The sequence below is a fragment of the Micrasema longulum genome, unplaced genomic scaffold (genome assembly GCF_059751315.1).
Source record: "Micrasema longulum isolate JH-2025_06_02 unplaced genomic scaffold, ASM5975131v1 h1tg000849l, whole genome shotgun sequence".
Lineage (NCBI taxonomy): Eukaryota > Metazoa > Arthropoda > Insecta > Trichoptera > Brachycentridae > Micrasema > Micrasema longulum.
Window position 1 is genome coordinate 1,010,836 of NW_028278041.1, and position 277,285 is coordinate 1,288,120.

At 32.8% G+C, this 277,285-nt stretch overlaps 4 protein-coding genes across 11 annotated transcripts; 2 read left to right on the forward strand and 2 right to left on the reverse strand.

Annotated features, from left to right (window-relative positions):
• Positions 1–2,642: 2,642 nt before the first annotated feature.
• Positions 2,643–14,404, reverse strand: LOC148278658 (uncharacterized). 7 transcript variants are annotated; one of them, XR_015823129.1, is made up of 7 exons: positions 7,097–7,180; positions 6,816–6,930; positions 6,440–6,725; positions 5,435–5,687; positions 4,078–4,327; positions 3,314–3,467; positions 2,643–2,957 (listed from the first exon to the last, which is right to left on the reverse strand). XR_015823129.1 is itself a non-coding variant. In XM_088231085.1 (7 exons), exons 3-7 carry the CDS (start codon positions 6,708–6,710, stop codon positions 2,656–2,658), a joined length of 1,185 nt encoding a protein of 394 aa, XP_088087211.1. In that variant the 5' UTR covers positions 6,711–6,725; positions 6,816–6,930; positions 7,097–7,180; the 3' UTR covers positions 2,643–2,655. The 7 variants fall into 7 exon arrangements, 2 of the variants coding, with proteins under 2 accessions (XP_088087211.1, XP_088087210.1); XM_088231085.1 differs by having other exon boundaries at positions 6,485–6,725; XR_015823130.1 differs by lacking the exon at positions 6,440–6,725 and having other exon boundaries at positions 6,756–6,930; positions 7,097–7,177.
• On the forward strand, positions 9,873–11,232 carry Polr1E (RNA polymerase I subunit E). Its single transcript, XM_088231080.1, has one exon. The coding sequence runs from the start codon at positions 10,012–10,014 to the stop codon at positions 11,167–11,169; it is 1,158 nt and encodes a 385-aa protein (XP_088087206.1). The 5' UTR covers positions 9,873–10,011; the 3' UTR covers positions 11,170–11,232.
• A 3,587-nt stretch (positions 14,405–17,991) lies between the features above and the next one.
• LOC148278660 (ribosome biogenesis protein BMS1 homolog) lies at positions 17,992–22,969 on the forward strand. Of its 2 annotated transcripts, none has more exons than XM_088231087.1 (2): positions 17,992–19,242; positions 20,172–22,969. In XM_088231087.1, the coding sequence occupies exon 2, from the start codon at positions 20,608–20,610 to the stop codon at positions 22,855–22,857; it is 2,250 nt and encodes a 749-aa protein (XP_088087213.1). In that variant the 5' UTR covers positions 17,992–19,242; positions 20,172–20,607; the 3' UTR covers positions 22,858–22,969. The 2 variants fall into 2 exon arrangements, with proteins under 2 accessions (XP_088087213.1, XP_088087212.1); XM_088231086.1 differs by having other exon boundaries at positions 17,992–19,025; positions 20,339–22,969.
• Positions 22,970–26,960: 3,991 nt separating this feature from the next.
• Liprin-alpha (PTPRF interacting protein alpha) lies at positions 26,961–186,519 on the reverse strand. Its single transcript, XM_088231090.1, has 23 exons — positions 186,459–186,519; positions 81,615–81,739; positions 75,498–75,662; positions 62,985–63,059; positions 61,251–61,406; positions 58,774–58,866; positions 56,216–56,503; positions 54,616–54,741; positions 52,943–53,112; positions 51,484–51,790; positions 49,249–49,368; positions 46,472–46,666; positions 46,132–46,314; positions 42,536–42,637; positions 38,573–38,697; positions 37,710–37,754; positions 36,470–36,611; positions 35,361–35,542; positions 32,063–32,421; positions 30,918–31,032; positions 30,679–30,835; positions 27,316–27,432; positions 26,961–27,228 (listed from the first exon to the last, which is right to left on the reverse strand). The coding sequence occupies exons 1-23, from the start codon at positions 186,517–186,519 to the stop codon at positions 27,100–27,102; spliced, it is 3,537 nt and encodes a 1,178-aa protein (XP_088087216.1). The 3' UTR covers positions 26,961–27,099.
• Between the last annotated feature and the right edge of the window lie 90,766 nt (positions 186,520–277,285).

Below are 277,285 nucleotides of genomic sequence, written 5' to 3' on the forward strand. Positions count from 1 at the left end.
TGTATAAATTAATTAATAGTATAATTAATTAACGCAAGTTCAAATTAATAAATATCCGATTCCCGAGGGGCCGTTGGTTGGTGTTTTTTCTTCGGAATCCAGTGTGTCCACGAGGATCTGGCAGAAACTTCATTTCCAACATCAGAAGATTCGGTTGGCGCATCATAACTTGTCTAAAAACAAAATTTGTTATTGGATAATTTAATAGATATACTTTTTCTTTAAGAAAAAAAACTATAATCTGGACTTGAACAAATCACCAAACTACTGAGCTGAGGTATGTTTAAATAATATATTTAATTATGTATTAAAAATACATATATATATTACCCATAATCCCAAAAACCCAAAAACCCAATCCCAAAAACTATGAAAGAGATTATTTTTTTATCATTACAATAATAAAATTTAACAAAAAAAATATTTACCCTTGTATGAAGTGTTTGCGATACCCATTGGTCTTCTCTTGATACTTTTTTTTGTTGTGATTTTCTTCTAAACCACTCCATCAACACAATAGTAAGGCATAAAATTATAAATATTGCACTAATTAATCCATATAGCAGATACTTTTTGGATTCATTGCCTATTAGAAATGGTAAGCTGACACACAATGTAATAATAATAATTACTATAGTTATAAAAATACCCCATTTATAGAGACCTTTTGATTTCACTGAAAAAAGTTAATGTTTACTAGGATTATTGTGTACTTCATATAAAATTGGTAACCTAACATTTTACAGCTTATTATAATATCTGGGATTTCCAAATTGCAATTCGTAAAACAAAATTCGTTTTTAATTTGACATACCTTGTACATCACCAGAGTACATATTGAAAAACAGACTTTATTATTTAATTTGATCAAAAATAAAAAATAAAATCAATAGATTCACTTTACTGGGAATCATTATGTGCATACTTTTGTCACCACAGTAATTTCTGTTTCTACCTTCCTGATAACAGTTAGATAGGGGACACTGATACTGTGAAATTAGGAAAACACATTAATCACATAATCACCAATGTACACATTGATAGGTGTCTACTCGCTCCTAATGTAAAAAATGGGTAAGAACTTAAAAAAATACAATTAAAAGTTTTATTGATTGAAATTTCTTGATAAACTCGAGTTCATTTATCAATTATTTTAATTTGATATTAACTTCTAAAGTGAAAGAACGTTATAAACCAGTATACACGGCGCATTTATTTCACATGGGGGTGTTCTAGAAAAAATAATATAAAATGCTCGAAGGGGACCTCTCTATATCCAGGCCGGTGAAAAATAGTTCTATGTGGAATAGAACCAGAACCTTGGACGAGCGTTTTCGACTCGGTAGCTGCTCTTAGGTAAAATTTCTGAATAAGAAAATCAAGTGGAGATAAGTCCGCCTCGTAGTGTAGTGGTTGGCACGTTCGTTTACCATTCTTGAGGTTCTGTGTAAGATTCCTAGCAGGGTGGATGTGAAATATTGATGTTGTTGTTATTGGTTGTTCAAACTGCAATATTTCATTGTTCATAGACTGGCACCTGAAGTGTAAGACTGATCACTTTACCTTCTTGTAACAGATGATCGAAATAACAAAAAAAATAACAACGACAAATCATCACGCCGTTTCTCTGTAAGGGTAGGCAGAGATCTCGCTTCATACATCTTCTCATGCACGCACGCCGATTATTTCGACTTTTGACATGTCCATCTTCAATTATTTGTTGGATTTGGTCATGCCATGTCTTTCTCGGTCTTCCTTTATTTCTGCATCCATCAACATTCGTATTGTAAATATTTTTTGCCGTTATTTAGCTGTCCATTCGCTCTACATGTCAACTAACGAAGAGCTCCTTTCTTGATTTTGTCGATAATCTCAAAATTCGTGCATGTATCGAACAGTCATACCACACATTCGCCTGAGAGATCTCACGTTGACAGCATTAAGTCAACTTTCATCCTTGTTTTTCCAAGTCCATACTTCGCTTGCATACATCAGGGTCGGGAGCAGGACCAGGAGTCCACCAGGACAGGTACCTATGGGGTTTTCAAAATTAATTACCTTGTGTAAACTAATTTTCGATGGAGGGGTTTGAACCCCCTAAACCCCTCCCTTTTATATACGTCCTTGCCAGTATGAAATAATAGTAATTTCACCAACAATATTTTGAGTATATCCAACTTTTTAAACAAATGGTAGATTTGACCCCCTATATTAGAATTGACATCTTACAACAATGTTCTGCATCTCTGTTGTAATATAATATGTATATCTTTTTAAACAAATTGGATTAGATTAGTTTAAGATTACATGTTCAGAATAAATATTTATGATACAGATAAAATGTTATTCTGGAATAATGAATAAGTTTGCATTACAATAGGCTAGGGTGCCAAATTACATGGGTGAATTATAGAATACTCAAGCTAGAGATAAATCACATTGATAGTTGTTTAATTGTAAATCAATCCTAGGAACCTTATGCGTTAAGCAAGCATCTTAGTCATTATATAAAAAAAAAATGTTTACATAAAATCTGTTATCTGAGATTTGTCTTCTGAATAATTACAAAATTAGAGCAAAAGCTGCCTGTGCTCAAAACATAACAAAAAAAATATTGTAGGGCAGTAATAAAACTTTTAACGAAAGATTTTTCCATCACTTTATTGCCAATATAGTATTCCTTTTATACAAATCAATTTTATTAACTTTACCATGCACAACTGAGAGGTGATTTTGAAGACCTCGTGTACTTTTAAATCGCATTTCACAGTTTCTACACCGCCAAGGTAATTTCTCATTATGATATTTCATATGGAGATATAGATCAGTCTTAATGTAAAACATTTTAGGGCATTGGGGACACTTTATTATTTTATCTCCATGCCTCCGTAGATGATTTGTGAGACGAACCTTTGTGCGAAATGCTTGTCCACACTGCTCGCATACAAACTTCAGTCCTAAAACAAAAAAAATAAATGGTATTAACCCTTTCCCCGAGTTCAAATGTGATAATTTTATTTATTAGTTTAAACACTTATTTTCTTAGTGACCACTAATATATATATACTCTATACATGATAAACATTTAAGCTACGAACATTTTGATAACAAATTACTCACATATGCTGTGAGCACCGCACAGTAGTGTTGTCATAGGCGCTCACAGACGTATGTGAGCACGGCGGTGAATGAATTAAAGATTTATTGACTCTGAATTGAAGGTATCGTTGTAATGACTTGAATTAACTAGTAGGCGGGAATAAAGATAAACAACAAATTAATTATTAGAGTTAAATACTTGTTAGTTAGTTACCTATATGACTGTTAGCAATGTGCATTTTTAAACTGCTATCAGAATAAAACATCTTGCAGCATTTGCTGAATGAGCAAGCTATGGTTGGAGGCCCAACGTGACTTAGTTCATGAGCAGTTAAAAGATATCGCTTTTGAAATCGCCTACCACATTTCTAGAAAAAGGGAAAACATATTATGATAAAAATATAAACTGTATACTGCATCCATCGAAGACCATTCAAATTACCTTGGAAATAATAAAAAAATCATTGAATTGTTCAATTATTGCGCATGTTTACATTTCTAATATAAAAATTTTAATTCCATCTCATAAAAGTACTAATAATGAGTAGCAGTATATTGTTTTTAATGTTAGCTGCCTCCAAGGAGCCATGGCCAAAGATAATCGTGACCCAGTTTTGTACCATATTTTACTTTTGTTGACAACAATTTATTTATTTATTAGGTATTTCATTGATGAAAAGTTTACACGATTTAGTAAGTAAAATATACCATAAGTCCATAAATGCACAAATAATATTTGGCACAGTACATTACACTGTTAAAAGACAAATTTATTATTGTTAAAACTTAAAATAAATTTCTTGCATATTGAAAATACTTTTAATTTTTTTCCAAACTTGTCATACTTGTTGAGAATCAGAAACAAAACATTTCTTTGTAGTAACTTTGTTATTGTAGCATAAAAAATAAATACATATTGACCAATTGTTGTTGTTTTAGAAGTTATTAAGTTGTCAACGGGTCAATGGAAAATCGTACCTCACAAATGAATCTTTCTGGTTCGTGAACACAAGTGATATGTCTATTGAGGTTATGAGCAGCCATGAACCCTTTGGAACATATTTTGCAAATGAAAGGTCTCTCTTTGGTATGTTGTTTTCTCACATGATGCTCCGCTTTGTAACGGTGGGAGAAAGTTTCATTGCAAATAGTACATTTGAAGAAACCGTTGAAAGGTATAATATAATTTGGTGAAGTGCTTTTGTAGGTTCGTCCACAGTTGTTTGTTCTAGAAAAAAAAAACAACTGTCAAAAGTATGAGTACAAAATTAAATTAGGCTTATTATAATTTTTGGAGACCAAATAAGGAAGGGGAGGGGAGCATTACACAAAGCCATTTTTTTAAGTGCAAAACCCTCGGCCTGGGCCCTTAATTTACTCCAAGCACAAGTGATCGCAATATGAGGGCAAAAGCGCAACTGTGCAGACCGTCAAGTCATAATAGCCCTTAAAGGATTAATTCCGAAAGGTCAAAGGCGAAAGCAGTCAGCGAGCAAAGGCAGGAGCAAATCGGGGAAGCGAAGATCTGAGAGAGCAAAGAGAGAAACACTTGAGTCACTTGTCGTGACGGAACTAACCATATTTTTCAATGCACAAATTATAAAAGTGCTGGGGAGATGGAAAAGAGAGATCGCATGCTCGTTCCCCTTACTAAAATGTCCTGGATCAGAAAATGAACACCGTTCTTGAGTCCAGCACCTAGCTTACATAAAGTGGATAAATACATGAAAATAATATGCATTTGGCTTTCAAGTCAAATGCATATTATTTTCTGCTGTATGTAAATGCATGTATTTATCCACTTTATGTAAGCTAGGTGCTGGACTCAAGAACGGTGTTCATTTTCTGATCCAGGACATTTTAGTAAGGGGAAAACGAGCACGCGATCTCTCTTTTCCATCTCCCTAGCACTTGGAAATAATATATTAAATTGCAGTATGTCTGAAACATAATTATTTAAAAATATATTTTTGCATTTGTAAGGTACCTACCTAATTTAAAAAAAAAAAAAAAACAACAGCAAATTAAGCTAAATTATTTAGATAATTAGGTATATTAGATGAATTTCAAAGGAAGCAAAACTGATATTTCCAGTGTAATTGCTGTATAGCGAGATATTCTTCGGAAAAATAAGTTTTTTATCAAAGTAATAAGAAATAAGTGAATCAAACTTTACTTGGGTGAAATGATAAACTACTTTTACTTTTCAGTGAAAAATAAGAATATTTTATTACTAAACAAAAATACTAAGCAGAAAAACTATTTTAACAAATTGCACCGCTGGGCAAACCATAATATTCAACAAAAAATATTATTTTGGATAATGTTTTCATACCTTGTAACTGTTTCTTTGCATTCGGTTTCTTTATATAACTCAGTTTCTTTAGATAACCTATTTTGGTAAGCTTCATCCAATAAATCTTTTCGGTTTAATACTTTTAATAATTCCTTTTCGGTAGCTAAATTTGGATCATTAGATGTTTGGCTATCTGAAGATTCAGTATCTATCAACCATTCAATATCTGTACATCCTTCAGTATTAACACTACTTTCAATCTCTTTCTTAATAACAGGATTAGCTATGAGATCTGAAAATCATCAAAAACAAGATAAATTATAAAAAATGAATCTAGATATAAATTTCTTTAAAAAATATTTTAGGATTGAATAGAAAGATGAGTGACAAGGTTAAAAATGAGTGAACATTTTTAAACTGATGATATATTAAAGAAACAAACTTTTCAAATGACTCGTATATTTGTGCAGTAAACTGATTTCAATAAAATTAAACACAAATTGTATGTATCTTTTTTTTTTGGAAAACAAATATTACTACCAAGAAACCACAACTCGAAAGTAACATTGGCATTATCAGATAATCAAGTTTTACTTCTAATCAACAATAGCGATATTTTATACGAAAAATAATAATTTCATAATAACCAGAAAACTAATAAGAATTTAATTGTTTTTTCTAACGGCAGAATTTTAACATTGCTGTGTGCTGTTTCTAAGTTTCTATTAATGTTTTTTGTATGTATATTTTTGCACCACAACAGGCCAGGAGGTCCAATTACAGAGGTGAAAATAACAGTACACAGATTACCCAGGCTTGAAAAAAAAAACACTTAATAATCCTAGCACCTAGAACCTTCCATGCACGAGTCAAGCGTCTTAACCACTATTCCACGCAGGTCATAATTTAATACTTTATTTCGTTTTTAGTAGGTACTATTTCATTATAATTTTTTTAGATAGATTTTCAAAATAAAATTAAATATTATTTGTCTCCGTGCAGTAAGTGATATGTGACAACAAAATATACAATATATGTATTTACATAAAATGCATCATGAAATTGATTTTAACTGCATAAAACAACTACCAAATTGGATTGATTCATCTCTTAGAATGACTGATTTTGTATTGTCTGATATTAGGTTGTTAGCATTTGATTCCCAAAACTCATTCCAATCTTTTTTACAAGAAGAATCACTGTAGGTTTGTAACATTTCTTGGGTAGCAAGGTAAGTTTTCCACATGTCCGATACATTATATACCAACAACCTAATTTGCTCAGTGCATTTCTTGCAAGTATTTTGTATCTTCATACTGTCAGTACTATTCTAAAAAGCATAAAAGAATAATGTTATTACAAAGAGAAACGAGGTTAAATTGAACTCGATTTAATGCTTTTGTTCAAAATTAATATGGACCTCTTTTCTTGATATCCACTGAAATTCTTCAAATATTGTATTTTTACTTAAATCATCAAGATTCTCGCTTAGTACACCGCATAAGCCACATATTTTAGAAATTGTAGTCTGCAAACTGAAATTAGTTTCCATCATCGATCAATTAACACAAAGTTTAGATAGTATAAATTGAGTAGGTATGTCAATACGATATAACGTTTTTCAATATGACGTTTTAAGACGAATTATGATTTTTGAATTCACGATCGATATTTTAAATTTACAATAATATTTATATTTACATCGCGATTACTGCGAATCACAAGAATTCAACTTGATAATAATGATAATGATAATTGATGATAATCTTGACATTTCCTAGTGTTGCAAGTTGCATATATACTTAAATAGCAAGATGTGTATAATATATATACAGTGATTTTCAATCTGTGGGTGCGGGTACGAGCAAGGCAAAATAAAAAAAATGAGGAATGAAACCCGGCGGCGCATCCTAAGGCCCCTAAGGGGAGGGAGGGGAACGCTAGATCTTATTATCGTCTACACTGGACAATACAATAGAAATAACAATATTGTCTTGTATCAGCTCCGTGAACGGCTTCGACCGCGTAAAACGAAATGCTGGGACAATAATAAAATTTTGCCGTAGTTCACGGGTTCACGAGCGCTGTAAAAATGAATACGCGACAACGTTTTTTACATGCGAGTTCGCGAAAAATATGATTTATTTTATATTAGTTGTCTCATGCCCAGCCTTCGTACAGGTTGGGCGTGGAATATAGTTCCTCTCTCCATATCTGACTTAAAATTCAAAGATATATGTTCTAAATTGTTTAAAAAACATTAAGTTATTATTTGTAAGTTGTCTCAATGTGGGGATGTGTTTTGAACAAAGGGTGAAAAAAAATAACTATTTATTTTACATCATTGTGTTACGCTTAACGCTTTATTCTAAACTAAAATATGTGAAAAATGGTAATAACTATTCAAATTTAATTTTATGATTCTATTATTATAGATCATAAAAATGTATTAATGTAAACAAGTTTAAGAATCTATTTATTTGTAATTTGGAAGTGCCTAAATTGAACTATCTGAAACACTACCGACCTGTCATAATAAATCATTATAACAATGATAATACATCGAAAACAGTGTTTCTTAACAGTAGATCACTAACCATTTGTCTAATAGACTACTGGCACCCCGTTCTTTTGCTGTTTCTATACGTTCCCTCCGTCCACCTCCCTGCTCATCGCTAGAACCTTCGTAAATAGTGAAATTTTTACCCACGTGCATTGATTGCGGACGCAAGATCAGTATATATCGCGTAATCGTGGTCTGACAAGAAAGGTTGGTAGTTTGTAATTTTTTTATCCTTATATTTTTACGTATTTCATTAAACGTGTGATGTCCTAAACTTTCAAATTATTTCAAACTGTAATTTCATAAACAGGGTTTAGATTTCTAACCGATTTTGAAAAAACAGTTAGAAAAAACTTAATGATAATGTCAAAATTACAATATAAAATTAATAATGTAAATGGGGGCTAGGTTTCATACTTTCTATTCGCTCTGTAGCTGCAAGACGTGCTGTAATCTAGCTCTTATCTCTTATTAAATTATATTTGAATTGAAAACGAGGAACTAGAATCCCAATCGTCCATGCGCTATGTAACTGCAAGACGTGTTGAGATATTTATTATACAGCACCCTTGAGGTGATTATAAATTATTAAGATGAACAATAAGATGTATTTGAATTGCAAAAGATTAAACTGAACAATTCTGCCAACATTTTCGGCAGAAAAATGCGTGGGAGTGACACGTACACGTCGAGCGAATGGCTATTGTCATAAATTGATTATGGATGAAAAACTCTTATTTGATTCCCATATTCAGACGTCTATAAATAGGGCTTACAGAAATCTGGGCTTTATTATACGCACCACTAGACCATTCAAAACAACCACATCCCTCAAAATCTTATATAATGCATACGTTCGCAGCCATCTTGAGTTTGCATCTGTTGTTTGGAATCCTCGATATACAATTTATATATCACAACTAGATAGAATACAGAATAGATTCCTTAAACTTCTGGATCGTAAATCTCTTACATATTTTGACTCATATGAAGACTCTTCTTTCTTTCATAGTTTAACTTCTCTAACTAAACGTAGAAGCATTTCTGATCTGTCTTTCCTCTTCAAAATTTTAAACAATTTTATCGATAGTCCATATCTCTTGGAGCGTATTTCAATCAATTGTCCCGTAAAGTCAACACGACAAGTTATTTTTTTTATAATTTATTGCCCAAAAAAAATATGTTCAAAACTCGTTTATTTATCGTAGCTGCTCCAAATTTAATTTACTTTGTCCCCGTTTAAGTATTTTTAATACAAAATTTTGTGACTTCAAAAAAAAACTTTTTGAAACACTGTAAAATAAAACATGTGTCAGTGTGTAATAAGTTTCTTCTTCTTCTTCTAGTGCCTTGCCGGGTTTCCCCAACGTTGGCGATCACTATAGCGAAAGCATATGTATCTGTCGTGAGCTTATTAAGTTTAATAAGTTTATGTTCCTTTAATTATGTTTGTTTTGTTATAATATCAAAATTTTGAATTGGTCAACTATATTATGAAAATCCCTCTCTTCCACTCCTCCATTCTATTTCCTCATCTTTTTCAGAGCTCTTTTTTTTCTCATGTCTTATATAATCTATTATATTTCTCTTTACTGTGTAACATGTTCTCTCATTGTATTTGTGAAAAACTTTAACTGGATGTATGTATTATTTTTTATATTTTGTATTCTTATATAACAACTGTTGTTTTTCCTTAATAAGTAAAAAAATAAAAATAAGCTCCTGTCGTCCTGTCCGTACGCGTTCACACGAGGACAATGCGGCCACATACAGTGGTAAGGGTAATCATTGTATAGCAAAGATAGCAGTGGTTATCAGCTTTTTTCTACTCGTCGGGGGTCGCGTATTCAAAAAGGTTGAAAAACACTGATATAATAGAACATCATACTAAAAAATACACAAACGTTTGACAGTAATTTTATTTTTTTACTCTAGCAAGCGCGTGTCCATGTGGTTTTGACTTTTGACGTTTTAACCGTGTATGGATTTGACTTTTGACGTTTTGTTTCATAAATCTTTTTTTTATTATTAATTCGTTCAGTACTGTACCAAAATGTCTGTACCGGTGCAAGGTACTAATTATAAAGTTACCGAGGTATTTAGCAAACAAGAAGCATATCCACTTATTATTTCATTTCAAAACGGAAATCTGCAGCAAACCGGGAAAGTCGAATGTGAAGCTGGAATATATTCTGATCCCTCTTCGAAGAAACCTAAAAATAATGCTATAATCGCCCTAAATAATATGCTCTACGTGGGTCAAGAAAACGATGATAATGTGTGCCGCAACCTCATTGTCGCCAGGAATAGAAACACTGGCGCTGTTAGACTAATAGAAGTCGGTAATGTGCTAGTCAATGCCCTACCAGAATCAGAACAAAAAGAAAATCGTGCTGAGCCACTCGATTTTACGGATGCTCGGCGGCAGTTGGGGGAAGCCTTTGGATCTAAGCGTCAAAAAAGAATGTTGGAACAATCCAAAAAAATGAAGATCGACATTGACACCATGAAAGATCAATTAGAGAAAACTGTAAATGAGAATCAAATAGATGTACTGGATATATCTCAACACGAAGTGAACACGGTATCTATGTTAGGCAAGTACGCTCCTCCGATTAATAGGGATGCATCGAACATTAAAGATATTTATGATATTAATGATATTTTAAATAAAGAACAAATGGAGTCTCTGAAGGATACTGCCACAGCTGTTTTAGAGGATGAAAATTATGAAATAGAATTGTCAGAGTTTATTGCAAATGAAATTTCCTTGTTAAGGGCATCACCAAACGTTGATAATGTGAAAGTGTGCTGTATGTTGCTTTATGCAAATTGCATAATGAAATACCTCAAAGATCCGTACAACAATATTCGAAATACAAAATATGTTGTTTGTAGTTATTCCGAAATGATTGACAAATTTATATTTGATTCTTTTTCCATGGCCAGCGATAAAGGAAGAACACGCCCAAATTCATTAAAAGATAAAGCTATGTGTTATCTCATCGTTGTTCTTCTATTAGCCAAAAATTATTGCATAAATGATGCCATGACTTTAGGCAAGCTGAGTGCTACAACATTGCCCAAGCTGTCTCAAATGGCTAAAGTTGTCGGGGCTCATGTGATCAAAGATCAAAATAATGCTACAATAGTATTAAAATTACCACTGGCCCCTCCACCATCTCTCATGATGAATAAGAGAAAGAGATAAAGAGTATTTGCTAGCACAAACCATAATTTTAAAATTCAAAATACACTCTTACCAAATAACAAACCATCTGTTTTATTCTTTTTTTTTATCATCTGAATTGGATAAACATATCATAAACTCCCATTGCAATAAGAATAGACTAAGTTGGCTACTATCATCATGTATCCATAAATTAATTCAATAAACTGCAATATTAATTTATTTATTGGTCTCTGGATAAGTCCAACCTCCAGCCTATCTTTCTTAAATAATTAAATATATAAAGTTGCGAGCATTTGAAATGATTTAGTTTAAAGACATAGTAACCTATTGTCCAATTAGTAATAAAATGCATTGAAAACAATTTTTTATTTAAAAAATACTTATAATATTATAAGTATTAATATTAGAAATCGAACACTGATTTGATTCTACTGAACACTTTATTTTATTTTTACAAATATAAAAACAAAAATACTTGTTAAAAGTCGGAATAATTGTTGTGTGTGCATTAGTGTAGAAGTAGAAGCACGCACAAATGTAGGAGGAGCGAGATCTTTATGAAAACATAAAAGTTAAATAGCATTCTACCCTTTCTGCCTACCATGGTCTGTTTGTTTGAAAATATCTTTTTATGTTTTTTGCTTTTTAGTGTTTCTATATTCATTTGAAAATAGTCTGTTAAAATAGCTGCCAGCACTTTTTATAGTACCAGTCCTATTGTAGTGGACAGACAGAAATTTTAACTCTACCTCGATGCTTCCCCTAAAACTTTTTGATTTGTGAGACTTTTTAGGTAATTTTTTCAAATAGTACAAACATTTTAAATGTACCTAAATATCATATCGAATTGTGGTTCTGTGGCCGATGTTGCGGGTTCCGAGGTTCGCACCGACTCTACCCCAACTCCATTTTCTAATAGAGAGTTATTTATAACTCTTTGGAAATGTCCCCAAATTTGAAATATTTGGGTATCATTGAAAGCGCAAATAATTGGACTGTGACAAATAAAATCAGAACTTCTAAAATATTTGGTTTCGACCTACATTGTATTATATTATAATAATATGCACCTTATATTTTGCTGCAGCATTATGATTTGAGGGTATTATTTGCAAAGACGGCTACAAGTATATTGGAACGAGCTGTGTATTCTCAATAATTATGATATACCTTATCTTACTACTTATTCCAACTGCGGTTTCAATAATAAATGATAGTTGATCATTAGATATGTAATTTATAATTGAAGACGTGAGTGAATGAAGGTGTTATGTGACAAAAACAATATCTGTGGTTAAATTTCTTTTTTAAAGTTAATCAGCCTCGTGGTTTAATGATCAGCGCGTTTGCCTACCATGCAAGAGGTCTCGGGTTCGATTCCCGACATGGTTGATATGAAATATTTATTTAAAATGCTGTTTTTACACTAGAATGTTTTATAGTACCTGGACTGGTACATGAATTGTAGGACTGATCATCTTACCTTCATATAACAAAAATGATTTTTGAATTTATTTACTCATACACTGCAAAATAAAATATCTTAATTCATACATATAGAAATAATAAAAATAAAAAGGTAAAATTTGGTATATATAAAAATAGCACATAGGTACACATAATAACCAGAGAATAATATGTTAAAAAAGTAAGAGAATTCATTTATCTATTAAGGAAATCATACAGTCTTTATAGAAAACAAGGTACAAAAGAACAATTAAAAAAAGTAAGACCAATTACAGATTTCACACTAATTTATTATGAATGCAGGAGGAGAGGGGAAAAATAACTGAATTCTAAAAAAGTAAAAATATGAATATTAAATAAAAAGTACATAATTTTGTGACAAAAAACTCCCTCAGAGAATGTTATATGTCCAAAGTAATATTGTTTAACATAGAGATAGCCCTTCCAACAGGCATAACCATTGGCAGGTTGGTCCTGTTTATTGGAAGGTGAAACAGTCTATGCTGACGCTGTCTAAGGTAATTATCCGGAACATAAAAGCTAATGCTCCGCATAATTTCAGGGTCATCAATAATACTGCGCAACAGTCTAAAGAAATGCGTAGTTAAATACACATTCCTCCTCTTCAAACTGCAGTAAACAAGCTTTCCCTGAAGAAACTCAGAGGGATAAAGCCATGGATAATAGCCGCACTCCCTCATGTAGAGAAACTGAAGAAATTTCTTCTGAACTCTCTCCTTTTCTGAATTTTCAAAGAAGTGATTTTAACCAATTATAAACGTTATCAGATAAAGAAAGATATTAAAAGGAAGGTGAACGTTGCACTAAAATCAGCAATTCAGTTCATAATTAGCAATTCAGTTCATAATTAGTAATTCAGCCTGGTGCCGACATTTATGCATGAGAGTGAGGTATGGAATGAGAAAAACAAAGATAAAAGTAAGCTGATAAATACAATCTCTCAGGCAAATGTATGCTAAAACAATATATTAAAGGTGAACATGTGAATTTATTTATTACGGATATGGCCTTAGTCAATTACAACGGTTACACGAAGAAACATAAGAGTATATGCAAGAAACTGAACAAAAAGAACATAAAACTATGTAGCAAAGACAAACAAGGGCAATACAATAACGCTATACAATATATTCATAAACATGTAAGATTTTGAGCTTAACCATGCCAATCCATCTTCATCCACTGTTTTAGTGGCGATGAGATCTATGAAAAGTCGGAAGATATATTCCAAAAAATTCCAAGTTGTGTGACAAATTGACTAATCTACACGTTCTGGACATTGGGGCATAAAAACAAAAGTTCCTATTAGTAGATTGAATAAATAGCAGATTTTGATTATGTCGAGATTCTTGCATTATATAAGGCTGAGACAAACATTATCGACTAAATCAAGATTCTTGCAATATGATGGAGTGCTGTGTTGGTTTGGACATGTAGAGCGAATGGATGGCAAAAAAACAGCTCAAAGGATTTACCATGCGAATGCATGTTAATGAATTAAGAAAATTAGGATGACCGAGAAAAACATGACTTAACTTTCAGAAGACTGTCATTGATAATGACGACTGCCACATAATTTGTCATTCAAGTCAAAATTTAGGCAAAAATTGATTTTTGTTTTTCACTCACACTTTTGAATAGTATTATGTGCATGTGACAAGCATGGAGAAAAAACGTACCTAATAAAAAATCGACGTTGATTTCAAAATTTCTACATTATCTCTGTATCTACTCATTGGTTTAGTATTAAAAAAATCACTTGTCTGTCAATCAACCAATAAAAGGCCGGCATTTGGGTCACGTGGCTAATAATCTGTCATTGCTGATTGTGACCAAATCAGCTTAGTTTTATTACGTAAAAAATTGTTTAGCGCAAAAGCAAAAAATTAGCCGCAGACTACCTACCTTAGTAAAAAAAAAAATTCAAATCACCAGATGACCGTCTTTGTTATTACGCTACCCATTTATAGTTGGAAGTTTTATTATTCAATGGAAGAAGTTGAAGAATAGATTTAGTTTGTAAATTTACGTAATATAATGGCTAATATTACCAAACGTCTTGCAGCTACAAAGCGCATGGAGTGATGAAATTCTACCAACAAAAAACATTTTTTTTTTAATTCAGCAAAAATAAAATGATTTAATAATGTCACTTTATGACATGTGCAGTGAGATGTATCATGTAACTTTATTATTGTTTTTTAATATATTTCTAAAAAAGAAACATGTCTTGAATGCTTTTTTTTTACGTTTAAGCATATAATTAAGAATAGTCCAGAAACCACGGACTCCGTGGTGTAGTGGTTAAGACATTTGGCTCACACATGGAAGGTTCTGGGTTCGATTCCTGGCGAGAACACAAAAATTAAATGTGATTTTCTTAACGCTGGTCGTACCGTGCTGTAATTCACCACTGTAATTGGGCCTCACGGCCTGTTGTGGTGCCAAAAAAAAAATCGGCCTTGTAGAAAAGTCCTGGGATTAAATATAACAGTTTAAATAAAAAAAATAAAAAGAAAGGAATTCTCTCCATATTTTTATGTATATGGCAATGTGTTGATCATCACTATATGACTTTCGGATTCTGAAATACCATTCTTGACATAACAAGATTCCAGCAAGTTTTGTTAAAGCTTGTCTCTTCAAATTTGTCATAACAATATTCCAGCAACTCTTGATAAAAACTTGTCGCGTCAAATTTTCATTTTCAACCTTCCATCAATCTTAAATCAAGTTTGTACCAAGTTTCACTGCTATCTGGGGTATATATTATATTAAATACTAACATACTAACTTGTACATATTATATTACTAACACATGTGTATATATGTAAAAAAAAAACAAAAATACTCGACACTGGCCAGAACACCCTAGTTGAGATGTGAAAAGGCCATGAAAATACGAAGAAGAAGAATGAATTCACTCGACTACAAATAGACCAATAGGCGTGCGTTAAATTCATTCGACTACAAATAGACCAATGGGCGAGTCTCACGCCGACTATCGAATGAATTAGTAATTTCCAAACTAATGAATTCACTAGACTACAAATAGACCAATAGCCGTGCGTTAAATACATTCGACTACAAATGGACCAATGGGGCAACGGGCGAGCTTTACACCGACTACTTTCATCTCCAGCTAATTCGTTATGACGCAATGGGCGCTGGGGTCTGGCGGGCGTGATAGTTGAAATAAAATGCTTTTGTTTTTTGCAGTTATGTCAGCACAGATAAAATAAAAATGTATATTAATATAATTAATATATAAAGTGCATCATTTTACAATAAAAATAAAATAAAGTGACGTTTGTTTATAGATCTGCTGCTAGCCTATTTGTGTACTTAATAATAATAAAATTTATATCAAATCCATCCGATCTGAAATATCAACACAATAACAGCTGATTGTAGTTTTACATGCGTGACCTAAAGTATATACTCTAAGGACCTAAACAATAAATATGAAACAAAAATATTTTAATTTTCATCCTTTCTTTGGCAGATAAATATTAGGTTATGTAAAGTAACGATAACCACAGACTATAATTATACCCATGTAAATATTCTAAATACCATAAAGTAAGGATCATGGTTTACATTATTATTATTTCCAAAGTTAAAAAAAACAAACTGACGTACCTAATGTTTGGATAATTTATATAGCGCCATCACCTCCTATGTAGGTTTATAATTTGTTGCTCTACGGGTGGTATTTTTTAATTTTCAACCCATGTCTCCATTTTCCCATTTGTTTGTTTGAAAATCAGTATTAAATTGTTTTTAAAAAAAAAGTTTTTTAAATTACTTTTTTATTAGGGTTACATACAATAAACACATGACTTTTTTATATTCACGTCCCGGCTTTCTAGAAATGAAATCTGTATTAGAACGTGACTTATGTTTTTCATATGATATTATTAGTTTGAGTAAAATAAAAATTCAAAACATGTGAAAATATTCTAAAATGGAACCAACTCTAAGTTTTCATACAATGTAGGTATCGTATTTTGCTTATTTTCATATTGTTATTCCTTGATATTTGTGTTGTTTTTAATTTTAATTTTGTAAATCTATGTCACTTGTTTTTGGCCGATGTTATCACATTTTGGTAGAAGGCTCTTTTTCTTATGAAGGAAAAAAAAGTACTTAGCATTCCAAAAGCATGGATATTTCTCCTGAAAAACGGAGTTTGTCTTTGAATAAATTTCTGTGTCTATTGTCAATGGTATACCGGAAATAAATGATTCATTCGAATGATTAATTCGATTATTTCCTTCATTCGATTACTAATCATTCGATTAGTAAATTTAGTCGATTATTTCCATCTCTAGTTGCCAGGGTAGTAAATTTTTTTACCTTACTTTGCTCATCTAATGAAAATTGGACCTTGGATTAAACAACTCTGTGCAGTACATTTGACTGACATTATCTTCAAAACATCAAATATTATTTAGCATGATATAAAAATAACCGTTTTATGTAAAATAAAATTTATTTTATATTTTAAGTTTAAAGTTCATAAATTCAATTACTCTTATTAAATGACCTTTACTTATCTACTCTGTTGTGTAAATCAATATTTCCGCGTGCACAATAAAATTTTAGAGAAATTAACCGATTGCATTTTTTAAATCTTACATTTGTGTTATTATTATATTTTTTCCCACCTTGCAACATGACGCGGTGACATTACGAATGTGCGCGGTGAAAGTGGAGCATAGAGAGGGCATTTTTGGGCACAGTCCGATGTATTCAAATATGATTCTACGCTCCTTCTGGACTATTTATTTGTTTATTTATTTATTTATTTATTTATTAACGGACATTGTCCATGTATACAATTTATAAGGTTTAAATATTACAATAAAAGAATAGTTTAAAACATTTAAAGAAAAAAGAAAGAAGCATTGACAAACATAAGGGACATCGAGACAAGATCTATATCTATCTATTCTTAATTCTATGCGTTTAAGCTAGGAAAACATTTGACGAACTTTCAGAAAAGCTGGCAATAATCTTGTGTTCAGTTTATTCGAGAAAAAAAAAGTTTTTTTTAAATAATAAAAAAAAAGGTTTTTTTTACAATGACCTTGACGGTGACTACGGTGACTTTCAAAGACATCTTTGAAAACACAGCCAAATTAGAATGACCATAAAATGTTTTCATTTTTGGGTTAATTTTGAAAACTTATATTTTTTTCCGCTAGATCGCCAAATCGAAAAATATTAAGTACCTAGTCGTAGTAGTCTCCCCATTCCCCATAAATTCGAAATGCGTGTCCAGTTCTCTCTATGCTATCAATCATCTAAGAAGTTATAAAATATATCTATGGTATTTATGATATCGTCAGTTGTCAAAGGCGCGTGTTATTTCTTGGTTATATTTATTGCCATTGTAGAGGAGGCTCGACTAAAGAAATATCTTCAATTTAGATTTCAAATGGAAGTTTCTTTATTTGTGTAAGCCACCACATTAAAGATGGAAGGCGATAGCGCATTCGATAGCAAAAAAGCTCACAGGGATAGACATTCTGGTAGGAAAGCAGACAAAAAGAAGGCAAAAAATAAACCGCAAGATGCAAATTTGTCAGACCGACAAAGGAATCCGAAAGCATTTGCAATCAAATCAGCAGTCCGCGCTGAAAGAAGTTTTCGTCGAAAGGAGGACATAATAGCTAAAAAACAGCATTTACCAACTATCGACAAAACACCTCTCGAACCACCCCCGATTGTCGTAGCCGTAGTAGGTCCGCCCAAAGTTGGGAAGACTACCCTCATCAACAATCTCGTCAAAAGTTTCGTCAAGACAAACGTAACGAGCGTTAAAGGTCCAATAACTATAGTGACTTCCAAAAAGAGACGAATTACTCTAATTGAATGCAACAATGATATTAATTCTATGATAGACATAGCTAAATGCGCCGACTTGGTTCTTCTATTGTGCGACGCCAGTTTTGGTTTCGAAATGGAGATTTTCGAGTTCCTAAACATTTGTCAAGTTCACGGAATGCCGAAAATAATGGGCGTTCTTACTCACCTGGATGCTATCAATAATACCAAAACTTTAAAAAGGCAAAAGAAATTATTGAAGCATAGATTCTGGACGGAAGTCTACGCTGGAGCCAAGCTGTTCTATCTGTCCGGAATTTTGCACGGTGAATATTTAAGAAATGAAATAAAGAACTTGTCTAGGTTTATATCTGTAATGAAGTTCAGGCAGTTGAGTTGGAGGACTAGTCACGCATATGTGTTGGCAGATCGGATGGAGGATATCACAAACCAAGATCTCATCCGGAGAGATGCCAAGGTCAACAGAGATGTCGTGCTCTATGGATACGTGCGAGGTGTTCCACTCATGCAGGATTCCATGTTGCATGTTGCGGGTAAGTTAATTATGTTTTTGTATCCTCTTTTAAATATTAAACTTTATGCAATTGGTGGGCTTATTACTAAAGAGTGAAATCATCCAACCAATCGTTATCTGTGTTTTCTCTATTGACGTTAATTAAACTCTGGTACTTAAAATACAGTCTTGTTTAGTTGCAATAACATTTTTCTAATTCTAAAGAATGAAAAAATTATATTCATAATACTAAGAGGGTATTTCACCATCTCCTTGTAAATCCTGATTAGCTTATATGTCCTGCTAAATAGCATTTAAGTTTAAAAACCGATTTCACAATCTCTGATCACAAAAAAATTGTAAATCTCATTTAAATCGTCGCTAATGTTAACTAGAGACATTTCCTCTGTTTAAATCACGTTTAAAAATGACGTCGCTTGCGTTATCGTTATAACAGCACTGCTCAAATTTTTATATCGTCTATAATTGAAATAATTATTTGAGAATCCGAGATTTTATGCTAAATTAGGTTGGTATTCTATCAACAAAATACAATTAAACTCGAATAGAGCTTGCATAAGGAAACGTTATCTGCGCACAATTTCGTAACCTACCCGAGTTGTATTTCGAGTTTTGACAGTTAACAACGGTCAGTAATCAACTTATAACACTCATTCCTGGTAAAATTTGGTCCTTTCTTATGCGTATTATATTGCGTAACATATTTAACTAAAATAAACAAAACTTAAGAAAAACTATGATTATTATCATATTTGATATTAGGAAATTGGAAAAGCTCAAGAGATAATACTAAAGCAGAAAAATAATAACTATTAAAACTTAAGCAAGCTATGAAAGAAATACTATAGATACATTAACCTAAATGCCATAAAAAGTAACCTAAACACATAAAATACTGCAATATATTTAAAACTTATGAAAATCAACAAGATTTAACGTAATCACTGAGGAATGACGGAGTTGTTAGGTGTGCGTGGGAATGTGGATTTTGATGATGTGCAATTTTTGAAAACAAATGCATAGATTTTTAGTCTTACTGTCTTGATTAACTAGTCGAAAGATTGATTTAGCATTATTTCAATGGTGGAATCGGTTGGTTGCAAATATAATTTAAATCAGGTAGCTACTTTTTAACTGACATTTTGTTATCAGGATTTACAAGGAGATGGTGAAATACTCCCTCAGTCAACTTTGTAGTTTTTTTTACTTAGGAAGAGCTTCTTTTAGATATTTTGGTCATAAAGCCAGTAATTATAATGATTATTTGTTCATTATTTATATTGTGTCGATTATTGTCCTTATTTTTTGTATAAAAACTATTTGTATTTACAGGTGTAGGAGACTTAAAGGTAAACGAAATAGGTTTTCTCCCAGATCCCTGTCCACTGCCAGAAGTACAAAAGAAGCGAACGCTTTTAGAAAAAGAGCGTTTGATTTACGCCCCTTTCTCTGGTGTCGGTGGTATTGTTTATGATAAAGATGCAGTTTATATCGAACTTAAGGGCTCACATTCCCACAAAGAAAATGAGGATGAATCTACTTCTGAAAAGAAGGCCATTTTAAAAAGTGTCATTGAACAAAAAGAAACAGTAGATGACCAGATGAAAAATACTGGCTTCAAACTTTTTTCAGATGGTAATGTCATTTATTCAGATATGGTGAATGACACAAATGATCAGGCTGATGATGATGATGATGATGGTCAATCTTTGGATTCTGTTGATGAAATGGATAATGAAGACGTGTCTTCTGGTATTGAAGATGATATGTCAACAAATTCTGACGAAGAAAGTACTAAAGTTGTAAGAAAAATCAAACAATCCAAAAAATATGAGAAGTCTGATTCGGAAGATGAAGATATGGATAATCCTGATTCAGAAAAGTTACCTTGGACTAATGATTTTGATGGAAATGATAACTCTGATGATGATTTTCAAAATAAATGGCGAGAAAATTTGACTGAAAAAGCTAGCAATGCCTTTTTAGAGCGCCAAAATACCACACAAAATATTATGAAATTGGTTTATGGAGTTTTTCATCCCTCAAAAAATAGCTTGAAAGAAACTGATGTTAAAATCAACATGGATTTATCTGATGAAAGTGAATCTGAAGAAATTGGAGGACTATTCAAAAAAGTAACTGAAAAACAGCAGAAGCTGCAAAAGGACAAACAAAATATGAATACAGAAGAATGTTCTTTATTTTATTCATCAGCTCAAACTGTGTCTAAGGATTGGTTAGATACAGAAATTAAACAGTCACTTTTAAACTGCTTTGTCACAGGAAAACGCTCATCAGGAGAAGACGCTTCTGAATTGCTTAAGTTAGATGATGCCAGTGTTGGAGATTCTGATGAAGAATTGTTTGGTGACTTTGAAGATTTTGAAACAGGAGAAAAACATAAAAATGAAAAGGAAGAAAATAGTTTTAAAAAAGCTGGGACTAAAAGATCTTTAGAAAACATGTCCAAGGCTGAAATATTAGCCAAAAAACTAAAGCTCAAAGCTAAATTTGATTCAGAATATGATAATCCCGATGAGCATAGAATTACCGGAGATCACGCATATTATGAAAATTTAAAAGCTGAGGCTCTCAAGCAATCTGAACTCAACAAATCTGTATTTGACGAGTTAGATGACGGACTGAGAGTTGAGGTTGAAGGATTTAGACCAGGAATGTATGTGAGAATGAATTTCAAGAGTATGCCTTATGAATTTGTTAATAACTTTGATGCTACTTATCCTATTTTAGTTGGAGCTTTGAATATGTCTGAAGAAAATATTGGATATGTGAGTTGTAAGGTAAAAAAACACAGATGGTATAAAAAAATACTTAAAACAAATGATCCCCTCATTATATCCATGGGCTGGAGAAGGTTTCAGACCGTTCCGATATTTTCTAAAATAGAGGACGACATGAAATGTAGATATTTAAAATATACTCCGGAACATGTTACATGTAACATGCACTTTTATGGACCAATCACACCCCAGAATACTGGGTTACTGGCACTGCAGACGTTGACTAGTGATACCAATCAGTTGAAGCAGTTAGGATTTAGAATAGCGGCAACAGGAAGTGTTAATGAAATAAACAAATCCACACAAATAGTCAAAAAGCTGAAGTTGGTAGGAACACCTTTAAAAATATTGAAAAATACTGCATTCATTAAAGACATGTTTAACAGTTCGTTGGAGGTAGCCAAATTCGAAGGGGCCAAAATAAAAACAGTTTCTGGAATCCGAGGTCAGATTAAGAAAGCCATAAACAAGCCCGAAGGATGTTTCCGAGCAACATTTGAAGATAAAATTTTACTGAGTGACATTGTATTCTGTAGAACATGGTTTAAAGTCAATGTAACGCAATTTTACACTACAGTAACCAATTTACTTCTGGAAATGGACAATAAAAATATTTGGTCAGGTATGAAAACTTTAGGCCAGTTAAAAAGAGAAAGGAATATCAAAATTGAACCCAATAAAGATTCACTATATGAAGACATTAAACGGGAACCTAAAGTATTCAAACCATTGGTCATACCGAAAAACCTTCAGAAGATTTTACCTTATAAGGATAAGCCTAAAAACAAAGTAATTTCTAGTAAAGCTGGAGATATAACTAAGAATCGCATAGCTCTAGTGAAGAGTCCTCACGAACAGAAGGTATCCAATATTTTGAAAATGGTCAAAACTAACTATGCCAAAAAGCAAGATCAAGCTAAAACTGCAGTATCAGAGAGAATTGAAAAACATAAAAAGGAAATGCAAGTTTTCGCATGGAAAAAGCTGAAACGACAAAAAGAATTAAAAAAGAAAGTTTGCAGGGCACTCAGTAAAATGGGGAAGAAGTGAAATGAAATAGAAAATTATGGATAAAATGTCTAGATTCACATTTAATGTAAAATTCCACTGTTTGTAAAGGGAGAGAAATAAAACAAAGTTCAACAATAGTCAGTCAAATGTATTTATGGCAATTTATTTACACTTCTCTTATTGCAGTGGTTAGGATATTCTGCAACCACTTTCCTCTGAGGTGATTCCCTACACCATATTCCATATTAACATTGACAATCTGTTTTATTATTATATAAATCATTATTGGCGAGACATGTCCGTGTAGTTACATATTATTAAAAATAAATAACAATAAAACATAATGATAGGTACGTTAGATATATGTATAAGCATAACTTACTCGTAAAAGCTACAGTATGGACACTCATTACACATTCATTTACAATTTTACCTTTTGAGATATATGGTTCCGAAACATAACTGCTTCTACATCACCATCTGTCAGAAGTTCTCGACCTTAAAAATGAATTTATCCGTACTAAATTTCTATAATGCACAAATATTATTCAATAAACGGGACTAAGAAGTCGGTTGGTTACATGGGATTTATCAGTTGAATGTAAACACAAGTTTGGCGACTTCCCGCCAGCAAATTCTAATACAAGTTTAGCAATAAACACAGATGACAAACAGCACATACATTCAAGTATAATGAATCACAATTTTGTGCCATAGTTCACATTATTGTTTTATTTGTACTAATTGATAATATAGCATTACAAAGTTAGGGTCTCACTGTCATTAATACTGAGGTTACTTCCGCTTTAAAGAATGTAGTCGGTAATATAACCACCATCACCAACCGGCTGACGTATTCTAAGTGATGCGATAACAATATATTAAAGCTCTTTGCACGCACAAACACCATGCTCACTCTAGCTTTACCATTAAGTTTACGCTGATTGTTTTTAGTCTGTTGGGGACATATTTACAAACAGGTTCAAAATTCCGACAATAATATGTGAAACTAGATGTGATGTGATTATGTAGGTTGGCTTTCCGTTGTAACGGTCCCTAGTATATAGGAAAATGTTAAAGTAACGCCTCAACAACGATAAATCGATGTTTGGCACTGAAAATCACAAGTCTAGTAGTCCGGTAGTATATCCCTTGAGCAATAAAATAAAATCATATTTTCACTATAAACTTACTAATATGTTACATGATATTGTCTATTAATTATAACAACTATTTCCATATAATACACAGGCAATAAAAAATGTACACATTCCTTTGGTCTACATTCTCCATTATTTCAAAAATTAAAAATGGGATTTGGATTTCTCGTCGTAACCCAAATTTGCAATTATCTTTAGTAAAATAAAATACACCAAAATGTTTAGTTGCCCTTAAAGCGAGACTATACAATTACTTTGTTACAATAGCGCGACACGGAAGCTGCTGTCGCCACATAAATATATATCTACAACTCTTCATTCATGGTAACTGATAAATATGACTCGTTCTACAAAATAACACCCAATAAATATTTAAATGGTAATTACTTAACTTTAATGTAATAAAATAATTCCTGTTAGCTTCCATACGTCCTTTCCAATGGTCACTGCTTACAAAACATTTTTACGGTAATTTCTTTAAAATGTTTAATCTGAAAATTACTACTTTTAATGGAAAAAATCAATCACATTTGTAGTTAGTATGTTGCAGTCAAGTCTATACATATTCCAGTGGTTACGCACAATGGTAAAGAAATATTTATTGGTAACCACAGACCATTTCAAGAGGGTTTTCTTATGCCAATAAAATATTTTTTTGTGGATGATTTTAATGAATTTCATTATGTAGAATAAATACCGAAAGCGGAATAATTGAGTGCCACATGAGATTATTTAGTCAGTAAATATTTGATGACCAGCTTTATTTTGACCCTTTAGACTCCATATACAATATTTAAGTGCTGCATCACACTTCTACCATTACACAATAAGACTTCACTTCATATGTACATTTTCATAAAGTAAATTTTGTCTAATGACTAAATCTATGATATATAATAATATGTATGTAAATTCAACAGTAAAATTCTTCCTAATGATGTGGTTACAACCCTACCAACATTCCATGTTGGTCGGCAAATGGCTCTGAACTTTCTTATTTCACATCGCTCTTTTTGTACAGAAATGTGATAAATTTCTTCTATATAAAATTATGTAAATTATATTTTTTGGTTAAATAAAATTATGTGATCAATATTTGGAAGGAATGTAAGTTTATGAAAATTTTTATCTGTACTCGAGAGAATTCACAGATTTGGAAAGAAACGAGAGTTTTGGAATTTTAAACAGTACCTACGTAGGTATATAATAAAATTTATATATACTAAAGGATAAAAAGAAAATAATAAGCAGTATAGTTTAATTGTAATGTAAGTGCATAATATGAATGTGTCGCCGCCGAATAGTTAATTCGGCCACTCAATAGAGCGGCTAGGCTGTTGATTAAATGCTGGCATTAAACTAAACGGCTAGGCCATTTGTTAAATGAATTGAGATAACTCATTGTTCAACATGTTGGCTGGTTGAAAGTTAGCCCTTTGTAAATGGCCGAACCAAAAGCCACTGGGGTTAGGTTAGGAAAGGTTGGGTTAAGTTTAATAATAAAAAAAAGTTTTTTTTACTTAAATTAATAAGTTAAGGATCATAACAAAATAAATTTAAAAATAAAACAATTTTGATTGTATTGAAATTAATAAGGGTAAATAACATTTAACCCTTTCGTTTAACGTTCACGGCCTAGCCATTCTGTTGAATGCCGGCATTTAATGAACAGCCTAGCCGCTCAGTTCAGTGGCTGATTTAGACTATTTTGCCGCGACATATATATTACATTATTTGAGTTGTTATGAAATTTTCAATAGACATTCATAATATTATGAACAGGAAGATGTTGGATAGTAAAACAAAAGAGAATTATGAAATGTTTATACACGAGGTTCTTTTAAGGAGGTTAAATAAAGGTGATGAAATTACAGACGCGCAATACAAAAAAAAAAGAAAATGGTTTATTTGATGTTAAAATGTGCATTAAATATATATGCATCAGTATTTGTTTGTATCACATTATATTATAATATATTTACATTCATTCTGTATTGATGTGTGCGTGTTTCATTGTAAATGTACATATATTTTATTTTTAAGTACGTATGTGTAGAGTTTCACACTCAAGTTTTGATAACTCTTCCACTTTTGGTCAAAATATGTAAATAAAAGATTTTATATTAATTTTATGAATTTTCAATAACACATTTCTCCAGAAATTATATGCACTTTAATATGATTAGAACCTCATTATATAAAGTAATACTTGAAATTTGTCAGAGCACGATAATATGTGTACATTATGCATACATATGTCATTGAAATATGCAAATAATCTGAGAATCTTACATATTTGTATGTCTTTAAATTTGTGAGAGTACTGAGATTAAAAAAGTAGCCAAGGCAAAGTAAATTACAATATAAAGTCTGATAAAATAACTTTCCTTTAATATTCAAAATAGGAAACAATTGTTCATTATCTACAAAAGAAAACACCTAAGATTTTATATTACAGAATATATATTATTTTCTATTTAAATATAACATAAAGTTTTGCTGCACCTCTTGTTAAATTTACAGGAAATTACATTCATAAAATACGGATAAATAATATTCTAGGGCAATATTTCATAAACGACAGTACAAATTACGCAAAAGTAACGCAATAGTATTCCAACCCCGCCCTCCACCGGTTTTCATAAATAAACATTTACAAAGAGAAATAATATATTATTTTATAAAAGACTAGACAAAACTGGGAGTTGCATTGTCAACTGTTTGGTTACACTTCGTACTATTACTAAAATATCAACAAGCGGTCATAAAATGTTCAATTCACCCAACTGTCGGTTCCTATAGTAAAGAGTCAAAAATATTGGTTATATAAAAATGGAATTTTATCAGTTATAAAGCGATGTTTATTTGAATATTGTACACTAGTCTTTATTCCAAGACACACGGGAAATAACTAGTCGTCGTCTCCAATAATCCGTTACTCAATAAACTCTCCTTCCGTTGCAAGTTGCTGATAGCTGAAACTATCGCAACAGGACTCGATTACCAGGAATGTAGGTTTTGGTCGACGTTAACGCACTTCTTGCAGGGAATGCGGCAGTTCCACACCACTTCGAGACGTAGCTTCAGCTGAACCGGTTGCCTAGTTCAAGGTGGCCGTATATCAGGAGGCTTTAGCCGCCATGCTGTTGTCGTTAGTCATGTTGTGTCCCTGATCTCCGGTGCGCATGTGCGGGCGGTCCGTAGCCAATTTCAGCAGGTTCCCAAATTCTACTTCCAACAGCTGCCGGGCCTGAGGAATGTAAAATATCATCATATAGTAAATAATGTACATCGATTGCCGTCGCACATTCATTTTATAAACAAAGGTATAACATACCTGAGTGTTCTGAGTGGGGATCTGTAAAGCGAGTGCCATACTGTTGACATCGAATCCGTCATCGAGAGCTATTAAAGCTCCGTGTACTCCTGATTCTAATAGATTATTGGAATATTCCTGGAATAAAATATTTCATTTTCAATACTAACAGACTTTAGAATCTAACATTTCATTGGATAGAAGTTGGAGATATGTAAGAGGGAAACGGCGTTGAGGATCGGATGTGTATAAATTACATTGTTAATACAAGATACAATACAGATTGCAGACATGCAGCGTGAGAGTCGTAAGATTGAACTGATGGTTCCCCCTTCTTCAAGTATAGTTATATAAAGCTCTTTTCTGTCACAAAAACAAAATGTTTCTAATAAAAATAAAGTAATTGCGACATCCTTTCATCGATGTTGCAACGGATACCATATTTAATATTTTATTTTAGTAAGTCCGGTGTGCTCCACTCCTAAATATGTATTTTTATTGAGATAATTTATATTAATGAGGAACTTCAGCCCTACGGGAAATTGGATACAAAAAATGTTTTCTTACGCGGGGTAAAAATTAGAGCATTAAATTGTACAGCAAAGTTTCTCGAAAATGTACAGAAAAAATAATAAAAAATATTTTGATAAAAACTACTTTCAATGACGTCACTGGTTCATGTGAATCAACCTATGATCTGAGAGCTATGGAAGATTTCCGGTCTGCTTGTCGCTTTTGGACCAATGGGAAGAACTGAATGAGAATAAGCGGAAATGAACCTCTGACGTCACACGCGGAGTTATTTCAGAAATACAAAACTTTAAAAAATCGTAGCACCGATAATACGATATGTAAAAACTAAAAAAAAAAAAATTTGACTTAGTTTAACAGTCTATTAACAAATAAAAAATTTGAAAAAAACCACTGAACTTCCTCATTGTTTCCTATTAATTTGAGTTAATTTACATTGAATTTTTCTATTAGTTTTATATTTGGGCAAAGAAGCTATTTTTTTAAAATACCCTCATGCAAGTCAAAATGTGACAGGAAAGATCTTATTTTATATTTATTTGGTGATGAAAATCAGCCACCGCATATCCTCTTTAGGCCTTACTATAAATTACTACAGATATACAAATTTAAAAAATAAAATATGGTTAATAAACAAAATCTTCGAATTTTTAAAAGTTTGAATTTGAATATTAGGTGTACAAATAAGTTTCCGCCGTTTTTTATAAAAAATTGGGCATTTATTATGAAAGGATGGGACCTTATGTTTTATTCGAAGCATTGTTCATCACTTGCCACTACTTTTCCCCATCTTTCTGGCAGCATACGGATACCGCATCGGGAGAATGCTTCATCTTTTGAGGCTATCCACAAATCAACCCAATTTTTGGTATCCTCATATGATGTGAAGTGCTGCTCAGCCAGGCCATGTGCCATCGATCTGAACAAGTAGTAGTCCAAAGAGGCAATGTCTGGTGAATACGGCGGGCGCAGAAAAACTTACCAATTGAGTGTTTCCAAATAGGTTTTGACTGGCGCCGCAACATGTGGACGAGCATTATCATGCAGTAGAATAACTTTGTCGTGTCTGGAGTAGTAGTGGGCGCGCTTTCCATTGAGTACTCGACTCAAACTCACCAACTGTGTTCGGTAGACAGCTCCAGTATTGGTTTTGTTCAATTTGAGCACCAATATAACCATAATACACGACACCAAGCTGATATCACCGAATACACAACAGGGGTTTTTTCCATGAATGTTTGGCTTAGCTGTAGATGTTGAAGCATGGCCGAGTGGTCCCCATGATTTCTTCGTTTTTGGATTTTAATAGTTATTTAAACTTTTGAAACAACGCTCGACAAATTCTTTCATTTAAGTTGGTTTCACCATATGCTTTTACAAGTAATCGATGCGCCTCAGTTGCTGATTTCTTTAAATTGAAAAGTAAATCAAAAGTTCCTACAAATTACTTAAAATTATTTGGCTTAAAACTCGACATTTTCGCACACAAAAGAAAATATATTATTATACTGATAAAAATTCACTAATATTTCCAGATTATGTTGTTGACAGATGTCCACCTTACGATAATAGTGTTTTACATCTGCCAACTTTAACCATAACCTACTGGTGGCGCCAACTTTTGTCAAACAGAGGAAACTTATTTGTACACCTAATACTTTTTCATACAAGTTTTTATCACATTCTTTTAAACTGATTGTATCAAAGGTGCTATAAGAAGGTATTGTGGTATTTAGGAAAATTATTAAAATCAATATTTTAGACCTACCAGATTATATAAGATTTTATTTTGTTAATATAGAAATATTCATTCTGTGAAAATGGATGTAAACCAGTGCCGCAGGCCAACACCTTAATAGAGAAAAATAGTTTTGGGAGTTGGCTGGGGTCTGGCATTTATTGATTCTTTTCAATTTTGCAAAATTCACTTATACTTAAATAAAATAATAAAAATAAAAAAAACCACTTATGTCAAAAAACAAAATAAATTTTGTAAAGTACATTTTTTGTAATTGCGCTGTGACTGACTGCAGCATGGTGCAAATTTATTAATAAAACCCAGCAACATTTGTTAAATAAATCAGTTCAACACTCAAAAATCTTTCCTTCACTTCTACTTCTACAATTCAACTTCTCTCCAAGCTCCACGAATCGTCGACCGCTTTGTTCTGCAGCCCTGATCTTAACTTCGTCCCAGACCTGGCCATCAGTGCCTCCTGCTTCCAGACCGCTGGGTATGCCAGGCTCTAGATGTCTAGACACTAAGTGTTTGAAGGGCTAAATGAGGAGGTTCTGTGCCGCAGACCTTTCAGCTGAAGCAGGATACCGGGCGATCAGCACCAGGCTGCAACATTTCCCTGAAATTGGGAATCCCCCTCTTGCAGGGCTACATCAAAAGGAAAGGTCGAAGCCAGGTGTACGGTCCTTGTATTCATCTAACCACAGATCACAGGGTCCCGCTGTTTCTAGCTACGTGCTGTTTCAGTCTCGGCCTTGCAACTCAAGTCCAGGAACTGGAAAAGTAGGGCCGGGGGATTTTTGTTTTGCCTTGTGACTGCTCGGCACCCTTCCGGTCCAGGCACAGACACGCGTCGGCAACAGATGCAATATATTTTTTTCAATATTTTGTGTTAAATATAGTACATGTATACATACATTACTATGCAGGACAGTTGAGCACTGAAAACTTATACTGATCTCTAAACCAGAATTAGATATTTCCTCTAAATTAAGTAGTATTTATATTTATATATATATATATATATATATATATATATATATGATAATATACACACATGTAAACAACATTAGATACAAACAAAATAATATTAAAAGATGAATTCCGAGTCTTACTTTAAGCCCAATTTGAGCTATCCATCTAATGAGACGTTCATTTGTCCAGACCAGGACATCTTGCACCACATTTTCAGTAGCTCTTCGTCTATCTTCTAATGCTGATCTGGAGTAGTTTAATCTCTTTAGACACAATATACCAAACTGTAGACTCGTTCTGCAATAAATAGATTTCAATATTAGGATACCGCATAAAACTATGTACCTTAGAAAGCATACATCTTGTGTAAAAATCTCACCTATGAAAACTATCCACCATTTTTAGTTGCGTTCTTAAATCTCTCTTGGTGAGATGATCTAACATTCTTGCATCGACTAGACATTCCATGAAGGTAGTTCGGTATTGAGGCATTCCTAGAAAAGAAACACAGAATAAAATTGCACTGGTCTTATTACTGATTACTGTAATTACTATTTAAAATGTGCTCAAATGGGGCATACCCACAAGGCTGATTTTAGTGATTTTCACTAACCAGAACCACAACCCAGTTCACCTAAGTACTAATTATCATTATTATTCTATTGTTTTGCACCACAACAGGCCAGAAGGCCCACTTACAGTGATTAATTACAACACAGAACACCCAGGCTTGAGAAAAAATACATGCAATTTTTGTGTTCTCACTGGGAATCGAACACTACACCACGTTTCAGTCACTACATCATGGATATTTTTTTCATCAGTATGCCTAAATTGTTGAAGACAAGTAGTGGAATTTCTGTATTTAATTTTTAATGTTTAGATCTTGATCTTGTCTTGATATCCCTTATGTTTGTCAATGCTTCTTTTCTTATTTTTAAATGTTTTTGACTATTCTTATATTGTAATATCAATGAATTGTATAAATGGACAATGTCTGTAAATAAATAAATGTTGTGCACACGGGGCCATGGTAAACATCACCGTTGTTTCCCTCTCTGCGCCCAGTGGTGTCCAATGAGGAAGTTCAGTGGTATTTTTATTTGTTAATAGACTATCAAACGTAGCCAAAAAAAAATTTTATTTTAAAAAATAAATATAAGCGTTCATATAATTTACCCAAATATTAAAATTTCAGTGGCCATTTTCAATAAGTTACAAACAACTCAATATAAGAAAATAGAAATAAGCTGGGGTAGAGTGGGGTTCGAACCCCGGACCTCTGATCCGTGAGTCTGCAACACTAGCCACGGGACCACAACCCAATTTAGTTTTTTTATTTTTATGTATCGTATTATCAGCGCTATGATTATTTATAGTCTTCTAATTTTGAAATTACTCCGCTTGTGGCGTGAAAATACCCTATCATGTGCAGATCACATATTTGTCTGATAGCAGAATGGAAAAAATAACCATGCATTTTGTCATCAAAGTGTCGCAATGCGGTGTGTGGTGTATAGTTACCGAGGGAGCGAAGCCAGGTGTTGCCCACCCACTCATGGTTCATGTCCCCGAAGGCGAGCGTCGTGCGTGCAGTGGGCGGCGCCGAGGGCGACGTGAGCGACACCATCTCCTGGATGGCCAGGCGCAGCTTCAGGCGGTGCAGCGGGTTGCTGATGCCGATCTCGCGCTGGATCTCCTGGTCGCTGAGCGCGCTCATGATGGCGCCCGACTTGACGTTGGCCCGGCAGGCCGCCACGTACCAGGCGGGCATGCCCACCCACAGCTCCAGCCAGGCCACGATGGTGGGCCCGTTCCACAGCGCGAAGGGCGTCCCCGCCTTCATCGCCTCGCCCAGCAGCTCGTGCCGGTAATCCCGCTCCCTACTGCAACCATTGCCGTTACTAACCATCGTACAATCCAATATACAACAATGCATACTACTGAGTGATGAGTAAGTGAGTTATAGTGAGAAAAATAAGGAAAATAAATGTTTAATGATACACACATTTTAACAGGGATTAAAAAACACAATTATAAATATAATAGTAATATCAGGAAGAGGATTTATGAAAGAAAGGGGAAATCATGGGCTTAATACTATAAACATCTCAAAATAATTTGTTTTTAGATAAAGGCGACCAAAATTTTTGCCTACATAAATTATCATGTTACTTCTACAAGGATAGTAATTAATGCGTAATATATTGTCATCACAGGCAGCTCCGGATTGTAACACGATATCTGACATGGTAAACGAGCAATAATATGTCTAATGACAGCCCATGCATTGGAACGCTAAATCCACCATTGTTTTTGTTTGTATACTGTTTTATATGTAACTAAATCACATAAATCCTGACTAATATTCTGCCAGTACACATGTTCAAAGTCACATTACAAACGAACATCATATTTCATTTTATGTTATATTTGTTTAGTTTCTCGTATATATGTTTCTTCCTGTAACTGTTGTAATTGGCTTAGGCCGAATATGCATATATAATAAATAAATATCTGCGCATATATATATATTTTTTGTCTCCGTCCATTGTCCTATCCTACGAATTTCTGTTCACACGAGGACAATAGGTCCAATGCTGGGACAAGACAATATTGTGATGTTCTCGTGTGAACGCTACTTAAGTAATGAGTAAGTTAATTAAAATGGAAAAGAAATATAAAAAAAAACATACATACTAATAATTTTACACTATGCACATTTCTTTAAAAACATTTTCTTCCACCAAACCGATAAAATAAAAGTAGTTGATGAAAATTCTTGGTGGAAGTTCATTGTAATTTATTATAGAATTTAAATTTGTGGATTTACATATCACTTGTCATTTATTTCTACAATAAAATTACAAAAACAGGTTATTTATATAATTTAAGTTTTAAAACATGTGAGAAAAAAAAATAAAACAAAATGGATACAAAAATAGAACTAGCAATATGTGTATATGTACATTAATATCGATACTCTTTCCTACAGTCTTCAATCGGAAAAAGGAACAAAGAGAAATTAAAAATCATTTTAACAGGGATTAAACAATTTGATTGTAAATATAATATCGTCGCTTCGAAGGTAAAACTCATTAAGTACAGATTTATGGTCACTGAGTTCTATATTTTTTAACAATCTCTAACAAAACTGTAATGAGTGAATTTATACAATCATAAACAGCCGTTTCGGATCGCTTGATGATTTTTCATGCAAGAGATAGCTGAAAAATATAAAACTTTTCTACCATAAATCTGTACTTAATGAGTTTTATCTGTCAACTACATTGTGTATTACAATATTTGAGTTTGTCCAAATGTTTGTAGACAAAAGACTGGATTTCACCCCCTCAGGAGTCATTAAGATTAACAAATTACAACAGGGATGGAGAATACCTTAAACAAGGGAATATGGAAGTCTAGGCATTTACAGGGCTTATGACTTGTCGTTGGCTGGTTTAAGTGGCCACTTTACACACTGTTTAACATTCACCATTTTGCCTATGTCTGAACATCTATATTTCTTCAATTCTTCCATTTGTTGATTTTAGTGAAATTAAAGAACTGAAACCTTTATTGTTGTGAAGAAATTCATCTGACTGAATTATTTTACATACTAGGCAACGTCTGAAAACAATTTTCCAATTTTTAAACTTCTTGGACCAGTTGGTTTCATTACAATATTTATATAAACATAGGCAAAATGGTGAATGTTAAACAGTGTGTAAAGTGGCCACTTAAACCAGCCAACGACAGGTCATAAGCCCTGTAAATGCCTAGACTTCCATATACCCTTGTTTAAGGTATTCTCCATCCCTGTTGTAATTTGTTACATTGTATATGTTCATGCAACAACAAAAACAAGAAGATAAGTTAAATATTAGATTAATAATTAAAAATACTATCAAGTAATGAAATAATTTATTCATAAGTTATATAAATAATATATCAACAATATTTTGAGTTTGTCCAAATTTTTGTAGACAAGAAGTGGATTCAACTCCCTGGGGAGCTGTTTATATTAACATATTACAACAGAGATGAAGAACATTTAAGAGAAGGTTATTTAGAAGGTTTCAGCTCTTTAACTTCACAAACATCAACAGATGAAAGAATTGAAGGAATATAGATGTTCAAATATAGGCAGAATGGTGAATGTTACACAGTGTGTAAAGTGGCCACTTAAACCAGCCATTGACAGGTCATAAGCCTTGTAGATGCCTAGACTTCTAAATAACCTTCTCTTAAATGTTCTTCATCTCTGTTGTAATATGTTAAATAATATATGGCTAAAACAGGTTCATTTTTTCCCCCTGAATGAGTTTAATAGAATGGAATAATAAAAACTATGAAAATGTAAATGCCTGTCTTTTAAATTGTAGTAAATAAATATGGGGTCACGGCTGGAAAAAAAAAACAGTCAAAATGTGATGATTGCTGCAAAGAACTTGTTTCTGTCAGTTCAAGAAATGAGTTTTCAAAATTATTTAAAGCAGACATATTTGTTTGTTTTTCTGCGATTGTATGTAAAAATATATTTATATTAATTGAAAAACTATTTAATTAATTATATGAACCCATTGCCCGACAAATAAGGTTTTATTAGTCCTTTTACTCTTCCGTAATACATAGTAGTAAAAAAAAAACTTCTTCAATTTTTGCAGTCTCTCAGATACTGATAGTGCTATTCTGGAATGCGATTGGAAACGTCAGTAAGAAGTGCGAGCAATACACGGCATTACAACCCAAAAGAACACTATCAGCATTGTGGTAATATTTTACGAGTTGTGAAACTGTGCCGTTCGGAAAAATGACGTACCCCTTTTTCTGGCGTCCATAGTCCGCTGACTTAGCCTGGGAATTAGTCTGTCTAGAGAGGGTGGAGGGGGGTGGGCCGGTCATCTCATCATCCACAAGGCCATACCCACCCAACTGGGACAGTCCACTCATGGCCGATACTGAACCCAGCTCTCCTCCTAGAGAGTCCTTTCCGCCTTTCGCCTAAATAAAACACAAAAACACTTCTACAGAAATTGAAACATTACTCTCATGATCTGATAGCAGACTGAATTTGGAGGTGGGCAGAACAGGGGAACTAAAAGTATAAATTAAACAGGTACTGAGTCCAAATTAAAAAAATATAATAATAACCCTAGATAATTAACTATTAATTGACTTAATTAATTCATTCATTCATTAATTACTCATAATTAACTACTTAATCAGGGTATGTAGATATCTTAGCAGAGAAACATTACTGAGAAAGGAATAAAAATGTAAAGATATATATATATATAAACCAGGTTGTGGTCCTGTGGTAGTATTGTGGACTCACGGGCCAAAGGTCAGAGGTTCAAATCCCACTCTATCACAACTCGATTTCCATTTTTATAGCACAAGTTATTTACGACTTTTAGGAAATGGTCTGAAAATTTAAATATTTGAGCAAATAATTAGAACTCAAGTATTTCTCTTTATAAAAAAATTAAACAATATACCTTTTGACGATGGATTTTCTATTTTACATATTTTTTTACTAACATCAAAAAGGAAAAATAAGTTACTTTTTTGAAAATATATTAAGGATCTTGAAACAAAATTGTGTAATCTTATTGAGAAATTAAAAATACTTTTAGAAACGAAAAATCAATCTTGCCAGCGCAACAATGAAATTCTGTTTGTCAAATTCTCTTCCATCTGTTAATTCGTTTTTAATGAAGGAAGGATTAGTTCATTTATGACAGACTTCATTGTGCAGATGTTACTTTTCAAACTTTTTTCTCACATGTGCTCACCTGTAAAGTTCTGCAGGAATTTGTATACTTCATATAATTTTTGGTAATTAAGTGGGTAGCACATAAATTTATAATCATTTTTCATTAAAATAGCTAGATAATAGAATGGTTTATATAAAAAAAGTAATGGTACCTTTTCTTTTTTGCTGAAAAATCTCCCCAGCGAGCTCTTGATGCCCCTTTTCTTGTGGTGGTGCGCTGCGGCAGCAGCCTGCGCAGCGCCCATTGCCCCCATACCGGGGGCCCCCATCAGCCCGAGGGACTCCTGGCTCGAGCTACCGCACAAACAGACAACAAGGGTCACTCTAGCCTCCTAAGGGGTGCCACACACTCAGCGGGAAATTAACAGATTAGATGCTATATTCATGATACGCTCCACACTATCAAATATGAGGCTTTCAACCTCTAAAGCAGTATGGCTGCATAAAAGCAGTACTAGCTTTCTAAGTTGATCATTAATGCGTGGGCTATTTGTAGCTGGCAGAGCTGGCACATGCGCTGGCACATATGCTGGTCATTGCATCCACACGTTGGTCCAGTATTTAGTATGCTAAAAACTACAGGACACACAATTTTTTGTGTGCTTTTGACGTCCGCACATTGGCTAGCACCAACATAGGAGCCGTCTTTAGATAACAAACAACTGAGTTGAGAGATTTTTCTTTTTTTTCTTTAAACAATTAAACATGTTTTCAATGGATTCAGAGGGAAGCAACGGTTCCAAAACTATATAAAAAATACTGCGACATGGTTTAAAAGTCAGATAACTTCCAGTGCGGAGTACATCAAAAATAAATATTAGAAACTAGCAAATACATTTTTTTAAAACTCTTGATAGAGGCTAACTAAATAACCAAGTTAAATTTATGAAAATATGCGGTCTAAAGCGAACTAAAATATATGTATACGGAATAGACATAAACAGTGCATGAATAAAAAGGGTTATCTGATTATTCTCAAATTATATAACCTAAGAAGTATTCATTACTGTACGAATTGTCTTTTTGAATTTTCAACTAAAAGTACACAACAACACCAAACATTTCTAGCTTATTCTCAACAGTAATATAATGAATCGAAATTTGCTCCAATGAATTAATATCACCCATTTCGTAATATTGTTTATTCAAAAGTAATATTGAACAAGATCACATTACATATAGTCAATGTAACATATTGATGCACAGGGCATCGGATGATGAAATAAGTTACTGCTATAATAGTTGAGACTGTCGTTGATTGTACATCCGGATCGAGTTTTAATGCTAAAGTCAGTAGATCGACTAGTCAGTGAACTAAAGCTGCTGTAGTAGGGAGTGTAGTGGTGTTGTTGCTCTAGTCTCGTTATGGAAGGGTATGGAGACGAAATGCACCTGTGAATCGGGAAGCCTGATATCGTTCCTGAACCTCCAGTCCTTCTGATAGCGTGCAATATTACAAAACAATTACATTTGGAAATACATATTATAACAATCTGTAAATAAATTTATTTCCCAAAAATATATAGAATTTACAATAAAAAATATTTTATAATATGATGTTTACTACATTCATAGGATAAATTATTTGCAATTTTTAGGAATGTACCGCTGAGGTAATCCTTGGAGGAATAATTACATTTTCACTTTGTAAATAAAATATATTTTTCTCTTTCAAAAGAATTTTAAATGTCACCACTTTTTTGTGTTCTAAAAAGGAATGTTTTGATTATTCAGGAAAACAATGCACACAAAGTATATTTTAGAATGAGGAAGTTCAGTGTTACTGGGAATTGGATCTAAACAACGTTTTCTTAAATGCGGTAAAAATTTGTGAAGTTTCTCTAAAATGTATGAAAAAATTTATAAAAATGAACTGCTTTAAATGATGTCACAAGTTCTTCTAAATCAACCAATGATAAGAGTGTTGCGATATATTTCTGGTTTCCAGCAAGTTAACCCACCAATCAGGACAACTCACCGAAGAAAACTAGTGACGTCACACGCGGAATAATTAAAAAATTACAAAAGTTTGAAAAATCAAAGTGACGATAACACGATGCATAAAAATGAAAAAAAATAATTTTTGTCTTAGTTTGATAGTCATTGACAAATGAAAAATACATTAAAAAAACATTTTTCCTCATTATTCCGGCTTACACCATATCATTATACTGCTTTTCTTGGATTCATCTGATAAGTTGTATTAAAACAAAAAAACTCGCATCTTCAAGATTTACTTATGAAATTTTTTATACCTTCGTAACTGTTCTTGTTCATATTGTAAAGCTTGAGCTACTCTTTCCAGGCGAAGTGATCTTTGCGTAAGGGGAGAAGCTGCTCCTCCAGCACCAACGGTTTCTTCTGAACCACTGAGCTGTAGCTGAAATTATCATAATAATGATTATTATAATTATCCATTTCCTTATAACACAGTACTCCACTAAATTTACACTGATAATTATTGAAGTTCATTTAAAGAAAGGTATTTCAAAGATTTAATCTGACATTTCTAGTTGGAATTGCATTTTAATGATGTATTTAAAAAATGTGGGATTATTACTTGTCGATTTTTTTTTATATATTGACTGACAATTGGGTTCAGTCATAACCGAGAACACCAGTCTTAGGATGTCATTAAGAATGAAATGGTGATGTTGGTCTGGCATATGAATGTTGCGAGTGATTGAAATATTTGAAAAAACCTTACAACTTGTACTTAAAAATCAGGTTAAGAATATGGCGTCCAAATCTAAGTGTATTTAATAAGTATTTTAAACACTGAATTTTCTTCAGGTTATTTTAGCAAATTAATGAATCAATTAAGATTTTTTCATTAAATTTACTAAAATAATTCAAAATCCCCAAATAAAAAATTCTAGCTTCAATTGTTATCAGTAGACCAAAAAAATATAGTGAACAAGGTAATAATAATTAGCTATGTAAATTTTGCATTAGTAGATTAGTTATCTATTATTGAATGCTATTGAATAATATTAAATAAAAATTCACATAAATTTTATTACATGGCTAATAATAATGGATGTGAAGTATTTAAGGGAAATCTTAAATATTTTTTAATATCTACAGTTTTGATTTACCAGGGATGAAAAATAATAAGTAATGCATTTTTATTTAATTGTAAACATAACATTCTTAAATTATTCAAGTCAATTTGGTTATAAAATTATGAGTAATAATTCTAATGGGTTATTTATTAAGTACCCATTTCTCATGCAGAAACAAAAAAAGCTGATGCATCTAAAGTTTTGGGACGGTATCAATTACTATTGCTAAATATTATTATAACTTAGAAGCGCGTAAGAACGTATTTTATGTAATGAGATTGTTTACTAAATATATTAAAAATAAAAACTAGGTTCACAATCCACTATGAAGGAACAGGCACCAGCAATATAATTTGAGGTGTTACAATCTGTTCGAGACAAAATATATTACACAATTTCATAGTTCTTCACAGCCAAATAAAACAAAACAGCTCAGCCAGTAAAGCAGCTCGCAAAGACACTTTTAAAGCCATGTCACAAGCAAATGCGAGATTCCTCTAATTACTTGAGAATTATGCAAGATAAGTTTAGAATTTAGTATTAACATATTAAATTGGTCAGAAATACATTTAGGTATAAAAACCCCACCGATGACTATATTAATTGAATAAAATATTACAAATGGTCTTCATGGGAGAACTGAGTTTAAAATACTGACATGGCAACATTTTAATAGAGATTTCATTTTCGCCAGATAGAAAATCAAATTGTTAAAGTATAATCCCAGTGGGTAACATTTTCAATAATATAACTTCTGGAAAGTTGATTGCACATTAACGTTTCGAATAAAAAGAAAAACCTCCACTGTTATTATTTATACATTCTTATAGTACATAATATAATAATATATATGGCTTATTAATGTTAAGTGTTTTAGATGGTTAAAGTAAATTTATTGAGATGATAATAGTTAGATATATCCAAAACAAATAATACAATAGTTCACACACAAAACAATTTTGACATGTGAAATTCAATAGTATTAGACGCAACAATCTGACATGTCACATTTTTAACTAAGTATAGTCTGATCAAAGTCTGAGGTGTTGCGATGGCAGCGATCTTTTTAATTTAATTAGTCTATAACTGATGCGTAAATTTATGTCTATTTGTACCGTATTTTGTCATGCCAGGTCAGTACTGTAACAGTAGAATTGTTATTTCAAAGCAGAAAATCATTCATGTATCTAGACAAATCTAGTTGGGGCACTAAAATTATGTTACAGACGAAAAAAAAAACGCTATGTTGGTACAAGTACTAATAATCTAGATACCGTGACATGGAAGATATTTCACAATATCTTGTAATTGTGAATAAATTCATTAAAGGACACTATAATTGTTTTACTAAAGCGCATTACACACTGACATAATACTAGTTAGAATAAACCGATTTCACATTGTAATGTTCTTACATAAATTTACATTGAAAAGCCTAGGAAAACATAAATTTACAACTAAACATTGAACAAGATATAAATGTAAACGCTCAATAAAACCTGTAAATTACAGTTTTTATAGTGTGCAGATTATACATACACATATGTGTAATATATGTAATATTTGTTATGTTCATGCTTTTCGTATCTGACATTAAGAATTATCTATTACCGATTAAAAATTATGTTATTCTGGTTGTTATTAAAGAGTTAAAAATTAATAATTGAAGCACATGCTAAGTACTGACTAATAATAGTACAAACAAATTGTAATAGTTTTTTAAAAAATAAACATGATTTACTTTTGAAAAAATATTTTCATGTTCAAAATATCAATGGAAAATAAATACAGATAAAAAAATAGTATCTGCATTTCCTTTTGTATTTCAGCACGATGAATATTTTGTGAATTTCTAAAATTTCTTGGACTAAGCATGCTGTTTTTGATAGGCGGGTAATTTGAAATTAGGTATCTAATTAACTTTTTTTTGCTGATGAAATCACAAACAAAACTAAAGAAAATATTTTAATTACAATTGCGGTTTTTACAATGCAAAACATACAGGAATAATATTTATAACCATGTATTTATTAACAGTTAGTAATTTTGTGTTGCTATTTAAGTGTATCAACGTCAATACTTTAAATAAATAAATATTTAAAATTAATATAAAGATGGAAGAAATAATTGTTCCTGTGCGAATTCATTAATTAAAATTGTTATATTTAAATTTTTTTGATTTTTACAATAGTATCGAATAATGTATAAATTGTGAGAAAAAAAACCAACTCGGAATCAATAAATAATTATTACTTCTCAGGAATGAAGTTATTAAGAAAATGAATTTTTACAATCCATTTATTGACTTGGCGTTTATTTTGTAGAACTCCATATTATAATTTTGATATTAAAATCAAACACTGATTTAATAGTAGTAGACTCACTGACTGGTTAAGTAGACTCAAATCAGTGTTTGATATTAATATTAAAATGATCAAAGATAGTAGTGAAAATTCAAGTGTTGGATTGGATTATGAAGTCACTTAACTTCCATAACCAAATAAATACCTAAATATCTTTTTGTATTACAGTGGAACTTCTATATTCATCGACCCTCATATTCATAATATTCGATAATCGTCACATTTTGATGACATTTTGTCCTTCCGCATTAGTTAGTATTTTACGTATTTGTCATCACTCCCACCGCCGGTACTGGCGCTGCGACCGTCTTAACTTTTGGCTATTTTGTTTTAATATAACCTTCTCCCTTTTCCACTTCTACTACTACGGTAGATACTATTTATGTATTACAATAAAGCCAAAGTTAACACATTTCTTTTTCCATTTATGTACCATTTTTAGGAGTTGGAAACATTAACTGAATTTCAGTTATTTACAATGGAAAAAAACTGTTTTTATAATTACCATATTCTATATTGGTTAGATCCCCAGGAACAGATTAATGGGGAATATAAAGGTTCCACTGCATATAATACATTTTAAGATAATCAGATATTGCAGCAGCTAGTTGATTTAAATAAAATATTTTAAAAGGTGTAATTTTATTTTGATGTGAATATTCATTCATATTGATCCAAAAAGTGAGCGCTTCAAATATAGATTATATGATTTGATGCACGATTAGCAATATTATCTCGGCTGTTGAGACGCTTAAATAGCAAGTGCGGAGGTCCTCTAGGGGGGCGGTACCTGGCTGCCGGGGAGAGACTCGGAGAGCGTGGAGTGGGAGGGGTGTGCGGGTAGTCCTCCCACCGAGCTGTGCAAGTGCGCGGGAGACATGGATGCCGGAGCCTGATTACACACACACCTTTATGCTAACCGTTCCTATTATGGCCGCTTGTTAACGCCCATTTTTTAAATACAAAAGAGATGCATCCGTTGGCAGTAAGAATTGTTGCAGTTTTTAAAAACACACATTGTGATTTAAAATAAGATTTCCATGTTATCGAAATTGTCAAACTTACCATCTCCCTTCTAAACTTCATAAGGAAAAGATGTATTTTTTTACATTATCAATGACGCATAATTAAAAAGACACGTTACTAATGCAAAGAAAATGAAATTTCAATTTGTGGGTCTTCCGAGCCTTCATTCTCTAATGGACTTCGTCATGATGATACGCAGAAATATTTATTTTTTATTCTTGAAATAGTGCACATATTTTTATATGACTTATACATATACCATTTATAAATTATTCAATACATACTTATGCGTTAACGTTAAGTTTAAATTTTGATATGGAAAGTGAAGTGATTATGTATTCCTTTCATTATAAATACTTTTTCTCATTTCATAATACTTTTTTACCGCCTTATATAAAATTGAGTTATGTGATATCCTCTAATTTTTAAATGGGAGTCTGATTGTATTTTGTTTTTTTTTTGTGGATTATTGTTTATTTATGTTTTTTTTCTCCGGCATTGTGTTTATGTTCCAGTTGACATTGATTTTATTTGTAATTAGAATTTTATACACAAATATCATGGTATGAAATATGCAGTCGTGTGTGATGAAAAAATGCATCAATTGCATTCTAACTGTGGAAAACAAAACAGATTTTTAATTTAATTTGTAAATACAATCCAATTTACCAAATAAGTAGATAATTGGCTATATTTTTAAGCATACTTTAAAAAATTTTGACAGCTGCCAGCTAGTGTCGTTTTTATGATAACAAGTTACACAGAAATAAATATGTATATCTTTTTTTACATTAATGATGAATTGCATATAAATATTTACTGTATCTACTAGTAAAGGAGTAACGTGTTTATTTATTATATGTCATTGTAGATTAAACATGACTTGATTTTATCAGACTTTATAAAACATGTGTTTTTCCAAACATATGTTATTAAAGCATAATTAAATATGTTTTTCCATTTTTAGAGAAAGAAATAAAACGTAATAAATTTTAATACGTTTTATTTCCATTATAAAAAAGTTGTTTATGAGTTTTAAAACCGGCTAGACCAATGAAAAAATTTATAAACCAAATGATTGAAAACCGAGTGCATACACAGAGTGGGTTCCATCCTCTCTGCCTATCTATAATAGGAATAGCATGGTTCACTGGAATATCCCACAGATGGTCATCCATTGACGTTAACAAGCGACCTTATTTTTTACTCATTACTATAATTTAAACATTATTAAAAATAAATTTGTTCAAATGATAATTCGATAGTCAACAAACTTCAGTTATATAAATTAGAAATATGTGAAAAAGGGACAACAAGACATTCTCAAGTGTTGGTTTGAATAGATCTGATCCACATATACATCTGTGGCATCCAGTAAAAAATATTTGAACTTTTGGATTCCAAAATCGAAAATCAAAATCTATGTTTGTATTATTATGTAAATGTCTTAGATTATTAGTCTGTAATGAATTCATATGCTTGTGTATATCAAAGTGTCGGATGCTTTGCATATACACAAATTTGGATAATTTTAACACATGGAAATAACATAAACATTTAATGTACTAATGGTCCACAAACAAAAATGCCAGGGCCAATGAGTCTACATGTATATTAGGAACTTTAACCACATAAATATTTTAACTTGCATTAATCCATAGATCCCAAGGGGTCGATTGTCGACCCCAACTAAATGAATGTGAAAAATCTCATAAGGCCTATTATCACCCGTAAAGTTGTCTTAAAGTTATTAAATTGAATATTGAGAATTTCAAAGTGATATTTTGAAAACTAATCAAACTCGTTTCACAAAAACTATGGTTAGTCATTGTCTTAGAATAAAAAAAATGGATAAAATTTCTCTACTGACATTTCTTGTTAGAACTGCATTTTAGCTATAATAATAAAAATACTTTACTATGTTATTTCCACTGTTATTTATAAAATTTTCATCAGTGACCAGGTTCCTCCGAGATCGACACCAGTCTGATAATGTTGATAAAGACAAAACCCGATGTGAAAAAATTTAATTAAGTATTTTTCGCATTAAAATTTAAATAAATTATGATTATTTTTGCCTGACAGAGTTGAAAATTGAGGGATCAAAAATTGTAAAACCCACGGTGAACCGACACTGAACCGACAATATCTCTAGTACATTATATAATATTATGATAGTAAATATGTAATTAAAACCAATAAACAATACATACAAGACCTACATAAATATGTTTACAAAAGTAGAATTTAAACTTGGTGGTGTGTAGTTGATTATTTTAATCAGCAACGAGTTATTACAATATGTTCAAAACCATGTAGTGCAATATTGACACAAGGCAGCATTGTATCAATGCAGTTAATGAGTGAACTATAAACAATAGTATTTTTATTATTTTATAATAATCTAAGCCACCATTTAAAAAAATGAAAATGAGTAATTTAATTTACAGACAGGAGCTCGATTAAAACATGTCTTACAAAGTGCAGAAATTCAGAATGTTAAATACCTACTTAATACTACCTACCTAGATTAACTGTAATATTATATTTAAATTTTGAAATAGTACACACATAAACATATTCAAATGTGTTGTCTAATAATAACGTTATAATTTATTATATAATTTATAAATACTTCAGTACATAATGTCTTAACTTTAAGTTTAAATTTAGGCATATTTTTTTCTTCATAATATATATGTTTTCTTCCTACTTTATAATAACTATACACCCGGAACCTCTTTTTACACGGGGGACACGTTCCACGTAGCACTGTGTAAAAGAAGTCAACGGTGGATAGGTTTCCTTGTATAAAAAATCAATTTGGGATTTCAAAAAATTAAATTGTTAAACGATTATTCACTATGACGATCATCATATTATACACACCTAGTAAGTAAAAGAGCAATGTAGGGGGGATTCCAAAAATTAATAGTAATACTATTACACTTTAAAGTTGTTTTAATGAATTTTTGTAACATGTTATTTTGAAATTGTAAAAAAAGAAGTTCCGGTGTTGTGTAAAAGGCATTTGTGCGATATAATAAATAAATCAAAATTTTATTTAGGCAATGAAACCAAGTACAAAAATATCAATTATGTATCTTAAAATATTGATTAAATTTGCGTCACTTTCTATAATATCATCGGTTGACAGGTAAAACTCATTAAGAACAGATTTATAGTAAAATGACTTTATCTCACTAAGTTCTAGCAAAACTGTAGCGTGGAAAGTCACAAAATCATACACTGCTTTTTCAAACCGCTTAATGGACTTTTTTTTTTACCTGTTAACTGACGATACGTAATTAGCTACATTGGATAAAAACAAGATAGTAAAATGATGGAGCGGAGACTTACAGTGTGATACTTGTGCAGCATGTAGGGGTCTTGCCTGTTGGGGGAGTGTCTCTGCTGGGGGGTGGAGGCCCCAGAGTGGGGAGTGTGGGGTGCCCCGGGGGGCAGAGGGGCGGGGGGCGAGCCGCTGCCCCCGCGGCCCCCTCCTCCCCGCGCCACCAGGTTCATGTGCTCGTAACTGCCCACCTAAGATATAAAAAAAACATTTTTCATAAATTACACTTATAATTTTCTCAGGAATACTGTTCCAATGAAACACAAATATTTACTGTTTTGCTTTGTGGCAAACAAACAATGCGTAAAAACAGAATTGGGAGTATTTGTATAAGTGACTAAAGCGTACCCTAGATTCCAGTTCTTCCGCTCGAGCCTCGGTGGTTTGCTTTTCCTCCTGAATAAGCCGGATCTCGTTGTTGATGGCATCCAACTGCTCCTGCAGCATGAGGGCCAGGGCCGCGGCATCCGTGTGGCCCCCGCCGCCACCTCCCGGGGACAGTGCCTCCGCCACAGCACTGAATATACTATCACCGTCATCATTCTATAACACACACAAAAACAGCGCGTTATCGTTTGAAATAATAAATATAAAATCGTAACATATTATGGGCCCCTCTAATGTCTAAAAATACAAAGTATCCGAAAAGAATGTGTGCAGTTTAAAAGTTAAATAAATATAAACAATTTGTCGTAGATCAATTTTTTATTTTCTTCGCAATTTGAAGTACATTAAAAAATCATATTACATTATTAAAATAGTATTATTTATTTGTATTTGGCTCTTTAGGCTTAAACTGTACTGAAATAAAATCCAGTAAAATAACTTATTATATTACACGCTTAAATAAAAAATTTCATTCAATCAAAATACAAATCATGTGATATGAAATTATAGAAAAAATTAACACTATCAAAGGTCTTTTTATTCGAGCGAAAATTCTTTGATTTTTAATAGCAACAAAAAGTTGTGTCATTTATAGTGAAAACATTTTATCCGGAGAGTCAGATAAGATGTTTTCATTTAAAATCATTGAAAAATCTTTTTTTTCTAAATAAACTTTTAGGTTATTATGATTTACCCATATATTTTAATTTTGATGGCTATTTTCAACAAGTCATAAATAACTCACTATTAGAAAATATGGAAATGAAGTTATGGTAGAAGACAGGGCGAACCTTTGATCTGTGAATCCACGATACTAGCCACGGGACCACAGAAACCTGATTCAATTTATAAATCTAAAAGACTTGAGTCTGGACTTAGGATTCTGGACTCTATGTAATTATAGTCAAGGAACATAACTTCTTGGTGTAATAAATTGTATTGTGAAATAACTTTCTTACTACTTTCATGTAATAAGGAAATATCACATACTGCGAATACGGATAAAAATATATGAAATGATTTTAGAAAAATTAATTGTATTTTCAAAATCAATCAAGCTTTAAAAAATATGTCCCTCCAAAACGCAAAATGTTTGACCTTGATAATTATGACATCAAGATTCATGACAATGATATATTTAAATTTAAACTGTCATAAACAAAGTTCAAAATTTACCCGAATCGTGACGTATCAGGGGCGTGGCCAATGCAATGGTCCGTTTTCACGGGAATTCAAAATTATAAATTAAAAAAAAAAAATTATGCAAATAATAAGCAGTAAAAAAAAATATTTTTACTTTTTACTAAATATTTTTTACTACTTAGAATTTCCCTATTCTACAAGTTCTTCATCCCCCTTGTTAAACTTTTAAACTGGAAAATCCTCTCTCAACACCTTCTATTACAAAAAAACGGCATCAGATTTGAAATTGATTGACAAGTAAAGTAAAACGTAAGTAAAAGTAAAAGTAAAACCTAGAAATCAAGGACACCTACTAAAAATAAGATATAAAATATGAGTTTATCGTTGTCAAATTTCTTAAGCACGTTTGGTCAGATGAGTGAATGAAATAAAAATAGATTAGTTAAGCGAGGAAACTTATTTTACAAGTAAACATTTCTTCCACCATGTGTAATATGTATAATGTATAACCCAGAAATAGCCATGCCAAAGTGAAAGCAAGGATTGAGTATTTTTTAAAGGGCCGATAATCAAATTAAAAAAGTAATTAAAAATCAGTCTTAAAATACACAAGACATAAAGGTACCCAACACTTGGCCGCATGAGATCAATAATTTAATGTATCAACAGAGATGGTCAACATTTTTGAAAAGGAAATATGAAGGCATTTACAGGGTTTATGAACTGTGGCTGATTTTAATTTTTAAAGTATTTTTTCTGAGGTAAGTATTTTACAGATATGATATGGTTTGTTCATAAAATACGTACTTATTTCTTACTGGGAATCCCATGCCAGAGAATGTATTTAACAGGTTTAAAAAAAGTAAGACACTTAACACCTCAGAGTAGTAATTCTCTAGAGAAGCCCTTCCAGCTCTATTGCATAGAACAAAAGCGTTCCATATTTATGGTTTGGTTTTAGTTTGGTTTTTAGTTTAACAAACGTTTTCACTTTGCGCTAGAAATTTTCAGCCCAAGTACCTACGGCCCGTTGTATTTCTGTAATCTGCAGCTAACTTTGTGGTCAATAATCATAGGATGGTTTTTATCCATATGGGCGACTCTATTAGATATTACTCTAAGCTTAACACACTGTGTAACATTCATAATTTAAGCACTGTAAATGCCAAATCTTCCTTATTCCCATCTCATAGAGGTTTTCTTGTTGAAAAATCTATTCATTTTGATAAACTCCATAGTAGGTTATCCAGTACTTGTAAATAAAGATAAAAACTTTAAAAAATATATACTTATATATATTTGCGTTCTCAAGATTTACCCAAATATTTAAATTTTGGGCCATTTCTGAGTTGTAAATAACTCGCTAAAAGAAAATGCGAATCAAGTTGTAGTACAGAGGGGTTCGGACCTCGGACCTCGAACCTCTGATCTGTGAGTCCGCAACCACTAACCACAGGACCACAACAGGATTAATTTTTAAAATATATTTTATTTACTCCAGGATGGCTGGGTGGTGCAAGGCCAATTTTATAGTTGGATTGCATTCGTTAGAGTTGCGGGCGCCTTTACGTATTGCGTAGTTCCACTGAACAAACCTCGGCGTCGGTACTAACATCAAAAGCCTGTTGTACGTTGGCCAGCACGTGCGCCTGTTGGAGCTTCTCCCACTCCGCCGCTCCCTCGGGTATCCCCCCTCGCCCCAGGCACCCATCCAGCTGGGGGACATGTGTTAGTAGGTTAGAGTGAGAAAGTTTGGTTGTTATTAAATTTAAATTCTGTATTTTTTTTTTTTTTTTTTAATAAAAGAAATATTTGCGTTCTTATGATTTACCCAAATATTTAATTTTGAGGGCCATTTTCAACGAGTTGTAAATAACTCACTATTAGAAAATGGGAATCAAGTTGGGGTAAAGTGGGATTCGAACCACAGACCTTTGGTCCGTGAGTCCGAGACACTAGCCACAGGACCACAACCCGATTCATTGACAATATGTATCGTCTTTCTTGGGGTGATCCAGTGTATGTTAGATTCGTTCCGCCGTTTTGGCTACCATTGCATTATAAGGATAAACTATGTGCTGTGTAGAAAAAAATGTGTGTATGTATTAGTAGTTAGTACCGTGTCGCAGTCATTTAGTGTAATTTTTGTCTTGTGTAGTGCCGGGAATCATGTAGAGTTTAATTTAAGCCCGTCGTCTTTGTTTATGTTATTTTAATGTCTGTGTAATTCAATTGCCAACTGATAGTCACACTAAAATATGATTTCAAAGTGTTTTTTTTTCTATAATAAAAATATATCGGATTAAATGTTTATCATGTCAATGAAAACATTTTTGAAATTCAAATTTGGGTTAGAACTAAACTTCCTCGTTGCATGTTATATGAATCATATCCCCAGGAATTTAAACATACCCTTCACCATAACAGCAGGAAAATCACAATATACCATACAAAAGGTGTGAATGTGAAAATTAAAGAAAAATATTAATTAAATTAAAGATTATTTTAGCAAAAACAGTTTTATATGAATAATGATAATGATAGTGGAAATTTAATGAAAGATAACTAGAAATTCATGCAGATACAAAAGTATATATATCTTATAATATAAGTTAAATTACTATGAAAGGCCTATTTTTTAGGCTTTCCACCGTCAATATTACAATTAAAACATTTTTTACAAATAGAAATACATTGAGTTTTTCCACTGATTGGTGGAACTGCATTTTAATTATAATAATTAAAATACTGTATTTATGTGAACAAAACTAAATACATTATTTTTAGTAGAACAGATAGAAATACCTTAATTATGGAATAATGTCCAAATATTGCCCGATAAACAAAATCACTAGCAATATCTTGCAAACTTATACGTAAAACGGAATAAACTTATATATATGAAAAATAAACAAAAAATTAACAAAATACATGAATATCATTATCACATGTCTGTGCAATGGTTCATATTCAATGTACTGATTCAGTACATCAAATATAAATATATTGTATAAATAAATACCGTTTTGCATTGCAGCACTAAAATCCACATAGTATCACTTTGAATTGAGATGTGTTATTTTTCATGAGTATTTCTAAAAATGGGGTAGTTTTCAGATACAGGCATCACTGTGACTGCTGTATATGCTATTACCATGTTGTTTATGCTGCCTTTATAATGTAATATTTTGTATTCCGGGTTATGTCACTTCCTATATCTAAAAATGCAGTTTACAACAAATACAACTTTTACACCTTGAGTTTATTCATTGACTTTCAAATCTGTCTACTTTTAGAAAACATATCAGCATATTTTGATCATTTTTAGGTCACAAAAATCAGTGTCAGTTGCAAAATCAGATACATCCACCAGTCGCCATTTTTCTTTTTTTGTCGACCAATGGGGGAGTAGCTTCAAAGTAGGTTTTATTCAAAAGTAATTCTATAATTTTTCACTAAATATCGATATTTTAAGAATTATGATTGTTTTATTAACCCTTGCGAAAAAAAAAAAATTAAAAAAGAACTCCGAAACTCCGAAATTGGTGGATGTAATTGAGTTTGCTACCCTTATATGTAACTTCATTTAAGAAATCAAGGAAATAAAGTCAATATGAAAGTCACCCACGGAGTGTTTATTATTTTGCTAATCATATTAGTTTAATAAATGACTGTGGCGCCCTCCTCAATTCTGAAAACCTGCCAATTCTATTACACAGAAACTAACATTTTTAAATTTGTAATATTTTTATTTGCCTTTTGCCAGAAATATGACGATATATCGCTTTAAGATGAATTTAAGATTCAGTCAAGCACATTTCAGTGTTTACCTTGTTCTGGTGGCGGGTGTCGAAACTTGTATGACTCGTGCTCCGCGAGAAGGGCTGGTCTCGGTTCCCGCCAGGCGACAGGGACCTGGTGAGGGCGTCGGTCTGCTGGATGTTGAAGGCGATCTCCTGCTGCAGCAGTGCACGCCGGGCAGCCTCCGAGTCCAGCCGGCATTTGGCCAGCTCCTTGGTGATATCGGTCTTCTCGGCCTGGAGCTCTTCAGCGGCCTTACGACACCGCTCCAGCTCTTGGGTGAGGGCGTTCTTCTCTTCCAGAGCGTGCATACGTTCCTTTAGGTGCACTTGTAACCTAGAATTATAATTTATAGCATTAACTCTATGATTTCTAGCAGAATTATATGGATCTATAATTCTTTTAAACTTTTGATTTCATGTGTATATTAATATATCATCATCATCATTCCCTTTCCGCACCGAATGGTGTATAGGGCACTGCATTGGTACACCAATCGCAGCATATCTTGATCATTTTTGTTACATGAAGGTAAGATGATTGGTCTTAAGGTTCAGATACTAGTCCAGTGATAATGAAATATTCTAGTGTAAAAACACCCTTTTAAATAAATATTTTGTGTCAAAAATGTCGGGAATCGAACCTGAGACCTCCTGCATGATAGGCATACACGCTAACCACTACACCACGAGACTTTTACCAAATTTTATTTATACATGATATATTTATCGGCACGGGACACCCCAGTGAGGGAACATTATTCTGGATAAAAAAAAAAATACAAACATTGTAAAAGTATTAATAAATAAATAAATATATATTTTGATTATTTTACATCTTGCACTTTCCACATACGGATCAATTTACTATAGCGTTTTAAGTAGAATATGGAAGCACTCGATGACAAATCGCTAGAAAAACGGTTAATCAGGACATACACATATTTTTATGTTTTCTGCAAAAAAAACTCTGCAAATATGTTTTCTTCTGAATAAAGATTTGAATGAAAGTTTTTTCTATGCACTATTGGACACCCTAACTCATATCTGTTTCAGTAAAAAAATATAGTCAATATCACTTTCCAAAACAGTAAAAAACATTATTTAAAAAAAAAACACATTTGAGGATCTCTTATGTATTACAACAAATTTTGTGTGGACCACATCAGGAGAAAATCTAGAATGGACTTCATGGTTGGCAAAAAAATGGGATCCCACAATTCCAGTAAAAAAAGTGGTCTAAATTAGCAGTACTCGCCCACCATTATTTTAAACTAGCATGTGCCAATACAAAATAAGAGTTAAAAAAGAACCAAAGTCAATTTAAATTGCAAAGTGGAATATGCATAAACATAACTTTGGCAGTCTGAGACTTTTATACGGGGCTGGTTTGCACTCATACTAGTGCATATTTTATAAAAATAACAAATGTGGAAAAAGCACCGGTACTCCACATAACCTTCTTAATTTCATAATTTACAAAACATACCTGTCATTTGACTCTGAGAGAAGTTTGTCGACAGTGGCTGATAGTCTGGTGTTGTGTTCCTCATTCATTCTGAGTCTTTGGTTTAATCGCATCACCTCTGCATTCTTTTCATCCAAATTGGCCTCTAATCTTTGGATACGATCTTCTGCAGATCCATGGCGTTCTTGTGCCTGAAAGAATATTAATCAATATTAGATCATGTTCTAACAAGATTTCAATATAATATTATCAAGCTACATTAAAAAATATTAATAAACATAGGTAGTTCAAATATTTAGCAAAACTTGTTAAAAAAAATTAGCAATGCCTTTGAATTATTGTTGAATATAATCAAACAACTGGACATTGTAAAGACTGATTTATTAGATGATTGTTGGAAGTAATGGGTGTTTTTTAATAACCTGTAACATATTAAATTATAATTTTCTGCAAAAAAAAATATTGACACCCCATGTAAAATTGTGAAAAGGAACACATCATGTCAATAAAAATCTATGTTTGGTAAGGTTTGCAAAAATAAAATACTTTTATTGGATTTAATTCAACTTTGATTTTTTAAATATACAAGAGTGTCTAATGTGACACGTTTCGTCTTGTTAGGACATTATCAAAAAAACTAATGTCCTAACAAGACGAAACGTGTCACACTTGTTAGGACATTATCAAAAAAACTAATGTCCTAACAAGGCGAAACGTGTCACATTAGACACTCTTGTATATTTAAAAAATCAAAGTAGAATTAAATCCAATAAAAGTATTTTATTTTGAATACCTTACCAAATTTTAATGTGGAATTTTATCAATTATCTGCAAACACAATATATGTATAAATAAAAAATAATGTAATGACGAATGAAAGAAGTGTGTTGTTAATAATTCGATGAACAAAACACACATTCAGAATAATATTAGTTCAGATACTAAACAAACTCCAAAAGCATTGGGTCAACTCATAAATGTAAAAAAATATAGGCACACAATAGGTACATATATATTTTGCTGATTTATGGTACATACATGTTCCCATAACTGTGTTTTGAGAGAGGTTATCATCTAAAGTTAGTCAAGGGTTTTAATAACAGACTTAGTCAAAATCCTTCGCTTTCTGATGACAACCTGAAGCCTAGCTATATTTTTTTTCAGAGAACAATAAAGTTGAATTATGTTAAAGTTGATAAAGGGTCTCGTAATAAGAGCTGGCATCAATAGAGTAAAAACACATTTGCATAAATTAGAGTCATCAAATGATAAATGTGGGGTAAAAAATCCCCAAAGATTGAATTTAAAATATCATCAAAAAGGACAAGCAATAGAGTAAATGTTGAACAACTTCAATTACCCGTTATCATTTGTTAATCTATATTAATTTAACAGTATAAATAAAGGTCTGTTGATGTCTATCAATAGTACAGCATTTTCCGAATGAAAAATGCGGAAGTCCACAATTGAAATTTTATCCTTATCCCAACACGACTTGGATATAGATAGCCAGAAAATAAAATCCAATAGAGAAATATGAATTTTGTATATTTTAAGTGAAGTCAATGGTACGATAATTCTCATAAAAAAGTAAATGTGTAATACGCCAGCTTTTATCGCGGTGGATGAAATAAGTAATTAAAACTAAGTAGTAAGAAACCATTTGCTGTGCAACCTACAGGCTTTCCACCGACCTGACTGAGAGCCTCCATCCTGGCCTTGAGCTGCTCTTCCATCTCAGGCAGGGCGGATAGTTGGGCCAGTTTCTGGGAGGAAAGCTCCAGTTTCTCTTCAATGGCAGCAATCTTTTCTTCTTGGAGCTAAAATAGACCAACAATAACTATTGAACCCCAATTTAACATATGTTCGAATAATATTATTTAAGATAAAGATTTATATATGTACAATATGCAGGTACATGATTTAATTTGCTAATGCGATTTTCCTTATCTTAGATTAAATTCAAATGAAACAGCCTAATAAGGCAATTTTTAATGCAAAGTAAAGGTAAAGGATTATGATGTAATGATAATATTTCACAATTTTGACTATGATTTTCAGTTCCTTGTTTTAAATAAAAACTATATTAAACATTTCATAAAATACTAATTTCATAAAAATCACTAATTTAAATCATATTTTGTAGCAATAAGTTTCATTGTCAACATGCGAAAATAAACTAACAAAACTTTTTAAAACAATGGAAAAATGCAAATATTATGAACTCTATTAACAAGGCACCTTAAAAAAAAATATATATATAAAACACAGCTTTGTGCCTTTTATAAATTACAAATAAAATAATTATTTTACATACATCAATTCAGAAATCAAAAGATTAAAGTAAAATAAAGTAAACTGTGTGCATGTCAAAATAAATAAATGGAACCCAATTTTATAGAGATTCAGAATGCTCGCCAATTTATGTCTTATTTAATCAATATATGTGGCGAAACATGTTACAAGATAATCCCATGGATTCTTAATAATGATTTTAATCTGATGCCTTGGCCACTTTTAATGAACGCCTGAAACATTATTACATATCCTTAGAACCCTAACATCCCATTCATCTTTGTTGAATTCCTTTTCTTCCCTGGATCTTCTTTCTTACCGATCCCACATTTCTCAGCAAATAATGTGCATAACAAAGGCATTTTTATTAATAAATTTACATGTACAAGTTCTATCTGTCCCCTACAAAACTGCTGAATTTTGAAAATAAACATGTATATGTATATGTATATATTTTTCAAGCATAAAATTTTGGCAATTTCTTCGACCAGCCTGTTTTTCCGTTGGCTGGAAGACACTGCTTTTAGCAATACCGCCAAAGTGCATATATATTTTCTTGCTTGAAGTTTTAATAAATAAAGGCCTATGTAATGTACATGCACAAATATATTAATGACTTGGAATAAACATTTCCATAATATTAACACTAGAAATAAAGAAAAGCTAGCTGTGCCCACTAGACAGACTGCCAAGAATTGGTAATTCTTTTCAAAGAAACTGTACAACAAAATGCTGCTTGTACAATAAAGTACCGATTAACATTCAAGCTTTGTCAACAACCAAATATAAAAGTTTTGTTAAACACAAGCTATTTAGACTATTATAAAATATTTAGAAAACAAAACAGCTTGGAATCAACTTATGTTTTTAGGCATTAAATTGTAAATATGAATTTTATAATTATAATTCATCGACATTTGCAGGAGAAACTAAGAATCCTATGTGAAAAATAAATTAATATTGACTGTCAAGGAGTATTGGTTGTGATTTTAAAAATACCTTCAATTGCGCTTCTTTATGCTGGAGTTCTTGCTCGAGTTTCTCGTTGAGATCGTGCAGTGAAGTAGACTCCCGCTGGGCATTGAGATACCTCTTCTCCAGGGTTGCAATCCTCTCCTCCTGGTCCCCCTTCTGGGCCACGTTCTCCCGCAAGTCTCGCTGCAGCTTGCTGCACTGCTCCTGGCTCCGCAGCAGCTCCCTTTGCGCCTTGTTCAGGTTGTCCTCCAGCTCTCCCATCTTGGTGGAGAGCTCGGCCACCCGGCGCTGCCAGGAACTCAGCTCGCCCGACTGCGGAGTGAGGAAAGTTAGTACAATCCCATACATGATTGAAACTGACAATATTTTGAGCATATCTGCGACTAACTGATTTGATCCTCCAACAATTGTCTGGATAAATATATCAAAACCGGAGAATATATATTTTTTAAAGGGATTATCAAAGTATAGACATTATACTTGGAACTGGGTTGTTTGAGGTCGTCATAGACTCACGGATATTCAAACCCAGCTCTATAACATAATAAAATAAAAATAATATAAAATATGTATTTAAAAATGCCCCTACAATAGAAATATTCGGGTTAACCATAAGAATGAAAAAAAAAAAATTATGTGCCGGGACAGTATTACTAAATAACAGGCATATCATTAACTGATTTAAGTGATACGTAACAATTAATAAAATACTAGATTAGAATAGATACGAGAATAGATACGATACAATCGTATAACTTTCATCATCAGTTTTTCCCTTTCCACACCAAGTGGTGCATAGGATACTGCAAAGGTAAACCAATATTGGATATCACATTTTAAAAAAATACTCCGTCACTGTTGAGATAAATATCTACCTATACAATCAAAACAATGTAAAATACAGATAGTGATTACAGTAAATAAAAATCATGCAAATAGACCACCCATCGGATAAAAACAAGAAACAAGGCCAAAATTAAAACAAGATGCATCCACTAATTAGAAATAAAATACAATTGTGCTAGTTTGTAGTAAAATATCAATTAATTAGTGTAAAAACTGGAAAAAAACATATTATCAATATAAAAAAAGCTTCAAACTACAATTTTGTCAAAATTTGTTTTAATGTGTTTTCAAACAAATATGTGGGTTTTATCACACTCTGGTAAAAGGATTGCGCCAATAGGTTTTTGCGGTTTAAATACTTTTGCTAGAATATGTATAATACCCACGTAATTGGTTAAAAACATTGAAATAATAAAACCGCTTTTTTAATAATCGTGGTTTGAAGCCTTTGTCCTGAACAGTCAATATATACACCATTTATAAGAATGATACAGCAGGTCAATACTCAATACTATACCCTACATAAAGATATTAATTATTGTTTTTTTTTTTTTATTGAAATATTTTGATTAAAAGAAGTTAATAGAAGTCTAACTAAACTGAATTGACCCGGCGGAAATGAAAAATTTCTATTTATAGGCGATGTGAAAATATTGTATGAAAAAGTCTGCACATGCAAAAGGTTACCAAAATTGAGCGAGAATGATCACATTTCTCCTAAATTCAAAATGTTATGTAAGGCTCAAATGCCATCTGAATTATGTGGGAGAGATTCTCCCATTAAAAATTTGTTGATTGAGATGATGCGATCAAAATAATAACATTATAGATTTCCTTTATCTATTGTACCCACTCATAACGTAAAATTATATTTTATATAAATATCTATTAACCCTTTACCCAAATTTACATAGGAATAAATTTGGGTAAACGGTTAGCGGGTTGTGGTCTCGTAGTTAGTGTCTCACGGATCAAAGGTCCGATGTTCGAATCCCGCTCCATCACAACTAAATCACCATTTTTTAATACTGAATTATTTAAAACTCATTAAAAATGGCCCCAAAATTGAAATTTTTGAGTAAATCATAAGAACGCAAATATTTCTTTTAAAAAAAAACTCTCAAATGGAAGTGGGCATACCAAACAAGCGTGAAAAGTAAATAAGGAACTATTTTTTATATTTTTTTATCCCGTAATTTGTAAAAAAAAATGTTAAAATTAAACAAACTCCTCTAAATAATATTCCCATGAAACCTGAATACTATAGACCATATTTTTAAATGGTTATTTAATGAAGCTCAGGAAATTATACTAGGATTACAACGTATATAAATTACGTACATATTAATAAATCGTCGGATTCCTGGCACAAGTTGGTAACTACATTTTTTTTTTAATTGATTCATAACTGGAATCAAATAATCGTTATTTAAAAAGTAAATAAAAATACCTCGTATTTTATAAATACAAAAAATAATGTTCTATAACATTATTCTTGTGATGTTATTTAAATTGTTGATTTGGGATGAGATTTTAACTTGGAAAGTGCAATATGTCACAATTAGTGAAATGTTATTTACCAACTTGTGCCAGAAACACGACGAAGCACAACTAAATGTTTCAATTAGAATGCAAGATCATGCAATTGTGTTAGTAGAAACAATAAATAAAGGCCCAAACCGAGATGATTATTTACACAACATAGTTGGTAAATACAAAGTAATCAATATACAGACCTGTTTATCTACGGTGGACTGAAGTTCAGATATCTTCTTTTCAGAAATATTGTTGTTAGTGCCATTAACCTGTGTAGGGAGTGCTTCGTCAGACTGTAGAGGAAGGTAAACGGAAAACAGAAACAACAATTACACATGCACCTCACGCCACTCACTACTTTAGCTTGCCGAATACATAAACAAAGACATTGAACGCATTGTAGGCCGACATTACACTCTATATATGGGTCAGGTAGTTTGGTAGTTTGGTAGTTTGGTTTCCAAATTCACCAGCTACAATGTGTTAAAATGCAGTTCAAGATCAACGCTTCATCATTTCATTTCAAATATATTACAGCCTTTTTTAACAAAAGATAATTTTAATAACTCAATCTTAATGATTATTAAAACATAATTGTGGCGTACGTAATGTTAATAAAATAAAATAATAAATCACCCCCTATTACCCTTTTTGATGTGGCTTCACTCGTAAAACAGTAGAAAATGTATGCCGACATATATTTATTTGATTAAAAATGTGTCTTGCATACATTGAAATACAAAGGGGTTATCCATAAACAATGTCACATGATTTTAGGCGTTTTTAATCGTTCATTTATTTCCGCACAAAATGTTTCTTTTTCTTTCTATCATATTACATCACACCTTAAACCCTTCTTTCCACAGAATATTTTTTCAAAACAATTCTTTTTTACTGTCATCCACAGCTCCAGAATAACGTCGACATAAATTTGACAAAATAAATACATTTAGTTACAAATCACGAAAAGGAATACTATTTAACTTTCCTTTATCTTATAATGTGACATCGCAAATGGATAAACTCTAAAAGAACTGAAGATATTATTTAAAGCAAAAATAAAACAAAATTATTAGCAAACTGCATGTGCAATTATTTTTTTGATTAGATTTAATCTGTAATATGGAAACATTGTAACAATTATTATTTACAGTAGAGAATTTTTACAACAAGAATTTATTCTGGCGATGTATTTTGAAATAATGGTATTTATGGCTGAAATGGAAATGAAAAAAGTAAAAATCTAATAATTCTAAAAACTATCAACACATTGAAATGCAAACTATTTTTTTTCTTCTAAACATACATTGCATGCAAATGACAACAAAAAAACAATCAATAAAGTAATAGAAATTCATGACAATTAATTAACATACTAAATAAATATTATTATTGTTCGTAGTGTGTGCAGATTATTTGGAATCATTGTCCCCAAGTGTGTATTGTACAGATGTATAATGAGAAATGATCGATTCATGTTAATTGAGTTTTAGTAATGATAATCCTCTACTGTAAATTTTCAACACAATCTGTTAGCAATAATTTGTTCATCAGAAAATGTTTAATATGATTCGAAGCAATTAATTTGGTTGGTGCGCTAAATGATTGAACGTGCTCCCTTTTTGTTATTGTAATGGTGAATCAAACCCACACTCGCACCAGCACCCCGTGTTCACCCTGTGGTTGTTTCCAAAATGTATAGTATGAAGTAAATAACGAATAGTATCTTGCCATAAGTCTGGTAATTATCTCAGTTATTGTACAAACTTGTAAGGGATAAAGTAATTCAAATAAGGGATGGTAGTAATACTAAAAAACTTGGGTTAAAAAAAATTGACAAAAAGATATTTACTGTAGCAAACCACAATGGTGATAAATTTATAAGTTTCCTTTGAATAAAAAGGACGAAGATATTGAAAGCTTTATTTAAGTCCTTTAAATGTTTTGATAAATATCGCAATGCCCCGATGGCATCTAATTTATTTGGCATTATTTTATTTGTGTTGATCTCGGTAGTAATAAAAATATTTTAATTAATTAATAAGTGAAAGTTCTTAAAGGAAGTTAGTAATTTATAATAAGAAACAAAGGACCTTAAACTACAATGCGGATTAAACCATCTTGAGATCTTAGCTAAAATGAAATACCTACATGAACAATAATTTTGTTTTATGTAATCAAGTAAATAATTCTCATTGACTGTTTTTTAACAAACCGACAGGTTATTTAGGAGAATAAAGCAGGATTTGATTGGTATGTCAGGTAAAAGGGGAGGAAATCTCTTGCGTATGATGAGGCAGTTTAAGGTATATTATTTGTTTGAGATTCTTCCCACCTAGACGGCACTCACACTTTGGCGAGTGGAAACATTAAAATACACAGGTTTGTCAATTTTATTTTTTATCACTTTGCGTGATGGCCATTTCATCTTACAAGGGCATTATCAAAACAATGTGTTGTTTTAAAAATAATTAACCACTTAATCAATAAATAAATACTTTAAATCCTGCTAGGTGGGCACTTATTCCACAGAGCTCTTATCCCATCTGGCAAATAGTAGATTTTCTGCTTTATCCTTAATGACTGATGATATTAATTATTATTCCCTCACGGGAAGACTTATGGCAGTTACTCTTGCGATTATTGAGTTTGGTTGTGGGTTTTGTAAGTAAAGTACCTTGGTGGGGGCGTAGTGTTCTCCGTTGGCGTCCAGGGTAGCAGGGGAAGTGGATCCTGGCTGGCCATTCTCCTTGGGTCGAGGGGACAGGCCTCCCAGGGCATCCGAACCATCCTGGCTATTGGGGACTAGTCCTCCAGTCTTATATTGTACAAGCTGCAAACACAATAACACGGTGATGCAACTAATAAGATGTATTTTAGTTACCTGTCGTGTCCCTGTCTTCAGATTCGAATAAGAATGAAATAATTATTATTTATAATAAATAAATGCCAGAGTTAGGGTTCTTTCATATAAAGATATGCAACTGTTCCGATGAGAGAGGATGCTTACGCCTTATACGGAGAACTTAGTATGTACATAAAAATAAAACATGAAACAGGTGAATGCGAATGTTGCAATTTTGCAACTTTACAGCAGAATAAAAAAAATAGGTCGCGAGGTAAGAGTAAAAAGGGAGGGTTTTAGGTCGTACACTAAAATAACAATAAAATAATTTCAGTGAAAAGGCTATGCCTGTTTATTTTTTAATAATTTGTCGAATGGTGGTTCTATTTTTAAGTTATTTTCTAATTTGAGTAATCTATTCCTCTTTTTAGTTTTTATGGCAACTATTAAAGAGGACCTTAGTTCGCACAGGTAGGATGTGGCAAATAAAATTATAAGGTAATTTAAAAGCTTCCCTCCCAAATTCCCAAAATTATGTTTATTTAATGGCATTGAAATAAGACGAGGAATAAAAAGCAAATTAAATACAATAAAAAACATTGCTTTCGATAATGGTTACAAGTTAGATTTAATTGATACATATTTTTAAAAAAAGAACTAAAAATAAAATTTAGAAAAAAGTTACATTTAACATTGTTCTCAAAACTCTTCTAATTATAATAATAATTGGCGTAGAATCTTATACATTAACTCATTTAGTAATAATATGGCTCATATTTTACCTAACAATATTCGACTAACATTTAATATTAATAATGATAACACAGGTGAAATTTTATCCAATTGTAAATTTAAGGATGTTAAATCTGATCATTGGGGAATTAATAAATTAACCACATATCTGTATTAGTAAAACTTCACGTAAATTTAAAATTAGAATTACATAACCACAATTTTAATTATAAAACGGGTGTAGAAATTTTACATATTAATAAAAGTGGTATTCGTTTAGACAATCTAGAAAGATTAGAAATAAGTAAAGCTATTAACCAAAAATTTACAATAATAAATATACATTAAATTTCACTTCAAACCCTCTTCAAAATATACTACTTATTCATATTATCTTCTTTCTCACTCTTTCTTTCATTCTTCTGTTCCTTTCGTATAATATTTTATAACATAAATAGAAACGCGAGTAATTCTAAGTTGGTTTAAGTCATGGTGATGAGGAAGTAAGATCAAAACAGATCAGTCGACATATAACTAAAAATAAAATAATTTATGCAAATTTATAAACAAATAGTGTAAAATATATAATCACCGAAATAGATAAAAATAAGGGTCCTGGGGGTCGACAGATTTTTTTTATCCTGTAAAGGGGTCGCATGCTCAAAAGGGTTGAAAAACACTGACATAGATGATAAGTATAATCTCTCATTCATGCTGGATTTTGCATCTCTTTAAATGATACAAATCTATTAGAAACAATTATTTTAATATGGAAGCTAATTAGCTAGGTAAAGTGCATTTTCACGTAAGCATAAAGAAAACAAGTATACTTACTTCTTCTTTGGTAAGTGCTAATTCGTCTTCTAAACTAGTATTTCTTTCTAATGCGACTCGAAGCCTCTCTCGAACCTGAAAATAAATTATATTACATATTAAAATAACAACAACATTTAGTTCTAAAATTAAAATATCTTTAGAAAGTAAATTTATCGAAAATGATACCTCAGTATAAACATTTTGGATAGAATATTATGGAAAATACTAAATTATTATGAGAAATCATTATGATGGAATCGAACAGTTTTAATTTTTTTTTTACTATTAATAAAACATATATATATTTACTCCCAGGAGTAATATTTGAGGCGGTACATAAAAGGAAAACATTTTTGTGACAATACATAATATCAGTTAATACAATCTAAAATAGTAAGGAAACATAATATTAGAAACATATGACACAGTATCAAACACTATTTATAGAAATTATGTTGATAACTATCACAATCAAAAAGATTCTAGCAATATTTTTTAATTGCTACACTTTTGGATTTACTGATCGACTTTTCGTTTTTTAGTTCATCGGGCAGTATACTAAATTGGAAGTTTCCGTTGTTAAATATGCAATTTTCGGTATTATATTCAGTAAAAAATTACTGATAAAGATTTGTCTAATATGTATAGCATTTTCAAAGTTAAAATAATGTGTGGGGAACAATATTTTCGCATGGAAAATTCGAGATTACAAAACTACTAATGCGAGTTTTGTTAAAAACAATTCAGAATTGCGGTCATAATGGTAAGAAATTAAAAAAAAGAGAAAATTATTAAAAAATCATAATATTTGTTTCTTTATATTCAGAAACTAGGAATCGTCATTAAGGAAGTTCAGTGTTTAAAAATAAATAAATTATGTATCGTATTATCAGAAATGCGATTTTTTAAAGTTTTGTATTTTTGAAATTACTTCGCATGTGACGCTCAAGTTCTCTTCCCTTCTTCTCGGTAAGTTTTGCTGATTGGCCAGTTGAATGACCGTAAACTGGAAACCTACCACAACTCTCTTATTATTGGTTGATTTGAAAGAACTAATAACGTCATTCAAAGTAGTTCGTTTTTATGATTTTTTATATATTTTCAAGAAACTTTGCGGTACAAGTAAATTCTCTAATTTTTACCGTGCGTAAGAATATATATTTTTTAACTAATTTCCCGTAGGGCTGAACTTCCTCATTTTATAAAAAAAAAAATAAGGTTTATAATTTGGTAAAAAGAGGATTGCATCCGCAGATTGATCTGAACTTAGTCAATCGAAATATTCTAATATTTTAACGATTTTAACATTATTTTTTGAAAAATAATTCATTACAAAAACTATGAAGACCGGTTTTGGAACACCGTTTCTTGGTCATGGCGTAAAATAAAGTCGTATTTCAGGATAATCGTAAATCAGAACAGTTGTGTATCGAGAAACCGGTCACGGCCGGCATGAATATTTTATTTAGTGAGTTTGAATTACACTGCATAATGTAAAAAACCACATCGAGTATTTAATGGTCCCCTGATCATACAAAAAAATACTTTACAAAAATTATGTAAATATAATTCAAAGCTTAGAGATAAAGCCAATAATTTCATATTGTTTATGATAACATTATTTCTAAAATCAATAACCACCGATCCTTAAAAAAATATCGAACGAGAATCGACGGCGCAAAAAATAAGCGATATTTTGTTGTTTTAAGTCATTCAATAGCAGACAAATGAATTCCGGAGCTACAAGACCGGAAAAGGGTCTCATATTTCAGCGTAATCGGTTTATTTGGCTTACATTAATTTCTGGGTGCTGTTGAATTAACCACACGTGGTCAATATTATACATATAAATGATAATTTACAAATCACACGGTGAAAAGTTAAGGGTAAGTAAGAACCGGTTTTGGTCTCGTGGGCTGTGCGAGCGATTTTATCATTTATTTTTAGAATTTAACGCATTATGAATTAACGTAAATTTTAAATTTTATAGTCCTTCTTTCTCATTTACTCTTCGATGCGCCTGAACTACTGAGCTCAATTAAATTAAATATCCCAACTAGAAACCTCAGACAAAACTTACTCTTTCATATACCATAGAACTAACCATGGTTTTCATTCCCCTATGCCCAGAATTCTTAGGTCTGCCAACAAACAAACCAGTTTTGATTTCTTTGATAACAAGTTGTCTTCTTTCAAACGACCAGTGAATCAAATTCAATTGTAAACACCCCTCTCCCGCTTGCATTCCCATCAAATCTACTATATACCATTGTGTCTTTCGACTTTCCTTTATAATAATTTTCTATGCATAAATATGTCCTTAAAAATGCCCATTGGGCGTATATATAAATAAATAAATACAGGAACGGCATTTCCGATTTCATATTTTTTTATTGCATTTGCATATAACGCTAAGCGACTTTTCTTTTTTCTGTTACGATAATGTAGACTTTTGTATGACTTTTGTATTTTTTTCGGAAATTCTGCGTGTTTTCAGAGTTAAATATTTCATCCCCAAATATCATGGTATTATAAAATATTACTTCCACAAAGAATTTATAATTAATTTAACAAAGACTCGAGTGTACCAATTTTTATTTATAATTTCATAGAAATGACAAAGAAATGATTTCTGAGATTCTATGAATTTAATAAGGCAGGTATTAAAATCGATTGCGCTTACTATTACGCATAAAATTTCCAGGCGTTTGTATTGAAAATTATAATTCTTTAAAAGCGAGACATTATTACAAACGAAAAAGAGATGAAATAAAGAGTGCGTCGTTCCAACATCCTTTCTGTACACAAACTCCCAACAAGGGATCAACAAACGGCTGACGGAAAAAAAATATTTGTGGAAAAAGCGCGCGAATTCCGAATACGTCCCCCTTCTTTCAACGAATATTGTGTAGGCGCTTTTAACTATTTATTTGATGAAACATAATGAAAACATCATGGCGCAGTTACACATAAAATTAAAACACGAAACACATGGGTCGTGGTAGTGATGCGGACTCAGGGATCATTGCCGCGATTACAATGGGAAGCTAAGGACGTCATCCTTCACCATGACGGTATAGTTGAAGATAAATTCTCCCGAGCGATTGCGAAGATACACTACAAACCCCGCACCTTCAAGTTTTAGGTAGGTACATCGAAATGTAACAAGGGGACGCGTACGCCACGGTACACATCTCTTTTCTCTCTTCAATCCGTGCCTCATGCCTGAGGATGGTGATTACGCCTGGCTCCAGGCATGCCTCGTCTGTGGACAGCCTCCCTCCATCTGGAACGGTCTTGTGCTCTTCTATAGGCATTCGTCAGTGATGGTTCTGATAATGCAGTGACTAGGCCGCTCCATCTTGTCGGTTGGCGTCCACGCGACCTTGTCCCTTTAACACTTCCCAGGAGGATAGTTTTCTCCAAACTATCGGAGTTCCCCCTGGAAATATGTCCAAAGAACTGCAGGATTCTATATGGATCTATTTTTCTGTACATATCGGTAGTTAAGCAGCTATATGCTTTCTATTCATTCACTTCTAACTTATATTTACAATCTGCATTACGTGATGGGTCAAATAGCCCGTAGAGTAATGCAAGTTACAATAGTCAAATAAATAAACATATTCTTATGTGTGCTCTAATAATAACGCAAATCTCCCAAAATATCAAACTAATAAACTTCAATCTGTTTTCAATGCAGCAGCAAGGCTTATTACGGGAGTAAAAAAATATTCTCACATCTCACAACATCTTCGAGATTTGCACTGGTTAAAAAGCCCAGAGAGAATAAAATACAAGCTGTGCTGGACAGTATTCAAATCCCTTCATGAAATGGCTCCAAAATACCTATCGGACCTTTGTATTAGGGAAAATACATGTCAAAGAAAATCTACTCTTAGGTCAGCATTTGATTCAGGAAGAGGAAAACTTGTTGAAATCCGGCGCTCCCCAAACACTAGATTTGGAGATCGTGCTTTTGCCGCCGCCGGCCCCTCTGCCTGGAACCAGTTGCCTTCAAAATTACGAATCATCGACAGTCCCAGTCAGTTCAGATCCCAACTAAAATCCCACTTCTTTAAACTATCATACCCTCAATTTTAAATCTGGAAATATAATGTATCACTTAAGTTTAGTTAGAACGTAAGTTTAGATATACAATTGTAAAGCGCCCTTGAGGTGATTTTTTACAAAAAATGGCGCTATATAAATCAGCCAAATATTATTATTATTATTAATGTAAACATATTTATTTAATTTTACAATACATCTATATTACTTCAATTCCTTCATCTGTTGATGTTTGAAGTTAAAGAGCTTAAAGAGTTCAAATATGGGCACAATGGTGAATGTTACACAGTGTGTAAAGTGGCCACTTAAACCAGCCAATGACAGGTCATAAGCCCTGTAGATGCCTAGACATCTATATTGCCTTCTTTAAAATGTTATGCATTTTTTTTGCACCACAACAGGCCAGGCGGCCCAATTACTGTGGTGAATTACATCACAGAACACCCAGGTTTGAGAAAAATCATATATAAATTTTTGTGTTCTCTCCGGGAATCGAACCCGGAACCTTCCGTGTGTGAGTCAAGCATTTTGACCACTACACCACGGAGGCCGCCATGTTCTTCATCTCTGTTGTAATATGTTAATGTTAACAGCTCCCCAGGGAGTTAAATCCAGTTCTTGTCTACAAAAATTTGGACAAACTCAAAATATTTGTATTTTATCTTCAATTTTATCTACAAAGCAAAATGAAGTTTTCTGTATGAAAGATATAATATGCTTACATTTTTTTTTCTTAACATGCTCAATTACCGGTTACCGACGAAGAGTTAGTTTATACCGTCTAAATATATACCGATGAAGATAGCCGTTCATAATCGCGGCCCTGGTTCTATTTCACAAAAATAAGTGTATTCTTCATCCGCCCTGGACACAGAAAAAAATAATAAACCGGCCTATAAACTATAAACAAAATAATAAACATAAAAAAAGGAAATATTGTATGTCAGCGGCTGATGACTGATATTGTATTATGGTACCCACACAATAGCTCAGTGAGTAAATAACAATATGCGTCAAACAACTCGTCACTTGTCAAGTTTGTTTTTCAGCGGATCAAAATTGGTTCGTTGTGAAGTGAAGGGCTGGGGAGTTATATGCTAAATTACTCCATCCCCGCTACTCCACAGTGGGTGCGGGGGTGAATCACGTGTGTTTGTACAGCCCTTTAGCAAATAATGCGGACACACGGATAAATAAATATATATAGTAAATAAAACAAGTGAAAGCGTCCCGACGTTAACCGATTTAATTGTTTTGTCAATAAACACGCAAAACAATATTCTTTGTATCAAACGATCATGTAATAATTTCATTCTGTTTAAATCAATACTTTTAACATTTTTAGGAAGTTCATGAATCACAGAATCACAAAAAAATAGTTTATCAACATATTAAATGTACAGTGAATTTTAACGATAACTTTTGATTATTTTTTTAAGTGTGAACATAAAAATATATCTTAAATGTCGTTATTTAAATAATAAATTAAATTAAAGCCATTTATCAATTTAGATAAAAATATACATTTTAATTGGTCGGGTGCATTTCTCTGTTCAAACGGATGAATATTACAGTTCTGCGTGTGAAATAGTACCCGAATCCTTAAAGAGTGTTTTTAACTCGATGGCTACATTTATGTAAAAATCCTGAAAAGGGAAATCGAGTGGAAAAAGTCAGCCTCTTGCAGTTGGTTGGTTGGCGTGTACGCCAATCATACTTGAGGTCCGACGTTCGTTTCCCAGTAAGCATAAAATATTGGTTTTTAAAAGTGGTTTTACACTGAAGTATATCATTGTCATTGACTGGCACTCGACGCGTAAGAATGATCACCTTGACTTGGATTAGGTATTCCGATGTACTGTCCTATGCTCTACCGGGTGCAGATAGGGTCACGATGAGTGCATTTCTTTTTAAACCCCGTGTTGAGCGGAAATATAATACGATAAGTAGAAACAATTAAAAATGATATTCGAAATAACAATACCCAAAAAATAATAAGGATAGTAAAAACATACATAAATCTTAAATAAAAAATATCCCCGAGTACAAATACAAAGAGAAAAGGATTTTAAGTGAATTATTAGTTTAAATTACAATTATTTTATTTTTTTTAAAGTGAAATAAATTCAATTTAATAATGCATATTATATTCCGTGCAGTTTTGAGGTGCGGAAAATGGTACAATGAAACGTCGATTTTGTCTATTTTAGTTACGCACATTTTAAAAAGCGAAATGCAGTTGTCTTTTTTGCACAGTATCGGGGAGGCATCTGCAAGACAGTAATAGAAAAACAATGTTCAAATACCTAATTCCCTGTAACCGCATATCCTCACAATTTACGTAATCCGAAACACAAAAATAATCATGCATATTTACATATCTAATTTTATCTAAATAGCATTTATTTAAATTATTAAATTGATATAAAACATTTGATTGTGTTCATTGAATATAATAATACAAGAGTTTTTATTTAAATCTAGCAATAGCAAAGCATTGCCGGGCTCAGCTCGTTTGATTATATTATGAATCTATTACAATTGTAACGAAGAAGTTCAGTGGATTCTTTATTTTTTAAACTTGTTAATAGACTATTAAACTAAGCCAACATATTTTTATATACTGTATTTTCCGCGCTATGATTTTTCAAAGTATTGCAATTTTGAAATTACTCCGCTTGTGACGTCACAAGTTCTCTACGGAGAGTTTAGCTGATTGGTGAATTGGCTTTCCGTAAACCGGAAATCTATTATTGGTTGACTCACAAAAACTCGTGACGTCATTCAAAGTAGTTATCTTGCTTGTTCAAAACATTTTTTTTCATATATTTTAGAGAATATTCGCAGTACTATTAAATGGTCTAATTTTAAAGAAAACTAATAAAAATCACGATTGATAATAACCTCCACCAGAAACTGGCAGCCTATACAATTTTTCTTGGCAAAGTAAAATTCGTTTAGTTTGCAAATATCTCAAACTCAACTCAACCGAACATCTGAGTTATATAAACTTTTTGAATGCACAAAGGTACACAATTAAGGCATTGAGGAATCTCAAATACGAAACGAACGTACAAATATGGATACCTCGCAAACACGAGAATAGCAAAGTTAAATTATCAATAGCGAAAGATTTGGTCACGTGTCAGATATTAGAAACATCTTGCACCTATATTAAAAAATATTTGATATATATAAATACTGTTGACTTGATGCATTATGTCAGTTTAGCCTCGATATATTGGTATGGTCAATGTATATTTAGCTGGCCTCGTGGTGTAATGGTCAGCGCGTTTGCCAACCATGCAAGAGGTCTCGGGTTCGATTCCCGATTCGGGGAATCATGATGATATGTATAGTGTATAGCTTGATCGCTGACATCTAAACATTGGATAGAGGCCGCCCTGATTTATTCTAATTTTTACTTGTTGTTTCAGGCAAAAAATACTTAAGGTCCTATTCGATGTTATAATCGATTTTCCTCTTTTTCTTTAAATATATTGAAACTAAAAAGACTTGCAATCCATTTACAAATAATAATCATAATACTAATTGTGACAAATTACGGTTTATAATGCAAAAATAATGAACTCGTAGACAATTAGTGCGTATCTCAAATATTTTTCGGAAATATCTGCACTGCTCCTGACAGCATATTTATTTCTATAATATTATAAAGCTCTTGCCAAGACATACATATAGTTGTGGTATGAATATTGTTCTTTAAACCCTGTCACATCCGAAACGTGATCAGTATGGGCAAGAAGACATATTAGCATATTAAAAAAAATATTTTGAACAAAGAAATTTTTTGAAAATAAAATATTAAAAAAAACAAATGGTTGCTTACTTCTGCAGGAGAGAAGTGAGGGGAGCGCGGCGCAGTATCAGACTCCCCCCTTCCCCCTTTTCGTTTCACCCCTGCAGAAGTAAGCAACCAATTGCTTTTTTTGATATTTATTTTTTTAAAATTTTATTCGTTCTAAAAAAATATTTTTATTTAATTTGCCAATATGTCTTCTTGCTCATACTGATCATCATGGTTTCGGATGTGATAGGGTTTAAAGAACATCCTGTATAAAGCTGTAAGATGAAAATTATGAACTGAGAAGATCTGATGAAAGATATGTGATAAAACCAGAAAGACTCGTTTACTTTTAAAAAAATATCTATAAAAGCTGGATGAACTTATAATATAATTTTTATAGGTTTTTTACTAGACATATTAAGGAATATTTCTGTAAAACTAGATGTCTAGGGCAGGGGGCGGAAGCATACTATAAATCATCGTGAATATTTTTTTTCGTAAAAAGATAGTACCAAAATTGGCCTATATTTAACTTGTATTTCTTTATAAAAATGTGTATTTTGTTTATTTAAAATACATCACTTACTTCACGATTCAATAAAAAATACTTAAAAAATATATACGAAAAAATAAAACACGGGGAACCGTAGCAACACGTCAAAAACAGTACACGTCAATACAGTATAAAATATGTAATTTAATACATGCATAAAATGTAACAGTATGGAAAAAATAAACAAAAAAAAAAAAAATATATATAATTATGATACATGCTTCCGCCCACGGTTGGGATACGACTGACGCAACGGGTCAACGCGTGATTTTAGTGTTTCCGCTGGCGCTCCACTCCATGACCGCCTTGATTGGTTTTAAAAACGCACTTTTCTGCAAAATTTATCGGTGTAAGTAAAAAATATTTTTAAAAACCTTTACATAGTGGAATTGGAAAAATGACGATGAAAGTAGGTTGAATGCTGTCGAAATGCGATCCCTCGGGCGAATGTGTGGTAAAACGATGTATGATAGGTGCACAAATGTCGTGATCCGTGAAGCGTGTAAGGCTGAGACATGCATTATCGACAGAATCAAGAAAGGGGTGCTGCGTTGGTTTGGACATGTAGAGCGAATGGACAGCGAAATAACGGCTAAAAGGATCTACGATGCGAATGTTGATGAATGCAGAAAACGAGGAAGACCGAGAAAGACATGGCACAATCAAGTCCATCAAATACTTGAAGATGGACATGTCGAAAGTAGGAATAATCGGCGTGCGATCATGAGAAGATGTATGAATGTAGAGGAAGCGAGGTCTGTATGCCAAGATAGAGTGATATGGCGTTCTATCCGCTCTGCCTACCCCTACGGGGAAACGGCGTGATGGTTTGTTTGTTTGTTTACATTTTTTACTTTTTATCGTAAATTCTGAATTTGGTTCCACAGTGCGTCGGTTTGAATTGTAAAAAATAAAGACGAGATGTGGGACTATGTAAATACACAAAATACCTAGCGGCCGGCTAGTTTGCGTCTAGGCCCTTAACATAAAAAAATCAAAGCAGAGGAAAAACTGAAAACCTAGATTTCCTTTACCACTGATATGAATTTATCATGTCAGTGTACCGGTACATACGAGAGTACGTTTACCCAGTATATGCTGTGAGCGGAATAAGCTTTGCCGAACCTTAATTTGGCCGCAGTCGAGGTGTGCTTTGATAAAAAGCTTTACCCATCCGAATAATCCGATTAATTTATCCGACAGGCGCCATCGACTGCGGTGAGAATTGTTTGTACTAAGTGGGAAAGGCATGAAGCGATTTTCTCCTTCACCTGAAATAAGCTTTCCTCAAGTCTGAATGTCTGCAGTGGAAAGGGGTAGATAGGATACCCAACCTGAACTATTGATATATGTGGATTTCACGGTGATTTATGTTACCGAACAAATATAATTCATTATCGCGTGTACACGAGGTAACTTGGTACACGACAAAATAAATTTGGAAAATATTAATGGTTACGGTTGGTTGTAGGAACATTAAAAATACATCATACTTGCCGCAGAATTAAAACAAAATGAGTGGTAAAAATATAAAGTAAAGATGATAATAATAAATATATACCGAGAATACATAGTATTAAAATATTAACATAATCTTATAGTAATACTGTACGATAATATGAGTTGCTAGTATGTACTTGAATTATTTAAGAAAACATTGAGAGCTTGGGTGATCTTTCAGAATATTCAATGTTATAACGCAAACAGGAGCTGATATTTAGGCGTTGGCGTTGGTAAGTAAATATTCTCGTAAAATTAGATTGTTTGCAGATGTAGTATAAGAAGCAGGTTCCCAGAGGGTATTGTAGCAAGTACTTACAACAATAATATCTCGTTTTAAAAGGCGAAGAGTAATTACAACATTTTACTGTAAGCAAAGTTCTAGGGGAATTAGCGAAATAAAGAAGCTGTCGAAATTTGCGATTAAAGACGTTTATTCCAAGGGAAAATAAGATGAATAGCTCTCGGCGAAATGAAGTTTTATCTTTTCGCAAATTAAAAGAGAATACATAATTTATTAGATTCTCAGCAGACGAGAACAGATGTGTTGCGGTTTAAGGTGGAGGCTCCGACTACCTACCGCCGACCGCCGACCGGTGACTGCCGAGAGGGGTCTTCAATAATATTCAGAAAGGGGAAGCGAAAATTACATCGACGTATGAAAATCTCCGTTATATTTTCATAAAATAGTAAAAAATTGTAAATTTAATAATATACGGGTAGGGATGCTCGACCAGAAAATAAAAATATAATAATTTTCGGAAATAAAAGCGAACGATTTTTGAGTACATCAAATACAGTCTATTTCGTGCATAGCAACAATTAATATTATGTTGTACATTTTTCCAAAGAACTCAATTTGTGATAACAATTGCTAGTGGTAAGTGGTAGTTAATGATTATGATAAAATTATAAATAAACTTATCAATGAAACTTCTTGGTTTAGTTTTTCTTTTCCCACCTCTTAAATAATAAAAGCTTAATCCCAAATTCGGGTCCAAAAACTTCTAAAAATGAACTGTTTAGCAAACCAGTTGTAAATATTTATGTTTCTGTCCCCTGTTAAAATACTTATTTGATCTTATCTCCAAAATATGTTAAGAATAGTATAAACACTGTAAATGTTGTAAACAATTCACCAGTCTTGAAGATGCCTACTTAGGGGAAAGCGCTCGTTGGTCAAAATAATAAAAAGTAAAACTAAACCGAGAAGTTTCATTGATAAGTTTATTTATAATTTTATCATAATCATTAATTATTATTTGATTTAATTTATTTATTGACAATTCTTGATGGAATTCCATTGTTATGGTGTATTTACATATAAGTTATTAATTTAAAAAATACTTGGTACACTTCCACTTATTTTCACCAGTCTGTGAAGTCAGTCTGAGTTCCTATATTTCCACCAGTCTGAAGATGCCCATTAGAGGGTGAAAGCGCTAATTGGTCGAAATAAATAAGTGGAAGTGTACCAAGTATTTTTTAAATTAATAACTTATATGTAAATATAAGTTATTACATCATAATTTTTATTAGTACATTAACACTTTTTTCCTATAAAACACATAGTTTAACCTGAAGATGGCTCCTGCAACGCCATCTAAAACGTCAGAACTAACCAAACTTACACGGGATAGTAAAAAAAAAGGACGAAACACAAAGATAATTCATTTCTGTGTTGTTATTCAGCACTACTTGTACCGCAGCATTTCGTTTCATGATCTTTGCTGATGTGATCATAAAACGGGTCAGGGAAACGCCATCATTGTTTGGGCGGTTAAGCTATGATTTCCTAAGAAAGTGGTGCCGTTATCTAACGCCCGTTATATGTCGTGATAAGACGTCCGTCTTTTTTATTATTTTTTTTATTTATGTATTAACGGATTTAGGGCACATTGAAATAAAATACAAATGAAGAAAATTGAAGCTAGGATTACAAAAAATAATAATAAGTACTACCTCAAGACAAGATCTGGTCTATCTTTGTGACTGTTTAAATCTAGAAAGACTTTCACCAAAAAAGTCTTAACGGTTACTAGAGATGTTGACTTAAAGAGGGCGGTGCCGTTATCTAGCGACCGTGATCACATAATTTTGTTGTGAGATCAAGTAATTTAATGAACTTATTTCTAAAAACAAACAATATAGATATACTTAGCACTATTAGGAGACATATTTAGAAGATGAGGAGTCATCAGAAGTCAGTAACTATTGTTTGTAGGAGAGTGATGTGTTTAAAAATCATGCTGGAGGATGTTGATTTTAAGGTTTAGTGATCTAAAATAAAAAAGATAGAATCAAAATTGATATGATTTTCTTATAAAAATAATCAAAAGTCCTCATTTTCGATAGTCCAAATCACGTTTGCACTCATTTTTCGAAAAAACTGTTCGTACCTCTATGACGGCCGTCTTGCAAATGATGGCACCACTATTTGACAAGGTCACAATCAACGCTATCTAGGAAACTCGTGATACCTCGTTTGTAGTCAACGTTTAAATTACGTTATTTACCGCTACATGATCGTCGCAAGATGACGCCACCGCTCTCTTAGAAAACCACAGCTTTAGTGACGTATCGCGGTCGTGTTACTCACCTTCTCGTCCAGGGCCTTGTGGTGCTCGAAGAGACTCTTGAGCGCCTTGAGGACCTCCACTTCCGAGGAAACGCCCGACTGCTGCGCCGTCTGCCGCTTCACCACGGTCATGCGCAGCGAGCGCTCGTGGCGCGACACCAAGCATTCTAGGTGCTCGAGCAGCAACTGGGGAGAGATAGTGTAAGGGTCAAAACATGAAATAAACTGACAAAACGTAAAAAGAAATCGCCGCAATAGAACGATAGATGGGTTCGGCGCTAGACATTATAATCAAAATTAGTGAAGCATTAGGTTAATGTTTGTAACTATATATTAATATACGATTTTATTTTTTTATTATGATTAAAAAAATCAAGGTATTACAATTTACCCATATATAATAATTTTGGGGGTCGTTTTTAACGATTTGTAAAGAACTCACTATTAGGAAATAAAAACCAAGTTGTGATAGAGCGAGGCGCGAACTTCAAACCTCCGATCCGTGAGTATGCGACACTAGCCACGGGACCCACAACCCAGTTCATTTTCAAAAAAATAATATAATGTTCTTTTGAAATTTTTATTTATAATACCTTACGGAATGCATAAATCTAAAAAAAATCATTTCTTCTTTAAATTCACATTCTGTTGTTGATGATTTTAACATCTTTTGTAAAGGTTGTCTGAGCCTTATGTTTAGTTTTATCTGGTAGTTTGTTTTATAATTTATTTGAATTGTTGTTTTTAATTTTAATATTGTATCATAATGTGTAATAGTAATTTATTTTAAGTTAATCAACAATGTTTCTGGTATAACAAAATATTTGTAGACAGGCAGGATTTCCTCCATAGGGAGTTATTAAGGTCATAGGCCCCGTAGATGCCTAGACTTTCATATTCCTCGATAGAAATCATTTTCTCTCTGTTGCAATAAATTTATTTTAAATAACCTTTTTTTGTTAATTATTATGGCTTAACACGGGCACAATCTAAACAGCCATAATAGGCTAGTGAACGTGTGAACAAATGTAAGCTGAAATGAATAAATGAACAAATATCTATTAAATACAATATGCACAGTACCTCTCTAAGCACGGGCATCCTGCTGCATTAGAGAGGCGGTAAAATATATTTTTTAATGTGCTTCAAATATTCATTTTATTTCAAAACCTTTATAGGTATATTGAATTCCATGTTTTATTTTATAAATAAATAGTTTAATTATGGATTGCAGGTTATCTAGAATTTTAGAGTGGCCATACAATATTCTGTTGATATCCTATTACGAATATTAAGAATAAATCCTGTTAAAAAATAAAAAATAGCGTTTACGAAGGATACAAAACAGTTTTGTTTCTTCAGTATTGTAAATTAGTTAAAGTAGACGAATAGGGGAAAAAAAGGGTCAGTTATTTTACAATATAGTGAAAACTAAGGTACGTATAAAAAGGCTGTTTTCGTTCTAAAGTACTTGAACTTAGAATACTTGAACGGATTCCAACAGAGTAAAGAAAATGCGCAGAAAACGTATTTGAAAATATTAGAAAAAGAGTTGATATAAACAACACTAAAACTATAACCAAAACAACTTTTATCTGACTATATTTCTAAAGCGATTATAATTTACACAATATTGTGTACGAAATAATTACGAAAGGTTTCACATCAAATATCAAAAAATATACTTCATATTAGGACTATTGATAATCATAAAAACGAATGAAACAGAAAGTCAAAATAAGATAAATAATAGCTTTGATATTATCATGTTCAATTAGTATACAAACAAATACGGATTCTTAAGTACTATGGGTTCAAACGATGAAGTAAGTAGTCTTTGTATTTTCATTCCTTATTTAACTTTGCGAAGTACTTAGATTTCACCCCGTGTACATAAGTCTGGAATAATAATAGGTGGTAAATGTAATACTTAATACCAGCAACTGGAATGTACTGACAAATCAATAAAGCTAATGTATTGGGGAATTTCGAGGAGATATAATGCCGTGTCTCCATTATTTCGCTAATTAATACTAAATTATACAATATTCAGTTAATTTGTATGATCGAACGTGATATGGTTTATGGGAACGCCATTGTTTGTACTGTATATGACTAATAATAACAATAATAATAATAATAAAATAATACGATTTAATCCTTTACGACCGAAGACATCATATAGATAACAAAATTAGTTGAGATTGATCAAAATTATATTCTAATCATATCTTTATGTATTTAATTCGTGTTACGTGTGACGTCACTGAACTCCTCCTAAACGGATTTACGTGCGGTTTTCAGCGAAATGTAGATCTTTGCGCTGCGCGTGTGCGTGTATATTACAATTTTCAATCTAATCCGTAAACAAAAAGTTAGGAGCATAAATCTTTTTTTCATCGACCTACCAGGGTTGCATTCGATGAGAATGTGTATACAAAAAAATGAAAGGATGTTGTTTTTTAGTATTTAAAAAAAAATTGTTTTTAAATGTTTACAAACAACATTCGCTTTTTATGGATCCCAATCAGATTCTTTCCTTAAATTCCTTATAATTTTTTCCCATTTATTTATTTTTACTGGATTTTTGGTAATACTTAAACAATATTAACTGACATTCAATACATTTTTGAAAATTGCATTCATGAATAAAGTACACCCCCGTTGGTGAGAAGAGTTTAACATTTGCAAAAAAAATTATATGTTTGAAAACGAATTATTTTATGTTTTGGAATTCAACCACAAACAAGTACTTAGATACCAACTTAAATTCAACATTTTAATATTAATAATTTACAGTTTTAGAATTCTATCATAACCAAGTACCTAAATATCTAATAATCAATGAAAATTATTTTTCCTTAGATCCGGACAGTTTTTGCACGCTTTCACGACACAATCGGGCATTTTTTAAAATAAAATAAATTTTGAGTAGACTCAAATCAGTGTTCGATTTCAACATTAAATTCAAAATTAAAATAAAGGTGAAAGCCTCAAATCATTTCAAAAGTTTCCCAGTACCGTGCAAAAGTTATTGATAATATTGACTATTCACGAAACACAATGTAAACATTGGGATAAAATGTTTACGGTGTATAATCAAAAGTGTAAACTGGAAAGACAAGGGAAGGGAGCGTTACAATATACCACTCGTAACGTCGTAACAGCCGAGCGGGAGGGTGGCATTGCGGCGAGCGAAATCGGGAAATTCTTAGAATGTAGTAATATTGTTTATCGGTTCGAACTTCTGGAATTACTCAGGTGCCGTCGCATAAATCAAAGGACTAAATCAAACGGAGACGTCAAATGAAAACAAATTTAACAATTCGTCGAGCTCCGGGGGGACGCTGTGCGGTGAATAAATCAAACACGATTGATCAATCAACTGCGGTAGTAAAAAGGGGCACAAAATTGAGTGCGGGAGGCGTGAAAAATAACAAATTACATTCGAAGTTTGATGTAAAATACTTTCATTTAACTGTCATGTCGGTAGGAATTAAGAGACACTTTGTGGAATTCGCATTTAATGACATTAACTCGACGTAAAACATATGGAGATAGGCACCGAGCCGGTTTTAATTTAAAATGCCGACAAAAGTGATATTTTTCTCCGCGTTCAGTATTCCCTCGGTTTGCGAATATGAATAAAACAAAACAAAGGATCTCTGCCATCAAGTAAAATACACAATGTTAAGATCGACATTTCTCGAAAGTAAACAACGGAGCTTGTAACTCAAACAAAAAATACATTATTCTATAAAGTACAAAAAAACACGTAAAATCTACCGCGATTTAAAGCCGCTCGGCACTCGTTTTCCATCGAGCGATTCGGCGGTACATTTGGTATAAATTCAAAATAAATGAATTTTAAATCAAATTCTGAGGGGAATGAACCGAAGTTTTGAATAAATAAAAAGGCGAAAAAAGGGGCAACAAAGCAATGAAACACGAGAGTTACTCCGCGTGTGTGGATATGCCTGACCGGGGCCGTTACTGAAGCACGGAGAGGGAGCTGGAAGCTGAAAGCTCCGCCGTCTGCGTCGTTAACATTTTCATCCAATTTGTTTACCGGCCGAATTGAAAAGAAAACGCAGGGGGTGGAAAAACAACTAGATGTAGTGGACCCGCTACGGTATAGCTTTGTTCCGAATGTGGTGATGACGCTTTTATGGCCAGCGCCGGCCACGCGCCGTAGGTGAGAACCCAGACGCCGAACCGCGAACGATAACGATAAAGCCTCGGGGCGAACAAAGGGCTGCAGTGCAAAGCGAAGGTCAGACCTTAACCTTTTGACTTGGAAGTTGACAAGAAAATTTCGATTTTATTAAACTAAAAAATTGTTTCACCACAATGCACTTTAGCGCGTATTATCGAGTGGATAAAAATACTGAATTTCATCGCATTAGATCCATGATGAGGTTTTAATCGATTCCGTATCACAATGAACAAAGTCGAGTTAATTAATACTCGCTGGATGTTAAATATAATAAAGAGTGGTGTTATCCGTAATGGCTATTTTATCAGGATTCCATATTATTAATTCGATTCACTTTAACCGTATCTCATTTTAAAAAAAAAATTATAAATGGGATATTCTGTAATTTATTTTTGTTCTTCAATTTTTAATTACTAACGATATATCTTCAAATTTGTATTTAAGCTTCAATTTTTATTATTATCGGTATGTTTTCCAATTTATATTTTTGTATAATTTCTTAATTACTAATTTTATATTTCATAATGTGTATTTGTGGTTCAATTTTTATTATTATCGGTATGTTTTATAATTTATAATAATTGTGTCTCATTTATTTACTATTAATGGCATATTTTCTAATTTATTTTTATGATTCAATTTTTATTATTATTACTTGCATGTTTTCTAATTTATATTTATATTGATTTTTTCTAATGTAATTATTATTCTTTGAATTTATTAAGCATCTTTTAATGAAATTAAATATTAAAAAAAACACATGAAAAAAATAAGGTCCTTCCTAAACACAGGAATTTCCTAGCTAGTCGGGACCTGAAACAAATAAACTCTGTACATTTTAAAACTGTGAAATACTAAATAAATAAATAAATAAACTTTAAATAAATAAACCATTTGAATGCGGTGGTAAAAGTTCATTTATGTTTCAAAACAGCCGCTGCCGGCTTTGTAGAAATTGTTCAATCACCTATGTTATTCGAAAGGAATGAAATGTTCGACATTCTGGGATGCGAGTAGAGTGAGAGATGCTCGCCGATGCAAATTTATCTGACCCTAGATATTCTGATGATGCATGATACATTTAGCAGACTCTGCGAAATGTGAAGAGCTCGCTTCGTGTGCATCGAATATTAACATTAGCATACCGACCTATGTACATTACTCGCACTCTGAACTCGAATAATGCATTCTAGCAGTATAATACACTCGTAGATTTTATTAATGCCTTTTTGATTTATTTCATTAGAGATATGTGTAACTAAAAATAAATAAAACAATAGCTAAGCCGAGTCAAAGGATATACTTTTGTAATTGTCGAGTTGCGACATAAAGAGTCAACACTCTCATGTTAAGTTGAAGAAAACCATATGCGTTGTTGATCTACGATCATGACGATATGCACACAGTAGACATTATAATTAAACTTAAAATGAAAAACATTTTATAGGAGGGAATACAGAAGCCTAGGCATTTACTTCCATTTCTTCTATTATTCCATCTGTCGATCTTTGTGAAAAACATTTCTGACTGAATTATTTCACATACACATTAGGCAATGCCTGAAAATACTTTTCAAAAACAAACTCAAAATATTGTTGATAAAACCTATTTTTATCGACGAGTGATCCGATTATTAGCGATCATTATTTTATCGTCAAAACGGAAACCATTATACTTTACATTTTAGTTCAACGTCTTCAGCCTTTGAAGAAGTAGGCATAGTCGCGAAATAATTGTACGAGAAAAGAACCACCAAAGAGTTAACAGGAAGAGTGCGAGAGAGAGTTGAACCGAACATTCGTTGCTTCCTGGAGCCATAAACAATTCAAAACTGTCGAGTACTTAGCGATGAAATTCTTTGAAATACCCACTTCGGGGAGTATGAACAAAAACAATGTTGATCAGTTTCGGGAAATACTTACTCTCGTGTTGTTTCTTTCCGCTTTGAGTTCGGAGATCTCCTCTTCTCTTTCTAGTAACTTCTCTCTGACGATGTTCAGCTCCTTCGTGAGGGTGGCGAACTCCTGTAACAATATAAACAAAGCCGCTGTTAGTTCGGAGACATTTATCGGGGGATTTATTCGGAGCAATAAACTATTTATTAATCTTAAAGGCGCGTCGTTAATTTTTGGCGGAAATTACCCGGCCGTTTTGTTAAAACTCCATAAATCTGCAATGAAAGAGTATTTTCTTAAAGTGCCGCAAAATATAAAACGTAATGAGCTATTCACAGTTTAAAGCGTTAACGGCAGGATACAAATATTTTTTTAATAATCCTTGAAATTATCACAGAATCTTAAAATATACATGAAAATATTGCTTTTGCCATATACATAAAAATGAAAAAACTAATATAATTTTTGGAGGCGTAACACATTTTTAAAGCTAAAATAAATTAAATTGTTTTGATTACAAACAAAAAGTCACCACGCAGTTTCCCCGTAAGGTTAGTCAGAAAAGATAGAACGCCACTTTTCTCTATCTTTGCATACAGACCTTGCTTCCTCCACATTCATACATCGTCTAATCGTCTAATGCACGCACGACGATTATTCCGACTTCTGACGTGTCCCTCTTTAAATATTTGTTAAATTCGGTCATGCCATGTCTTTCTCGGCCTCCTTTGTTTTCTGAATCCATCGAAATTCCCATGGTAAATCCTTTTAGTCGTTTTTTTCGCAATCCATTCGCTCTAGTTTAAAACAACGTACCATTTCTTTCTTGATTTTGTCAATAATTCACGGATCTTGACATTATCTAAGACAGAGACAAGTAAAGCTCTTAATTACATATTGATGAAAAAAAGTGATAATTTAGTAAGACGTCAATAGAATGTGTTTTAGCGGCCTCTGTGGTGTAGTAGTTAAGACGTTTGACTCACGAACGAAAGGTTCCGGGTTTGATTCCCGGAGAGAGTACAAAAAAGTGAGTTTTTTTCAAGCTTGGGTGTCTCGAGTGCTGTAATTCATCAATATGTTTAGGCCCTCCTGGCGTGTTGCGGTACAAAAACAAAATAAATATGTTTTGTATTACGAGTATTAATCGAATGAATAAAAAAGTAATAAATAAACCAGGTTTATAAAATCAAATTAATATATATTATCTCAAAGCTGAATATAAACAAGGCACGCAATATTTATCATGGCCGTAATATAAATAATTTAACGTTTGATGGATGTGATATTAATGGGAAACTCAAGTTTGATAAACTTAACAACATTTTCTCTCAAACGAGCAGTGAAGTATGAACGAAGCCAAAATAAAATTATCCGTTGTTTTGCTTCATCCGAATATTATTTAAGTAAATTAAAATGTAGACCACAATAAAATTACTACAATTTATGAATTAATAATTTATTTTTTTGTTGCTGCGCATGCGAATGAATGTATTATGGTTCGTTCTTGGTGTCATTTAAGGTTTTGCCGCGACCAATATTTGTGTACTTTCGAGGGCCTCATGTGTTAAAACTATAAAGACTACAGAATATCTAAAAACAATGTCTGAATAGCCCGTTTGTCGACTACCGGAAATGGTTTGTCGCGAGCGGAGGGGAGTTTGCGAGGTGACGTCACAGCGCTGCACGTGAGGGTCTAAATTTGGGTTTGTGTGGGCATGGCGCGCGCTCGACAAATTCTTCGTAGGTTCGCTATATGAACTAATGATTTTAATTAATAAATGTTATGTACAGCGTAATTTTATAGAACAAAATAATCTCTCAATAACAAGAGTAACGTACGCAATTTCGCATTCACGAAATGAAATATCAAGAATACTCCCTGCATATATTTTTGTATTTGAATACATTTACAGAAATAATATCAAAACAGCAAAAATAAAAAAAGGGATATTCCTCATAAATAATCAATGAAATATTTTAGGATTAAAACAGAATCGAGGAAAAATGATGAGGGTATTTTTCATCCGCGTCTTTCTGAATTTCCGTGGACTTTCCGTGGGTTTTTCCAAGACGGAAATATCAGGCTGAGATGAAAACGGAAAACTAAATCGTTTTATGGTCTATATTATATAAAAACGTTTTTCTTCGATATATTTTACATTGGACGAAATCGAAATATATTTAATTGAATATTATTGCCCACATAAATACTATTATAATACATAAATTATGTATTGAAGTGTTTTTAATATGTCTAATATCAAAAACATTTTTCACTTTGTGGTACACCATTTTAAGAATTTTATATTAATAAATTTGTATAAACAAGATTTTACTTTTAAAAAATTTAAAAGTCCATTCTCTCTACCTACCCTACGGGTAAATTGCGTAATGGTAGTAATTTACAGTAAGGCTGAAAGAGGACATGCGGAGGCTAACAATTTTGATAAATTTAAATATTGTTTTTCTGTCACTCTCTTGCAAATTCCTTTTCAATACTGAGCGAAAAATACAATTGCACGTCGGACTGATTATGCCTAACTAAAAGCTACAAAATCGGCGTTTCGTCGTCTCGTTTTCCGCACTCCAAAACTGAATCGATTTGGTTTTTTTTTTCAGAAAGAGTATCAACATGAAACATATTGTGTCGGTACGTTTAACGTTTTTCAAAAATAGTTATTATATTTGTATGCCGTACGTCCGAAGACGGCAGATAAAACTGAGCACTTTTAAAGGTTTTTCGATGGTCCTAGTTCCCCTAGTAAATAATTTATTCTAAAAAAACAAATTGGTAGACAATAACTGTAATGTGTATAAAAAATCACTGTTCTAGTGCCATAACCCAGAGAAAACATTCAGGAATACGTTCGTGTGAAGTAAAGTCATACCGCGTTTGCTCTTAAAGCTGTAGTCTAATAAAAAGCAAGGGAATTATACGATTCAGCCATTTTGAATCGCCGTTGTATTCAAAATCGTGCCGTCAAAAAATTAAGTAAATAAACATTAGACGAATACAAATATTTAGTATAAGGTACGATTGATTAAAAATATGCTTAAAAGTTTTTAAAAAATTTAAATATAATTAATTTTCGACTGACAGATTACGCCTTTTGAAATTTAGACTAAACTGAAACACATTGGTTATCACATAAAAACAAAATATATATATACACCGCAAGACAAAAAAAATTACGAGTTTACCTGCTACCGCGCCCCTTGACTTTACTGAACCCTTTTTCTAAGAAATCCTTTATCGATACCTCTTTCTTTTGTTTAATAAATTAAGGACACTATGTGTCACCTTTCTACAATATTTACATTTTAAAATGTCTCAACAGTCTTGTTTTACCCGCGTTTGAGTGAACATAACACAACAATCATGGAAAGTGCAAAGCAAATGTCGATTGCGATAAAATCCAAAATAATCACATTGTCGCAAGAAAACATATCTAATTGTGAAATATCTCGTCGAGTTGGGTATTCAGAAGGTGCAGTGAGGTTTTTATTTAAAAAAATCCAAGAAACTGGATCCATAGAACGGAAAAAAGGAAGCGGACGGGGGCGCGTGACATCTGCCCGAGATGATCGCTTAATAAAAAAAATTGTTATGCGCGATCGATTTTTAACGGCACCTGAAATACACGCAGAGGTGCAGTCTACCAGCACATCAACATTTTCAGTAAAAACAGTGTCCAGGCGGCTGTTGGAGCATGGTTTCCAAGCACGGAGTCCCGCAAAGAAACCATTACTCACGGACAAAATGAAGAAGGCTAGACTGGATTGGGCGAAAGAGCACCAGAATTGGACCTTGGAGGATTGGCAAAATGTTGTTTTCTCTGATGAATCAAAATTCAACCTTTTTGGTCCAGACGGCAGAAAGATAGTTCGACGAAAACGTGGGGAAAGATATCATCCGTCGTGCGTCACTCGAACCGTTAAACATTCACCCTACGTGATGATTTGGGGGTGCATGACAGCATACGGTTTAGGACCTCTAAATTTTGTACAGGGTACGATGATTGCCATTCAGTACAAAAAAGTGTTAAAAAAACATATTATTACAACAATCGAGGACATTACGCAGTATACCGCGGACCCAATTTTTCAGGACGATTCTGCGCCGTGCCATAGAGCCCGCACTGTGAGTACAAATATATATATTTTTTAATGCATTTTGTGACCACATGATAAATAATTTATTGTTTTTTTATAGATCAACGAATTCAAGGAGAAAATTGGCTTAAAATCGTTGACGTGGCCCGGGAATAGCCCTGATTTGAACCCGATAGAAAATTTATGGGCGATTATGAAAAAAAAAGTCGGGAAAAAAAAATCAAAAAACATTGAGGAATTAAAAAAAAACTTAATTCAAGTTTGGGAAGAAGAAATAACATCAGAAATTTTAGATTCGCTTTACGCTTCTCTAAATAATAGAATTTTACATGTTATAAAAAATAAAGGTGAATTCACTAAGTACTAAATATTTTTAAATGTTATAAATATGTTTAAATGTAAAATACTTTAATTTAAAATAAAGCGATAAGAACCTACTTCTTAAATATGAATTAAAAAATAACATGTCTTTTATTATTCCATCACAAACACTCGACCATAAATGAACCGTTATGGGTCTCTAAGGTTCGGGTAATCTGATACCTGATATATAATGGCAATTTCTAAGTACAATTCATGAGTAAGATTTTTTATTTTAACCTTGAAATAACGAGTAGTCATCACATATGTCAAACAATATAAAAAAAACTAATTAAATATCAAGAATAATTCATTATATGTCAATTTTAGTTTTTTTTGAGAACTCGTAAATTTATTTGTCTTGCGGTGTATATATATGTTTTTTTAATCCTCTTAAATTTATAGTAACCTTAGGTTACTTTAAGTTTATATTTCAGATGTTATGAACTACCTTAATAAGTCATAAATAAATATTAGTAAGCGGTTTACACAAATTCATCGTGACGTAATGGTCAGCCGGTTTGCCTACCGTGCAAGACGTCTCGGGTTTGATTCCCGACATGGTTAATATGAAAAATTGATTTACAGGGGTGTTATTATATTATATAGTTTAATGTGAAGGTGTCATAGTCTATTAGCTATTTTAAGTCGATTATACGTCAAAGTTTATGTTGACATGCAAGTTGTAAAATATATAACCTTATATATAGATGTATAACCTTTCTTAATTTCGGATATCCGAAATCAGTCGCCGCCTGGAAAACGATGAAAAAAGTAACTAAAAAATATTTAATGAAGTAATAGATAATGCCAAATCGTAAATCATTTGTTTCATATTTTAAATTCTACATCACGAAAACAAAATTTTATCCGAAATACGGGCACTTTTCTCTAACAATGCGTAAAAACGAAGTGTGATTAAGATATTTTTTTTTCAAAACTCAAGCATAAAAAATAAAATATACGAAGTGGAATGAATTCACCAAAGTACGAGTAGTATGATAAGACGGAGGGAAGTAAAAATAAAGGAGCTGAGAAATCGTTACTAAATGTGGAGATAGTACTAAAACCACAACTGCTAATTGCCGCAATGCTGTCGCAGATAACGTCCATTTGCGCTTACATATTTACCATGCATCTCTACTAAATCTTAAAAACACCCGAGGGTTTTTATTTTGTTCGCCAACTTGTAACGGACATTTTTACTTCTATTTCTAAACATTATTAACGTTAGGTAATTTGTAATTACAAAATAGTGTTAAAATAAAAGTAACACGATCAATGTTAAACATTCGGGGGTTTCTTCCTACCCACAGTAATATTGTGTAATGTAGCTTGTGATTTGGCAATTTTTCTTCGAAAAAAGCGATCGTTTAAATGTTTCGTTATTAATCAATAATAAACTATGTTTTTCATTTATTGTGTATGTAGTAAATTGCAAACTGCCAACACATACTTTTTTAGGAATATACAATACAGGTTTAATTTATTATATTAACGAAAATTCAATAATAAATAATAATTCATAACATACCAAAGGTTCATAGCATTACGCAACGGTTCATAACATTATAACACCGCGTATCTCAATTAACGTTCTAGTTAATGATTTTTTTTAAATCACAATTTCGGGGTTAAATTATAATTTACAAAAAACAATATGTTCATCTAAATCATGCAATGGCGCACGGGTGATTTTTATTATATATTTTTTAAGATAGGCGATATTTTTATTTTAATTACGATACCTCTTGGAAATTAGTCAATATAGAGGCATTTGGTGCTGTATACATATATATTGTAATGAATTGAATTTATCGGGTAGGTACCGTGCGTTAATTAGCCAGTTATTTGTGTCGCATAGTTGTAATGTTTCCGCACCTGTCAAAGGAATCCGAATAGGCAACACAACGTGCCGGCTTGCTGTTTTTTTTAACGCGGTTGTAAAAAATTCAAAAATGTGATCCGGAACTTGTGCAAAGCGTGCTTTAAGACGTAATCGATCATTTGCTCCAGGATTAGAATTTTCTAAAGTGAGGTAATAATCTTTTCAGCGCTTAGTCGTTAGTCTTCGGCAGACTACCTCATTTCCCTCCTCATTTTATCAATTGCCACAATTCTGTATAATTATTTATCGGAGAGCACCCAGATAATATATACTTATAAAATAAAATCATCGTGTATTAGACAGGAACGAAATTTGTCGGGAGAAAATGCCGACGATTTGAGGTTAAACTTCGCGCGTCGACAATTGTCCGCGTGTCCCACGAATCGCCTCACTGCAAGAAGATGATGGGAAACAATGCCTGAAGCGACTATCTAAGAATTCAGACGAGGATTGTCAGCTCCAAATCCACTCAAGATGCAGGATGATCTACATGAAATCATTGGATGGACGAATTTCTACAAATTCTCGAAGCTGCGAACTGTTTTACTTTTCCCATTTTGCCACTAGCTAAAAAGTAAATTCAATCCTATAATTAGGATATTTTTTATATTTAATTTATTTTAGGCATGAATTTCAATTTCACTTCGTTGAGATTACTTACATCATTGTTAATTATATTCAAATCATTATTTTAATAATATGCAGTATTTTTCGATAAATAAAACAGAAGTCTATGTTTGCATTTTTATACGGTAGTATATTTTTATGATAATGAAAAGATTGTGGTGTGCAAATCTAATATGTTTTGATGTAAATTCCTCTTTAGTTTAAAGATCGTTTATTATTTTATTTTAATGCTCTGATTATAAATTTTTCTACAAAATGGTCTTCATTTTATTAAGTCAGTTATTGAGTTGATATTGGATTTTGGAAATCTGAAACCTTAGTTTATATGTACTTATTTATTTATTTATTCATATAAAGACACATATTACAAAAAAAAACGTATCCCTAACTCTATGACTGTGTTGAATTGGGATACAAACAATACAAATATTGTATTTAAGGTAGTGTAATTGTAGATTTGAGATTATGCCTTGGAAAATGTTATGCTAAATTATAAACCGGGTTTGAATCGGGTTGTGGTCACGGATCAAAGGTCCGTGGTTCGAATTCCACTCTACCCTAACTTGATTCCCATGTTCTAATAGCGAGTTACAACCGTATTTACAAAAAAAACGTTATTTTATTTCTTTATTCTAATTGCCATGCATTTTATTTATAATTGATCATTTTAGATATTTTCTCATGTTTTTTAAATTAGAAAGTTACATAAGTCATTCTATTTATTTTTCTGCCTGATTCTAGGCAACTTCTCCTCATTATGTGGGGTCTTTTTTGCTTTTGATTCAGCTAGACGGTGAACACAAGAGCAAATATCAGCTATAGTCTTCTTATTTATTTTATTCTTACTTTATCTAACCTCCCAGCCACACCAAATTTGTATTATATTAATTTCATATTCTCCCTTATAATCTTATCTTACTGAGATTAGATGACTATTTCAGATAGTAAAGAGAGAGGAAAAGAGGAGAGATTAAGGAAGAGAAAGGTGATGTTTCAGGCGTGATTTAAACACAGCTACTGTAAAAACATACTTGATGGTCCATGGAAGATGATTCTACAGCCGATTGACACTATATGAGTTAAGGGAAAGAGGAATTGTGAATGGGAATCAAAAGGGTGTTTTAAGAATATAAGAACGAAGGAGTTTAACCAGGAACTGATAAACGATAATTTTTTCACGGAGTTATATAGGAGCGTTCGGACTATGAAATACAGTGAACAGAAATAAGAGGATGTCTCTCCGCTGTCTAGTATTAATGTAATTAACGATCAATATAATGCTGCTGCTGGTGTTCCTATTGCAGAGACCTATGTATTATAAGATGCGAATCAGGACCTTTGGTGCATTGCTAAAGACGCTTGCCTCAAAAGAATCAATAATTTTATAGGAAAGTGATTTTTTGCAGTGATGTATTCGTAATTCAACCTGTTAGATTTTGTGGTGCAAAAAAAAACAATGCCAGTTCCAAAATAGTCATTCAATTTTCAGTTCTTTACAGTGATAAATGAATAAAAATGGGTTCATTTATGTCATGTTTGTATTCAATTAACATTTGAATGAAAAATTGCAATAGGAATAAAGTTGGGATAAGGCGGGGATCGACCCCCGACGTTGGCGATCACTACAGCGAAAGCATATGCTTATTGATGTACTCGCCGTAGTGATTCCTGGGAAAAGATGACCAGAGTGGTTTCCCGTTGCCTTCTCTGGTGGATTTCCTGTCGGGGTTACCTTCCCTTAACTGGATGGTTTAGGTTTTTAGGCGCCAAAAACTCGCTTTTCGTCTTCTCGTTATCTGCTGTGAACACACCGTTATGAGTGTGATCCCATTGCCCAGGGTTCGCGACTTGGACGCTAACCAGTTGGACTAGTCAGTAGTGTTGCCGGTGGAATGCAACTAGGCGTTCGCAGCATTTTATAGAATCACATCTTCCAGCAAGATGTGACTCACTGCGACCCTACTGACAGTTCGAGCCCCCGGGGATCGACTATCAAGACTCTATTTCTTCCTCTAGTCCGTGACCTTGACGTTTTCGTATTTTAAATTTTAACGATGTTTATTTGTAAAATAAAGTTTTGTTTTAGATTAGAAATTAAATCGCCGCACTGCGCTTAGAAGGAAGAAATTTCACGAATAACTTAAAACGATGGCAAGCAGTTGTTGCATATTTGATTTCCGGCGCAGCAATCGAATGCCAACAGAGAGATTTCTGTACAAAAGTGTTAAATACGAGGTTAAAAGGGAAACTAAAGTGCTGCAGGCTGTAAAGGAAGAACAGAGTGATGGTAAACGTCAGGGGGTATTATTCACTCCACGAGAGTACCGCAGAGGGGACGAGAGAGTGGAAGGAAGTAGGGAATATAATATATAGGTAGGTCCAGTAGGGCACCGATTATACAGAGACGGTGAGACCGATGTTCGTCGGTATATTTCACTGGAATTTTGTACAACAGAAAAAGTTAATTCCGCTGATTAAATAGTATTCACCGCGTTACTAACATAGTTACATACATCTCTTGGAGAGAAAAACAAGAGGATCATATTTTTTATGCAAATTTTAACATGGTAAATCAAAGCTAATTTTGACTTTAAAACAGACACTGAAGCATTTTTTTTCTTCTGTGTTATTAACTATAGTACTAAAATAATTATCAACCGAAAACATACAATATTATATTTATGTTATTTTTTGGCAATTCGTGGTGGAATCCTATTGTCATTATATAATAACTTATATTTGAATTTAAGTTACATTTATTTATTTGACCAATTCGCGCTTTCACCTTTTAACGGGCATCTTCAGACTAGAGTGAAAGGGCTAATTGGTCAAATAAATAAGAAGAAGTGTACCAAGTATTTTTAATTTATTACTTACATTTAAATATGAGTTATTATTCAATAAGTCCCATGAATAACAGAACACTACGAGTATCGAATTTATTTAATTTTACTGTCAAACCCCTTTAGACACTTCATCTTCCCATTTCCTCCGGTACAGTCAACTTTAAATTAATTCTCATAATTTTAACATTTTTGCACCTACCAGAGCAAAAGGTACCGCATTGGTACACCAATCGCAAAGTGTCGTATTATTCACATCAGTTTTACGCTTCAGGTGCCAGGTCCAGGGACTGTGACAAACGCATTCACCACTTGATCGCGAAGCTTTAAAACGAAGGGCGATGAACTTTGATAGAACCGTCTATTTATTTTATTTTATTTGGGATTTTTACAGCTATTACATAAAAAAAAGTAGAAAAATCTTAACAATGCTAATTAAAAAAATCTACTGTAAATATAATGACACATAATATATAAGAAAAGAAGTTTAGTAATTGTATTTGTGTGACGTTTGTATTCATGTGTATGTGAATGTGTGTATGCGTGAATGAATGAGGGAGAGGATACATGTGCGTGTGGGAATGAATGAGGGAGAGGGTGCGTGTGTGTGGGTACGTAAGTATGAAAAAATAATTGTTTAAAACTTGTAAATTGTATTAAAAATGGTACAATAAAGAGCTTAGTAAAAAGTTAGAAACCTTTTTGTTAAAATTCAAATGACGTAATGATATAAACTGTTCTTTTTTTTTAAAGTATGTTAAATTTGAAAACCGTATTCTGAAAAAAAAAAGTATTTTATTTTTAAATTTAACTGATACACATCGACATTGCTCCGACATTTACCGACATTGCTCCCGTATCTTCTCATCTATCGATCTCCAGGCTTTACATCGAGATCCAGAAGCCGAAGTTGCAGAGTCCAGAGGCCTTGTGACGGAGGAGAGAACGTACTCCGCGAGGGAGAAATGTAATCGGGTCATCGGAGACCAAATTGGAATTAATTACGATAGTGAAGTAGGCGGAAAATGTATTTTATAAAACACAGGAAGGTTATTCCGATTCCATGTTTTGTGAAAGGTCAAAAAGCTAAATCTGAATTGACATAAGTCAGACTTAGGTTTGATTTAACAGAATTAAGCACTTACTGAGAAACGCTTATTTTTGGTTGAAGAGGTATCTTACTTGTGACTTACGTATAACAATCACAAAAAGTAAGTGTATGTGAGACGCATGGTGTAAGATGATCGTTTTGTTTTTTGTTGTTCATTTAATGTTCCCTCGCTGAAGTGTCACGTGTCGAAAAAATGACCCGTTCTGCCGGCTAATGCAAATAGGCAGCTTTTTGTAATATTAAAAATCAAGTTGCGTCGACTATTTTAATATTGCGCGGGCGCGACGTGGAAATTATATAAATTATTTTATAAAATATTATGAAAAAAAACTTTGTTATCAATGTAGCAAACGTTTATCATATTTAAAGAATACAAATTATAGTTTCGGGAGGAGTGCTTTCCTGAAACTGGATACAAAAAATTGATTTAATTATACTTAGTAAAAATTCGTAACACTGATAACGAAGATTTTTTTAATTTTATACTTTTCAGGGTGCCTGGAAGAATGACTAGACAGGTGCCACCGTTTTGTAGCAACAATTCACGGACAGTATATACTTGTAATGCCGTATTAAATAGACTTCATGAACTCTGCAATAGTTATTCCCACGTATCTGATATATTTAGCGTAGGGTATTGTTCCTATAGAACAAACCTTTTTAAAGATGGTGAATGGTAATTATATTTGTTTATTTATTCATGCATTTCATAATATATACAGTTTTTTGTTCACTTTGCCCAGCTGTATGAAACAGTACTTATGATTTTCTTGTTGTATTACTGTAGAATGTTTTATTATTTAAACTTTCTTCTGAATATGCTGTATAATTTTTAGGGTAATTTTTTTAATATAAATCTTGTATAATTTTTAGGTATATACTTTTTTTATAAACCTTGGGTATAAGGAAATTTATGTTTTAAAAAAATATATACATATTAAGCCAAATATGTTAGTATTATAAATGTTTGTAAAAGGCAGATTTGCCGTTTATGTTAATAAAATAAAATAAAATAGTTTATTATGAAATCTTACAAAATCAGTGCCAATAAAAGGAATCACAGTAGGTATAAAATATTTTTTTAATATCGTATTTATAGTACTGTGATTGTTAACGATTGCAGTGCCCTTTGCACGCAGACAAGAGAATAGAGGAAGACAAATAAATGAGAGATTAGCGATCATGTCACATAATATAAAGTGTGTTTTATAGGATGATGGACACAATAATAACTATTATAGGGGTTGGTCGGCTTTTCATGTCATTTATGACTGGAATGTAATATGGGTTAAGCGATGGTTAAGTCGCTGAACTCAAGAAACTTACCCGAGGGAGGACGGTAATGGGAAACCCACTCGTCGTATTCTGGAGTCCCAACACCCCCCACGAGGGTGTGGGAGCAACCAAGACGCGGTTAAAGATATGAAAAAAAAAGCAGTCGACTGTTAACTCGGCTAATATTGATTCAGAATAGGCCGGTCGTAAAAGATCGAAGAGCAAATGCTTAGTAAGGACTTGTTAAAAAAATCGTTCTGAAACGTGATTCTTGTCTAACTAAATGTACCTAACTCGTCTCTTTAGTTCTTTTTTGTCCAAAAGACCATTTTAACGAAATTGAGTTAAGTGTACGGGAGTTCTGAGAAAGTCAAATTTTTAAAATTTAAAAAAATATATTGAAAAAAAAGGTGTTTTTAAACGAAATTTATCTTTAGTTCTGGTCATTATTTATACCTATTTCGTAAAACAAAACTTAAAAGATCTAATTTTGAAGATTTGTGTTTTGGTCTGTTGGACAAAAACGAACGGAAGCGACGAACTGGCAAATGTATTTTTCTGGTAAGTTGGGATTTTTAGATCGTTGGAAAAAAGCTTCAAATAACCTGATTTGGTGTTTATACACCCTTACAGATTAAAACAATACATATATGAATATTTGGTTTTTTTTAAAGACAAATGTGTATCTATACATAATGCAGGTATATGAAAAAATATTTTATTTAAGTAATTATTTTGAACAGTATTTTAACAGTAATAGAGTTATTTATTTGTATCGATTTATGTTTTTTATTGACAGTTCTTCCTTAATCCACTGTAAAAATACTTGGTATACTTCCACTTATTTATTTGAGCAATTAACGCTTTCTCCCTCTAACGGGCATTATTAGACTAAAAAATATTTTACAGGGTAAAAATATATACGAGTATATAAAATAATTTGCCAATCTCACGAAATCTTGTCGTTAAACTGTTTGATTCTGATTTTTTTGACAAATTCACCGAGACGAGAAGAGGCAGCAAACAAATTACGGGCAAAGCATAAAGAAACTCGCAAACTAAGGAACATCTTGCATTTGAGAGGTTTGCCCAGTAGTAGTAGAAGTCGTCAATATTATTAACCCTCCAGTGGGTACACAAAGGCTTAGCGATATGTACACTACTACGTAGTCTACAATAAATACACACAATATATTCATTTCAAATCTACGCTTTTCAGAAGTAGTTTGAAGTATTGAAATCGTTAATGAATTTAGAATTTTAAAATATACATATTAGGTGGGATATATATATGGATAATTTTTATAGCGCCGTTTTTGTGAAAATCACCTCAAGGGCGCTATACAATAAATAAATATCCCACCACGTCTTGCAGCTACAGAGCGCATAGACGGTTGGGATTCTTGTTCCTCGTCTCCAATTATGATATACAGGAGCTAGATTACAGCACGTCTTGCAGCTACAGAGCGCATATACAATAAGAAATCTAGCCCCTACTTACATTTTTTATTTGACATTAATGTTTAGAGATTTCGTGATATTTAATTTTTTTTAATAAAAAGCAAATTTATAAAAATAGAAGTTAGATAACAACAAGTCTTGCAGCTACTGAGCGCATGGACGGTTGGAATTCTAGACCTCACTTACTAAATTTGGAGATTTGATAGTTGATAACATTTACCTATTGAAGCTAGATTAATAATCGTCTTGCAGCTACAAAGTGCATGGACAAGTGAAATTCTGGCAACATAAAATTATCAATAAATTTACAAAAACAAACATTGAGCATAATAGTAAATTTGCCAAGTGTTCGTGCTAAAAAGTAAACAATAAAAAACTAAACAGATAAAGCACTTCAACACTGTGGATAACATTACAGATAAAAATATCCGAAGGGTAGCTTTTGTAGTCACTATAGTGACTATAGTCACTGTAACAGTATCGCACATGTGCAAACACATGTTTTTGCTGAATTCCTAGAAGATGGTCCGGTCCACGTGTAGTTGCCGGAGGGGGGAAAGAAGCCTATTGTTCCAACAACTTTGTATCCATTTTAGTCTGTATTATTTCGTTTTATAATGAGTATGAAATTCCCGCTCAATTTTATTTATATTTTACATTATTATTAAACAAACGTGTGTATGAGAGTGGTTTGAGGATTGGCGTATCATTTAGTATGTACGAGTATATTGGAAAGAAATAAGTTCACTTTTAGTAGCACTGTTGTAATTTATCTTGGGAGGTAGAATTACAGATAGTTAAATCTTGGTACATTAGCATAAAAAATGAATACATTCTTTAACAATTTTAATGGGTTAATACATTTTTTATGATTTTAAAGTAGGCGCACTGTTGTTTGAAAGTTTCCGTTATTCACTACTTGTCACATATTTTAGTAAGAATAAAGCGCAAAATAATGCTTTAAAATGCATAATCTTCTTTTTCCACTTTTTGTCTACACATCGACCACTTATAAACACTAACACAATGCTTGTTTAACAGTTAACAATTTAAAATCGAATTTTAAGCTACGATTGGAGAGAGAAACTATAATTCACGCCCAGCCGGTACATCATCATCATCATCATCATCATCATCATCATCATCATCATCATCATCATCATCATCATCATCATCATCATCATCATCATCATCATCATCATCATCATCATCATCATCATCATCATCATCATCATCATCATCATCATCATCATCATCATCATCATCATCATCATCATCATCATCATCATCATCATCATCATCATCATCATCATCATCATCATCATCATCATCATCATCATCATCATCATCATCATCATCATCATCATCATCATCATCATCATCATCATCATCATCATCATCATCATCATCATCATCATCATCATCATCATCATCATCATCATCATCATCACCACCCCCCCCATTCCCATCGGCACCATGTGGTTACATCTTACACTTACAGTGTATAAACACGTACAAAAATAAACAAAAAATAATATTATACCATGGCGGAAGGTTTATATTTATTCTTTATAATATAAAATCTAGAGGAAGTATTAAAAAAGAATACCTAATGTGATTAAGTGAATAAATCTAATTATTAAATTTTTAATTCTAATGTTTTATTTATTTTTCGAACTTACTCAGATTCATATAAACTATTGCTTAACTCTTTGAAGTACAGTGGTATAAAAACGTATGACATATTCAATGCATTGTTTTGATCTAGAACCGTGGTAAATATTAATTTCAACATTTTTAATAGGTACAATATAGACATTATATTTTCGCTAACATAAGTCACTAGTCTCTGACTGATTTAAAGATTTGTTTATTCCATTTCTGACATGGTAGTAGTAAAATTTATACAACCTGAAAAAGCGTTTTCCATTTTTAGCACTATTTAAAAAATATTTTTTACTAAAATAAAAAGATGAGCCTCAAAGAGTTAAGTAATTTTTTTTCAAATTTAATACTGTTTTGACGAAGGGTAGCTGTTCATAAAAATAATACATTAATTACAGTAAATAATATAGCTTCTAATAATAGTAAATATTATGGTAAGTAATGTAGTCAAGTGAACAAAAAAATTGTATTTATGATAAAATGTATACATAAATAATAAAAAATAATTTTGAAAATGTAGAGCATTTTTATCATTATTCTGTGTAAAATGTATACATGATATATTATATTAATAAGCAAATTAATAGAAAAAAATTTTTTTTTTCAAAGATTTCTCGGTATTTCTTCACCTGTAGTAAACAAAGATGTAGCAGGCAACCACACGTGCGTCCCCTGGCGGAACACGCGGATTTCAGCAGGCCGAGCATGGTCCTGGTCCCCAGGCGGTCTGATGTGAGGACACCCTGGCTCGATAAAGATGCAACTACCAAGTGTACCAAGTCCCATTATAGTGGTTCTTTAGGATGCTGGTCATTTTACTGATGATTGTAATTTGGGGGTATTGTATTGTACGGCGATGAGTGTGGAAGATTACGTTGATATTTTAGATACCCGTTTGAAATATAATTATATGGGTACATTGCTTTTTTTTATTGAAAAATTTTACATTGGCAATTTGATGCACCAATTATTTTTTTAAATTTATTTATGAACTTATTTTATTTTTAAACTATTTTTAAACTTTACATATTACATTACATTGCATATTTTATTTGTACGAAATATTCCCAATCAGCAAAAGTGCTGGTATGAGGGGATATTATATACATATAATAATACAATAGTTTAAATAAAAAGTCAATAAAATAACATCACATATCACTCGTCCTATTATAGAAGAACCTATTATACTTGAATTCCCGCCAAACTGAGAACACAGGCTTAAACGCAGGGATCTCTTTGAATGTTAAGAAACATAAACAATTGCACAGATAATATTTTAGATTGATTAAATATTTTTAAGGATTCTATAGAAAAAAACATTTTTGTTCGCACTCCGGTAAGCTCCTTTTAGTAATATCGATCATTAAAAAAAATACAAATATTCGTGTTATCGTGAAACACTCAAATACTTAATAACTCAAAACTAACTATTAGAACATGGGAATCAAGTTGTGGGAAAATGGGGTTCGAACCTCGGACCGTGAGTCCGCGACACTAGCCACGGGACCACATGGCTTGGCCCGTTCTTAGATGTAAGATCAACATTGATACGGAAATAAAAAAGACAACGTACTACTCATATAACTGATTGGCGGTATCTATATTTTGATACGAATTAAAATTTATATTTTAACTTAATTAAAAAAAAAACCTTCGGTTGGACTTATATAATATACAAAGATAATATTATGATCACAGTTTTAAAAAACATCCACAAAAGAATACAATATTATTACCAGTGAAATGAAAGGAGTTTTTATTAAAATATGTACAACCAAAATTACTTTTTATAGTGAAAAGCAGAGGCAAAAACTTGATTTTGATTACTTAGTGAACCAACACGTGTCTATAAAAGAAAAACCGATATTTTAATTAGAAAGAAAAATGTAAATATTTGCATCCGTTAGCATAGCTAATTTCAAAACTCAAGGAAGAATTTCTATCTGCAATTTTCGCTAACATGAAAAATCTCTGAAATGTAAATAAACACTTAATTAAATTGAAACTGTTATTTTTTTTTTAAACATATTTTATTTATGATTTACACAATCAATTCTGGGGAAAATTGTCGACGAGTTGCTAATAACTCACTATTAGAAAATGAAAATCAAGTTGTGGTAAAGTGGGATTTGAATATCGGACCTGTAATCCGTGAACACTAGCCACGGGACCACAGCCCGGTTTTTTCGGTGAGTGAATATGTAAACACGTGTTTTAACTGGAATTCTTAGTTCTTTTTATTAAAAAATAGAAGTATCTGGTTCAAATTAAATTTTTTTTTTTTTTAAAAAGTATTGTGTAACAAAAACGTTATTCATTCCAGAAACACTAACACGCAGTGGTTAGCTAGGAACATACGATTGAAATAATTGTATTCACTAAGAATTACAAATAAAGAGATTAATGAACAACCTATAAACATTAGTGGAAAAAAAATGTAAGTAATGAGGATAAAAAAGTAATTTTAAAATCTGTGTACGATGATTTTTAACGCATATACGAGTAGGTACGTACTGCCGGAGAACGAGTTCGTGGCGTACGAAATGAATGCGGCAATGCGTTTTGACGCTGCCCGGTTGAGTATAGATAAAAATTAGCTGGGTAATATTGACGAATATATTATTTTCTTGAATTTTGGAGCACCAATTTTTATGGAAACTCAACCAGACTGCGTCAAAACATTTAATATATTACCGTATACCATCTGTACGCCACGTACTCGTTCCGGAACTGTACATATGTAAAAATGTAATTTAACATTAACAAAGTAGGAAAATACGTTCAAAACCGGGAGAACAGATTTTATATACTATTTATCTCCCAAAAACACACTGCCTAAGATTATTAAACGGACCATAATAAATTTGATATAATCAGACCAACTTAAAGAGGCTTTTCATTGTGATATAAGCTCTTACATTTTTACATTCAATAATACATATTTTTATAAACTTAATTTATTTGTGAAAATTGCACTGTAATAATTATGGTAAAACAGCTGATTGTGTTACATTATTTTTCACGATAAAATATGTCTACACTACTACTGAATGCCTTGTTTTACCATTCGCCTTCTATTATAGCCTGGGTATTTATTTTTATATCGATATAAGTCCGTTAATAAATAAATAAATAAATGAACTTAACCTTATTTTTTTAGTTATACGGATAATCGGTAAAACGTAATCAACATTAACATTCGATTATTAATGAAAAAATCGATACATGACGAAGAAATTACTCATTACAATGCTAACATGTATTTTCTATATTGAGATTGAAGTACTAACTGTTTATCATAAAATGTATAACAAATTAACAGCATTCACCGTTTTCCAAGTATTTACCTAAGAGCTGATTGTTTTTCAAGCATAATTAATTTGTAAGCCCGTATCGTATGTATATTGAAATCTTTGATATTAATACCACATCAAGACAAATTTATCCAGATTTAATGTAAAATAAAACACAACTAAGGCAATTCGAAAATAATAAAATGGTTTTAGTTTAGTTAAGAAAAACAGTAAGTTAATATTATATTTGATAAAAGAAAATTCTACAAATAAATATATTTAAAAAAATAAAACACTGATACCCTCGATGAGAATTTTCAAAATGCTAGATTTAACAACAATAAATATAAACAATTCGTAATGCTGATTTTTATTATTATATACAGTTGTGCAAAGGCTGTTTTAAGGGATAAGAAACAACCGCTATATTAATATTAGTGCTGGCTGAGAAAGCTCCATTTTCACAGGAAAATACGAGGAGCAGAATATCTGGAACGTGTCCTTAGTTCTTATATCTTCAAATGCTAATCAAACCCATGAAACGTGGCACGTATTCTCTAGATTTAGCAGAAGGATAATATCGAAGGGTTTGAGAAAAGCATGAAGAGTAAAGTAGAAGGCGAGAGGCAATTATTATCGAATTTTGTTTATTTTTTTTATCCCATTGTATTATTTTGAACGTGTCCTCACTGGAATTTCCCGTAACGGAAACACATTTTACAATATTTTTGAACACAATTAATTTTTATTTACGCTTTATTAAAGAATTTTAAACATTCAATTTATTTGTTAAACTAATTTATGCTCATAATTTTTATTTCAACTTACTTACACGATTTTATTGATTAATAATTTTACCTGTAAATTTATGAAAATTATTATGCTTGATTGAAAATTATTTTGTGTCTCAACTAACATGTAAGTCCAAACATAAGGCGGATATTTTTTTTAGCAAGGTTGGAACATGACTATGAAAACATGAGTGTATTTATTGCAAAAACTGCAATAATTTAAAAAAAAAGTCATTACTTGCATGAAATTGTAAAATTTTATCAAAATTTAAGAAAATTCTATGTTCAATGTTCTAATATCCAATAATACGTATTTTTTACGTCATATAAATTTAACTTATTTTTACTGAGTTTTGTGTTTAATTTTCTTGTTAGCTTGGGAGTTTTCAAACCTTCAATTCTCATTACTCGCACAATTAATCACAATACACAGATTGATGTAATAAATAAACAACATAACAAATTATCCGAAAAACATGCAGCTGTTAAGTTTTAACTGATAAAATGTTAGTAAAATTGCAATAAATGCAAACAGAGGGCGGGCGGACGGACGACGGGCGTCCCGGCGGCAGAGACGCGACGCCTAGAACTACATGCGACACTATACCCCATACACCACCAGCAGTCGATCATTTTACACGATATGACGAGCCTTCAGCGGTGGCCAATCGCTTCACATGATTGATAATACAAAATTGTAAATCCTTAAATGATTTTTTTTTAATAAATATAAAAAAAGGAGTCGTTTTTTAATAATAATAATTTTAATTTGACAAGGCTTAAAGGCGATGAAAAATAAGTTTAACCTATAAGTTCCTAAATTTATTTAAGGCGAGAATGATGGATATTACACGACGTACTTTAATATAATTTTGAATACACTTTTTTTAATTTAATTCATTATTGCTTATGTACCATTCTATGAGTTTAGTTAATAACCCGTCGATTAGTTGAAATAATAATGGCTTTAAACCACAATTACGAAAAATACAATTTCAACCAATTACGTAGGTCTCATACTTATTCTAGCAAAGGTATTTAAACCGAAAACACCTATTGGCGTAATCCTTTTGCCAGAATGTGTATGACCGACGTAAATGCTTAAAAACTTATAAACACATTTAGCCAAAATAGTCTTTGTCCTAAACACAGTCGACACAAAGTTATAAGCCAGGGCCGTGATAACAAACGCTATCTTTAAAGGTACAAAGTTATATCGATATTTGTATGAAAATGTGGATATTTGTACGAAAATTTTAAGTATCGTCGTCGAAAGTTTGCAATTCAACATGTTTGTAAAATATTGTAATTGTACTTTCTTTTATGGGTTTAAAGCGAACACTCGCATCTTCCAACTCGCTGTATGATTTTTATGATATTGGCATAAAGGTATTCTTGGCGCGGTCGTCCTCTAGTAAAGAATTTTATATTCCCTTCTCAAAAAGATTTTCCGTTTCAGTTAGAACATCTGGCAGGATTCAACGTTTTGAAGAACATGAATTCTGTAGTCAATAAACGTGACATTATAATAAGTTTATTCACGAGAATTACAGTATTGATTAAAAATATAACTAACTATCTAAAAAGTAGTTGGTATCTTTGTTGGTTTCTGGGAAAAGCCACAGCGTGCTTAAGAGCTTCGGCGGTATAAAGGTAAATACGAGTACCTATACCGAGACTCGAAACAGGTGCATAAATTACTATCTGTACTAATAAAATAAATTATTTTTCACATGACTGCTCCGGAATTATCATTAAGCCCTAATACAAAGCAGTTTTATGGACAAAATGTTGTTTAAACTGTAACCCAAAACGTACAATCATTGTAACATTTCGAAAACATATTGTGCTTCATAATGTAATTCATCACTGTAATTGGGTCTCCTGGTATATTAAGAAAATAAAAAGTAAAACAAAAAATAAAAAGTATACAAAAGTACATAATCTTATTTATACCTACCGTTTTATTTCAATTTATCAGGGCACATATTTTTATAGGCAGCCAAATATTAGATTTATTTATATAGGAAATAATATATGGCCTATCATAATTATTTATGAGCAAAACAAATAATACCACGTATATTTTAAAAAAAGTATATTAAAAAAATGCATCATTCTCAAAAAATATTAAATCCAATTTTTTGTTCTATCCATTTCCACAATAAATAAATAAATGCTATGGCTCATGACCAAAAATAAACAAAGGTTGTGTCTTGTAAGTGTGTGTGTGTAGTGTGTATGTATGTATGTGGAGGTAAGTGTGTAGGTGTGTGATTGAATTTGTACAGAAGCATTTACGAATTGTGTAATCAACTAAAGCTTGATTAGAAGAAATAGCTAAATAGCAATTAACGAATAAACCCACTAAGTATTTCAAAGAGACCAACGTCTCAATAGAGACGAATGAAATCATTATTTTATTGGAATTATTAGGGATTTGGAAATCATTTACATGGATAGTCATTTACAGGGCTTACGAAGGTATTTTAAATAGTAGTTAAAAAATAAATGAAGAAATGGAAATGGTGTTCCGGCTATCACTTAAGGGAGATCAGAGAAGTTTAAATAGTACAAATAACCGATGAACTCGTAAAGTAATGTCCTCGATACGTTATAAACAATATCATGTACGTAAGACTCTAGTGTTAAGAGTGGACCATTATATGCATATAAATGCCAGTTAGTAGTTAATAAACAACATTTTTACAAAATGATATGAAAAGATAATATGAACGTTTTACAGCGTTCTAGACCAAATGATCTATTTAAACACTGTACAATTCACCATATTATCTACCTTTGAACATTAAACTACTCCATGTGTTGAGTTTAGTAAAGCTGAAATCGTGTTGAAAATATAAGTAAATCTAGCGGATCTATCAGAACAAGTCTAAAAATATTAGGACAAACTCGAGGGATTGTTAGTCAATAATTTAATACAGGTAAATAAAGGCATATTTACAATTAAAATATGAAGCGTGAAAAACCGAGTTGCGTGATGTGTTCATAATTCAAGAATTCGGTTTCCATAGCTCGATATAGAGGCGACCCATGATGGCGCGCGGCCGCCTTATTGACTTTCCGAAGGAGCTATTGTTTTAGAGCGCCTTTATTCTAACATAAACCCTCGGAGAGGTGACAGAGGTCACCAACACCCCCAGAAGAGAATTTCCCTTATGAGATTGTCAAACCGAGATTAAGCGAAGTCGAGCCTTCCGAGAAAAAATCAACTTCATTAATTATTATGCACATCAAACGATTGAGAGTAAAAAAAGGAGGCGGTTTATGATGGACTTATTTATTTATATTTTTTTGCATAATACTTTTTTATGATTAACTCGTCATCAAAACAAAGATGAAGAACATTTGAAGAAGGGAAAATACTGTAGCCTGGGCATTTACAGGGTTTATTACCTGTCATTGGCTGGTTTGAGAGGTTAATTTTGAATATTTATTTAAGAAATAGTTTAAATTGGTTAAATATAAATAGTTTAAATTGTTGCAAATTTTATAATTTGTTAGTATTGAGATAAGACGGATTTTTTAGCAAGTCAGGATATAAAAGTTAAATTATAAAAGTTAAACCATCGTGTATATCTAATTCTACTAGGTAAAAATGGTATTTTTGCAATGTAGTAATCAAAAGATACAATTACAGCAAAATTCACCCAGGATTGAAAAAAATCTCACTTAAATATATGTGGTCGCTTCTGGAATAAAACCCGTAAGTTTAAGTCATTACACATACCCTTTATTACATAAAAATGACAAGAGATTTAAGGATGTTTACCAGTATAATAAGAGTTGACTGTATTATAATATGACCAATGTATAAGGTTAACTAGAACTTTACGCCCTAAAATTTTTATATTTGAACATTTTATTTGGTTTACTTCTCCGCGCATTGGTTATATCTATAATGTAACACTGTAATAACTTGTATTTACATAAATATTATAATTAAAAATACTTGCTACACTTCCACTTATTTTTTTGACCAAATAGCGCTTTCACCCTCTAATAGGCATCTTCAGACTGGTCAGACTGGCGGAAGTGTACCGAGTATTTTTAATTAGTAACTTATATGTAAATAAAAAGTTATTACAGTGTTACGTTATTTATGCCTGATATTCCTTGATTTTTCAAAACATGAGACTGATAAAATAATGAAAAACACATATATTTTGACAGAAGTCTGCATAGTGGTAAGCGCACTTAGATATCTTTTTTGAAAGCTTGGGTTCACACCTAACAAAAAGAGGCGTAGTGGGATTTTTGGATTTACTAGTAACATTTATTTTTATGTATCGTTTTCTTATATCATCTGTACTCATATATTTCAATTTCAAAAAACAGTTTTTTTTTCATAGTTTCCTGGGACTGGCACCAACCGAAAGACTTAATAAACCGTCGTGCTTTTACGGGAACATTAATAAAGGTACCAAAACTGTAATCGGTGAACAAATGCACTGCAATTTAACCACTTTTTTATCTCCCAAATAGGAATGTTTCGGGTAAGGATAAGTAGCAAAAATATAAGAGTGCCTATAAATATACATCTAAAAATGGATGGTTCTCACTGGTGCATATTATTTATATACATATAATAATAACCTGTAATGTAATGTATTCGGCGCTGACCTGAACTGCTAAACATTTTTTATATATTTTTTTAAAAGATATGTTATTTACACAAACATTTCAATTTCGGTGTTTTTTTTTAAAGAGTTGTAAATAACTCACTATCATAAAATGGAAATCAAGTTGGGGTAGAGTGGGGTTCGAACCTCGGATCTCTGATCTGTGAGTCTGCAACACTAGCCACAAGACCACAACCCGATTCAGGTAGTAACTGAATGCACGATGAAAACAGAGAATTTAAAAGCACAAACATTTAAAACTGATTAAAGCTTAGAAAACCGTTCGCTTTAATGGAAAGCTTCACCAAAGAAAATTTAATTAACAAATAATAAAAACCGAATTGATTCGAAAACAAATTGGATTTTTTTTACACCAATTTACTCGGTTCAAGTCCGGCGAGAAAACGGGAAAACTGTCCAGGAAGTATAATAAGCATATAAAGGGAAAAGTCGGGAGTATAAACGCTAGTGTATAAGTGTAGTCATAAATTCACAGGAAGGGGAAATAAGGATGCTAAAGGAAGGGGTTCGTTATCACGGGATCCTTGAATAAATAATTGGAGGCGACAGATATAAATTAGTCACCCGAAATGTATTGTGGAGATGTGAAGCTAGCGTGAGAACATGCGCTTCATCAATGCAATAGCGCCCAAAGATATATTGACAACACCAACAGCTTTAAAATCTAGTTTGTATTCAATAATTTATATCTCTATATGGATATTTATTGTTAATTCCAATTATAACACAGCCCGTTTTCGGAAATTGAGAATGTAGCGAAATAAGATACCCGAACTTTCGTACCGTGGATTTTGTTTGAATTCGCGAATATTTGTTTTCAAATGGTTTCACACAAAAAAATATTTTGCCAACCATAAAATACGGCAGATTTTATTTCTGGTAGAGGTATTATATTCACCACTATAAACAAATTCAACTAACTGTCATATATTGTCAGTACTATTGTGAACAGTCAAATTACTTGGAATGATCGTTTTGTTAAAACATTTTGATACGCTGAATTTACTTGATAAATCAATAATAAAAAGTACAATGTATCACACGATGTTACCCGAAAATTGAAAACATAATTGTGATCTTTGATTTTTGTAATAAACTTTGTAGGCAAAAGTTCCGGCAAAGGCGAGTGCCTTTGCCGGCTATATTCGTATATAAGTACAATTAAGTCACGTAAAACAACGATCGCGGTAGATTAGCTTGTCTATGCAAGCGTTACATACCCTTCAGTCGTTAGTACATATAAGAGATAAAATATTACAGCAATGATCGTACAAATAAGTTTATTCGCGATATGGGACATGTCCGTCGTGGAGTGTTTTAATATTTAAATAAATAATGATCAGAGAAATAAAAATGATTTACTGACTATTTTTTGGAAAGCGTAATAATCCGAATTAACTAATCATTACGAAGTTAAAGTGCTTAATTGGAAAATAATTATAGTTTCGGATGTATCGAGTATAATATAATATATCGAAATATATCTTTCGACTGTTTTTTTATTTTTTAATATAGGTACTATAGATACCTAAGATTATATTTAGTTTTAAAAAAAATATTTTCAAATATCGTGTCAGATATACTAGTGGCATTAATTGAAGAAGCTTCATTAGATTCATAAGGTATCTTTGTCGAAATTTTACATGAATTTATGCTAAATCGATAGTTTTTAACCAATTATTTTCAACTCAATATTTTGAAAAAATGCATTAAAAAACTAATAATTTTACGCGGCTGTTTGCTGGCTATATTGCAGGTCCTAGGATATATTGCAGGTCCTAGAACAAATAAAATCCGAATTCTTGAAGCAACAGTAGTGGACAAGGTATATTAGAGCCTATCGTTACAGGGTTAGTTTTATGTACTAAATAAACTTCGTGGAAGCGGAAAATTCTCGATATTAAAGATTTCGATCTTAATTTATGCGAAGAAAAGGAATTTTTTATTGGAAAATAAAAATAAAAAATAATTATAATAATTCTTTATTAACCACAATATACCATGTGATAAATACAATATGAAACAATGGTATACATGGTTAAATGACGGACTTATTGCCCACTAGCAATTTCTTACAGCCTAACCAAAAACAAATAAAAAATACAATAATAATAAAAAAATATTTAAAGATTTCAACAAGCGTGAGCTTAACAGCTTTATTTGAATAAACAATAATGTTATTTTCGCAAAAATATACTCGCATCCTAAGCAATAATGTTATTTTGGTAAAAATATACTAGCATACCAAAATAAACCAAAAAAATCGTAACACAAAATTATTAACACGGTTTATGTTATTTATTGCCAATTCCATATGGAATTCCATTCCAGACTGGTCATGTGATGCCCGTTAAGGCGGTTCGACGTTGGCCAATACGTATTAACAAATGCGTAGAGGGGTATTTGTGGCTGGCAGAGCTGGCACACGCGCTGGAACTAGCGTTGGCGCGCAATTCACCTGTGTCGGTTTTTCAACAAAGATCAAAGGACGCTGGCGGAACGGTGGTGAACGTGTCCACACGTTGGCCTTGCTTTTAGCACGCTACAAACTACCGGAGAGAGCGCACGCGATTTGTAGTGGACGTTTTACGTCCGCACATTGGCTTGCAAGGAAAGATACTGAACGACTTGCCAATACGCGCGCCAGCGTACTGGTCAACGTATTGGCCAGCGTGTAGAACCACCTTTGAAGGTGAAAACGCTAATTGGTCAAATAAATTAATATAAGTGTAACAAGTATTAAAGTAGAAAATACAAGTTAAGAAGCGAAGCTTCGGGAGGAAAAAAAATATATGTTTTTCATTGGTCAAAATCTATGCATCATCCTCATTCCCTTTCCGCACCTAATGGTGCATAGGACACTGTATTTGTGCACCAATTTTATTTCAGTTTTAAATCTAATAGTTCTTTTTCGTAAACACTATATAACCACTTTTGAAATAAATATTTCAAGTCCGCCCCGCCAGAAATCGAACACGGGGCCTCAAACATGGTAGGCGAAAACGCGCCAACCACTACACTAAGAGGCTGACTCATCGCCACTCGATTTCCCTTTTCAGAATTTTTACCTGAGAAAAGCCACCTGACAGGAAACATTTACTGACCAACCAAAGAAAATAGTTGGGTAGAATTTATAATTTATAAAACGATTGTGAGTTTTTCTCAAAAATAAGAAGAAAAAAAACTGCAGCAAATAATACGTAAATGATAAAAATGAATAACACGCACAGTCCGAAAGAAAGTTGTTTTCATAAAATTTATATTACTTATCTAAAATTTAATTTTGATTACTCTCCAAATTTGTAAAGTAAAAAAAAAATACAAGCGGAAAAGCCTTGTTGGCGTTTGAATGAAATCTTTTTCAAAGACAAGGTTTAAGGAATACGCAACTGGTTTTCATTAGGGATTCGGATTCTCGGATATATTAATTTAAAATTTCCTTTTACTTTATCGAAAATCGCAAAAGCTTTGCTAACTTACAAAAGTAAACCGTTAATAAAATATTATCAACTTACTTTTTACTCCCGGTGGATTACAACATTTTAATTTTCTAAATATTAATATAATACAAACAACGAAACAACTTGGATTCTCGTACCGTATTTTAAATGTTAAATCCATAGTTCGTAAAATCCTTTAATAAAAATATCCGTAAAAATCCACAGTTCTTAACAAAAAGACCACCTTACCTTTTGATCCCTGAACTTAGATTTAGTAGAGTTTTTGAACTTTTTCATTTTGAATAAAGCTATTCATAGCTTGAAAACGATTGTATGTTTTACTTGACATTTTATAAAACCCGTTAGTAAAAAAAAAATTGTGGTACGAATTTATACCGTCAGATGCGATATAAAAAGTTGTTATTTTTCCAATGCGATATATTTACATAAAAAAACCACCAGTAGATGGAAGAGTCTGTGCTTTCCAAAACTAATAGTGCTTCAAAATAAATTCAAGTGGTCTTAAAACAAAGTGTTTATTTCAATACATTTAATTTATTGCACCGAGAGTGTTCAATATTTTGGAAGATATATTTACATAAAAAAAACCACCAGTAGATGGAAGAGTCTGTGCTTTCCAAAACTAATAGTGCTTCAAAATAAATTCAAGTGGTCTTAAAACAAAGTGTTTATTTCAATACATTTAATTTATTGCACCGAGAGTGTTCAATATTTTGGAAGATATATTTACATAAAAAAAAACCACCAGTAGATGGAAGAGTCTGTGCTTTCCAAAACTAATAGTGCTTCAAAATAAATTCAAGTGGTCTTAAAACAAAGTGTTTATTTCAATACATTTAATTTATTGCACCGAGAGTGTTCAATATTTTGGAAGATATATTTACATAAAAAAAACCACCAGTAGATGGAAGAGTCTGTGCTTTCCAAAACTAATAGTGCTTCAAAATAAATTCAAGTGGTCTTAAAACAAAGTGTTTATTTCAATACATTTAATTTATTGCACCGAGAGTGTTCAATATTTTGGAAGATATATTTACATAAAAAAAACCACCAGTAGATGGAAGAGTCTGTGCTTTCCAAAACTAATAGTGCTTCAAAATAAATTCAAGTGGTCTTAAAACAAAGTGTTTATTTCAATACATTTAATTTATTGCACCGAGAGTGTTCAATATTTTGGAAGATATATTTACATAAAAAAAACCACCAGTAGATGGAAGAGTCTGTGCTTTCCAAAACTAATAGTGCTTCAAAATAAATTCAAGTGGTCTTAAAACAAAGTGTTTATTTCAATACATTTAATTTATTGCACCGAGAGTGTTCAATATTTTGGAAGATATATTTACATAAAAAAAACCACCAGTAGATGGAAGAGTCTGTGCTTTCCAAAACTAATAGTGCTTCAAAATAAATTCAAGTGGTCTTAAAACAAAGTGTTTATTTCAATACATTTAATTTATTGCACCGAGAGTGTTCAATATTTTGGAAGATATATTTACATAAAAAAAACCACCAGTAGATGGAAGAGTCTGTGCTTTCCAAAACTAATAGTGCTTCAAAATAAATTCAAGTGGTCTTAAAACAAAGTGTTTATTTCAATACATTTAATTTATTGCACCGAGAGTGTTCAATATTTTGGAAGATATATTTACATAAAAAAAACCACCAGTAGATGGAAGAGTCTGTGCTTTCCAAAACTAATAGTGCTTCAAAATAAATTCAAGTGGTCTTAAAACAAAGTGTTTATTTCAATACATTTAATTTATTGCACCGAGAGTGTTCAATATTTTGGAAGATATATTTACATAAAAAAAACCACCAGTAGATGGAAGAGTCTGTGCTTTCCAAAACTAATAGTGCTTCAAAATAAATTCAAGTGGTCTTAAAACAAAGTGTTTATTTCAATACATTTAATTTATTGCACCGAGAGTGTTCAATATTTTGGAAGATATATTTACATAAAAAAAACCACCAGTAGATGGAAGAGTCTGTGCTTTCCAAAACTAATAGTGCTTCAAAATAAATTCAAGTGGTCTTAAAACAAAGTGTTTATTTCAATACATTTAATTTATTGCACCGAGAGTGTTCAATATTTTGGAAGATATATTTACATAAAAAAAACCACCAGTAGATGGAAGAGTCTGTGCTTTCCAAAACTAATAGTGCTTCAAAATAAATTCAAGTGGTCTTAAAACAAAGTGTTTATTTCAATACATTTAATTTATTGCACCGAGAGTGTTCAATATTTTGGAAGAGCGTATTAAGCTGTCAAGGACTAAAACTATTTTCAAGAAAGGATTTAAGGACTGGATTTTCCTTAGTGGGACGGATTTGAGTAGGAAACTCCTTGATGATTTTCCAAATGTTTAAGTTTACTATTTATTTATGTAACTTTTTGTACATAATGTTATTTGTACATTGGCGGGCTTATTGCCAAATGGCAATTTCTTTCAACCTCACCTTACCATTCCTCCTTACCATATTGATGTGCCATATACGAGTATACGTTTTTTTTTAAAAATAATATTTTTTATGTTTCTGATCCTATATTTGTGGTGATATACTCATGTGTCTGTGTCAACTAATTGCTAGTCCCATTTCGACACATCTTTTAGTCCCATGAAGTTGGGACTTATGTCTCAAATAATGTACAATAAACTTATGTATGTAAATAAATAAATCAAGTTATTCTACAAAGGTAATGTCGATTCAACAAATAATATAAATCTACACATTCCGGAAATTTAAATTTTAGAAAGAATGTCATAAGACAGTGGACCAGCGATGAAAAGGACCCAGTTTACAGTCCCGCATCGAGCTGTTATTTTTTTTTATTGTTTGTTAAATTTTTATTGTTTAATTACATTTTTATTTGTATTTTGTTCGATTTTTAACTTGTTTACTTACTGAGGCCAAAGCGACAAGACGAATGGATTTCGTAGTAAGCGATAATAAAGACAAACTTATGATTATTTATTTATTATTAATGTTACATGTTTAAAACTTTAAGCTCGTATTACATGGGTCAGAAAATGGTACAAGGTCTTATGCAGTTTCTTGAACAATAATTCTTTTATCAAATTTTGGGCCATTTTATTAACTGTTTTACTCGAGGCAGTTTCTAGGATTAAAAATTTCGCGTAAGCATGCGCAGTTCGTAGATGTTTTTGCCGCCATGCCAGATAACAAGCAGCTCCACAGTTGACAAAACGAGCTATCTTGTGACGACGTGACAACTGACGAATAAAACAATCATATTCTGTGATTAAAAATCAACATCAAGTTTCTAAAATAACATGGATCGTCGTAAACCTTATTTAACATTAGTATTTCCAGTAAAGAAAGGCAAGCGTGAAGCTAATAAGTGTTGTAAAACGAATAAGACCGAGGATAAATAAAGTGACACAAGCATTGACAAATATGTGTTGACAGTTAACAGTATCACGGGCGTGATATGTGCGCGCACATTTTTTTATACGCGTTTCAATAGGACGAAACAAGACGTGTTCTAATTTTTCTGAATTTGACTATAGATTGCACCCAAGTTGTGTATTACACGACACAATATTCATCAGGTCAAAAATGCAACAAAACCTTGTACCATTTTCTGTCAAGCTTTATTCTCAAATTAAAATATTAAAGTTGATTATCTACTCGTATGTACGTGTAGGCTCGTAGATTAGATTGATACATGTTTTCAAAAACGTAATAATTTATTATGTATGTGTAATTTGTAGTTGTAAAGTGGTACTTTGGGTGTGAAAGATTACCTGACTGTGTGAAGTGGTCCCTAGGGGTAAGGGGTGGGAAGTGGGAGAAGAGGCACCCAAATGGCTACGAATTATGGCTAAGTCATAAACTACAGCTGCGCTAAGTATGGTGTATTTCTATAATTTTACTTCGAATAATAAATACTAAGTGCGCGGATTCTCCCAATTACGGGTAATTATAAACACCGGGAACGTGATAGATAATCATTTTACGAGTATTAAACTATATTTGTATAGGATTATGTTGATTGAACGTCAAACATAAATTTAATTAATAAAACCACCTACAAAAAATTGAAGAACGAGTATTTTTAATACAAAAGCTGAATAATTTATATTTATTCTTTTGTGTATACATTTATTACAAAAGCACGTAAATAAAATAAAACAGTAACGTGTCGTACTCGTGGTGTAGTGGTCAGCGCGTTTGCCTACCATGCAAGAGGTCTCGGGTTCGATTCCCGACATGGTTGACATGAAATATTTATTTAAAAAGGTGTTTTTACAATATAATATCTCATAGCCCCAGGACTGGTACCTGAAGCGTAGGACTGATCATCTTTCCTTCATGTACCAAAAATGATCAAGATACACCGCGATTGGTGTACCAATGCAGTGCCCTATGCACCATTAGCGGCGAAAATGGAATGATGATTATGTATCCTAAACTCCATGATACCAAAAGCCCTGTGTTGTATTGGGATATAACATAATGGAGAGTGGAAACATACATACTATTTAAAAGTACAAAAAAAAACAATTATAACACAAATATCAATTTCATATCACCATCGGAAAAACACGCAGCACTGTGTGCACAATATTATGATTAAAAATAAATTAATTTGTGCAATGTCTCGCAGTAGTCTCCTGCAATGGTTTATTTCCCTATCCAAAATCCAATTAGAAATACAGTCGAACTCGGTTATAACGATCACGGAAATTGCGAGATCTCGGATGTAACGAGGAAACGTTAGTCAACATTTTAGTTCATGGTTTTCTCCATACTCACTGTTATAACGAGCAACTTCTCGGACATACCGAACAAAAATATTGTCAAAAATTATACATCTTCAATTGTTAAAAACATCATTCTCGAAATAAGAATCTAAGTAATAAATTCTAAACGGGCGGCTAACGTTAAGGATAAATATCGCCGAACGTTAGGATAGGATTATATTTAGGATAGCTATGTAAGTGTCTAAGTGCCTGATTGAATTTTTTGCCGACAATATTGAAAAATGAATACGCATGGTTTTTAAAAAATCCAAGGTTTGTGAACTTAGTAAGTGCCGGTTCGGCACATTGTTACAATTTACAGCTGTTTTTGTAGTTTATGAATGACATGCTTGTTTCGGGGGTTTTTATCGGGTTTTTTTAGATTTTTTAATGTTCTAGGCTCATTTCAATACACAATAAACATTACAAGTGGGTGATATCAAATGAGTTTTAGACCAGATCAGTTAAAACCTAAACCATGTAAAAAAATCTTTATGAATTATATGTGCAATAGCGATTGTATAAAAAAAAAAAACCTTTTTCTGGTATAACGAGTAACGCTCATAATGAGCAAATTCAAGTAGTCCCATCTTCCTCGTAATAACCAAATTCGACTGTATTTATCCTAAAGGTGGCTTTTGTTTTCGAAAACTTGATATGTTCATCCAGGACATGAAGACTCTCGGGTCCACAAAATTTCTTCGAGCAAAAGTCGTATGTGTTAAAGGTACAGATTTATTCAAATTACAGAAAAACCTTGCACGAGCATTCTGCTGAGATCTAACCTTGCAGTCGCATGACCAGAAATGTATCAATGATTTTTTATCAAAAAAATGCTCTAATATGTAGTGACAGTGTCTCAGATGAGAAAGTTAAGGGATAACGAGGCATCGGTTTATGTATCAATTTTGTACACTTATTAGGGGGTTCATGATGGACGCCGTGCTACCTCCCCTCCACCCCACTTTATCATATGTAACCACTTAAAATAAATATTGGAGAGCTAAGTATGTAAAATATTGTTTATTTCATTCCTGATAATAAAAAAATATAATCTTCAAAAACATATTTCATAATTGCGTGTTGGCGGCTAAGTTATCTTCACAATGTTAAAATATGAAAATTAAAATTTCCAGGAGAAATAAGGAAAACAAATATTACAATAATATAGATTTAGTATACCACGTACAGGTCATGCCCATGTGGGCTTGCTGGATGATTTTTTTTACATAAATGTAGTGATATTTATATAAAAAATGTACTAAAATGCAAACAAAAAAATACAAATAAAACAATATTACCTAAATTTGTTGCAACACAGAGGGAAAACATTTTTTAGAAGAAAAATAAATTAAAAAATGACATTGTGAAAGCATGTAAGGAAATTTTATTGATACATAGAGAACAATATGTGTAACCCTGATGAAAAACACCGTTTATTTTATTTTTTGTAATTTATATGTTATACTGAAAATATTTACTAATTCAAAATAAACAAATTATTGTAAGACGTCACTTCCTATTATGTACACAATAATTGTTTTTTCTTTTACTTAATTTTTAGGGTTAAATGTTTATAAAAGCTGTAATAAATTTATATAAAAATTGTATTTCGTTGTAATATTGTATACCTATGTTTTTTACCTTGATAAACTAAAAAAAAAAATATTTTTCGCACATAACATTTTTATTTATTTATGCATTATTAAGTTAGTTCATTACATCATAAGTAATAATCTAAAAAAATTATACGTAAAATACAATACTCAAAAAAAAAAAAACATCATAATCTTAAATTACATACTGATTTATTGACTACGAGATTCTTCTTTTGGCGCAAAAAAGTATACAAACGTACCGGGAGGAGTCCGAAGATCTAATGACTATTGAAAGCAAAAATTGTGGCAACAAATAAATCAGTTTATATCTAAGCGCTACCAATATTTATGTCTAACAATAATATATGTGTTGCAAAAAAAAAAGTCAGGCGTCAAAATAAGTCATATTGTTTGGAAGGTCGTCATTTTTTAGCGTTCCAAACACGTAAGTTATCAGAAAATCGCTCTCGGTAATATTTAGTCGAGCGTATTGTTTACGTCAATTCTTGATATTTCTCGTAAAAGGCCTATCGTGAGTCGTGAGACCGCGGTCGTTCTAACGCTGACGGAGAAATGCGCAAAACCCGAAAGGGCCGTCGATCCGTAATGGCGGCGATATACAAACGGGCGGGAAAAGTGGCCACTGAGGTCCCAGTCCTAGTCCCCAGGAAAGTGTAATCCAATACGGGGCAAGTTGCTGTAGGTGGCCATAACGGCTAAGTGCGCGTGCGGCTCGATATTGCGGGATAACATATTGTATACCGATACTTTTCAAATTTACTAGCTCGAGCGTTGGGAAAGGGTACGCGGATTATCATAATAAGGGGAGAATGAAAATAATATTTCTTACAGAAGTTGAAGAGAACATAAAAAGCAGATATTATGTAGTATACGAAATGCTATGAATGTAAACAAATCAAACAATCACACTAGTATTCGTACGTCGGAATTGGTGTAAAATCATCTGGGACTTTTAAAAATAAGTTTTTGTTTAGTTTAAAAAGCCATTTGTGTAATTAAATAGCATTTTATAATGAACATGCATCAGAAATTTTCCACATAAATATGAAATATGATAATGTTGATTTTATCACTTATCATTTTAATTTTATTTTTTTTGCGAATAAACTATTACGAAGGATAAGGAATAAACTAGAACAAAAAACCTCTGTACTGATATTGAAGAGTATAATTGCTCCAGTATTTTACATTTGAGTAATGAGGGAGATCGAAAGAGACTCTAAATAATATGAAACAAAGCAATGAGAATAATATTAAAATGTGGTAGAAGCACCAAAATTAAGATAATGATTCAACTTTTAGATCTTGTGACAGTTGATCAGCGAACCCATTCAATGTTGCTAATGAAATTAAGAAAATTATTAAAGGAATAGTTCCGAGATAATAAAGTTCTTTCATAAGTATGCAACAAGAGGATCTAAAAATATAATACTGGAAAATAATTCAAAAGCAATGTCCCAGACCTGCTTTATGTAGGTACAAGGGAATAAAATTGTTTGAAGAAATCGCAGAAAACATATAAAATGAGGAAAGTGTAAATAAATTTCAAATTGTAAAGAGCAAAAAATAAATAAAAAAATAATAAAACAAATAAAATAAATAATAAAGTACTAGGTTAGATATATTATGAGTAGTGAATATGTGTAAATTAATATAAGTGTATGTTTTGAATATTATAAATTGGGAAAATAAGTGTACAATTGTGATAAATAATTTTAGAATAAGAATAGATGTAAATATTAAATTAGATAATGTATAAAGTTTATACTTGAAGCACTAACTTTGTGGTTATTCATATGTATATTTATTTATTTTATTTATTGATTTAACTTTTTGTACATAACGTTGAATGTAAATTGGCGGGCTTATTGCTAAATGACAATTTCTTCCAACAAACTAAAAAAATAAAAGTTTTATTTTTATAATTCTTGCAAAACATATTTCACAGAAAATAAAAAGCTAAAGATATACAAAAATATAAATAATTGTATTTTTATATGAATTACCTTAAATCAACACTATTACTCAATGGGAAAAAGGACTAAAGAGGAAAGATGAAAGGGGGAGAGATTAAGGAAGAGACGGGAGATGTTTCTTCAGATGCGAATTAAACAGAGATACTGTAGTAACTCTTCGGTAGTGAATGGGAGATGATTATATTATAGAACTAAACAAACAAAAAATTAAATAATAATAATAAATAAACGCGGTATTTTGGCATCGAAACAAAACTGATGTATCTATTTGAAACCATACAAAAAATAGTAATTTTGTTCTTTATTGTAACTATTTGCCACATAGACGTTGCAATATTAAACAAATATTGGTTTTAAACGGATATTGAAAAAAAATAAATTGTGTTATCTGTAAAACACATTTATTTGTTTTCATTAATTCGTAACATATAGATACTTACCAAATGGTGCAACAGCCGAAAGAACCATATAGTTTTGAAATCCATTTGTCATGAATTTCACCGAATCTAAGATAGAAAATTTAACATGCTCTCACCTGCTTATTAAAAAGCAGAAACAGAAGCAATGAATACTATATATAATTATTAATCGCATAAAAGACAAAGACAAATAAAATATGCATAGAAACAATACCGTGAATAAAGTTAATATGATTACGTTGTAATTTTTCGTTCTCTTCGATAATATGGCTCGGAACGATAGAAGACGGCCGAGCCATATTTCGGGGAAACTCGCTCGTTCGGTTCCCAATACACTCCCCTATATAACGATTAGGGGCTAACCGGATGGAAGTTGTGCGCTCAGTTAGGCCAGTTACTGCGGAGAGGAATCATTAAAATGCTCATACATATATATATGAGAATTATGGACCTGTTATACCTGATACGTATCCGGGGGCTGTAGCTTGCTAAAAATGGAGAAATATTCGGTAAATTTAATATTTCACCAAAGCCGAATATTAAGCACGAAATGGAAAATTACAAAATATACTGTTCAAAAGGGATTAATTTTAACTATACAAAGTCTATAGTAATAATAATATTTAGCTGATTTATATGGCGCCACTCTTCAAAAATCACTTCGAAGGCGCTTAACAATTAATTATATACTTAAACTTACATTCCAACTAAGCTAAAGATACATCTCACACTTACTGATTTTAAAATTGAGGGTTCGATGTGTATGAGGGGTATGTTTGTTTGATGTGACTAGGTATATTTGCTGACTGTAAGTCGATTTGTGTTCACACAAATAGTAAAGTTCTTTAAAACATTTCAGTTTGTAAGTGAAAATTATTGATGGAAGTTCATTGTAATTTATTATATAAATAAAAGTTTGGAATAGCCAGTGACCGGTTTCATCGCTTTCGCGACATCTTCGAGACTGGTATCTTGTTTAAGGAGTTCAATGTATTTATACAAAACAGAAGTAAGGATAGATAATTCAAAATTATATGAAAGTAAATTAAATAAAGTTATTTTTATCTTAAGGATCATTATAATTTATTTCTTTTTGGGTTAGCTAATGAGTTGATATAATGCTACTTTAATGAGTTTAAGTATTTTATTTTTAGTGCCCCATCCTTCGTGAGTGTGATTTTGGGTCACTGGATATTACAAATTTGTGGATTAAAGTATCACTCGTCTTTTATTTATATTATAAATTGAAAATAAAAGTTCTTTAATAAACGGAAAACATGCGTATTAGGTTAAAAAATTCACATTAATTTACGCAGTAGAGAAAAAACTTGAAGTGATAGAGGAAGGCAGTTTTGAAATCAGCATGCCAATTTAACTTTGAAGTTCAGCATGGCTGAAAAATCGAACTAAAAAAAAATTGTTCCCCGGTACTTATTATTATTCGTGTAGTAATAAATACATCGGTGTCCTATTTCTGTATCGATCATGTAATATTTACGTCACCACAATGGCGTGCTGTGACTTGTGCTAATGGAACAAAATGGATGCATCAGCCGTAACTGAATATATTTACGAGGCGCTTCCGTACAATCACAGTTGGCAGTTGGCATACCGCAATCGGAAAGAGAAAAATCGAATAAATATACACGGCAATATCAGCCACGCAATATCCATATGGATGCACTGCACTATTGGCAAAAAGCAATGTTTTTAATATCAGTGCACGAGCACTTGGATCATTAAATTATCCATTCCGCGTGTATCGACAGTTTTCAGGACTCCATTCTGTATAAACGCATACGGTGAATTCACAGACATATGAATTATTATTTATTTATTTATTTAAACGCCTTTTAGGCTTTAACATGTTTTACATACATATATACAAATAAAGACAGCCATGTATTTTTCAAAGAAGTAGCAAAAAATATATAAATGATTTTTAGAATAAAAAGAAAAATATCATCTTTACATCTTAGTATAAAGGTGGAAAGAACAGAAGTGCATTTTTAAATGTGAAGACAGAAAAGCATTTTACACAAAGAAAGGAGCAAAAATAAAAATGAATTAAGGGATTTTTTTTATTTTTTTTAAATCATAACATATTAGTAGAAAATATCTGAGGATACATAATAATACATACATTTATTGCAGTGGAGAACAGGAGTACATTTTTGCGTATAAGTTGTATTAAAATGATCTTAAAATTAGAAGAAGTTAGAAAAATACTTATTTAGAATATATATATAAGTCAATAAACGGTAAACAATTGAAATTAACATAGTATTATTTAGGTATTACAATTTGAAGACAGTAAATTGATACACTGCCTTTTAAAATTCAAAGTGTTATATTAAATATATCTACGTCATTTGCGTATTCATTTGCAAATGTATGAATTCTCCTTATTGGCGAGTGTGCACTGTAGTTTGTTGTAGATACATTTACATAGAATAGTTTATTAAATCGGGTAAAATAAATCGTTAATATTTACCTTTGTAATATAGCAAATATCTATTTTCACAACAAGCAGAAGAGATTGTTTCTTCTTTCGTTTTAGTCTTTTCACTTGACTTATTATAGAGATTTATTACGAATTATTATTCCGAAAGATTTGTGTAGCGCCATTTTCATTAAGATGATCTCAAAGGCGATGATCTGTTCGTCAGGTAATATCGTTCAGTGTCATATTCAAACAAAAATGCTAATAGTAAGACAAAATAATTGATTTGAAGATTTTTATAACGAAAAACATACAATGCCCTAACTGATGGTGTTAAGGCAACGTCAGAATGGAAGATTAATAGAGAACACCACGATAAACTGGAGACTATACTACGAGGTCGACTAAACCGGAGATAGAGCGAAGGGTCCAAAAGGCTTAGCGGTCAGTGGGCAGGCTCTAGTGAAGACTAGGGATTGATGGGAAAAAATTAATCGAGAACTCGGAAGAATATCATTATTTATTTATTTAACACTTATATATATACCTATACAATTTATATACATATAAGGACGGGTATATTGCCTTAAGGCATTTTTTTCCTACATACCCGAACCGTTATGACCAAAGTACATAGACATATTGAATCGAACAATTTTATACAAAATTAAAAACAAAGATTAACAAAATAAAAACATGTAAAACTCTTTATTGCTCACTAGTTCGACCCCATCTAGAATACGCTTCTCCTATTTGGTCTCCATTCTACAGGACTCATATTGACCATATCGAGTCTGTCCAACACCGTTTTCTAAGAAAAGTGGCATGGTTACAAAGGGGTAATTATTCCTATTTTGAAATAGAGCAATCTCTTAATCTGTCTTCATTGGAGAGACGTAAAACTGAGATGGACCTTATATGCATTTTCAAAATGCTTAATGCTTTAAGTGATGTCCCATCTCAGTTGCAATCAATTACTTTTCATGTTCCAAGAAGTGAAGTCAAAATCTGCTATTTATAAAATCTTCTAAGAGCAACTTTGGTTTTTATGCCTCAGTGTCCAGAATGTGTAGATTAGTCAATTCATCACACGACTTGGAATTCTTTGGGATAGATCTTCCGGCTTTTCGCAGATCTCTTCGCGACTAAACAGTGTGGGATGAAGTTAGATTGGCATGGCTTAGCTCAAAGTTTTAGGTCTTTTGTTTTTTTAAAAATATATCGTATACAATTATTGTTTTGCCCTTGTTTGTCTTTGCTAAATAGTTTGATGTTATTTTTGTTCAGTTTCTTGCATTTATGTTTCTTCATGTAACTGTTGTAATTGGCTTAAGCCGTATATATAATAAATAAATACTAAATAAATAAATGTAAAAAAATTAACATTATACTACGAAGAGAGGAGAGAAGGTGGGAACGAAAGAAGAAGGATAAAGGTATAATTTAAATATTTAGATAGTGACATTTCAATCTTGACTTAAATGTAAATAAAGAAGGGGCGTCTCTAACATCAATGGGTAGATTATTCCACAATCGAGCACCTACTACTGTGAAAGAGGAGGCAATAAAATAAGAGCGATGAAAGGGTATTAAAAGGGTTCTCTCGTTACTAGAACGAAGAGATGGCCCGTGTTGTGATAGAGGTTGAAAGAGCTCTCTCTCAGATAAACAGGCGAAGTGGGATTATTTAAAATATTGTGAAGAAGTGATAGAATGTGAATGTTTCTTCTATGCCTGATTATCTAGCTGAGCCAACAAATTAATAACAGATAGGCAAGTAATTAGAAACCGGGGGTATTTTTTGAAAAATTTTCTAAGTATTTATTCAAATTATTTAAAGTCTTAACAAGAACAGTAAAAAAAATATTTTTAGTTTGTCCAAACTTTGTAGAAAGCAACTGGATTCAACCCCCTAGGGAGCTGTTAATATTAACATTTTAGAGAAGGTAGTATAGAAGTCTAGGCATCTAGAGGGCTTATCATTGGCTGGCTTGAGTGGCCACTTTACAAACTGCGTAACAATCACCACTCTGCCTATATTTGAACAACTATATTACTTCAATTCTTCCATCTGTTGTTGATGTCTGTGAAGTTAAAGAGCCGAAACCTTTATTGATGTGTGTGAGATTCATCTGATTGAATTATTTCACCCACATATTACGCAACGCTTGAATAAAATATACAAGTTCAAATATAGGCAGAATGTGTAAAGTGGCGACTTAAACCAGCCAACGACAGGTCATAATCCTCGTAGATGTCTAGATTTCTATATTCCCTTCTTTAAAATATTCTACATCTCTGTTGTAATATGTTAAGAACAGTTAAGTTGTGTTCCGAAAACGGTGGACACAATTATTTCTGTAAGTAATTTACAACAATCGTCTCTCGTCGATCATCGTCTCTGGCGCTCTGTAGCGGCCTGACGTGTTTTTACTCGCTCCTCAAAAAACAATATTTTTTCTAAAGAAATCTGACTTTCTAAAATCCGTATTCTGTATCAAATAATTTATTAGCATTATTACCTCAGTTTAAGTGAATAAAATAGTTTATTTTGTTTGTACATCCGCGTATTTTGACTAAATTATAAAGTAATTTTCTATCGCTAGTGTTAGTTCAGTTGAGTTTTGTGCGTACTAAACCATCGGACTCGTGAGCCACCGGAACCTAAGACGAGCACGTGGACGGGGATAGCGGACAGAGAACTGCCACATGTTCATCACTCCGCCACTCCGTACCCTTGAGGGAAGTTACAAATACCCTTACTTGATTTATGATATGTCGACAAAATTGTTAACAATTTGTCGATTCTCTAAAGTTAAGGCATGTGCAAAGGAGTCTCTTCATTACCTTACATTACCTACACAACAGACTCATTGCTTCAGTTTAAAAATGTAAAAGAACGCTTAGATCAGCATGTTATCGATATAGTATATAAATATAATTTAATTTCTTCAGGACAAGTTTCAAATCTATTTAAGAAATATAGAGGATGTCGTGGGGGAAGAAAAATAAAAAATAAAAATAAAACAAACACAGTTGATAACACAAATAACACTTTTATTAATCAGATTTCTAAGTCACAAGTCACATATTTAAATAAAGATAAAAATCAACCAAAAACAATTAAACACGTAAAAATAAATAGAAACGCAAACACACCTTGTCCTCTTTCACTTGGTACATGGAATGTACGTTCAATCAGAAATAAAATTGATGATATCCCCAACATAATTAACGATAATAATCTAGACGTTCTTGCATTAACGGAAACTTGGCATGAAGACCATAATTCTGTTACCATTAATCTACTTCGTAGTAAGGGTTTCAATGTTATTGAAGAGGCACGGAAACCATCCATTGAAACCGTTCATAAGAAAAATAATATAACATGGACGAACCACGGTGGAATTATTGTACTAACAAAAAATCAGCTTAAACTAACAAAAATTAAAATACCACTCTACACAACTTTTGAATGCATTGGCTGTAGGGTTAGCGCAGGCAGCAACCATTTTACCTTAATCACAATTTATAGACCAGGTTCTAAAGCACCACCTCGGAAATTTTATTCGGAAATAAAATCTTTATTTGAATGGGCCATCACTCGTACAGAAGTAACATACGTAACTGGAGATCTGAACATTCGTTTCGACCGCAAGACGGATTCAGAATCGGTTCGTTTTAATGCACTTTTAAGTGATTTCGATTGTTCACAAGAAGTAAATACTCCTACACATGATGCGGGAGGTACACTTGATGTTATAATACGACGGAATTGTGATAAAAAAATCACAGTTTTTGTAACAGACATCGGACTTTCAGACCACAGATTAGTGCACTGTAAAATTAATATCCAAAAACCAACACCAACTTACAAAACACTCGCATCAAGGCCATGGAGAAAATTAAATTTAGAACATTTTAAATCCGAACTTCTGACATCGTTGATTGGTCCGGACATTGACCGTCGCTCAAACGACGTCGATCAATTGGTTGGTTTGTACAATGAGGTACTATCTAACCTGATAGACAAACATGCACCATTTACTACGAAAACTATTCGAAAAAGGAAATCTGATGCATGGTTTGACGAAAATTGTCGACTCAAAAAGAAAGAGCTAAGACGTCTAGAACGCAAATACAGAAACACACTGTCAACTTTGGACCGATCAATATGGTTAGATATGCAAGCCTCTTATAGGACATTTATAAAAGAAATAAAATCTAGTTTCTGGTGTACAAAAATCACTGAACAGAAAAAGTCTCCAAAACAACTCTGGCGAAGCCTTCAATCTGTTCGTGGTGACTGTATAGCAGAGACATCTAACACAAGCGCTACTGCCACTGATTTTGCCGACTTTTTTACAAATAAAGTCGAAAAAATCAGACTGGTGTGTAGTTCAGCGAAAAAACCTGTAATTTTAGATAATGCCCTTCAAAAATTCAGTAAATTTGAACCAACGTCTATAAATGAGGTTAAAAAAATTGTTGCGGCATTACCCAACAAACAATGTATATTAGATCCGATGCCAACATGGCTTTTGAAAAAATGCATTAACGTATTAGCTCCATTTTTAACAGATTTATTTAATACATCCATGGAGCGCAGCATTGTTCCGAGAGCCATAAAAAAAGCAAATGTAACTCCACTTTTAAAAAATTCCCAACTAGATGTGGAAGATCTTTCCAGTTTTCGCCCTATTTTAAATCTTCCCATCGTATCAAAAATACTAGAAAAAATAGTTTCTCATAGGCTCGTTAACTATATCGAGCGGAATTCTTTATTTTCGGTAAGGCAATCGGCATACCGACGTTTTCATTCCACGGAGACGGGAGTGATAAGAGTACTGTCTGACATTATAATATATATATATATAGTTGGATAATTTATAAAGCGCCATTTTTGTGAAAATCACCTCAAGGGCGCTGTACAATTAATAAACATCCCAGTACGTCTTGCAGCTACAGAGCGCATGGACGGTTGGGATTCTAGTTCCTCGTTTTCAATTAAGATCAATCAAAAATTATAGTAGATAGGAGCTAGATTACAGGACGTCTTGCAGCTACAGAGCGCATAGACAGTTCGAAATTTAGCTCCCATTTACACATTTAAAAAATTGACAAATAAATAAATAAAATAGTGTATTACAAAATAATAATAATATGAATAGTAAAAAGGAGTAAGATTACAACACGCCTTGCTGCTACTAAGCGCATAGACGATTGGAATTCTAGACCCCGTTTACAAAATTAAGGTATTTTAAAGTTGATATATTAAAGCTAGATAACCAATCATCGTGCAGCTACAAAGCGCATGGATGAGAGGAATTCCAGCAAAGTTAAAACAATATCAATAAATTTACAAAAAATAGAGTATAGTAGTAAATTGGTCAAGTGTTCATACCAAGAAGTAAGCAATAAAAAACTAAATAAATCAAACACTGTTTCAACTCCATGGTTAACAAAGGGAGATAGATGTCCGAAGAGAAGCTTTTGTAGACAGTAGGTAGATATCGTCGCCATGTGGCCCGCTGGCTAGTTAGGTAGATAGTCTCTGGAAACGCACGTGTGTAGTACTATTATGCCTTTTGTTCCAATGACTTGGTGTCCATTTTGGTCCGTAGTATTTCGTTTTATGAGACGCAACATTCCTGTTCAAAAACGTCGGTGGACTCTGGTAATCTGGTGTTGATGGCTCTTCTGGACATGAGTGCTGCATTTGATACTGTAGACCATAATATTTTGCTTGAACGTCTGGAGAAAACTTATGGTATCCGTGATCAGGCACATATGTGGTTCAGTTCATATCTTAATAAAAGAGAATATGCAGTCGTGTTCCAGGGTAAAAGCTCAACCAACTTTCGGGTGTCTACAGGAGTGCCTCAAGGGTCAGTACTCGGACCACTTCTCTATCTCCTTTACACTAAAGATATAGAGAACATTATCAAAGAATGTGGATTGTGGTCGCACTGCTATGCAGATGATACGCAGATTTATTTTTATTGCAAACCAGGCGAGAGAAGTGGGCTTGTCAATTTAATTGATGGATGCATCAAGAAAATAGGAAACTGGATGGCTGAAAACAGACTAACATTAAACCCATCAAAAACTGAACAACTGTGGGTGGCTTCAGCCAGACGACAGAATTTGATCCAGGATACGGCTCTACCCAATGTAGGGAGTGCCGTTTTACCCACCGTTAAACTACTGGGAGTTTTACTCAATTCTGACCTATCTCTTGACGCTCAAATTAGTAGAACGATAAGTTCATGCTTCTACCAGCTGAGACAAATTAAATGCATACGCAAAAATTTGCCGGTTGATGCCGCCCGTCAATTAATAAATGCGTTTGTAGTGTCTAGAGTCGATTATTGTAATGGTATCTATGCAGGTCTACCAATGAACAAAATGACTCGCCTACAATCTGTATTGAATGCCGCAGCGAGACTTATTTTCGGAATCTCTAAGTTCAGTCATATCACTCCACTACTTCGGGAACTACACTGGCTACGTTTTCCACAGAGGGTCGAATACAAACTCTGTTGGCTTATGTATAAGTCACTGCACAACTCGGCTCCGGAATATCTAAGGGAACTATGCATTCCAGATGAACTAGCTGACAGGCGTCTCACGCTTAGATCAGCTACGTCTACGGCGAGAGGAAAAGTTATTATACCTCTACGCAAACAGCGCACTAAATTTGGTGAGCGCGCATTTGCGGTCGCAGGCCCTATGGCATGGAATGCTCTCCCAGCAGAGGTGCGAGGCTGTGAAAGTGAAGTGATGTTTCGGAAAAAACTTAAAACCCACTTGTTCTCTAAATCATTTGAATAAATCCGTAGCACGTGACAACAAAATAAATTATTTTAATCAAATTACAAATTTAAAGCTTCAATTAAATTAACTTAACAGTAGAATCACCATGTAAAGCGCCCTTGAGGTATTTTATTACGAAAATGGCGCTATATAAGTTATCCACAATAAATAAAATACATTCCGTGTTCATGATAGTACCGTACCGATTTATAATATCGGATAATTACAGATATGAATTTAAATGGTAAATAAAGCGTTTCCCCTTTTCATATATTTAAAATAAGTTTTTTCGCAGTCAGTAACCTCACTTTCCCTTTCAAATACCATCACTTTTGACTTACTTTCGTTCATCGCCAATTCGCTCTTCAGGCATACATCATACATTTTAGAGACTATTTGTTGCAAATCTTCCTTGCTGCTTGCTAACAGAACTGCATCATCAGCATACAACAAGCAGCGAATCTCGAACAAGTAGAAGAATTTGTGTATCAGGGAAGCATGTTTTCAAGAGATGTAAGAGTAAAAAAAGATGCTGAAAGGAGAGTGAATGCGGGCAACAAAATGAACGAAACACTTAGCACAGTAATTGCTAATAAAAATATGTCAATCGAAGCTAAACTGGCAGTGCACAACGGAGTTTTAGTCCCAACTCTTATGTATGAAAGTGAAACATGGAACTGACAGAGGAAGGATGAAAGCCGAGTGGACGCAGTTGAAATGCGATCTCTTAGACGAATGTGTGGGAAATCAATGTATGACAGGGTTACGAATGATGAAATCAGGCGAGAGTGTAAATCTGAGTCAGGTATAATTGATAAGATTAAGAAAGGGTCTCTGAGATGGTTTGGTCATGTAGAACGAATGGACGACAAAAAAATGGTAAAACAAATATATATGGCGAAAATGAACGGTAACGTGAGATGAGGACGACCAAGGAAGACGTGGCATGATCAGATAAACCAAAATCTTAAGACTGGTCATGTCAAAAGCAGACAGAACCGAAGGAGGGCATGTATGACAAGATGTATGAATGTGGAAGAAGCTAGGAATGTATGCCAGGATAGACGTGTGTAGCGGTCCTTTCTCTCTGCCTACCCCTACGGCGAAATGGCGTGATGGTAGTAGTAGTAGTCTTTCGCCAAGCAACTTTCTGTATTTAGGAAAAAGTAAGTTTGTTTAGATTAATAAAAACTTACGGTATTCATAATTAACACTGGATATGGGAAAGAAAAACAGGCGCTTAATTTTGTCAGTACGATTTATAAGGGGTAGGTACATTATAGTTCATCAATTCCGTTAAAGCTAAATAAATTTATTGACAGGTTGACTGTTAGGAGAGGATTTATTGATGGACTAGTACCGGAATGGGAGAAGTGAAAATAGCGGATTGTTATCGGAGCAGGTTTAATTAATAAAGTATTATTTATTTATTTTATTAGGTAAACAAACAGTATGTACACAAATATTGCTAATTCATTTGTATATTAGTGTAAGAAACTCATGCACACACCAAAAAAATTGTTTATACTTAATAAAATAATTTCAATTATGTTCAATACAATAAATGTAAAAGAAACAAAATGAAAAAAAAATGTATTTAATAATAAAGTCAAATATCTGCTTCTCACAAAATTTCTATAATTTTTGACCTAAATTTTCATACATTGTCACAAAAAATATCAGCCTCGGTAAATATATTGTTTATTGGTCGCATATTTTAGGTATTGTAGATTGTTTAAAATAGTTTGTTGACGCGTTTTCTGTGTAAAACGGAAGATTTTGTCTTATTATTTACTTTTTATGCTTTATTTGACGCGTTTGTACTGTTTGCGCGTTCAAATCAAACTTTTTAACGGCAAAACGACGAAGAACCGATTTTCAAAATAAAATTGAAAAAATATATACATACCCATTCATGTGTCTTAACATAGTATTAACAGTTGTCGCTTTTCGAGGAAATCATCTTCTAGTTACCGTAAAATGTGCCTCGTCAAAATCTATTTTCAAATCTAGTTAAACAATTTCACCCTTAAAAATACTTTAGTTCCGTTCTTGTTCCCCTATTTTTTCATCTGGTTATTTTCTTCATTTCTTTTTACGTAAAATCCCATTCTTTCATTGCCCATGTCGTTTGCATTACCATTCAATAAACATACGTACGAGAGATATGGAAGAAACTGCAACGTAGCAAAAACAAGGCCTGCCAAGAAGTTACAATATTAGAATATAAAATATTGAGAGAAAAAATACAATTTCAACCAGCTAACGGTATGTCACACGCTCTTTATTTCATATCTCCATTTCATGTTCTCCAATGTTGTTCAAATATGTAGCATCAATAATACTAAATATGTAACTAGGTATGTATTTTTTTAAACATATTTAAGGTCATTTATTATACACAGGTTTCTGGGCTAGACCGTGAATCTTCAGAGGAACATTCCTCATGGCAAACCTTTTTAAAATCCAAATATTTTTTTTTTAATTGAAAAAAAAGAATTATTATAATTTGAACAATATCCTTAATGTCTGGGATAAGCATCCCGTCCAAAAATTCTTACCTTAGTATCCTTATTATACCTAGTATATAAAGGTTATATGGCGCTGACTCCCATCTTTCAGAATAATAATATATTTTATATATTAGAGGGTTAATTATTAACATAATACAGGTAAACTAAAAGCTATTAAATTCATAGACTGAAAAAAAGAAACGCGGTTCGGTAAAAGATTTGAGATCGTTATTCCTGTAGCTACCATCAAATAGCTACCAGTTATACAACAAGAAAGTGAGCCATCAAACACGGTTACGAGAAGTTAAACTTTTCATTTCACGGGGAATGTTTTACGCCCGGCACCGGCCCCCATAATATGGGGAAACTTTTAAGGGACGCGGACGAATGTTCACAAGCCCTGGCTATAAAAACTCACGGACGTGATCGTCACAAATTAGATTAACTAGACTCAAACAAACTCTTTCACGGCCAAAATAAACTATTTGGGTATTACATGCCAACTATCTTAGGAGATACGAGAGACATTCAAAGCGTATAACTCCCATTTGTGCGTAGATCATTAAGAAAGCTTTTACGTAGCTGTCGCCATTTCTTCCGCGAATCGTCTAAAAAATTAAACGACCCCGAGTAGTTAGCACAAGAGCCACAGAGTTCGTTCGTATGTAGCGGAAACGAGAGCAAACTACGATTTTGATTGCGTCAGAGTGAAATACATATACATATATAGGTACTAGATACAAACGAAAGTACGAAAGAAAGGCTCGAAATGGCAAGGGGTCTGTTCTTGCACAAAGCAATTTTACTAGCTGTGTATTAAATCCTAATGTTGGACGCGGAACGTCGGCAAAGAGAGTGAACGACACGAGGCACAATTAACTCATATAACCCCAATTTGCAATAAATAAACACTTAGAACACATTTTTTAAATGCACTTAATTTGTCTAGATGGTTTTTTCTTTCGAATGTCAAAGGTGAAAATAGTATTAAATTGGCCAAATCTTTAAATAAAGTACAGGATTTTAAGCCTCATAGTATTTTATTTATTTATTATATATACGGCTTAAGCCAACTACAACAGTTACACGAAAAAACATAAATACAAGAAACTGAACAAAAATAACATAAAATTATGTAGCAAAGACAAACAAAGGCAAAACAATTATGGTATACAATATATTCATAAAAACGAAAGACATAAGACATGAAGCTAAACCATGACAATACAACTTCATCCTACACTGTTTAGTCGCGAAGAGATCTACGAAAAGCCGGAAGATCTATCCCAAAGAATTCCAAGTCGTGTGATGAATTGACTAATCTACACATTCTGGACATGGGGCATAAAAACAGAAGTTGCTCTTAGAAGATTTATAGTGATTTTAAAGTAAAATAAATTCGGCTTCGAAGTATACATATTTTTTCAAAGAAACAAAGTTCTGATGTAGCTAAGTGATAAAACAATAACAACGTCTAAAGGTTATTATAAAGAAAAAGGGTCATGGCCAGTGGGGCGTAAACCTGGACATTAAGTAGATACTCGGGCACATTTTATAAAGATGGTGGTGCGATCTTAACAAAAGAGGTATTGTTATATTTTGGGCGGTGGGTCCATCACGGAATTAATAACTATTAGATTTTACGATAATGGTTCATTAAATATATTAATAATTAAACAAGAGTTATACAAGGTATTACTAGTAATATGAACAGATATCAAGGACGGTGCGGCGGTGACACATCGAAGGGTCAAAAATATAACCCTCGGTGGACCTATACATCAACGTAATAAAGTTTGACGAAAGTGGGCAACTAAGTGGATAATTTAATAGTTGTAATATATTCCCAGATCCCCATTCAAGTGCAGTGGTAATATTAACGCCACCCTTCCGTGAGCGGCAGATCTAATTTTCACGCATATTAATTTTAAATCAGTCCGCTCCCAGCTCCCGGAGGCTGTCTGACTGCTTATATCGCCAACAAGAGATCTTCCTGATATCTTGATAGCTCCGGGGGAATAAAATTTCTAAACCTTCTGTGAAAAAAAAACCGCCGCTTTCTTTCCGCTTTGAAGATTCGCTATGATGTTAAATTATGCACGCATTTTGTTAGGGAGATATTTGGGAACTGATACGCCGCGGAACACATCGGCCTGAAGGGCGGGTAAGGGAAACAAATAACAAGAAAATTCACGGGAAAACGGCGAACATATTGATCGGAGATAAACCTCTCGAACACATCTTTTGAACCTCCATGAAAATCCATATATAAGGGAAAGGATGTGAGATTACAGAGTACGATGTATTTTATCGGTGACATTTGTCCTTATGACGAGTACGTACCGGAGAGAGCTCGTCACGACTCTAAAGTCTCACGTCTCAGTGGCTATTAGGACAATACAATGGTGTAATTACGTGTACACGGCTTCAATTCGATGCAATTCATCCCTTTACCTAGATATTAAAGGGGACAAACCTTTTAAAACAGAGCGAGAAAATCTATTAAAAAGCTACCGCTTTGTGTAACGATACAAAGTTAAATAAAATAAATACAACATAATATATTATTAATATTTAAAGCATTAACTTTGGGGTAAAACATTTTCATAAATGTTGTTAAATATTTGTATATAACCACTTACCGACTTTTCTATGTCTACCGGTTTAATTGGTACCCTGACGAAGAGACGGGTACGTCTCAAAACCGGTAGACATAGAAAAGTCGGTAAGTGGTTATATACAAATATTTAATAACATTTATTACAACATAATATTTTCATATCATTATTCAGCGAGACAAATAGAGAGTACTGTCAAAATAAAAATAAAAAATTAATAGAAGCCATTTTAAATATGTACATTAGTGTTTCTAAACCCAAAAATCCAAAATCACTCGCAAACGAGTGGAGGCGTATTAAAATAAAAAAATAAAAAAAATAAAAATAAAAAAAACCCAATAATCGCACAATTAATAGTAGTTGATTGCACACGTAATAGCAAATTTCAGCAACATAAAATAAATTAAATTAAGATTCCACGAACTCTGTTTTGAGATAATATGGGAAGGTTTAATACTAAAAAATGAACAATGAAATAAAATACAAAGTTAAAACCCGCAGCGCAATTACTATTATTGATTATTTCATAATAATGTTTTAACAAAATTGTTCGTTAAAATGTGCACAATGCGCATGTCGAACGATTTGGTAGAAACGAGATTGGTAAAAACTGAATAGAAATGTAAATTACGCATTACTTGCAAATATAAAAAGTCAGGGTCCGGAATAACTAACTGAACCGTGTGAACTTCTATTTCGATGTAAATGAATGCATTATTTGTGTGAGCAGACTCGACAGTACTGGCTGGGAGAATGCACTAATCACACGGTATCAAATATGCAGGCTATCAAGCAAGGTCTGTGTCTGTGCTACGGCGAACGGCCAATCTACGGTGGCTATTGTGCGCTTGATCAACATATCCACTAATTTCTAATTTAAATGCGGACGAATATTTTAGATTTTACATGTTTTACGAGAGTTAATAAATACAATACATTATATTCTTAACTTAAATCTTATTATCAGTATTATATATTCAGAAAATAAATATTACAGAGTTTTTAACAAAAAAAAGACATAAAAGTCCCGATAAACAGTTTGTCAAAAAGCTATAGAAAACTGATACAAACGCGAAAAGTGCATGGTATACAATAGCCATACAATTGTTGAAAAATAGTAATATATGAGAATACACACCTAAAATCAAACGTTTAAAAGGACAGATGATTACCATCTAGGTACAAGTAGCAAAAAAATTTTTATTTAAAATCAAAACAAAAAAGATCTGTATCCCAGACAACTACGCAACATATACAACATTTTATTTAACTTCGGGTATTTTTTATAAGAAAAAAGAAAACGTATACAAATGCGAAAAGTGCAAAGAATACAATAATCATAAATAACACAATAGAAGGTGTACAATAATAAAGAAATAATAACGTATAAAAACAACAAATAAAATCAAAAATTTAAAAGAAAGTGAACTGGTATATGAACTGTCAATAAAAATGCACACATTTTTAAAACAAAGATTTCAATAAAATAATGCGTTATTCTTCCATTATATCTATAATAACTCCACTGCATCTATAAATTTGTAACCGAAAGTAGCTACTATAAATATTTAAAGCTTTAACTTTGTAGTCGAAGAGAAGGGGACTTCTCAAAACCGGTAGACATAGAAAAGTTGGTAAGTGGTTACATACAAATATTTAAAAACATTTAATAAACGTAGGTATGTTTAGAAAAACTTTAAAAATATATTTAGAACAGGTATCAAAGGTGTTATTGTGACGCATGAGGGTCGTTTGACGGAAAGCTAGCCTTCGATAGATGGCGTTACGTGACAACGATCGCCATTTTTGACATTTGTCATCCAACACACCTGACGTCTGTCGAATATTGAAGCAAAAAGAACAATTTTTGGTTTTTACGGCCGTCGCAAGCAAACAACTATGTGTTTTGTAAAAAAAATAAAAAGTAGAATATCGTTCGGTGATTAAGTTCCTTCACAAGAGTGATTGAAGAAGGCGAAGAGAACCCGATCAGCCGGGAAAGTGATGGCGACAGTTTTTTGGGATGCGAAAGGCATTATTCTTATTGATTACTTGCAAGAAGGTAAAGCAATAACTGGATATTACTACGCAGCATTATTGGACCATTACGACGGCGAATCGAAGAAAAAACGTCCTGGTTAGGCTCGCAAAAAAGTTATCTTCCATCATGACAACGGACCTACTCACGGATCGGCCGTCGTGCAGGCACTGAATTGATCGACCACCCACTGTATTCACCAGATCTAGCCCCTTGCGACTTCTTCCTGTTCCTAAACCTAAAAAAATGGCTCGAAGGACGCCATTTTGCAACAAACGATGAAGTGACGACCGAAACTTCACACTATTTAGAAGAGCTCGAACAGAATTACTTTGTGGAAGGGATGTTTGGATTTGTTTTTTATTTCGTTTTTTTAAATATCACTTAAACTCTAAACTTCATTGTCAAATGAATCTAAAACAAAAACATGTAAAAAAAGGTTAGATTTATTACTGTCCATCTAGCTCCTATATATCATAATTTATTGAAATATATCATAATTGGAGACGAGGAAGTAGAATCCCAACCGTCCACGTGCTTTGTAGCTGCAAGACGTGCTGGGATATTTATTTATTGTACAGAACCCTTGAGGTTATTTTCACAAAAATTGCGCTTTATAAATTATCCAAATATATATGAAGAAGTTGGAAAGTCGTTTTAAAAAGTGTATTGCCCCAAAAGGGAACTATGTTGAAAAATAAATGATAAAAACGACAAAAATCGTGCGTTTTCTTACTTGCTTGCTTTTCGTCAAACGACCCTCGTACATAGTAAGAAACAAATGTATTCATTTAAATTTGTTTTTTAAATATTTGTTGGATTATTTAAACTTACTAAGTTCTTTACAACAGGAATGCGATGAAGCCCCAATAAAAGTAAAATAAATTAGTCGTTAGATGTTCGAAAGCAGGAAAACCTTTAACCAAAATCGTGTCACAACGCGTTCCGTTTTACAGCACTTAGCAGAGACGAGATGAAAAGGATTTAAAGTAAGAAAATGACCTTCATCGTTGAAATTATAATATTATTAAATTTTCAGAGATTCTAAGAAAATCTTTTAGTCGAAAGTGGCTTTAAGCTTTTAACAATCTACGTAGCCCAAAACTTTAAAAGTTTATCAGACAAATTATTGTGGACAAGGTAAAAAATATACCGCAACTATCGTGATCCATATTTAATTAAAAATACAACGAGTAAATAATTTAAGAGTGGATTACGTAGTAAGTATATAACTGGTTATATATTTCTGTCGTAAGCTGTAGATAAACAGAAGATAAAACGCAGAAGTTGACACAATGTTTGCTAAAGTTCTAAGTGAGAGCGAAGGTCTAAGTAGTCCTCGGAAGCGCCTTAACAACTAATATTCTCACTTCACATATTTCAGGGGTACTTACAACCTACCACATTGATACTTAAATAGAGTATTTTTTTACCCGCTTTTAACTTGACAATCGATTCAATGAACAGGATAAGACGATAAGGGAAAAATAATAAGTGTGTAAAACGGTCTAGAGAATTTCGTATGAAAGAAAATGAAATACAAAATGTATTATTCTGTCTACTCGTGCGTATTTAATACTGTTGATGCTTGTATAACGATATATTAAATTTATTAATAAACATAATGCGTTTGCAAAACTACTTAAAACAAACGAGAGAATAATTAATTTCGTTAAAATAAAGCTTATTGGGTTAAAACGAGGAACAATTTATAAGGTATTTACGGTTTTCGATGAGGCTGAGCAAAACAGAACGAAAACTGTCAAGTTGATTGATTATTTAATCAGAATAGATGTGATAGCAATAAATGATAATACAACTTTAAAAAATAATACTTCATCAAGTAAACTTTTCGCAATCTCATTGAAGTTTTAGTTAAGTAAGCCGTGAGTTTTTGGTGATATCCGGTGACTTGATTAAAATTCAAGAGGCGAAAAATATTAAGCGTAAGGTTTTGAAATCATAAAATTCTCAAATTACTCAAAGTCATTAGAGATGGATTTTCCGTATAATGCTGTAAAATGCCAATTTATTCCAAAAGCTACAACCTTTATTATAAGCTATAGTCATTTACAGATGGGAGCATTAAGAATATAGTAAACCAATTATTCTCGGTCGGACTTCCAGCGTTCACCACACCGATAAGCGTAGTATTCCCATATTACGCTACCAATTATCTATCTCCAGGAATATTTTATGATAATTTAACAAATTTAAATACTGAGTGAACATATTACGCTCGAGTCATCTGGTTGAATGGGCAGAAAATTACTTTTGCCCTCGTGGATTAAACTTTTTTACAAAAGAGAATTTTGCATACCCAAATATGCTGAAGTACCCAGGAGAAATACAAATTAAAACAAAAAAGTTAAAATATACTACCTTGAAATTGCTTTAAAAAAAGCTTAAAAACATAAAGGCCGAATTTATAAATCAAACTCTTTACAAAGGCCAAAATAATACACCTAACTCCATTAACGTTCAAAAGTTTTGTTGGGTAATCTTAAAACAACAGCCTCAAAAGTTATTAAAAATAAACAAGAAATGTCTCATGATTTATGGCCATTGCCAATGTACGTTGGAGAAAATTGAGATACTTCTGAAACTGTTGTAATTATTCGAAAAATGTAATTAGCGATCGGGTCATTTGTCAAAAAAATCGAAGGCTGTCGAATTTTTGAAGAGGGTGCCTGATTAAATGATTAAAGTAGAAAGTGGGGTGATCGTTGGTCCGCGCTCGAATTGGTCGCCAGTCGCTAGATTGATGGCTTGACCGAATGATCGTCACCAATGGACCGACAGGACGTATTGAGGCTTCAAATTACGTCAAAGTGCAAACCGTAGGAGTAGGCGTGAGGAAACTATTTACATATTAACACATAAAATAATCGTAACACAATCTTGACCACAAATTCCCATAGATTTTGTAATTAGTTAATTTGTCTAGAACACAAAATAAGCAAAACTCCGAAATGTATGCAAATAGCAATATGAATAAATAAAAACATAAGATGTTCCTCAAACCCAATTCAAATTTAATATTCATACCAAAATACCAAAAACTCAACCAAAAAAGTAGACAAATATCACAAAACATATTTTAATTAGGAGAGTGAATAAAAAAAATAAATTAAACCATAAAATATAACGACATAAAAATACTAAATATACGTACAAATAATCCAAATTTTGATATTTACTTTTTTGTCCCAAGCAGCGTTGCTAACTTCCATCAAGCTAAAATCGGTAGATTCAGAAAAATAAATCGGTAGATTTGTTATCAGCTGGAACAAGTTCACAAAAAAGTAATTGAACTGTTACTTGTGACGAGCCACGCTGCCAAAAACTATTGTTACAATCGGATTCGGTAGATCGGTAGATTGCTCCCAAAATCGGTAGATCTAACGAAAAATCAGTAGAGTTAGCAACGTTGGCAATAATTACAAATAGAAACATTTAAAAAGTGGGTACAAATAATCCAAACCATTATGTATATTTTTTGTCCTAAGTGAAAACAGATTTTTTAAATATTTATAATTTTATAAAATTAGTGGTTGATTGATTGACTGGTTGGTAAAATTAGTAGAAGAGCCAATCTTGCAGTGTATTTTTTTGGCTCTTAAACTAAATTTAATTCCATAACACACATCACAACATTCAAAACATCTCATCCCATAACCACACTCCGCACATACAAAACAATAACAACTCTAACACAAATAAAATCATATGTATCTATTCTCATTATATCCTGTTGACCTGTTTAGAAATTTGTATTATAAATATTGTGTTGTGTATGTAATTGGTGCAGCATTTGGTTTATGTTTTTATGTAATAATTTATACACTATATACTAGTGTTATACCAACTGTGTGCATAACAATAAATTAATTAATTAATAACATACCGCACAATATAACACAACTGCCATAGTTCAATATGCAGTGCTAAATAATTTACGTCATAAATTATGTTCAAATTTAATTCAGCATTTAAATGTCCATTTATATTAGCTTTTTATTTCTTAAATTTATGTCTGACGGCGAAATAGTTAAAATAAACACGACACGAATGCTTAAAATGCAGAATGTGTAAACAGTACTGTGGGTGAATAAGACTTCTCGTGAAAGTTGTATCAAACTGTGTTGGCTGAACTAACGAACACAGAGAATCTGCCTCAGACCTGGTAACAAGACTATTGTGTCACTGCTGCAGATAAGGGCCGGATTAACGTGACAAATAATCATATTATTCTGCGGATAAATTGACACAACGTACATAAATCAGCAAAATGGCGATGAAGCCAGCGTAGAGATAAATACGGTCAACGGCTAAAAACAAAAAGGGGATAATTCGTAGAGGAATTTCGAAAAATATATTTAGGAGTTGTTTGTCACCGGCTCAAATGATTTATGCAAGGTAACCCATGTTTGCTTCCCCACGTCAAGCGCGCTTGAAGTTTCATTACAAAAAGTGCGCACTTACTAACCACACATTACATGCAGAAAGTATTTTTTATTCCAACAGTCTCATTCCATTTCTTTGAAAAATGATAACTTTTTACGGAAAATATATTAAAAAATGAGGTTTTTACTTTACAGACGGCATAAACTTGTCGCCGTTTTATTTCTTGAAAGATTCGTTCGCTCGGTAAAAAGATGGCGTTTATGATAATGCAAATAAAAAACAAAACACTGGAAAAGCGTTTTCATCGTTACGAAGGAAACTTTAACAACATAATTTGTGGTCACGTGATCTTGTCTAAGTATTTTCACAGACTATAACAAAATGGACGAGTAATAGTAACTATAAACAGCGAAACTTACGACATTCTGATTTTTTTTCAACAAATTAAGAATTTATGATTTTTGCCATTTCTAATTTACCGCGTTATCTTTATACCAAAGTATGTTAAGTACAATGTACCGTACAGTATTATAATATACATAGTAAAATGTATAAAAAAACTGTGTACCTAATATGTATAACTATATTTTTTAAATATTATTTCATAATTTTCTAATACAAAACTATTATGTTTCAATGTATTTATGGTTATGTTTATATAAGGCATTTGTGCCATGCACACTTATAAAAATAAAAACAAAAATTCCAATTAAAAGCTTAAAAAATATCAACTCATTCTGAAGAAAATCTAAGATAATGTTCACACAACGATGGATCTCAAAATCTGAATTCTCCGCGTGAGCGTAGTTTCCCGAAGATGCGCCAACGTAAGAGACGAAATAACAAAAATTTGAATATTTTGCTTTTTTTTTCAACCTCGGGAGGTGATACTCGTAGTTCGAAAGCCGAAGAGGCTGTTCGAGAGAAATTTAAAAATTAAATTTATAATTGAAGGCGAAGAGGAAAATGGCGAGAATGAGCGCAGCTCAGTCGTTGTACAATATTATAATAGCGCAAAAATAATAAAGAGTCAGCGGTTAAAGTTGAAACTAAAAATTAAGCAGGTATGGAAAAAGTAATGTTACTAGTACGATTTATATGTGTAGTGTTTTTTTGTATTTTGCGAATATGTTCTCAGAAGATGATTTTTATTACGTTATTTTAGTACCAATGTTTTTTACGCACATATGGTGTATGTAGGCTATTATAATGTTTAAAAATAGTATGCCAATAGTACGATTGTACTAAAGAAATTACGATACTCCGCTGTCATACATATTCACAATTATTCTTAAATAAAAAAAAGTCAAATATGATATGTAAATTTTGAAACCAAAAACTAACTAAAACATTTAAGTTTGTAAGTGAAAATTCTTGATGGAAGTTCATTGTAATTTATTATATAAATAAAAGACGAGTGATACTTTAATCTACAAATTTGGAATATCCAGTGACCGGTTTCATCGCTTTCGCGACATCTTCGAGACTGGTATCTTTATTAAAGAGTTCAATGTATTTATTACGGATCTAGGCTTAGAGGGGGGGATTTAGTAAAATATAAACTCTCGCCTTCTACACACTAGCCAGGCTCTTTATAGACCTAGGCTTGGAGGGCGAGAACTATTCACGGAGACCCGTCACATCAGATCTTCACATGTCGCAGTGACGTCAGGAGCTTGCATAGCACTGATTCTCACCACTAAGAAGAAGAATAAGAAGAAGAAGAAAAAGAAGAACGTATTTACTAAAAAAAAAATTTTTTTTACGAGATTTCCGGTTATAGTACGGTTACACTGTTATTAATAATTATTTTGTATATTTTAAATTGATAATGTATATTCGAGAGTAGAAAGACATTTAGAATATTTTTAAGGCTAACGGGAATTCAAGGAAGACTATAATAACGGTCTTTATCCTTCACACGAACGTAGTTTTTCCGGCAAGTCACATTATTCATTCGAAATGCGTGGAGAGACAACATTACACGAGGTTGTATTCAGGCAGAATTTTCTTGTGTTTCGTACAGGAAAAGGAAAGTGTCCTTCAAACACAAACATTGTACCTACAGGAATACGACATTTTCTGGTGCCAAGAGACCCGTCCGGTAATTAACTCCGTTCCGGAATTTGATATCCCGGCCAATTCGTGTCCATTAGCGGATGTAATCACTAACAGTGAAAAGGTTATCTGACCTGATAAACAAAATCTTCTACCTTCCCCTCAGGCAATACCTACCCCGAAAGCACACACTACGGAGGCAAAATGAAATACGATCGTCACGAATGATTGAAACATGTTGGCAACTCCGAACGTGTCAATAGCCTTAAAGCGTTTCAAGGAATGTAACGAAATCGGTAAAATCGAGAGTCAAGAGAAATAAAATGAACGAAATAAGAAATAGCGACGCTTTTATTTGACGCAGAAAAACGCGTGCATTTTAGGATTTCATTTAAATTTTGGAAAACAAAGGGATTTTCGTGCGTTACGGGAACAAAGTGGCGGTTAAATAAAATGTAACGTATAGGGTACATACTTTGGCTCTTTGGGGGCAATATAAAATCAGGTTGTGCGTTAAGGCTAAACAAAGAACAAATTGAATGAAAAGCCCCAAACAAAAGAAGCGCGTGGCTAGATTAACGAACTCTCCCCCGCTGCTTTTAGGAAGGATTCTGGCTCGACAATATGTACGTAGGTAGATACCGCGTGAATAGGAAAAACAACGAACAATCGGAAAATTTCCGGGAAATTAGCGCCAACAAAAATAAGAATAATACCGGTCTTAAGAATCAACAGGTTTTTCTCTACATTCGATACGGCGAAGTAGATTGCTCAGTCGATACACGGTTTACCACGGCTATTTTATCACGATACCTTCTGAAAAATCAGGCGAAAATTTGACACAATAACGAAGAACTTTAGTCTGTAGCTCTTGAATTTATCGGGTGTTTATTTCAGATTGATTTTAGAGTGGGCCGAGAAAATTCAGGGCGACAGTTAATATTTTGCACATTTTTCATGTTTGCTTTATTTTGTATGAACAACGTACAATTTGTTAGAATTACTATTTCGATAATTTTGGTTTGGCTTTGAATCATATTACGTTTGTTTATACCTACTGAGAAACGTTATGTTTTATAGCGTATTCGGTTAGATATCTGGCCGCTGCCGTTGGCCAGAGGAATTATTCGAGTCGAATGGTGATACCTGAAGCGTTATCCAACCCAGTAATAATCGGCGTAGCCGAGACACTACAATGAAAACGAGAATGTTTATATTAAGTGACGTTAGAAGGCGGTACTCAGGGGCGATTTTGTGGCGTTACGAAATTGAACAGAGCTAATTAATAACGATTGCCTGAGTGATTCCGAAACATCCCGAACTGAAAACGTATTTTAGAGTGGTGCCGAAGCAGCCCGAATGTATAAATCTTATGGTATTTAAGAATATGGGCCGAATGCTAAAAAAACTTAAAACGTAAAACGATAAATTATAAATTTAAACCAAACAAGGCCAGGGCCAGCAATCGGTTATTGTTATTCTTGTATTATATTGTAATTTGGAAAATACAAATCCGGGCTATATTTAAGTCTATATTTATTGCTGGTATTATTATCACGATGAATTCACCTGGGGCCCTAACGCTCTGGCTAGACACCCCATAATATAACGAATGTCTTCCGAGTCGAGATAAATATGAAATTACTCTCAGGGATGTACGTATGTAGACAGGCAGTAAACTACAAAGAACATTCAACACCGGAATTAAAATATTATCATTCTAATTCAGTGTCCAGATCCGAAGGTCACTGAAGATCTCTATACGGGACGTTGTCTACAGAATGACAAGGGCCATAGCTGCGTCATACATGTCCGTGAATAATCCAGAAAAGTATAAATAAATAAGGATTCACCTAATTAATGTTTTCCACAAGTATAACAATAGTTAGAAAGAAAATTACATAGATAAAAAAAGAAAAGGTTATAAAATTATGTATTTAAACAGAACCAAAAGGATGGGATATTCGGGAGGTAAAGGAATCATACCATACAACAATTTAAACAGTTTAATGTTAAAGCATCTGTACCAATCCTTGGAAAAGCGTATGCAATTATCGGGAATGCGACACCTCAGCAAATTAATTAATTAAACTAATGAATTAATCGGAAGTAAATATGCGTTAGTACGGAGAAACACTGCATCGGAGATTAAATTTATATATATGAATTAATTTAAATAAAATATCTACAAAGTGCAAGAATGTAATTCGTCAGCAGGTTTTTTTTATAATTGTCTTATGTAATCTTGACGTTTTCTGTCAATATTTATTGATAAACTCGATAGTTAATAATTTTAATTTGAAGTATCGATAAAAATGTATGGATTAGTTTAACTTATTTAACTTGATTTTCTCACTAAATCATCGAGCGCTTTCGCTTAAGCGGACATCTTTAAGGATGTTAATTAATTTTATTTATTTATTTTTGGACCACAACAGGCCAGACAATCCGATCACAGTGATGAATTACATCACAGATGTTCATTGGTACCATTCTTGAAGATGCCTGCTTAGGCAATAGGTCTAGATAAATAAATAAATAAATAAAACAAAACCATTAAGTATAATAATTTGTACAAAAAATATAACTAGTGGTTAAGCGACATTTACTTTGTTAGATTTATTTGCTGCCTGCTGGGCCCTGGTTAAGATGTTGCGATTCTGTCTCCGGCCCAACATATTCAAATGTATGGAACAAAAAAACAAAATATAATAACCGAACTGTCAGAGTTCATGTGGTTAGATAATTCTCACCGCGATCGCGAATCAGTTACTTCTGCGATTAATAATTAATTGAATCCATTGTGTCGTGTAATTATAATAATCAAGAAACCACGTCAAGTGCCCCTTCTTCATGACCCTAGGATCTGATCTGATCCTGACTGCCGCGAGACAAGTTCCAAACAATAAGGTACCAGAACCCCAGTGCAAGGTAGGGAATTGCATTCATTGTATTAGGGTTCGGTGGCAAAGCATAAAGATAACAAGATAACACATTTCGCGAACCAGACAATTACGAGCGTTCATCTGCCAACAGGCAAAGTGGCGCGATCAAATAGGTACCTAGAAAACATTGCAAAGTGTATATTTTAATATTAGTAATCTTTAATGTGGAAGTTCGGTGTTTTTTTTATTAAAAACAATTATGTATCGTATTGTCAACGCTATGATTTTTTAGAGTTTTGTATTTCTGAAATTACTCCGCGTGTGAAGACTTAAGTTCTCTTCCGCTTCTTCTCGGTCAGTTCGGCCGATTGGTCCGTTGACGGCAAGTAAACTGAAAATCTTCCACAACTCTCTTATCATTGATTGATTCAGATGAACTAGTAACGTCGTTCAAAATAGTTCGTTTTTATTTATAAATAAATAAAATTGTATCATTTAATGTCCTGATTTTTACCGCGCGTAAGAAAACATTTTTTATATCCAATTTTCCGTAGGGCTTAGGTTCCTCATTGTCATATTGACAAATAAGGGGTGAACCTCTAATGAAAACTGCCACCAAACGGTGGTGATACAATTATAAGTAATAATAGAACCCAGAACCTTATACGAAAGTAGTGAAGAACCTGTAATGGTTTACAATCAGATGGAGAGTTCTATGCACAAAGTATTTCAAATTTTTCTATCTCAAAATGCAAGTCTATGCAAGGTTCGTGTTTAAAATACAAAATGTATCCTCAAGATCATGCAACACAACATAAAATATCCCTAGGGGTACATGCTCTATAGTCTGTAGCGTGAGTCTAGACGCTCGCGCCCTCCCTAGAACAATAAAGTACTAAGCGCCAGAGTGCATTATGAGTATAAAACAAGATCAAGATGTTATAATTACAACGAATGAAGCCACATAAGACACAGTTGGTGAGCAAATTATTATAAACAGTGCCTATTAAAATTTACCAAATTTCAGCATAAACGAAGACAGAATTTTGTTGAGAAAGCGATGTGCGATATTAAGATTTATATAAAAATGCTAAAAATTGTAAAATACACGAACAGTAAAAAAAAAAAAATTGAAGTTAACATTAGCCCTTTTAAAACTGGCTCGTAATGCAATTTTGTCATACTGCATATTTTAATAAACTTACAATAAATATTATTAATAAAACTTTAAAATCATAGTAAAAACTAACACATTCAAACCTTTACAGAAGATATAGAACAAAGTGGTAAATACATTTACCAATAGAATTGAGTTTTTTTTTATCTATAATTTTGTAATTATAAAAAGTCTTATGTCACCAGAGTATCGAATAATGAACACTGGTAGATCAGTCTACCACTCAGATTTTCAAACGCAATACCTACATTTATTATCTTAAAAAAATAACATCTTTGGGTTTGACTCATACAAAAAAGACATTTTATTTTTTCAATAAACGAGTTGCTCTTTTAAATGTTTCAATATTTTAGTTACATACATCGCGATTTTAATTGTATTTAACTCTACTACTGTCACTGCCCCTTTCACTGTGAGTTTTTCAAATTGTATGGAGGGCCTTTTTCGGATGCTGTCATTCTTCCACATGTCAATATCGCAAACACGAGTGTAGAACCACCTTTGAAATCAAAATTACATGTCCACCCTGCAAGGATTCGAACCCCTAAAACATTGTAATCAAACGCCCTCACCCCTACACTACAGGCTAGCTTATCTTCAAGCGATTTCGTTTTTAAGGATTTTCAGGATCAATAATTGGAAACGCGTTTTATGTATATTAAAATTAATGTAAATTAAATACACAATTCAAGAATTTATTGTCAGAATTATTAAAGCAGTGGCATAAATAATAGTTCACATATTTATTTTCATATAATGCAAAGTAATGTAAAGTTTATATTTGAAGCACTAACTTTGTGGTTATTCATTATAATAAAATAAATAAAACCACTTTGTTTTTAACCACTAGTTTTTTATTATTATTTTTCAAAAATCACAAAGACAAAGTCCATAAATACAATAAATCTGGAATATACCAATTAAATTAAATTGCGATTCAATCTACATTGGAAAAACTAAAAAAAACTTTAATATCAGAGTAAAAGAACACTTAAGATGCTTAAATAATAATAATTTTTCTGAATTCGCAAATCATCTGATAGAAAATAATCATAACTTCAATAAAGACACCGGATTAAAAGTACTTTATGTTAAAAATAAAATATTAAAATTAGACAACTTAGAAATCTTAGAAATTAAAAGAGCGATTCATAATAAGAAAAAAATCATTAATAACCAAATAAACAATATTTCTTTTAGTCCTGTCTAGCTTCGAAAATATTGATATCATATTACCACCCCTGTGTATTTAGTGAACATGATAAAAATAAAATAGGAATTAATTCATTAGTTACGTAAACCTTGACGAAGAAGCTTGTTTGCTTTGAAACCGGTAGGTGGAAAAAAAATTAAAAATTAGTGGTTGAAACAAAGTTGTTTTATTTATTTTATTATAATGCATAGTACGAGTAATTTTGTTCCTGACTGTAATCATACTACATCCAATTATACGTCTGCATCGACTAATTAATATAATACTCGTATACAGAAAATGTACCAGGCAAGAATTATGTATTGTATTTTAGATATAAAGAAATAATTGGACGTATCTCAGTTTGAAAATGAATTATTATTAAAAAAATATGATGGATATACGACAGGTTTAATTCCAAAATAACGCTGAACAGCTAAAATGTACGACGCTAAATTATGAACCAAAAGTTAATTACGTCGAGTATTCAATTAACTAATGGATTATGTCTGAACAGCCATTGCACTCTTGCTTGTTAAGTCTCTACAGAATATATAAACGGATTCAAGATTTCATGCAATCAACCAAGAGCAATAAAGACAAATCTAATGAATACTGAAAAGCAAAGACAATTATAGTTTTTTTAATTTTAGTTTTATTTTATAAATTTACAAGAGACTCGCCTTAACCATATTGGATATTATTTTAAAATATCACATTCAAATACATTGTACACAAAGCACGTTACAGAGCTTTACACATAAAATCCCAGGGGATTTGGTTCTAACGAGCAAATAAGTAAAGTGAAATAATATTACAATACTTAAGTATGTTGTTTCTTCTATGTAAATGTTTATTCAGGAACATTAAAAAAATAAATTCTACAAAGAAAATATTACATAACAACAAATAAAATAACGTGGATTAAAAAAAATAATATGTAAGACCTGACGGATAAAGAAACCCTACAGTGATGTCTGTGAAATAGAACTGTAACCCCGGACAAGTGTGTTTCACTCCATATCCTCAGGTACAAATCCTAAAAGGGGAAATCGAATGGAGATGAGTCACCTCCTAGCGCAGTGGTTGGCGCGTTTACCTACCATGCTTGAAACCACAGGATCGATTCTTGGCATCGTTCGATGTGAAATGAATATTGAATGAATGAAATGAATGAATATTCCATTGTCTCTGGACTGGTACCTGAATACCACGTTACCTTTTGTGTAAGAAAAATGATCCAGATACGTTGCAGTTGGAGTATCAACGAGTGCCCTATGCGTCACTGGGGAACGGACACGGAAATGATAATGATGATGAAAATAGAAAATAGAGTGAACTCGGCAACACTAGTATGTAAATACTAATTTAGTATGATTAAAAATAAAGATTCTACATTGTGTAACTATAAATGCCATTAATTACAACTAAAACAATATGGATTCTACAGACGAACGTCACTTCACATCAAAAAAAGTTTTGCGCATTCTAGTCATTTCATAAAGACTAAAATATAGCGGTTTCATTTTTACAATGAAAATACCACTTCATAACAACTAAAATACTTACATAGTGCAATTTCGGCTACCATCTAAGGAAAGAAATGTCGTAACATTTATGAGGAACCATTTTATTTAAGTTTCCTTTTACGTTAACTCATACCAAATGTACATGCAGCAGGTTGCTTGTGAATTCATTGCCTGCAGGATCAGAGGGATAAAGAAAAACAAGCGTAATATAACTTTTCCCATCTAACTTGGATACCAAATGTTAAATATCTATTTGTCAAAACATGAAATGTCTTGCAGAGAATATTTGAAAAATAATAGGAAGTAGTTTTGAAAAGAACAATTATTTTACATAAAAAAAACAAAATTAAATGCTATAGTAATTTGACATGCTACAGTATTGGACATTCTAAATCTAACGGTCGAAAATAACGAAATGTAATGCGTTCATTTTAAGAAAAAAACACAAAAAGTGTCTCTTTTTTAGTGGAGATAAATTCTTGAGTTTACTTATTTTTTACAGTTCGATTTAGAGTGTACAATTACTTTAACATGTCTAATTACTATAGCTCACACCCAACACGAAAATATTTTCGAAAAAACGTTTTTTCCCAAAATCAAGGCACATAATAGATTTTTTAACGAACCAAAAAGGCGTATTTATAATATGTACGTAGACAACATTTGGTGGAAATATAATTTCACCGTACGGTATACAATCGTAGTAAAGTGTGAACAAACTTTATGTTACCACAGTAGAATATGCTTGCGTTACAACCAATTTTAAAAAGAAAAGTATGGAAAAAATACTCAAATTCATACTTATCTATTAAATTCAGAATTCCAATGTTTTAAAACAATTACACCATAACAGACAAAGATGACTTAAGCACAGGACACCAAAGCTTGAGAAAAATCTAAATTGAATGGGTAATTTATGGCGTGATAAGCATCAATTTTTATTTTGAAACTCCTATAAATATAATATTTATGTAATTTCTGCTATGTGATTTACAAATATATATTTTTCAAAAGACTTTAAAGATAAATACAAGAGTTTCAACAGTCTAAATTTACTTAACACACTTATATACTAGGTACAGAAAGAACTAACAAACTTGATTCAGAATAAAAGAGGATAGACGTTGTGTCTTTAATTTTTTTTCTTATCACCAAATCAAATCCAATTTTACACTCCTACATTATCTTTCATTCATCCTCAACCATTCCTCGCCCCGTTCCTTATTTTCGTTTTCCTATATCTTACTGTTTTGTCGCTATTTCTCTTCGTTTAATTTTCATCAAGAATCTTGTTTTGATTTTTTATTGTTTTATTTTTGAAACCGTCCGCCGCGTTACTTTGTAAAATTTTAGTGAATACATAGATAAATTTTATATTTGAAGCACTAACTTTGTGGTTATTTATTTTATTGAATACCTACATATACAATTGGGTGGGAGCTTCTATTACGTATCCTCTTTTACTTTTTATTTATCTAAGTATGAGCATTATAACCTGTAAATTTGATTGTATTCTAAATAAAACAACATTAAATTGACGTATTTCTATTACAGCTTCCCAGATATTTTTTAACCCGCGTTCATTTATATAGGTTAGTCAGTCCAATTATGTTTATCAGAAGACGAAAAGAACACGTGTAGGCATCCTTTTTTAAAGCCCTCGAAAGTTTTTCCCGGAATTTGTCCGCCATAACACGGATACACAGAACAAAAAAGCGTTAAAGGAAGAAATAAGATATCGAATAAAGGAAAAACTTCCGCGTACGGAAGGGAAAATCGTCTAAAACGAGCATATCCTAACAAATAGGACGCGTACATAAAAATACATGTTATATACATAAAAATATGAGACATTCGAACATAATATTATATAGAAGTCCAAGTTTGTCACTGAAAATTCTCGGTTCATAGTATTTTGTATAGAAAGACTAGTGATCTTAAAGAAATTTGGAATAATCAGTGACTGCGACATCCAAGACTGGAATCTTTATCATAAAACTAAATGTATATGTATAGTAAAAAAAAAGTATTTGAGATTTGTAAATTTTAAATTAAATATTCCCTTAGATAACATAAATTACACGTATTTATTAGACACTTTAAATTTAATTTTATTAGAAGATCGTAGAAAAATAAATGACCTCCTTTTTTTATTTAAAATTTTAAATTTGGAGCTCGATTGTTGTGAACTCCTGAATCTCATTAACTTCAAAATACCTAATCGAGTCACTAGAAGTACGGAGTTGTTTGCAACTACGAGTACATACGTGGGTACTAACTATGCACGACACTCTCCGATTCCGCGTTTACATTCCTTAGCCAACAAATTTACTTGTGAAATAGACATTTTTAATACGACAATTATCAATTTTAAAACGTTCTTAAATGCACTGTTTGAAACAAATTATTAATGTCGTAATAAAACTTTCTTTTTCATACAATTCTTTCTCTGTTTTTGATGTGTATTATTATTATCTTATCTCTTTCTGATATTAATTTATCAAATATTTTTGTGTACCGTATATTATATTATTTTCACATATATACTTTACTGTTAACTAATTTTCATTATTTGTTTTTAACAATAATTTGTTGATACCATTTTTTTTTTATACTTATAAGTATATGAAAATGTATTTATTTTTTGTTTGAATTCTTTGCAAGTTATTTACAATTTGCTTTTTAATTCAATTACTTTTATTATATCCATATATTTTTTTTTTTCTTTTTTACTATGTAAAGTTTAACTTTTTATTTTGCATGGCAGTATGCTTCTTATTGTTTCTAAATGTATACAAAAAAGCATTGTTTATCTTTAAAATTTTTACGCACTATGTTTGTACTTAACTGTATATTTTTTGTAAATGCCCCTTGGGCGTATTGTAAAATTAAATAAATAAAATAAAAAAAATAGTGAACGTAACAAAAATAATTAAATTCAATTTCTATAAAAACTACTACTACTCTTAAAACAATTAGAAATGAGAAAGTGTTAAAAAAGGCTATAAAAAATGGATAGTAGAGCTGGGTAGAAGTGAAATGGATTGTCTTATTCGCTCAAACCAATATTGAATCAACTGCTCCACAAATGTATTGTTAATGTTGTGTTTTTGTTCTTTTGTTGTATGTTTTATAATATAAAAAATATAGGTGTACATAAATTAAATAAAAACTTAAATACGTAGTGTTTAACTGTCGGAATATTTTGTTAATTATCTCTGTATATTGAGTCTTTTTTGTTTATTCTCCGATGAAAAAATATTTTAAAAATAAATATATTGTTAGGTGTCCTCGGCACGGGTAACCTCAGTGATGTCACATTATTTTTATTACTAAGCTTTGTTTATAATGGAGAAAAATTGAAATAAATGAATAACTCAATTGTGAGGGGACCGAGGGGTGGGGACGACGCGTTGGCCTTTGTCCATATTTATCCTTCTCTTCTCTCATTTAACTAAATCATTTCTAGTTGGGGGAATAATTGAGTCAACTTTCCTCAATGCGCAGCTGAGTCTCCTAGGACTCAAGATCTGAGAGTGGATATTGGGATTTTGGATCCCAATTGGTGTTTAAATCCAGTGCCCTATGAATACTGGGTGCAGATAGGGATATGATGATAACGATAACGTCGCAGAAGTTAGTTGACGAAAACAAAGACTTGTGTGAAATCATATTGAGCAAGAATTCATAAATCGTAAAATGATCAACAGTGTAATATTTAATTAGCAATTAAGTTACACGATTGCGCTAATCTACAATCACAATATTATGCGAAACCGTCAACATGAATAACAATCGATCAAAGTAGTGTTGTATAAACTGTAAGAAATTTCTATGGATATCATAGTACATACTACATACCGTATAAAGTCGCGTGTTATGTGGTCATTTTGCACCCTCTCAATACCAATACATACTATCATCAACTAAATATCAACAAAAAACATCAATATTACCAATACATACATTTATATAGTACATACAAAGGAGAAAAAAATCGTCTTAAGTAAACCAAATTTGCATACACATTTTCCATTGATGGCCAAACTAGAATTGGGCGGTGCATGAATTTAAGGATTAAATAAGATACAAACGATTTTATTTACATCAAGGAAATGACGGCGCTGATATTATACAACGGATTCGAATGCATGTAAATACAGAGGATCGGAAAATATTAAGCATACCCGTTTAAAACAGTGACCTAAATTTTCCGGAACCCGAGTGGGTTTTCGATTTCTTTCGATCGGAGTTCGCACAGGCGGAAAAACCACCTAGTAAAATATAAGCTCCTTCCTTTAAAGCGTTCGGAGATTGCAAAGGATACGATATGACAAGGTTCCGGGAAAATACTTTCCAGGTATAATTTAAATTAAAGTCCTCTTCATCTGACAAGGGCTAAGGATGTTGTACGCTTTCGTTCCTGTAATGTGTAATATAATGTCCCGCGATTGTGAAAACACCTCCGGAGGAGTATCTACCCGACTCCGTGGCTTGTTCAAAGCGAGCGCGTAATGACATCATGTAGTTATAACGAAGAAACACATGGACCAACCTCCTGAGATTGAATTACGTGAGTTGTATAGTTTACCGTTGAATCTATTCGTTAGTACGCTGCCTATCCATGTTCATAGATGAAAAAGACAAATAACGCCACGATCGACTACATGAATAATACAAAACAACTTTACCGTGAGTCGCAATTTATTATTTAGCGGACAGGCAATGAAATTGGAGAGGTTTATTCTTCTTATTTACTAGATAAAAATGTTACGGCGTGTAATTCTTCTTCGATAGTGTTATCGGCCAAGCGGGAGCGAGGCCTATCATCGCTCACACGGATTCGGATATTGAATTCCTCGACTACGAATAATATTGATCGAGTAAAGAAATACGAGTGTATCGCAGTAAAGGCGAGACCACTTACACTCACCTGGGCTGGTATTCTGAACGGAATTGCGCGCGAAGAGATCGCTCTGTTACCGTTGACCTCCTAAAGGTACGTAAAAACGCGTTAAAAATGCGTTTTCTACGCGCGCTTTTGCGTTCGGAATACCACCCCTGGGCTGCGATTATTATGGGAAGCTAAGGACTTTATACCTTCACCATGACGGCATAGTGGAAAATAAATTCTCTCGAGCAGTTACAAAGATACACTACCAACCCCCTACATTCAAGTTTCGGGTAGGTACATCGATATTTAACAAGGGGAAGCGTACGTCACGGTACACATATCTTCGCACAAAAGAGACATAGCGTCATCATAATAAAGCTATGTCGCTTTTCGTCGACGTCATAACGTCATGGTAGAAGATAAATTCTCCCAAGGGATTACGAAGATACACTACCGACCCCCCCCCCCTACTAGTTTTGATGTAAGTATATAGGTTTGTACCAACGGTTTAGTAGCCCTCGCTACGCATATCTACGCATTAAAAGTGACCAACATTTTATTCCACCGAGCGATTTTTCCTTTACTACGATTTATTTTTATTTGTAATCGTTCTAAGGCCGACATTTTTTTTTCTTAAAAGCTTATTAAAAATATTAGAGCTATAAGTAAATTTTGAAGTCGAATTGAATTCTGACATAACTGTCAGTTTTGAAAACGAACGCCTAGGTGCACAGATAATGTGGCTAGATTCTGTCCTATTATAATACATAAGAGCATCTAGGCGTAAAATGTTGCCACTATAAAAAATAAATTAAGCCATTACATTTTTTCCATCTTCCTGAGTGTACGTATCGAGACGTCAAAGGAGCTGGCTTTGTAATTCCTCTGTAGATTAATACAGACGATCAATAAGCATACCGTCTTGGCGATTGTCAAAAGTCATATAAGAATCATGTTTAAGCGAGCATTTTTTGCTTAAATTGGGATTTGTTGGAGTTAATAATCGCTTTGAAGAGGACACTTTTTATCGCAGAAGCCTATTAAAAATATAAATGAGAACCATTTAAAACTTTAATGAAGTGAGGAACGCGAACTAAATTTTCGGGGTCGTTCATTGTTTTGATTCGATCATATGACGTCGAGATGACAAAGCGGTAGAACATACCGAGGTAGATAGAGATAGTACAGAATTTAAGTGTACCGTCTCGATATGTACAGATGAAGATAGCGTTCATAATCGCGGCACTGTTGTGTGTTGGGAGTACGGATTACACAAATTACGGACTTGAGAGCATAAAGGTAGATTTTTAAGGCCGGCCTAAGGGCGAGCGCTATGAGCCGCTTGAGGGAATATTTGAGTTACAAAGGCCAGACTGTGTTTACCACTTTAGTCAGAAAACTCGATCGTGTTTACATCCTTCGCGAGTTCTGTTCTTGAAGCTAAACTGATAATAATGCTGAACTCAAATATTTAGAGGTTCGCTCTTTGTTAGGAGTACGTGAGAGGAGATAAAACGACACAACCTTCGTACCATTGTACTTTTGTACACTTTAGAGATTAGATGCAACCGATGAATAAAACATTCTGCTCACGATATTGTATTCCATATGTAAATATTTACGAAGCAATCGAATCTGAATCATTATCAAAATGCATATTAGGCCAGGGCCTCGATTATGGTGGAAAGATAAAATTTATCTTAAATTTTATCCACAAAGTAAAATTAAGTTTTCTGTATGAAAAGTAGAATACGTTTACAATTTTTTTCTTCTAAACATGTTCAATTACCGGTTACCGACGAAGACACCTTGAATTTTTATTCACACTTTCGTGCATAAATATCGATATTACTTTATACCGTCTCGGTATATACTGATGAAGATAGCCGTTCATAATCGCGGCCCAGGGCTGGTACTCTGAACTGAATTACGCGCGAATCGATCGCTCAGTTAGCGTATATTTGGTACTAAATACTCGTTACAAATGCGTTTTCTACGCGCGCGTTTGCGTTCAGAATATCAGCTCAGAGAAGATTAATAAATATAAGTAGGAAATATCGTTCTGGTTTACATTATAATGCTTTTTTCCATCTATTAATATACTTAACATACCCCTTAATTTATTCAAAAATAAATTAAGACTCATTCTATCTGGCTGCGATACACTCTCACTTGCTTTTTAATAATGCACACGCTTACACACACCAGAACACTTACTTTTACACGAACACACCTGTACACTTACTCTCATACAAATACACACAAACACACCCTTTTACATATACATAAATATACGCATGCACACATTTAAAAATGTACCATAATTTAATATGTATTATTTTTATCTAGAAACTCCACTGGTTTGTCTTTCAAACATATCTTTATTCTGTAATTTAACTATTGTTGACTGTATGTTTCTAAAAAATAAATAATACACGTCAAGGAATACTCGTCGTTTAAATAAAAAACACATTTTGAGTGATTTTATTCAGGAAAACACAAAAATTGACATTTTTTTTATAATTTGCTCAAAATAGCTTAAATTATTTACGCATGATAAATAAAATCATTTTTCTATATTTAATCGATGCCAAAAACCCTTCATCTCTTCTTGATATTTCGATTTGTCATTTTGTTAGCAGGCAACTGAAATTTCGTTGCATAAATATTTAGGGAAATTCAGTCGGAAAATGGAATAGAGACTTACATTGTGTTATGAATGAGGAAACACAATAAACATGGTAATGAGGAAATATCACCTGCACGCATCATTACCTGAAACAAAGGAAAAACAAAATGAGTTTGGTGTAATACAAAATTAGGAAGACAATTCGCAATAGGATGATACATTGAAATAAATAAAAATAAAATAAAACCCGCTCTCTAACGTTATTTGAAAGAGTAGCCCGGATAGCCCCGAGGGTTGGCTTTCAAATTTCAAAGTCACAGTTAAAGAGAACAAAGATAAAGCTACTTTACAATTTAATACAAAGGCCCCCAAAAATGACTTCATCAGAAACGATTAAGGCTAAATCTAAAGTCACATACACTACAATGTCGGACATTTTTCCGCAAGACTGAAACAAATAATTATATTACTATTCCATTTACAGGGAAATTCAAATAAAATATTTTTAACCAAAATGTGACCCGATTTTTTATTACAAAAAGGTAATAAGACATCAACAAAAAACACGACCCATCTTAAAAAATAATCTTAGCAAAACAACGCATTTAGAGGATTAACGTTTAACACAACAAAATAAGAATAAAACAATAACCTTTTCAAACATTAATCTTGATGTTCTTTTTTTATTTTATTTTATTTGGGAAACCAACACGCTGCCCTAGTTCTTGTATGTTCAATAGACCATTTCGCTAATTTTACAAAAAATATTTTATTTGTTTTTAAAGTCAAATAAGTAAAATCAGTAAGTAGAGATTGACACTACAAAAATGCTGAAAATACTATTTACTAACGGAAAAAATAATAATTCTTGGGCTACATGGACGCGTAATAAGATAATGAACGTACTGGCATACATAACTAGATTTTCTAGAAATGGTATTACATTACATATTTTTTTTGCACCACAACAGGCCAGGAGGCCTAATTACAGTGGTGAATTACATCACAGAGCACCCAGGCTTGAGAAAAATCACTTTTTTTTTTTTTGTGTTCTCACCGGGAATCGAACCCGGAGCCTTCCGTGCGTGAATCAAGCGTCTTGACCACTACACCACGGAGGCTACCATGCCGCCGGTATATTGAACATAAAATAACTAGGGCAGCGAACAGTTCTACAAACATATTTATAGTAAACAAACATATATAGTGTATAAACTCAGAACCAATAACAGATTTACACAAAGTTAATAAATAAAATAGAAAACTTATTATATAAATACACTAGCGGACCCGACAAACGTTGTCCTGCCCGAACGTTGGCAAAAGACTTTTCATTGATAAGTAGGTACCTAGGTACTTGTTTATGGTTGAATTCCAAAATTTTTCAAGAATGGCATTCTTTTGGCAAACGTCAAAATTCGGTCTTCTCAACAACGAAGGGGTGTACTTATGTAGGAATACGATTTTCAAAAATGTATTGAATATAATTATAATTAAGTTTTACCAAAAATCCAGTAAAAAGAAATAAATGGGTAGAAATTATAAGGAAATAATCTGAGATCCACAAAAAACAAATGCTGTTTGTAAACATTCAAAAACAAACTTTTTTTATACACAAAAAACTTCAATTTTTTCTAAATGCATTCTCCTTGAATGCAACCCTGGTAGATCGATGAATAAAACATTTATGCTCCTTAATTTTTTTTAAACATATTAGATTGAAGATTTTAATATCTACGAACACGCACAGCGCAAAGATCTATATTTCTTTGAAAACCGCACGTAAATCGGTCAAGCCGTTTACAAGAAGTTCAGTGACATCACACGTACAGAGGAATTATATACATAAAGGATATAAGTTTATAAAAATAATATGGATTTGAAAATTTCATAAAACTTTTTACAAAATTTCTTCGTTACTAATACAAAACAGAGCACAGAGGTTGCGGCTTTTAGATAACACGCCACAAGGCGCTGGTTGTATGCCATTAATCACACAAAACAAATCAATCAAAGGACAAACAATACGTTTCCTCGGAGTAACCAGAAACCGCGACATGGATAGGATGTATGGAACTATGTTCTGAACAATACGTATCGAAACTTACCCTTTTTGTTTCGCGATCAACCGAAATAAATTATTACAAAGGGAAAGAGCGATTTATGACATGTGAAAAACAAAGTAATAAAAGTAAATAATACAACGCAATTATCCAAACCAAAGAAACACTTACATTTTTCTATCCGATCATTTTCTTCACATAAGGATATTTTTTTTGAAAAGATTATTTGAATTACAATAATCCATATATGTAAAAGGCAATGTTCGTATGTGTGTCCTCGATAAACTGAATAACCACTGGACCGGTTTACGTGCGATTTTCAGCGAAATGTAGATATTGACCATGAGCACATTTATAGCTCTTAAAATCTTCAATTTATTGAGTAGAAAAACTTTTAGGAGCAAAATGTTTTTTTCATTGTTCACCAGGGCTGCGTTCGCCGAGAATGCATTTACAAAAAAATTGGAAAGATGTTATTTGTTGTGTAAAAAAAAAAAGATTTTGAATGTTTACAAACAACATTTGCTTTTTATGGATCCCAATTAGATTATTTCCTTATATTTCTTATAATTTCTACCCATTTATTTCTTTTAACTGGATTTCTTATAACACTTAAAGAATATAAATGAAATTCAATACATTTTTGGTAATCGTATTCCAAAATAAAGTGGACCCATGTTGGTGAGAAGAGCAGAGTTTAACATTTGCAAAAATAATTATATTTTTAAAAATAAATTATTTTAAGTTTTGGAATTTAACCATAAACACGTACTTAGGTACCTACTTAAATTCAATATTTAAAAAATGAATTTATTTAAGTTCTGGAATGCAATCATGATCAAGTACCTAGGTACCTACTTACCAATGAAAAGTTACACCATCTTTCTTACGTTCATCCGAACAATTTTTACATGCTTTCACGACACAACCAAGCATTTCGGTTTCGAATCAAATGTCAAGCTTACGTCAAACCCGGCTGGCGGTTAAAAAACTACTAAATACGCGAAGGGCAGGACTGAGCATTTGGGCATGGGTTAAGTGTTTTAATTTTAGAGGGTTCCGGGTGCGTCTATGTGTATATAAATAAGTGGACGGTTTTATTTAAGAACACCGAACCAGTGTCTATGGTAACATAAAAGTTTTATGAAGTAAAGTTTTGTAAGTATACCTAATAATGTTTAATCTTAAGAGGAAACGCGGTCCGACTTTTCTTTATACAAACATATTTCTGTATTTTATCTCTGGATTTTTACGCACTATAGATATTTGACATTGGCGTGTCAAAATTGTTTCGTTTTTTGAAAAAAATTTTTAACGGAAACTAGAACCATCTAAAAACCAATTAAAAGGCGCAGTTTTATCTACTGTCTTCGGGCGCACGGTATACAAATATAACTATTTTTAAAAAACGCAAAACGTACCAATACGGAAAATTTTATTCTGAGACTCTGTCGAAAATATAATAAAATCGGTTTAGTTTTGATGTGTGGAAAACGGGACAGCAAAACGTCGATTTTATCCATTCTAACAAAAGGTCTGACACGGAGTTGTCTTTTTCGCACAGAATCGGGGAGGCATCTACAAGACAATAACCGGAAAACAATGATCGAATACCTTTTTATCAAAATTATCTTTATTCACAATTTATGTAAATAGAAACACAAAAATAATAATGTATCCGCGCATTTAACTATTTTGTATTTTTGGTTTACCAGCAGGCAACAGTCGGCTATCAGCGACTGTTGCATGCTAGGAACAAAGTACGAACTTTGTACGAAGAAGTAAATCATGGCGGCCTCCGTGGTGTAGTGGTTAAGACACTCGACTCACACACGGAAGGTTCTGGGTTCAATTCCCGGTGAGAACACATAATAATTTAATGTGATTTTTCTTAAGCCTGTGTACTGTGCTATAATTCACCACTTTATTTAGGCCTCAAGGCTTATTGTGGTGCAAACAAAATAAATAATAATCTGAAGGAATTCAGATTCGAGAGGGTATACCCTACGAATGAAACTAATTACCTAGCTACTTTATGTAATCCTGATATTGAAACACAACTACGGTGCGTTCGAATGTTTAATGAATCTTTGTTAATGTATTAGTGCCTGTCGGAGAAACAAGTAAACATACGAATTTATTTTTTGTTAGTAGGCAAACAATTTTTTTATTTATTTGAAAACGTTCTGTCATTCGCACATAAGCAAAATTTATTAAAGATTTGAATGCACTGTACAAATGCTCTCGGCCTCGTGGTGTAGCAGCCGGTATTTGCCTACCATGCTAGAGGTGTGGTGAAATATTTATTTAAAAAATGTATTTTTACATTAGATAGACCCTGGACTGGCACCCGAAGCATAAGACTGATCATCTTACCTTAATGTAACAAAAATGATCAAGATACGCTGCGATTGGTTTACCAATGCAGCGCCCTATGCACCACTAGGCGCGGAAAGGAAATGAAAATGATGATGTACACCTGCTTATAAACGCGGAAGTTTCGTAGAATAATTATTAAAATTTGGGGTAATATGGACGGAAATTAGGTACGAAAGGTTTAAGTACCTGATATAATATTAACCGTGTAGTGTTTGCATGAATAGATAGGTTTAAAGGGTAGCGCAACAAGTCAACAATAAAATACGGGGGTTACGCTAGAAGAGAGGGGTAAGGTGAGGTAGTATGGAGAGAAGGGGAAGGGCGGGGAAACTTCATCCGATGAATGTTCCAGTACCTATGTTAGATTCTAAGTTTCTGTGCTACATACGAGTACGAGTACATAGCCGTTAGCCGTGCGAATATAAAACAAAGTTACGTCGCTAACTCCAAAGGAAAACTTTACACAAAAAGAGGGCGCGAAATAAAGCAGAGTAAGAATTTTATATTCAACTTATTTTAAGTTTAAATAGAACATAGATTTTCGAATTGCCTTGAAGTAGTTTCGTCTTATAAGGACATCATTAAATAAATGTAATAAACTTTTTATTGAGTTCACGGTACAAGTACCTTTTAAATTACATATAATATGTTATATATATAAAATGGTATTCCGCACTGCATCTATAGAAAATATACTATTTTAAAGACATAAAATTACAGTATAAAAAAATTAACTTAGATTCACAAACTATTATGTTTACTTGAAATTACAATATACAGTGTTCAGAGCTAGACCGTGAAACTTCAAAGGAACCATTCCTCATGGTCCTATATTTTTCCTAATATATTTTTTACAAAAACTCTTTTTTCTTAAATAAAAAATTGTATTATTATAATTTTAAAATTGAGACAATCCTTCATTTTTCGGACTAGCGTCCTTACACAAGCCCCTACCCCTTCCCCACCCTGCCGCTTCACTATCCCGCTCCGCTATTTTTTTTTTTTAATAAATGCGATTTTACTAAAATATTATTTATAAAAGTATATCATAAAAAAAATTCTCTCAAGTTTCACGGTATGGCCCTAAAAAACCGCGCATAGTTAATTTAAAATATAGAAAATGAAAACAAAACTAAAAAATGTGCATGGATTAATAGTAAATGAGGCTTTTTACAGGATGAAACAAATTATTATTGAATTGACTAAGAGGTACAAATAGTTTAAAAAATATTTTTCACGTGTAAAGGCTGTTGGAAGTCTGATAAAAATTGAGGAAACCATAAGATTCAGTCATTTGAAAACGTCGTTTTTTTCAGAATCGTGCTATTTTTGCTTAAATTATGTGTTAAATAATACCTTTATTAATCGTAAAAAAAAACTGAAAATATTTTAGTTCATACTCATTTTTAGCAAAAACATTGGTGTAGTTTCAAATGTTTACATTTTTTTTTAGATACCAAAATTCAAGTTTTTTTCCACAATTTTCCTGTTCAATATATTATGTATTTATTTTAGATAGTTTAACAAATAAAATTTCAACATCTAGTTATACATTACATGTTCATGTTGTTATTTATGTATAAATTATTAACCTTTTTTAAATAAGAGTACCTACCAAGGTACATAAAATTGGTTTAAATTTTAAAACGCGTAATCTGCTGGTCCAAAATAATAAATATTTTTTATAATTTATAATTGTGTATATCTAATGTTCACTCATTTTATTTTTCTAACGGCACGATTTTGAAAAAAAAGGTGCTTTAACATAGCCAAATCGCCAAACTACAACAGCCTTAAGAAAGTAAATTAAAAAGCAAGTTAAGCAAAAAGAAAAGCTATCCAAATTCACTTGCTATATTTCAAAAACGTACATAAATATAGAACCACATTTAATTTTTTTGGACCCCAACAAGCCAAGAAGCCCCAAATAGTGGTGAATTACAGCACAGAACACCCAGGCTTGAGAAAAATAACACATATTTTTTTGTGATCTCACCGAGAATCGAACTCGGAACCGTGCGTGAGGTAAGCGTCTTATCCATTACAACAAGGGGCCATAAAATATAAATAAGTAGTGAAAAAAAAACTTCATCTTTAAACATGTTAATAAACTTTTCTTCCCTAGAAGAGGCAGTAACGTTACAAAACAAATATCGCACTCCCAAAAGTTCACTGCCGAAATTCTGAATTCGGTTGTTTTGAGTTATGCATGCAGTTTAACATTATTTTATATATTTTTCTTAGGAGAACATCCACGTGTCTCTACACTCTCTGCTAGTTTATTCGAGCGTGATATACCACACAATTAAGTATCCTTTAAAATCAATTGAGTAAAATATCGAGAAGCATACTGCGGTAATTATCATGCAACAGTCTTCTTCTCATATTTTAACAGTCAAATAATGAGTAAATATCACAAATAAATATTCTTCTTCTTCGTGTGTCATGTCGGATCCCCGCGACGTTGACGATCACTTGGGAGAAAGCTTCCCTATCCTGAGCAGTGCAAAACAGCTCCTCCACAGTTCTAATCCTGGTCCATGCACGGATGTTTCGAAGCCAGGAAAGCTATTTTCTTCCGACCCCTCTACGTCTCTAGATCTTCCCCTTCATGAGAAGCTGAAGTATGGCATATTTATTACCTCTCAACACATGACCAAAATATAGCAGTGGGGAATAGTTCTCTATTAGTATTGGCTTTAGGTAATACTTCATTGTTGGTTTTTATATCAGTCCAAGATATTTTTATAAATCTACGGTGGATCGACATTTCAAATGATTCAAGGCGGATTAAAATATTAACTTTAAGAGTCCACGCCTCTACACTGTACAGCAAGACAGACCATATAAAACATTTGGCTGTTCGTTGTCTCAGCTTAAATGGTTTTTAGCCGAGAGACTCATCTAAATGTAAATCTCTAACTTAAAGGTGTCAATATTGAGAGATTTAAACAGTTCAGGTACTTAGGCAGTATCATCACTGAAAATCTAAACCCCGACACTGAGATAAAATGCAGAATAAAAGCAGCTCGAACAGGATTAAACAAAATGAAAATTCTTCTTTGTGACGATAATATCAACCTTAAGCTGAGACAACAAAAAATACTGGGCATTATAATGGCAATTTACGAGGCATATCCAGAAAGTAAGAGTACTCAATTTTTGTATAAAATATATACATAAATAAAAAAACATCACATTAGTTGTATATATATATATATATTACTTATTTTTTCGCGTAGTCGCCTTCCCGTTCTATCCAGGTTGTAAGACGCAGCATAAGCTTTTTAATGCCCTCCTCACAGAACTCTCCCGCCATCTCCTTCGTCCACTTCAAGGCGTCTTGTTTCACCTTGAGTCTTCAGGAAGGTGAAAAGATGAAAATCTGAAGGTGCTAAGTCAGGAGAGTATGCAGGGTGTTTTAAAATGTCCCAACCAAACGAGTTCAAACGCGCCTTGGTGGCGTTAGCCGTGTGCGGGCGGGCGTTGTCGTGCAATAAACACACTCCCTTTGTCAACATTCCCCTCTGTTTGTTTTGAATTGCTTTTTTGAGCTATTGCAGGGTCTCACAGTATCGTGCTGCGGTAATCGTTTCCCCCTGAGGCAAAAATCAATCAAAATTATACCCTTTCAGTCCCAAAACACGGATGCCATGATTATTTTGGCCGAAATTGAGGTTTTGAATTTTTTGGCAGATGGGGAACTAGTGTGCCGCCACTGTGATGACTGTCTTTTTGTCTCAGAGGTGTAATGGGCCACCCATGTTTCATCACCAGCAACAATGGAGAGTCACATAAACAGTTATGATCCGTGCAAAATTTTTAGTCTGAGTTTTTTCTTCCGTGAGAAAGAACCTTATGACAGCGCGCACCTCGCACTTGGCGGGATATTTTATTGACATCTTTCACAGAAACAAACACTATGAGGCAAGTTTTGGTACTAACAAAAGTCGCCGGTGTTCGTTGTGTTCAGGAGACCCCCCACTACTGATCAGTGATGCCAACTTTTAGAAAAAAAAATCTCACAGCACGAGATCCAAACCTAACAGTACTCTTACTTTCTGGATATGCCTCGGTACATTAAGTTACAAGCATTAATACACTTTTAAAAGTTTGTTTATACTCCTCTGCAAAATGGCCGTTTTGGGCATACCACAGTGTACTTCTGAGGGTGCGATTTTCTCTTTTGTTATTATTTTCATCATATTTTAATTCGGATTTTTTTTTTACTTATTATTTTTAACACTTTATCGTATAATTTCAATGCAATAATTTACTTTATCACTTTCACCACACAACATCACAACATGAGGAAGTGAGGTAAGAATAAAAAAAACCACTTTTATGATATTTCAAGATATTTTTTATTTTTGACAAGAGGCGATAAATAAAATAAGCGCAGAACGGGTAAACGTATAACCCGCTGATATTAATTAAAGCTGGACGTTATGGTATTATTTTCAGAGTTCAGTGAAGGTAAATTATTAGGTAGCGGATGTATTTAGAGAGAAAACGTTTTTTACTATGCACAATAACACGTCGAAGGGCTACGAAGTGTCACATGAGGAACATGAGTGTCACTAACTTTGATGAAAGTTACAAATGGGTATGTACCGTTTTCAGTCATTGCAGTTTCATAATGGAAATAAACACGTGAAGTACAAAATGGCGGACGAATTAAGTCAGTCGAATATATTGGAACCGCAATAAACTTTTGCCTGTAATGAAGCTACGGGACCAGTGTTTTTAACGTAAAAAAACGTCAAGTTAAATGACACAATAGTAGGTAAATATTGCAACATTTACTATGGGTATATCAATTTACAGTAGTTAAAGAACAAATATATATAAGTTAATCAATAACAGAACCGGGTTGTGGTCCCGTGGCTAGTGTTTCGGACTCACGGATCAGAGGTCCGTGGTTTGAACCCCACGTTACCATAACATGATTCGTTTTTAAACATTTTCAATTAATAAGGGCATATGAAATACTATCCAGTAAAAAAATAATTTTTTGATACTTGTGAGTAGTATAAAAAATATTTTTAAATGTGTGATTTTGAATTCCTGCAAAAACGGTCATTGCATTGGCGACGCCACTAATACGTGACGATTCATGTTAATTTTGAACTTTGTTCCTGATGGTTTATTTTTTTATAGAACATCGTCACAAATCTTAACGTCAAAATTATCAATGCCAAACATGTCGCGTTTTTCTAGTTACATATTTTTTTTATTATTTCTTTTTTAAAGTTATGCGTGAAAACATTTTTCCACAATACCCATTTTGATTTTGAAAATACAATTAATCATCCTAAATCCATTTCATATTTTTTTATCGGTATTCGTAGTATGTAAAATTTCCCTATTCCATCAGATAAATATCTACACAACAATAATGGTTTCAGATCTTTAACTTCACTAAAATCAACAGATGGAAGAATCGAAGAAACATGAATGTTCAAACATGTGGAAAATACAGGTCATAAGCTTTGTAAATACCTAGACTTCAATATAAAATAGTATTTTTTTTAATATATACTGAGTAGAAATAATGCATAAAGAAATTGGCTTTCTCACAGTAAATCAGCAATTAATTTTTTTTTTTTAATATATATTTTTTAAGGGGTGAATCAAATAAAAAATATAATAAAATTTAATTAACAACAGAGAAATTTCTTGCTAAAAACCAAAAGCTTTGCTGCGCATTTGTCGATCTGCAAAAAGCGTTTAATAGAGTTGACTGAGAAAAATTATGGAAGGTGTTATCGGAGTACGGAGTAAAGCTAGGGTTTCCTAGGACAGCGGTGCGCGTAGCTTAACGGCCGTCGTAACGGTGACTAGAAACTGATTTCCAAGGAAAACGGTATTAAATGGTGTTGATAACACCGTTTTCCTACGAAACCACTCTCTAGTCCTCGTTACAACTGCTGTCTACCGCATCAACGTTCACTACGGCCGTTAAGATACGGGCGCCGCTGTCCTAGGAAACCCTAGCTTACGCGGAAATCTAACACGTGCTATTGCTTCTCTGTATAAAGACAGCACAGCATGTGTTAGGGTAAATGGATCATACACATCGTGGTTTGACATTCATAAAAGAGTGAAGCAGGGATGTGTTATGTCACCATGGCTGTTCAACGTGTATACCGATAACTGCATGAAAGAACTGAAAGGCTTAAGAATGGGAGCAAAAATGGGTGATTTAAAAGTCAATTGTCTTTTGTATGCTGACGATGCTGTACTCCTTGCTAATAACAAAGAGGAACTGCAATTCTTGGTAACAAAGGTCTACGATGTATGCAAGAGAAGCGATTTGCTGATGAATGTCGATAAATCGAATGTGATGGTTTTTGAAAGAAATGAAAGTATGACTAAATGTGAAATCACTGTGAATGGAGTAATACTAAAACAAGTAGAGGAATTTGTGTATCTGGGAAGTATGTTCACTAGGGATGGAATGACTGAGAAAGATATTGAAAGGAGGGTGAGTGCCGGGAACAGAGTGAACGGTGCACTTAAATCGACCTTAGCAAATAAATGCTTGTCACAAGAGGCAAAATTGGCAGTTCACAACGGAGTCCTGGTCCCATCCCTGATGTATGGGAGCGAAGTATGGACTTGGAAAAACAGGGATGAAAGTAGGCTGAATGCTGTCGAAATGCGATCTCTCAGGCGAATGTGTGGTAAAACTATGTACGATAGATGCACAAATGTTGAGATCCGTACATTATGTAAGGCTGAGACAAGCATTATCGACAAAATCAAGAAAGGAGCTCTGCGCTGGTTTGGACATGTAGAACGAATAGACAGCGAGAGAACGGCTAAGAATATTTACAATGCGAATGTTGATGGATGCAGAAATAGAGGAAGACCGAGAAAGATATGGCATGACCAAATCCAACAAATACTTAAAGATGGACATGTCAAAAGTCGGAATAATCGGCGCGCGTGCATGAGAATATGTATGAATGTAGAGGAAGCGAGATCTGTATGCAAAGATAGAGTGTTGTGGCGCTCTATCCTCTCTGCCTACCCTTACGGGGAAACGGCGTGATGGTTTGTTTGTTTGTTTGTGTAATTAACAATGCCATAAATACGAAACTAGAGAAAAATATGAGATTACCATTGAGGAGAAAAACAGAGTCTTAAAACTCATTGTATAAGGGTTTAAAACTGCACAATGTGTTACCTGAAGAAATAAAAGAAATATTTAATACCAATTTCGATATAAATGTAATGATATTAAACGTTTATATTAGTTCTTATAATGTTAAGAACTAACTCAGAGTATAAATTATAAATTAATAATAGTTTGTAGCCCTTCGGAAGCACTACTTAGTGTACATACAATAAATACGCAATATAGGAAAACTAATATTATGGAAGCCTAGAAATTGAGCACCGGGAAGTCAATATAACATGAAACGCACAAGTCACGGTCGGAAGAGACGTACAAAGAAACGCTTTCAGCGCGGCTTGTTTCTTTTTGTATTTTGGAAGTGATATCGTAAAACTCGAGGGTAGTGGTGAATTCTCCATCGAGCCATATCTCAAGAAGGCACTTGGCGGGAGAGAATCGGATAAGTTGCGGCCCACGAGGGCGCGGGCGGAGAAGCGAGGCACGAGGATCGAGGATCGAGGACCGCGCGAGCGGAAGTGCCGTCTAAATAACCTGTTTAATTTAGTTTAATTCTGCAAGAGGGCGGCTCGAGATCTCATAACAGTAGGGGAGTGCCCAGGGGGCCCGTGAACAATGCTCAGCGTATTGTAATGACATTTCCGAATCCATTGCGGAGTACGGGCCAGGGGGTAATTTCTTCCTTTTTCGGGAAGAGATACAAGGGTGACCATATAAATGATAAATAGGACTCGTCGTTTAATTCTAAATTAATTATGGTGAAGGCTGAAATAAATAATATTGCCGACTCGAGTTATTTCGAAATATAAAGTTGTATTTTTAAGACAAAGTTCTGATCATTTATTATGATACCCCTTCTCTTGGCTCATCTTTGGGCGTTAGGAGAAAAATATGAACAATAAAACGCAGTTACTTGTATAAGCGCCGATTGTGACAATATAATAATATTATATATTTTTAAAAAAATATATTAACCACTTCTTTAAAAATAAAATATATGGTAAAGTTTGTTGCTAGATTTTTTTTAACGTGTTATTTATTTATTCCGAATAAAATTTGTGGAAAATCACCACAAGGGCGCTGTACAATAAACATCCCAACACGTCATACAGCTACGAAGCGCATAGGCGGTTGAAATTTTAGTCCCCCCTTTCCAATACATTATTTTTGACTTTAAAAATACATAGGAGGCTAGATAAAAATAAAAGTGTTTTAAATAAAAAATTAAACGTTTACACATATAATTTAGTATACAACATATCCTGCAGCTACAGAGCGCATGGACAGTAAGAAATCTAGACCCTATTTACAGTTATTACAAATAATTTTATAATAAATTTAATTTAAATAATATGAACGCTAATATTATCAAGCATCTTGCAACAACAAAGCTTATATCTGCTATAAAAATAAGTCAATTTTAGTAAGTAAGTAAATTTGCAGACGTGTAGTGATTTTTTTAAAACAGAATACCAAAAAGATTTTAGAAAATCATAAAAGGGAAACTTTAAAAGAAAATCAACACGAATGCGTAAACAGAGGAACTAGAATTGGCGATGGCAAGAAAAGTAAATATAATACTAAACTTGGTCTGACATTCATTCTGGCCCGATCTGAGATTAGCTACTCACACTTCTTTCGGGACCCCTACTTCGTATGTCTGATTTATTGAGAAAAAAGCATCCGCCCTATGGCTGTATTTGTAAGCTCACGCAAACGCTGGAAACGTTTCATCGCAAGGTTAAAAAGTTAAACGCTCCACTGACTGATCTTTATTAATGGCCCAAACGGAAATTCACAAAAGAAAAATATATTCTTTCTGAGCTAAATGTCAAGCGTTTTAGATTTACATACGACAGAAAAATAAAGAATAATTTATAAGACACGGTAGATTAGACATAAAACTGTTTTATCAAAGAAGTAAAACAATATTGCCGAGAAAATGAGACATTTTAATCGGTTGTAAGAAATTGCAATTTATCAAAAAAAAACCGCTAAGTCCTTTGTACAGAAGTGCCAAAAAATTAAACAAAATAATGCTGTGCCATTATTAAAAATATACCGCATTACAACTGGTTCAAAAATATACCTTTAAATATGACGCAAAATAGCTTTTGGTACCTATCAAGCATTGATTAATGTTATACAGCGAATACAAATTTTATCATAAATTCGGGATTCGAAGTTAGAGGTAGCGGTTAGTGTGAATTACACGTAGGTACTCACTCAGCAGTAATACGGGAAGAAAAATGCAACTTAAACTTTGGAATTTATTTCGGATTTCAAAGTAGAGATTTTCAGGGATGAAAATATAAAACCACGGATGTTTTCTCCGTAAACATGGTATGGGTACACCAACTACCAAACTCAGGCAATCGCAAGTCATGCACCGAACGCAAGTTTGAAAAGCTAAATCGTACAAACTAAATTTGGACGTATTGAACACGGCGGAAGTGGTAGCGTTTCGATTATATTATGTGGCGCGAAAAGGGAGAGAAACGCCTCGCCCGTTCGCCGCTCGGGGATACGTGGGTGAGGGGGGAAAATTTCTCGAGGAATGAAAACCTATCAGAAAACTTGAATCCATAAGCCTTTCTCTTCAGAGGGATACGATAAAGCTAATTATTTTCTGCTTAATATAACCCGTAACAAAGTACAACGCTAAATCTCTCGTTAATTTTACATTAAATCAAATCATTAGATATAATGCCAACGCAATTTTACAGCTGCGAATAAGATTTATCACGTTATCTTCTGAATTCCGATGACATATTTAATTGTATTTTATGTAGGTACGCTATTTAATCACTATTGTGAAATATAAAGAAAATATTATGAGAAAGCGCTCAACGGCTAAAAAAGTTGATATTCTGAAAATAAAATTATGAACAATAGTTTTTTTCATGAAATGTTTACGAGCATTGCCAATGCAAGGAAAACGTTTAAGGTGTCAAGTCTTCCGAATCAGTTCTGCTAATCGTGATCGACAGAGGCAGTTTGGTGAGGTGGAAGTTAGGAAGTGAACAAGCTGATCACTGTGGGAATATACGGCATCGGGGATTCAGATCGCCCTCCGGCTGCCCACGTCACGAGGGACTAGAGCGATAATATAGCGACCCGACGAGGCTCAGCCTCCACCGTAGGCTGCACTGTTAGCAAGCTCCGCCGGATAAAGTACGGCTTAACGAATTGGGTTGGCGAAATAAAGAACAGAAAGCAACACTTACTCGAGCTGCGCCGCGTTTTATCGGTAAAATAAATAGAGTGAGAGCATTTTCAAAGGATATTTCCTTAAACTTAAATAAAAGCCCATCTCAGTAAGTCCGCTATAGAGTAACGCTAAACTTGTAAACAAAGTTTTAAGAAAACCAACGATACGTGTGTTAGTATACGGTACAGGGAGAAATCGAGGCGGTTAGTTATTTATTATTTTATAAGTACACACTTCGCGAATAAATACGTTTTCAATACACAAAAATTTATTATCAAAATAACGCGGCCTTAATCAAGCGAGCTTGTAAATGCGGATGAGCGAAATTACAATTGAAATATAATAGTATTCAAGAACGTCAAGGCGAGTGTTTTTTTAAAACAATTTATAAATTACAGTATACAGTACGTATATACATACGTAATTATATACACGAAAAGTACAAAAGTATATAAACTGACGAAAAGGCGGGCACCGGTAGAGATAGAAAAGCCAATAGGTATTTTTATTTTAAGGAATAACCTGCTAAGCTTTTATTTAAGGAGTTTGTCAGCAGGTGGAAAAGAGAGGATATGGAAGGAAGTTATAAAAAAAAACACTACAACACCCAGACCAATAAATAAAAAGGAATATTTTCGGATTTGTTTCTTGCAACTGACGGGAATCAAACCAGCGAGGCCGGTTTCACAGTTGGCAGTCTAACAAACTAGCATTTATTTTTACTAGCATTAAGCACATTTCAAAAATGTTTCATGAAGAAGAAATATAGCTGAGATGAAATTAAGTTTTTTTTTTTAATCTGTGCCCTATATGTTTTTCTCGTTTTTGCATTTGTGAGAACATATTTTTAAGTAAGAAATATTTTTAATAAGCTCTGTTAAGTACATATTACATATTAAATAAGAGATTTGAATGTTTACGTGAGCAGTTAAAATATTTTTTTATGAACATTCTTCCTGTAAAAACAGGCCCACAATTATGGAAAACATGTTTTATGTTTATACATATATTTATATATGTTTCTATTTTGTGTTAGAAATTAAAAACGAATTTAAACAAAACTCATTTTAATATCTCAGGAGCTGAAGCGCCAAGATCTTAATTGAAAAATATAAAATTAGTTTTGCAATCGGAATGTGTCAAATCTAGTGTCAATAATAATGAATTTGTTTAGTATCTATAAGTAAATTTAGAAATATAATTCTGTTTTAAATAATCAAATGGTATCTATTCCATTCACAAGATGATAAGCTAAATTAACGTTACGGTTAAGACGCTTGACTCACGCACGGAAGGGTCCGGGTTCGATTCCCGGCGAGAACGCATAAATTAAATGTGATTTTTCTCAAGCCTGGGTGTTCTGTGCTGTAGTTTACCACTGAAATGGGGCCTCCTGGTTTAATGTGGACCAAAAAAAAGACATGTACACAAAAGCACAATATTAATATAGGTACCAATTATTCTACACAAATATAAATATTTTAAGAAGTAGAAGTTCCGATACCAGAATACGTTAACACTCGAATGTTAAGACAATATAAGATACTTCAATTATGCAGAAATCTGAGAAAAATATAGCTATGAATTGAACAATGGAAAAGGTAAGAACTAATAATTCGTAAGTGCGAAATAATGTAAATGTTTTGTAGACCGTTTCTGTCTTACCCCGGGGTACGATCAACGATGATGAAGCGCCATCCATACGGGAGTAAAAGGAGCCGAATGTATGGCGGAGTAAAATGTCGAACAATACAATACGCACGGCATACAACTAGGATTGCCAAACCGACCGGAATTCCAGGATTCTCCCTGAAATATGCTATTATATTTTTTCATCTCCCGGAATCTATTCCTGTGTGATGATTATTATTTTATGCAAAAAGTTGTGGCGAGAGAAACGAAGGGGGTAACCTTCAGTTTAATTTTAAATTGTTAAGATGAATGTGGGAAAGGAACAAAATAAGGTGAATTTATTCATTGATCCCAATCGCAAATGCGGTAGCTTGGCGTAATAAATTAACTTTCGTCAAAAAGTCGTTCCGATTCTGCACGCAGTGTAAAAAAGTATAATATAAGAAAAAATACATTGTTGTAACGTTGTTTTCCAATAATAATCATTTTCAAAATTATTTTTTGTGTTACCTAAATAAACTGATATTTAATTTTAGTCCTTTTTTACTTTATTTATTTTATTTTTATTTTTATTTTATTTGGGATTTTTACAGCTATTACATAAACAAAATAAGTAGAAAAATCTTAACAATGCTGAAGCCAATTTAAAAAATCCACTGTAAATATAATGACATAATATATAAGAAAAGAAGTTTAGTAATTATAATTGTGTGACGTTTGTATTCATGTGTATGTGAATGTGTGTATGCGTGAATGAATGAGGGAGAGGATACACGTGCGTGTGGGAATGAATGAGGGAGAGGGTGCGTGTGTGTGGGTGCGTAAGTATAAAAAAAAAATTGTTTAAAACTTGTAATTGTATTAAAAATGGACTTTACCCCTGGATTTTCGGTCGAATGAGTTTGCAACCCTACATACGACACAGCGCAATAATATAATATCATATTTGTATATCACATTCCCGCTGTAGGTATAAAGCGGAAAACTGTTCAGGGAATTATTCATGATGGTAACAATTTGCTACTTTAGTGTACACAATATGCAGGGTTTTTACGTTTGCTCGCTTTTAGAATTTTAATGACTAAACTGTCAGTGATTAGAATAAAAATTCAATATGCGCCTATTTCTCCCTTACTGAGCCACTTTCCACTATAAACTCTGGAAGGGAGTTAGGGGGAGGGGGGGGGGATAAAAAAGCAATACTACATCCTATCGAATTTGTGTATTAAAGTTTAACGTGCCAATATATGGCAATAGTGATCACACGTCAAACAATAATATTATAATACTATACAAAATACAGAAAATTAGTTAATATTATAAATAATAAAATAAACGTTGCAGTTTTGTACCTATACAAATTGGTAGCAAAAATATGTACTTTTTTATATTTTATTACAAATTTATTTAGTTTTGATATAAAGTATATGAATGTAGCCCGTAATGAGTAGCGATGTTAGGAGTAACTTTAAAAAACGCGAAAGAGTTTGTGTACATTAAAAGCAGGATCACCCGGGATGGTAGAACAAAAAGAGAAGTCGATTGCCGCATACATCAAGCAAGGATTGGGTTCAACAAAAAATCAAAGATTTTCGAGTTAAAGAACATAAACTTAAATCTCCGCAAGTAACTTGCAAAGACATATCGTCGGGGTCGTAGAACAACGACGCATGTGATTATCTTCAACTTTACTTGAGAGCGGTTTGTTTTTTTTTTACTCTACGTCACAACTCAATAAATACAAAAGTATACCAGTTGATGCTTGGGTTAATTATATATATTTTAAACCCGGAAAAAAAGCTTTTATGCATTTTTTTCAATATCGAATGCAAAAGAAGTCAATGTCGCATTTTTTGCACACCCTTCTTTGTACTACGATTCCGGCGATATGTATGGAGAATATTGATGTATGTATGAGAGACATGGTGCCTTACCGAAAGAGATTAGACGCCTTTGAGTTTGACGACGATTGAGATTAGACGCCTTTGAGCCTTTGATTTAAAAAAAAAGACTAGACGAAGAAGAATATTGGGAACAACAAATTAGTTTTTGTTTCTGAAGTGCGAGATCTAGGTGTCATTTTTGATCAAAGGTTGTCTTTTGTCTTTTATCAGTCATATAAACTGCATAGCCAATAAATCTTTAAAAATGTTAGGATTTATTTTGCGAGTGACAAAGGACTTTAAAAATATTAATACTTTGGAATTGATGTATACAGCTTTCGTTAGGAGACAGTTGTTAGTTAGCGTGTTCATTGAATGAAACCATTGTGATGTAATATGTACATATAAACTTTTTATGTTTTGTTTTTTTTTCCTCTTTTATCTACTGTATTGAAGTGTTTATTTCTACACAATATATATTTTTTATAAAGTAAAAGGCACTACGTGCCGTGTATATTAATAAATAAATAAATAAATATTAGGAATTTCCTGGAGAGACCACATCACTAATGACGAGGTTCTCAGTAGAATCGAAGAAGGGAGGCATCTAATCAAAACCATCCCAGAGAGGCAAGCCCAATGGATCGGCCACGTTATGCGCCATGGGGGTCTCCTGCATGACATACTAGAGGGAATGGTTGAGGGGACAAATCACACAGGGCGCCCCTGACGGGTGTATTTGGAGCAAGTGTGCGAGGATTTGAACTGCCCTCATATGTTGAGCTGAAGAGGCCTACAGATAATAGAGAGCAGTGGAGGACGATATGCAAGACTTTTCTGCAAACCATTCCCCAGGATTGAGGCTGCGAAGAAGATAAAGTATAAAGCACTTATATATTTAATTAAATTAACGCTTATTTATATTCTAACACTTTTATTTTGCTTATATACACTAAATTACATATACACAATTTTATAATTTAAATTCTTATTAACTCTTTTCACACACATATTTTTTACACTTAACATTTACAAAATACATTTATTAAATTCCTAATTAATGTTTATACAGAACGTGAGTTACATCGTTTTATATGGTATGTTTATTTTTAAACCACCAGTCTGGAATCCGGGTGCCTAGATATTAAAGGATACCGGGACATGAAGTAAATTATCTTTTTTTTTTACATCATTATATATTTATATTTTTATACATAAACATATACTATTAACCTAAATATTAGTTTTCAATAAAAATACATATATATATATATATATATTTTAATGTTATTTAAAATTGACTTCTTAGTTATTTTTTTAACTGGTTCAAAGTATTTCTAATACCAAATTATCTTTTTTTATCGATAATTCTATAACTGGTAATATTTTATTCTTTTATATAGTTTATATTTCTTAGACTTTCTAAAATAATAATATTGTTTTAAATGCTCTGTATTACTTATAATTATGCTTACATGTATGTATATTTAATTGTATTTGTAACTAATATGTAAAAGGCACTAAGTGCCGTTTATTTCAATAAAATAAAATAAAAAAATTGAGAGTAATCAATAACACTGTTATGAAGTAAATCTGGCCCGAAAGCATGGATTCCTAGTAGGCACTGATAAAAAACATTAAAACGACCGTTTTGCCTTATTCAAAATATGCAATGTTTCAATTTCAAAACATAATTTCCCAAATTGTGGATAATCAGGGGAAAAGGTAGTGGATATAATATCGAGAAACATCGTATCGGACAATATAGATAACTTGTTTTGATACAAACTAGCGATCCAACTCCCTGGTTTAGTCTTACTGTTTATTGACAGAAAACTGCTTACAATTTTTTTCATTTATATATTAATTTTACGATTGCCTGTTAGGGGAGAAGAAATATAATTTAATCGATGGGAAAATATTTTTACTAAATCATGTCAGTCGAAAAAAATCAAACTAAAGCAGTGAGTTTATTAGACTGGAAATACGGGCAAAACCCATAAACGGTATCTTCATTTTAATTGAATTAATTTTAAAGACGGTATATGACTTTCGGTCATCAACCAGTCGCGGGCTTCCTTGTGTGATATGTAATTAAATTTAATCGCCGAGCTCATACACATTGGTAACGCGTCATTTCTAGAAACCATTTCCAATTATGTGACTGAAGTTATAGGGCATCCCACAATATAATTTAAGATAAAATGAAAAGTACCAGTCATTTATCAATAAAGTTCTTTAACACAGCACAAAATCTCAAACGATTAATGCGATTCGTTTTAATATATAAATTAAAAGAATAAATTGTATATGCATACAAAATCTCGTAATTATTTTATCCGGAAATGTTTCGTATTCCATATTCATGACCGAAACTGTAAAATTGTCGGGCTGTTGAAAGGTAAAGAACACATTAAAAGAGCCATGAAAAAGTTAAGCCATATTACATGACATTTACCTTCTTAGTTGAATACATTAACAGTTTGGGGACAAAACACTTTCCTGAAACCTACCCTTAACAGTGCCTTCCCAAAACATGACCGAGACTTAAAGGAAAAAGTTGACGGAATTTTAAGGTAAATTAAATGCAGCGATTTATAATGCGAGCATTTTTAATACTTCCAAATTAATTAAAATTATATAGTTTAGCGGGCTTGACGCTAGTGGCACAAATCGCTCAAAAAAATATATCTGTGAAGTCGTTAAAAGCGACGCAATTAAGGAAAAGAAAGCTGGGATTGAAACAAATACTCAGTTAACTTGACAAAAGGGAGGATAAACATTTTTCACTTAATTTTTAACGAACAGGAACAAAATCAAGCTGAAAGTGATCTTAAACAGCGGAAGATTAATAATGACGAATGAAGAAGATAAGAATGTTGAAAGCGAGTTGATATTTTAAATTGTAGATGTGATGAGCATTCCCGTCATATGCTTACAAAATATCGTCGGGTTTCTGGCACAAGTAGGTAGCTACACATTTTTGAAAAATTAGATGTCTTCGTGAATGGTATCAAATAATATTTAATGATATTCGATTTGCAGTTTTATTTGAATTGTTGATTTTTGACTTTCAACTTTAAAAGTGCAATATCTCACAACTAGTAAAATGGGGGTCAAATCTGAGGTAAATCTGAGTCAAGTATAATTGATAAAATTAAGAAAGGGTCTCTGAGATGGTTTGGTCACGTAGAACGAATGGACGACGAAAGAATGGTAAAACAAGTATATATGGCGAAAATGAACGGCAACGTGAGACGAGGACGACCAAGAAAGACGTGGCATGATCAGATAAACCAAAATCTTAAGGCTGGTTATGTCCAAAAGCAGACAGAACCGAAGGGCATGTATGACAAGATATATGAATGTGGAAGAGGCTAGGATTGTATGCCAGGATAGACGTGTGTGGCGGTCCATTCTCTCTGCCTACCCCTACGGGGAAATGGCGTGATGGTAGTAGTAGTAGTAGTAAAATGTAGTTACCAACTTGTGCCAGAAAACCCGACGATATATTGTTTTTGATGATCAGTGGTTTAGGTTAGACCAAACAAGAAAGCTATTATTCAGAGCAGCATTTACTGTGCACACATACATTGATAATTTTTAATTCATTGAACGGCAGCTAAGCACATTAGGTTATTTAAAAAAAATAAATTTGAAGACGCTTCGCACATACATAACAGTTTGTTTTTGCACAATGGGCGAACTATAAACCGAAATGACGCAGTCATAAAAGGAACATAAAATATTAACGCGTATTGCCAGAATCTGTACATAAAATCGGGAAATGTGCAAATGGAAGATCCGTGTCAGAATGAGACGATAAATCCTGCGTGGACAGGGGGCAGAACTCAGCCCTCTGCATCAATGTACACAAAGACTTATGCCACCATCTTTACGCGTTCTGTTATGACTCGATAAACTATATACGCCTTTAATATGTCTGCAAAATACATACATATCAATATATCCGCTAGTATCCAGTCAATCGCGAATATTTCATATTGTGTAGTAAGAATTTTACAAGTGCAGAAGATTCTCGATTTACTGGGACAGGTGGTGCGAGAAATGCTCGGACGAACACATTTCTAGGAGCCAATCGCATCGAAAAAAAAACATCGAACTTTGCATTACACATTCTAAAAAACATGATTGACATGCAAAGAAAAGCAAATCAATTTCAGTCAACAAATTAGCACCATTTAATTCACGTTGTAATTTTCACAAATATTTAAATTTTAGGGGCATTTTCAATTAGTAGTCTGAAATGACTGCTTGAAAATGGAAATCAATTTATTTAAATAATTTGAAGTCTATCGATATAAGAAAATACAATAAATTCCACCCTGTGCATTATGTGAGACCACGATACTACTGTCTTCACAAGCTAGTAATTTTATGTACGTCGTAGTCCGAAATATAAAACAACTTAGTGTGGTTATAAAGCTAAGTAGTTTGTGTAATGAATATTCACATCTTGTATGCATTAATTTAAACAGTAATGAAACAAAACGTGACAACATAATTATAAGATACGTAAGTGTGTGTTTAAAATGTAGAACGGTCGGTTATATTAACGAAGTAATTTGGGGAATCAAAATGAAAATATTGAGTAGTGACCGGCTTGTAATGTATCGACAAAATAAAATAGTTCAAATAATCGATGTTTACGATGAAAAGTATAATTCATTTAAGGTTAATAAGTGTCGAAGGTACGATTTGTTTTGCTAATAAGCGATAGTTTTTCGCCACTATATATATTTTTTCATAAGTGTTCGTGAAAAGAATACCAAGAACTAGAAATAACAATAAGCGAATTCAATGTATAACAGTCCCTGAGTCTGTAAATTATATTATAATATAGACATCCACTATACAGAAATTAGATCTCATCACTAATTTCAAAGCGTACTAGCGTTATTGTTATAACTTAAGTAAAAACATTTAGATGTTTTAAACAGAACTAATGTAAATAATAAGTATGCCAGTCTGACGTCACAAAAAAATTCTCAGAGTAAATATAATATTATTTACGAAATTATAGACTAGAAAATAAATTATAGACAAGCAATGTTACGTCGTTCCCAGATATTTTGTTCAATTAATAATTCAATCGCTCCCGGGATCGAATTTTTTATCAGACCAGAAAGCATTTAAGAGCGAATATTTATTTTGGTGCTGGAAAAAAACAATACGTAATTTCTTGAATACTTAATATCGAAAAGATTCGCTAATTGCGCTTCCGTTCTTCAATCGGGAGAGGTCCAAGTACATTTATGGGGAAATAGGATTTCACCAATGACCCTGCCTGAGGCAATCGTTAGCCTTCTACTTTTGTCACTGACTTGCCCGAGGCCGGCATGGCATTACCGGTAAGCATTACCAATCACCAATGGGCCAAGTGATGGGTCTAATCCGACTCTTGCATTAAAATCACTCATTGTCATCATAAAATATTATTACAAAAATACACAAAAAATATTTTTAAATTATGAAATTAAGACATAAATAAAATTTGGTGACAAGTGGTTCATTTCGCGTAAAAAATATTTGATAGTTATCTAAAAATCTCGCGGGAAAGACAGCAATTGATTTTCCCCCCCAATAAATTAAGAATAAAACTTAAGAAAATTAGTATGAATAAATTAAACAGAATTACAGAAGTCTCGTTAAAGCTTAATGAAACTTTGAAAATTTATTTAATTCCAAGCGAATTACGAATTAGCGTGACTGTAATTGATAAAATCTAGAAAGGTCGAAAATTAGAGAAATAAATCAGTATGCATATTCAATTTCGTATTATTAACTGTCGGAGTTCGAAACCCTTTCTCTTGATCCGAATTAAGTGTTGTTTTCATTATACGCGAAAGTTCAACAATTCGACAAGGGTCAGGGGAAAAGGCTTCGTTAAATGAACGGGTCCGACACCCAATAGGAGAGGAGAGATGGTCTTGGTCGGTATAGATGCATAAAGTATAGAGAAAGGGCGGAAGTAAAGCGGATGGGACGGTGCCAAGAAAGGCGACTAATGAAGTGTAAATTCCCTGTGAACACAACAGCCCGGAGATTCCAATAATGTGAGCTTCTAAGTACATAATGCAATGGGAACAAAACAAGTAGAGTTATAATGCAGTGAACATAATAAAAATGTATATCATATATTTCCATACATACTTCAAAAGAACAAATACATTACGAAATGGAGATGAACATGACTAGGCATAAGTCCAATAATCGAATTAATGTTTTTGTAGTAAAACTATTTTAAAACTACTCTGCGGCTTTTGTAAGAAAAACAAAATTGCAAACACACGGAAAAGTCATCGATATCTAATATTAAATTTATTTATTTATTTACGTACTTATTTAGTCCATTCAACAGTGGCAAACTCATTTCCTTATAATACATACAGGTACAATTGAAATAAAATTATCACTTTCTTATCAAATTCTACCAATAATAATCATATTACACTAAAAAATCATTTCCTAAAACTATTTCTCGATAACCCTTGACTTTTGTAAGCTATTGTTAAATAATAAATTATAATTTGTTTTTAAGAAAGTTTCCGAGTTTTTTCTATTTTTGTTTTAATTATGAATAACTATAAAACTTTATATCTGATAATCTTTTTAATTGTAACTGTCCCAGAATAAATTTGCTAACTCATGGGAATACAATTACGTATTGTACATTTCTTGTATATTTAAAAAAATAAAAATAAAAAATACAACTAGGTAAAGAAAATGAAAGCTACGACAAAAAAACAAAGAATAATTGGCACCTTAAGACCAAGATCTGGTCTATCTGAGATATCGTTTAAATTTAGAAAGACTAACACCAAAAGAGACCAGATCTCGTTTTGAGTTTACAATGCGACACAATTGTTGTACGGAATTTTGTGGAAATCATCGAAAAACGCACTAATGATCTGATTTATTTTGTCTCCTCTAGAAAAACAAAAAAACACAACCAACTAATGCAGGATGCCCGCCCAGGTTCGTGGGGGGGGGGGGGAGGGTAACCTCAAGATTAGAGAAACAAGTTTCAACCAACCCGAAAACTAGAAAACTACAAAACAATCTATGTAATGTTCAAAGCAAACGCAAAAAAACGTGAAACATAAAAGCTTTTTGTACGCGGTTAACCCGAGGGATTAAAGTTTTTTTATGATTCCGTTCTAGTCCTAAAATTCGGCAAAAAGCCTGCAGGTGATTTCGAGGATAAGCTATACGTGGATTTTGGTACTAGCGAACGGAGTGGTCGGTTTAATACCGTAGGTACCTATATAAACGTACGCACTTTTATCTGGTTTGGTTAAAAAAAAACTGGCTCGCGGTAGGAATAAATAAACCCCTTTTGAGTCGTGCCAGTAGTTTGGAGTTGACCGATAAAGAGTAGATAAACGTACTAAGTATTCGGTGTATAGGGGAGGGTTGGGTAGGATCGTTAGAGAATCCAAAAACTTCATTACACAGTAATGAAGGTCAATTTTGCGTAGAGGTAACTTTCCTCCGCCGATTTTCTGTTTACCGGCGCAGTGTTGATAACTCTTTTTATTTTCTGAAACTTAAATAAATACTATTTTCCCTAATTAGATAACTTTTAAGTAGAGTTTACTTTCCTAAAGTGGACGGAATTATAACGAAACAGAAGTAAGATTGTAAAAATAATTTTAGTTTAGTTGAAAATTCCAGAATATTACAGTAAATTTTTCAGGTGATAAAATCAACTAAGCGACTATTATAACCTTTCGCGGAAACAGGAAATTAATTTTAACCAAATTACAGTCAATATTATCAAATAATTATAGGCATAAAAAAGAAAAGCTTTCAGTTAATTGGATTGCGCAAGCAAAAAAGTGGTACTCGCAATTTCAACGGTAATGCTCTTGGAATAAAAAAAACCCCATTCGGCATAATTTATTAAAGCGACAGAGGAGATTTTTTCCGGGGTTAAGATTTTCGTAATAGAATACAAGAATGAATATGACATTAACATGAAAACCCGCTTTCGAGGACCCCCATTTGCAAAGAATTTTAACAATAGACGAATTGAACAAGTCGTCGAATACAAACGTAACATAGGTAGTATAAAGATTATTCACGTAGTATAAAGATTATTTTAAACGAAATAAATGGAAGATAGTAATCATTTAGAATAAAGCAATACAAAACGATTCAAACAAAAGCTTTGTTCGTACACGAGTCGGTATCTCTGTCAGTTTTCCCTTAAAGAATAGGGAAGGAAGAGGGAAAACAAAAAATAAACTTACACGGCCGTAGGAAATTACGCGAATAAGGTAAGTGATCTAATCAATGTACATTATAAATTAATACTTATGTTTAAATATGAATTTTGTAGGGAAAAGCGTGAGACGGTTACAAAACTTAAATTAACCAACGTCTTAAATTTATTTACATATATATTATTACGCGTGTCTAAAGGGAATATCAATAAAAAACCTAATACTCGTAGTTGAAAAAAAGAAATGAAAACGTTAACAAATTGGACGAATATTTCAATCCAAAAATTCATGATGTAACTGCATGTACGAGTACGTAATTAAGTTATATAGTATCCGCTTTAATCCCGATACATTTTTTCGTATATTGCTATCCTACTCTCACAACATAGTTACGTATTAACGACTTTTCTAACATTTATTTATTTATTAAGGAAATCATTCAGTCTTTAGATAAATACAAGGTACAAAAGAACAATTAAAAAAAGTAAGACCAATTACAGATTTCACATTAATTTATTATTAATACAGGAGGAGGGGAAAAAAATTAAATTCTAAAAATATATATATTTAAAAATATACATATTAAATAAAAAGTACATGAAAGGGAGAAGACATTGTATAGCTCCAACTATACTTTCCTCCCCTCTCTCTCTGCTTCCATGAACATTTAAATTTCTTGGCGAAAATTCACAACCAACAATAATTAATTAGATGTACATATGACTAAGTAAAAATTAAGAGTTGAAATTAAAAGTTAAAATTAAACTTATAAGTTTAAATTGAAAATTAAAAATAAAAGTTAAACATTTAAAGTAAAAATTTAAATTAAAAAAAAAAGTTAAAACTAAAAGATAGAATTAAAAGTCAGAACATGTGCAGTATGTTTGCATACTCTCGCATTCCAACGCGATACCCTTCTGACATCCCTTCAGCCACCCGCGCTTACTTCATGCCTTGCGAAACCCCTAAATCTGTCGTCGTCCCTTAATTTTGGGCTTTATAAAGCAGATTCTTAGCTCCAGAAGTCAGAGTAATCCGGGTCATCTTCTAACCTTTCTTCTTACCTATCTTCGTGGTACTTTTTTGTAAAGACACCTACTCAGGGCTCTCCTGGCGAATCAGCTCGATTTTCTTGTCTGAAACTCCTGTGCGGTCATATTATACTGTCAGCCTTTGCTTACCTGGTCGCTTACTTAATTTGGTACAACCGGGTTCTTTGGCCAGACATATAATTTGATTAACCCAGATCATAGTAATTGATCCCGAGTACATACTTAGTTAAATATGAATGTTGGCAATAAGGCCCCGTCGCAAACTTCTGAATTCGGTGCGAGACATCAGTTACTAGGAAAAAAAAGGTTCGGCTGTCCGAAGCGCCGCGTGTTTTAGCCACCCGGAACCATAAATCAACAGTGTCTTGAAACAATAACTCCGCTGCCTCTGTAAAGTCAGAGCTTGTCAACCTGTGTAACCAACGATACAGTATTTCTTTAATTTCCTAGTGCTTGTACTATATGAACTGAATCAATAAATATAGTTGAAATATAATCTTACGTGTTAAAGTTATTGATTTTTAGTCAAGTGTTTGTTTAAAACATCTTGCTTACAGTCAAAAACATTTATTTAAAAACTATGCTGAAAACAGATAAATTCGATATTTCCAATCGTTTTGAGGAATATCAAAAATACACATTGTATTTTACATATAGTACCGGTCCATAATGATTTTCGATCCCGGAGGAGTTTCAAGATATTATAAAAAAAAGTTCACACTTTTCGAGAGTTTGGAAAGTAATTTTACAACCAAAATGGTTTTAATTCAACTTTGGTATTTTCAAATCACGAACCCTCAAAACGTGACCTTTGTCTCTAGACGACTTGGAATTGAATTACACATTTCAGTACGAGTTTTAAAAACTTTTATGAACATTGCAATGTAGCGAATGTATTTAAATTGCCAACGAACGATATTTTGATCAGAATGAAAATAGGCATTCTGAAATGAATTCTCTGACAATACAATAAGTCAGAAGTCATAATTAAACCGGGTAGGAATTTTCTTTACAATGGTACGAAGGGTGAAAAGGTTACGTGTGTGGAAGTATATTTGTTCCTCAAATCATTTTCTTATCTACAATCGTATATTTGAAGTTTTGTCACCAGTTTTGATTAAGTCTCGCTTCGTTTACTCTCTCGGCGTTTGAAATGATTAATAGGGTATACCAAATTCGTGCTCACTTTTGATTTAAGTAGCACGCACTAACGTTTCCATCGTAGGACGAAAGCATGTTGAACTAGGAATCATTGAAATTACTATTTATTATGAAAATATTTATTTTCAAGTGTGTTGATAGAAAACTGATTTAAAAAAAAACATAAAAAACTTTTTTTTAGCGTATAGAGCAAAAAAATACATTTAACTAAAAAAAAGTAACAGAAACAATGCAAAAGGAAATGAAAAACACTTATAAATTAACGTCGAAAGGAAAAGTTATTATACCTCTACGCAAACAGCGCACTAAATTAGGCGAACGCGCATTTTTAGTCGCAGGCCCTACGGCATGGAATGCTCTCCCAGCAGAGGTCCGAAACTGTGAGAGTGAAGTGATGTTTCGGAATAAACTTAAAACTCACTTGTTCTCTAAATCATTTTAATGAATCCTTAGCATGTGGTGACAAAGTACATAGTTTTTCTTAAATCATAAAAGTTAAAATTAAATATATATCTTTATATAACCACTTTGTAAAGCGCCTTTGAGGTATTATATTACGAAAATGGCGCTATATAAGTTATCCATATAAATAAAATTAAAAAAACGCACTATTATCACTATTTTTTTATTTAACCTAATGATGCATAGGACAGTCTATTGGTACACTTATCGCAGATCTGGATAATTGATTTGTTATTTAATTTTTACTAGGCAGCATCCGTGCTGTAGAGGTTGAGACGCTTAACTGACGCACGGAAGGTTCCGGGTTCGATTTCCGGTGAGAACACAAAAGTTAAATGTGATTTTTCTCAAGCCTGGCTGTTCTGTGTTGTAATCCACAGATGTAATCCGTAATTTGCCTCCTGGTCGGTTGCGGTATAAGAAAAAGGTGCATAGGGTACTCCATAGGAACACCGATCGCAGCGTATCTTGAGCTACATGAAGTTAAGATAATTCGTTTTATGCTTCAGGTGCCAGTCTAGAGACTATTAAATATTCTTAAGAAAAACACATTTTTAAATATACGATTATATTTCATGTGAACCGTGTACCTACTCGTACACACATCCAGTTAGATTTATACAAATATAACAATAGAATATGTTACGCACCAGGGAGAAAATATAAAAAAAATAGAAAAGACATGAAAATAGGAGCACTGAAAGAAGGTTGAGGGTGAGGAAATAAAGAGCAGGGGAGGAAGAGAGATATTTACAATATAATTTACTAATTTGGAATTCACTTATATAAATAACAAAAACGTATAATACATAATATGAAGGTAATGTGATCAGTCAGCTTCATGTGCCAGTCTAGGGACTCTGAAGTATTGGAGTGTAAAAACACAATTAAGGGATTGTTAACATGTGAACAATACAATTGACATGACAATACTGTCTCGTCCCAGGAGCGTCAACAGTCTCGACCGCGCGGGACAGAATTCTGGGACAATTCGAAAATTCGGCCGCAATTCACACGTGAGCGCAGTGAAAATGACACGAAGGCGTTTATTAAGAGCGACTTCTCAAAAAAATACTATTTATTTTATAACAACATGTATCGGAATTTTTAAAGAACGAACTCTATAATAAAAACTTTTTTTTTCCCCTCCACTTTCGGCAGAAAAAATATGCGGGAGCGACATGATCACGTCGAGCTAATCGCTACTGTCGCAAGGTCGTTTCTGTGCGTGTTCACGCGAGGATAATGCGTCCGCGCGCAGTGGTGGGGGTAATTATTGTTCCGCGGAGAGAGCCCGTTCGTCTATCTCGGTGGAGATGCCTCGAAACAATTTTTTGTCTTACAAATTGCCGTTTAGACGTGGAAATTCCACTCATTCCACTCGATCTGAGGATCAGGGAGCTTGCAGAGGCATATGAGGTGAAGAAGAACCTCACGTTGCAAGACTTGACGCAGAACAGATTTTATCAGGGAGTGGGAGACTATATCTAACTTCCTCATCCAGCGGAGCGCTACCCGATAGATCATGGCTACCGAGGATCAGGTTCTGCCTGGGACGGCGCGGGAAGAGTTGAGGATCTTCACAGATAGCAGTCTCTTAGACGGCAAAGTAGGTGCAGCTTTTGTACCCTAAAGCTGCTATCGAGAAAGTTGAAACTTGGCAATTTCTGCTCCGTTTTTCAGGCGGAACTATTTGCTATCAGACGAGCCCTGCTCTATGTTTTGAAATGGCTACCAAACAGATGGAAGAAAATAACGATCCCGACAGATTGCAAATCTGGCGTCCATGCAATAACTGACCGAAATTCGGTCAACCCTATTGTAATGGACATCAGATCAGATATCCAGAAGCTACGACGCAGACACCAGGACGTGTACATCGGCTGGATAAGGGGACACTGCGGAGTCCTTGGCAAAGAAAAAGGTGTCGAAAAGGCTCGGGAGGCTACGTTCAAGAAGACAGCCTCCGATTTCACCGATTTCCCGCTCAGCTTTGCCAAAAGGAAAATCAAAGCAGGACCCTTCAACTCTGAAACGATCGTTATTTGAGTGAACCTACCGGAAGTATTACTAAAATGTTTTTCCCTACAATTTTACATACCTTTGATTTCAGGAAAATGCAGGAAGCTGGCTACGAGCTCACTCAAGCTCTCATGGATCATGGTGGGTTTATGAGCTACCTGCATCGCTTCAAGCTTTCCAAAATCGACAGCTGCCTATGCGACGATGAAACTCCTCAAGATGTCCTTCACCTGTTGATGCATTTCCCCCTTTTCAGCTTTCAAAGACAACAGCTGGAGGCGCGATGCAGAAGCCTGGGTGAAGATCTTAGCGACATACCATCGGTGATAGGTAATAAAGTATCATACATGGTCAATATAGTGCAGGCAATTGGTAAAATAAACCAAAGTAGAGAACAAAATGCCGAACACTCTTCTAGTGGAACGGAAGGCCTGTTGAGGCCGGCTTCTCCTGAAAAGTTAAATGGTTTATTCTCCACATGAGCAAATGCTGAGAAGTTCCTGATTGGCCCACTCTAGAATATCCTTCGTGATCCCAAAAACTTAGCTAAAATTTAAAAGTAATTTGACTGCAGAAAAGTCCTCTTTTCAAAATATAAACCTAGTATATTATAAGCAAGGTAAAAAATAATGCAACTCTGATATAATTTTTTTCAATAAAAAATATTAAAAAAATATCAACATTTCTACAACTCTTCAGTCTGTTGACTATTGTAAAGTAAAATAGCTGTAACTACATTTAAAAAAATATGATGTGAGTGAGATTCATCTGGTTGGATTTTTTCACCCACTAGGCAAAGTCTGAAAATAATTATTAGATAAATAGTCAATTACTATTATTGTTAAACAAATAAAGTTGATGTAAAAACATCAATCTTTAGAATCATGTGGGTAATTTTATTGTGTAGGGTTTATTCCCGTAGTGACTATATTTCACTACCACTCAGACACGTGTCGGTTTAAAGGACCACAGAGAACCCTTAAAGCGTGAAACATTGCATTATGACGGACATACATAACCCACATGATTTATAAAGGCATTACATACATACGATGTTCATGAGATAGAAAAAGGTGTTTCAACTATTGTCAATTACCAACGAAAGGAAAATGAAAGTAAAAACAAAATAATAAAAATTAATCCGTCGGGTCAGGTTTTGAATGTTCAACTGCGCTGTGCCGCTGCGGTTGTTCAGCATATTCGTGATATATTTAGTTTAGTGGAATATTTGAATACCTGAATATATAATGGAATATGAATGTATGTAATGGGTGTCTCAAAAACCGACTTGAATTTTGAATTTCGAATAATTTTCGTTGTGTCAAATATGGAACGCGGATATTTTACAGTTGTCATCACCACATTTTGAGGTTAAGTCACGCAGCATTTTTCAGTCGAGCAACGCATAGAAGTTGTGAAAATTCACTACCGAAATGGTGAAAACTTTACTGAGACGCACGGTTCAAAAATGTTGCACATTTTTCCGTTGCTGAGAATTTAATTAATACATTTTAAACTGTTGGCTCCGTTCGGGGTGTTAAAGCAGGTGGTCGTCCTCGTACACGTCAATCGCTTGAAAACATTACGGCAGTTAAAGAAAGTGTATACGGACTCCAATCCATCTCCATTCGTCATCAATTAAACGTCTCCAGAAGCTGTTTGCAACGAATTTTGACTAAAGATCTGCACATGCACGTTACAAGATTCAATTCAAACAACATCTGAAGCCAACAGACCAAGCGCAGTGCTGTACATTCGTCAATTAGATAATGGAGCATCAACAATTCGGTGGTGATTATTCCAAAAAAATCCTCTTTAGCGGTGAGGCGAACTTCCAACTTGATGGGTAAGTCAATAAACAGAACTGTCAAAGTTGGGGGACCGAAAACCCACGAGTGATCCGTCAGCAGCCTATGCACCCACCGCGTGTGACCGGGTGGTATGAATTTTCGACTGGCGGAATCATTGGCCCGTATTTTTTTGAGAATGCAACCGGAAATGCAGTAAACGTCAATGGTCTTCGTTATCGCGACAAGTTAACTTATCTGTGGCCTGCGTTAAACGAAATTGATGTTGCTGACATTTGGTTTTAACAAGATGGTGCAACCTGCCACACTGCGACAGAAACAATGCAGTTATTGCAGACGAAATTTCCAGGACGAATTATCTCGCGGCGGGGAAAAGTAAACTGGCCACCAAGGTAGTATGATCTGACACCTCTAGGCTTCATTCTTTAGGGGTTTATTAAGGGAAAATTTTATGCAAATAATCCACAGACAACTCCGGGGCTCAAAACCGAAATTCGACAAGTTATTGACGAAATTCATCCCCAATTATGTCAAAATGTAATCGAAAATTTCGCGAAAAAGGTGAACATTTGACAACCAAGCCAAAGCGGGTATATGTCGGATGTTGTGTTTTACACGCAACCTCCATGTCTATATTTTACAATGAAAAGAAAACACCCTTGAAATTCAATTGCAACATATTTTTTAATAGAAAATAAAATTCCAGTAGGTTTTAAGACATCCTTTATAAATAAAAAATGCATGTATTCATTTGAAGATAAAGTAACGCATGCGGAACCAAAATAATGCCCAAGGGGTGTATTTAATTTAGACTAAAAACATTTCCATCCAATGAATATTGAGTACAAATAAATGCATATCGACAATGGAAAGGCAAAAGAGTTTTTTTTTAAATTTAAATTCAGAGAAAACTTTAATGAATAATATTATATTCCAAAATTCTTCACCCCTGCTATCAATATTCCTAATAATAAGGAAAATCCCCCCCCCCCCTCCCGCACCATACATTGCCCTGCCCCTTCCACACGACCCTATCAGTACCTAAGTACTGATCTGTGTATACATTTTAGATTTGTTTATACTTACACCTGATGATGGGTAATTAAGAATACCTGAAACTAGTTGCGTTATAATATATAAAACTCTTATGTGGTAAAAAAATACCAAGTGATTCATTTAAAATAAAATTTGACTAAAAAGTAAATTATCATTTTCCACCGTTGATATGTTGTATAGGTATAAATTGCTTTGTAGGTGTAAAAAAGCATAAAATTGGAATATTATAGAAATAAAGGACTGATGATACATAATTCCACAAATTTGGAATTACCAGCTACCGGTTTCATCGCTTTCGCGACATCTTTGTGACTGGAATCTTATAAAATTCAATGAATTTATACAAAAACAATAAGGATAGCAACTTTTATTACCGCAACATATCGGTTTCTTGAAACAGTCATTGCCTATATAGGAACCGATAGATCCGTATAAATATTTGGCAATACCACAGCACTTCTCCTGGATTTTATAATAATGTATTTACCCCGCCATACTGTAAAAACGTCCTTCAGACAAAAATAATCAAATTCAATTACTATTACATAATTTTGAATTCTCTATCCTTGCTGTTTTTGTATACACGTTGAATTTTATAATAAAGACACAAGTCTCGAAGATGCCGCGAAAGCGATGAAACCTGTCAACGGTTATTCCAAATATGTGGATTTTAATTATCACTTCCCTTTTATTTTTATTTTAAATAACAAATATCTTCCACCAAGAATTTTTACTAATAAACTTGAATGTTTAAATGTTAATATAAAAAATGTTTTCCTTATTTTACCTTAATAAAATAAATTGGAATTATATAGGATTTTATGAATTTGTTATTTTGTGTGGTACTCCCATTAAATAATGTCATTTATTTTCACAAAAGTTATAAACTGCTCACAAAGTTATCCTACTGAAAACTAAATGACATAAATTTATTTGACTTTGTTTCGAGAGAATCTTTTGACAGGTCACGATGAAATTAGTTCCTGAGCTAGATAATTTTAATTCCATGTTAGCATTGAGTCCCGCAAACTACTGACTTTATAATCCAAATTAAATACTACAGTGTGTAGTAGTCGCTTAAACCAGCTAATGACAAGTCATAAGCCTAGACGTCTTCTCTATCTCTGTTGTTATATGTTAATTTAATACAAAGTTAAGACGACTCGCCTTCATCATTCTGCACAATTAGGAAGTAATAAGGATGATTAATTGTTAGGACAACAAAGTAAGTATGACGTATTGGTAGATATAGTAAATTTGTGGCGTTATCATAAAGGATTCAGGGTAATTTAGGTTCTAACTTATGATCCGTCCAACCCACCTAAGTTATTTTGATTGATTACCTGCGCAAAGAAAATTATAAACAAAAGGCAGCCCCTTCGCCGAAGCAAATTAAAGCACAGGGCAAGGGTTTCCTAAATTCATAAAAAAAGTTCCTAAAGAGAAGTTGCGAATCAGAGATTTGAGAAAATAATTAATAGAAAAATAAAATTACCTGAACAAATTGCTTGATACATTCATTTCCGTGCTCCCTCAAGAAAACTTGAAGCGTTTCCATTCCTTGCGCAGACAACAAACGGTAGCCGTTGTTATTTCCATTTACGGTATTAAACATATTGTTTGTTGCTAAAATGTTATCATTGTCGTTGTTGTTGGCCGTAGGTGTTGCATTACCGGATTGTTCATTAATAGTTGCTAAAGATGACTCTCTACCCTGTTCAGTTGTGTTATTCAAAATGACGTTACCGTTGAGCGCAGTCGGTATGTTGCAGTTATTTTCGTATCTGATCATTTTGGGACTGTGGCTTACATTGGGCAAACCACTGCCGTGTAAACTGACACCATTATTTAGGACGGCGGAGGTCATTTTTGGTCCAAAAGAGTTGTTATTGAGAAGTTTGTCATTGGTTTGTGTAATTGGTGCATTTTTATAAGTGGGTCCGTTAGATACGTTTATTCTGTTGAGGCTTTTGGGGCTACTGGATAGGTTTTGAGGACCCGTGATTCCCGCTTGTCCATTGCTCAATCTGCTATTGTTTAAGTGTATCGCAGGGTTACTGTTGATGGTGCCAGATGTATTGTTATTTGCCATCGGCATATTGCTCGGTGGTCGGTAGGGTCTTATGGGACTATTATTTAGCGAAACCGGCCGATTCGGTACAACTGGCAAGTTGTTGTTGACGTTATTATTGTCTCCGCCGACAACTGGTGGAACTTTGAAAAACATGATGCAGCTTTTTTGAACACTACACCAACCTAAAAAGTAAACGCCTTAACGTGGTTTTACGTTATTTTGAATTGTAGACAAAATGTAGCGAATCCTATTCGCATTTCTCCGAATAATGCGGAGTTTCTTTTATCGAAGAAATCATCCAAACTTGTCAGGGGAGATGTCCGATTGCATTGAACCAATACAACAGATCGTAAATTGGATTGGGGAAACAAATCCATGAGATATATTGGTCTGCGCCGCGGGTAGCGGTGAATGAAGATTGGCAGTAATTAACGGACAGACCGACCCTGTGGAGGCCCATCGGGCTTCAGACAAGGGGTGAACATTTTGTACTTACACATACGTATATTATGGATGTCCATCTAATACGATATCCTTCTTTTAGCAAGATACATTTTGTTTGAAGTAGATTGTCACGATTAGTTCGTTGATTGGAAACCAAATTAAATTCACAGCTAATTTAGAATACTTTATCAATACTTATTGCTACACTTTTATATTTAATAACACTTCAACACTAAACTTAAACACTAACCATTGACCACTACTTTGGCAAGTTACATTAAATTTAACTAATTACTTTCCCAATAAATATACTTTGGCTACACTGAGCAAATACTAAGCATTTTATACAATGGTGAAAAATAGTAAAAATTTATTTATTTTTATGAGGCAGAAGAGGTCACTCAGGCTGAGTTGGGTAAAATAACACAGTGAGCAGTAGTATTCGATGTAGAATGAGAAAAAAATCGATGAAGTCTATTTCAGGTAAAAATAATTATTTAGCCGTCTTATCAAAGTGTAAACAGTCCTCGCGATAGGCCGGCGAGGTGACGATGCGCTGGGGTAGGAGCCGAGGACAACGGACCGTGTCGGGCGGGAGCGGCGGGCCGACTGCCCCTCGAGCCGGGGGTAGGTCTCGCCTCCCGCCCTCGCCTTCCACCACAGCCCCCGCCAAGCCGGGCCCCTGCGCATGATCGACGATGGAAAATGTCAGGTGAAGGTTTAAAATGTGCAAGGATTTAAGATAACGTTTGGTTTAATATATAAAACACGCCGAGGCAGATACTATTAAAATATTCATTTTCTTATTTGATCAAATAAAACATCGAAAAGTCCAAATATTATAATCAGCCAGTTGGTTGAACACTGCTGGGAATCGAGGTTGTGGCAGCATTGAAGCAGGACGCTGAAGGGACATACTTTTTAATTTAGATTATATATTCAACATTAATTTTTAGTTTTAATATCTATAAATCCTTTCAGTTTTTCTTTTGTAACTGTTTAATTTTCATAGGAGTTGTGTTCTTTATTTTTTTTGTAATTGATTTATACTTCGTACCGGTTATATGGATGGTTTGGTATTTTAGGTACTACTCGCACAATCCTGGAATAAAAATCATTATTATTTTAATTGATAGTATTATAACCCAAAAAAAAAAACCAAAAGTAGTAGAATATTTTATTTCACAATGTCCATTAGAAAGTTAAAGTACATTTTCGGTCAAATAAAAAAAAAACTTAATTTTATTTTTCCGAGTGTGTCCTTCAGATGGATCCTAAGCCAAATTCAAGCGATAGTTTTATTTTACATACGAATGTGAAATAATTGTATTTTTTTATTTTATTTATAAATCACATAACACAAAGTAAAATACATTGAATTACATTCCCAGGAGTTACAATAACTCAATTCGGGACATAAATAATATTAACATTTTGAAAATAACACATATTGAGAACAACAAAGAAACAAAGCAAGTTTAGCACCTTTATAACTAAATGTACAACAACAATATATACGCCTAAAACCTTTTCCTACACAAGCAGAATAAATATATATAAAAAAAACGCTTTTAAGAATATAAAAAAAAGGAGTGAATCCACTAAGGGAGATAAAGTCATTAACATCACATGCCATGCAGATGATGCTGTCATAGTGATGATGAGAACATATCCATCTCAGTTAGTAAACATCTGGATGCCTAAGAAATGTCGTATAGTACAATGAACACATGATTATTGGAAACATAATTCGGATATCCAAAACGTGTGTCAAACCAAATCATGGTGTATACAACAGAGGCGAGGATAGATAGAGAGAAAATAAAAAAATACGAAAAACCAAGTAGAAAAACTAAATAGAAAAACCAAATAACTGCTCAGAACGTCAGAGATGAAATTCTATTCTATTTTTGTAAAATAATTTACGTACAACGCAATACACGAGAGAACAATAGTAAATATAAATGGATACTTTAATATACGATTATGTTTTTTTTTAATGTACAAGAAAGAAGGGGTGTTAATTCTATAAGATTGCATTGGGTGAATTTAAGTTAAGGTATTAAATAAAATGTAATGGCTTGTAATTAAGAGGCAAATTCACAGGCATGGATCGTTACTGGATATGTCACTAAAATAAATATATAAATCAAAATTGTTCATAAAATAGTACAGGCGTTTGCTTGGTTTACATTTTTCAAACTGTTTCACGGTTTCGGGACAAGAATAATTATGGATTTCATGCAATTGAAATACATGTATTCTTCGTCTGATATTAGCTGAGCCGAGTGTAGAAGGAGAAAAAGTAGCTTTTACACATGACATTGTATTGAAGTTGAAAACTGTAACCATTTCAATACAAGAACATAAATATATTTATATTATTTTACCGACACATAAGGACTGCTGATGCATACAAATCGAATCGAATCGCGGTCTATACGGAAATACAATTTCTTATTGGTTCTGACGAGGGAATCTACGGCAGGTTGTTCTTAGTAAAAGACTGTCAAGCTGTTGGATATTTCTTTTTCAAAACTGTTTTGAAAACTCAAATATCGTGGGAATACAAGGAAAACAGTAAACTACGTTTTTGGCATATTTGAGTTATGAATACCACTAACTTAAAATTTTTATCCTCTATCTACAGGTATAATCGGTTAAATAATATTACCGCCATTAACTGAGTTTCAGAGAATTGTAGAGCGAGTGAAAACGTATATATATATTATTTCTTCTCAAATCTTTACAAAGAAAATCACTTGATGATTTTAGGTTATTATTTTTGAATTGAAGTTTATGTTTTTAATAATAAATAAACATGGAATAACGGTTAAGTGTCTTTGTATGGTTTTCGTTACTAAAACAATATCATATCCAAAGTTTTTATTACCAGTAAAAACAACTATTATGTGAGTTTAGCTAGTTTTCATTGAAGTAAAAATATCTGCCTTAATGAAACCTTACTTCGGCAAAAAACTATGTTAAAAAATACTTGTTAAAGTTATGCAAAACAGGAGTCATTCTCGAAGAATTCCATCATTGTTACAAGAGTCTTTCCACTTCCGCTAATGTGATAGATGCTTTATGTGAAGACGAAGACAATGTTGAATTTGATACAACTCAAATTCAGTTAGACAATGTCGCCGGCTAACTCAACCAGCACAAATTTCTTCACGAGGAAAAATCAGCTAAATGCGGATTTTATTTTTCTTATCTTACTCAATTATTTTTTTTCTCAAAATTCTGCTGCTTTTCATTTCATATAAATTCTGAAATGTTTAAAAATATGTATCATGAATAATAAATAATAAATATTTAAAAAAAAATCTCAACTTGATTTTAATGAACAACCAAACTTCAAATTCAATTAACGCAAAACTGGATTTTGCAGTTAACAGGTTTTCCTTGTATACCCGTGATATATGCATTTAAGAAGAATGAAAAATAGAAAACGCTTGATGGCAATACAATACATTTTCAATTGCATTCTTCGCTCTGTATGTACACGGGAATGGAGAATACAGATTTGTAGGTGAAATAGATCCTAAACCCTGGATGTGTGTTTTGACTCAATGGCTACTCTCAGTTAAAAAAATATAATTAGGAAAATCGAGCGAACAATTATCAGCGTCGTGGTTGGTTGGTTATTACTTTGGCCTATCATATTTAAGATCCTTAGATTTATTCCAGGCGGGGAGGACATATATTCATATAAAAAGATTATTGCAGCAATATTTCATAGACCCTGGATTACATCTCAGGTGTGAGACTGATCGTCTCGACTTTATGTATAAAATAATCAAAATACGCTGTAATATGAATGTTAACGCAGTGCCCTATTAACCACTGGGTAATAATGATAACACTCGTGTATAAATGTACCATGAAAGTAAAAGATAAATAAATGAAGGAAAATGATATTAAACCATTCCTGTTACAATGAGGAAGTTCAGCGCTACGGGAAATTGGATATAAAAAAAAACATTTTCTTACGCACGGTAATAAATAGAGCATTTAATTGCACGGCGAAGTATCTCGAAAATTCACTGAACTTCTTCATCAAGGTACCGGATATTAGACAAATCTTTACCAAAGAGCCAATGAATCTCAGCGGAATGCTCCTGGAAGGTTTTCTTGTAATTTGAATTACGTGATGACTTAAACACGTACGACTTTTGAACTAATAAATTTTTATTTTGTGGCCCCGTGAGTGTTCCCCGTGAGTGTCCCGTTCAACATACGAGTATCAAGATCTCCTGAACAAAAGCCATATTCGGGAGAAATATTCAAAATTAGATTTTGTCTCGGGTGACCACTGGAGGAGACTGCTGCGAGACATTGCATAAATTGATTTATTTTAAACCAAACAATGATGCACTCGTAGTGCTGCGTGTTGTTCAGATAGTGATACGGAATTGATATTTACGGTACAACTTCATGTTTATATTTTTAAATGATATTGAATCAACTGCTCCACAAGTGTAAAGCTTATGTTAGGTTTCTGTTCTTTCATTGTGCGTTTTGTAATATAAATAATATAGATTCTTATGTTTTTGAAATTCCATTTGTCGATGCGTTTTGAAGCTGCAAGACTTTTTGTGATGTTAGCTATCATATTATTTTTATCACATTATGTAAATGTTATCAACTATCAAATATCTAAATTTAGTAAATGGGGTCTAGAATTTCAACCGTCCATGCGCTCAGTAGCTGCAAGACTTGTTGTTATCTAAATTCTAATTTTATAAATTTACTTTTTATTTCGTTTTTAACATCACTTAAACTCTAAACTTCATTGTCAAAAAAAAAAATGTAAATAGGGGCTAGATTTCTTACTGTCCATGCGCTCTGTAGCTGCAAGACGTTCTGTTATCTAGCTCATATATATCATAATTGTAATATATCATAATTGGAGACGAGGAACTAGAATCCCAACCGTCCATGCGCTCTGTGGTTGCAAGACGTGTTGGGATATTTATTTATTGTACAGCGCCTTTGAGGTGATTTTCACAAAAATGGCGCTATATAAATTATCCAAACATTATTATTATTATTATAGATGTACATACATTAATTATTAGAAACATAAATACACAGTGTTTAAAACTATCTAAACATTTTGTTAATTATCTCTGTTTATTAAGTTAGTCATCTTTGTTTATTCTCAAATGTAAAAAATCTTTTAAAAAAAAGTTTATTGTTCAGTGTCCTCGGCACGGGTAACCTCTGTGAGGTCACATTATTTTTATTATTAATTATAGTTTGTAGGATAAAAAATGTGAATAAACAAATAAATGTGTATGCTTCCACATTCCATTATGTTGCACCCCAACTCAACACAGGAGTTTTGGTCTTCGTTACTATTTTATGTAATATATAATAATAATAATATTTGGCTGATTCATATAGCGCCATTTTTGTGAAAAATCACCTCAAGGGCGCTTTACAATTGTAAACTTAAAACTTGAATTCATACAATTGTTATTACTTGATAATTATATTATTTTAATTTAAAATCTTTTATTTCCATAATTACATAAAATCACGATTGACAACCCCTGCTTGCACATGTATATAAAATGAAATTTGTTTAATCTCCCACCAGTCTGACGATGTTTGTCACAACAAAACCAAATCACTGATAAAAATTTGTATATAAAAGTGAAATAAAACTATTTACGTATTTTTATTATTATTATAACTATCAATGTATAAAACACAAGTTTTCATTTTAAAAAATCACAAAAAACGAGCACATATAAAACAGATCGCAGTTGACATAACGTCACGAGGTGACTAAACAAATATAAATAATAGTAAATTTTCATTTAAAAAAAAAACTTGGTTCAATACATTGTACAGGGATACATAAATAACAGTGCATAGGCGAATTATGTGTTTCATTATTCATTGAAGTATATGAAAGCCCTTTTTTAATTTTGCCTTAATACGTATTTTATTATTATTATCTTTCCTTCTCTTTTGTTTTAAAGTAGTTTTTTTTATTTGATTTATATCCCAATATTTTTTTCGTTTTCATTTTCTTAAAATTATAGTAATTTTTTCAATGACAATAAAACACGTTTTTTGTGTACACCGGTATATTCCTAATAATAAAACAAAAATATTTTTTTAAATTATATTAATAATTGGCTGATTTTTAAAGCGCCATTTTTATGAAAAATTACCTCAAGGGCGCTTTACAATTGTATACTTAAACTTACATTCTAACTAAACGAAAGTGACGTATTATATTTTCAGATTTAAAATTGAGGGTATGATAGTCTTAAGAAGTGGGATTTTAGTTGGGATCTAAACTGACTGGGACTGTCAGTTTGAAGGCAATTGGTTCCAGGCAGAGGGACCGGCAACGGCAAAAGCACGATCTCCAAATCTAGTGTTTGGGGAGCGCCGGATTTTGACAAGTTTTCCTCTTCCTGAATCAAATGCTGACCTAAGAGAAGATTTTTTTTGACATGTATTTTCCCTAATACAAAGGTCCGATAGGTATTTTGAAGCTATTTCATGAAGGGATTTGAGTACTGTCCAGCAAAGCTTGTATATGTACTTTTGTAATAAATAATACTTTATATACTCCTGTAAAGGAATTTATTTTGTATGATTTAAGAAGTCATGCTGGCATTAAGGTTCAAGGATGACTAAAAATCGCGAAAATAAGTCCCCGTCTAAAGTACAATATATTGGTGTGGGGAAGATTCACAGACACAGCAGAGTAATGATAGATACCAAACCGCAGTGGGCGTAGCATTTAAAGGTGAGCGAGCACATTTGATCAGTTGCTTCCTCTAGTACTATTATGTATGTGGTTCATGTATCAGAGCTATGTTGCTATACCCGAACTTTCGCAAGGAGAAGAGCGAGATACGATATTGACAGACAAGCAGAAGCAGATGTAATAGGGAAGCGTGGAAGGCGCGCCGCCGATGCCGCCGGAGGGGAGTTAGGGAAGATGGGGAAATTGACGAACAGAGCTGTCGACCTACGCTTTCGAAATATTGTGAAATCTTCGCGAACGAAGATTGTTAAGACTGTGATTAAATGTTAATGCCGCTCGAACAAACGATCGCGTAGAAAGAAAAAAGAAACAAATATTATAATAAGCGCGAGTATATTTGAAGATTCGGATTCTTCATTTGTTTGATCGCTGACTGAGATAAAATAATGTACGAGTAAATTTAATGGCAACGAGAGCAACGAGAACCTACGGCGATTAATAAATTTAAATATGAACAACTCCCTGGGGAGGAAATCCAGCCAGTATGCAAGCATTTGGACATATTCAAACATTGTTGAATATTCGTTTTAATTTTATAGTTGTTAATGATGTCGATAAACTCAAATATACCAAATATTGATTAATGTCCGCGTGAATAAATTAGTATTATTAGGCAATGTATTTTATTATGAGGGTGTGAATGTCTGAAGAAACATCTCCTTTCTCTTCCTTAATCTCTCCTCCTTTCCTTTTTCCCCTTTCCTCGTTTTTCCATTTTCCCATTTTTTTCTATTGAATATGTTCTGTAACTTGAATAATAAAAATAAAACTTTTAGTTTATTAGTTGATTGGAAGAAATTGACATTTGGCAATAAGCCCGCCTATGGACAAATAACATTATGTACAAAAAGTTAAATAAATAAATAAAATGTCTTTACAATGTAATGACTCTAATGTGTCAGACTACAATGTAATTTATGATTAATTAAAGGCTTTTTTCATCACTAAATAATTTCATTTTGTGTCCCGGTTCACATGAACCTACAATTTCAAGCGATATTTTAGAGTAAAATTATATCAAGAGATCAGGAAAGTTAGAATTGAGATAACATCAAACTTACCATGTGAAATAATTTTAGTTTTATCGGCAGGCGCCGTGGCGCAGTTGGTTAGACGGTTAACTGTGAAACTGGCGTCGCGGGTTCGATTCCTGCCAGTTGCGAGAAAAGAAAATCCAAGAAAGATATTTTTCTCAATTGGCCTGGGTGTTGTGGTATATTTTTCATTACCTCCTTCCATATCCCTCTCTATCCCACCTGCTGACAAGCCTCTGGATAGAGGCTTAGCAGGTTATTCCTTTTAAAATAATAATAAAAAAAGATCCCTTTACTTCTTTTTTAAATGCCGTCTCCTCTTCGGAGGTTGGCGATTATCGCAGCTTTTTTCCACTTTTTTTTAGTACAACCCTTAATAGAGTTGTGGTATTCTTTCCGTACCACTGCCTTAAATATCGGAGTCAGGAAACCTTTCGACGACCCGGTCCTTTTCTGCCCTGTATTCTTCCCTGTATCAATGAGGAAGTTGAACCCTACGGGATATTGGATATAAAAATGTTTTCTTACGCGTTAGGCTACGTTCTCACTACGCCGGACCGGCAGATTTGCTGGAAACCGGCTCCCGGACAATAGTGTTCACATTAACAGCGGATCCCACAAGAAAGCCGGACAGTCAAGTACTCAACTGAGTTGAATTCGAACCTGTGCCGGAATTCGGACCTTTCTTTTTCTTCCAGTTCATCGAAGTTTGATTTCAGTATTTGACATACTCCATGCCATGCTGCTAACTTCAAAATTTTGTCTTTATAATCTTCTTCGGTCTTATCCCACAGAACAGATCTCTCTTGGACAAGCTTAATTAAAGTGTCTGCGTTTATATATATGCTACACGTCTACCTTTATCAGAATGCGAAGCCGAAATGACGCGAGGGGAACACGGGCGGGGCGAGCGGGGACAGAGATACCGGCGCAAACTTGTTCACATTGCTCCGGTCCGGGTATTCTGCCGGCGCTTCGCAGTGACAAAACGCTCGGTAAAAATGCCGAGCTCGGCGTTTTTGCCGGATCCGGCATAATGTGAATAGCTTCATATAACTTGTACGGCCACTGGCTCTTCCGGCATTTTTACCGTTCCGGCGTCCGGCATAGTGGTAACCTGGCCATAGAGCATTAAATTGAACGGCAAAGTTTCTTGAAAACGTATAAAAAAATATTTTAATAAAAACAAACAACTTTGAACGACGTCACTAGATCATATGAATCAACCACTGATAAGAAGGTTGTGAAATATTTCAGGTTTACGGGAGTCAACGGGCTAATCGGCAGAACTGACTGAGAAGAAGCAGAAGAGAACTTAAGACGTTACACGCTGAGTAATTTCAGAAATACAAAACTTTAAAAAATCATGGGGCTTATAATACGATACACAAAATAAAAAATAATAACATTTTTGGCTTAGTGTAATAGTCTATTAATAAATAAAAAATATTTTAAAAAAAACACTGAACTTCCTCATTGTAGGAGCTGGTATTTTTCTCCTCTCATTACATGGCAAAAGTATTATAACATCGTAGTTTTTACATAGCTAACCAACACTAGATCCATTTTTGTACTTTGTAGAACATTTCGAACTCTGACTCTCCGAGTGATCTTGAGCATTTTTCTAAATATGCAGAGTATAAACAATTGTATTCTTCTTTCTACCGCATCAGTCAGTGTTGAACCTTTACACCATATAATAACACTGGAAACACATAACATCCCCTTTACTTATTTTTTTAATATAACTATAATTTGTCAGATTGATTACCTCCTGTATTAACTTGTAAAATTTGAATGCCTGTATTTGTACGCTTGAAACGGAAATCTCGAGTGAATAGCTAGAACTTCGCGAATCAATGCGGAAATAAAAATGCAGTTTTGTTTAAGTCGACCTGTCAGTCATTTCTATCAATGGAAGCAACAAAGCGCGAGCTGATGAAGGAAAATAGTCGCGGCAATTAATCATTCTGCGTGTCGCATGAGTAGCGAACAGTAAGCATGAGCAGTAAGCAGCCAAAAGCCTGAAAACAGAGCTCCCTTCTAACCTCTCCTTGCAGTCAGTGGGATTTTCAACAAGATGATTGATGGCCTTGATTCATTCGGGAGGTAACAAATTCATTGTGAGATTTTCACTTAACGCCTCTTCTCCACTCGGGCGGAATAAACAACATCATTTCTCGCCACCCCTTCCGAAGGAAAATATTTTTATAATGTGAAAATGAATGAAAGTTTTTTCATAACATAACGTGATCACGCGTGATAGATCGGTCGTACAGCGATGTTTTCATCCATCAAGCGAACCCGCGTATCACACGTTTCATATTAATTTCGTATAAAACTTAATTCAGATCGAAGATGTTCCAACGAAATATTTCGGAGAGGTTTTCTTTCGAGGGAGCTGGTACTTAGCAAATCGAGTTCTTAAACATATATGTCGTTATAATTTCCCGACGGCCATGTACTACTTTAATCGACACTGATCAAATATAATTGCCGCAATAAAAAGAAACTATTCCACAAGACAACAGTCTGAAGAAAGGGCATGTAATTATTACTCCACGACAACATCAATAAATGAGACGATTCTGAAAATAATTCCCTGGAAGACGTCGCGACGTTTATATCCTCGTAGGCCATTTTCCGCGACGGAGAATCGTAAAAATTCTCTAGGATTATGTGAGTCTTGTTACCACCGTACGGAGTGGGAGATATAAAGGGGGCTAGTCCGGGAATCATCCGTAATAACAATAAATATACGGGACAGCGGGACTCGAGGTCTGATGAAACCCGTAAGGGTATGTATGTCCGACGACATTGCGTCACAGTAATTGGCTGCTCAACTAGCCGACTAGACTGTCTAGAGCTGTTTTGGTGTAAATCGAGTGACAACACATGGACGGTATTTTACAGCACCTCCAATATACTTTTTATATCCATAGTTGGAAAATAAATACCCACGAAAATAAAACGTACATAGTAAATATAATTTAAGAGCGTATTAGGAACACTAAATATAAATACTAATTTTCCTGTGTCCGGGCGGATGCAGAATACACTTCTGTGTGTGAAATAAAACCAGAGCCCTAGACGAGCGTTTTTGACTCGATGGCTACTCTCATGTAAAAATCCTGAATTAGGGAATCGAGTGGAGATAAGTGGTTAACGCATTCGCCTACCATTATCAAGGTCGTGACGACGTGAAATATTGATTTGAAATGTTGTTTAAACCGCAATATTTCGTTGTTTCTAAACTGGCATCTTAAGCGTTTGATTGATCGCTATACATTCATGTTACAGATGATCCAAACAAGCTGCATTTGGTTTAGAAATACAGTGCCCTATGCATCACTTGGTGCGAAAGGGGGAATGATGGTAATTAGTAATAAGGGAATGAATAATGCAAATCAGAATTTTTCCAATGCCGCGCACCGATTTCGGATAAATTTATTTGAACGACAATCAATTATTATTCCGTCCTATACTATCTGTATTTGACAGAGGTCGAAGTGAAATGATTTTCCGCAATATCCTGAAGTAAATTATACCATAGTGTATTATGATTCTAATTCTAATCTTGGTTTAATTATCGTTTCCTTTACTTACTGCGTTTGACGTACGTAATAATGTGGACGTCAAACAACTAATTGTTTTCCTTTCGCATAGATGTAAATACAATAATAATTTATTTTCACAATTGACAACGTACAAAGTTAACGCGAAAATAATACATTTTATTTAACAACAACGAGCATTTTGAAATAAGACAAAAAAACTTTAATTTTTCGATGAATTTTGTACTAATAAATAGATGGGTTACACCCATTTCACATGTATCGTGTTAATCCACCCGGCCCGGAAAAATTAGGGTGGGTTGAGATTGATTTAAAAAAATAAAATATTTCTTTACTTTCTATACGCGGGTGAAAATTTTGCTAAAGGAAATCGAGTGTAGATTAGTCAGCCTCATGGTGTACTGGTTCGTGCACCTGCCAATTAATAAATATAATATTTTTTAAAAATAAAATATGTACTATAAAAGTCCATCCCCTTGATGATTTTTTTATCGGGCCGGGTGGATTTTTACTGTGGTGTGAAAACGGCCAAACTAGCTACATCTGAGGTATCTATAGCAAATATTGCGTTGTTTCAGCAATTAAAAAAAAAAAGAGATCTTTCACGTAAGAAAGAAGTATGTATCATATTTCATTAGTTCGTATTTATTTCTGTCTTATTTGTTACTATAGATACACGATACACTAGCAGGCAGATGTAGAAATTTGGAAAAATGTAATTAAAAAATCAGCATAACTACTTATTCCGTAAATTGGATTGTGTTTGTGAATGAAAATATATAAACATATATAAATGTTTTATTTTTTACAGTTGTAATGCAATTAGAGCATTTTTTCATCGTACATTAAATATTTCTGCGTAGCATTTCGCCTGATAATGATGAAAGTCTGTTAGAGAATGAATGCACGGAAGGCAATCACCCACGAATTGAAATGCTATTTTCTTCGTGATTGTGACGTATCTATTTCATTATACGTCATTGTGTCCAAAAGTAATATTAATCATTAAAGAACTATCGGCGCCCAGGGAGAAAATATATGCGTGAGAAATAAAAATACCAGGTTTGTGTGCAAGTTAAATAAATAAAACTATACTGTAACTAAGGCCATCTTAACCGACAAGTGACAACTTGGTTTGATTTCCTTCCTAAAACCACTAATTGGTTCCCGGTTGAAATAATACTAACGTTGTTTTACATCCTGCGGGAAATCGGGAAAATGTGTGTAGCCTTCTCCGTAATGCCAACACAACTTATCGTGTTGTGGTCCTGTGGCTAGTGTCTCGGACTCACGGACCGAAGGTCCGCGGTTCGAATCCCACTCTACCCCAACTCGATTCCATTTTCTAATAGTGAGTTATTTACAACTCGTTGAAAATGGCCCTCAAAATTAAATATTTGGGTAAATCATAAGAACGCAAATATTTCTTTTTCAATAAAAAAAAAAAAAAACTACAACATATAAATAATTCTCTTTGCCAATAATTTTATTTTATTTGCCGTTTAGAGATTGACAGCGATAAGAACTTTTAAAGTTATTTTTGGGTTTAGTAATTGACTGTATTCGTGGGCATTTTATTTTACTATGCACTTATTGATTCATCAAATGGAATAATTTATTCTATCCTTTATTGCATTCCTTTCGTACCATTATTTCTACTTCATATTATATTTTGTTGGGTTATTTCGTTAGGTTACTCTGATTTATACTTTATAGACCACATCTTAATTATGATAACAATTTATATTTGCTGATTTTCTATTAATTTTAATGATTCTATTATTTCATATAGTGGATAATGTTTGTAACAAATATACTTAATATTATTTATTTTTTTAGTATTCAACGTCATTATTTTATTTTTTATTCTTAATGTTTCTTTTGAATCATGTAATTATTATTTATTTTAAGTCACATTTTTTTTTAAAGTTATTATTTTTTAAATTAGAGCATACTCAAAAGTTAGAAAAAAAAATGTTACACCGGTAGAAACATTTGTGTCGATCACCTTGATTTTGATAGATATGTTATTCCCAGACTGGGTGACCCCGTATGACCTGCGAGTGGGGGCAGAGTTTTACAATTCATATTTGAGGACGGGACGGGACACGAACGCGAAACGTGAAATTTCTTTCCCGCTGCGCCGCCGAGTTGTGACGTAGCTAAAGGGGTGACAGTGACGAATGAAGAAAACAATAATTTTCTTACAAAATTTGTCACGTAATATTTTTAGTAACAATGAGCTGAGCATCCTTATGTAACAACTTGTGTAATATGAAGTTTTATAATGTACCGAACGAGTTATTCTCATATGTATATGTGCATAAAATATATTTTTTAATTGTCAGTATAATTTACTTTGTGGTAAGTACAGTTTCAAAAAAGATAACAAATTAATTTGTGGCGCTGGTGTTCTTACAGCTTACCTCTAACAGGACTTTAAAAATAGTTAATACAACATACTGACACTGCTTTATAATTTGGTATTGTCAGCATAACATTTATTAGTTGTTACGATTTAAAATGCTGTCAACTCTTTTTGACAGACTGTACATTTCAATAATATTTTTTGAGAACTCACTATATTTCAACTATAAGGGACCTTTGTCCTATGTTTTGAGATGGGACTTTATAATAAATCATCAATCAAAAAGAAAAGTACTGTACTATAGTGATAAAATATATTATATACATTTTTCTTCGGAATAAATTAAGAAACTAAATTTGAATCAAAAACTTTTAGTAAAATTACCCCTCACATTGAAAAATTCATAGTTGGGCTCCTTTATTGAAAATTGATCCGAATGATATGCATAATAAACAAATATAAATATTTTTCATTATTTTTTATTTCACAACAAAATTACCGTTTACCAAATGAACTCTTTTAAATAAATAAGAAACAATAAAACTAAATACTTAAAAAAGTATATATGATTGGGCTGTTGTAAATTAAATAATGATTATAGCCTCAAAACCTTTTCGTGCTGGAGAAAATTTAAATCAATGCGTTTATTTCCCAGTTTAGTTCATTTCCATTTGTATTTGAATACTGACCGGAGATTCGCGCTTCTATATGTGGAACTTCGGGAGTTTGAATACAGGTATTATGAAATTGTTTCAATTTGTAGGGTATGTAGATATTACAGAATGTAAATCAAATAAAGGAATATATTATATTATAACAATGGTCGCAACATCCCAGCAAAATAGAGCATAATAAAATTTCATTTACGTATTTAATTGAAACACTTTTTTCGTCATCACAAAAGATGTGCGCATAAAACAATTGGAAAGAAATTTTGTTCAGTAATAAAATAAGCTTGTTTAATGCAAATCTTCCCTTGCTAGTTATTTCTCAGGCAATAAAAACTTCATAACAAAGAAATAAATTTGAAATTTGCAGTAAAATAAAAAGAAAAAACGAAATTTCATGCTTTGGTATAGTCGGTATACATACATAAATAAAAATATACATAATAGTACCTTTATCGCATTAAAGGGGGGACGTGCAGAAGTAAATTTTAATTAACATCGTCGCACTGTACACAACGTCGACTTTAAATCGAAAAGTTATAATACTTGAATAAAAGTTAAAGTAGATGCTCGAAGAATTACATTAAAAGAAAAATCTTTTAATGGTTCGCTAATGAAGAGATAGTGACGATTCATTCGTTTGATACACCGAGAAAAATATTCCAAATGTCATTTGGTTTGCATGGGGAGAGGGGAGGGAATTTATATCGCACAATCGGGGAAAGGTAGTGAGAAATGCAATCCGGAAAGGTATATGCACAGTACACAGTACTGAAAGATGTATCTTCATAAAGGATAAATATCGCAAAGGACCCACCCTAGAACAAACATAACAAATATCAGAGGAATTCATTTTATTATACGTAGATAAGCGAATAACTGGAATCATAGTAATTATCCCCTTTCTTTCATAGTAATAACTGCATGAACATTAATCGCAGCGTATCTCGATCACTATTCATGGCATGAAAGTTAAATGGAATGTTTTAGCGGTAAAAACGCCTTTTAACATAATATTTCATGACAATTGTGTCAGGAATCGAGCCCGAAACTTCTCGCATGGTTGGCAAACGCCCCGGCTACCAGGAACACAATTAATAACCAGTACAGGTTATGGAGTTACGTAAGTGTATAATTTTTATATGTTTCTTTTTTGGGTGATACCGTATGTGTTGGATTTGTTCCTTCACAGGAAAAAAAGAAACATATTGCTAACAGTGACCGTGAAAACCTTCGTACCTATTTGTACAATTTCAATTTCTATAAAGATAATTATTTCTTATAAACAAATCCTAATTTTAAAAAAAATATCTAGTTTAGTGTAGTAGTTCGGTAAAGTCAAAACGTAATTATGTATAATGCAGATATCCCAATTATTTTTATACATTCCTTTTTATTTAACCAATTAGCTTTATCATCCACTTGTGAGATTTATTTTCCGTTTTAAAATAAATAATTATATACACACAACATTTATAAATCTAACTACCTAACGTTGCTTTTATAGATTTTTCGGTGGTAGAAATGGTCGTAAAAAACATTCGACACGAAGTAAATGTCACATTTGCTTTGGCCTGATATAAAATACGCAGACAAATACTGGTTACATTTTATTATCTACGGTGAATTTTCTTTGTTTCAACACGTTTGTGGAAAAAGTTAATAAAAAGTCGAGAGAATACATCACAATAGATTTACCAGATGCTAGTTTTTTGACACGGTTGTAATGTATTTTGTATCTCATATTCAATAGTATCATTGAAAATGAAAATACTTTTATTTAGATCATCTGCTATGGTATCTTTTTCTGAAGTTTTATTGTGTGTTTATTTTCCTAGACCATTCAGGGAGGAAATGTAATAAATAATATAATAGTTTGTAAATATACAAAAAAAATAATTTGCTTTTCTATATAGGTGGTGTATTTAGACACACGAATTTGTTTTATGTCCATTTTTTCCTTGTAATATACAAGTATGTATGTGCAAAAACTATTACATTATATTGCTCGATAACATATAAGATTGACGTTATTCATATCGTTAATTATCTTCAAGAAAGGTAATTATAAATATAATTCTACTGTTGCTGAACAAAATATTTATGACACAGTTTAGGAATTGAACCGAGAACTTCATGAATTAAAGTATAGAGTTCATTCTAAGCGCACTATTAAAAAGGAAACTTATTTAAAAGTAAAAAGAACTAATAACAAAATCACTTATTAGATGTTAAACCTGAAAAAACATTGATCTCTAAATTATTTTTTTCCTTGAAAGGTATTTTTTTTTAATTAGAGGTTTTCTAAAGGCCTATTGTTCTTCAGGATTTTAATGAAATATTTCTCTTTAACCTTTACAACGTTTGTCCAAAAATAAGAGAATTATTGAAGATTAGGAGTAGGTTCTAATAGTCTTTAGCGTTACTTACATCCATCCCTAGTATGGTGCGGGGTATGAGAGACGTACTCGGGAAAGTAATTAGTTTAAGCTGGAAGGTAGAATATAGCCTTTCTATAGTCCGTTGCAAATACCTGGACGTCCGCTTTAATTATGTTATTGAATCATACTACCGACGGTTTATTAAGGCGGCTTACCAGCTATATGCATTGCACTCTATCCTCTACAGAGGCTGGGTATTATATACATTCTATAAGGCATCTTTATAATAAACGGAGACTAATTTAACGTATGTAAGTACAAAATTTACCTACTGTATAGATTACTATTCAATGAGTACATATACAAAGCAGGGAGATTATAATATGAGCCCATTATGACATTTTAAAGGTGAAGTAAACTCGTAGCTTATATTAGATTTCCGTAATCAGTAATCTAGAAACCTTTTTTCTGTTTTTTCATGTACAAAAACTAGATATTTTAAAATTAAGCAAAAACCTCATAGAGTTAAAACTTTGAATACAAAAGTTTGACCATTTTGTCAGATGGCTTACTTCACCCGCAATGGGCTATTTATTATACATATATATTTAATTGTATAAATAAAACACTTTGTTTTAAGTCCACTGAGTTTATATATTTAACACGACATGTTTCGGACACGCAGTACTGTCCATCTACAGGTGTATTTAAAAACTCATCGAGAAACATGTCGTGTTAAATATATAAACTCAGTGGACTTAAAACAAAGTGTTTTATTTATACAATTCAATATGTTATTCCACAATGTTAACGCCGAGTCAATAAATCATATATATTTATCTATGTTATTTAAGTCTTACCTTTTTTCACTATTTTTGTGTAGGTATACTGATGCATAAAGTAAAGCATCATGATAATAATTTATTATACTACATGCTAGAATTATTTTCGTAAACGTATAGTTTAATAAAAAAAACGTGTTTTATAGCAAATCACGCATTTAGAGAAAAATCAAATTTATGATTTTTCAAACAATATGTACCTAACTTATCAGGCGCGTGCGGTGACTTTTATCAGTAAGGATGCTGACAAAAAATAACCATGTTCTTAATTTTAGTAGGTTTATTCAGAATTATTTAAGTTGTCCATTAGAATAATAATACTTAATTGTTGACAATCAATAAATTGATGGAGCACAGGTGGGTCTAGAGGTGAAGCTGTAATTTTTCTTATTTTTCCACTCCTAAGTGGAGCATGTGGACATCACCAGACGCCTCCGGGAGACCTTATCGTTAGCCAGCACTCTCGCCTCCTCCAACGTCAATTCCGCGTCCCTTAAATACGCCGAACAAAGCTGAAAAATCGCCATCGATGGTCTTCCGGGACGGTCGCCGTAGGTGTGAAAAGGAGATAAACAATATAAATATCAAAACACCTAAAATAAGACCCGAGACAATCGTTCTTAAATTTGCGCCAAGTGTCAATAATGCGCTACTTCAAACTTTACGATAAACGTTATTAGAGTCGTTTTTTCTTGGCATTATACAAGTTGGATGCTTCTTATCTCTCCGAGTCTCGAAAGAGAAATCTAAAACCTTATGAACCTAAAGCGCCTGCGCGAAAATTTGGACAATTGCTATGGGAACGGGAACTAGACGCAACTCGACAAGCAGCATCCCGCGTATACAACAAATACTATCAAGAACAAGATACCTAGATATTCAGTACGTACGTTGATATAGGAAATACGCATATGTAGCTAGGTATGTATACTGATGATATTGTTTGAATCACGTGCACTCGAACGTTCTCAGTGATTATTTTAGGAATACATATTTGAAGGTTTGATTTCGTATTTATGTTTTTTTTTTGTAAAATTCTTTTTTTTTTTGTAAATTTGAAATTTTCAAGGGATGCGCCGCATCCACAGTATCTATGGACGGAACGCGCCTGCTACCTATCCCTATTATTGTTATGATAGTTCGTAGATTAACACACAATACGTTTTTTGTCTGCATGTAAGTTTTCTGACCATAAATGACAGTAAAAATATTGTAAAGTGTCCTCGGCATGGTTTACACCAGTGAGGACACTTTTTTTAGGGGTTGCATATTTAAAAAAAATGGATATAGCTTCCAATATAATATGTTCTTGATGAAATAAGAATTGTAGATACCAATAATATTTATTTATTTATTTAAACGCCTTTTAGGCTTTTACATGTTTTACATACATATATACAAATAAAGACAGACATGTATTTTACAAAGAAGTAGCAAAAAATATATAAATGATTTTTAGAAGAAAAAGAAAAATATAAAAAATATCATCTTTACATATTAGTATAAAAGTGGAAAGAAGAGAAGTGCATTTTTAAATAATAAGACAGAAATGCATTTTACACAAAGAAAGGAGCAAAAATAAAAATTTATTAAGAAGAGAAAGAAAAAAAAAATAATTAAAAAATCATTACATATTAGTAGAAAATATATGAGGATAAATAATAATACATACGTATATTGTAGTGGAGAATAGAAGTACATATTGAATGTTATTGCAAAAGGTTCATTTAGTTTTTAAAGCAATAAATTTACAAAAATGTCAGCTTCCTGAACTGACGATCAGCGCGTTTGCCTAACATGTAAGAGGTCTCGAGTTCTTTTACCGACATGTAATGTTTATTTTTTGGTAAAGGAACATTTTTTAATTTAAGCATAAATACAAAAATCGTAAAAGAATAAATAAAAAAGGTGTATTTACACTAAAATATCTTGTATCAGGACTACACCTGATGCGTAAGATTGATCATCTTACCATCATGTAACACTAGTGACCAAAATACGCTGCGGTTGGTAAACCAATGCGTTGCCCTATGTACCATTAGATGCAGTTAAGGAAATGACGATGATTTACAACAAAAAACTTAACGATTAAAAAAGAATATCGCATTGGAACGCAAAAATAGCGGTCAATCAATATTTAAATATTACCTACTAATTATATTACTGAAAATACGTTTTTTCAGTTCAGACGAGGAGAAATTTCTCCAAATTCATTTTCATTTTATATCCTTATTTAAATTCTAACATAACTCGGCAGCATCCTGTGTGAACCTAAGAATAACTAAGGCTCTACAGAATCTCCTCGCCAGGTTTGGTTCTAGTCACTAGAGATACATTTATATACCGAATATTATTATTCTCGTCACGAATAATTTACTTACGCAACGTGGAATAAGAAATGGAATTACGAAGACCATAAAGGGTTGGTGTGATAAAGTAAAATTCGATTTGTGTACGACATTACGTTATGTTTGAAGACTACGTTTTAAGAGGAAACGCGGTACGACTTTTCTTCATACAAACGTATTCCCGTACTTTCTCCCTGTATTATGGCACTATAGCAGTGTTTTTTTTACACACTATAGATATTTACCATTCGCGTGTCTCTATCGTTTTGCTTTTTTGATAAATTGTTTCTTATGGGAGATAGGACCCTCCAAAAACCAATAAGAGTGATCAATTTTATCTACCGTTTTTCAACGTATAGTATACAAATACGTAAATTTATTGAATTAATGACACTTTTGTCCAATTTTTATAGTTTCCATTTTTATGATTTTGTTTCAGAAATAAACCCAAAATCTAGTTACGTTACGTTCTAGTTAATAAGCAGCTACAATAGCTACATAATATCTAAATGAAATAAATGTATAAAGGGGGAGGTTTGTGAATCAAACCATAGATTTTGGGTTTATTTCTGAAATAAAGTCATAAAAATGGAAACTATAAAAATTGGACAAAAGTATCTTTTAATAATCATCGATTCAATATTGAGAAACGGAAAAGGTACCGACACACAAAATTTCGTTCGGATATTCTTTCTAAAATAGGGTCAGTTTTGACAATTAGAGTTCGGCATAATCAGTCCGATGTGCAGTTGTGTTTCGCACAATATCGGGGGAGGCATCTGCGAGAGAGTGACAGAAAAACTCACATACCTATTCATCAAATTTTTCTGCCATCGCATTTCCTCTTAAAATGTCACGAATGTATTTACTTGGAATACAGGTACGAGAAAGAAAATGTAGAAAGAATTGTATAAATTTTTATTCCTGTCAGAAAAATTCTTTCTGCTTGTCTCTAACATAATATTACACTTGGATTAATCTCGGAAAATTTACATACCCTACTTGCGTATAAAATGCTCTGTCAATTCATGTTAGCGTATAGGTACAATAAATTATATTTTAATGGGCCAGATATTCATTGCAAATGTTTATAATTACAAATCGCCGCCTTTATTCGAATACAAAGCGAGATTTTTTTTTTGTATTTGAGATTACACATTTTACGACTGAATATTTTTCAACATACAAAATACCATATGTTATTTGAACGAAGGAATTGTTGGCAGAAAAAAATTAAAACACATTTTTCGAATAACGCGTATCTCAAAAAAGATGTATATTTCTAGTAATAAAGCGTAGGTAAGTCAGTAGGTGGTCAGTAGAACGGCAGTTCACATTCGTTCGGATAAAACACTTAAAAATCATGTCGGTACACCCGTAAAACAAAATATTTGGTAAAAAAAAATTCACTAAAGTTTCATATAAAATTCCTGATTCACGAGGTCTTTTAAAAAATATTATATAAAAAATATTAGATATGTCGTATTCGAATCACGGTGACAATATGTTCTCTGCGAAAAGTGATATTTGTTTATTGGGGTAAGGTCGCTACAGAATTGTAAACCGCTCGAAAATCTTTGAATTCAGCCAGGTAGAAAGAAGAAAAGAACAATGTTAATTTTAAAGGCCAAATATGTGGATTGCATTACATATTAAAGGTAAATCGAAAATTTATATTGTTAAATGTCAATTCAAACTATAAACACATTTTCACGAAACATGTCTCTTTAAACTGGCCGGACATGACTTATCGAAATATGCACAGATTTATTTGAATTTTTAAAAGTATCGTCTAAGATACATTCTCCATTGAACTACGTCCGGATTTTGCGATTGGTTATTTACTTTTTTTGTCATAAACAATAAATCATGTGAATTTTTGCTAACGAAAGAAAGCTTTCAAACCTGCGCAACTTTTTTTAAAAACAGAATTTCTTAATTTCCGTAAGTAGTTCAATAGCTTTTAGTATGCATTTATATTATTTTTATTTATAAGTATGAAAGCACTACAATTAATGATATGACTCATAAACGTATATTATTTTTAATTTTGGTTTTCTTTTCTTTTTCGTTTTCTTTTCTTTTCATGGTCATGTCATACCATATTTATATGCTACAAACTTATTAATCATTAAAAAAGGAATGGCCCACGCTCAGACGCTGAAGTCTTTGAGGGCATTTAAAAAAAAATGTTATAGCTTAATTTTAAGATGTATTTTTGTAATTAAAATTCTATGTTAGTATATGTATGGAAAAATAAACAAATAAAAAAAAAAAATTTTAACGCTGCCATTTTTTACATATTTTTTTTTATTTTTAAATTGTACATTTCAAACCATGTATAGTAAGTTTTTCAATTCGATTTTTTATTATTTTTATTGTACTCTTTTTTAATGTGGTTTTTTTTTATTGCTTTTTTTAATCAAATAAGCGCATGATATGAGCTGTGGTAGACCAAATTATTACTAATATTTCGGATTCTTTTTTTAAAAAATCTAGAAATTTGAACAGTCAAGAAGGGGCTGAATTTAATAAACGAGTAATCGATTATATTCAGAAAAAAATATTTTTAAAAACGGACATCAGTAAAGCACTTAAATGAAAGCACGCAATCAATAAAAAATAATCCATATCAGACCAAATTTTAAACTATTATTATTGTTTTTTTTTTTTTTTTAAATCTAAGTGACAGGAATAATTTATTACAACATGTAATTTAGGCAATTAATGTCAGAACAACGTACATTCATTTTGAAAATATTAACCAACCAAATTGAAATTAAGAGGTTTAATTTTAAAGTGAATATTTGGAAATGGTTTATTCTTGTTTCTCGTTCTGGGGTAAACACAAATTCGCAGAGATTCGGCCGACTGCCGCCTGGTTGGGGCCAATGATGGGTTAATGTTCCCCGCGAGAGCCCTCGGAGAGCGGGCTCGGTCTGTGGAGTACGAGGTACAGTGGTTCGAGTATACCAGGCCTGCTGATATCGCGGCTGTTCTACGGTTATAGCTATATAGTCCCCGTACTTTCTACTTGCCGTGCAGTCGGGACATTAATGTTTTAAACGCGCTTATCGGAAGCTCGGAGCGAAACCCGCCGTGACTCGGCTATGAATATTGGATAAGGGTAAATCTACCACTTAGATATGAAGAATTGGAAAGAAACCGGAGATAATCGCGAGGAATTATTATGATACTATATTTAGAGTCTACTCGCGAGGCTTCCATGTCAGATTTGTCTAGAGGTAGGTATAAAAGTAAGGAGGTAAATACACCATAATACTAGAGTTTTTTAGTAACCAGAATGTCGTGCATTAAGATCCTTCATTTTTATAATTATTTTATTTCTTTTCTTTCCTGAATCGTCTTCCTGTCCTCTTCTTCCAAACTCATTACCTTATTCAACATTCCTTATCATTTACTAATATGAGTATTTTTATTAATACGTTAATATTTGCAAGCTCGGTCTTCCTACTAAAAAAAAAACGGATATAAGTAATTTGAAAAAGTAAATCATTTTCATAATTCATAATTTTAAATGTATAAATTTTTACAACTTTTTTTTTCACCAGTCTATTTTTTGGTATGCTGAACGATATTGCTTTCAACAATAAGTTTCCCGAGGTACATATATTATTTATACTTGAAATTTAAAATAAATAAAAATACCAGATTACGGAAAGTTATTTAAAGAAACTTGTCTTGTTAGATAATAAGTAACTATTTTTTCTAAATATGGGGTACCACCAAAGGTAGTTTATTAAATATACACGCCTTTACTGGTTTGCGAATGATTGTGGAGTGATTTTGACTAAAGGGAGTTATTGAAGGATTGATTGAGTGCAATAAACTTTTACTTATGTTGATATACCTATCTTATTGTAAGACGTAAGAAAAAAAAAAGTTTTTTTTTCTACGCGAGACAATTGAGTTTTATCCTACGTTTTAATGACGAGCGTAAAAAGACAACTTTCTAAACAAGTTGGAATTTATGGATGGTCAAATCTTAGGTAGGTTCGGATTAAAAGTAAAATCAGCTCTCAAGAATTATTACATAATAAGAGCTTTATATCCCGCGGGAGGGGAGAGCGGGTAAGAGGTAAAAAGCCCCAATTCCCATTTGGAAAAATTGATTCAACGAAAGGTCCACGAGACCCGAGAACGAGTTGTACGAATCCTGAATATAAATTCTCCTTAAAACCAAGAACCATGTCATTAAAATTTTCGGAGATAGCCATGAGTTCACAAGTAAATAATATTTCATATATTGACCTATATCTCAACAAGGAAAATTTAGTTCAATCAAGTTAGGCAATCAGTATTATTAAAACAGATTTGTAAAATAAATGTTTTATATAAAACATTTAAGTTTGCTAGTGAAAATTCTTGGTGAAAGTTTGCTGTAATTTATATTAGAAATAAAATACACTTTGTTAGAAGATTCTTCAGACAAAAAAGTTGTTTTTTCAAATGGAAAAACCCACTCAGCTTCAATTTAGAGGCTTCTCAGCAGGTGGAAAAGCGAGGATATCATTTAAGTTCCCTTTCCACACCTAATGGTGCATAAAGCACTGCTTTAAAAATTACATGCATAATAATGGAATTTGACCCCTTCGTAGAGTTGTGATGAGAAAGTATACCAAGTCTTGTTGATTAGTGAAGACTTCACTGGCGTGCCAGTAAAGTGCTCTATGCACCGTAAAATGGCAGAATAAATTGCCATCCAACTACAGACACAAAATAATAATGATGGATTGGAAAAATCGAGAAAAAATACGCAGAATTTAACCTTTAGAGATTTGTATCTTATTAGCAAGGGTAGCGTGATAAAGCGTTCTTTTATCCAATAAAGTCGGCCCTGGGCCCCGATTAAAATGGGAAATCAACAGATTTATCTTCAACTGTCTATAAAGAAAAACCGAAATTTGTGTACGAAAATGAGTATATTTGCATGAACATTTAACGTATCTTCGCCGGTAACCTATAATTTAACATGTTTAGAAGAAAAAAATGTATGCATATTCTGCTTTTCATACAAAAAACTTAATTTTTTAAATTGTAGATAAATGTTAACTTAACATTCGCTCTTTCGACTGGTCATCTTACCTCATGTAACGAAAATGATCAAGGTACGCTGCGATTGGTGTACCAATTTAGTGCCCTATGCACCATTCGGTGAGGAAAGGGAATGATTATGAAAACATTTTGGTGCAGGTTTCGCGATACGGATGATCGCTCGAACATATCCTGTTCATTATAGATTTTTTTAATTCTAACGAGTATGTCACAAAAGGAACCTCATTATCAGAGTTAAAATATTAGTCAAACTTAAGTGTATGAATTATTAAATAATTTACTAATGAATAGTAGATAGTAGACACATAAAATAAAATAGGATAATATTAATTAGTAAATTATACCTTAATAAAGAAGCTTATGTAGCTTCGAAACCGGTCGGTAAATACATAAAAAAAACAAGTGGTTAAAAACAACGTTGTTTTGTTTTTATTATAATGAATATCTACAAAGTTAGTGCTTCAAATATAAAGCGGATAAAAACAAAGTTGTTTTACTTTTATTTTAATGAATATTTACAAAGTTAGTGCTTCAAATATAAAGCGGATAAAAACTAAGTTGTTTTGCTTTTATTATAATGAATATCTACAAAGTTAGTGCTTCAAATATAAAGCGGATAAAAACAAAGTTGTTTTGCTTTTATTATAATGAATATCTACAAAGTTAGTGCTTCAAATAAAAAGCGAATAAAAACATAGATGTTTTATTTTAATTTTAAAATATTTTTATTTCGTTATATTTACAGTCTGAATAATTTATTGTTGAGTGAATGATAAACCCATTTTCCGGGTAACCCCAAGGGATTAAAATAAATATTTCTTTTCATAGTACGACGAAGATTAAAGAATTGTGGGAGTTCGTTTAAAGACTGCATAATAAACTAGTTTATTTTGAGCGGGATGATAATTAATTCGGGAACGAGGAGCGCCGTATTTATATTTTTGCTCGAAATGGATGCAAATAAAAAAAGTACAAGGGTTGGTTGTTAGTTGACAGCCGCCCCAGTGAGGGTGGCGTTGTTGTGACGTTGATAAAACAGAAAGTTACCTCATCAGCGACAAATTAGCATGACAAAACTGCTGGCATCACACTAACAAACGACTCTTACCTGTAACAAAATAAAAGTACATTAGTATTAATGTTCACGTGTAAAGGTAAAACATATGAAAGTAATAAAAGTGACATTAACCATTTGTACACGGGCACCGTATAGTTTTTATATGAGTAGGAAGGTAATATAAGTGTACAATACAAAATTTATTTAAAATACAAACAGATGTACTGGTTAAATGATTATACATAGAACATCAATAAAATAGTAGGGCCTGCCATACAATAACATATTTTCACTTAATTGCAATAAATAAAAGCGAAGATGGTTTAAACTATATAAAAAATAAAATGAAAAGTAATTGAAACAACATTATTCATATAAATTAAAATAAAATAAATAGGGACAACACAAGGAGATAGTGGGAAGGAAAAGAACGAAACTGATGAGGAATGGTGGAGGATGAATGAAGGAAAGTAGTAGAAAAATTGCTTTTGATTTATTATTTATTAAAAAGTATGGCGAAAAGAATTGAAGTCCATGTCCATTAAAATCTGTTATAACCTCTGAATGATGTGTGCGCAATAAGCTTTCTTCTAAAACATTCTAGTGTGCCTACTAACACAAACGAAATTTGTTTGTTTACTCGGTTCACCGACAGGCAACTTTTTTTAATTAAACGAATAATGCGCCAAGCATCTACTTGTCTTGGCAGCGGGAGGGAAAAAGAGGATTTAGAAGGAATTTACGAAAAATACACAACACCTAGACCAATTGAAAAACATTTTTTCTTGGATTTTCTCTTGCAACTGGCGTTAATCGAACCGCGACGCCAGTTTCACAGTTTGCTGACAAACCAACTGGGCCACAAGGTTATTAAACATTCAAACGCGCTGTATATTTGATTAAATTTTACTTTAATTTGTTGATTTAACGCTAATAAATATTCGAACTTTAAAAATTACGTGCATAATAATGGAATTTGACCCCTTCGTTAAGTTTTGATGAGAAAGTTTACCAAGTCTTGTTGATTAGTGAAGACCAGTGAAGTGCTCTATGCACCGTAAAATGGCAGTATAAATTGCCATCTCACTACAGACACAAAATAATAATGATGGGTTGGAAAAATCGAGAAAAAATACGCAGAATTTAACCTTTAGAGATTTGTATCTTATTAGCAAGGGAAGCGTGATAAAGCGTTCTTTTATCCAATAAAGTCGTCATTCCCTTTCTGCACCTAATGGTGCATATGGCACTGCATCGATACACCAATTGCAACGTATCTTGATCATTTTTCTTACATGAAGGTAAGATGATCAGTCTTACGCTTTAGGTACCAGTCCAGGGACTTCGAAATATTCTTTTTTTTTTAAAAAGAAATATTTGCGTTCTTATGATTTACCCAAATATTTAATTTTGAGGGCCATTTCCAACGAGTTGTAAATAACTCACTATTAGAAAATGGAATCAAGTTGGGGTAGAGTGGGATTCAAACCACGGACCTTTGGTCTGTGAGTCCGAGACGCTAGCCACGGGACCACAACCCGATTAAATATTCAAGTGTAAAAGCACCCTTAATATATATAAAATAAATATTTCATACCAACCATGTCGGGAATCGAACCCGAGATCTCTTGCATGGTAGGCAAATAATATATATAGTAGTCTCTGTGCATTTAGATGGAATAATAAAATAAAAGGAACATTTTATATTTTTTGTAGCCCTGCAGATATTCAGTACGTTCAGAAGTCGATATGTACAGTTTTAACACGAATAGACACGTTGTTTTCTAACATTAATAAGCTTAGCTTTTCTAAAGGATCCAACATTGTATTATAAATATTATAGGTTCATAAAGTTAAAAAAAATGGATATATGATATTGAACATGCATACATTCATGAAAATGTTTTTTTTCCGATTTTGCATAAATATGGGCAGTGTTAAACTCGAATAAATACTGATAATTTTCTTTCAAAAGTGTAAAAAAAAAAAATGTCTGTACAAGGGTTGTCAACCGTCCGGTTTTCGACCGGACTGTTTTGGACCGGAATGAATAGGGAAATACCACATACTACAAATACCGATAATAATATATGAAATGAATTTCAAATTACAATTAATTATATTTTCAAAATCAATAAGGATATTGTGGAGAAATGTTTCCATAAAAAAGAACTTTAAAAAAATACATCGCTAGAAAAACGCAATGGGTTTGGCTTTGACAGTTGTGACGTCAAGATTCGTGAGAATTTTCTAAACAAATTTGTCTGGTCAGAACAAATAAACATGAATCGTGACGTATTAAGGGTGTGGCCAATGGATGGACCGTTTTTGCGGGAATTCAAAATTACAAATTTAAAAATATTTTTCATGCTACTAATACTTGGCACAATTTTTTTTTACTGTATAGTATTTCATAGACCTTTATTACTTTAAAAATGTAAAAAAAACCTAATGTTTCCCTATTGTTAGGCGAGGTCGTTAACCAGGTGCGATTTTTCCGATCAGATTTGGGGAAACCAAAAAATGTTAAAAAATCAGGCAATTGCTGTTTCACAGCGAGTGAATAGGGTGCGTGCAAGAGATAAAATATGCGCGGTTGCGCAAACCACAGTTTTGCCATTTTCGAACCTGAGCTCAGACCAATTAAGTAAAAGAAAAAACCCAGAAAAAACCGCTCATTTTTTGGTTTCATTTTTCAAAAGATAAAAATCTAGTAAGGATCGTGCGAGTATTGTATATATATATATATATATTATATTGTGTATATATTGTTCCACCTTTGAATGCTTTTGGTAAAACTAGTATTTAGCATCATAAAAAAAGTTATATGGCAGGACGAAGAGAATCGCCTGAAAGTGGAAATGGCGAAGGTAGAATTATTAATTGAATTGTTGAACTATAACATGACTTATTCAGAGTTTAAGAATTACTAAGAGGGAAGTTCGTCGTTCCCTTTCCACACCTAATGGTGCATAGGGCACTGCATCGGTACACCAATTGCAGTGTATCTTGATCATTTTTGTTACATGAAGGTGGGATGATCAGTCTTACGCTTCAGGTACCAGTCCAGGGACAATGAAATATTGTAGTGTGAAAACACCTTTTTAAATAAATATTTCATATTAACCATATCGGGAATCGAACCCGAGACCTCTTGCATAGCAGACTAACGCGCTGACCATTATACCTCGAGGCCGACAAAAGTTAAGTTAAGGCCGAGGGAAGTTACTTATTAAAAATGAGAGCAAATCAATTTAAAGAAAAAAATACCTTTTTTAATTATACCTAGTAGTTTACTAATAAACGTCTTGTTTATTTATTGTATTTTTAAAAAGCTGTTTTTTTTTTTACTTTTTTTCTCTCTGTATTTTTAATTTATTTTACACGAAACACGTGAAATACATCAAAATTATATTGATTTTGGTACAGGTGAAGTGACCAGAATTTCAGTGTCGGGTTATGACGCTGGAAAAGCTGGCAACCCTGATCTGCAATAGTATTATATATTACGATAGTAAAATACTTAAAACTTAAAATATTTAGATATACAGTCGTAAGCGCTTTTACTTTCAGTTCAATTTAAAATAAACGAAGAAAAGGGAAGTTAAAGTTCTCACTACTATTTCAAGAAATTCGAAATTCAAATCCAATACCTTCTGCCTGATAATTCATCTTAAGAGGCACTCTACGACGGAAAATAATAAATTTGATAGCGTATTTGCAAAAATCAATTCATAGTGTAAGACACTGAATTTGATGTCCTTATCAAAGTCGATATCCTGAAGTACTCGTACGAGCAAAAGTACAAAAAAAAGCGCCGAGAGATCGAGGGAAAGAAACGTCATGTACGCCTACGCATAAAAATATATTGTATAAACGGGTGAATTTTTATCATATCGGAGTGCTGTGCTTCGAAATTTATAAGACACACGATTCATATTATGACAGGACGTGAGAGAGTGTCGACAGTGGGTGGGGTTAGGGGAGATAAAGGTGAGACAGCACAATATAAACAATGCTGTCCATATTTAGATGCAAATAAGATTACAGACGCCTTCAAATCTAGGCTATGGGATTTTCCGAAACAAATTACACGCGGAATACCACTTTCTGTTCTGAGCAAAATACTCACATATGGTACAAACACTACATATTTAAGAAACGACTAAATAATGGCTGCTTACAAAACAAAAACGCCGATTTGAAGAAATGTTTTAGATCAATTCAATATGGTAAAATACATCAGACGATAATGTTTTCAAGATACGTGTTAATTAGTTTTGTGTTTTTTTTAAGGGTTCAGTACGCGACTGATAGATAATTCAACAGATAATCTTTATTCCTATCTTTCACATAATCTTTATTTTTACTTAAATTTATTTAATTAAGCCATACACTTATTTTATATAATTTATGAAAGAAAGTGGAATTCTATAATTGATGTTATGTACAAAGAATTTTAGCAATGCTTACTTACAAATTGTATGTATTTAATGTATTCTCGTTGAACTTCAAAATAAAATATTAAAAAAATAAACAGAAATAGAAAATCTTTTCGGGAATGGAATATGGAAGGAAGCCTAGTCATTTAAATGGCCAATAACTAGTCACTAGCTGGTTTGAGTGATCGCTTTACTTATATGTGTAACGTTCACCATTCTGCCTATGTTTCATAAATATTTCTTCACCTGTTAATAGCTTTGCACAGAGCAGAGACTTTTTATCCATATAAAGATTCGGATGTACTCAAAATACTGTATTCAAATATAATATATTTTTTGATATCTTGTTTAATCAACGTGAATAATTTGAAACAATTATTACATTTTGAAGACTAATTGACTTTGTTGAAAGAACTTTTCAAAATTATGACACTAAATTTCTAGCGAGTTTGAAGAAAGAAATAATTTAATTACAAACATGAATTTAACTTTTAACTTCTTCAAATATTGCTTGAAAATTGATATAATTATTTCACCCAACATATTTTTCAACATTAAAGAGTGTGATTTTGATTTTTGTAAGGAATTGTGAAAAAAAAAACCGCATATTTTTATCAACCACGATACAGCACGTACTTAAATAAACGCACATTCAGAAAACCTTTTCGGTAGGGAACAAGTTACACTTCCGGGAGAATGTATGAAGGAGCCGTAAATAAGGGTGATGTTTGTAGCGACCGTAAATTCTCTTGGTTTAAGAGCAAATACTCGTATGATCAAACAAAATTGTACAATTTTCAGAAATATGGATGTGACGTAGCAACAGTAACTAAACAATAACGTTTAAAATGTATATGCCAAACGTAACACGATATATTATTACCCAGAATACTCTTATGGCAGTCTGGCCCGCAATATTACAAACGGGACCTAAAGATACATCTACCGATGGTTGTCGATAAAGTCAACTCGAATTTCCATACAAAAAATTACATATTTGTATATTTTGTCAATTTATTCATTTATTTATTCACAGTAATATATTCAATTTACAATTCTCGAGACACAGTCCCAATTCCATAGAACCAAAGTCCCGTGTTGGGTTGGGACGTATAATAAACCTAAACAACATAGCACGGCAAACATTGTACAAAATACGTAACATCAATATAAAAAGAACAAATAAAGACAAACATTTGATGTAAATTAAAAAAACTCAAATATTTTTCAAATTATCAAGGAGTTTCATACACAAATACCTCCTCCCGCTAAGGAAAATACAGTCCTGAACCCCTCTCTTTAAAATAGATTTAGTCCTTTAGAGCTTTATACGCTCTTCCGAAATATTAAACAATCCCACTTTCTCACTCTCACTATTCAACTGAGGAAGTGGGGAAGCCAAATAAAATGTATACACTTGAGATTCGGGAACATTCGAGTTGACATAGTGGCGGCAATCATTGGTATATCTCATATTTTTCCATTGTAATCAGAAGCCTGAATAAATCAATGTACGGGTACATAAATAAAAAAATGAATATTTATTTGATTTATTTAAAATTTCAACTTCAAAGAATAAGTACTTTGGAGGACCTAAAAGCAATATCTTCCAGCCAACTAAAAAAACAGATTGGTCAAAATTTTGTACTAAAAAAAAAAACATCAATATATACCAAAAGATAGGTACATACATACAATAAATAAAAAAACGTAATTAATTAAAAATAACTGATGTTTTTTAATTGGGAGATAAGCCTTGCACGTCTTAACTTTAATAAGATAAAAAAGGTACATTATGTTATACATGTAATATGATAATAAGGAATGTGGGATCAGATAGTGTGTTTGGAAGGAGAGAGAAAAAAGAACTAAGGAAAGAAAAAAAGGGATAAAAATACATATTTAAGAAAAAGAAGAATAAAAAGCAGTAACACTCAGGGATTTCAGGATTCTGGCGATAAATAACAATGTTTCAGGCTTTTTTTAAAGTGGAAAGTGACTAATATATACCGATATAAAAAAAAAATATCATACGATAAATAATTATTTAACTACACATTGTACTCGTATATTAAAAGTTATCTCTTTTTGGACATTCTATTAAAACTATGTTTTTTCAGGACGTATGAATGTCACTTTATGATGTGTTCTTGGTATGTTTGCGGAATTTTTGACGACAAAATATTTTTTACTGGAATAATACTGCTTGTTTAAATAAATACTAAATGTAAGATTAGTAAAATAATAAATGTTAAATAAATAAACTTTGCATTGAAATTAGAAGTCTGTAAAATCAATGCTGTGTGCAAGAAGTCGTATTGTAGATATAAGACAGAGCAAATAGAAAATCATTCTAAATTTTACATTTCTAATGTTATTTTGGAAGACAATAAAACCGAATTATTTTAGAGCGTAAATCTTAAACGACTTCAAACGCATAAAACTCAGTATAAACTCAGTTCAGTCAGAAGTGGCATTGTTGGAGCGATAAACTAAAATCTAAAATGAGAATTCGCCGAAAAAGTGCTCGTGATTAAGATTCCACGAGTATAAATTGTGAAAAAAGCCATTTTTCCTCATAACGGCTTTTCATAATTTCTTAAGAAACTAAAACTTTTGCGATTTGATAAAAAAATGGAAAGGATTACATTAAAATAAATATTTGAAAAATTACGTAACTTAGATGATTTTTTTCAGGTCGGTTGCAAAATTATTGTTGATGTGACCAACACCAAAATAATACACAATAAAGACATAGTTTCTAGACTACGACCTGTTTCCTCATCAAGGCGATAACTATTAATTTTCAAATCAATATAGGCGCCGAAATACATCTCATCTACATTGTACCAACTTTTTATGTAGCTAGCGCGCTAGAAGAAACACTAAGGCTATATTGAAAAGTAATTATGTACGTGAATAATAAATAAGTTAGTATAGTATAGTACCTATGTATATTTTTTGGCAGGACTGTTAAAAAATACTACTTGAAAGTAGGTAGATAATAGCCTAATTAGGAAGCAGAACTGACTAAAAATACTAATACCCTTATAACTATATTCTGTTCTGTAGTTCGCCTTCACCTAGAGTTTTATCTTGTAATCTGAGCTCTATATTATACTGTCAACATCAAAAATATTTATTAAATTATAGTATTCGGCTGTAAAAAATGTCGATACCAAAGAAAATATTTACGCATGATTTATTTCCAACGCGATTTCCACACATACCAGAAAAATATAATATGCACACGTATACCAAATTAACGTCACTACACACGCGCGTGGCGAGATTCCGGAGAGAGGGGATTTTGATGAAAGCTTTACATTCTTTATTGGAAATATGTAAATGAGTAAGTAATATTTCTAAAAAAGAAATGGCCGGAGCAGGGATCGGTTATAAGTGCGCTCTAGGAATATCGCCATGGTTCGAGTGACTTATTATTGCTAGTGTAGAGAAGTAACAAGGAGGAATTTTATGGAAAATATTCGTGCAGAGTATTTATGAACGAAGATTTATTTAACGCGTCGCATATAAATCCATTTTCATGAAAAGAAGAATACCTAATAAGAATATTCTTCCACTCCTGGTTTTAAATAATGTCATACGAGTTTTTTTCACATATCATATAAGTTATTTGAATTTTTAGAATTTGAGATGAATGAGGCTTAACCTTTCCCTAACTGTTCTAAAAACATTCGCGCCTTACGGTGCTGTGTGGTCACTACACATGCTAAAAATGAGAGATTTTTAATTGTAAACGTGTAATATTCATCGGCAATTGCTTCAATTATTTATAGTTGAAGTCAAAAGTGATGATGTTTTAAGTCTAATTGCTAAAAACATGAAAAAAACATTAATTTATACTTTTAATGCGCGCAAAAAAAACGGCCCCAACGAAAGCCAGGAAGTTACTAACGCAGCTAACGGGCGTCTGGGAGAAGTACAAGAAGCTTTGCTGTTCGCGCCTGCGATGAATAAAAGTTGTCTCTCTCGCTCCCTAATATACCCGTATTATCGAGAGTGAGACGTAGAGTGTGCGAGACAATTATATTTAGGATTACTCTTTTACTATGAACACAAAATGCGACACATTGGTAAACTTTCTATTGTATTGGTGATATCTACGATTTTTGATAAAACACTTTTTATGTTCCCAATAAGCATGAATTTTTTTTAACACTTTTACCGATACGTAAATGTATATCGAAGGAATACCGAAAATCTCAACCCATAATTTATTATATTTATAGAGATATTAAAGTTATTAGATGCAATGTGTACTAGCTACAAACACCGAGAAGTACGAGTAATAATACAAAATAAAAAAATATATTCGAAGAACGCATTATTTACATACATAATGGTGTTATAATTCATTAAGAAGTTACCTAAAACTAATACCATGCAATTTCTACAGTAGGAGTGGACAGAGAGGATGGAATGCTTTACATGTTAAATAGACTTCATGAACTCGGCAATAGTTATTCCCACGTATCTGATATACTCGTATTTAGTGTAGGTAGGGTATTGTTCCTATAGAACAAACCTTTTGAACTTTTTCAAAGATGGTGAATGGTAATTATATTTATTCATTCATGCATTTCATAATATTCACAGTTTTTTGTTCATTTTGCCCAGCTGTATGAAACAGTACTTATGATTTTCTTGTTGTATTACTGTAGAATGTTTTATTATTTAAACTTTCTACTGAACATGCTGTATAATTTTTAGATTATTTTTTAAAATATAAATCTTGTATAATTTTTAGGTTTTTTTTTTTATAAATCTTGGGTATAATGAAATTTGTTTAAAAAAAATATTTTTTTAATTAAGCCATATATGTAGTATTATAAATGTTTGTAAAAGGCAGATTTGCCGTTTACGTAAATAAAATTTTAAAAAATTAAAAAATGTTTAGCTTTTATCCATTTTTGACCAGATTTTAAATTTGGATTCCAAGTCTAATAGTAAATATTGACAAAAAACTTCAACTTTCTTTGGAATTACACGGCTTTAAAAACAAACGAAAATTGTTTACGTAGTAAAAATCAAAACCTTGCAATAATAGTATCACATCCGTCTCTACAGTAGAACGCAGCACCTTGCAATCAATAGAGGTAAGGTAAATAATAAGTTATATACAAAAAAAACCTTTTACTTTCCGCACTGTTCAATTATTTTAAAAATTAGGGTTTTAGATATAAAATCGTTATTTAAAACGGATTGTTTACATCAAATCCATAAAGGAATGGAAGTAGGCTGAATGCTGTCGAAATGCGATCTCTCAGGCGAATGTGTGGTAAAACTATGAACGATAGATGCACAAATGTTGCGATCCGTACATTATGTAAGGCTGAGACAAGCATTATCGACAAAATCAAGAAAGGAGCTCTGCGCTGGTTTGGACATGTAGAACGAATGGACAGCGAAAGAACGGCTAAGAATATATACAATGCGAATGTTGATAGATGCAGAAGTAGAGGAAGACCGAGAAAGACATGGCATGACCAAACTCAACAAATACTTAAAGATGGACATGTCAAAAGGCGGAATAATCGGCGCTCGTGCATGAGAAGATGTATGAATGTAGAGGAAGCGAGATCTGTATGCAAAGATAGAGTGTTGTTGCGTTCTATCCTCTCTGCCTACCCTTACGGGGAAACGGCGTGATGGTTTGTTGTTGTTGTTGTAAATCCATAAAGACAACAAAAATAGTAGTGCTTTACGTCACAAAACGTAAGTATGCGACCTAGAACAACTGGTAACATCTTAATTCCAAAATTAAAAACAAACTACAGACTACAGCACATCATTATACTTACAGAGAAATATTTTTCTTCAATGAAATGAACAAATGAAATAAAAATTGCAGTCAGGAATACAACATATTTAAGAAAGAAGCGAAAAGTTATATTTATGTTTTTTTTGGGTAGCACTTATTGAAAACACCGTTAAAATATTTTTTTTGTATTTTATATGTTGTACTTAAAATATTTAATATTAAAAATAAAATAAACAAATTACTGTTAGACATCAGTAATTTCCCCATTATGTACACAATAATTGTTTTTTTCTTTTACGTAATGGGAAACGTTAATGTATATAGTAAATATATGTGTAAAATTATTTAAAAAAAACATATTTAGTAGTAATATTGTGTTCTTATTTTTATCTGAATAAACTAAAAATGAGTTTTGCAAAGGTAAGTAAGTGCTGTATAAATTTCCCGAACAAACGAAGCAAATGAAGCCTGTTCCGATTTGACGAAGTTCCCCTGAGAAATTTGTACTGGGAAACTCGCGCCGGACGTCGCGAGGAGTTACATATAAAGAGGGAATGCATTCAGCGGGGAATGGTGTATAGCGTTCCAGTGTCAAGGTGGGGTGGGTTCTCGGGGAGAGAGAGGGTTGCCGCTAATGGCTAATATAGGACAATCAACCATCCAATATTAGAGCAAAGAGAGGGATCAATGCAACTGGAGTAACAAGTCAGATACTTAGTATGACCGAAGGAATGATATTCCTTTTTTTTTTTTAATACAAACAATTTTAAATATGAAATAATAATAATAATAAGATGAAACTAAGCGAAAACCACGTGAGGGTTATTACATCCCCTGCAGGGCACTGCAGAGTTTGAATGCAATTTTATGAAACTTCTAGATGTAGGTTCTGCAGTTCAAGTAAAATCGATAATCATGTACAAAAATGTGAATATGTATGTGTATGAAAAATTAAAGTATCTTCACCGATTACCAGTAATTAAACATTTTTAGAAAAAAATGTAGGTACGGACATTCTATTTTTCGTACAAAAAACTTAATTTTACTTTGTAGATAAAATTGAAGATAACTGTTAAGTTCTCATCATGAGTTATCTTGAATTAAAATCGAATTTTCAGTACGATATTTGTAAATTTTTTATTTTTTTATTTAAAACATATTGAATTACGTGTTTCCGGCGAGGATACTTCAAATTTTCAGACAAATATATTAACATTATTGTTTTAAAAAAAAAAGTTTTTCGTTCTTAGACGATTGAAAATAACTATGTTAACTTCCCGTTGTAATACTGGCCCTGAGGATATGAGAGCGCTCGCCCCTTTAAACATGAATTCAGCTGATTTATGTAGCGCCATTTTTGTGAAAAATCACCTCAAGGGCGCTTAACAATTGTATACTTAAACTTACATTCTAACTAAGCTTAAGTGACATATTATATTTTCTGATTTAAAATTGAGGGTATGATAAACTAAAGAAGTGAGATTTTAGTTGGGATCTGAACTGACTAGGACTGTCGATGATTTGTAAGTTTGAAGGCAATTGGTTCCAGATAGAGGGGTCGGCAACGGCAAAAGCACGATCTCCGAATCTAGTGTTTGGGGAGGGCCGGATTTCGACAAGTTTTCCTCTGCCTGAATCAAATGCTGATCTTCGAGTAGATCTTGACATGTATTTTCCCTAATACAAAGGTCCGATAGGTATCTTGGAGCCATTTCATGAAGGGATTTGAATACTGTCCAGAGCCACGATTCTATAACTATGTTCCTTAACTTAAGGCGACTATTAAGGATCAAATCCTAAGTTAAAGATGTTTGTAATTCTCGATCAAAAATTTGACAGATGAATTCCTTCCGCGAAGGCCAAAGTCCTTAAAACTTTCCCTAACTTAGGGCGGTCATTTTACCCGACGCTAACGCTAAGGATTTTGTGCAATTTTGTTTTGAACAGAAAAGTATTCTAAATACATAGTTCATTTTGCATATAAACGTAAATAAACATTGTTTGTTACTTTATTCTGTATTTTTGTCATTATTAATTACTATCTACGTAAAATAATTACTATGTTTTATGCTTTTGTCAAACTTTGTATTTCAAATATTATTATTTTTATGTTTTTTAAATATTTTTTATTTCATTTTCAATTACTATAAAAAAGGACCTTGCAATCTTTTACAGAATACTTTCTTTTATTTATTATATGAGCAAAATTCATAGACATTTTTTGTATACCCACGAACAGGCCATGTCTTTGTGAGATTTTTTTGTTTACTATTTTTACTGTTAATATGTAGTTCGTTTCATTGCTGTGTAATTATTCTTCACTTTTTAATACTCTGTTTTAAAAAAAAAACTAAAAAAAAAAAAAAAAATTTTGATAAAAGAACCCATGTAATCAATACCTCATAAAATTGATTTATTGTAGATGTTTACTTTACATCGAGTTTACTTAATGATCGCTTATGTATTTAAATGATTGTTTTCTTACAAATATTTTTTATCAAAGAAATGAACTATAATCTAATAATGTCAACCACTTCGAAGTTTGCATACAATTAAAGGTTTTTGACATACGGCAATGTCATGTTTTTATTAACTATGCATTGTTCTTTTTTTCTAGGATTATAGATAAAAAATATTTATATAATGGCTGCAGGATATTTAGAAGGAAGCAAATTCTCGCAAACACAAGCAAACCCATTATAGAGGCTGTTAAGAGATAGTCAAAACCCTTAAGAGTTGGAGGAACAACAGTTGCAAAATTTATTTAGAATATCTAGGGCCACAACTACTACAAGTTTGACTTTTGAGCGTTTATTTCTTACTTCTATGGCTAAAAAATAAAACACAATAAACGCGGTATTTCCAGTAGCCAAATACAATATTAAGGATTTATCCTTATCACAACTTGTAAGGATCTTTCATTATCAACAGTAGATCGAGAATCATAAATTTTTTAAAGACATCTTTTGCAAGGGATAAAATCCCTACTTAAGGATTCCTTAAAAACGGTAAGGAAAGTTACAGAATCGCGGTCTAGCAAAGCTTGTATTTTATTCTCTCTGGGCTGTTTGATTAGTGCAAAGGTCTATATAAATTGGTTATGTATTTTATGATTATTTTAGTTTGCTTATTATGTTATTGATAATTAGGTTAATTAGATTAATTACGTTTTTATTTTATTATTATGTTAACTTTGTTAAATAACTCATTTAAGGCATGTTTTGCTTATTGTAAAATGTTTCCTTCGGCACGGGACACCCCATGACAGGGAACATTATTCTGTATAAAAAAAATAATACAAACATTGTAAAAGTATAAATAAATAAAATCTCGAAGATGTTGTGAGAATATTTTTTTACTCCCGTAATAAGCCTTGCTGCTGCATTGAAAACAGATTTAGATTCAGACCCTGACAAATATAGCCCGGCACTTTATAGAAAATACACCCGGTTCATTCTTAATACATTAAAAATTATTATACAAATGAGACAGATTAAATAGAAAAAAAAAAACATGTAAAACTAAATGAATACATATTCACATTTGGAAATTACTTTCCTAAGACAAATCCCACTGTCATGAAATACACCGAGATCCGAGGTGATACGATTAATTGGTCAATGTGATTTCAACTTGATTATAAAATCAACTAGAACTACCAAAAATGTATTTAATGTGTTAAAAAATTGAACGAAAGGAAATATTTGGTTACCTTGTGCGGCATTAAAACTAAGTTGAGGTTATCAGGTGTGATGTTTATTTGTTTGTGGGAGCTATGGAAGTCATTTCAGTACTGCCATCGCCGCGCCATATGCAACTGTGGGTATTAATATCCTTAGTATGCAGCACTGTGTGCCATTTGCATGGCGAATATACGAGGGGAAGAATTTATAGCTAAGGGAACATAAAACTTAGTGGAGTGGTGACATTAATAAGCACCTTTTACCTCGATATTCATAGTCGGTATTCGGGGTGAATGTCGCAGGAATTTGTCAACTTTAGATTACAATATTTGAGTTTGTCCAAATGTTCGTAGACAAAAGACTGGATTTCACCCCCTCGGGAGTTATTAAGATTAACAAATTACAACAGAGATGGAGAATACCTTAAATAAGGGAATATGGAAGTCAAGGCATAAAATCAACAAATGGAAGAATTGAAGATATTTGGATGTTCAAACATAGGCAAAATGGCGAATGTTACAGTGTGTAAAGTGGCCACTTAAACCAGCCAATGACAGGTCATTGCCTAGACTTCCATATTCCTTTATTTAAGGTATTCTCCATCCCTGTTGTAATTTGTTAACTTTAGATTATGTTTGGAAATATGTACCGAGGTACCTTTACACGAATTCAAGCAAAATCGAAAAAAAAATTTAACCATCTCAATAGGTTGACAAATTACAACAGGGATGGAGAATACCTTAAGTAAGGAAATATTGAAGTCAAGGCAATAGGTTTTAGAAAAAGCTTTCTATAGAACAGGTGCAGTTTATTTTCATTCTTAATAAATGTTTAAATAAATACATATTGTTGTATGCTCTTCGTGGGACTTAAATTTTGGTAGGGTCACGGTGCGGTGGTGCATATTTTGCTGAAAAATATGTACATTTAAAATGCTGTGTAATGCCGCAGTTAGATTCCATCAGCAAAACTACCAATAGTTCTACTCCGTAGCGTCCACGAGTGGTCTCTTAGGCCCCGCGAGCTCAGGCCTGAGCAATGTGGCCACTGGCATTGACATCAGTGCCATGGCAGATGGGGAGAAGATTAATGGTTAGTGTCCGGTGCCAATAAACGGGACTCCCCCAGCCGAGGGTGAATAAACCCGACAGAAAATTTCACAGAAGAAGGCAACGGGAAACCACTTCGGCCAATAACTATTGAGGGCTTTCTCCCAAGTGGTCGTCAACGTCGGGAGGATCTGACCGTGAAAATGTGATGTGAAGAAAAAGAAGATATGCTTGTCCCTAATTGAGTTTTTCCCAAACTCCTTGGGAATATAATATAACATTATGTATGCGTTTTTTTTAAATCGATTCATTCGCAGTTATATTACTAGTTAACTCTGAAAATGGCTCCTGCAACGGGGGTCAAAATGTCGCGTTGCCATAAATTTATTCCACATGTGTTCACCCCAAATACACCCTTATTGTTCAAAACTTACCATTTTTTAAAGTAGCTAGAGAATAAAGATTTAAGTTTTTTTTTTACTTGATGGAAAGTTAAACAAATGTACAGTATGGAAAAACATAATTTAAACCAGTAAATGGCAGGTTATAAGCCTTGTTAATGCCTATAATAAATACATGTTTTCTGTGTCTGGGCGGATAAAGAATACATTTCTGGGGATGAAAAAGAACCAGAACCCCAGAGGAGTGATTTCGACTCGATGGCTATTCTCGGGCGAAAATTCCGAAAAACGGAAATCGAGTGGAGATAAGCCCAACTAGTTGTAAAGTGGTTGGTGCGTTCGGCTACCATTCTTGAAGCGCTGCAATTGTAGTTCCAATGCAGAGCTCCCATGCACTACTAGGAGCGGGTAGGGATATGATGATGATGATTCAACATGCAGGACGTAGGTACACTTGGTACAAGTGAGATAACCGCGCATAAACTATGTTTGTTCTGAAACAGAGGAGCGTACCTATGCGATTAACGTGTTGGCACGCTTGGTGATACGGGTACACTGCCTGATCGAGATTAATGGAACCCCTAGAAAAGGAAGATAACTAAACATCAAAGAGGGAACGGTGCCCTTGTTCTGTAACTAATTCGTTTCGTAAATTCATCCGAAAAGTATGAGAGGGAACGAGAGCGAAATACGATTTTAATTGCGTTAGAGTGAGATGGATATATGACGAACGAACTTACGAAACGAAATTGTGACAGAATAAACCTGCAGCAATTTAATAAATAAATTTACACACATGTGCGTATTTATATGGTGAAACACTAAACTTATGACTACAAAGTGGCCCTTACTTATAAACCTGGTATAAAGTAACGCCTTGGAATAGTTGTAGAATAAGGATGGGAATACTATTTTTATTCTACCACTATAATGAGGATTGTATTACCATCCATATTCTACCACTATGCCTAGGCGTAACTTTGTACCAAGTTTATAAGTAAGGCCAAGTAAGTTTTTACATTTTCCGACAAGTATCAAACATGTTATTAAAACACGAAGTTAAAAATAATACTGGTTTTGCAATCATTCGATGTGAGAGTATGTATTCTATATTTTCCTTTTTGTCCTTGTCCGGGCAGACGAAGAATACAGTTTTTTCCCTTTATTGAGACCTTCTTAAGACATGATTATATCGACCGAAAACAAGTTACATATTTACAAATTGCATTGAGCATAGAAACAACAATACAGTTCTTGTAAAAATAAAAAAAACAATATTTTGAGTTGAGTAATTAGTCCGTCGCGAGTGTAGAAGTTGGCACGTTCACTTAAGGACCATTTACATGTGGAAAATACAAAAGATATGATCATAATATTGTCTTATCCTGGCTCCGTGAATAGTCTCGACCGCGCAGGACAGAACGCTGGCGCTGAGACAATACGAAAATTCGGCCGCAGTTCACTCGTGAGCGCTGCGAAAATGAATACACGACGGCGTTTATTACGATCAAATTCGCGAAAAATGTTAATAATTTAATACCAAGGTTTATTGGAATTGTTAAAGAACGAATTAAAAAATTAAAACGATTGTTTCCTGCCGCCATTTTCGGAAGAATTTTTTTGGAAGCGACACGCTGGGTACGGGCGATGGTGGGGGTAATCATTAATCCGCGGAAATAGTCTGCCCGTCTATCTCGGTGGCGATATCTCTCTGAACGATGTTTTATCATACATATTGCTGTTTACACGTGGACAGTTGTCGAGTCCTGGGACAAAACAATATTGTATTGTCTACGTGTAAACGGTCTTTAAAGATCAAAGAGGGAACAGTGGCCTTATTCTGTAATTAATTCGTTTCGTAAATTCATTCGTGTTGTATGAGAGGGAACAAGAGCGAAATATGATTTTGATTGCGTGAGAGTAAAATGATACATGACGAACGAACTAACTTACGAAACGAAATTGTGACAGAATAAGCCTGCAGTAAATTAATAAATAAATTTACCTACATATATGTACGTACATGGCGAAATCGATTATATATTCTCCATATTTTTTCCGTGTCCACCCGGACCCAGACGACGAATACAGTTTTTTTCCCTTTATTGGAGCCTTCCTTAGACATTAAAATACCGGCCGAAAACAAGATACATATTTACAAATTGCAATGAACGCAGAAACAACAATACGTAGGTATGTGTATCGTGACGTACGCTTCCCGTTGTTACATATCGATGTACCTACCCAAAACTTGAAGGTGGGGGTCGGTAGTGTATTTTCGTAATCGCTCGAGAGAATTTATCTTCAACTATACCGTCATGGTGAAGGTATGACGTCGTTAGCTTCCCATCATAATCGCGGCCCTGGACTGACACCTGAAGCGTTAAGTATTTTTATAATAGACGGTCGAGACACGCTGAACCATTAGGTGCAAATAGAGGTATGGTGATAATTATTTTCGACAACTAATCATATATTATATATTTTCATAGAAATTTTATCGCCATTGATAAATATATGGAAATATTTATGTACCCAAAATATAAAACTAAATCCATGTAAATGTAAAACGAGTCCTCAGAATAAACTCGTGTTGAGAAACTGCAATATGGGTGTAAAATTCAGTAGGATGGTATTTTGAGTCCAAAGAGTGCCTCCGGGTCCCTGAAAAGGGCGCATCACTCTATGGCAAATTAAATTTGTCCCGTGTTGGAGGGGAGCGCTACAAAGGCCGCTTCCAGCATAATGGAAGACCTACAAACGGACAAGTCAATATAACACTTTTGTACAATGAGACCTGGAAACAGCACGAATTGTCGGGGGTGATACGAGAGACTAAGTGCCGGTTTCGTGAAATGAAAAGAGGAAATGGGATCAGAAAAAGCGGTACCATTGTGAAGGTTCTCAAGGATGCACGTTCGGGTCGGAGGGAAAAACGCGTATTACGTGACCTTTTAAACTAACGTCAAAGGGACTCATAATTTAGAGTAATCAGTCATGTTCCAGAAAATTTCCCTTTGTGTATTATTATCTAGGCATTGTTAAATATTTCTTACAAAAACACACACGGTATGTGGTTAAATATACAAAAAACGTTATAAAACTGTTTAAATGCAAATATTCAACCAGTAATCAGTACGAACATTATATAATAATAAATTCAGAACGCTGAGATTTTTAGTACCTGCTTCCTAACTCTAAGTTATAAAAACTTACTGTTTATACAGAATAATGAGATGTAGTGATATTAAGAAAAAATAATTTCATCGACATCGTTGTTGATTTAACATTGTCAATTATTATATTATTTATTGTTTCGGCATTTACTTTGTGGAAAAATATTATAAATTTATTTAAAATAAAACACTTAGTAATTTTTGTATCGTATGTGGTAAAAAATAACGAAGTAATTTATTTCAAATAAATTGTCAATTATTACCCATATTTTACATATTATTTTGAATCGGGTCGTGGTCCCGAGGTAGTATTGTGGACTCACGGAACAAAGGTCCCAGGTTCAAATCCCACTCTACCATAACTCGATTTCCATTTTTCCAGCACAAGTTATTTACGACTTTTAGGAAATGGTCTGAAAATTGTAATATTTGAGTAAATAATAAGAACTCTAGTATTTCTCTCAAAAAAAAATAATTACATACATTTACAATCAAGTATAATTTATGAATATGAGCGTTTTGAAAACATCAGTATCAGTACCATGAATATTTGAAGCATTCATTTTGTGGTCAAACATTTAGCATTAACATTGGTTAATACAAGTTTGAGTACTACTGTGGTTGAGAAAAAAAACAATTTTAAAATCTTCATTATCTTATGAAATATATTTACACGAAAAAAAGTAGGACAAAAATAATGGTTCTAGGGGCTTATTCTGTAACCAATTCGTTTCGTAAACTCATTCGTATCGTATGAGCGGGAACGAGAGCGAAATACGATTTTAATTGCGTTAGAGTGAAATGGATATATGAGAAACGAACGAAATTATTATTGAATATACGAGCTCTGAATATTATTTGAAAGTAAGCGAAAACGCGTAGATTTGTCCCAGGTTGTCCCAGGTCGTCGGCCTCGTGGTGTAGTGGTCAGCGCCTTTGCCTATCAAGCAAGAGGTCTCTGGTTCGATTCGTGACACGGATGACATGAAACATAAATTTTTAATGTGTTTTTACACAAGAATATTTTTTAGTCGCTGGACTGGTACCTGAAGCGTAAGACTGATCATCTTACCGTCATGTCACAAAAAATATTAAGATACACTGCGATTAGTGAACCAATGCAGTGCCCTATGCATCATTAGGTGCGGAAAGGGAATGAATGATGATTGATGAAGATGTCCTAGGTTTGAAACAACTAATTTTAAGCGTTTTAATAGTATTTTCTCGATCTAGCAATAATAATTTTCAGAGGTAAATTATTTGTTTATTTTTTCTGATTCCCTAAAACTGCCCACTTGTAATATAGCCAAAAAGCTATAAACAACTATTATTAAAAAAAAAATTCCGTTGATCTTTCAATATGCAGAAATCCGACAAATATGTTAATTTAATATAATTGGCGACGGAGTTTAACTTAAAAAAATTAATCCTGTGTATAAAGCCGAGTTCTTACTTTGACCACCACCTGCCAAGATCCGAAAACTTAAATAACAACCTAAGCCTCGAGAGATTATCCCGCAGGAGCTGTAAGGTAAGGTAAGGGATGTTTTGCGCGATTTAAGGCGACGCGTCGCGACGCCGACGCCATTTTAGGTCTAAGGAGGAAAAAATCACCCTTTAGAGATTAGAAAAGCACAAAATGAAATTGTAAAGAATATCAAGATTCATAATCTTATTTTACAAACACGCGACGGTTATTAATGTGTTGATAGAGAAAAACATATAAGAATTTGAAAAAAACATTGAAATATTTGCGCTCTTATGATTTACCGAAATATTTCATTTGGAGGGCCTTTTTCAACGAGTTGTAAATAACTCACTATGAGAAAATAGGAGTCAAGTTGGGGGTAGAGTGGGATTCGAACCGCGGACCTTTGAGCCGTGAGTCCTGAGACACTAGCCACTGGACGAAAGCCTGATTCATGGTTATATAGCATGAATAAACTGTACGAAGATAATAAAGAAAAATATTATTTATATAAAAAAACATTTTTTTGGGATTTCTTATAATCGTCTGATGATCTCGAATTGACATCTTATTACTAAACCAGGGCCTCGAATACAATGGGAAGTTAAGAAAGTTATCTTTGACTGTCTATAAAGAAAAACCGATATATGTGTACGAAAATGAGTATATTTGCATAAAAATTTAAAGTATCTTTGTCGGTTACCTATAATTGAACAAATTTAGAAGAAAAAATTGTATGCATATTCTGCTTTTCATACGGAAAACTAAATTTTACTTTGTAGATAAATTGAAGATAAATGTTAACTTCTCATTGTAATCGGGGCCCTGGCTTCCTATAGAGCAAACGATGGAAATATTTTCCTTGGTAAATTAAAAGCGTCGTAAGACAAAAAACTTTTAATCAATTTCGTAGGAGGCATTTTAGATTATATTCTCTGAGTATCCTTTCAGGCAGCGATAGTAGATATTTATGTATTCAAACGTATGAGAAGAGGAAACTGAACGAGGATAAAAATAGAAGTAATTTTTAACTAAGCTCGCGAAGAAGCAATTTGTTACCGAAGTCTTGTTCTTAAAATTAAAATTTTGGGGAAAAAATTGTGTTTATCGAGATTGGAAGACGCCTTATTTTCAAACACTTAAGGAAATCATTTTCTTTAAAAGAATAACACTAATAAATCCACTTAAGCACGATTTATCATTAAATAACTCTATTTGTTTTACATACCTCCCTAATACAATTATTAATTATATCGCATAACACTATATCAAGCGGTTTATAGAAATTTTAAAGGGTCCTCCCACTTTTTTGATATAGCATATAAATATTTATATATATGATATAGCATATAAAATTTAAACTTTATCTAACTAAGATAGGTATGTTTTAATCATCGAGAATTGCCACTGCCACTACGCCTACGGTAGCATGATTTACCATCTACCATTTCAACCGATACTTTAGTGCGATAAAAAGGTAAAAACATATTCTGGAGCAGATATGGAATCAGACGATAATCCTGTTGTTGCTCAAATACGTTAAGGAATTCACTATCTAGAACTCTAAATAATGACAGCAGAAATATTAATTTAAACACCAGCAATATAGATAAAACTCGTAACAAAGTTTTTAAAAAGTCATTGTCGATACAGCAACGAACGATTTGGGGTATAAAAAGAGAGAAAAATGACAAGACTGGATGACAGATCACATACTATGCCTGATGAGAGAAAGAGCAGAAAATAAACAGGATCGCGCCAGATATCGTGACATACAAATGCTAATTAAATCAGAAATAAAGAAAGCCAAAAAACGCTGGCTGAATATGAAATGTGAAAAAATAAAATTATTGGAGAATAGACACGATTGTTTTAATTTGCATAAGCGAATAAAGGAAATGGCGGCAACCACGAGACAACCGATGACGACAAAACTTGTAGATGCACGGAATAACTTAATTACTGACAAAACATACATGGAAAACCTTTTTTATGATAATAGATCTATAATTAATATCCCTGAGGAACAAAGCAGTCCAAGGAAAAATTACAAAAGGTAATTTCACAAGTAAAACATGGCAAAGCAACAGGTCCGAACCTAATAGAGGGAACTATTTTAAAACACTTGGATTCAAGCGACGTTGATCTTTTGCTTTTTTTAAAACAAAATATATGACACAGGACAGATGCCAACAGAATGGTTAACATCAGAATTCATTACACTGACTAAAAAACCAAATAATTAAGTCGTGTAACGATTACAGATTGATTAGTTTAACGAGTCACGCTCTTAAGATATTTTTACGAATCTTGCACAACAGGCTTTGGAGAAAGATTGATATGCATACAAGCGAGACGCAATTTAGTTTTCGCAATGATTTTGGCACAAGGGAGGCCCCTTTTTTAAATTTAAATGCTGACTCAAAAATGTCTTGACCAACAAAGATATGTCTTTATGTGTTTTATCGACTGTGAGAAAGCATTCGATAGCGTAAGACACGATAAGTTGTTAGACCATCTTAGCAAAATTGGGTTGGATGGGAAAGATATAAGGATTATCTATAACCCCTATTGGAATCAAACTGTACACGTCCGTATTAATTACATTGAAATTGATAACATACATATCCTGAAAGGTATAAGGCAAGGTTGCATACTTTCGCCAATACTTTTTGACTTGTACTCCTAATTTGTATTTAGAGAGGCCTTGCAAGATGTTGGCAAAGGAATTAAAATAAATGGTAAAGAAATCAATGATAAACGATACGCTGATGATACCGCCATTATGGCTGATCTGCTCATCTACAGCAACTTACTACTTCAACAAGGTAAATAATGCAGGTAAGGAATTCGAACTCCAAATGAACGCTCTAAAAACCAAAGCTATGGTGGCCAGCAAACGGAGAGCCATTAACATCCATCTCATTATAGATGGTAGCGGGATAGTACAGGTTAATCGTCTTAAATATTTAGGATGTTGGCAAAGTGAAATCCGGATTCTGTAATAAAGACCAGAATTGAAATCGCGAGATTAACCTTATATAAAATGCAGAAACTCTTGTACAACCGAGATCTGAGACTAAGCACAAGACGGAGAGCAATAAAAGCTTATGTATTGCCACTGTTGCTTTATGGAGTGAAGGGTTGAATTCTTAAAGTTTCAACGATTAACAAAATTGAGGCATTCAAACTTTGGTTGGGCAGAAGAATACTTCTAATCTCATGGACTGATCGTGTTTCCAAGAAAGCGGTTTTAAGCACTATGAACAAATAGAGGGAGTTACTGACCACTGCCGAAAGAAGAAAAGCCTCGTATTTTGGTCACATGTTCCGCAATGAGAAGTATGCCCTTCTCCAACTTATTGTGGAAGGAAAGACAGAGGGCAGGCGGGGTATGGGACGGAAAAGAGCATCATGACTCAGAAATCTCCGACAGTGGTTCGGTGTGCCGGATGCAGCAACGGTGATTAGACTGGCCTAGGATCATGATGAATTCAGAATGATGGTCGCCAACCTCCGGTATGAGCGGCAAAAGAAGAAGATCCATTTCGAAATCGAAGAAGACGGGGAAAGACATGGCATGACCAAACCTAACAAATACTTGAAGATGGACATGTCAAAAGTCGGAATAATCAGAGCGTCTTAGAGAAGAAACGGATATCTTCTCGATATCCGGCCTTTCCTGCCTAATTTTACAATCCGACCGCATACCAGATAGTTGCTCAATATCCAGCGGATACCTAATATTCAACAATGTTTGAGTATGTCCAAATGCTTGCAGACTGGCTGGATTTCCTCCCTAAGGAGTTATTCATGTTTAATTTCCTTCTCAAAAATGTTTTCCCTCTCTGTTGAAATAAATTTACCTAATATTCATTTGACTGAGAAAATTTTATGAAATCAACCCCACTAAAATTTGATTTAATGATCTCGACCGTGTTTGTGAAAAACGAAGTAACACACATTATTTTTAAAAAAACATATTTCATTTACAAAAACGTTCGTAAGTGTTCAGTATACACTCTAGAAAAAGAATTCAACTCGCAAATAAAAAATGTTTACCAAAAATATTTTATTTATTCAAAATATATTTGTTTGAAAAAATAAAGCACAAGGGGTGAACTTCCTAAAACCATTATAATTATTTGATTAATAAACATAAAAACCACTGATATGCAACTCATTAATCGATAATAAATCATTAAAAATATTAAGAAAATATTTTAACCGCTTTTTATTTTATGGACATTATTTTTTTTGTTTTTAACCATGAGAGAAATTCAGCATGAGAAAAATGTGAAACCGGGGTTATTTATTGTTTTATTAGACAGTGAGCCGGATATCCTAGGCTACATATTCGGCTCTCCGGCTTAGGGGCTTGACGGACGTCCGGTATCCCACCAAACCACTATCTGTTACATCATCAACGCGCGTGCACGAGAAGATGTATGAATGTAGAGGAAGAGAGATATGTATGCTTAAACAGAGTGATATAATTAACATGGCTTTCTATCCTTTCTGCTTGCGTGATGGTTTGTTGTTGTTGTTGCTATTAAACATTTTAGTAAAATATAAAATCTGAACAAATAATAATATACTATTAGAAGCCAGATTCAAAAGCTGATATTAAAGGAAGTATTAAATTAATCCACAAGGCGACAGATTTTCTCTTAATACGTGTTGCGGTCTTGTATCGGGCGAATATACGGGTACAGTATAATGGCAACATAGTACAGAGTGTACGATAGAGTACAGTTTAGGAGTTTAGGGGATGAAAGGCAGAAATGATACACGGGGGATGAAACCACACGATGGCGACATTACTGATAAAAGGAAGAGGTGTCTCTGTAGCGGTTATCGCGTGGCTTCCATACGCCCGATTTGTTATATTGCCGAATGGCGAATGCCAGCATGATTTACGGCTCCAGTCCCGTTCTGTTCAGTGTTCAGTCTATATCGGGAGCAACTTCTATCTGCCGAAATTTTAAGCTTTCAAAATGTACAAAATAAAGAATTAGAAAAACACGTTTAGAACGGGATATACCTTCATATACAAGCCTATTTGGGCAGTCGTCAAAGTGTACAAAAAATATGTTTCATATTTTGTAATCTATATAATAAAAAGTGTTAAAAAATCTTACGAAATAATGTTTTATCAGATAAATTGTATTGAACAGAAATAAACATAACTATAGAATGCGGAGAAGGATTTTTTTTATTGAGATTGTATGATGAGATGCCTGAAAGTATGGAGAATGAAATAAAACTTTAAGGCCGTTTACATGTATACAATACAATATTGTTTTGTTCCAGGACTAGACCATTGTCTACGTGTAAACAGCAATTTGTAGGACAAAATATTGTCCCAAAACATAGCCATCGAGATAGACGGGCAGGCTTTCTCCGCGGAACAATGATTACCCCTGCCACCGCGCGCGGCCGCCAGCGCCCACATTGTCCTCGTGTGAAGAGCGAATACGTACGGACAGGACCTTGTGACAATAGCGATTTTCTTGACGTGAGCGTGTCGCTTCCAAAAAATTTTCAGTCGAAAATGGCGGCAGAAAAAAAGCATTTTTTTAAATGAATTTCGTTCTTTAAAAATTCCAATTAAAATAAAATTAAACATATTTTTTGTGAATTTGCTTGTAACGAACTCCGCCGTGTATTCACTATCGCAGCGCTCACGTGTAAACAGCGGACGAATTTTCGTATTGTCTCATAGTTCTGTACTGCGCGGTCGAGGCTGTTCACGGAGCTGGGACAAGACAATATTGTAATATCTATTATTTATTTTATTTTCTTTTATTCAGGAAGCATACAGTACGGTTACATTGTTTTATATTTTACACAGTTAGACTTAACTCTAATGGACCAGTGAAGTTTCCATATTATGAAATAATTATATATAAGGGTATCAATGAAAGTACAAAAAAGAGCAGGATTTTTGTATTGTTCACATGTAAACGGCCCTTCATTGATTTAAAAACAAGTGGGGACGAGGGTTCTAAAACGCCATAATCATCATTATACCACTGCCCACACTCGGTGGTATATAGAGCACTACATTGGTTCATTGTTTCTCAATAAAGATAAATTTTCCATAAGTACGTAACCTTAAATTTTAAACTATTTTTTAAACGACGCAACAATTGAAAGAGTTGATTCTATTAAAGATCTTGGCGCAATTTTTAATGATAAACTTACATTTATCAAACATATTGACAAGATCTCAAATGAGGCGCTAAGTATGTTGGTTACTTGCACGGTTGCTAGCTCATTTAAAAATATCCCACCAATCAAGTCACTTTATTGCTCCCTGGTTAAAAGTCGTTTAGAATATATTTCTTCAGTCTGGTCGCTGGTCGCCCCATTATCGTGTACATTCTGATTCACTCGAGCGCGTCCAGAAGAAATTTTTAAAATTCATTGATTTTAAACTACATATTCGAGTTGCTTTATTTACATATACAGTCAATTGTTATCTTTATCAAATCTTTTAAAACTTTCCGATAAAGAATTCTCATCAGACCCAATATTACTTTGTAATGTATTTCATTTATCTACTGTCCAGATTTGCTGGAGTTGGCGTGTTTCCGTGTTCCTGGTCTACATACCCGCCACAGAAGAAGAATAAAAAATAAATATTAATTAAATTCATACCCGCAGAGAAGAAGAATAATAAAAAAAAAAATTAAATAAAATAAGAATTAAAAAAAAATACCAAATCAAAGAATGGTTATTATGGAAGTTGACGGAAATACCAACAATAAGATTATGCAAAAAGAAAAACTGATAGGTTGGAATAGGTGCCCTCCCTGTATATCCGCATCTATTCATACTGCGATGCTTTGTCGGAGTGGAGTGTACATCTATCATCTGTTACTTATTTATTTATTAACGCCCAAGGGGCTTTTACATATAGATAGGGTTATAAACAATTAATAAATATAAAAACACAATTAAAAAATATTAAAATATCCGTAAAAAAATATTGAAAATACTAGAAACTCAATGATTATTTAAAAAAAAAAGAATAATTGGCTCTTGAAATTTGATAAAGTTATAGCAAAAACATCTATTTTTTGGTCATCAGTGTATTTGTTCCCGAGAGATCGAATAGGGATATCTAATTTTTTTTACATTTTTCAAGTAATAAAGGTCTATGAAATACTGTCCAGCAAAAAAATATTTTTTTTGCTAATTATTAGTAGCATAAAAAATACTTTTAAATTTGTAATTTTGAATTCCCGCAAAGACGGTGATTCCATTGGCCACACCCCAAATACGTCACGATTCATGTTTGTTTGTTCCTTGCCATTGAAATTTGTGAATCTTGACGTTACAACAACCAAGGCCAAACACGTCGCGTTTTTCTACGAACGTATTTTTATTGAATTTATTTTTTACATTTATGTATTAAAACCTCCACAATATCCATATTGATTTTGAAAATACAATTAATTATTCTAAATCCATTTCATGTATTTTTATTGGTATTCGTAGTATGTGATATTTCCCTATTCTCGGTAACAGAGAATTAATGTGCGAATTTGACTAAGATACATTACTATATTTAAAGTCAATATTTTACCCTATTGGCATATTAGACACATTGAAATAGATACATTTGACCAAATCAGGAACATCAAAAAGATTATTACTATTTTTATCAAAATAAAATTGATAGTAATTACTATTTTTTTTTATTAGTAATTAACTATTTTTACTATTTTATAATTAACTATTTTTATATTTTTTTAAATATATATAATAAATTTATATTTTCTCGCGGTAAATGCAATTTAAAATTGATGACCCAGAGAAATTTACGCTGGATTTTTTCAATTTTATTACTATGGGTAGCATAGAGAGGTGACCAAATTGAATAATCGTATTTTAATTTACTCCTAACTAATGAACAGTATTATTTTTTGATTGATAATATTGATTTAAAATCTTTTGTTGACCTCAATACAAATCCAAGCATTTGCATACCCTTCTTTGATGTACTCGTATTATCAATATGACTACTAAAAGTGTTTCATCAAATATGATACCGAGGTCTTTAATTTCTTTTACAGAAGCAAAGGTAACACTGTCGAGTGAATAAGGTAAAGTATGAGTCTTTTTTGAACGATTTAATCTAATTATTTGACACATACGAACATTACCGAAAAGGTATTTTTTTACACCGAAGAGAGAAACGATCTATATTTTTTTGATAAACAACGCTATCTGCTACATTGTGGATCTTTTTAAATATCTTTAGCTCATCGGCAAACATAAGAATATCGACATTTTCAAAAATATTGACGCTATCATTTATGAACAAAATCGGATCCAAGTGTGATCCCTGAGGAACACCACTTGTTGCAGTGAATTTGTAAGAGAAAATAGCTTAAAATTATACACAGAGTGACCGATAAGTCAAAAAACTTTTTATCCAGTCCTATAGCGAGCCCTTAATACCCATATGTTCAATTTAAGCAAAAGTAGTGGATGACAGACCTTATCAAATGCTTTGCTAAAACCTGTGTAGATGGAGTCCACCCGCACATTATCATCCAAAGACTCAAAAATTAAGTGTTCATAAAAGGCCAAGTTTGTTAGTATTGGCCTATAGTTTTTAATACATATTTTTTAACCCTTTTTGTAGAGTGGCACCAAATGACTAGATTTCCACTCATCGTGAAGGTAAGGTAAGGGAAATCCAGCCTATCAAACAAGTATATCATAATTACACATTATGAGTTACATTAAATATCTAAAACTTTTAGTACAAAACAATGTCGTATACGGACTAAAAAAATGAAACAAAAAAGTATTTATTACTAACAAAGGCAGTTATGAGTTGAATATTTTTATCTAATTGGTCAATTGTTTTTTTTAGAGAAATATTTGCATTCTTATTATTTCTCTAATTACGAATATTTTAATTTTTTGGGCCATTTTCAATAAATTGTAGATAACTCACTTAAAAAAAAAAAAACGGGAATTACGTTCAGGTAGAGTATGGTTCGAACCTAGGACCTCTGAACCGTTGTTCCGCGGCACTAGCCATGGGACCACAGACCATTTCATTCGGCAAAACACGTTCAAAGAACTTTAAAACGAAAAATAAACTCAAATTTAAAACGAAAGGTCAGCTGCTCGTATTTCCGTTTGAAACATAGATTCAGTGATTTTTCTATCAACCGTCTTTCCAATTTCTTCAGCGTTATAGAATCTTATTGGATGTATCTACTATTTACGTGATCATATAGAAGAAAATACATAAAGATGTTCTCGCTAGATATTCGATTTAGTACTATCTTTTTGCCGGTGACGAGAAGTACAAAAGATGAAACGGAAGGGGCGAAAATTCTTTGAAAACATTTCTAAAGCATTCTTACCTTCTTCTACGTTATTTTTTCCCCAAATATTCTAGTTGGATAGTCGATATAATTTAGACCAAAGTAGAAACATAATATTGTATAAGTGATACACCACACACATTCTAATAATGTAAAGATTTTAGGGTGAACCAGATTACCAAGTTAATTTTTGTTAAAGTAAAAAAGAATACTTTTATAACGTCTTAGTTGATTTTCTGTAACAAAATTTATATCAATGTCGCATTTTTGTGCTGCAGATAAAAATAAATGCTGTAAATAATTTGATATCAGTTTAAAATCTAAAAGAATAAGAGCACAAACAGGAGATGTAAAGGAAGAATAAATGGAGCCATGTCTCGGCTTGTCTCTGGGCTGACGTTAGATTACATTCCACAGTAGTTACCTACATTACTATTCTATTATACTAATGTTTAAGGTGGCTGGTTTTGGTACATACATTTACTGAAAGAACGAGGTGCACCTTCGCTAAAATGAATAAAGATTGAATAAAAAATTTCACGACTAAAATAATAACATAAAAAAAAAAAACGAAAATTAATTAGAATCATGTAAAAAGATTGATTATGTTAACGGACCTAATAATTTCTCATCCATAACTACGTAGGTACTTAAAAAATATGAAGAACTTTCTCAGTCTAACAAGATAAATTTACGAAATAATGATTTGTACCTAAACCCCAACCGACGTCCTTTTGCGTAATAAGGTGGCGCATCGTGGTGATTTTATTACAACTCTAGGGGTTTTGAAATAAATTTGAAACTTTTATTCACTGACGGATATTACTTTATTTAAATTTCTTTTGATTTATGATTCATTATGCCTAATTAGTTTGAGAATGATCCGAGATTTAAAAGAACGCTCGCTAGTAAATTATCACAATTATTTTTTTTTCGTCGTCTACACAAATACAAAAGTCTCTTTCTATAGGTAAAACACACCGAAAACATACAATTACAAAGTAAAACAATGTAATAACCTTAGAGTAATAACACGCAACTGGCTAATAGAGTCACGAGTAGAGATCGGACTAAATCATTATATGATTATCAACCACGAAGTTAGATACATTTTGCAGTAATACAACGGGGCGTATGTACTCGGGTTGAGAATTGCAAGCGCAAACCGAAACCATCCGTTGCACGTTTGTTGTTAAACTAAAAACCAAACCAAAAATTTGTCACGCTTTTGTCTTATGCAATAGAGCTTAAGGGCTTCTCTAGCGAATAGCTTCGAGGTAATATTTATTTATACTTTTACATTGTTTGTATTCTTTTTTTTATACATAATAATTTTCCTCGCTGGGGTGTCCCGTGCCGAGGGAAACATTTTACAAAATGTGAAACATGTCTAAGATAAGCTATTTAACAAAGTTAACACAATAATAACAGCTTGCCCACCACATACCGCATACCGCACACCGCATCTGAGGACAAGTCTCCATGGCGGTGCCCACATACACGGAAAATTTGCTCGTTGTCAAACGAGAAAAGCTGCCCGAAGGAGCTCTCTGAATTCTGGTAGCCTTAGCATCTTTGTGCGGAAAGAAAGTAATCCAGAAGTACATAATATGTACTTTATTGGATTGAGAAGAGAGGGAAGTGAATTCTTCACTGACTGGGATTAAATTGATTGGACACGATCGATTCGCCGAAATGATTACAAAACTTTTTAAAAGCCTTAAAGTTCTTTTTGGAAGTCACCTAATAATAACAATAAAAAAAAACTTTTGAAAAAAATACAAATTGATCCAATTAACCTTGTCAATTATGTTTATTTAAACAGACGCTGAAAAAAGAAATACACGTATTAACTAAATGATTAGGTATAACTGTGCGACGAGTGTGTTTAATATGTATTTTTAAACATGTCAATACTTGCAAAGCAACATATCAATTCCAACAAGATTTTTTTTTTGAGCAAAGGGAGTTGCATTGTAACTTCGAACCTGGAATTTAATGCGTGGTAGCCATAAGTGCTAACCACTATATCGCGGGGGAAATTACATATGACACGAAGCTGCTTCTGATGATAAAACTTCATATTTAAAAATGAACCATTTCCTAGATACGTTGGTAGACGAAAAATAAGACGAGGCGAAAAAAACAAGGCATTTCCATGTAGGAAATCTTTAAGAAACGCGAGGGTAACAATGGAGCGTAGAGAGAAAGCACGAAGCGCATCTGTCGAGATTAAAGTGCAAGGGTTGGGAAGTGCGGGGGGTGGGGGGGAGGGGCTGTATTGCAAGGCGAAAGTGCACGCCAACTGACAGGGGCTCCACATCACCGCTTCTCAGCATCAGAACATACTGTAATTTGGCGAACAGAACGGAGTTGTGAGTGCGAAAGGCCGTTGGGCGACCTTTTGAGGAACAAACAAGGAACGTGACGAGCTGAGCAGAATGGGGCACGGGACAGTCAGGTGGGTATAGATAGAAGACAAACAGACATGGAATAATAACACTTTTGTCAGAGCTATTTATTGTAAGATGATAAATTCATGGTAAATTTAGTAGATTAACATGATTATCATCATGACAGTACCCGCGCACCACATGGTGCAAAGGGCAAAGCATCAGTATCAACCAATACCAACCGCAGCGTATCTCGATCATTTCATGTTAAATACAAACAAACAAACAAAATAACAAACCATCACGCCGTTTCCTCGTAAGGGTAGGCAGAGAGGATAGAACGCCACGACACTCTTCTATCTTTCCATGTAGATCTCGCTTCCTCTAAATTCATACATCTTCTCATGCACGCGCGTGTCCATCTTCAAGTATTTGTTGGAGTTGGTCATGCCATGTCTTTCTCGGTCTTCCTCTATTTCTGCATCCATCAACATTCGCTCTACATTTTCGAACCAACGCGGAGCTTCTTTCTTGATTTTGTCAATACTGCTTATCTCAGCCTTACATAATGTACTGATTTGTGCATCTATCGTACATAGTTTTACCACACATTCGCCTGAGAGATCGCACTTCGACAGTATTCCGCCTACTTTCATCCCTGTTTTACATCAGGGTCGTGACCAGGACTCCATTGTGAACTGCTAATTTTGCCTCTTGCGACAAACATTTATTTGCCACGGTTGATTTAAGTGCACAGTTCACTATGTTCTCGGCACTCACCCTCCTTTCAATATCTTTCTCAGTCATTCCACCCCTAGTAAACATACTTTCTCAGATACACAAGTTTTAGTATAACCCCATTCACAGTGATTTCACATTTAGTCATACTTTCATTTCTTTCAAAAACCATCACATTCGATTTACCGACATTCATTAGCAAATCGTTTCCCTTGCAGACATCGTAGACCTTTGTTACCAAGAATTGACCAAGAAATGTTAAATGAAGGTAAAATAATAAGTTTTTCAGAGCTCCAAATACAATCGTAAGCTAACAGAGTTATAACCAATATTGTCTGTAAAATTAATTTTTTTTTTTTACGAAAATGAATTCGCAAGAACATTTGAAATCTACGCTAGTAACCTGTAATTGAAGATGTTTTAAAAAAAAAGACATGAACATTTTCTTTTTTTACATAAAAAAATCGTTTTACTTGACAATTAAAGATTAAACTTGTTACTTTAAATTGCTTTTACGGGCGGGCCCAGCCCCAGGACAAAAGTAGTGTTCACACGAAGACAATAGAATTGACGTAGAAAAGTGAACAATACTGTCCTGTCAGCATCGGACCTTGTCTTCGTGTAAATATATTAAAGGGCAAAACAATGGACCGATACATTGTCCCAGAGATAGACGGGCAGGCAGACCACCGAGCGCGGCCGCATTGTCCTCATGTAAACATGCGCAGATAATACAGTAGGACAATATCCTCCTGGTCAGCGCGTGCGCGTCGATTCCGGGCATTTTTAGTTATTTAAAAAAAAAAAATTAGTTCGTCTTCCAACCATTACAATACATCTCGATATACCATAAAAGATTTTTGGTTTGATACAAACAATTACTGTCCCATCGTCCTGTACTGCGCGGTCCAGACTGTTCACGGAGCTGGGTGTTGTTTTCGTGAGGACGCTCCTTAAAATATGGCTAATATAAACACGATTTTTAATAAATATTTTACATCGATCCTACCGGGGTCAAACCCGAGACCGCATGCATGGTAGGCAAACGCTCTAACTACTAGGAGGATATTAATAAACACACCTCAAAGGTTCGCCGATTGCAGTGTTTCTATCGAATTTAAAAAAAAAACAATACAGTTCGTATATTTCAGTGAGTGCTGGTTTAATGACATACCGCTGTGCGAATCGGGGCTGCCGATATCCGCTGATCGTGGATTGAAAAATGGCGACAGTCTCGCGTAATATTGATATGTTTCACGAGCATGTATTGGAAAATTTTGCCGTTCAGTTCGGTGTTCATGTGTCCGCGCGCCTCGCTTTGAAAGATTTATGCGAAGTGAGAAATAATGTAGGTCTGTTTTGTCTATAAGCCTGCGAATATGTACGTTAGCACTGGTTCAATATTACTGATGGTGATTTGCATACCGTTCGACAGTTACAAAAGAAGGGGATGCCGTCACTGGATTGAGGCTAAAAGCATTTAGAAACAACGCCGTAGTGACATAAAATCAATTTTTCAACGAAATTTAAAGTAACATTCGAGGATTAATAATTTGAGTTAGCGAGTAATTAAATTCGTTCCTACTACACTCATAGGAATTTAGGAAATTCATTTAAAAAAACAAGGGGATTCAATATACGAGGCGATAGTAATATTTTCTTAGCAAAAGTGGTTAAATGCGGGATTAAGTTTTTTAAATAAAAGCATTGTTGTTTTTAACAAGAAACTTTCAAGTCTTCTAGACCAAATTAATCTTAGGTATAGAACGGAAAAACATATATGTAAATCATAAAAGGTCAGAAAAGCGTATCGTTTACGAGTATTTACTACTCTACTTAGCAATAGAAAAATTAAATTTAAATATTACAAAAGAGATGGAGAACATTTTTAATAAGGAAATACGGGGTTATTTCGAGACATCAGTCCTGTAAATGCCTATTATAGACTTCCATATTTCCTTCTCTAAAATATTTTCCATCTCTGTTTTAATATTTCAATCTTAATAATTCCCCAGAGGGTGAAATCCAGTCTTTGCCTACAAACGTCTGGAGAAACTCAAAATATTGTTAAGAAAAATCAAAGTTATAAAAATACGTACCTATAGACGGAGTCTACGTTCAAGCCACACGGAAGGAATGCGGTAATGTGTTTTGACGCTGCCCGGTTAAGTTTAGATAAAAATCGGCGCTTCGCCAACTAGCTAAATTGTATCTAAACTCAGCGGGACAGCGTCAAAACACACTACCGCATACTTTCCGTGCGACTTGAACTTAGACCTCGACTTTCCCTAAGTAGTTTTTAAACCCATTTTTCGGATTAATGATTTAAATCATAATTGTTTTATTGTATAAAATGAATAGGTATACAATACAAAAATGTAAAATTTATAATAGCGTAGATCTTACTTAATCGAGATAATTTTCTCTAGAAAAATGAGTATATTTTGAATGCGTATTCGGTTAATTTGCATAAATTCGACTGGTAGGAAAAGGAAATATTTTATTTTTTAAAAACGTGTAACTAAAATTAAAAGCCTCCCCAAGTAATCGGAAAATTTTAAATAAACATTAATGAATGAGACCCCCTGTAGGGAGGTAACAGCGAGAGGGTTGGACAACAAACTGTGCATAATTGTCTTTTTCTGTATAATAGATGGCACTTACGGAAGAGAATTAATATGCCTAAGTGTCACATTATTTATTTCATACCGGTAAATTTAAAAGGGGCACCGGCAATTCGTTGCACACGGTATCATAAATAAACTGAATGTGAGGTGAAAAAAAGTAAAAATACATTTTTTGCAAACGAAAATACAGACCAGTCACAGAATACAAATAAGTTACAGTTATTTATTTATATGTAGATTCTGCTACTAGAACTAAAGAAGAAAGTAATGTGATGCTTGTAAATACTAATATTATTTTTTAATGTTTATGCTTATGGGTTCTTTGTTCGATACAACGGCTCTGTAGCTGCAAGAAGTGTTGGGGTGTTTATTACCCTTGATGTGATTTTCACAAAAATGGCGCTATAAAAAATATCCAGAATAATTAGTGCCACATTGTGGCATTTTGTTAGTAAAAACTAATAAAAACACATATTTAGTGATGTGAACAAAAAATACAAATGTGTAATCATGATTACTTAAATTAAAATTGTTGAAACAACAACAGAGAAAATAATAATAAAATGACTTCATTTAATTGATTATTTTATGAATCCAATACATTTGTATGTTCATTTTATGTGTAACTAAAGTGATTTACATATTTTAATTTAAATAATTAATTATTAAGGAAGTAAAGTTTAATTCCATATACCTATCCCAAAAATTAAAAAGAAAAAAACAACGCCAAAATCTAAATCTCAATAGTGGAAAAATATTTATTATATTTACATAAGAGTGAAATATTTCAACGATATTCCTATATAGCTTTATATCCTAGGAAAACGGTGTTAAAGAATGTTATCAAAACCGTTTTCCTAAGAAACCACTCTCTGGTCACCGTTACGACGGCTGTCCACCGCATCACCGTTCACTACGGCCGTTAAGGTACGGGCACCGCTGTCCTAGGAAACCCTAGCTTAAGCCAGCCTCATTTTCGAAAACATATGATTACCATAAAAATGCATTAAGAAAACTAGAACCCGTAAGGACTTGAACCCCCGACCCAGTTAATAGAAAGCAACGACTCATTCGAACGGCTATTTCATGTTCTAACCGAATCGTCCAAAAAGTAATTTATAAAAATGTATAATTCATTAGCGTACCGGTGCATCCTTGTTTAAGTCTGACTATTATAACTTGTCTTGAAATAAAACACTATTTCTTAGAGAATAAGATAAAAACTAAATTATTCATTACCGAGTACGATAGTTCACTATACAAATCATAAATTACGTTTTTAGAATCATTGTTTCATAGATTTTTATATCACATCGATATTCACGAAACGACATAAGTTATACATTTTATAATTCTTTATATATGTTATATTTATTCTTAACACTTTACACTTGGAACGTTTTTATCATAACTCAAACATAATTTTTAAAGTTTAAATGAATACTAAAGAATAACCTATAATTAAACTATCACCAGTCTGCACAAAAATATTTTATAAATCATGTATATTTTATTTTTGTTTAGCGGTTCTTTGTTTTTTAAAACCCACTCAAGGATTTGTATTAATACGCTAATATTATGGAATAAAATATCAATTCGTTCGAAAATTAAAAATTATTTATTTTACAACAAAAAACAAATTTCACAAAACCACCGAAACTTATCAAGTACCTATTATTGTCACTTCCGTGTTGCGACAAACAAAATATATTCGTTATCTCTTTCTCACACATAACGAGTGCGTATAATGTCAAATAGATTTATTTCAAAGAATAATAGCCCCTATGAAGAAGTGTTGAAAGTTTAAATTGCAATAAGGAAAGCTGCAAAATTTTACTGTAATCACAAGTGTAATTTTTCGAACATGATTCTAAAATTTTGGGTTTCGAGACGTATTAAAATTTATGCTATTTGCTCAGCAGAGTAATCTCGTGCAATCCAGTAGTAATAACTTTGGCCGATAGAGTCGCAACTGGCTCAAGCCAAAAAGCTCGCTCAAATTTACTAACACAAGAAATGCATTTTTTTTTTGTGATGTGTTTTTTCTTATAATAATGTAACATAAAATATTACTTTTTTTTTTTTTTTTTTTTATACGCCTCCACTCGTTTGCAAATATTACTTCCGATGTCAAAAAAATATGGCAAGCTGCAAATAATCGATTATATTGAGAATTCGCCCCTGGTATGTGGTGGGCAAGCTGTCAAATACGATGTTTTTATATTAGACAGATAAAAAATGGCGCACAATTCAAATCGTACTGTGGAGCCTCAAATAAATTGCTAAAGGAATTATTGGTAGCTATCTCAGAACAGGTTATTAGCTAAATATCTAGCAACCATACTTATAACTTATAAAATGTACCTTATTTTACCATATTATTTGTATTATTGTAAGAATAAAGTTTAAGAAATTTATAATGAACGCCAATTTGTCGGCACTGAAATATACATATTATTTTTAGTAAATATAAAACAATTCGTTTGATATAAAACGTTTTCCATTAGGGTTAATTGATTGAGATTTCGTATCTCTTATTACTCCCTTTTATACATAATTTAATATATAATTTTTTTACATTAAAAAAATCTATCACATTTAAACGAATTACGAATTTACAAATAAATTGTCTCAAAAAGCCAGATACGGGGCGAATTAATATTTGATTTAGGTGATTTTCACAAAAGGATCAGAGGATAAAGTTGCCAGGTGGCAGGCTGACCAAAAGGGTTATTTGAAATCGATAGAGGAAAATAAATATTGTAAAATGGTAATTCGAAAGTATCAAAGATATGTGTGGGACAAAGGCAGAAAAGAAAATATTGAAAGTATAAGGTGAATATTTTATAAATGAAAGAAAAACTAGAGCAGTTACGAATAAATATTGTTTTTTTAAAAATTATAAGTAAAAAAAAAAACACTTTTTATCATTTGTGTGGACACATCATGTCCCAACTCAATGGGACTAAAGTCCAGTGTTGAATTTGGACGAATAACGTACTAATATAGCAAAACTCTATAGCAATAATATCCACACACAGCATATTTATACATAAAAATAAAAACAAAATTAAATTTATTCAACGGGACAAAAGTAAATATAAAGTATAATGTGCAAGCAAAAAAATTGATGTATACTTCATACATGTAAATTTCTGTAAAAAGTAAAAAAAAACATATATTTAAAAAACTAACTAGTGCACCACATCCCTTCTAGTTTTGACACTTTTCTCCCAAACAAGTTTCTTTATTTCTACTGAAATATTTGTCCATTTCTTGTAACTTTTCGGAGAAGTAAGAAAATATTGAAAAGTTACCTTTCCGGTAGTGATGATATTTTATGAATGGTTTTTATTGGATGCAACGTTTCGGGCTGTTTTTCAACGTTCATCATCTGGGCTGACGTGACATCAACTAACAGGTTGACATCTCAAAAAACATCATCAGCTAGAAATGGTCCATAAGGAAGGGCTCCAAAAGGAACAGGAAAATCATAACTCACTCTCGAATCCCGGATTTGTAATGGTTTTATTTCTTAATTTTTTTCATTATTTAATACATAACATTAATTTAATTAAGGAAATAGAGAATCAGTTATTAGTATTTTCTCTATTTATTAGAATTAAAAATATATATTTAAAAAAAACTAACACGGTTTTCCATTTAAAAGCTTTGGCAAGATTTCAAATATAAAATTTAGTTTATTTTTAAGCCTTAACCAAGGAGTAGTCTTGTTCCGAAACCGGTCGGCATATTAAAATGATTTTAGTGATTTTACACAAAACTAATAACTAAAATTTTGGACTGTTTTTACATGTTACGTATATTAAAAAAAACAGCAATTGAGTGCATATAATTTATAAAATATTTATGCACAGTAAAATTTGTCCATTCATAATTTTTAGAGCTTTAAATATAGGTAAAAATAATATGTTTTTTAAAATCGAATTCTGTGAAGCGAGTTTTATTTCAAACTATGAAAGCCATCTATGAGTAAAACATAAAACCCTGAAATTGAGTCAAGAAACAAACCACGAAACCTGTTTTACCGACTCAGAAAAGCGCCGTCGGTAATAGTACAATTCACAACCGCGTGAAGCGCTGAAACCAGAACGTGACAGGCGTGAGATTAAAAAATTTGTAAGAAATTACACAACATAGTAAAAAAGATACAAGATTCAGCAGAGTAAATCTAAGTAAAGGCTTTCTTTTTTACGAAGTGTCACGACTACTTTTATAAATTTCTCTAAAGTTTCTGAAGGTTTAACGATCATCCGCGTCGGGGCGCTTGTTCCCTGTGGACGTCGCGACGCCGGCGGTCACTGCTGTTAATTTTGCGAAAAATTAATGAAAAACTATGTTTCAGAGGCGATTTCAAGAGTAAAGTGTGTATGAGAAACGAAGCAGTATAAAAAAATGTTTTATCTAAGAAATAAATACGAATCTGCGGTATGCTTGATGAGAAACACATGTACGACTGTCAGACCAAAGCCACATGGAGTTGGGAGTTGTAGCTCGTAGCGGATACGGCTCGCGTGTGTTGGGAATCTCGTTTTCATCAATTTGATTCATGCGAGTGTGCTGGGTAACAGTGCCATTACAATTGTAAAGTTAATATGAATATTACTCACCGCCCACCAAACAAAAACGATTAACGGTAATAGAAAAAAATTAAAATATTAATTTATTAATCACGTAAAGAAGATTTTAAAGCAACGGATTTTAGAAAGAATATATTTATATAGGTACAAAAACATGGGTTTAAAGAGTTATTTATTTATAATCCCAATAACTCTTAATAATAAGGAGAAGGTATGTATTTAGGCTAAACTAAGAAGTTATTTTTTTAAATCTATCAACAAACCACAAAAGGTCGATGGTTGAAATAATTTCTATGCCAGGTTCTTTTTTCACTTTTCCTGTTATTATTTATATTATGTAAAAACATAAAAAAACACGGTCCGATAAAAAATGCTCATCACGAACATTTATCTTGTGGATTTCGTCCAAAGGCATTACGTAAAGTAAGCAATGCGTGACCAAGAAATAGTTTAACAAAAAAATGTATCTACACAAAACAATTATATTTTGAGTTCGTATTTCTTATGATATTTTTTCTATCTGCTTCATTAAATAAAAAAAATACACACATATATATATATTTATATATATAAAAATGTTTTAAAAAATATATAAATTTGTATAAAATAATCAACTTACGTACAATATTTTGAGTTTGTCCAAATGTTTGTAGACAAAATACTGGGTTTCACCCCCAGGGAGTCATTAAGATTAACGGTTAATTTATAAATCAGCTTAAAAAATGTATTGTTTAAAAAGTTTTAAGTTTTAAAAAATATGATAGGAGAAACAATGATTATGTTCTTCATAGAATATTGATGTAAAACATTTTAATTACAGTCCTATAAAATAAACACGAATATAACTATTTACTTACCTCACGAATTTTAAAAAAAAATGGGGGCGGTTCCTCAATTTTGTAGCACTACCTAATAGAGATGGGCGTTTCGACTATTTTATTAGAGTAGCAGTAACAGTTACTGTTGTACAAATAAACTGTTTTGTGAATCCGTTTCATAGTTAACAGTTTAGTGGATTGCTGATTTTTCTTGCCTATGTTATTTTATGTACTAAATTTATGTAAGATCATTTTTTGGCTTCCCATTTATCTTATCAAGTGTACATAATTTTGGGTGTCATCCCGTTTATATTACTTCGTCAATCACGTAAAATATAAACTGCAGTTTAAAATACGATATTTATCACTCAAGGCACCTGCGTTTATGGACTGCCAATCATGATTTATTGACAAAAAGTATCATTCACGGCGCACCGCTGCGCCGTTATTTTAAAGTAATTATAAGCTGATGAAGTGCCTCATTACTACATGTTAATTATTATAATATTGTATGGCGTACGATTAATAATTATTATAATATTGTATGGATGCATGGTTCGAGAACGTAAAAAAGAGCTCCTAGTAAAATTAAATAGGGTTTCTTTGGAACCGTTTTTCCTGTTTTTTTAAAACGGTGTAGTTTCCCCCTTATAAAAAAAACATCTTAAAGATTGCAACTGGCAATGACACTGTTATAGTTTTATTTGCTTCTCCGTAATGGAAAAAGATTTAGTTTTTATTTTGTTTACATCGGTAACTGCCATGCAGTTTAGAATTTCGTTTTAAACTGATTGGATGTACTATAGCGCGTAGCTGCGCGGGTTTGGGGTGGAGTGGAGATCGAGAGGCGAGATTTCATGCGTATATGTGTATGAATTACTAGCGTATTGAGAACTTTTAATAACTCTTTAGTGTGAGGTAGACTCGAGAGTGGCTCGATGATTTGGGGCCTACATGCACTGAAGTATTCTCTTATGATAAAGAACATTCAAAAGAATTTTCTGAGATATCTCTACATGAGAGAGTGCGGGTAATATCCTCGGCTCTACCCAACCGAGTTTCTTCGGGGTATGCTTGACAGCAACAGTTGAGAGACTAGAACGAATGTGTATTTGACTGCACATCGGGGGGCGGCGGAGTATTGAATTTTTCACGCGAAGCGAAATGAATTTTTAAATTTACTGCTGCGTTTGGTGATTTAGAATATGTTTTTTAAACAGTTAAATGTTGTTTCGTAAAGATGTTTCAGGTATTTCAGGAGAGTAACTGTTTTAAAACAGCTGTTACATTTTTCTCTTAGACGAATGTTTGGGAAATCAATGTATGACAGGGTTACGAATGATGAAATCAGGCGAGAGTGTAAATCTGAGTTATGTGTAACTGATAAGATTAAGAAAGGGTCTCCAAGATGGTTTGGTCATGTAGAACGAATGGACAACGAATGAATGGTAGAACAAGTATATATGGCGAAAATGAACGTTAACGTGAGACGAGGACGATCAAGGAAGAAGTGGTGATCAGATTAACCAAAATCTTAAGTCTGGTCATGTCAAAATCAGACAGAACCGAAGGGCATGTATGACATGATGTATGAATGTGGAAGAAGCTAGCAATATAGTATACAGGATAGACGTGTGTGGCGGCCCATTCTCTCTGCAGTAATAGTAGTAGTAGTGTTACATTTTTTCATCACCTCTAGTACCTACATTTAAAGCTCTCAATATTGATCTTATTTTATTATTTTTAATATTTAATTTGAGTTCAAATGAATGTTTACCGTTTCTGCTAATTTTCTGATTTTTTCTCTAAACTAAGAAGATAATAAGTTCCAGTTTTAAAATACAAAATCCAGACTCATACTTTGAACAAGATTCATCAATCATCCACATCTGTTACAATCGGACCAAAAACTGACCGAGCCGAGTCGAATAACGCAACAATGGAACCGTTTTTAGAACGGTTCCGACTTTTTTGCATTGTTTTTTCTCGCATACATAAACATTTTATGTGGGTGTGACAGCTACGCCCGGAAGAAGGCAAATAAAAACACAATATAATATATTAAGCACGCTGACAGCTGTCGAAACAATACGATGTGATGCTAAGAATAATGATTGCGAATTTTTGTATTAGTCTGTTTGTTTGCGAGATTACAAATACCATCCTTCTCCAGTTAATTAGTGACCTGTTTAATCGATGCGTACCGTTCGTATGTATGAATATCTAATACATACATTAATACACATAACGCGTTTATACTAGGAGCAAACAGCGGTACATCAGAATAATCCCAGAGCATGTATCAAGATAAACCCTACTACAATGTTCGTTATAGGGTATCTGCAGTTTATATAACGAGCATGTACGAGGTGCGAGTATATTTATATTTTAATTTTTAAAATCATGACAATTCGAGTAAGAAGCCTAAAAATTTTTGACGTATTATAATAAATAACGTATTAATATTTTTTTTTATTGAATAAAATACAAGGTTCAAGAGGCAATAAAAATATAAAGAGATAAACAAATACAACAGGCGTAAAACTAATTTACAATTGTTAAAAAATCAAAACGTACAATTGTTTGTCAAAAATATAAAATTACGTAATGAACGTAAAAAAACTAAAAATATTTTTTTAAAAAAAGACCATCATTTTCCTATTCGTATTTGGTGGACCATAGGGCACTGCATTTGTACAAGTGCAGCGTATCTGGATCATTTTTATTACATAGAACATGGAAAGTAGTAGTCCAGTGGACTTATTCTGTAACTGATTCGTTTCGCAAATTTATTGTATCATATGAGAGGAAACGACAGCGAAATATTGTTTTGATTGCGTTAGAATGAAATGGATATATTTATGACTAACGAACGATCTTATGAAAAGAAATTATGAAAGAATAAGCCTGCAAGGACAGTAAAATGTTTCCGCGTAGAACCACCGTTGAAACATATATTTCACGTCGACTCTGCCATAAAATCGAACCCGGGACCTCGAGCATGGCAGACGACCGCGCAATACAAATACATAATTCTAATTTACTTTAAATAAATCTATTAAAAAAATAAATTATTGTGGCTCGCCTCACATTACCACCTATAAATAAATGGCACGACAGAATATTGACATCGATCAAAATCGTAAATGAGAATCTTTTAACTGTACTTTGTAGAGATTAGGAATTAACATGATTGGAATGAAACCGACGGCTTAGCGACGGAGTTTCTAAATACCGTTACTCCCAAAAAAGATTCTACCAAATAAAAGCAAATTTTACTTAGTTAGATTCCCATACATACTTTTTAAACTACTTAAAGCCAATTACATTAAACAAAGTTAAAATGTAAAATATAATTGTCGCGTTGTTGTCAAAATAGTTGTTTTATGTATCTATTTTCATGCAACCCATTTTGTCAATTTTGACGAAAACGCAAAAAAAATACATTTCTTTATACGTTTACTTACTTACTAATGGCCCTAAGTAGTTTTGAAAGGATCAAACGCGAACATTGTAATCCAGAAGTATAGATCACTACAGTTTTATATCATAAATTACCGTAAGTGGGTTAGGGAGTCCAGATGCCAGCTTTGTTTTGTAACTCGATCAGTCTCTGGCCTTGACCGCAAAAAATACCGGTAGAATCAATCTGTCAGACAGTATAATGTAGCAAGGTAATCCGTCAAACAATGGTAATACGGATTGAGTTGTATAAATCCAATCATCGCGTGAGTATAGCTAACAATCGAATTTGAAAACAAACTAGCGAAAAAAAAAACACAACGTGAATAAATACAAACACCTTCTGCTTGCGGAAATACGAGAAAAAATAACCAAATTTATTTTCCCATTTCCGTGGACGAAAAAACACAAAACAGAGATTTTACACCTATTTCCTGGAAGCCTGATACTGTTTTTTTTCGTTATTGAAATATAGCCAATTCCCAATCTTAACGCACTACCTCTAAATAAATAAAAACGAGAATTACCTTAAGAAGAATATGGATGATATAACACAAGCGAACTTCTTCTAATTGTTCTAGATCATAGGGTCTAAAATTTATTTCACCCACTTTAAGGAAAAAGAAAATTCTAGAGCCCACCAAAATGTTTAAACCTATCTATCTGCTGCGTATTTTAAAAATAATAATTGCAACAGCCGTTGCAATGATTATTTTTAAACTTGCCATATCATATTTCGGAGTTCAAACTTGCTTTTTTATTAGAATAATAAGACCGATTAAAACATACGCTTAATAATATTTGGAACTATTTTTATCAAATTAAAACAAAGCTTATATCTATGGTGAAAGGTGAATCTGGTGCACTGTATTAATTTTATTATTGAGTTCATTTAAATCAAATAATTAATTTAATAGAAACAAACTCATACGGAGAATTTATTGAAGATAGTAATCTAAATATTATGCTATCCCACTGAATCATATATAAATTTATTGTATTTTCGCATGTGCATATATATCGTGTATGAATGTGTGTATATATATGTATATGTATGTATATGTGTGTATATATGTATGTATGTGTATATGTATGTACGAAGTATGTATGCTTTATATTTGTGTATTTAATTGTATTTTTACATTTAATGTAAACTAAATTTTTTTTTCTTTTCTTCTCTTTTGGGCTATAACTGTTTTTTTTTTATTTCTTCAATATAGTTTTTTTATTTATAGGAAAAATATTCGTAAACCATATTTGCCGCAACAAATCGGTTTCTTAGAACAGGCATTTGCCCATATAGGAACCGATTGCAACATTAGGCGTATTAATATTTCTGGCTTGCCGACCCTTCATATACTGAGCCTACTCCTAGTACTAGCAGAATTTTGCCAGAGTGTTTTTTGTGCCATTTTGTAACATTGTATGTATAAACTAATAAATAAATAAATAAATAAATAAATAAATAAATAAATAAAATATGGAAGACTTCCAAAATTGCTACCGTATTTAAAAAAGGGCAATAAAACATGCATTGAAAATTACAGACCTATGGCAATTTTATCTACACTTACGATGGTATTTGAGTGGTTTATACACCATTTTATCAATCCCAAAATAGAGCCGTTCATAACAAATGCACAGTATGGATTTCGGTCAGGGCGTTCCACCATCACAAAGTTGATGGTATTTAAAAAATTTGTAACAAAATCACCTGAAAAGGGTGCTCAGATAGACTGCTCGTACACTGACGTCTTAAAAGCGTTAATTAAGTAGATCACCAGCTTTTGCTTCAGAAAATTCATAACATTGGCTTCAGTGACATTCTCCTGCGATTTTTCTCAAGCTATCTTATAGATCAAAAGCAGTGTGTGTCATTTGGACTCTATCAATCTGCAGTTTTTCACGCCCCCTCGGAAGTGCCCCAGGGATCTAAGTTAGGACCAATGTTGTTCACAACATTCATTGATGACATTAGCAATTAAATAAAAAAATTAAAATAATCTATGAAATACAAACACCTTTGGAGTGTTTGAAGCTTCAGTATGACATTCAAAATATTAAACAATAGAGTAAACGAAACAAATTGTTCTTCAACGTCTCTAAATTTATTGTCATGTCGTACACAAGAGCGTCGAAAACCATTTATTTCCGCTATATCATGGATGGAGTAAAGCTTGAACGAGTGTTGATGTTCGGGGATCTCGGGGTGCTGTTTGAAGCTAACTTATCATTTAATATACATATGGTATCTTGTTGCAGTAACTCCCTTAAAATGCGTTTATGTGTTCTTAGGAATGCCAAGTTTTTTTTCAAATATTCAGGTTAGGAAAACATTGTATTATATAATTACTTGGTACGAAGGCGCTTGGAATTTAATTCATCATCTGGTCCCCAAATGAAACCATATATTCCTTAATGATAGAGTGGGTGCTATGGATATTATCCGTGGCTTTTCCTAGGAATGCTGGGCTACCAATTATTGTTGAGGGAAAGTGATATTCATTTGGGTGTTCACTTTTTTCAACTGATTGGTGGTCGCATACATAATTCAGATATTCTGAATGAATCCGGTCTATTTTTTCCTGATAACTATCTTCGACAAAGGCAACACAGGTTGTTCTAATTACCACGATGCAAAACCAACCTGGCAATGGTTATGCCGGTAGGTAGACCAATCGTGTATTTCAATCGTCGTGTCGCCTCGGATATCAATATATTTCATGACAATGGGATTTCTCTTAGGAAGGCCATTTTTCTTAATTGTAATATGAATAAAATAAATAAAAAACAACTTTGTTTTTAAACACTTTTTTTTTCTCTCTATCGACCGGTTTTAAAGATACAATCAAGCTTCTTTATCTTCTTTGAACCTATGGATCTAATAACTCAAGTCTTTTTGTCTTGTAAAGATGGAAAGCGTAACGTGAGATGGGTACGATCTTTAAAACTAGACAGGAGTAGACTAAAGAAAATGTTGTTTATTTGGTTATCTATTTTTTTTTTCTTATTATGAATTACGTTTTAAATTTCTATAAGACTTGATTTATTAGCTCCATAGGTTCGATGTAATATTTAGTAAACATTGTTCAAATAAAATATTGAATTCATTAGTTAATTATACCTTGATGAAGAAGCTTGTGTAGCTTTAAAACCTGCCGGCAGAACTAAAAAAAATGGTTAAAAGCAAAGTTGTTTTGATTTATATTGTTACGATAAATAACAAAGTTAGCGCTTCAAATAAGAATTTTATGTAACATGAATGTTTATTTTATACGACTTTTTTTCTTTTTTCTATTCAATCAATCTGTTGCGTGTATTTTGTAATGTATTGAGAATGAATTGAATACTCGTAATGTTCTCAATGTTAATAAAAAATAAATCAATAAGCATTCGTTCTGGTTGCGGAATATAAAAGTAGCGCGGGATAGAAGTGTTTTCGCTGCAATGATCGCACACGTTTGTAAGACTCGACAAGGCACCGGGAGAACATGTAAAAATATATATTTTTGGGTTATTTTATGATGCCCGTTCAGGGTTCATAGGTTCACCACTTTTTGTGTGATATTATTTAGCCTTACGGGGGAGAACGATTGAAGATAATTTCGCTTACTTTACAAAGGTTATCTATCACTTAGTGCTAAAATGTGAATGATGATAAAATTACTACTGAGTGGTATAATCAAAACATTTTTTAGGAAAAATAAAAAACGCCGCATTTAAAGATTGTATCGAAGAATTATTATTAGTCGGGGGGTATTATTAGAGCCAATTTTATCGAAGCGCAAAAATGTGGCCCCAATATTTCAAAGTAAAGTTTGTTCCAATTTTGCACAGTCATCGAGCAACGTGACGTTTTATAAAAATGGCAAAGTTTCAAAATGTACTTTCTCACCCTTAACCCGCACTCAACTTTAATTCATCTTAGCGCTGTGTTTATGGATTGGACGTACTTTATGTCTAGTTAGGAATAAATATGAAGTCGCCCAGTGGAGCGGTGGCGCCTGTACGCGGCTTCCAAACCCCCTGTCATCCCGCTATTCAATACGTGATATTCAATAGTTTTGCTAGCGGAAATTAATACATTTATACACGACTTTTTCGAATATTTAAAATATAATTCGTACTGAGATTGGTAAATGTTTTAACAAAGACGGAGATTTTTTGAGAAAGGAGTAAAAAAGTTTTTTTTCAAAGGCCGTTTATACGCGGACAGTACAAAATTGTTTTGTCCCAAAACTCGACCATTTTCCACTGTAAACAGCGATTTGTAGGACAGAAAATTGTTCCGAGACATTATCACGGAGATAGACGGGCAGATATCTCCGCTAATAGATTATAACCCCCACCACCGCGCGCGGCCGCATTGTAGTCCTCGTGTAAACGCGCACGGATAGAACTTTATGACAGTAGCGATTTGCTCGACGTGTACGCGTTGCTCCCGCGCAATTTTGGGATTTTTTTGTCGCAAATGGCGGCAGAAAAAATCATTTTTATTATTTAGTTCGTTCTTTAACAATTCCAATACATCTTGGTATAAAATAAATCATGTCTTTCGTGAACTCGCTCGCAATAAACGCCGTTCGGTATTCATTTAGGCAACGTTCACGTGTGAACGGCGGCCGAATTTTCGTATTGTCCGGGGGTTCTGTCCTGCGCGGTCGAGGCGGTTTACGGAGCTGGGACAAAACAATATTGTCTCACCTATTGAATTTTCCACGTATAAACGATACTTAAGGTTTCAGGGTCTCAGCCTAAGATAAGCAAGGTTAAGTGATCATTTTACATATTGTGTAACAGTCACCGTTCTGGTCTACAAACATTTTGACACTGATAATAATTCTTACCGCTAAAACTATAATAGCGCTGGATAAAATTAAATAAAGCTTGTTGGTTTTTATATTTCATATATTCATAAAAAGGTACAAAATTTGGGATTTTTACATCAGAAAAATATTAGTTATTTGCGTTCAGAATGTTTTATTTATCGAAACTAATATTTCACAAGTACAAGAAATTAGGTAGCCTCTAAATTTTACGTCATAGACAATGCATCCATCAAAGGATAATATATGTAATATTCTATACCACGCAAGTCGTAATATATTTAGAAAAAAACAATAATTAGAGACACGAGAAATATGCATGCGTGTGATAAATGGATTTTGATATTACAACTATCTTCTTATGGTACCGCGTTGGAGATTTGTAATCATTGTGTCAATTAAAAAAAATAAAAATATGCGTTCTTATAATTTGCCCAAATATTTCAATTTTGGTGGCCATTTTCAACGAGTTTTAAATACCTCACTATTAGAAAATGGAAATCAAGTTGGGGTAGAGTGGGGTTCGAACCTCTTTAAATAATATTATTTTCAGCCTCTCTGAATTAAGATTTAGTACTACAGTTCACTCTTTGAAACATATTTTGTTAGGAGATACGTCTTTTCTTACGCTACGGTCAATTTGCAAAACTTTATTACTTAAAAATATTAGGAATTAATATAGTACAGTTCTTTATTTATTTTTTATTTTTTATTTATGACAAAATACAAGGGTTTTAAACTTTACATATTACATTTTACTACATATTTTATAAGTACGAAATATTCCCAATCAGCAAAAGTGCTGGTATGAGGGGATATTATATAAAATAACACAATAGTTTAAATAAAAATTCAATAAAATAACATCACATATCACTCGTCACACGGGCTGTAAGAACTGTTTTATTTAGGTGTTTTTTAAGTACGTACATGTTTTGTTTATTTTTTAGATCATTAGAAAGTGAATTGTAAAAAATTATTGCTGTATGCAAAAATCTGTTTTTTTTCTGTTAATCCTAGGTTGTTCGCAAGTTAAATTATTTGATGCTCTTGTATTTATTTTATGTATGTTGTAGTTAAAATTAAATTTAATATTTGTCTTTATTTTATTCTTTTTCATCTTAAATATCATTTTCATTTTTTCTGTGTAGATCAATTCCTCTAGATTGAGCATTTTTGTTATTCTATATAAATCTGTGGTTCTAGTATATTTATTAAAATTAAATGTTATTTTAAGTGCTTTATTCATTGTTCTTTGTATTGATTCTTGCATATGTTTACTACATTGCAACCATATTATTAATCCATATACAAAGTGTGGAAGTATAAAAGTATATATATTACAACTAAATATTAATATGATTAAATTAGTTGAATAATTATAAATATAATTACTAACACTGATAGACATACTAAAATAAAAAGATGTTGAAATGCGCCGTCTTGCGATTGGGTTCGTAAAAAAGCCCCGCTGGGAAAAAGTACGCAGACAATCTGGAAGGGGAAATGGGTCAGGCCCGAGCGGCCGCGGAAACCATTTTCACAATACCGCGGCGTAATGAAGAGGCAGAACTACAAATGTACGCCATAATGGTTTTCAAGTATATCATTAAAATTAATCAAATCCGGGGCCTGAATTTCATTTCGCATTAACTCCTAGTCGATTATTATTTCCCGCAAGCTCAACACAGAGCCGCGACGCTTCGGAAATAATGAAAATGGACATGTCAAGGTTCGAAGAAAATACAAAATAATTTTGATTTGTGAGTGCCGTTTGTGCCTAAACTATAAACTAATTTATGAGATTTTTTCTGGTAAACGATGTAATGTTAAAAACAGTTCGGGAACATCTAACGTTTAGGCTTAATCGTCAAATTTCTAAAACAATGGGTAAACATAACTTTGTGTTAACGTTCAGACATTAAAAGGGGACGTGTTCGGGTAATGGCGCAATAGCAGTAGCGAATGGGAAAAAATTCACTTAGACAACCTTTGTGAGAAATCGTTTACCCTCATACCACAATCGTCGCCAAAAGTCAGTAAGCAAATGCAATTTTGTATAATACGCGACAGAGTCAAAATATTCACGTACCTGGATCACGCACGACAAGGTATGGTCTAAGTCTAAGGTCTCTGCTGTACCTTGCTTGTAGTGAGTACAACAGGCTACCGGAGTCCAATAGAAAGCCAAAAAACGACTATTCATTAAAAAAAGCATAGTGGTTATTGGTTGACTCATATGAACTAGTGACGTCGTTCAAAGTAGTTCTGTTTTTTTTAGAAACTTAGCCGTACAATTTAACGCTTTAATTTTTACCGCGCGCAAGAAAAAAAAATTGTATCCACTTTTCCGTAGGGCTAAGTTTTTCATTTTTATTTTAATAGACAAACAAACCACGACGCCGTTCTCGTAGGGGTAGGCAAAAAGGATAGAACGCTACATCACACTACATGTCTTTGCCTTGCTTCTTCTAGTTATCTATACATCTTCGCATGCAAGCATTCCGATTATTCAGACTTCTGACAAGTCCATTTTCAAATATTTGTTGAATTTGATCATGTCATGTATTTTTCGGTCTTTTTCGTTTTCTGCATCCATGAACATTCGCATCGTAAAACTTTTTAGCTTTTCTTTCGCTCTACATGTCCAACCAACGCAGAACTTCTTTCTTGATTTCGTCGATGACGCATATCTCAGCCTTACACGTTGCACGGATCTCGACATTTGTGCACCTTTCTATTCTATAATATAATGAATCATACAATATGTGAAACACGTTATTTTAAATTGAAGTTATCATATTTACGAATTTCATAGCTAAGAAGTTCTAAATCGTCAAGTTACAATGGTAATTTCAATCAGCGATGATAAGTAATGGAAACCACATGTTTATACCGCTGCACAATTCCACAGATGGCACCAATATTCTATTGGACAATTAATTAATTTGCGGTGTCGTCGAATCGATTGATCGAGTGGTTGGGAATAGAAATGCGTGGGAACAGGAGACTATCATGTACGCATTCATTTTGAAAAAAAATTAATAGAAAGGTGTGACGTAGTCCATTGTCAACAGCTTCAAAAGCTTTTAAGATGATAATGCTATTAAAACTTGAGAATCGAGAAAAAAAATATTTTTTACAAAGTTATAAGCAGAGTTAAGAAAACTTTAAAGTACCTACAATAAAACGACACCAAACACTTTTTAGAATTATTCGATGATGTATTTATCATAAGGCTAAGTACTTTTTGTTTTAAAAAAAGAGAAATATTAGCGTTCATAAAATTTGCCTTAATATTTCCATTTTGGTGGCCATTTTCAACGAGTTGCAAATAACTCACTATTAGAAAATAAAAATCAAGTTGGGGTTAAGTGGGGCTCGAACCTCGGACCTCTGATCCGTGAGTCCGCAACACTAGCCACGGGACCACGATCCGATTACCCGATACTATATTTATTCTCTATAAGCATGGAAAAATAACAAAGGTAATTTACAGAGATACATTATTTTTTTTAATTAATCCTACGCTTTACTGTAGCAAATTTATGCTGGTGAAAAAAACCTCGCGAATTATTTTACCGAAAAAAAAAAACAAACTATACGAAACTCGTGAATACAATAGTTGATAAAATCGAGTTGAACATAATATTGTAAAATTGGCGTCAGCCATAGCAGCTTAACAATTAAAAGGTTGTCCATTCATCCAGCGCAAACGATTTCCTGCCTGTGTTGTCTGGCGGCAAATAATACCTTCACGATACTCGATGATCGTCTCCGTCACTGAATAGTAGGGAGCGATCTGGATCTGTATTATGGTCTATTAAAGATTTAAATTTATTCAGTGAATTAACGACAAAAAACAATAATATCAAGTACGTCAGCGCTGGTGGAGAGCATTTTCGTCATATTTTTTTATATTGCCATTAAAACTGTATTTTTAAAACACCTTTATAAGTATTATCTCAAAATCATGCTAAGTTTTCCTTATTGGCTATTAGAACCTACAAAAATTGGTTTGGTTTTTTAAAAAAAAACTTTTTAATCGAATGGTATATGAGTGCACATTTAACACAGTGTTGCCAGCGTCAGTGAAAAACATAATGTTATGAACATAAATGAACTTTACCTATAATTTTCAGATGTATACAGTTCACTACGTAAGCAATGTTTTTTTTTATATTGACTACATCGAGTTTTTAATTTGTTTGATATTCGTGTGATGCCGGGAGGATTTTTGTTCTGATTTTTCTTCTAAAATATATTTTCCAAATATATAATAAAAAAAACGTCATTGAATGTTTTCTTTTTAAGTTCCAAAAGACCGCAAAAAGCGTGTGAAAGAATTCAAATTCACATGGATATTACACATTCTCCGACATATGGAAATCAGACAATAACACACACAATGTTCGCTAGCTGTTGTCAAATGAGGAATGAGAAAAGTATTTTATTATATACTATTTGTACAATAATATACATACTCTGTTATTTTATTCGTTTACAAACGTTACCATGGGCATGTTAAACTAAAAACGAATATGCTAAATGTATTTTATGTATAAATTAGAGCACTTACCTAACTGGCATGGTATATTTAAAACTAACCATATTAAGATTCAGAATTTAATTCTGAAGTGCTTCTAAATGTGTTGTATCATTTTGAATCAACGCAGTGTAAGCTAGAACCGGCATAATTGAAAATGGTTAATTTTTGCGTGATTACAAATCTTGAACCAGACTCGGGGTAAAGGCGACATCATAGTCAATTTGAATAAAGGTAAAATGATAACAGTTAAAATATGCAAATTAAAGAAAAGGGTTTTCCCTAAACAGATAGATTCTGTCGCATAATCATATCGCCGGCCTCCGTGGTGTAATAGCTCAGACACATGACTCACGGACGAAAGGTTCCGGGTTTGATTCCCGGTAAGAACACAAAAAAAGTTGTGTGATTTTTCTCAAGCTTGGGTGTCCTGTGATGTAATTGACTACTGTCATTAGGTCTCCTGGTCTGTTGTGGTGCAAAAAAAAACTGTATTTATAAAATTTAAATAAACCTGATAGAATTAAAGATGAGCCGGCTGATCAAGGCGTGGATTTATTACCTGGAACAAACAAAAATAGCAAATTAGAAAAATCAAAGGTTTCGATTAATCAAACAGTTGTAAATTTCAAATTGACTTTGATTACTAAGTTTTTAATCAAAATGAAACGGAAAAAAATATAAACCAGTATTTAGAATTTATAAAATAAAACACTTTGTGATTTTTTACCACATACGAGTTTGATAAAATAACACTATAATAACACAGGTATTCTGAATTATCCACCATCAGGTAAAAATATAAACTTTTCTATATTTACACCTGATGATAGGTAATTTATTATACCTGAAACTAGTAGTGTTATTATATTAAACTCGTATTTAGAAAAAAATACGAAGTATTTTATTTTAAATAAATTAAAAATGCTTTTCCACAAAGTAAATGCTGAAACAAGAAAAAATACAGTATTTAGAAATCCATACATCTTTAAGCAACGTACGTGAAGCGTTCGGTGTAAGAAAATGCTGGTAAACTAAATTGGATTACAAGTTTGAAAGGCCTTTCGTAACACAAACTTCGATTAAGAGGCATAATTAGCCATTTTATTAAAGAAACCTCGCAAGAGCGGATCAACATAAGATGTCTGATGTTGAGGAAAAGAAACTAAGTAACTATATTCTTACGTATTATGTGAAACAGACGCTGAAACAGGGAATGTACAAGAGAGAGAGATAGGACAGCATAAATACTAGTGCATCGCAAATCAAAGGCCAACCGGTGCACACAAAAATAATATGCTTAGTTTTATTACATTAAATTTATCATTTGCATAATTTAATTCCCTGTAAAAATTAGAATGCGAAAATTATTTTTACTAAGGCAAATCCGTCGCTAAATGTATTCTTAATTTTAATTGTAATGAATTATTTAAAGAGAAAAATATAGCCTATAATATTATGATTGCATCTAATCATTGTATGTGTGGGAAATTTCGTGTACAAATAATCACGAAATCAAAACACGATTTAATATTTTATGGTTAAATTATATGACACCTGTTTGATGTGTCTAGTGAAAGCGATGTGTAAAATTCACGAACGTATATTATTATATTGAGAATATAACCAGTTATTTTGTCTACAAAACGATGGTAAAAAAACCTCAATTTATTTTTTTATTTTAAATATATTTATTCATTTAACACTTTATACACATATACATTGTATATTACATACGAGGGCGGGCATATAGCTTTAAGGCAATTTCTTTCTACTTAGTACATGGACATATTCCAGGTATTAGAATCTTATGATTTTATACAAAAATTAACTAAAAATCTACACTACTATGAAGAGTAGTGTATATTTTTATATATGAACTTTTGTGCTTATGCCCCAATGTCCAGAGAGTGTAAAGTCAATTCGTCAAACGATTTGGAATTCTTTGGGATAGATCTTCCAGCTTTTTGTAGATCCCTTCGCCACTAAAACAGTGTGGGATGAAGATGGATTGGCGTGGTTTAGCTCGAAGTCTTATATGTCTTTCGTTTTTATGAATATATTGTATACCATTATTGTATCGCCTTTGTTTGTTTTTGCTACATAGTTTAATGTTCTTTTTGTTCAGTTTATTTTATTTATGTTTTTCAGGTAACTGTGGTAATTGGCTTAGGCCATATATACAACAAATAAAATTTCAATCCTGACTTAAATGTAAATTAATAAAAACTGGACATGGGGAGCATGTCCAGTTTTCATCATAAATGAACTGAGTATGCCATTTTATGGCTTATTAAAGAAGGCACATAAGTCTACAACAAACAAATAGTCTTTAACAGTCAGTTTAACGGATGAAAAACGTCGTCCAATTGCTAAACGAAGCTTGTCCGTCCGCATTCAATTTTCAAATAATATTATCTTCTCCATTTTGAGGTTACATGTTATGTTGTTTACTTATTCGTTGTTTTAATAAATAATAAAATAAATGCGGTTATATTTTCTCTCCGTAGTACTACTATCGAAAATATTACCATAATTCCCCTTGTTCCTTTAATTTTTTTTTTTTTTTAATTTTAAAACATTTCCAAAGTACAAAAAACAATTAGAAAAGTTATCTTGTCCATGATATCTTTATATATATTTTTGAAAGGATCCATCATATAAAGTTTATATAACGTTTATATTTGATATCTATCATATTTTAGAAATGTCGGGTTCTTCGTTAACGCTATATTTAATTCATTTTAAGTAGACATAAATAAATATTTTGCTCAATACAGTGGTCTATCTATGCATTTTTTTGTATATATTTTAAAACAAAGAAAGATGGACAATATGAACTCTTGAAATAGGCGCCACGTGTAATTATCACATAATCCCTAAATGATAATCAACTTTCAAGAAAATGTTTCAGAAAAGAGGAGCTACATAAAATAATGAATGAAAATAATATTAAATAATAATTGAAATAATTATTACTACCAAAGTACTTGTTACTTGTAGTAAACTAGTTTTATGTAGCCTGAAAATAGTGCACACTTAGTGGGATCTTATAAGAACATTACATATATGCATATATAGGTATATATATTTATATTACTCTACGTATTATCCGTGTAAAAGCATTGTAACCGTTTATAAAACATGTTCAATAAATACAATATTTTTTTTGTTTTTTTGTTTTATCCTTAAGTTTTTGATCTTTTTAAAAGGTAGCTTATGGTTATAAATGGCAGGGGCTTTCGAAAAACACACGAAATGATATAACATTTATACAGATTTTCCGGGTGAAATAATGGCTCCCACGTTACCCTGCTTCAGTTGAAAACCAGTAAATATTAATAAGTTCCCGGTTGGTATACGTGGCTTAATGTATATCCTGGCAACCAAAATCACGAAATGAGTGATTAACGTTATAATAATTAATCACAAAACCCGTATTCTTTAAAAACTTAACAATACTTGGAAACGGATCTGATATATAAATTCTGATTGTACGGTTTTTAAGACGGTTCTAGCTAACTATACAATATATACCCATACATTATGACGCAGGCTAATTACTACAACTAAATTAATAACTTCAAAATCATTATTTGTGAGTTTCTCACTAAAGACGATTTTTTTTATCCTCCTCCACGACCTGTCTTATGGCAAAACGATGCATCTCAAAAAAGGTCGAACTGAGATAATCGCTTTTAAAATGTTTTATGGCAATTAAATGTGTACTTTTCCATAGTTACACAAATTTGCCAATTGGCTAGGAAGCTTTATAAAAAATAATCTTAATTACTGTATGACAGATCTCAGAGATTAGAATATTTTGAGCCGTATGCACATAAACAAGTCATGCATTAAAATCTTCATGATATGATTTGAATGCAAGACTTGTAGCGTTCATGGAGGAAGAATATGAACCTTACTTATAAACCTGGTATAAAGTTACGCCTAAGCATAGTGGTTAAATAAGGATGGGATTACCATCCGTATTCTAAAACTTTGCCTAAGCGTAATTCTGTACCAAGTTTATAACAAATATATTACTAAGCTCTTTATTTTACCATTTTTAATACAATTACAAGTTTTAAACAAATATTTTTTTATACTTACGCACCCACACACACGCACCCTCTCCCTCATTCATTCCCACACGCACATGTATCCTCTCCCTCATTCATTCACATACACATGAATACAAACGTCACACAAATACAATTACTAAACTTCTTTTCTTATATATTATGTGTCATTATATTTACAGTGGATTTTTAAAATTGACTTTAGCATTGTTAAGATTTTTCTACTTATTTTGTTTATGTAATAGCTGTAAAAATCCCAAATAAAATAAAATAAAATAAAATAAAATAAATAAAAATAAATAAGGCCATAATGTGTTTTTAGTGGGTAACTCTAAAATGCTGATTTTAAGTTACCTAGTTGTAGGTAATCACCCCACGATAATACACACACTACACAGATGGTCAGATTAAATTTTGCGTTGCCTGTGTTGGTTTTGTTACTTTTACAAGAATGCAAATCTTTAAAAAATATATAAGGTCATAATCAACTGGGTACGCGGGTCCGTAAGTAGATTCAGTAAATAATGAAGCCGGACCGCAATGAGTGAACTTTCCAAGTTCCGCCAGGGGAGCTTTTATTCCGTGTTTAACCACACATTCATAATTCTCTAATGTACACTTTACTGATTATATCTCTTATCCAACTATTATATATATGCCCCACTGAGCTATTTATACTATATGTTTGAATTGACTTTTAAAAAGTCTATAACTGAACATATTACAACAGAGATAATAAACTTTTTAGAGAAGGAAATAAAGAAGTCTAGGCATCCACAGTGTAAACAAAAGTTCTTTATTCTGTTGTAATATGTTAATATTAACAGCTCCCTAGGGAGTTGAATCCAGTCCTTGTCTACTAAAATTTGGACAAACTCAAAACATCGTTGATGAGATTAAATTTACCGCAAATTTATTTTTAAATCTTGTGGATTTTTGGCATCTTTACGTCTCGTATTCAGGTGGCTTGGTAAACGATTTTTCGATACAATGAAATATATTGCATTTGGCGGAGGCTGACTTTACAAAGTAGGGAAAACAAGTTCAGTGGTCTCTTGTCAATCCGGCAGATTTCGGACAAAAGCATTGTCGGATTACAGGAAATCATTTACAATGACGCATTTAAATGGCAGAAGCTATATTTAATTGTATACATTATCGAGCTACCCGCTTGGTGGCTGCCTGTATTAAAACGCCGGGAACTCAAGTGCTGGATTACGCGGGAGCACTGTAGTTAAATCTTACATTTCACGAAACTATTTCGTAAACAAGTTCAAACTCACGTTAATTACGTAAAAATTATCCCTTTTCAAATCACATATTTATTATTTGTGCATTTTTATCGAATGTGATTGGAAACAAGCAAATAATGCGACATATTCAAAACATAACTAATTTATAATAGATGATCCGATTTTATGGTTAATTTATAGCGCACTAAATTCAGTGAACGGGCATTTGCGGTCGCAGGCCCTATGGCATAGAATGCTCTCCCAGCAGAGGTGCGAGACTGTGAGAGTGAAGTGATGTTTCAGAAAAAACTTAAAAGCCACTTGTTCTCTAAATCATTTGAATGAATCCGCGGCATGTGATAACATAATAAATTGTATTAATTAAATTACAAATTTAAAAGCTTCAATTAAATTGATTTATCTATAGAATCACTATGTAAAGCGCAATTGAGGTATTATATTACGAAAATAACGCTATATAAGTTAATCATGATAATACGAGTAATAATAGTTTTATTAATTAATCTAAAAATAAGAATTGTACAAAACGGATTATTATTAATTAATATTCGGTGTCCAGACGGATAAAGACTACAGTTTTATGTGTGAAATAGAACCAGAACCCTGGACGAGTGCTTTTGATTCGATAGGTGCAACCATATAAAATTCCTAAATAAAAAATCTAGTGGAGACA

Bases quoted from the DNA above. Each gene is read 5' to 3' on its own strand.
- LOC148278658 (XM_088231084.1), bottom strand. From the start codon at position 6,950: ATGATGGAAACTAATTTCAGTTTGCAGACTACAATTTCTAAAATATGT. The intron at 5,688-6,484 runs GTAGTTGTTTTA...GATGATTTTCAG, and splicing joins AGATGAATCAATCCAATTTG to ATCTCATAGCTAATCCTGTT. The intron at 2,958-3,313 runs GTAACTAACTAA...TTTTTGTTTTAG, and splicing joins CATTGCTAACAGTCATATAG to GACTGAAGTTTGTATGCGAG.
- Polr1E (XM_088231080.1), top strand. From the start codon at position 10,012: ATGTCTGTACCGGTGCAAGGTACTAATTATAAAGTTACCGAGGTATTT.
- LOC148278660 (XM_088231086.1), top strand. From the start codon at position 18,122: ATGGAAGGCGATAGCGCATTCGATAGCAAAAAAGCTCACAGGGATAGA. The intron at 19,026-20,338 runs GTAAGTTAATTA...TTGTATTTACAG, and splicing joins TTCCATGTTGCATGTTGCGG to GTGTAGGAGACTTAAAGGTA.
- Liprin-alpha (XM_088231090.1), bottom strand. From the start codon at position 186,519: ATGATCCATGAGAGCTTGAGTGAGCTCGTAGCCAGCTTCCTGCATTTT. The intron at 81,740-186,458 runs GTATGTAAAATT...CCGAACTAACAG, and splicing joins GCATTTTCCTGAAATCAAAG to CGGCTTTGTTTATATTGTTA. The intron at 54,742-56,215 runs GTATTTTTAAAA...GGTCTATTTTAG, and splicing joins ATAAAGAAGCGCAATTGAAG to CTCCAAGAAGAAAAGATTGC.